The following is a 222385-nucleotide window of genomic DNA, read 5'->3' as shown; positions in this document are numbered from 1 at the left end:
GGGGACAAAACGTGTCTACATTTCAACACGGATATGTGCAAGTGCCTTTAAAAAAAAAAATTACCCCCCAATAAAAATGACCGTGCTACGCCACTGCCCAGAGTTAAATACGTAACAAGAATGGGCGAATGCCGTGGTGTCACCAAATCCGCTGTACCAGGATTAAATTTGTTGCAGTAGCTTCAGTGTTGGCCCTGGACTAAAAACAATACTTTAAATAAATGTTTGTTGGCTGTGCTTGAAGGAATATGGTTTGCCTGCTTACATTTTCAAAAGTTTCATGGCATATATACATGAAGTATTTTAGACCAATTATTGAAAACAAAACACCACTATGACACGCAATAAACATACAGAGGCATTGTTTACACTTTTATACTTTACTTCAACTTCTTATATTATTTACAGCATGCATGATCAATTCAACTACAACATGCATGATAAATGTAAGTAATAATACTTGTTCAATAGTACAGGCATTATGTGAAAAATTAAGGGGTAACCTCAAACAAATTGCAACAGAAACCATTTAAAAAGGTTATTACTCAGAAAAATCTCCTCTATAACATATTAAAAGTCTTAAGAAATCCGAGTGGTGGAAAGTAGTTTTCTAATGTGTTTCTTAACCACACCCAGTACCACTTTTTTTGCTACTTTATAATGGAATATTTAGTGATGCTGCAACAATATATTTAATACTAAACACAGAGAGTTGATCTTAATTTATTATTGAGATGCCCATTGACTTCAGAAAAGATCTGTAGATGATTTATATTCATTTTTTTATGCTGTAATATATATATATACTATCTGCAATATGATACATATATGAATCTATATATAACATATAGGTTCAGTCTATTCTGCTACCATTGGTTTCACGCACACGCACACTGCGTGGCGATCATCAGGCGAATTTACTCATTATTCTAGACCTTGGTAAGTTTCAATATCCCTATGTTTCCCAAATTTGCGATATGCCGATAATAATTTGCATAAATGCCATTTATTAATTTGCATAGATTAAAGTTAAAATTATGGCTGTCATGTGTGGACATGTCACAATAAAATTTTCCCTGATAATCCAAGTCCAGTCATGTACATAAATTAATTTCACACCATGGTGCATTGCTATAAGGTTCCTTAAAAAAGGAAAGAAATCCAAGTGGTGGAAATATGCCTAATTTGCATAAATTCAAAATGGCCACTAATTACATGATTTTTGATTGGGCCATAACTCTTGTCCTGCATTGCTTTTTGGAGTACTTTGAACAACAATTTGTCCTTTGACATTGATTTCATCATCATTCCAGTCCGAGGTACCTTATGAGATCCTATGTTTCCTATGGGGTATAATTTTTTTGTTAACGTTTCTAGCTCTTGTCAAAGTTGGTATTAATGTTGGAAAATGTGATATCCCTGTGTCGCAGAGCGAATCCTTGTGCCGCTCCACTCGGACCAAAAATCAAGGAATAACTCAAGAGAACAGAGGATTCAACACAGGAGTTACAAATCACAAAAATCATATTATATATACGAGAAAGAAATAAACCAAAAAACCGCAAACCTCAATCCGAAAATACGTGGGCGGAATTGGTATGCAACAAAGGGAAAAGGAATTACGATTTGCATAATTCACCTAGCACCCACCTCCGAAGTTACATAACACTTTACGGCCGTAAAAAAAATAGTGATTGATGAATTAACTCAGAAATAGGAGGAATAATTTTAACAAATTTCAGAGACAAAACAATGCCTCCTTTAAATCCACTAGTACACTGCATAGGGATATCAAATTTTGCAACGCGTATGCCAATTTTGAGATGAGCCAAAAACCGAACAAAAAATATCTTTCCCAATTTTTTGATATTTTGCAGCGAACATCTTGGGGTTTAATTTTCATCCGCGTTTGTCTCAATGTCGGGTGATCCACTAGGTCAAATTCAAGGTCAAATTCAAGGTCAAAATGTCATTTTACTTAAAATAACCCCGACATGAAAAAAACAATGGTACATTTGGATTTCTCATGATGTAACCTTTCAAAAGAAATTAAGATTAACACATTTGGCTCACAGATTATAGAAATATGGTCATTTAAAAATGGCAACAATGTCCATTTTGACCAAAATTGCCTGGGCGGTAGCGCGAAAACTGTTTGTCCGATGGTGCTAAAACTTAAAATTTCGGCTTTTCAGCCGAAATTACCCCAGAAACTAAATATGATCCAATTTGAAGAGGTTGGGGTTTCAAATTTAAAATTTTGGGGGGTGATTTGACACTGAATGACCCCAATGTCAAATGACAAAATGTTGTTTAAAGTACCCCGAAAAGCAACTTAGGACGAGAGTTATTACTAGATAGCATATTATGTCATATTTTTGGCCACTGCATTTTTCTTTGCTAAAGAAGGAATTTTTCTCATAATTATTTGGATAGACTTTACCTTCCTAAGCTGGAAATCCGTTGGTAACATTTTTTTTTCTATCTACCATGTGGCGGTCATCTTGGAATTCAAAATGGCCGCCATTTTGGGCCTAATTTGTATATAACTTCGGACCTGATTGTCATATGAAGTTCAGTTTGGTGGCAAACCCCACGTTTTTGATACCAATGAACCCACGAAAATCATTGTTGATGGGGTATACTCCCAGTGGAGTACCCCATCAACAATGATTAACTTGGATTCCTTGGTATCAAGAACATATGCAGTTTGCCACCAAAATGGACTTCATACGACATTCAGGTGCCACCTTATTATTTAAATGAAATCAAAGATGGCCGCTATTTTTGAATATCCAATATGGCTGCCATCCATTTGGGATGCCTAAATGTGCTAATTGGATTCCTTGGTATCAAATTTATGGGCTTTGCCGACACCAATAGTGACTTCATACGACATTGAAGTCCAAATTTATTATGCAAATAGTTCAGAATGGCGGCAATTATGAAATATCAAAGATGGCTGCCATCAACTGTAAGTACCCCGTCCACAGTGATTTACTTGAATTCATTCAAATACATGGACTTCATTGGACATTCAGGTGCAATGTTATTATAAATAAGATCCAAGATGGCGGCTATTTTGAAAAAAAATCCAAGATGGCTGCCATCCATCTGGGATAGATCATCAGCAATGGGTCATTAAGATTACTTGGTATCAAATGTATGGGGTTTGCCACCGAAATTGACTTCGTACGCCATTCGAGTCCAAATTTATTATGCAAATAAGCCGAAAATGGCGGCCATATATTTGAAATATCCAAGATGGCTGCCATCCATTTGGAGTACACCATAAACAATAATGTACTCAGGTTCCTTGGTATCAAAAACATGGGGTTTGCCATCAAAATAAACTTCATGTGACAATCAAGTCCGAAGTTATGATACAAATTAGGCTCGAAATGGCGGCCATTTTGAAATCCAAGATGGCCGCCACACGGTAGCTGGGAAAAAATGTCTTCAATGCATTTCCGGCTTAGGGAGGTAAACTCTTTCCAAATATGGTAAAAATTACTTCTTAAACAAAAAAAAAGCAAAAGTACATAACGGCCTATATACTATTATGGCCGCGCCAAATCATATGAAAATCATGTAATTAGCGGCCTTTTGAATTTATGCAAATTAGGCATATTTCCACCATTTGGATTTTTAACAACTTTTTTAGGGACCTTATAGCAATGAACTGTGGTGTCAAATTTGACTTGGATTATCAGGGAACACTCAATTGGTACATTTCCACACATGGCATCCATTATTTTAACTTTAATTAGGCAAATTGATATACGGCATTTATGCAAATTATACGGCATTTGAAAAATTTCAGAAACATAGGGATCTTGGAATTTACCTAGGACTTAAATAATGAGTAAATCAATGTAAAAGGACTAAAACTGTTGTTTAAAGTACCTCTAAAATCCACCTAGTATGAGAAATATGACCAAATCAATGCGAAAGTCCTAACATATGCGGCCATTTTGGATTTATGCAAATTAGGCATATTTCCACCACCTCGATTTTTTAAGACTTTTAGTATGTCATTTTAGGGACCTTATAGAAATGCACTGTGGTGAAAAAAATTCTGTTGCAATTTGTTTGAGGTCAAACCTTATATTGCCTGTACTACAAGGACTACAGATTTTAAAAACTTTAGATTTGATTCATAATAATTTAGTCCCCTGCTAAGTTCTATTGCATGGAGTAGAAGCAGAAGCTTAAACTAGCATCACATAATATTCTAATTTGGCACCACACAATCTAAAATCAATGACCTGTTAAGATTATTACAAAGTATACATGTTTGCTTCCATTTTAAAAAGATAAGTGCTGGCCATTTGAGAGTTTGAAAAAATTGGTGAGCTTTTCAGTAAATCACTTATGAAAAAAAATCCTTGAAATTGGAAAAGTAAAAGGAAAAAAGTAATTACTTAATAGACCGGTACTTGAAGCTTGCACTCCTTGATAAAAGGTTTATAATTTAGTAATGGCAAAACTTTTCCATGAAATAAAAGGATATTCTCCATGAAAAAAAGCAGGACACCTTTAAAAAGGTAAAATAAAAAGAGAGTTAGTTTAATCAGAAGTGAATTTAAAGGGAATATACAACATTTGCAAACATAAGAAACCTGTAACTCAATTCCCAAAAGGTATCGTTTATTTACTTGATAAAAAAACTACAAAATTATTATGAAATACCTTACTTGACTGTTAGTGAATGACAGTCTTAAGCATCCTTTAAAATCATGGCACCTGGTGTGCCGACATTGCCAAGGAAAGTGGTATTTTTGTATCAATGTCCAAGGAAAAAAAAACTTGATTTTTTCAAATACTTCCCCCAATTTACCATATTTAGTTAGTCCACATTTTGTTTGCGATCACACCTTCGAATGGGTACAAGCCAGCTAGACTGGTTCCCTGACCTTACAATTCCCTGACGTCTATAAATTGCTCCATTTCTTCTTCAGTGGGGTCAGGGAACCAGTCTACAGGAACGTGAGTGTATTTTTGTTTTGTTTCAGCATCTACGAACACATAACTTCAAACAAGTCAGGTAATAATATTCGCTCTAAAATTCTAACCCCCCAAATCCAACCATTTCTGAAAATTACAGCAAAAGCAATTGTTGTGTATTGCCTTTAAGACATGGCTCGAGTTGCATGCATGACCAGATCAGATTTGCATTTCAGACTGAATTCCTGAGATGCAAGTGAATACTTTGCTCCAATCAATTGCACTTTTCTGAATAGTCTTATAGAAACAATGAAATATTCAAGAGACTTTTGTCACTTGACATATCCTCGGCCAGCTGGACACTAATTCACATGCCGTTAGGCAAATCAACATTCTTAATTTATTCATTTACAAAAATAAGCCTATAGATAACTGTATGTTAAAATCTTAATTTTTGGAAAATGCAAAAGGTACATACATGCATATAAATATCCATGAAAATATTTGAATTTGTGTTTACATGCATTTTTAAATGTTTCTCTGGCCAAATTTGAAATGAAAACTATTAGAATGCTGGTTTATTACACATCACATATATATTTAAATGTATTATACATATATATACATTTTTTGAGGAATTAACCCTCATTTTAATAACTTAGTGAGCTACTAAAATAGATGTGTACATTTAACTGTTATGAACATTCACATTTACATTGAACATGTAAAAATGTCCACTAATAATTGGCTGATATGACATGTAATACTATGTAGCAATATACATATATGGTATTTATTAGATAATACTTAAATTATTGCACTATTACTGTATTACAGGTAGTAAAATAATGATATCTCCTGGTTTAATTATCCGCTGTAGAATCGCATCAACGCAGCTTGTGAAATATTGTCCAATTACTGAGACAAACAAAACTTAACGTACACAATTCCATAGGGTTGTCTAAGGGCGTGGCTAACTTGCAAATGCGAATAGGTCAATTGTCCTGTATCTCTGTGCCTTAACACACCTTTATAATATCAATATTTTACTGATTATGATGTGTCAAAGCACTTTGCAATGGCAAAGATCAATACCCTCAACCTCCTCCGACATTTTTTTGATTCCCTGTACAGTATACTTCCCCCTAGCCAATGATTATTGTCACAATATCTTGTATCTCACTCATGTTATCTGCATAATGTAGGTAACCTGTAAGGCAACTGGTCGATATCTTTTACATACAGGGTGGTGCAAAAAGAAGGAAACCCACTTTTCACAGCAATTTTCACCTACTTGTTGGGCATATTTCAGAAATTCAATTTAATAGTATTAAAATATTGATCTTTAAACATAAGTGATGAAAAAATGATTTCAAATGCATATCTTGTCTCTGAGATACATGTATGGTAGTTTTTTTTTTTGGGGGGGGTGTTTAGAATGTTTTGCACATTCTTTTGCACCCTCTGACAAGCCTTCAATTTTACAAAGTGTTTTTGGAGTAATTTAATTGAAATATTCATTCAGTAATTGGTACACTGATCGATTAATCAAGTAAATGAACAATCATGGTGGCCTATGACAAGTGAATCTTTTAGTTAATGCTCACTTTGAAAACAGGATAAATTCCAAGAGTTTTCAGTAAGATTTTCAAAATAATTGAGAAACTGTTTTTGAATAAAATAATGTCAATCAAGACTACTACTAAAACAAGTCTTAGCTTAACTCGTCCGTTTTTGTGTAATGACGTGCCTAATACAAGCTGTGCTTTCAAGGTTTGGCACCTCTAGTGGCCTTTATATCTTGTTCAATACTTATATTATTTTTCATTTCTGTCATGAAGAGGAAATAAATGTGTGTTTGAATAGCTTATATTATTGTTGCTATCACATTCATTGCTAACTTAAAAAGCATGTTAAAAACTCACTAAATGGACATCAACAAATAGTTTAATGTCATTGCTCTTTGTGCCACACTCTGATATTTCTCTCCTTCAAAAATGTTAGGCTTCTTTGCATTAAGATCCTTTTAGTTACATTCCCTGTGCCAAAAAAAATTGCTAATTTTTAATTAATAATTTTTTTTTCTTAACTGATGAGATTTTTTTGTGTAAGGGTCCCAGACAACAGAACTCAGGCTAGTTTCCATTAGTGGACTTACAAGAGACTTATAAGTCATCAGTTGCTTGAAGTGTGAGTTGCGAATTCCTGAGATTTTGCCACAGGAAGATATTAGAGAGTTAATAGCTTTGGATGCAGCATTACTGATGTGTTTATTCCATATTGTTATTTTAAGTTTCCTATTTGCATAATATAACATAATGTCAAACGGTTTAACTTAAAATATAGCAAAAGGCAGCTCAAACTATAAAAGGGCTGCAAGACTATTGCTGTTCATACCTACCATCGATGGTACATGCCCAGCAATTAGAAGGCTTAAATTTCGAGAAGAGCAGATTTTGTAGGAGAATTTGAAGAAAAGAGAGTTGGTTAAGGCCAAAAAAAAAAGGCTCCAGTTTCTGGTCTGCGAGCGCGTCGCCGTAACCGTGCACATCGGCAAAATTAGAAAGTTTTTTTATCAGTATAAGATGATGTCTCAAAACCACCAAACTCACTGGTTTGATTGGAATCCTGCTGCTGCACAATTTTAACGTGATTTTAGATGGGGTTACGACCGAGTATAAGCTTTATGTGGCCTCTCTGGGATCCCATATATTGTGCACTAAATTTAGTCAGGCACCATTTGCAGGCGGTGTTGTAATTTTGTAATTGTGCGTCTGGAAGCCAGACTGAGGGAGCGAACGATTTTTAATTGGCGCAATATGTAAGGGAGCAGACTAATGACCAGCCTGGCAGCTCATGCATGATGTCGATTTCGTTGTATGGTCTAAGTTATAACGTTACTACCGTTTCTCTGATTTTTGTCTTGACTATCCAAATTTCCCGAAGAATGGTCGTGTCGGTTGAGATCGTAAGTGGGTGCAGAATTCTCAAGCCTTATGGCCTTACTGAGGTCACTTCAAGTCCACTCTGAAGGATATTTTTGAGAGTTTTAAGTGGGGATCGAAGTGTCATCTGCAACATCAGCCAACATGTGAAGAAAAAAAAGGAGGGGAAAAAAAACCCCGTGTCGCCGTACCACTTTTGGGGCAAGCTCCATGCCAGAAACTGGAGACTTTTTTTGGCCTAATATCAACAGCTTGATAATGAAGCATGATGAAGGGCTGTATGATACAAAGAGAGTATGTGGGAGATTGCAGTGTTCTTTGAGAGGGGAGCTGGAGGGTCGAGTATAAGCCAGACCAGTCATCAAACATGACATGGCCCAGTCCCGGCCCTGGTGACGAGGAGGCCGTTATACTGACTTCTTCCCTTACGCTGCCAATGATGAGGAGAACAACGACGAGGATGAAGACTACCGGTGGAGAGTCTTCATCAGATCTGGAGACCAATTCTGATGAGCACTTGATGGTCACTTCCTACGTTCTCACCTCCACTACATGATTGATAAGTAGTGTGGTATGAAAGTTCAGCAATCCCAAATGGTTGATTTTACCGTAGTTCCTCAACAATAATGCAATGGAAAGTATACCTACACCTGTTATTAGCCATCTTCATGTATTGAGATATGGATACTTTCTCACAAGTTAGAACAATTTATGACAATAGTAAAAAGTGTATCTAAATAAATAATACCTTATTTTTACCAGTACTTTTGTTAAATCTAACCATTTTTGGGAAGAACTGAAGTGCCTCATTCTAACTAACATCTTCTTTTAAAAAAATGTGACAAATGCTAAGTACTCTAGTTAAGATGTCCTCCATAGTAAATATGTTGAATACTTAAAAAACAATCAGTCGTTCTAACCACTGACAGTTCTTATAAACAGCTTCAGCAACGTGTATTCCTGTACATTCTTATCTGATTTTAAGGAGGTACACAGAATGATCTGCATGATTGTACCCTCCCTTAATAAAAAAAACACAAGAATCTTTCAAAAACCCCTGGATTACCACTAACCCCCTACACCGTCTTTTACTAGGAACTGGACCAAGTCCATCAAAATCCATCAATCACTGTGCTTCCAATGCAAAACTGTACATGACATAATGGAATCCACCACTGACGCACTGGTTGACATTCATGGACTTGCTACACATGGCTTTTATCACAATATCAGTACAGGAAGCTAGGCAAAATCAATCGAATACCCCTAGCACGCTGCTTCAGGCCATTAGGCCCAAGTCCATCATACTCCATCAAAATTTAGTCACGCCAGGCCTCCTGGACCAAGTCCCTCAAAATACACCAAAATGGGGGGGGGGGGGGGGGGGATTGGATTTGGATGGAGTTGGGTTGGTTAAAGTCAGTGATACATGTTATTGCTCAACCTGATGATCACCATTGATAGATGTCTTGGAATCATTGCTTGATTGAATGCCTGTTGTATTAGACTCTTGATTTGGCACCTTAGTCTGTTCATGTGTGTCAGGATTTGTCTTTGTTGCTGTGATTGCTACCTCCTTCCCACCATGTCCTGTAGATCTCTGATTTGCATCACTTGCTGTGCGTCTCCTACCTTGATTGTCTTTGCTTTTGTCAGCTTGTTTAGACTGCTCTGTATTTGCTGTTTGACTCTTAGCTGTAGCTGCGGTCTTGCTTGTATCTTTGTTCTCTGTTGTTGAGGCAGATGGACCTTCTTGTGCGTTATCTCCATCTTCACGTTGGTCCTCCTGCTTTGCAAGCTCTTCCTGCTTCAGGTTTTCTTCCTCTTCAGCTTTCTGCTTGGCAACGATGGCTGACCAGTTCTGTAAATTCCTCCTAGAAAAAGAAGAAAACATTGCCAAGTCATTACTTGTGTTAACACCATAACTGAAATCTGTACCTGTGTCAAACCCCATGACTTCCGCAATACTAATTTGTCATGCATTTTGTGTAGAACAGGTGAAAATGAAAAACTTAATCTATCCAATTATAATAAATTTTTGAAAAGTTGAACAACAAAAATTGACTGGTGTGGGGTTTGAACCTGCAACCTCCGGATTACCGTGCTGGTGCTCAACCAACTGAGCTAACCAGCCCTATGTTGGTGGTTCCCCAATTTGTCAATATCGTTGTTCAAGGGGTGCTAGTCAGAAGACATAAACCCGTATGTGCACTGCAGTGCATACTGGGGAACCGCCAACATAGGGCTGGATAGCTCATTTGGCAGAGCACCGGAACGGCAATCCAGAGGTCGCAGGTTCAAAGCCCGCTCAGTCAATTTCTTTGTTGAATTTTTCAAATTTTTTTATAATTCACCCAGTCAATTCCCTTTGTGTTTTTTTGACAATTATAACTAAAACTCAACTCAAAACTGAAGACTGGAAACACAATATTTCCCAAGTTATCACATGATTTCTACTGTTCAGAAGCTTTTCTGACTGCAGTGACTGGTCAACCTATAATTTGAATGTGTATGTGAAAGAGTTAACGATTACCTATTTAGGAATCATTTTGTGCTTTTCACACAATATTTTTGTCCAACTGTCCCTTATGCAAGTTATCACAAAAATAGATTCTCAAAAATTCACAGGAATACATTTTTAAGGCAAACCTCAATAGGATTCCTCACCACTCGTCACTCAACATTAATAAATCATATCTTGAAACCAGTTCTGACCCTCAAATCACTCCGTATCAAACTTGACTCTGAAAGCCAGAACGCAAATGACTTACGCTGCTCCATCATACATCGGCTTAGCACTGGGAACAAGCTGGCCAAGGAGATCATAGCAGGGCAGGCAGATACCCACAATAAATGACACCTGCCAATCAAAGGTTTACAAAAAGTGCTGTTAGTCAAGTCATTAAGGTAAACTGCTTGCTTCAGGAGTTCTAATGAGATACACAAATAACTACAAATGTAAACTTCCATAAAACTGCACTTATTACATCAAGGCACATCTCACTGTAAGTCACTGATTAAAGCCTGCATGCTGGGAATGTATTTCTTCAAGAATAATAATAATTACAATATTTGGATATAACCTCCAAAACAAATGGACTGAATGTAAGATAACTAATGAATACTGCCTTCATACTCAGTTATTTTTTATAATGATAATGATTCGAACATTTATGAACCAAAGCTCAACCTTGTAAACTTTTCAGTCATAAGGCCTTTTCACACTATGAACGTTCGACCTGTGTCGAAATCTACACGGTTCCAACCCATGTCGACTTCTCCAAATTTCAACACGGTTCAATTTCGCTACGTTTTCACACTACTCATCGCAAACCCAGCGTTTTTGCTACACGTGTAATGTTTTGACCCGTGTATCGTGTGATCGTTTCACACTACACACAAGGCCATCCGCCCTACATGTGTTTTGAAGCTCCATGGACGGTCAGCCCAACAACGGACCCGCATTTCATGTCAGTCTTTTTTTTTTGATTTCGGGCCCATTTTACATTGGAGAATAAAATATTCTGTGACTTGAACTTCTAGCACCATCGAAAGTATATGCGAAGAAGTTACGCACGAAAAACCAAGCATGGTCGGCCGCTTCTACTTTCTAGTGCTTACGAAAAAGCAAGCGTGGTCGGCAGGTGTAGCGTGAATTTAGGTGTTATGAAATACGGACTTATTAAGGTATTGCGCATGATCATGCATAGATAATTTGGAGAGGGACTGGTCAAGTGAAAGGGTTTAACCAATAAAACAGAAAAGGAGTCAGATTTGCATACGAGTCCGATTTCATATCACACCGGTGGTGGCGCGACAGGGCAGCAGGTCAAAGGTTATTTGTATGCTCGTTGCATGCTAAAAAGTAACAACTACAGTGTGATGCTGCATGCATGCACTCTCGTACTCTGGCCAGTCCGCGTCCGATGAGTCGATATGCGGTTGTACACGGGTCGAACGTAACTCAGAAGTGTTCACACTACGGCTTTCAACACGTGTTGGACTTCTCGACACTGATCGAGAATTCTCAACCCACCTCCCGAGTAGGGTAAGTTACGACATGGGTCGAGCGCTCTACACGGGTCAGTGCTGTGTTCAAATGTTGTAGTGTGAAAAGGTTAGTCCATTTTAAACGTGTCGGACCCGTGTACAACACGGAGATTTTTTGTAGTGTGAAAAGACCTATAAGTAGAATTAAACCAAGAATGTAACTTTTCAAAGAAAGAGTAGTTCCATTTCTGGTTTAAATGCTGGTCACTTCGGATCATATTATAGTATAATCCATCATTTTGATTTTGTCCGCTTCCAGTTAATCTGGATGCCAGTTGTGTGTTACCAATGCTCATCATGAAGGAGGCAGTCACATCTTACCTGATTGGTTGGCAGTTCATGTGACTTGGAACGGTCCATCATGGGAATCGGATTCCTGCCCTGTGCTTTTTCTTCATCACCCTTATGACAGAAACAAATGTGAACAAAATCTCAGCACAAATCTGTTCTTGATACAAGACTATTTCAGGATAAACAAATCATAAGAATCTAGAGCATTGTAAATGTTGCTTTTTAGTCCAAACAAGAAATATTAAGACTTGTTCACAAATTAAATAAATGAGTTGTTTTATTGCCAAAATGTCCTTTTAGCACCTTGTCTTAAGTTAATTTATCATCAAATTTTTTCTGACTAAACTAGAGTCCTTGAAAAAAAGGGTTCCAACTAAATGATGCAATTCCATATGTATCTACATTTCCATCCAGTACTTGCACCAATTTCATGATGGAATACTTCCTTGTGCAAATGATCTTGGCTTATGTAAAAATTAACTTGATATTGTTGAAGGAATCTTTATCATATCGATAAAGCCACTGCTGAATTTTCATAATAATCTGTAATCCAGCGATAGGTAAAATATAATTTACATCAATGTTTCATGGTAATTAAAATATCATTATTCCAACAATAAAAAAGAATGCCTATCTTTGATATAATGCCCATCTTTGATATAAACTACAAACATGTCCGATGGTAGTCATTAGCTTTTGCACTACAAAAAAGCAAATCTTAATCTTCCTTGTTTATTGCAAAATTGCAACAAACTAAGGTTGAACTTTGAAATTATGTTAAAGAAGTGTTATTACTGCATGCAAAGATTCAAATTATGGATTTTCAATGCTGTTGATGTGTCAATATTACAGTTATGAAAAGAAAGTTTTTCTGAAAAGTTATTATTAGTTATCCCATAAACGTGAGTGGAACACAGAATAATGTAAAGCGTCTGTGTCCCATATGCCACAATACCGGATGCTGTGTAGCATGGGACACGGGACGCACTATCCAAAGTGAAGGACAAAATGTGAAGTGAACTTGTTTTTACCAACTGACTGTATGCAAGAACTACTCATAAGGGCTAGGCAGTTATCTAACCATGAAAAAGCCTTGATGGTATACAGTCAGTAACATGTCAGTCCAAAAGTGAAGTCACACAGGAATCGGCAAACATAGTCACAAGAAATTGTGTACAAAATGTAACATACATGAAACATTGTTCTCCAATGTTATTGTAAAAGGATTGCATCTGCCCAGTGGAAATTGCCCTATGATTCAACTATCAGCAAAATGCATACTGCAAGCATTTTGAAGCACAAGGCCCATATTCAGTTCCATGCTTTATATGCTTGCTGCAAAATCAGTCACTTTCCATATTCCTTTTGGTAAACTGAACAGTCTGCAAATTGTTTTGAGTCTGATTGTTTTAATTTTCTGAATGTATGAGAAGGTTTGCAGAACATGCAGTCACAGGCCATTGATGATGGCATTGTCATATAATTGAATTGTGGTAGCACTGAGGACAGTATCTAGTTATGACAGGGAATGTATGACTGGTACTAGTTACAACAGAAGAATTCAGGAGATGTACATGTACCTAGGTTATTCTATACATTTAGGGTCCACATTTTGTCCTGTCCCTGTTACATCTCACATGTATGGATGCACTCCTTCATGGTTTCTAAGTTAGACAGTGATTATATGAAGCGTACCTATCCAACAAATACTTGAAGTCATTTTTTTAATGATACTTGAATGGCAAATTACAAAGTTCAGAGGTGACAGGGACGGGAAAATGTCACACTCTGGGCCCTTCATTTATAGAATGACCCACATATGTGTCTCAATTGCATTGATTTCAGTCTTAGTCTTGTCAAGGGTAAATTAGGTGTATAGTTTTAATGCTGATGTTGATTACTATATTTACAAGTAAAAACAGTGACATCACATAAAGACTACAGTGTAACAGCTTTATTTGAGTAAGAAAGTTGGCAGTTGCCACTTTTCAGTGAGTATTGAATATATTGTTTTGTGCACTGTCTCCCATCTTTGATCCCACCTATGCCGTGTGCACCCACAAAGCAGCTACGTGTAGGTAGCTAGCTAGTACCTCATATTTTGTTACTATACCTCATACATATTCATGATCGAAAGCCAAATTCTCACTGGCCCATTAACCATCACGTGCCAGATGCTATTATTGCTGTTTACCAAGGGCGCTCGAGTATTCACGCACAAGGTAAATATGCATGCGTAGTAGACTGTTGCACGGGTTACCCGTGCGATAGTCTACTAGGCATGCGCTTTATGAGGCAAGCGTGGAACTGTTGCACGGGTGTAGTACGCATGCGCGAACATCGCCCTAGGTACACATGAAAAGATGGTTGCACACGTTAAAGTTAATTAGCGTTTTCTCGAGCTCAATGATGCCGAACTGGAGAATGTTGTGGACAATAAAGATGCCTCCTGTACTAAAAAGAAGTCCACAAACAACTGTATTTACAACTTTAGTTACTGTATTGCAAACGAACTGAACGTTTTTGAGGTTGAGCAATAATATTCTCCTGGTGAGCTGGACAAGTTTCTCCAAAGATTTTATGCCCGCAAAGTGCATACTGCAACGGGACAATTCGGCAAACGAATATGTATGAGGTATAGTAAAACAAACATAACATGGTTTTTCGGGTGGACGTACAGTCGATATTAGCTCCACCCGGTATTGGAAGTTGACAAACTAGTTCCCTCAGCGAGTTTGTCGACTTCCAATACCTCGGGGAGCGAATATCGACTGTCCACCCTCAAACCATGCTATATTTGTATAATGGCACATTGTGAGTTGCATTTAGCCACTACCTAGGCACTATATTTGTAAATGCATACACGCATCCTGGGCTGCTACTGAATTTGATATAATGAAGATGTAGTTATTTTGATGTCATGAAAATTCTTTATGTGGTTCGAAGGCTGCATATCATTTTGAGGAATTAAAACTGTAATGAATATGCATAAGGAATAGTATAATTTCAAAGTGAACAACAATTTTGATATTTAGAGTGATCTGTTAGTTGGACCTATAAAACTTTCAATGTTAATTGACTCCATGCATGACCATCCTTCATGAAAATACCAAACATTAGATGAATAGGAACGATTCACAATACCATGCCATCAACAGTTTGCCTTAGGCCACTTTTCAACCGCACATCCTACATGTTAGTACATACAGTAGGATGTACAGTGTACAGTTCCTGCAGTAACATATATGTAGTAACAAATGGCTTATTGGTGGGGTACTGTATTGTAAATCCGTCCAATTGAATGACTTGAGTGTCACACGGGTAAAGATGCTGAGGGTTTCAAACTCTGCATGTGATGTTTCCCTTGAGTTGTTGACACAACAACATCTACAGTCTCTGCATGGAGTCAGTGTGACTACAATCGTTATCTATTACTACAAGGGTATTACAATTGATATACATGTCTATAAAGCAGAATATGTTTGGTCAATCTGAAATGTGAGTTAGTTACTCAGTCACAGTCCAATATTACTTGGCAAAGACATTGAGAATGGCACTGCATCATCTCTACCTGGCTATAAAATTCCTCGAAGCACTCATTGGCCACCTGCCGCTGAATTTCAAATGGTTTACATACTGCACACAGGTCACAGGCCGTCATAGCAATTGCCTTCAACAGCTTTCTGGAGTTGTTAAACAAATTATGTGCTTGTTTTGGAGGTAAAGAATTGTACAAGAGACAACACGATTGGAGCTACAAGTTCAAGACGTTGAAACTAATTAGTCAATGGAAATTTTCCGATTCAGGTAATTTACAATGAAGTGCACCACTAAGAGTTTGCCATGGGGAGCTCATTTTTCAATTTACGGTCGGCAAGCCTTGGCCCATTTTAACGAGTGTCAGTAGACAAACTGATCTAATTTGTTATAGATTGGGGCATAGCGTTCTGCATATTGATAAAAAACAAAAGAAAAGGGCAAACATATACTTGAATCATACGCTTATGAAATTACTGACCGGAAAAACTAACACATTCAAATGTTCCGCACTGCAAATTTGTCGACCATCTCCCACAATGCACTGGGGAAAATTAACTCCATGTTGCAAACTATTGGTGGCACACTGCATTGTGAATTGCCCAAATTGTGATAACAATTTTTTTACAGAAAATCTGATATATGATGTCAACATATTCAACTTGCACTCCAGGTAGCTTTTGTACAAAGTCATGACTATCGACCTGATGAGTACAACACCGATGCATATGTAATAGTCAAAGAATCTGGATGCAAGGATATTGACAACTAACACATTATTGATAGTGCTTTGTTTTCATTCACTTGATGTGCATAATGAACAAGACCAGTGTTAATAGGTGCAGAAAAAGAGATTGCCACTCAATCTGTGGGTAACTCCATGTGAACACTAATCATTCACTTGCAAGCAGCAACAAAAAAAGGAAAAAATCAATAACAAAAGGTTCAGAGTATTTTCTTGCAAACCCTCATAGGAGGAGGTAATGTAACCATACTACCAATGTCATTGCTATATCATGGTGAAATGTCATTGGTTGTGTACTATTCATGTGACATATTTCAGAAGTTCATGTATTACAACATAATGGACTCCACGGGTACATCCCCTCATGTATCTGAAGTACATGATCATGTACTTCAGGAACATGCTTGCTTGTTTTCAAAGACCTTTTAATTTCTTTCATCCCTACTGCTTTGACACCACAGCTATTACATATAACACGTGCGTATCAACACAGGCCATGTCACCACAGCTGACATATCAACAAAGGAAGCATTTCGCTTCACAAATTGTCCACACAAAACCCAATTCTGTCTTTGCTGAAAAAAAAAGAGTTTTTTTTTTAATTATCTTTTTTTAAAGTGAATTATCAAAGACTCAAAAACACCAACCAAAATATGATACCATGGTAAAGCTAAACCATTGGTGTCCGTAGTGATATAGCCCAAGGGTTTTGTACAACCTTGGGGCAAATGGCACCCTTCAGGTGTACAAACTACCATGGACTAAATCACATTGTTATATCGTGTCTTGGATGCTGTAACTTCATTGGTCTAGAGCAGTCACGTGTCCACGTTCACTTTGGAATTATACACGGCGTTGTATGCATATAACGTATTTCATATACACTGCATTGCATATAAAGTATCTTATATACACTGCGTTGCATATAAAGCTTTAATATACGCCACGTTGCATACATGTATATTGCGCACACATGATCATGAAAGGGTGTGTGTGTGTGAGTATGTAAAAACCGGCAATCGTGGACGTTGGACAAAAGAATTAGGGCGCAAACAATACGTCCAGGATTGACCAAACGTCCACGAGTTCAAACAAAGGAAAGAGGATTAGGGACAATGGGGCGTCCACGATTGCCGGCATTTACACGTGTGTGTGTGTGTAGAGCCGTGCGCCTTGCAACTGGATCTCATGCATGTCTGGAAGGAAAGCTCACAGTAATCAAAGGTTACACTTCAGCGATTTCATTTATGTCTTGAACAGTGAGTTTAAATTTTCATCTTTGACTTATTGGCACGATATAACAAATCAATTGTTGACTGTTGTGATGTGGAATACATCATTTTCAACTCCCTCGGGGCCCATAGCACCCTCTGCTTTTGGCTCGGTTGCTACATTTTGTAAGTGCACCTCAGGTGTTAAAAATGCCATATTCCCCATCACAGCAGCCAACAATTGTATCATGTTTCAGCTGACTATTCAGCAAGTGTGCAAGTAATAGGTATTGTCACAACACCAAAATAAAACAGAGAATTTCATGTGTACAATCAGTAGGACTTTTATATATATTTGTTTTTACAGTTGGGTATCCAAATGGAAGTGGGATAGATTTGTCTTAAAATTGTCTTTCTGCGGGTGCATGTGAGAACTGGTTTCCACCAAAAAAGTTCATTTTTCAATGATTGATTATTAAAAAAATCTTGTTTAAGCCTTCATCATCATAAAGAAAACAGGCACTGACTGAAAAGTGCATGAAAAGCACAAAGCCAATCGACAGATTCGTACATTGATTCTTTATAGAACAAATCAATGTAGTAAAAGAGGAATCACGCATATAGTCACATTCAAGCCACACAACTAGCTGAAGCAATTAACTGGCTGAGATTCAGATTGTCAGAGGCAGAAGAGCAACATATTGTCTTGAAATGCTTCACGCTGGTTTCAAACATCAAGAGTGCTACATCAGAAAGTGACACCATTGTCTCATTTCACAAAACAAGGAGTTATCAAAATGAGCTGGGGTCAAATAAGTCATTTTGATTGGGAAAACTGGAAACTTGATTTACTGAGGGATCATGCTGATCATTATCAACCATCAACCCATTCTTACTAAGTTTAAAATATACATATATAAGCTATTGATGATAAACATCCAATAGTTTATGCTATGTATATCGCCTATTAGTCATATTTATCACCTATTAAAGGTATAGTCCATCATTTGTCATTTGTGCATTTTGTTCGTTTGAAGCAACAAAAGTTTTCACAATCTAAAGAAGGATGCTGAACAACTAACCTGATGAAGTTTCAGCTCAGCTTCAGCTGTACATTTTGAGAACAAGGGCGGATCCAGAACATAATTTTTGGGGGCCAAAAAAATTTTTGGTCCCCCCAAAAAGTGGGTCAAAAAAATTACTGGATTCTAGATGCTCTGTGGTGCGATCTGAGGCAATTTCTGACCACTTTAACCAATGTTTTTTTGAGGAAAAGATGGTGGTGTACTCATTGCCTGCCTTTATTGCGATGTCACAAAAAAAAAAAAAAAATTGGTTTCGTTTTTTTTTGGGGGGGGGGGCATGGCCCCCTCTGGCCCCCCCCCCTGGATCCGCCCTTGTTTGAGAAAAACAACATTCTAGGTTCTCGATTTCAAATCAAAAGTTGTTGAATCATGTTTAGAATTGGGGCTGAATTCAGCGTCCGAGACACGTTCCCACTGAGCCGATTGCAGCTACGCGATGTCGCGCACTGATCCGACAAATTATAGCAACCGCGCGCGCGTGTGTTGGAAAGGCCTTTTTTCGTTGATTTCTTCAAAATGACAGCATGCCAGAAAGAATAATTTCACAGGGAGTTAAGTTCCCTTACTATCTTCCAACCAAGTGTGTTTTTCCACAATAATTACATCAGTAACTTTTTGGTTTGCTGCAAATGATGGACTATAGCTTTAAGTACACTACTCAATAGACCTAAGACATAATGACGTCATGCTTACACGTGCGCTTTCATATGGGAGCTTGCAATCTCGTCCTGGCCACCTGGCTCCCATCATGCCCAGAGGAAGGCGCACATGTGAACAAAGCATGGCCTCATTATGTCAGGTCTCTTAAAGAATTAGTTCCCTTGAAAACAAAAGCACAAGGCTCTCTAGAAGAACCAGTGCGTCAATTTAGCCCTTCCTACAGTTACTTGACAGAGCCATTAACATCTGAAATAGTTTTCTTTTAAGTACAGTGGTTTGAATTAGCATCATTCTGAATCTTGATCAGTATGTTGACTGATTTGAGCACTTGAGGAATTTCTCATTGTTTAATACCTAGTATCCTTATCAAAATTGTATGTATTTTGAGATGAAAGTGCATATTATTCATAGAAATCAAAGGTAGGAATGGCATATGATACAGCATTGTGAGAGGCTATGGCCTGGGCTGCCTCAACCTAAACAAAGATCTAAACAGAGACAAAATCCCCCATCAGTCTGATATAAGTTGTTCTTATCAAGAAATCATCAAACCTATCCATGTAACCCTAACAGAACTCAACCCATCAAACCCCAACAGCATGTTTTGTTGGAATCTGTCAGGATGGGTACAGTACCCCTAAACTGACAGTCTTTTACATTAGGTTGGCACACCTCCAGAATCAAAGTCAGAAATGTGTGTGTGCAGTTTCCCATATGGTGTTGGAATTTGCCAGGATGGGTATGGTTCCTTGTAAATTATGCTAGGGAGTTAGGATTAAGGACAACATCTTGGCTGACTTTAGCTGCATATTCCTGCAACTTCTTCATCTACTTTTCAAGATGCACTAAGGAATTCCAGAATTTCTGCAGTATGGACTCGGCACACGGACAGTAGATGGCGCTTCATGAAAGCTCCATGGGAGGGACATATTGCTTCCATGCACTGGCTCAGTGCAGGATTCATTTGACTCTGAATGTACACCAACCCATATCATGTTTGTTCGAGACCGAGGCATATGGAGGCAATGCAATCAGGTCTCTCCTAACTCTCTCAGTAACTGAATGTGTGGGTGCTTGCGCACGGAGTCTACATCACACTTTATTAGATATAGCATTCAGCAATGACATCCATATTATGCAGTCATTACGCTTGACAAATGCCACATTGACAGTGAGGTGATTTTTATAGAGTGGGAATTCAACAAAGTTGGACTATAGTTGTCTATATGTCATGTCTGTATCAATTTAAATGTGTATCGCACAGTAAAAGTATGTTTTTTTGTCATATCATGGGCTATTATTATTATTATAAATTTCTGACAATGTCAAGGGTTTGTGGAAAAGACTAAACGGTCCATCTTGAAACCCTTTCCCGAATAAAAAAAGATAACAGCTTAAAATAACTAACATAAACTGCAAATGAGAAAAAAACCCACCAATGTTTGAAATTAAAAATATAAAAGAGTAATTGATTTAAAAAAAAAAAAAAGGGGGAAATTCAAAAATAAACTGATTGGACTCCTTTCTCTACATGACTACAAAAGTAGACAACTCATGCCAAGACCATTTATATGTGTTGTATAGGAGTTGGCAATACTGCACAGATGTCTACTCTGGTGGGATGAATGCTGGAACTGACAGATTGTTTGGATGTATACATGTGTGCAGATTGACAAAGATTTGCAAGAATGTGAATTCAAATCACCTTCAAATGTGTGTAAAACCATGCATGAATAAAGCTAATTAAAAAAAGTAATGGTAAGTTTCTGCCTCAAGTTGAGACTCTTAAGATAACTTTTAAGAAATAGGAACGGTGCAGTGTGCATTACAGAATAGAATGGTGCAGCATTTCCCAAAAGAAACTATTAAATGGCTGAAATCTAAATAGACATCATGCATACCTGTTGATAAAACTCGTCAAAGATAACCTTAACGGTTTGTTGTTGTATCAACCAGGGCTTTGTGTTGGCCGCCAAATCACATGCAGTCATTGTCAGTGCTCTCACATATGATCTATAATGTTGTCACGAGAACAGGTTGCCACGGACACAAGATGCCACAAACATCAACACATTGAGATCAATCAAACAGACCAACGGTGAGAAATTACACAGGGAAAAGGAGAAAGAGTAGCAAACAAATGTCAGGGAGCAAAGCAAATTAAAATTGCAGTTAGTTGGTTAGTTCGGTTAATCAAAGCGCTTGAATACAAACAGGATAGGAATTAGTAAGAAAACAAATGCAGCATAAAAGTGATAATATACCGGTATATTCATCCTAATGCTACTATTCAAATCCACAACATTGTGCTGCACTGTAATCTATGTGTGCTACCATTGCTTCATACCGTCTGGGCAAAATATCATGTGACCTATAACCATTTCAATGAAATGTGTCATTTGAGGCTTTTTGGTGCTTTGTGAGCCACTAGGGGGAGGGGTACTTCAAAGTTCAAAGAGAAAGATAAATCTTTCCAGAAGGAATCATTCTGAGTGTAATGCTATTCAAATACCATTTAATGGTATACATCGTCTAATTGAAGTTTGTAGACTGAGGAAAAAGCAGATGACACTGATTCAGTATCGTTGCTGTGTGCCTTACATATGGGAAGAGGTCACTTGTTTTTGGTTAATAGAGTTTGTGGGTTTCCATTCCATGTGCATTATTTACATTCACTCCTCTCCCACCACTAGGATTATTTCACTCATTATAAAACATCAACTTTAACAACCACTATTCTTCCCTTATTCACTTGAGTCAAAGTTGTCACACATACACATACACGACATAATTCTAGGGGTGTGCATCAGACCCGGGTACCCGACCACTGCTATCAGGAACCAGTTCCAGATCATAGGATACGGTGCCCGTAACTTAACATTACTTAGCAACTTCTCAGACAATAAAAAAGAAAGGTTTTGAATGCCATTGGTGGGGAATTTTCATAATGAAAACCAGGCTGCATTGAAAACCAAAACAGATTTTAAGTTCATGTGCATTTTAACGTGCGAAAGATGACACTGGCAAAAGTTGCAGTTTACGCCCTAAAGCTATCAAACCCTTCAGACAACTCGGGGTTTGAATTTGGAGGTTGGGTTTCTTTAATGGGTACCTGGGTACCAGTGTTTGGGTTTCTTTAACGGGTACCTGGGTACCAGTGTTTGGGTTTCTTTAACGGGTACCTGGGTACCAGTGTTTGTCTTTAACCAGGTACTCAGTTCCCATACTACCCGAAAATGCACACCACTTCATAACTCTATGGCTTTCTGTCACAACAATGTGTCTCAATTAGAATGATGAACAACTGCAAAAACTTACAAGCTGACTTCACGCCTGAAAATGTAGACTTATTGGTTGGACATACACTCTCACAATCTTGCAAATTCATACATTCCTGTCAAAATATTCACATGCATCTCATGAACCCAAACAGCTTCCATTTGAGCCTAGTCACACACTACCATTATCATGTGCTGCGTCTATTCTTCATGGTTTTGCCATGTATAAATTTGTCTTTGACACATGCACCTCGTCTGCAGACTGCAACCTATCCCACCTGTGTTCCGGATTGGTCCATGAGAACTGTCCAGCCTCCACTATGACCTTCAGTTTAGCCTTGTTGCCAAAGAACAAGGCCAAGTCAGTGGCTAGGATGGCGTGTCGTATGTCACTCAGTACCTGTTTGTACTCATCTGATGTTAGGTGCTTGAAGATGTTGTGTCCTTCATTCTATTCAATCAAGAAGATGCAAGTTACAATTCAATGCTTACCAGATTCATTGATTAAAGGGAATATACAACATTTGCAAACATCAAAAAAGAAAGTACCTAATTATTATGAAATACCATACTGGACTGTTAATAAATGACAGTCTAAAGCATCCTGTAAAATCATAGCACTTGGTGTGCTGACATTGTCAAGAAAAGAGACGTTTTTGTATCAATTTCCAACGCTCGCTGTCCTAGTGTTGGGGAAATATGTCTTTTTTTTTCAAATACTGCCCCCATTTACCATATTTAGTGAGTCCTAATTTTGTTTGCAATCAATTACACACCTATGAACGGGTACAAGCCAGCTGGACTGGTTCCCTGACCTTACAATTCCCTGACATCTATAAATTGCTCTGTTTCATCTTAAGTGGGGTCAAAAAACCAGACTTTAAGAACATGATTGTTTTTCTTGGTTTTTCCAGCATCTACAAACACAAAACTTCTAACAATAATAATAATAATAATAACTGTATTTATATAGCGCTTTTTGCCAGAGGATACAAAGCGCTGGGGGAGAATGCAACCAAAGCCAGGTATATGAAGTATATGAACATATGAGACCCATTATGAAGCACCTTTTTGCTAGGTGCTGCGGCGCATAATTGCTGCCACTGCCAGAAACACCGGGGCAAACCCCTCCTCTTAGCGACAAGTGTTACTGGGTTCTTTAACGTGCATTACACAACACACAGGACCTACGGCTTTACGTCCCATCCGAAGGACGAAGCAATAATGGTAAAGTGCCTTGCTCAAGAGCACAAGCACCATGTTCCCACTGTCAGGATTCGAACCCGTGTACCACGGCACACGAGTCAAACACTGTAACCATTGGACCACAGCGCCCCACAACTCTAACAAGTCAGAGTAACAATATTTGCTATAAAATACTACCCCCCCCAAAAAAAAGTCCATTCCAATTCTGAAAATTACAGCAAAAGCAAATGTTGTATATTCCCTTTAAGTTTTACACTGTTTAAGTTTTCAGATTACAGGTTTTTCAGGTTTTTCAATCCTATGTATCTGTGTCAACAATTGTATGACACTGGAAATTACTTTCATGGCCCGAGCTGAAGGTTTCAGCAGATCACCAATCAATCGACAGTATCTGATGGAAAGCAACTGCACCTACCTGGAGTATAGTGATAGTCATATTGAAGTGATGATGCTCCATAGTAGATGTGGAATATACAGCTGCTAATGGTGTAGCATTGTTGACCATGAAGGAATTGTTCTTGCCTCTATGATCAAGGTCATGGCAGAGACAGGCAACAAACAGGGCCAGACACTGAAGGGAAAACAAACAAATTGGCATGTCAAACTATTAATTAATGTCACAAATAAGCTAACCCTCCCTCTCTTGTGGGCAAATTCAGTTTTTTAATCAAATGACTGTTTTTAACAGTTAAGAGTTCCCTTGTTAATGTGATATAGCCATGCTTTGACTGGAAGTGATTGTTAATTATGCCAGCTACCGTATACTAGCAGTTACCTCTTTTGTCTGTTGATGGAATTTGACAAGTCACAGTGTTTACAAAAATGTGATCTGACTGTTTGTTTTCTCTTTTACAAGTCTTTATACAAATGCATGGCAAGGGAATTGGAAGAACTTTTTGACTATTCGTGACTGATCAAACCATAGGAGGGTTAGCTAAACAAGAAAAAGCCTTATTTCTTCAAGCATAAACATCAATACTTGGAAGCTCTTTATTCCAGGCACACATATTGATATTATGATCACAAGAATCCCATAATATCTCTCTAGGAAATATTCATGTTGTTTCTGATAACATGAAGGCTGGTGTAGCGTGAATATCTGACTCCATGAAATATAGACTCGTTGGTACTATTGCGCATGTGTAAGTATGATAATTAGGACAGTGACTGGTCACATGCGAGGGATTAACCAATAATAGGGAAAAGGAGTCTGATTTTCACAGGAGTCAGATTTCCATATGACACCAGTTCATGCTTCATGCGAATGCGATGCGAATTCGACATCACGAACCATTTGCTGCGAAATTCGCCGGAGTTGAATTGTGTTCAACTTTTGTGAATTTGCAGTGCAAAAACTTGCCCTGACGTCACAAATTCGCATTCGCGTTCGCTTTCGCGCCCTGTAAGTGTTTAATATCGCATATCCAAAACATCAAACAGATGATCACAACAGTAATTGTTTTCTTTTCCATGTCATCGTGGGCGGACCCATTATGCGTACTCATAGTGAAGACTAGTCAAGTACATGTATACTTCCCATGGTGTTCAAGTGGTTGATGCTATAGTTACCTCAACAGGAGTAAATGTATCCTCTTGGCAGGTCTTGATGATAGTGTATACGCTATGAGCCACAGAGAATGCATGCGTCCAATTATGATAAGGAACCTTCCTGTAATTCTTCCTTACAGTCAGGATAAACCGACACAGATCTTCATAGTCAAACCTGTCATACAAACAGCACACATTCATTATTTAAAACACAACTAGTCCTGTAGAGGTGATCTGGTACACGGTACCCTGTGGAGACATGTGCATAATAGGGAACAAAAGATTGAATACGTCTCCGCAGAGCAATTTCTATAGGTGAATACGTCTCCACAAGGTTATCACGAAATAGATATATGGATTTTACTCAAAAACTAGGAATTTGCAAGGTGTGTTGATTGGTCGCAAGTTGAAGTATTTCATGTAAGGGATATTAAGTCCAAATTTCAGCCCAGGAAATTAATTCTGGTTAAAATAAGAGCATTTTAAAACTACACTTTCAAACTCTAAGATTAAATTTAGTACACGAGAACAAAGAAATGACTCCACTAGGATTCAAATTCTAGTATTAGTGAGTGCATCATCTCTATCCATTATGGCTTCAGCGGTCATTGTTACTAACAGAGATTTACACAATGCATCTTGCTCTAACATGCAGGATAAATGAAACAACCCAGGTTACTTAAATGAAAGTGTGTGCATACTAACTGAATATCTCAGGAGTGTGACATTGGTATTACATGTAACTAAATTAGTTGGGTACGTGAACATTTCCAAAAATAATAATAAAATAATAAAGTTTTGAACTGTATTTTGTTACTAAAAAACGTGAGCGGGTAGGCCTACACCACGTTATGGGGACGTTTTTTTTTATTGTTAGGCAAATTAGGACCGAGTTATGGGGACTTTCTGCTGTCCCCACAGCGTTTTCAGTCCCCACAAATACCTCGTATAGATGAGTGTGTCCCCACAACTATGGAACAAGAAACAGAGTTCTGTTGATCACTTGCCATGTGCTTGCCTGGACTCCTGGTAATACTGTGCCCTTAAATTAATATCAAATCTTGAACAGAATACCAATTCTTATTGTACATGTAACAGACAAGCTAGCCTAGACTCCACAATTTCAGCAGCACTAAAATCAATATATACAACGTGTACTCCATAGATGGACATCTACTGTAGCTTTACATCAGCAGCTCACTAAATTCACTATCTCCACTATCAAGAAGGCAATCCAAGTAAGATCAATCTATGACATGCAACAGAATCAATGTAGGTCTACAATTGTCACTGCAATATTATGAAGGTGATTGGAAAATTCCTCTTGAAGATGTTAAACAAGGCAGTTTAACAACTCAACAACTTTTAATTAACTTTTCTAATTACATATCATTATAAATACACACAAACAAAAACTTTTGGAGTGGCACAGCAGAAGGTAGGAAGGTTTGGATTAATGGAATAACAGGGCTAACCTCTCTGAGTTGTCATTATGATCATCACTGTGGAGACAAATGAGAAGAATGATTGACAAAATACACACAACTACATGTACATGTATGTATGACAATGAGTGAATGAAATGGAAACCCAATGGATCCAAGCCCACAAATTACATCGACACCATGAATGGAACATCAGTACAGAGACGTAAAATATCTGCACAGTGGCTTGACTTGGCATACAGAATATGCACTGTATGTTATTATCATCACTTATTTAAAGTTTTCTTTCACTATCAAAGTTAGAGATGGTTTTACCCGTTAAGAGTGAACATATCCTGGAACATGCACAGCACATACAGAGGTTTGGCCTCCTCATCCAGTCCCCATGGTGAGAAGTCGTACCTGATAAAGCAATCAAACTCAGTATCAGCAAGACAGAGATACGTGTATGGATCAATAGGCATATGATCATACCGACAATTTGTTAATGCATTCACATCTTTTATGAGAATATCCAGCCAAATCTTTTCAGAACCATATGAAGTCACTAGGGCTGTCCCAAATAAACCGCATATTCTAATATTCGATCATGAACCAAATATTCGAATAGCTTTTTGCCGGTTTGAATATTCGAAAAGGAAAACTATGCACGTGCACATTATTGTGATGTTACTTTGCTCGTAAAGTTGCTTTTTGGATTGGCAGATGCCACTTTTTTGTTGACGGTAACTTTTTTGTCGACGCCTATTTTTTGGTCCATTCTTATCCGATTTGTTAGTAAAAACGTCATACATGCGCGTGCACCACTGATTACTAGCACCCATTGGATAAACACTCAAGTTGCGTTAGCTTCCGGTTCCAATGGTTCCAATGCTACTTAATGGTTTAAACTGAACTGACGTCACACTAACGAACCGGATGGCTGGGTAAAGTCCCTTGACAGTTATACAGTACATGTACTTACTGCAAAACACTCCAGTGGCCCATAATATCCATTGGCCAAAGTTTAACTGTTTTAATTTAAGAACTTTAAAGTTTTAATTATTGAAAATTGAACTGGCACACTTTGTATGCAACTTTTGACCAGTGAGGAAGGCAGCTGCAGCTGGCGTGTGTAAAACTTACTCGGCGAGTTACGAATATTCAAATATACGGTCAAGTGCAGTTTTGAATTTTCAAATACTAAATTATACGAAAATGGCCCTAAAAGTCTCAGAAGAGATTTGACTACATGGTGTTGCCACAAACCAAACATCTAATATCTTTACCATTGAATCATTTGACAAGAGTACCTTATAATAATAAAAAAGGAAACACTACATGTAATAGCTACAAACATTGCACAACACTTTAAAACATTGGATGTTTATCCTTTGGAATCCTGATATCCATAGCATTTGTTTGTTTGTTTTAATGTTTTGTTTGGGGCAACTTTTAAAAAATCCACTTATTTTCATGTGAGTCCTGTGTAAATTCTGTTTGCCTTCCAAGAGATTATCTGAAACCATAACAATATGCAGGCCACGTCAGGATTTCGTCAAATTTCAACCTACTGCCAACATTGGCCAAATGTAGCAATGCTATCTGGGGAGTTTTCTATTATTATGTCACTAATGTCAGCAAATTTCTCCTGATATTAGCATGCCTTTTGCTGTGCCTTAATTACTGCTAAAGGTCTCTGCAATTAGTGAGGTCACAAAATTGGATGATATATACGATAAGTAACACTTTTTTAATGGTCAATTGACATAGAAGCGTAAAGCCCAATGATAAAGATTAACTGTTGGAGAATGTTCTGGAACTGGTCTACAATTAATGCATTGGTAAACATGTCTCTGTGGTAGCAATAAATGGGATTAATAGCAAACTAACGCCAAGCATCATGTGCAAACAGCTCAATCCATTGATTTCAATCCATTGACTCAAAAAACTATCCACACAAACTACTAACTCTAACAAAACATGATTTGATTGGTTGGCTAGACTGAAGACACACCTTGCAAGCTGAGGCATAGGGTCTGGTAAAGCCACTTTCTTGAGGTTCTCCAGGTCTTCTTCATGACACTGACTGTGATAGCTCAGGACCTCCAGAGCTACTTTATGCTTCTGCTCCGATCGATGGATCTTATCATAAAGCTGCATACAGACAACACAACCAACAGTGTTTAATTGTTGATAATAATAACAATTCATACAGAGCCATCCTTGCAATATATCACAAACTGCTGAACATTTAATAATATCAACAAAAAAATGCAGATATTTCTGTACCTGATCGACAACATGACTCAACATGACTAATTTATTCAAGATATCAGGAATTATAACAGGAACTTTCCTGAATCCAAAATTTCAACAGGCATAAAGTCCTATGGCAAGTAACAGTGGCTGGTATGCCTTCCTTGATCCTACAGAATCCCATAGATTCTGAAGGATTTGGCAATGGTAGATTTGAATATCAATTCCAACAATACATGAATCTATGGTTTCAACTGCAAAAGCATGCACATGATTAACTCTTCACTTGAGGTGGTTGGGGATTAAACACAATACAATTCAGTGACGTCAGTTTGTTATTGGAACACACATGTACACATAACACACTTCCATAACCAAAATCATTAGTAAGAATACAAAACAGATCTTGTCTAATCCTACGTTTTGTTTTACCTACACTGCCTAATTCTTACCTTGGCATGATGTAGAGCCAAACCACAGAACACAGCGAACGTCTCAAAGGCTTGTTCATCTGTTTTAGTGAAGTGTCCTTGCTTCTTATTCACCATCTGCACCACACCAATCACACTGTCAAGCAAAGATACAGCTAGCTAATTAGCAGTGCCATGGCCAAACCTTTTTGAGCATGTTTACATCCGCACAGGAAAACAATTAGAATGTGCTGGTTTCAACGGGCCACTTTACACTTTATAATAATAATACCAGAGTCTTATATAATAGCGCACGTATCTACCAACAATTAGGTACTCAAGGCACTGGAAATGATGTCTATTTTTAAAGACAGGTAAATGAAGTTTATGAGAAATGTGAGACCCATTATGTAGCACCTTATAAGGGTTTACAAGGTGCTGCGGCGCATATTGCAGCCACTGCCAGAAACACCGGGGCAAACCCCTTCTCTTAGCGATAAGTGTTACTGGGTTCTTTAAAGTGCATTACACAACACATGGGACCTACGGCTTTACGTCCCATCCGGAGGACGAAGCAATTGTGGTAAAAAGCCTTGCTCAAGAGCACAAGCACCATGTTCCCACGGTCAGGATTCGAACCCATGTACCACGGCACACAAGTCGTAACTATTGGACCCACTAATGCTAATCAAACAATCAAGCTGAGAAACTTGAAAACTTTACCAAAATACTGGGCAATGAATCTGCATTCTGACCACTCAGCATATTTGTGGTCATGACTTAAAGGGAATACACAACATTTGCTTCTGCTGTAATTTTCAGTAATGGATGGATTGGTTTTTTTTTTTGGGGGGGGGGGGTAGTATTGTATAGCAAATATATTCATACTGACTCGTCTGAAGTTTTGTGCTTGTAGATGCTGCACAAACCAAGAAAAAAACAATCATGTTCCTGTAGTCTGGTTCCCTGACGCCACTTAAGATGAAACGGAGCAATTTATAGACGTCAGGGAATTGTAAGGTCAGGGAACCAGTCTAGCTGGCTTGTACACGTTCATAGGTGTGTAACTGATTGCAAACAGAATGCGAACTAAATATGGTAAACCGGGGACAGTATTTGAAAAAATCCAGTTTTTTTTCAATGCTGGCCGGCCGACCAGTGTTGGAAATTGATACAAAATACAACTTTTCTTGAAAATGACAGCACACCAGGTGCCATGATTTTACAGAATGCTTTAGACTGTCATTCACTAACAGTCCAGTAAGGTATGTCATAATAATTTGGTAGTTTTGTTTTTTGATGCTTGCAAATGTTGTATATTGCCTTTAATGGAGCATCTTCTGATAATTTGCCTAGATTTATGTAACACCGCTTGGTTTTATATGCTGCTTTTCGTTCATGATTTTCTTTTAATACTACACTTCTGAGCAAACAGGCCCTGAAAGTTAACTTTAAAAACCATAAACAAGTCTTGTATGGTGTCCCTAAAAAAGATCATGCAGATCATATTAAATATTGGTAACCATTCATTTGGGCATCAGAATCTGTAAAAGACTTTAACACAATATGAAAAAAAGAAAATAAAAGATACCAGTCTCCTATGTCCTTACTTTCCTCTGTTGTATATGGGCATGCAGAGAATAGTCTTGGTGACATAGCCTGTCTGTTGATCCACATCCCTGTGCAAAGAAATTACATACTCAATGTAAGAACTTTATTGAACTTTTTTTTCCCTCTTTTTTTTACAGTCAAAACTTCATTTTATATTTATTGCTTGTTGTTTTCACGTATGCCATTCAGCTTGGAGAACCCCTCGACAGAAACAATGTTTCCTTTGGGTTATCCTTCGGGAGCTGAATGGTATTATTGTTTTTGTTTGTTTGTTTTTGTATCTACAGCTTTAATTTTATCTATTCCTTGTATCTTTGGTGATATGTGTACATGTATTTGTTGATGTTTCCCGAGAAACAAAACAAAATAAAATAAAATAAAATAAAATAAAATAAAATAAAATAAAATAAAATAAAATAAAATAAAATAAAATAAAATAAAATAAAATAAAATAAAATAAAATAAAATAAAATAAAATAAAATAAAATTAAATAGTCTAGTCTAGTCTAGTCTAGTCTAGTCTAGTCTAGTCTAGTCTAGTCTAGTCTAGTCTAGTCTAGTCTAGTCTAGTCTAGTCTAGTCTAGTCTAGTCTAGTCTAGTCTAGTCTAGTATAAGAACACAGACTACACAATCATTGACAAGTGCATCAAGCACGGACATTGTACTGTAACAAACAAAACAAAACAAAACAAAATTACCAAAAAACCCAAACACCCCCCCCCCCCCGAAAAAAAAACCCCAAACAAAAAAAATACAAATAACCCGTCCCCCACCCTGCACACCCCCCCTCCCCAAAACAACAACAACAACAGCAACAAACAGAAAAACCCCAAATAAAAGAATGCCTATAAAGTATTTGCCATAAACCACAGGTTTTTTTTAGAAGCAATGGTACCATGCATAATGTTCTGGCAAATAAACTACCGCAGGGCACTTCAGATTTCATGACTACAATCACTGCTTGTAAAAGTGATGTCTCAGATTGCGATTGGTAATCATATACATGTATATACAGTTGACTCTTGATAATTATACAGTTGGTTCTTGTTAATACAACAATGTACAAACACTGTTAATACAAATACTGGTTGTATAACATAAAGCCTTGGTCCCCACTGCACATATTACGTGCACAATGAATGGGACTGGCACTCCACTTAATAGGAAATTCTGATGTACGTGTAACAAACATTTTTGTTAGGTCCGGCTGAGTTTGCATTAACAAGAGTCGACTGTACACACAATGTCTTTGGTATTAAACACTGATCTCTGAGAAGGCAGAGATGTAAGTGTCACATTCCTCGGTTTGCCCCTCCCCAAGAAATACAAGAAGTTGCGGGGTGCATAACCAAAAAGTCTACGCTATGCGAATGTTCAGGTCAAATAGGAGAAACTTTGAAACTGTCTTATGGTCATGATGTCCCCATGATTAGTGTCGCGTGTACGATCAGTAATCGAATGCCAGTAAGCGACGGGTATGTAGGCAACGAAACGGTTAAGGTTCTGCATGATAGCGGATGTAGTACGGTCGTTGTCAAACAGAGTTTAGTTAAGGATGAACAAATGTTGAAGACAAAATAAAAGTGTGTTCCATAATAGTGTGTTCCTCTATGAAAGACAGAAACAGGCTGGTGAACAGGCGAGGCAGGACGGCCGAGGTTGACAGTCAATACTACCCCAAGGCCTTCAAGTTGGACCTATCCTCTCCTGGCCAGAACAGTGACCAAGAGGCGCCAGGATCGTTGAGGGAGGCCGCACTTCCGGCTGACCGCCTGCAACAGTCGCCACAGCTGACGCATTGTAATAGAAGTTTAGTAAGGCAAACAAAACTGGGAAAAGGTGCAGGTTCATGATCCGTAAATTGTAATTGTAAACCAAAGAAGAAGTGTTAAGTTTATTGTGGATTTATCAGTGTGTACTTGGTAATCAAAAGAGTCGGTTAGACAAAACCCCGGGTAAACCATATCAGTCAGCAAACTAAGTTTATTTTGTTTCTTGTACATATCGACTGGTGTGACTGTAAATAAAAGTGTATATATCTGTTAAAACTACAAGAACTCGAGTGATTTGACAATTTATTTTGTGTGAGGGTGAACAAGACTACGGAGGGTCATATTTCTTGGGGAGGGGCAAACCGGGGAATGTGACAGTAAGCAGGGATGCCAGTTGGTGTTTTGAGTCAGGGCCTGAACAATTTGACATGTGACAGACGGCCAAATGTGCAAAATGATTGCAATACACCATAAGCACATTGCAGTACCACACATGTCTACTTTGAACTTACAATTCACACATTCGGCTATCAAGCTAGCATGACAATTGCCATGGAGCAATGCAGACACAATACTTTTCTCTGTGCAGGCTACACAAGGATTTATTTTCTGGCTTGTGAAGGCATGGAATGCCTAATTTTTTTTTTTTCAAAACATGAAAAAGCCTGCTTCAGGCTATAGCCCGACACCTGGCATCCCTGTGTAAGGGATGTATGTGTATTTACAGCTTGTTCGTTTCAAGGGCGGATCCAGAACACAATTTTGGGGGGGCCAAAAAAATTTTGGTCCCCCAAAAAAGTGGGTCAAACAATTTTTGGATTCTAGATGCTCTGTGGTGCGATCTACGTGTAAGGCAATTTCTGACCACTTTAACCAATGTTTTTTTGAGGAAAAGATGGTGGTGTACTCATTGCCTGCCTTTATGCGATGTCACATAAAAAAAAAAAATGGTTTCGTTTTTTGGGGGGGGGGGGGGGGCCCATGGCCCCCTTTGGCCCCCCCTGGATCCGCCCTTGGTTCGTTTGTCCAACACATGTCAATAGCTGACCTGTTAAACCGTTGATCTAGATATGCATCAGGGATGTTAAGAACCTGCCCAGTGGAAGCAACATGGCCAGCAACACCTTTGTCCATGGAAAACCTGAAACAATATGGAGGATAACATCCCAGCTGGTTATATTATTTCAATGTTGTTACCAAATTAACATTTCACTGTTTATTTAGACTGTATAATATTTAAACCAAAACTTATTATCCAACTATTCTTCACAGAAAAGCTAAATTCATTATTTGGGAAAAAATTGTTCTGTATGTTCAAACATCTGGATAACCATTCTGACGCTCTACCATCTGAGCTATCCAGCCCTATGCAGGCGGTTCCCCAATTGTCACTATATCCCTCGCTACTCCAGTTTCGTCAATGTATCCTCGTTAACTTTCAGTTTAGTCCCTGGTGGACCATTGATCTACAAGGTACTAAGAAGCCATAAACCCTTATATATACCATGTAGCCAGGGATCACGCCCAAGGCCACGATGCTATAGCAACATTAGCAATGCTGCAAACCCAGGAAATAGCAACTGGGGATCACTCAAAGAGGGAACAGCTTTTTATAACAAATTTTCAAATAAACCACAAAGGGAAACTGACCAGCACCCGATTTTACAAAGCACTGCAACTCAATGCAATGTGTTGTATGATCCATTTCACAAAAGTTAGTTAAACGCGTCGTAAGTTCCTTGACAACGGCTTAAAACACGTCGCAAGTTATGATGTGTCTATTGGTCATCGCAAAGTAAAAAGACTCCTTTTCTTAGCCAGTTTTTTGCCATAACAATTAAATAAACGAGACTATAATATTGAGACAATGTGTGTGCAGTTGTAAATGGAAAATGCATCGAAGTAAATATGAATTAGCCTGGAATATTGCACTTGAAATTTCAAAGTAGCAAACAGTTCACCGCGAGCTTGTTTTCCGTTAAAACTGCATCATACGTCCTCCATTTCGTTTTATGTTTTAAAAACTTTTCGAGAGGAGATGCCACGACTCTTTGCTGAATATCAGATGACTATTTACTGTACGTTGAATAAATACATAGAACAGTCACCGTGTTGTGCTATAAATACACCTACGGCGCATCGCACTTACGACGTGTTTTGTGAAATGATTCGCAGGACGAGTCGCAGCTGCGACAGCATCGTAGGGATACGCCCCGTCGCAGCGCTGCGATACATCATTAGTTGAGATGACTTTCATGGAATCGACTGCAGGTGCACCTGCTCAGTTATCCTGGGTGGTTCATTTAAAAATCAATTTTCTTTTGCAAGAAGGTTTCTGAGTATTGATTAGACAGAAACATCCAGGTGTTGCAACACATTACCTGATTTCTTTTTGTTCCTTTTCAACAACCTGCATGCCTATGCCATTGCCTACATCAAATATTCTGGCATACAGCTCTCTGGTTTTATTGTCGACAAGGAACAGTGAAGCCCGGTCTGCTGAAACCAACTTCTGCGCAAAGTTCTGAAATTGAACGTAAAGAGAACAGAAAAATTAAATTGATTCAATGATATAGCAACAAATAAACAAGTCGGTCAAATCCAGGTTTTAGGATAATGCACACACAAACCTCCTGTATGCACGCAATAAGCCAGTTCAATATCTCGATGAAGTAGTCCAGCTCAAAGGTCATTCAGGATAAAATTGCTGATGTGATGCTATGCGTTCGCCCATTCTGGTTGTAATTAGCGCACAAGCTTCATGCACCCGTCTCCGAGCGCGTTCATACGCCTTGGATTTTCCCGAATGACCCGTGACCCATATCGTTGTGAGCATGTGTAATTAAAATACCAAACTGGCTTATTGGTTCCAATGATGAAGATCACACTCGTAGCTAACTTCAATAACCAAGGAATAAATCTACTTGCGAGTATTTACCATGATCTTCATGATAACCGTATCCATGCTGATTATATCTTGAAAAACAGACCTGAAAAATAACAGGAACATGTGTGGATAGAATACTGTGAAACATAAACCCAAACCAGAAATAAATTGACTTTGATAAAATATACGTGCTATTCAAGCACGATTTAGTCTAGATCTTTCAATATTTTAGTTAACAAACTGCAGCGAAAGCATTATTTTTTTTATTGAGTTCATTGAATATTGATATTATTCCATGAAAGTTGTCTCATCGATGGGGTAAAACTGCTTAGGGTTTCAGCATCACTGACAGTTCTACAAATCTTCAATGGACTTCTTAAATGCTTGAGATCTAGCTCATTCTGTCTTGTGCCATGCAAAAACCGTCATCTCGTCGTGTCCGTGCAACAAGGTCGTATCTCCTAAAATGGGCCATGAGTGAAACGCGAGATTCAGAACGTCAAAAGGTCGTACCTCACTTAAAATAACCCAAATGTACACACAAAGTCAATGGACGTCGAGATTTGACCTTGTTGCATGGAGCATATTCGCGCGAGATACAACTCTGTTGCAGAACGGAGTTAGGACCTTGTTGCACTGATGCGATCTATGAAGTAAACATTTGAGTTTTCATGTTTTGATAGAATAATTATATACTGTATCAAGTTGATGTTATTCTTAAAGGTAGAATCTTGTATATGTTGATATGTTGTGATGGCAGACTTACTTTGTGACCGTCAAGAGGAAATCATTCAGCTTTCTCTGCTTACTCATGCTGACATACATCTACAATAACATCAATATATGTCTGGGTTACTGCATGTTCATTCAACTGTACCTACTAGACCATACATTGTTAGTTATCCCACTTGTGCTTGTTGTGGAACATGGAATAATCTAGTGCATCTGTGTCCATTGAATGAGAGTCATATGGAGCACAAATGCATTACATTTCTCAAGGTCAAGTAGGAAAAGGAATTTATCCTCAAGCAAACTTGACACAAAGTAAAGATGTAACACTTAAGCTGTAGTCGCTTTTTTTTGGGGGGGGGGGTCATTGTGGTTGGACACATTTGCTGCTGCACATGCATATTCTGTACTAGTTCAAGTATGTGCATGCCTGCAGCAACCGTGCAATAAGGATAATACAACATCATTGTTGCCATGGATTTACAAAACAGGATCAAGGATTCACATTTGCTTGATATTAATAACTCCCCAGCCTAATTTACTAGGAACCATACCCATTCAGGCAAATTCCAACACCCACATGGGAAATTGTACACACACACTGTTGGACTTAGTTTCTGGAGGTATGCCAACCCCAGTGTAAAAGACCATCAGTTTAGGGGTACTGTACCTATCCTAACAGATTTAAACAAAACCTGCTGTTGAACTTTGATGGGTTGTGTTCGGTTAGGGTTAATATACAATTGACTCTCGTTAATACAAACACTGTTAAAACAAATTCTGGTTATAACAAACAAAAAGCCTTGGTCCCGACTGATTTCTGTGCACAATAAATGCGACCATCGGTCCTCTTAATACAAAATTCTGATATAACAAACATTTTGGCTAGGTCCAGCTGAGTTTGTATTAACGGGAGTTGACTGTAGTCTTTAGCAATTCATTGTGAAGATGTGCTCCCGTTGTACTGGATAGTGCTCTAATTTTATAAATACTGACCAACACATGTCACTTTCAGAAAAGTCAATGACAAACGTGCCAAATCATATCTGTCCACTCAAACTTAGTTTTTATTATTAAACATGTAAATATTTACAAATGCTTAAGTTTCTTGAGCACTTGCAAAATATGATTCACACAAAACTTTAGGTATTTACACGATATGCACAGGTACAAAACATCTGAATTGAGTATAGTTGAACAATTACAGTAGCAAATGATAGTTGGCAATCTCAATCTCATTTCATAGGAGCAGGTCATTAATGTAGCCATGTCAACATTGGCTTAAATTGTATATATGGAAATGACATTACCTGAGCATAATGAACGGCGATACACCCCCATACCAGGAACGCACTGGCTGTCTGCATGGATACAAACACACACAATTATAAGAAAGCTGATATGAAAAACACCTAGAATCTGGTACCAAATATATACTAAGAATTTAGTTAGAGAACACGACTAAAACCCATCCTAAAACAATCATGCCTACAGTGATCCTACATGTCATGATGATGAGAATACCAGTGACAAGACTTGACCATTGCAGGTTTGCGATTTCTTTTCATTGCAACGAAAAGTTTATCTTTTACAGCATGCAAAGAAAAATTACTCTTTTAACTCTTAAGACAATGACAAATTTTATAATGTGCACAGAGAGTAAAGAGTAGTGGACTGAAAAGTGAAACCTTGTGTTTCTAAATGGGGTATCTGCTGCTTTATAGAAATGACAATGTTCTAAAACAAAAGTGTTCCTAACTATTTGCACATCTGAACAAGACATCTTGACTGCAGAGTATCCACTTACTTCTTGCGCATCCTCAGTGAATGAGCCATGCCCATGATTAGTGTCACGGTAGAACTCAATCACGCCTTCACACAATAACAAAATAAGAGCACAACTTGTTGAATGATGAAGCGTTTTACGTTAATGTGACCTGAATGTTGTAATAAGGGGACTATACATAGTGTAGAGGTAGTTTTATGTTTTAGTCTTTAGTGATCAGTAATGAAGACCAATACAGTGTGTCATATTATTAGGTAGGGCCTAGTACTTGGCAAAGAAGTCACTGCTACGCTTTGGGACCTTTTATAATCCAACTTTGAAAATGATGCATGCATTTCATCTATCCCTTGCAATTGGATCTATTGCTGTATTGATGCAGCTTTCCAGAGGTACCACATTTGCAAAGAAACGTTCATATTAAAATAGCTTTAAGACATCAATACCCAGCTTGTTTAATATATTCCACCAGGGACCCTAGCTGTTCCCTTTCTTTGTTCCTACTGTTTGGACCTCATGTTTCTTGCCACGTTTCATAACTTTGTATGTGAAAACTACCAAGGATTGAGTTCCAGCAGATCAGAAACTGCATCGCTGAATATGCATGCACCTGATTATGTTAAAGAGACACGCACAAATTGCTTGAATTGCCACTGCGTAGGAACGTTTATGACATAAAAGTTTTGCACATGACCAAGAGTGTTGCTTTGAACACTTTACATGCTTAAGTTAAGTTGAGCACTTAGTTAAGTGTGGTGCTTAGATCTTTCGTGAATACCAAATTAAGCACCCCACTTAAGTTAGCAGGGTGCTTAGATTTAAGTCTGACTTAAGTATTCTCTTAAGTTTGAGATTTGTGAATACGGCCCCAGGTCCTCAGTGTGTTCCTATGTCATTTGTTCTAAGTCCTCAGTCGTAAAGGATAACCAGTACACAACTAATTTCCTCATTTAGAGGCTGGATGGTATTGTGAAATCACATTACCCTGTGAAGTTAAAACACCCAAAAGAACTAAATGCAAGTTTCTTTTCTTATAATAATGGCATCGAGGCCACTTTATACTTAGCGTGATCCTGAATGGGAATGCTAGACATCATGTCAAGATTCACAAGAGCCAAACACATTTTGACTACAGCAAATTTCACTGCAAATGTTTTCAAACTTGCCTAACTTTCACATTCATGAGTAGTATGTACCGGCTTTAAGGCTTTTCCTTACCAACTAAATCCTCATTGGCTTGTAAAACTGGAAGAGCAAGAACAGCACTGGCTGTTACACCATCTGCTACCACTCCCTCAGGATAATCAGCCTAAACAAACAAATGAATTATCATTATTCACTACTATTTGTAAAAACAATATTGGAAGTAACACAAGGGGGATTTTTTTCTGACAAAACTGAGATTGACGATTCAAATCAAAGGAATTTTAAAGGCATTTAATAGGATCATTTGCATTTATCACAAAAGTAACTTAGCAAATTATTATCGAAAAGCTTATTTGGATTTAAGATCGTTGTGCATGGTTTCTCACAGTTTTCTCACTGTTTTCTCAAAAAGTGTAATATCCACTGAGCTGAAACTTCAACAGGTTGGGTTTTGAACTTTTGTCTTTGGATTTTGAGTAGTGTTATTATTGGAAACAAACAAAATGCATGAAAACAAGCACGAGTACACAATATGCTCTGGCCCAGTTTGGGAATGTCTCACTTCGTGTGCAAAATAGACGCGCATGCGCATCGATCAAAACAAAGCCGGTCTTCTTTCGGCAAGAGTGCATTTATATGACCATGGCATGGCATTTGGTCAATTTTTGTCCAATATTTTTGGTCAATTTTCAGGCACAGACAGACAGAGAGACCAACCGACCGACCACAAAGTGACATGTAGAAGCTCCTGCCAGAGCTTAAACAAATGATCCTTAAAGTTATGGCTTCAACATGAGCATCTAACATGGTCAGGTATCACATTAGACAGACATGTGATCACACCTTTTGTAAGATATTGTTGAGCCTCACAAAAATGTCTGGACATTTTGAGAAGTGGTAGGGGTAGCTGGACATCATTTGACACTAGTTCACTAAAGCTCTTCCCCCCCTTTTTTTTTGGGGGGGGGGGGGAATAGTCTTGGAGATACCAAGACTTAAAGGGGCATTACGTCCTGGAATGCACCCAATTGGGCTACAAAATAACATTATGTTAATTGGAGAGAGCATTTAAAGTAGGATATAAACGTCCACACAACCATCCTTTAAAAGCTGGGCGTTTTTTGTGTTATTCTTGCGAGAAGGAATATAAGAGGTCAAAATTCTGACTCTCAAAAATCGAGCTGTTGGGTGCTAGTCGTGAATCCTGCCGCACATGTTCCACCAGTGAATTGCATTCTGTGGACGTGCAAGAAACAACGTATGCGTATTCCTCAAAATGTCCATCGAGACAGAAGTAAACAACCAGGACTTTTTGTCTTTTCTCAGGAACAGTGCGACATTTGGTAAGTTTCCTCTCAACCAGAACTTTGAAGTAGGATGAGTATTAAAACAATCTAAAACAGATAAATCTCTGCGATTTCAGGACGTCATGCCCCTTTAAGTAAATGTTCTGTCAAGCTAAGCCTTACCGTACGTATCTCTGAGGTATTGACAGTGTGCAGGGAATGGGCTACATATCCCGCAATGGATTTGCCTTTTCCTATTGGCCAGGTAACACTCGGCTCCTCTCTGCACCAAAAAAAACAAACAGATCTTTGTAATAATATGTATATGTCACCCTTAGGAGACTATATCTAACAGGTTCTATATGTTCTTCAATCTGTAATTATAACTGTGAAGCTATTTTTGTACTTGGACACCTTGATTACTATTACATACAATGTGGCATCCACTATGAACCGATACATCAGCACAATGTTGTGAATTGTTTTTATTCTGTTAATTACAGCAATGAATTTGTCGTGATTCTGTGATTGATTGTTATGTATCCATTCTATTCTGTAATTTTATGTGATGTAAAAGCTGTGCATGAACATACAAACTGAAATTTGGTTGAGTGCTACATGTACATGTATTGGGTGAATGGTGTGAGGCAAAGGACGCAGGCATTATGACGCACACTGCTGTAATTACTGGAGCTCATTTGAAGCTAGGGGCACTATATTCCCTTTTTCTTATCTCTTTATTCATAATTATTTCATAAATGAAGGGAAGGGAATTAAAATGTAGTTATAAACTATTTGTGTTCATTCCCTTTTGGTTTATTTACTTTACAAAACAAACTTCTTGTGCTAGGGGCAACTTGGCAAGTTGTTGGCAAACACTTAGTACCAATCTTTCCAGAACACAGCGATAATTGGACTTTTTGGGAATTGGTTCTAATATCACCATAATGTGCCTGACATGACTTACCCCTTGTGTTCTGCACTGTACTCATAGAGTTCCTATCAAAACAAAGTGTAAGACATTAAATGACGTTCATAAAATAACTTTATCTACAGTTGAGACAAGACGTGTAGCTAAAACTAATAATGTGGAGTGTTATATTTTTAATGGCCGAGAAATAAAAAAAAAAAATTGTGTTTTGGGGTACATGATACCGGAAATGTTTACTTGACCATGGACATATTATCAATGGCTGCTGTTAAATTCAACAACTTTCAGATTTCAATCAGGCATGGTTCACACTCTCCTGTTTCCATTTTTCATTATCATCCCTCCCCCCCCCCCATTTCCCCTCTTTTGCTTGAACCCTGTTGACCTCCCCTTGAAACTGCACAGAGGGTTTGCCCTGATCATACAAAATAGGATTCCTAGTATACCGATTGTCAGTCACTTGCTTTTACTACCCTACATTTTGTAAATTTATCAGTGTTCTGTATTGCATTAAATGCAAGGCACCAGTATGCATTAAGTAAAAAGAGAAAGTAATGATCATGTGATATTGATGGGTACATTATAGGTAAGCATGCAAAAATATGCACATTGCTCATGGACAAACGATTTTGCCGACAGGACAATGATGTTACAGAGAAAACTGATTAATGGGGGTGTCACCCCCCCCCCCCACACCCCTCTAGCAAAGCCCGTGACTGAAGATTTTATATTTTTTTTCCATTTTTTTTTAGCCATGTTCACTTTCTGATGGAATTGCCCAGGTAATAAGTACACATATCCACCGAACAGGTGCTCACAGTGCAGTACATAATCATCAATATTTCTTCTTATTCAAACTTAGCATTTCACTAGTGTTGTTCATAATGTACAAGGCATCTTGAATGTCTGGTTATTTCATCTGCAATTCCCACTTTTGGTTTATACAGTATGTTCCAAAAAAAAGAGAGTCCATCTGACTGTTTTTAAAATAACTACAAAACCATCAAGTCAATTCTGAAAATTGTTGGTTGTGCAGATACTCCTAAGCCTCGGCCTCAACCCCTATGAGTTTCATTTAATTTCAGTCACGTATCACTGCACAATTGTCAATTGATCACAACAACATTTTTGGACACTGTGACCAAGCCTTAATCAATTAATCAATTTCAGTGTTGTATATGTAAGCTGTGTAAAATCCTGCATGTTGAGAAAAGAAGGCTGATGTGGTTTGGGATTGGAATCATTTGCCCTTGAGCATTAAACTGATGTCTGGCCATGATGACCGATAGCCAGGAAAATGATTCCAATCCCAACTGCAACCCTCTTCACAACATGCAGGATTTTACACAGCTTACATCACACAGTACTGAAATTGAACAAGGCAAGGAACTTGGTCGCAGTGTCCAAAAATGTTGTGATGAACTGACAATTGTGTAGTGATGCGTGACTGAAATTAAGTGAAACTCATAGGGGTTGAGGCCAAGGCTTAGGAGTATCTGCACAACCAAACATTTTCAAAATTGACTTCATGGTTTTGTAGTTATTTCAGAAATAGTCAGACGGAAACTTTTTTGGCACATACTGTATGCTAACCTAGGCCTCTCTGCTGAAATGTTTACTGCATCATACTACACAGTGAGAGCCATAGACTTGAAAACCTTTTGTTGGAACGAAAAACGTGAAAGTGAACAATAGGCACCTTCTTTCACTTACTAAAAATAAGTCAATCTTTCACAAATGTCAAAGTATCTGATATTTCTTTGGCCAGCCGGTTGCTAGGTTTTATCTTCCAAGTACCAAAAAACATGAACAACTAGCAGCGCACGCACCCATTGTTAGCGGATTAGCAGACGTGCTCAATGGTCTTGTGTTGGAATTGCTGGTCTTATATGATTTCATTGCCATATTGCTGGTCCATGCATGTTGAAGGATTTGAGACCATTATCGAACCGTTGTAAGTAGCTGACCTAATTGCCTAGCAAGGCTTAGCTGATACTTTGACATACGTGAGAGATTGATTCACCATGTTTTTTAATACCTGAAAGAAGTGCCTACTGTTCACTTTTCACATTTTTTGTTTTAACAAAAGGTTTTGACATCTTCAGGCCTCATGGTGCTATCTGATTTCAAGCAATAAATCAAACAAAATGAATAATAAGTCAGATTATTATTGATATCAGGTTTCCAGTGGTAAAAAAAAGAGTAAAAAGTACCCGGATGACTGCAATATTATGTCAGTAAAAGTACCCAGATGATTTTTGAAAAACATGTTTGATGTTGTCCTCATCTGGGCATTTTAACAAATTTCGCTAATTCCCGCTCAATGAAGAGTATAGAAAGTCCCAATTGTTAACACGCGCATTTGGTATTGTTTTGTCAACAAAATGGCAGCTTCGAGCAGCGCCAGATTCACTTCGGTCAGTGAGGAATTCAACAAAATTTAAGAACTGGAAACGCTGAAAATGCCTGGAAGGCGACCAAGATGACACAAGTAAATATTCTGTGAGTATATCTGTCCGAAAAGAGGCTACTGACGGATTTTGAGATGCTGGAAAGCTTCCACTAGCGGGCATTTTGTTCAAGTTAAATTAAGTACTACCGAGAAAGCAGTCAGCGATTTTTACAATACAGCAACGTGAATTTTGTTTCTTTCGGATCAAGTCAGCCTGATATAAATAATAATAACATTGGATGGCTTTTTTCAGGGGATCCAAAAAAATATTGTACGCGCCATAACAATAGTGGCAATATTGTTATAGCTTGTGCAATATTCTTGTATCTCCCTCAATGCCATCCAACATAAGTAATTTCATCCAAATTTGAAATGATCAAAATAAATTTAAATCCCTGAGGCAATGTGATATGATAAGAGAATGTAATATCTTCTTACTGTTCCTGTCTCAGTCAACAGATAGAGTGTGTATCCATCTGCCTGGATCTGTGTAGCCACACACTTGGCCATTTCCTGCAAGATGCGTACTCGACTAGCATAGTGCTGGACATCTTGGGTTAATTCATGCACCAACTTCTTCCTGTCGTGCAGTGTCACACCTTTCTGTAAAAAAAAAAAAAAAAAAAAAAAAAAACAACCTTGAATAATGTTCTTTAAATCTCTTCCAAATATGCCTATTCCAAGTAAAATGTTAATTTTCATCAGAGATCACTGCTGAGCACTGCAGTTGTTCTACAGTAACATGTACTAGCACTGACGACACATCATCTTGCATTCTGCAAGTATTTGCAACTATGCACGTATATTTTAACTCAGTAGATAGTAGCATCACGAAACCCAGATGTAAATTATAAAACATTTAATAAATACTTTCAAAGTTAAAGATCATGTGAAACGCCAATGTGTCCTCTTTCCAACGATACCTCAATTGTGTGTCTGTGGCCACGGATGACTAAGCATTCATTGTTATTCTGTCAAGTGTCAAAATCTGTACTGAGCCACGTTTTACCTGGCTCAGATTGCTGGCTGGTTTGTTATAAATGCAAAGGTTGAAATGGACTAGACTTCGTGCAGAGCTTTATGTAGAAAGAGGTGGTGGCAGCATTGAAGGCATTGGGCCATGAGGGGTTAACTTCAACAATGAGAGTGGTTAAATCACTGTGTCAAAATTGAATAAATTGTTTTGAAGAAAAGGATGTCTTCTTTCTTTAAATTAAGCCATTCCACAACGCCAGAATACCAGTTACTCTTTTGCACAAACTTGCACAGTGCAGGTTTTGACCCTTGACAGAAAAACAACGAATGCTCAGTCATCCCTGACAATAAACACACAACCGAGGTATCATTGAGAACAGAAAACACATTTGGCGTTTCACATGATCTTTAACTTATTTGAAAATATTTATTCGATTTTTTTATAATTTACAAGTTTACATCTGGCTTTCCTTTTGTTTTGGATACACCATGTACTACATTTTGCAAGAGTAAACAAACTGCAAGTCACATCTTTTCCGTTTTCTTATTCATGATAACAACTTTTATTCATACACTGCTTCCAAGGCATCAGCGACTCTCAACAGTCTTGTCACATGGATATCTTGACAACATTTCCAATATACTTTAGGCCTGGGCGACTAGTCGCGACTAGTTGGGATAAATAGCAGCGACTAGTCGCGACTAGTAACACATTATTTATCCAGTAATACGGCGCGTGTGCAATAAGCATTTGGTGCAGAAAACTCAAAACAACAGGCAGGTGCCGTGATTATTTAGCGGTTATTTGACAGAATTGATTATTATATTGTGTCAAGTAAAGGCAGATTGTAATGAATAAACATGATTTGTTCAATGAATATATTATGGAGTTACCATTTATAAGCAAACGTCATCTTTCTTTTCGCTTTCATGCATACTTTCCTATGAAATTCAGAAGCATTCTCCATCATGTCCATACTTTCCATGTGCAATTGGAACAGGGCCCTGCACATGAATAATGTATGGGTACTACAAAGCATTAAGGCTTTGGTGTGCTTCAAGGGAATGACGAATCGTATGTGTCTAAATATTGTTGTGAAATTACACAGACTTTATTACTCATTGATTATTGAATAATTGCTTATTGATTATTGGTAAATAATCCTCTGAATTACTTACGCAGCGATGACTTGTGCGTGCGCGCTTTGAGCACAGAGCACCTGCACAGACAATGCATTCCTGCTGCGCGTAAATCAAAGACGCATGTAGGCAGCGCGAACTTGTTTTGGTCGCACTAGCGCCCTCTTTTGACGGAGCACACACTACACGCTACCTTAAGTTATAGAATTACATGAACATGTATATCGTAAATATTATTATTACAATGTTTGACTCTTGATTCCATTGTAAACACTGTGTTAAATAAATACAGCTTACAAGACAGGAATTAGGGAGTTGTTGTTCGGATTCTGAAGCAGTCCGACCTGTGTCCGAGCGACAGTAATTATATAGTTGAAACATATAAATCCGAGTGATCGTTTCTCTTTGTATTCTCTGCGTTTCTCACGGACGAACTCACCACAATATCGTTCATTGTATAACCCCATTGTATTAGAAAACACACTTTTGCCATTTTTAATTACTTGGACTACAAATTTTCAGGCATGGATGACTAATGAATTTCAATACAAGTCAGGACTAATGTCAACAGTCACGACTAATGTCAGTAGTCGCGACTAGTCATGGCATAACGACTAGTCCACTATTTTGAAATTGATAGTTGCGACTACCAATGTTTTTTAGTATTGGTGACAAGTCGACTAGTCGCAAAGGCCTAAGATGCTTCTTTGTATATTAAGAGCGAGCAAGACAACTACAAAGTGTCAGAAAGTTGGAATTCCCTAATTTTACACCTTTTTGAAATTGTGTACTTCATGTAATTTGACGTGTAATTTCCAGGGATGTGAATATGCTGCGATTTTTATTTGCTGGTAATTTGAAGCCTATACAAAAATTGGAAAGGGTCAATGTATTATTTGTAATTTAAACAAATCTAATTAATTAATTTAAATCTTGTAATTGCAGGATGACTTAATACAAACCATGAAATTCTGGCAAATTTTTAGATGTGCCTAAAAACAGTCCTGATAATGTAAATGTCATTATTAATTATGCCAAGAGAAATTTAATCATGCCACGAGAAATTCAAAGAGCTACAAAAAGATGACAGGAAGAGGACAGAAAATGATGTATACAAGTCTCAAGACAAATGAACCCATATAAACTGTTGTCATGGCAACACTATCTAAGTAATTCATCCTTTAAGATGTGCGTCAAGAGCTACTATGGAAACTGAAATAGAAAACCAGTTCACTAGCCATGTAGACAGATGAATGAATCAGTCACGACATTGACATTGATGGTCAACTCAACAAATTAATTGCTATACCCTTCTATTGTTACTCACACATGCACGAACACGATGGCACGAACCGAACTGGGCAGGATTTGTGTCGATAAAACAGGACTGTAGGCTGTTGATAATAGGTCAGCGTACATGTAATTCCACAAAAGTGGAACTTATACACGTCAATTGTCCCAAAATGTATCATAAATATATTTTTCTAAACATAGTAAAGCTACAATCCATCATTTGCAGCTATTCAAAAAGTAACATAATTATTGTTGAAAAACATACTTGGTTGAACGATAGTAAGGGGACTAAACTCCCTGTGAAATTATTCTTTCTGGCAAGCTGTCATTTTGAAGAAATCAACGAAAGAAGGCCTTTCCAACTGTCTTAAGACGCACTGTTGGAAATTTCCGTTAGTAGTTCGTTTTTTAATTCCGCGAAGCGCGCGCAAGTGTTGACACGATGCACATGCGCGTGCAGTTGCTATAATTTGTCGGATCAGCGCGTGACATCGCGTAGCTGCAATCGGCTCAGTGAGAACGTGTCTCGAACGCTGAATTCGATCAGGCCCAATTCAAAACATGGTTCAGCAACTTTTGATTTGAAATCGAGATCCTAGAATGCTGTTTTTCTCGAAATATACAGCTGAAGCTGAGCTGAAACTTCATCAGGTTAGTTGTTCAGTACCCTTCTTTAGATTTTGAGCATGTTTGTTGCTTCAAACGAACAAAATGCACAAATTACAAATGATGGACTATACCTTTACAGACAAGGGGATTTTTTTTTTAATTGGGGGGGGGGGGGACCCAAACTGTCTTCCTACTCTTGTGGATTGAATTCAAGATCTTACACCGTGATTGACATGCCTCCATGAAATTAATAAAAGTATTTGTGATCACAAATTTTAAATAAAGACGTGCCTTTATAATACTGCACCTATTAACTCAAACTGCAAAAGAGCCACAATCGTTCATGAAATTATTCCTCTTTTAAATGTAATGTGTCCAACCACATTGTCTAATTCTTGCAATCACAGACATGTTTTTATATTGATTATGATTAAGGTTCAAACTTGTAATGTATGCTTAACATTTTGGGTTTCTATTTTGTTTCTGCAAATAATCCCAGCAGACTGTGCATTAACAAACATGACAAATAAGAAGAAAAAAAAATCACATTTTTTCTATGCCAGTTTGCTTGAATAATACAGGGTGTTTCAATAAAAAGGAAACCCAACTTTGAAGAACCAGTATAGACAGACTAAATGTTTAGGCCTACTGGCTATAAAACTGTTATCAACTGAAAGTGTAACTCTATGCTTTTCAATCATACCTTGTTTACATTTCCAGGGTCATGCATCACTGAGCGCCATTGTCATGAGATTTTGATGCAAAATTGCAGTTGGTTCACTTTCATGTCAAACACAATAGGCATGGTGTGCATGAGAATAAGTATTCAAGAAGAAGACACGAGTGCATAAAAACAAACCAAAAAACAAGTCGGGTTGGTTTCAAAACTGGATCTTATTGTTTGTCATGAATTTCTCGTTTTGACCAAGCCACGTTCAAAACAATGTGCCATTTTCCCGAGGATTAACATTCAAGCTATTTCACACATTTTCGTAACAATAGGCACACTGTGCCCAGTGGTTTTTTTTTATGAAAGTGAACCAACTGCATTTTTGCATTCAGTTTTCAAGACAATGATGCTCAGTGATGCATGACTCAGAAAACCTAAACACTGTATCATTGAAAAGCTTAGAGATTACACTTTCAGATGATACCAGTTTTATAGCCAGTAAATATATCGTCTGTCCATACTCGTTCTTTGAAGTTGGGTTTCCTTTTTTAGGAAACACCCTGTATATAGTAGTATGCTGAATGATTTAACTGTTACATGGTTTGTAATACATGATCTTAACTGGTTTAATTTACAAGACACAGTTCAATTGAAATGTAAGGGGCATTTTAACTACATGTAGTCATGTGTCTTCTACTTAAAAAACATAACTGTAGCCAACTTCACATCCAAGCAGAGACAAGACATGTACATAGATCTACATTGTGCATAGTCAACAAAACCTATCTTTAATTGTTTACTGATTACATGTATACATGCTCATAACTTTACATGCATAAGATATTCATTTCAGATTTACAAAAACATTTTCTCACCATACAGGTTGTATTCTTATTATAAATTTTTCAATGATCAATGCATGTGAACTGTTTTTCAATATTTCAGTGTACATGTATTCAACATAACCCATGGATGCTTCATCTACACTGACATCATTATACATTACAGCGTTCATTGATTTTCATTTTTATTTTCTGGATATAACCACTGGTCTGTGTCATGCCTGCGCTCAAATTCATTTCCTTAAAGCTCTAAGGTAAACACATCTGCACAGGTACGTGTACAATCCCAGTGAGTCTGTCATAGTAACAGTCACCATGGCAACAGGAATCAACACAGCAATGATAGGATTGTGGACTGATCATTTGGTAGTTGGTTGTAAAGGCTGCATAGGGTCTGTTATGATGAGGGAAATGGTGGCTGTCTGTAATTGTATAGACAGACTAATTAATATGTCTTCATTAACTGGCTAAAAATTGTTGAAATTGAAGAAACTTTGAGGGGGCTAGGATATTTTTTTAAATTAAATTATTTGTTGTCTTTTTTATTTATTTATTGATCAATTTATTTATTAATTTATAAATTAATTAATTATTTTATTTATTTGTTTATTTTTATAATTATTATATTACTAAATGTACCATTAGGGAGACACGTTATCGTAATTTCTTCGATTGGCACAGCCCCCCTTTAGAGGCAAAATTTTAGTGTCGCAATTAGGTTATATTTGTTGCTCGTGATCTAATTAGTAAAAATACCGAAATTCGTGGAAAAAGGACAAGGGAATATTGGGTTAGGGCATGTTTAAGTTGCAAAAAATTTTGTGCACAAGTCTATGGGAAAGTCTCCGTAATGGCCCATTCCCGGTAATAGTTATAATTATCATTATATAAAAAAAATCTTGTTAATGCACATCTCCTCCCTATGCATCCCAGAGTGCCCTCACTTTCATGTGTGAGGATTAAATATGTGTCCTTAAATGTACATTACAACAGAACATACATTTTGGTATATTATGGTGACACAAAATATTCAAGACAAATTAGAAATTTAAGGGAAGTTTTGACGTTTCAAATATTCAAATTTGAACACCAAATGGACTGCTTATATGAAGAGTTGTTGACTGGCATAAAGTTCTGTGCATTGGCAATGAGCAGGCATGCAACTGGGAATTTAGAGAACAAACGAGGAAATTCCAAACCACACAAGATTTTGTACAGTATTTTTCAGTAATGGGATTCATGAGAAGTAAAAAACAAGGAAATCAGTGGATTCCAGGAAAAGTTGCATGCCTGAATGAGGACCATGTTACATGCCTAGCTAGTGGCGTGGCACAATGAAAATGAACAACTAAAATATATATTTATTTAATTCCCAGACTCTTTTTTACAATGATTTATTAAAACTCATACTTGTGGCATGCAAATTCTAGCAGGAAATCAATTACAAGGTCACAAAGGCTGTGCTTTCACTCATATTTGACAAGTATAAACAGAAGACAGTAGACATGTGTTAATTGAATTTATGCTAGCTTTACAGCAGCGGCAATATTTGAATGCAATTCTACACTCTGGACCACTGTATAACATCACCCCTAAGCCCTTGCATATTGTATTTTAGAAAGATCTCAAATGCTTTGATTGAGTTTTGTGACAAGCAGCTGCGTAGCGGCAGAGTCTAATGGCTCGTCTTTGTCCTTTGTTTTCAATGAATTTTTAATGCTGACAATATTTCGCTGAGAAAAATGACAAGGGAGTAGAAAGTGGTCCATACAAAATTAACAAAAAATACGGAATAATTAAAATGGAACTGCCAAGGTTAAAACGTGCCATTGTATGAAAGCCAGCCAGGCATGGATCTGAATACATGGGACACATTCACACAAGGAAGCTTTTAACACTTAACACTGATGGACATTTTCATAAAACACTTTCCTTCAATTTGATTATACTGAAAATCAAATGAATTATATACAAGGAAAAAGCATAAGATGTCCTTGGTCATTGTGTGCCGAGCTTTTGTGATTTAAGGATGAAGGTATATTTCATAATTTTGATATTTTTTTTTCAAACAGGAACAATTCCCTACATGACAGTTGTAGTGAAAAATATATTTAAAAAAATACATTAAAAAATTTATTTGATTTTAAGATTTTGCAAAATAAAAAAAGTTGAGCCTTTTTTCCACGTAAAATCAATAATATACACATGTACAGTATGAGAAGAGCCAGAGGGACAACAAATCAACTCAATTGACACTATTTTAAACCTCTCAAGAGTGATGTTGCCCAAGACCACACCTACATGAACATGTACATGTAGTTTACCTGTCAATATCTCCAAGGCATTCAATCTTACTGAGAGCTACAGGCCTGTGTGTTTCATTGTAAAAAGAACACGGGGCTTTTCTGTGTTCATAAATAGGTGACAAAATGGTCTTGCAAAGGGTGTTATAAATAATCAAAAATACAGAAAAGAATGCCACAGCAGGACACTATTATATTTACTGGAGCACATCCCCACTTTTTGCTTGACCGGTAGATTGATGTCATTTGCATGTCTTTTCAAATTTTGAATTTGATTATTCTAACAGTAGTCTAAATACGGATCCTCTACACAAGGATAAACGTCTCCCCCAAATCTCAGGGTTGTAGTACTCGTACTCGGTACTCGGTACTCGTACTCGAGTACTTCTCGAGTACTTTTTTTGGAGTACTCGTACTCGTACTCGAATGTCAAAGTACTCGTACTCGATATGACGGTACTCCTACACGAGCAGCACAGTACTCGTACTCGCACATGTCGAAATTGTACTCGATCATCAAACTCCTGGTACTCGAATAACAGTACTCGATAAAACAAAGTACTCGTACTCGAATAGAGGTACTCGATAAAAACAAAATGGTATATCACTTACGTTACCACGGCCTTATTTTATCGATTTTTCAGTTTCAAATGGTCGACTGCGGAGAAGTCGAGATTTTCTCTACTCTAAGCATGTCCGGACAAACACAATGAACAGCTAGCCGTGACTGGGTCTGTATGTAGGTCTGACTGGGCCTGGTCCAATTACGCACAATGAACCATTTGCCATATGTGGGCACAATGGCCAATCATTGTACACACTGTACTCCAAGGTGCTCCTCAAATGGTTGAACGATTAACTTGGGTGATTGGAGCATAAAGCCGTTTTCTGAACCCCGGATTCGGTCCTATAATACGGGTCCAGCCCCATTGCCAATCTGCATGAATGGAGAAAGAGACACAGCCGAAGCCGAGGTTTGAAGAACGGCCCCTAGTCTGGTTACAGCAACAGGTCCACAGCGGCCTAGCCTTGAATGGAGGCCTAGGAATGGGAAGCAGACTAAATGCGTAGACACCAAGCAAACGCGAATCTGCTGGTGTTTTTTTTCATGCAAGTTGTTCGCTTACGCTTGCCTGTGTGGTACTTTTCAGTATTTTGCACCCAATTTGTACGTTGTCTGTGCAAAGAACCCCAAAATACATGTATCATGTCGTCTGTGTCCACTGTTGTGAAGTTTGGGTTCAAGGATCACAGGGAATTTGTCCAAAATGGTGTGAAACGCCACATTGCAGCGTGCATGTTGCGTGCTGTTAGCATATCAGAAACATATGGGACAACTTCGAACTTCATCAAGCGTCAATTTTATTAAATGACAGTTGACCTAAACATTCATGTGATGTCTGTATCTCAGCTGTGTAGCATTTCCTTGGAACATACAGTTACATTGATTTGAAACTGCTGTTGCCGATTTGAAAAATATTTTCATTTCTAATAATTGAAAAAGCTTACAAAGACGAACCCTAGTTCGTATCACAAGTGATTTTAGGCTTCATGCACAATGTACCCGGTGCCGTATTTGGAAATACAAGTACATGTACTCGTACTCGGAATACAAGTACTCGTACTCGTACTCGAAAATACAAGTACTCGTACTTGGACGTTCAAGTACTCGTACTCGTACTCGGACGTTCAAGTACTCGTACTCGGAGACATTTTCTTGTACTCGGAAGCACAATTACTTGTACTCGTACTCCGCAACCTAGGTACTCGGCAGTACTCGGCAAAAAGTGCTCGACTACAACACTGCCAAATTTCTGGTTAGATGCATGATACGGCACTTGCGCGTCGTGCGTTCGCGTGCGAGACTCGGCACGAGACTGCAGTCTTTCAGTGGTCAAATTTCAGACAGGACACCAGCTTTTGGCGATCATGGCGCACGCATTGTTCTACCTGTTCTATGCGTTGTTATATGCGCGGATGCGGCATATCACGCATGTAGATAATCCGTTCCCTACATTTTGTACACAAGCTCAGATGAGTCGTTTTTCCTTCTAAAATTATCTAAATTTGTATCAATAGTGGGTAAAATCGTACAAAAATCACATGATGACACCTTCATTACATTAATTCTTGATTAAAGGCTATCTTAGCTTCGTTCTTGAGTCAAAGAAGTGAAAATATTGCCATAAAGAAAAATAGGTAAAAATTGTAATTTGAGAAAACCCTTACAAACTCACAAAAAAAAGTGATGAGGTCGTCTTGGCATGCATCAGTCTGTATTTAGCATGTACAGAACACTTTGTTTGTTCTCACTAGCGCTTATCACCACTTGAAGTCTTGTATGATGACATGCTACCGTCATACTTCATGTTGGTACCAGAGTGCAGGGGCGTAGCACGCTCATTTTTATTGGGGGGGAATTTTTGAAAAGGGCACTTGTACATCCGTTGTGAAATGTAGACAGGTTTTTTTTTCTCCGGACACTTGGCCTCCGTAAAATAAAAAAAAGGGGGGGGGGGTCTGGAACCATCTGTCGATGGGGGTGCTGTTCAAAACCGACAATTATGCACACAAAGGGCCAATATATGGTGCTTTTCAGGGGGGTAATTCATGTCCGAAATTCTGAAAAAAGGGACCCAAAACGGCAGATGCCACAAAAAAAGGGCACCAGTTCTTTTTGGAAAAAGGCACTAGTTCAGAAAAAAAAAGGGGCACTTCGTAAAAAAAAAAGCACTCTTTACAAATTATTGGGGGGGGGGGGGGTAAGCCCGTTGAAAAAAGGGCAGTTGAATGGAAAAAGGCAGTCTTTACAAAATATTGGGGGTAAATACCCCCCCCCCCCCACACGTAGGCTACGCCTATGGAGTGCCAGCCGAGTGTCATCTCTCTACCTACCCGGTCAGTGCTATCGTATAGGATTACCCAAATCGTGTAAACCAGATGCATGGAAAGACTTCCAGCGATTTGCCATTCTGAATCCATTGATTAGAATTGACGTATCGCTGTTTGCAAGCGAGCCATGCCCCTTAGACAGCCCTATGGCATTTTGTACGTTAACTTTTGTTTGTCTCAGATTTTGCGCATTCCCCGTCCATTTGTATATCATGTAATTTGACAATATTTCACAAGCTGCATTGACGCGATTCTAACGCGATAAGTTGTGTGGGCTCTGACTTGGACTGTTGTGGAACCACCTTTACACTGTGTGCACATCTGTATTATATATCCAAGCTACATACTACATGTACATGAAGTAAGCATTTTTGCTTGCTAGATACTAAATATTAATGGATGACATCATCACTATGTCACTTCACATTAACACTTTCTTAATTGTTTTCCACATGCTAGGATTTTTACAGGACACATCATACAGGGGGCTGGCAAGTAGTCATGTTACATTATACATTGCTGCCACGGATTCTGCAATTTAATAGATTAAGAACTGCTCAAGTGATTTGTGATCACTGAAAAGACCCTAGGGAGTATGATGAAAATGCATGACAAAACGAATGTGCTCAATCAAATGCTACAGAGTGCATGTAACACCTCAACAGTGAATGCGTTGACTCGTTGTCTGAGCAGTCTTTTTTTCTTCAGACACTTGGGATCAGGTTGGCAAAGTGGTACTTTCAACACCTTCTACCGCTGGGACATCAAATTCCACCTGGGCGAGCATGTGGATTGGGTCTTCAGTCCCTACCTGCAAAGTCACTCCAGGGTTTTCCTCCCACCTCTTAATCTGTAATTTCCTTCCCTATCTTTCTAGGCTTCCCACTGGAAGTACAACATGTAAGTCGAAAGACTTTAATATGGCCATCCTGGCTAATTGACTATAATAATAATTCATAAATACCAAAGACAGTTTACACATTCCTATATTTACCCATTCCTATATTTACCCATTCCTATATTGGTTTTAAACACTTTTTTTCCTGTTTCACATGAGATTTGGACTTTGAAATATGGTCCATTTTACTCTTTTATTGGGTGAACCCTCACAATTATCTTCACTTAGGCATGTGCAATACTACCAGTGAGTGAGTCCGTATTTCACAGTCCTAAATTCACACTAGACCGGCACTGCTGCGTTCTGCGGCACATCGTGCAGTATGCGTCATGGGCGTGCCGATCTCCACACAAGGACATTTTTAGTACTACTCGCGCGAGGCACATACCATAAACATAGCTAGAGGGGTGTTTCACAAAACATGGAGTCAAATTGTTTAACATAATTTTTGGAAATTTATAATTTTTGAGTTTTTTTTTTTACTTTTTGGCCAAAAGTTATTGAATGGGAATATATCTGTGCTTGGCCGGTATTAAACAAGTGTCGTTTAACACTGGCTCAGGGCCTGGACGTGGAGAGTGGCCCGAGCTGAAGGCCAAGCACACATTTATTCCCATAGTAAACATTGGTCACAGTGTTTGACATTTAATGTCTCAAATGATGATCCATTGTCTGAAATGTGAACCCTCACTATTCCTGTTTCAGATATTTTGTCAAAAAAAAAAAAAATCTGACATTCTTGATTCATGTTACGGGCGTTAAGTTGGATCTCTATGTTCTTTTGAGTACTCACCTACATGTAGAATCATTCAAACTATGAATGATGTATTTATATAATCTTAACCAAAAACCGACTTGATCCAAACCACGGTCAGGTTCGTGTTTGCACAACATTAATATGCATCAAAATTTTAAATCTGAAACTTCTGGGCAGAGGCTTGGAATGTGACTGGGTCCTGCAAAGGGCCTATGATAACTGGTTTATTATGCTTACCGACAGCTAACAACAGTAGCAGTAAATCCTCATAATGTTTGGATTCTCTGACAAACCACCAAACCACTGTTTGCACAAAAATCTCCGAAGCAAACCCAAATCAAACCAAAACAAAACCAACTTGAAGGTTTATTTTCAGCACTATGATATTAAGGAGCAGGTTATTGCAGGCCTTACTTTAATTAAATACTTCTATTCCCTGGTGTAAACAATGATACCTTGATGATTTAAACAAAACAATACCCTTCCAAACTTTAATCAATGTCAAAGTACATGTATGAGAAAAAAAATATTCTCATTCATTTCAAACACTTATTGCGTATTCATTTAAAACCTGGCAAAAAAAAGATAAATCGGCTCAAAGTTCTACTCCTCCTTACCTTCCAATGATGAGGCTTGGGCGAAGGCGGACCTGAATATATACACACAAGAGGCAAGAGGGACATTAAATCGCTAGGTGAAACCTTGGAAGGAAAAAACCAACAGGAAATCCTCAGTCTATAGCTGGCAGGCAAGCATGAAATGTGGAAATTGCTAGGCAGGTGGTATTTGCGTGGTCAAGTGCTGCCAGGAAATGAATCCATAATACCAACACTAGACCAGTCAATACCACAATAGTATCATAACAGTGGAAATAATAGAATATGGCCAAGTGTCAGTCCAATTACATTAAATGCCATGAATATAGTAATCTAGATAGACCTAAACCTTAGGCTTGTTATTGTTTGTATATTTTTTCAGTGATTTGATTATGTATGTAGAGGCATCGGTACATGCATGTGACATGTACCGGTACATGCTCCTCTGGCTTACATTGTGTCGTACTTGTGAAGGAATGGTGTATCACATGTACATATCTTTCATTAAAAGTGTAAGAATCTAAAACAATTTCAAAGATTTTTACAAACTGAATCCAATCTATTCATGTGCAATTAAACTTAATACCTAAGTACATACTTCTAACATGTAACATAATAGCAGTAATGCAGTATTTGTCAACAAGTATTGTTATACCTCTGTCTTGAATATTGTATTTTCATTGGCCTAGAACGATCACGTTAGGTTTATAGAAAGTCATGGCACACTCCCTGTGGGATATCACGTACGTGATATTACTTTGTACGTACGGTACGTATGGTGTGGAACGCTTGTATCGTTGGTACCCACGCTATTTTCACCATGTTTTCACACATGAGTGGGAGCAGCGAACTAGCAGACGATCAGCTGTTTCAAGCACGCGACATGAGTTGACGTTCGATTGTCATGATTTTTGTGTTTCCTGCTGTTTGTTTTCGTGATTTTTACATCAAAATCCAAGGAATCCAAGACAGAGGTATAACAAAACAATTCTTGACTGCTGTGATGTGGAATATGACGTTTTGAATACCCTCGGGCCGCATAGCTTGCGCCCCTCTGGTGTTCAATACGTCATATCCCATATCACAGCAGTCAACAATTGTTAACTGTCTCATCTGTGGCTAGATGGAGACTATTAAAAGCTGAAAGAAACCAAGCCCCTCCTGTTCAACTGGTTTCACGGTTAAAGGCGATGGTATATGAGCACTGAAAATGTGTCTATCCAGCTTACCGGTGCCTTGACTGGAGCCACTCTTGCCAGAATTCTCCCGTGACATGCTTCTGGATCTGCTATAGGTGACCTTGTGCTTCTGAGCACGAACTTGTCCCGTCCATCGCTCCAGTATGTCATAGTCAACATGGCTCAAGACATAATCCTCCAAAAAGGCAGGGTTTTCATTCAGGTAACTACGCACCTGCTCTTGGAGAATATGATCTGGTTGCAAACATGAATAATGTAACACAAATTATTAGAACCTTCCAAATTAATAAGGAATATATGATTTGTAAATGTATGTAGGTGCTTGTCATGTATTCCGTTTTCTATCCTGTTGGAAAAGCTTTTTTGAGTATTATATTTAAATGCAAAGCCTTTACAATGATACAATGTCTACTATACAGTACCTACTTGTACGGTCATGACGGTGGGAAACTTTTTTTTAAATGTACAATACAATGTGACTGAAAATATTATCATCACTTCATGATTGACAAAGTCACAGTAATAATGCATTGAGTGCTTTGCAGTTGTAACCTCCGAACAATCCTGTTTTGCTGTGATTTTTACCTGGTAAAACTTCAATGGATTCACTGAATGAAGGATGTGTGAGGACAGCGCGATGTCGACCAATACCGTTACTTAGGGTGGATGACTGCCCTAGTGTCAACAAGAAGAAAAAGAAGAATGTTAGCTTGAAGATGTTAACCTGTGTGCAGTGTGCAGTACTGATGTTAAGACAGGCACGCAAAAGAGCTAGACAAAAGCTCCACATAGACTTTTTACGGATAAATAACAAAAAAGTAATAGCTTATTTACCCTAACCCCTCGGCTATTTTTACTAGAAAGTATCCTGAATCTGCCAAAATCCATCAAGTTTGTCTTGCAAAAAAATGTTGGTGTCCTGAGTCCATCAGAATCCACCAGTGTAGTACACAATGTACATCTCGTACACACCAAACATATAGCCAAGGACTTAAACTGTTGAGATCCTGAATCCATCAAAGTCCCCCAATGCAACTGCTCATAATGGAAGTATCCTGAATACGTCAAAATACTATAAAACAGGGGTATGGATTTTGATGGATTCAGGTACATTAGGGCAAGGCCAAAAATAAAAAGTCTCTGGTTTCTGGTTTGGAGCTTGCCAGTTTTTGTATCAATTTCCAACCCACGTTGGAAATTGATATGAAAATACCACTTTCTTGAAAATGACAGCGCACCGGATGCCATGATTTTACAGGATGCTTTAGACTGTCATTCACTAACAGTCCAGTAAGGTATTTCATAATAATTTGGTAGTTTTCTGTTTTGATGTTTGCAAATCTGTACATGTATATTCCCTTTAAACCTTGTCAAGTAATACTTACCAGTGACTATCATGCGATCATGGTTAGATCGTGCGATCCCATAACCATAATGTCCTTGGATGTGTGCATACTTTCCTCCAGTAGTGTGACTAGGTGGGCTAGGACCCAGGTAGACAGAGTGGCCTTTGCTTGAAGCATGAGGACTGGTGGTGGCTGGACTGCGTTTGTGGGCTGGTAGAGGGGGTAGTCTCCTGCTCGCTGCCTGCTTGCTGGGACCAGACATCCTCTGCCTATTCATTGGTGCCAATTGGTGATAATCATCACAGTGACTTCAAAATAAAACTGTCAGGAAAAATACACCACCACAATGTTACTTTCGAAAATGGTTATGCATCAAGCAGATACTACCGCGTTACAATACAGGTTGAGTAAAAAAAACAGGAAACCCAAATGTCGGGACCATTGTTTTAGTAAAGTTCTGTATGTACCGGTAGCGCTTTCAGAATCTAAAATAGGAAAGCCCAAATCATAAGCTTTCTTTTAGTACAAATATAATTCAAATCACTCATGTAATTTTCAAATTACAGAATTTTAAACATAAACACCGTTTTAAAGCTCTGTTCACGGATCACATAAAGGTAAGTGTTCTTTCAGCAAAATGCTAACAAATCTCATAGCGATCTGTGTGAATTGTTTTTGTTTTGCTGAAAGAACATCCGTGGACAGAATTTTACAACGGTGGTTGTGTTTAAAATTCCACAACTTAAAAAGTACATGAATGATTTGAATGACTGTACTAAAAGAAAGCTTATGAATTGAGCATTCATATCCTAGATTTTGAACACAGTACATGCAGAACATCACGAAAACAATACTCCCGACATTTAGGTTTCTTTTTTTTCTTTTTTACTCACCCTGTATACAGTGTAGCACCTTATCATAAAGAAGTCCCAAGCTGGTGTACGTACATGTGCATCATGCAGAAAACAATATCAAAAGTAAAGAATAAAATGAAATCCCCTTTAAAGTGACTACGCATATTGTTCATGAACGTACCGGTACTTGCATAAGACATGCCTCTACAACAAGAGCATGTAGAGGCATCCAGCATCTTAGCCTGTATGACATCAACCAGCACAGTGCCTTTGTATGTATGGCACGCTACCTATTATGACCGTCAATATACAATGTATACCATTGAAGATTCACTCAATCGCTCTTAATTCATGGCAAAATCACTGACAACTGGCTCTTTGCCATTGTCAACATAACGTTCGGTTGTTTGAAGTATACCGGTACATGCCCATTCATGTACAATCAAAGGAAGCTCTTGAACGCAAGATAAGAGATAAGAGCCATTATATGTACATCACTGACTCCATGAAGCCAAGTCAGTTAAAACATGGACAATTTATTAGAGAACTTGGCATCATTTGAACAATTTATCAAATTCAACGATACATGAACGTATATTTTGTCAGTGCATTTTAACATGTTTCATGACCACTTTGGATGAAACTTGGTTATTTGGTTGTCATCATAGAATTTTAAAAAGTCACCAAATTTGGTTTTAGTCAAACGTTTGCTTCATTGCATGTCAGATATTTATCTGGAGCATTAACTTTTTAAGTTCATTCAGCTAGTTTGTCTTTAAAATGCATCACATGCAACAATATAAATTGCCTACATGCACAGTATATCACAGAAACGTCTACATTTTTATACAGGCATGACAGGTAAGAACTTATCTTGGGTACATTTGTATAATGTGTTTGCAGTCATTACAATATCATTACTTTAATTATGGTAAACAGGTACATGTATTAAATGGTTCAAATCTTAAGCCAGTATGACCTCAAACTACACCAAAGCGGACAACTGACCAACGGTAGATTTGATTGCGTAACAGATCACATCTGCACCATTTCCCACGCTCACGCGCTGGTGTCTTCTGCTCACGCCTAAACGTCTTCTGCTCATGCTCAGATGTGTTCCGCTTACCAGAAATCACTATGCCTTTGTTTACATACATTCCGGCCACAAAGCGCGATCTAAAATTCCTGCACGGTGTCCAAGTAAACTACCAGTAATCTGTTCAAACCTAAATGCCACTATAACCGACACAGACCTAATTTGAAAAAAAAGTAAACCAGGTCCAAAAATTCATTACAATATTATTACTTTCAATACTCGTTTAAAACCTTCTGTTTGTCTTTTATTGGAATATGAATATGAAATAAGCTGAAACTGAAACATTCCTGAAACTGCACCACGATGCCCATGATCGCACCACAATAAACCAATTAGCAAACTCTGTTAATGTCCGTTTTCATTGAGATTACCCTACTTATTTTCCGCTGAAATTTTTTCCCCAATAATTTTTGGTCCATACTGTAGGTACCGTCGCTTGGGCTCACCGGACATTTGCTTCTGTGCGACTGCATTAATTTCTTCGTCATCGTTTCCATGGTTTCGATTTCAGTAACCATTTTCAAAACCATATGAAATAAAATTATTCTAATTATGGGAGAATATTGTTACGCCAATAAAAAATTCTCTCCATGCCACAATTTTTGCTCAGTGAGAGACTACCCAGTACTTGCATGCAGAATTTTTAACTTCATCATTTACACCATCATAGAACACTCACTTGCACATTGATGAATTGTATTCATCCAAAATATATTTCCGTATTCGTAGATGGATTCAACATTTCATTGTTGGGCACATACATCAGCTCCTCTTGTGTCTGGCAACACCTTGAAATAAGCTTTCAGAATGCGATTTGTTACGAAAAAGTGACTCTTTCCCCTATGTTCATATTTCATTGCATTCACGGGTACCTCCTAATATTCAAAATAAAAATTCAATATATGAATATTCGATAATTGATAGAATATTGGGCACATCCGTACAACAGATCTAAATGTGACTTATGCGCCCATCAATTGTTCCAATAGAAGCCTGAAAGTTCCCCCTAGTGGCGAGTTTCCGGAACCCTTGAATAGGAACATTAACATGCACAAATTATACATGCATTCATGCACAAACCTAAAGGGCTCAAAATATCAACTGACTGTTGGGCTTAAATGTACAAAATGTAGTTTAAAAATCCTTAGGGAAAACATGTTCATAACATGACTATAATTTGACAATTTTTGCACTTTCAGGGGTTGTTTTTGCGTCAGAATACAGAAACATTTTTTTTCCGTTTGGGTTAAGTGTTTTGGCTTAACCCAAACATAATTATATAGTGCAATGCAGAGTGGCAGAGACACGCACGTCCCCAGGGCCAGTCAATGGTAACGAGATTATTTTGAGCACATGCACTCGTGCAGTAAACTTACAGGTGTATAGTACATGTGCACCATGTGCCAACAATGTGTTGTGAAAAAGTTCCTGCTGATATTGTTGCCCTTATATGTGGGGCGCGGCCCCTAATGTAGCGCAGTCCCTAAAGGTGGCACACTTTGATTTTGTTCACCTCTATATAGTGCCTTGCTGTAATCAAATTTAACAGGTAATGGACATTTCATCTAGCTCTAAACATTCCTTTTCATAAATCTTGAGTTTACATCATAGCTGAACATTATAAATTTAAAAGAGACATTTGTTTTGGCGTGATTTTCTCATATTTTTTTATTTTCATTCTTTTTTTCTTTTTTTTAAGTGCACAAAGTACCCTTTGAAAATGCCCCCCAAAATAAGAAATAATTTGCTGACAAACTTGTAGACTATGGGTATGGGAGTGGAGATAATGATGACAACTTATCAGAATTTGTCAACTTTATACAGATATTCTTTACGTACGGTAACTTGGGATTTTCTGAGATTAAGTGTGCCACGTTAGGGAACACTCGGCTGATTTTGGGCCAAATTTCCGGACGCCACCATTTTTATAATTTTGGCATTTGCGGCTCCCACTGTCACACACCCAGCTTTGGCGTGATGATGTGATGTGCCATCTCTGGACATACATTACCATCATCACATTAAATTAAGGAAACCTGCATGCAGCAGAAATGCAATTTTACTTGATTGACAATGATTGAATCACTGGCAAAACTAATAGGCCTACAATGTACACGTATACATGTACACGTATCAAACACAATAAGTCAACAATTGCACAACCACCTCAAGAAGATGTACCTAACAATGAGGAAACCTAGAAAAAATGCTGATACATCAAAAGGAGACAGTTGTTCACATTCATCTACTCAAATGTACTACAAATGATGGATGAGCAGTAAGCATCTGGCAAATGTGTTATGCTGCAGAGTTTTGCACTTTTTTATGCATATGTACGTACATAGGCCTACATGTACGCACTCGTACAATGATTAATGTATAATTCAATAAAACCTGAGTTGGATTTTACAGCGTTTACCTTCTTTTCCTTCCACAGCCTTCATGGATAATAACACCATCATCAATTCACTCGTTTCTCCTTAAAATCCCAGCCAAGCTATCACCATGGATACACATGCAGTTCTGTTCTGGAGAGACTATGGTGGATACCAGTACATGCATACATGTACACCGGTACACTGTAAGTGATTATGTGCACTGATTGGTTGCCAGGTTACGCACTGCTTTTTGCAAGCATTAACCATAGAGCAATTAACCAAGTAAACAGTCTCATCATATCGGCACATTACCTTTTGCAAACAAACCAAATACACGTACTAATTAGTTTGTGTACATTGTAGGCCTACATCATGGAGATGACGCATGTTCTGCAGATAATTAAGTCATTTGTACGTGATGGAATGCACAGTACATGTACATTGTACTGTACCTTGTGTTTTTGCATTTTAAGTTCATTTTATGTTCATGCATGAAGGCTATACATAGATTCCAATGGATACAACGTGCCAGACTGCAGTCATTTACTCAGACTACATATATCGGTATGTACATGTACGTGTACATGTAATTTAATCATGGCATTCAATGTACATGTACACGTATGTACTCCATCTTTCTGTAGACATTAAAATATCCTCTTGATTAATCACAACTCCAAAGCTACTGTCTGTACCCGAAGAATGTATTTTCAAGGGGAAAAATAACATTACTTGTGAGTAAGGATGTTAAGTACAAACCAGAAGATCAGTAATGATCACTGATTTAAAGGGGTCATTTGCTTTAGCTGTAGTTTTCAGAAATGGATGGATTTGGGGGGGGGGATTGGTAATGTACCCGGTAAAGCAAATATTGTTACACTGCTTTTTTTACGTTTTTGGTTCGTATATGCTATAAAAACCAAAAAAAAACCCAATCATTTCCTGTAGTCTGGTTCCCTGACTCCATTTAAGATGAAACGGAGCAATTTATAGAAGTTCAGGAATTGTAAGGAATTGTAATTGATTGCAAACAAATGCGAACTAACTAAATATGGTCAACTGGGCCAGTATTTGAAAAAAAGCCAGTTTTTTCCAACGCTGGTCGGCCGACCAGCGTTTATACTATGTTTATACTACGCTGCATCGGGAGTCCTGTTTATTACGATTTACTATGTTTTGTTTGCTGCCCCCAACGACGACTTTTACACAAATTGCACGTTCGGGTCGAAACAGGACCTGAAAAACAGCTCTCAAAAGTACCTTTTGTACTCATTTCATGACAGACACAATAGTCGTTTTTATTTCATCACACCTTAGGCTACATAGGCCTATACCCGAAAAATGACGGAAATGTCTTCGAGCATTCCACAACCACTTTAATTTGAGTTCTGCTGTACAACATACTCGGTTTATATTTATAAGCTACAAATGTAATTATCTGTACATGTACCAGTATGTTAACTTGATGTCAATAGGGACAAACACGTCTAAGTTACAACTGAATATCCCTCTCCCCCCCCCCCCCCCCAAATTAGCATAAACACATAGGGGGCCTAAATAAAATAATACAATAAAATCAGTGAAGTTTACAATGATGATTATACTTTAATTTAACACGATGACACTATAATCTTGAGCCCCACATACCTGTGTTTATTGACAGTACTGAATTTCTGAGGCAGAGGCAGTATAAAAACCACATTACATACATGTAGGCCTACAATCACAACATTTCCTTGACTGTCAATGGATCTTTGTTCCAAATGACCAACAAAATTCCATTTCCACAGCTACATGTAAAACAGGAATCAAGCCCATACCAGTACGTGTATGAAATTGGCACTGCTGTCATCTGTTTATACTCAAAGACAGGCAGAGAAGCGTACACTTACATACATTACCCACAGTAAACAGTAGGATGGTGGACCAATCAGGTGGCCTACTAAATGGCAAATTAATTAAGACACTGCACCCTAACAACGCACAACACTGGTATCTGAGTGAAAAGCAGGACTAGGGTACATGTATGTAGGCCTACATGAATACATTATTATAGCCAGGGTTCGACTTCAGCGGTAGCCCGCTAGCCAAATGCTAGTCACAACAGTGGCGGGCTAGTCAAACTATTCCTTAAGTAGCTCAGCTGGCGAGTCAAAAATTATTGGGCTACAGCAAAGATGAAACAAATCATTAAATTCAGAAAGCAAACCTGTATCAATATTCGTGTCTAATTTTATTACATGTAACTGTTTAGGGTTAAAATGTATAAGATCTGTTTATAAAAAACACTGACAAGATTGCTTCAGGATACACGTTTTACATGTACCGGTATGCACATTGTTGTTTACGAGACACTAATAAAAGAACAAACTTGTGTGAGTGCACAATAAGCTCTGCAGTATGGCCGTCTTGCATGAAAGTCTTGCATGAAATGATTGTGTGTACAAGCCCGGGCCGCCATCCCGCATGAAAATCACGCTGCGCTATCGCGTTAGTCAGGCCCCGAAAATTGACCAAAATATGCCCCCTAAGTTTCCCATAAAATTTAGCCCGCTATAGCTCGGTATATAGCGTGCTGCATAGTACGTGACTACATAATATTACTGCACATATATTGCTTCCATTTACACAATTTTCATAAACAACTTTACGAATTGTTACAAACAATTTTTGTTCAGTATTTAATTTAGTTTGTTTGCTTTTTGTTTTGAAATTAAAATTTGGTAGGTACCGGTATATTTTATGGGAAACTTAGGGGGCTCATTTTTGGTCAATTTTCCAGGGACAGACCGACCATGAAGTGACATGCAGTTGCTCCTGCCAGAGCTTAAAATCAAGTGGGCTAGAGAAAATGCCTGCGGGCTTCTTAAGAGTCTGTTTCAGTAGCCTGGCTGGCTGGTTTTATAGCTGCATTTATAACGTTGGCAATAGAATAACCATTGAAGACAAGGAGAAACTGCTTTTTGAAATAGGCTATGTAATTAAAACCTATTATCTACATACCACACTAACTATACACACTGTATACATGTCCTACATACACACATGTACACCATTTTAGAATTAGGTCATCAATTCACTCTTGGGAAATCTACATTGATGTAAAGATTCATTGGATACATGTGTAAATCATTTATCAAAGAAAATGCCCAGACTAACATGTACAACAATGCACCATGGCTGATAAGACAATGTCATATGTACACGATACACATGTAAGTATGATGTACCGGTACATATATCAGCTCACAAATGGCAAAATTATTCACCTTTTTAAAAATGTTTAATATGTGCTCTGTACGGTTTGTGACAATTGGCAACATTAGGAAAATGTAAACATTGAGAATGACATTGATGATGATGAAAACACACAATTTGATTTGATACATTTGTTAGTCCATGCTATTTTTGTTCATTCATTCTTTCTGTGTCTTTCTATTCCACATAAACCTGAGACACAGATCTGTGAATTTTTGAAATGATGGTGTAATTTGTTCAGTGGTGTAATTCCTGCACTGTGATTGGTTGTAATAATCTGCTTTTCATTTAGACAAGTGTTGCATTTTCTTCCAGTATACTGGATACACTGGAAGAAAATGCAATAATTACTGTAAGTCTAAATGAAAAGTACGGTTGATAATTTGTGTATATTGAAGAGTCTAGTGTACTCTTTATATAATTACAAGTTTAATCATTTTCCATTACTTACTTTAGTTCAAAAGTGACCTTTTTGTTTCAATCATAACTTATGAACAAAACAAAGATCATGTTCACACTTTGTGATCTGATAAACCAAGCATTGATGAACATTGCTGTTTTGTGCATGTGAAGTCTATTGACCTTTACCGAGTTAACGGAAGGTCAAAGTTAGACAAAACCGAAAGAAGCGACGATAATGGACGATCGACGATTATTGACGATTCTTTTTTTTAAATGAAACTCCAATTGGGGATCACTGTTGCCAAAATAATGATGTCAGCTAATACGACGGGCACCCAGATGCTGTGACGTCATCAAACTGAAATTTAGGTGTCATTAATGTGTATACATACAAACATTTGTGATATTTAAATCGTATTGGCTATCGCTACAGCCAGCAGTAACGCGATTTTCACCATCACCATTGCAAATATATCAGATTTATAACTGGGTCATTCCACCGGGTTGGGGAACAATGTGTGACATATGACCATATTAAGAAAAGCATGAATGCCTTGCTAGCAGTTGCTCTACATAACATTTGTTGTTGGGTGTTTCACTACTGCAGAAAGTTTTACATCGTTTCAATGTATTTTGCAAAAAATATGAGCAATACCCAAATTCACTTAATACGTACTTCTTACTATACATATGCAACGCAATATTAATTAACCCTAACCCACCTCACTCCTCCAAAATCCTCCTGGCGGTTTTGGAGGATTCTAGAGGATTGAGGATGAATGGTGATTGAATCAAATGAGGATTCTGGAGGATTGAGGATGAATGGTGATTGAAGCACATGAGGATTTTGGAGGATTGAGGATGAATGGTGAATGAAGCACAAGAGGATTTTGGAGGATTGAGGATGAATGCATTTTGAGGCAGAACTGTCTGATGATTTTGAAGGATTTGGCGTTGGTTATCCTTCATTTAAACACGAGTGCAAAGTTTTGGGATGAGGAGGATTTTGGAGGATTGAGGATGAATGCATTTTGAGGCAGGACTGTCTGACAATTTTGAAAAATTTAGGCGGAGTTGAAAAATTTTGGAGGATTTTGGAGGATTGAGGATGGTTGTAAGCAACAAGGGCCTAGGGGGTTAGGGTTAAGAAAAGCTTTTGTTATGGTAGTCAGGTATCAAATGGAGCAGAAATGATAGCTTGGTTGTAGACGTAACATTCACACAGTGTCAACCCCCACACTTCCATCCAGTGATTTTGACACCGTTACGTCCACATTAAGGATATTGTTTAACTGCTATATTTGAACCCTGACTATACCAAAACAAAAACTTTTCTTGGTGCATTAGGTGTGCAGTTAATAAATATGCAATGTCAGTTTAGGTAATTTTTTACATACCATACGTGTAAAAATTGGCAAAAAAAGAGAATATTTGGATGTAACATTGACACGGTGTCAATGTTGTTTACGTCCGAATTAATACATTTTTGCTCATATTTTCGTTAAAGTACATTCAAATGATTTCAAACTTTCTCAATTATTAAAACACCCTAAGTCTAAGACAAATATTATGTTGAGCAATTGTTAAGAATGCATTGAAAATTTTAATAATATAACCAAATATTTTGATGTAACATTAAAATACCTTGGAGAGTTGATGGTTTCTGATTGGTCGAGACTCGATCACGTGGCCGGGCATTAACGGTGATAATGGACCGGCTTCAAAGATCAAGCGGTAGATACTTCGGTAGCTCGATTGGTTACACTTACCGGTACAGTTACACGTTCAACTACTGAGTGACTGTGCCAGTGATGCGGGTTTGAAATCGCTGCCACGTTGCAGGTTCGAAATCGCTGCTGCATTCGCTGGTTTTCTAAGCCGCTTAATACTGCCATGACTGCTGGGTCCAAGCACAGTTTAAGAATAAGATAATCGATAACTCTCCCCAGGTTTTATTTCATATTTTTGTGAAGTTACAAGTCACATGGTAGCTGGAGTTACCCAGCCCTGAGTTTTATCATTGGGTTGTCATCTAGGGCTGGAGCGAGTTTTTCTCGTAACTTGTAGTATAGGCAAACATTTTTGGAAAATGTTCAATTTTGTCCCCGTTACACACTAATTGCAACTGCAACTCACCCCAAACTTGCCTGGAATAACCATTACACAGGTCCTTGAAGTAAAAAATGATCCACGATGAAGATTCAGCCTACAATTGCATTGAAAACAGGAGGAATAACCGCTAACCTGACAACCTTGCTAGCATGGCCAGGACCGCAATTGGTTTGTGCACAAAAAAAATTGTGTACAATGAATGGCGGTCGATTAACAGGCACAGAGAGCGATCGCTGTCAACTACTCGTTTTTGCCGGCTGCGCTGACGTCACGCGGAAGCGTAACACCCGATGACTGTTTTATGCACTAATATAACTTTTATAAGGTTTACCACTCGCATCACAGCTTTGGTACTGGAACCACAACCAAGGACCTGTGTAATGGTTATTCCAGGCAAGTTTGGGGTGAGTTGCAGTTGCAATTAGTGTGTAACGGGGACAAAATTGAACATTTTCCAAAATTTTTTGCCTATACTACAAGTTACGAGAAAAACTCGCTCCAGCCCTAGATGACAACCCAATGATAAAACTCAGGGCTGGGTAACTCCAGGGTATCAGGTCAACTCGGACCCAAACCAAGTCGGACCCATGCCAACTCGGACCCATGCCAACTCGGACCCACGCCAACTCGGACCCACTACCAACTCGGACCCACTACCAACTCGGACCCATTACCAACTCGGACCCACTACCAACTCGGACCCAAGCATGACCAACTCGGACCCAACAATGACTCAATCATTAGTTTCAGAGATTATATTTGTAGGTCATTTTAATTAATCCTGTTAAAGGGAATATACATCATTTGCTTTTGCTGTAATTTTCAGAAATGGATGGAATTGGGGGGTTGGAAATATATATAGCAAATATAGCTACACTGACTTTTTTGAGGTTTTGGGTTCGAAAATGCTATAAAAACCAAGAAAAACGATCATTTTCTTGTAGTCTGGTTCCCTGACTCCATATTAGAAGAAACAGAGCAGTTTACATACATTGGGGAATTGTAAAGTCAGGGAACCAGTCTAGCTGGCTCGTACCCGTTCATAGGTTTGTAATCGATTGCAAACAAGTGCGATGGTCAATTGGGGCCAGTATTTGAAAAAAAAGCCAGTTGTTTCCAACGCTGATCGGCCGATCAGCGTTGGAAATTGATACAAAAATACCACTTTTCTTGAAAATGACAGTATACCAGGTGCCATAATTTTACAAGATGCTTTAGACTGTCATTTACCAACATCCTATTAAGGTATTTCGCAAAAACTTGGTAGTTTTATTTTTCGATGTTTGCAAATGTTGTATATTCCCTTTAATGTTACATTGTTATAGAGTGAAGATATTCTGCAATTATATTGGGCAGAATGGGGCTTTTAGTTTTGTTGTTTTCTTTTATATATTGCCGCTGTGTGGAGCGATATTTTATGATGCGTACACAGGAGTCTGTTGCTAAACGCTTATCGTTTTGAACGTCATGAAACTAAACGTGCTTAGCTTTTCCAAGAGATATTAGTAGCGTATAGTATAGGTTAGGCATTTCGCATGTCATTTGTTGATATATACGTGCTTTTTCAAAATCTTGATTTTCTTTTCCAAACGAAATTCAAAGGATTATAATTTAGGAGCGTCCTGCTAAGGTTGAAACTGATTAATAGATTACTTGTCATGGGCTGTTTTTTGTGTGTGCGATGACTCATTAGAAAGCTCATAACTAATGTAACGCTAATTATCAATTTCAATTTTTTCTTCTCGCATGACATCAAAGTCGATGCCTAATTGCTTCTTTTTATAGAAGGAAAATGACGCAGTCCTGCCAGGGGCATATTTACTGATATTTTAACTCCCCCCCCCCCCCGGAACACGGTGGAACATACAGGCAGCTACATGTACCTGTAAGGCCTTGAAGGATAATATTCCCAGAGCTCCAATACTCCTTTTTGATGATTGACATTGCATCTTTTTGTAGGGGATTGAACTTGATGTTTTTTAATTCACATGGTGGCTTTGAATTTTGTGGGTTTTTTTTACGAATCAGTTTAACTTTTTATACTTTTTTGATTTAACTTTTTTGTTTAATATGGAACCTTCGTTTTTCTTGCAGTGTATGCAATGGTGTATATGTGGGTTTTTTAAAATAGAGATTAGAACAGACTTCGTTTTTATATCTTATTTATTTTATTTTTTGACTTATAATGTTTACTTATATTTATTGAGTTAATAATGTTATGTTTGAAAGAGTTTATGGAATCAATGCCATACTTTTTTTTTCTATGAATATCTGTTCTGAATTTGTATATTTTGTTACGTTGAAGTTTGGATTAAAAATGAAATAAATTGCTGTTAAATTGAGCAAGATGGCGTGAGCGATGTCAATTATTATGTTTTAATGAAAATAAATAATTGGTTAAACTTTCAAAGCGCAATATGTTTTAATGGAAACAAATAATAATAATAATAAATAATTAATTACACTTTAAAGCGCATTTCAAAATAGCATTTCAATGTGCTTTACATCGACAAAAATGTTATGTAACTGCTGCAATACAGATAATTTTCCTTACAATTACAATGAAAATTTATACTTAACAGCATCACTGTAAACAGATGAGAAGTGGACAAACTTTATGAAATGCCGCATGATTGAAAACGATGTCGAATGATTGAAAACGATGGGTCCGAGTTGGTCATGCATGGGTCTGAGTTGGTCGTGGGTCCGAGTTGGTCGTGGGTCCGAGTTGGTAGTGGGTCCGAGTTGGCATGGGTCCGAGTTGGTAGTGGGTCCGAGATGGCATGGGTCCGAGTTGGCTTGGGTCCGAGTTGGTTTGGGTCCGAGTTGGATCGAAACCGAATAACTTTACATCTCCATCTCATCTCCATCTCCATTGTTTAAGTCAGCAAAATATCCTGCCGGATACATCAACGCTATCTTGCGCACTGCGTGTGGAAATAGACTACTGGTGGATATTACTGATATGTCCCTTGAATTCAGCTAGTGTTGCGCTGTTCACAGCAGCCGAGGAGAGTGAGTTCCAGTGTTTAACAGTTGACACGAAGAATGAATCTTTGAAGGCCCTAGCTTTGTGACTGACTTGAATGAATTTTTGGTTGTTTCCCCTTGTATCTCTGGTATTAGGCTGAACATAGTTGTGAAGTGGAATGTCGACCAACCCATTTTTCACATATGGCAACCATTTTTTACATATGGCAAGAAATATATTTCTTGCCATATGTAAGTTATTCTACCTGTCAAACACAAGTCACAATGCACTTGATAAAATTTTGAATAGTTTTTACTTTACCTCCAAAACTCTGTCCATGGAAGAGTACGTCGTCAGGTAGAATGTCGATGCGCAATGGTCCTTGTTCAGTTGTTGTTGATGTTGTTGCTGGTGGTTCATCAACAAAATGTGGTTCGATTAATTGCAATCATAGCAGATCAGCTTACCGCAAGTTGAATTTTCCCACGAGCATGACGAGGACGCATTTAGTGGAATTCAAACGGCATGTTTGCCAGCACACACAAACTGTTTCAAGCGTTTCCTAGAGAAGGCTTTTAACATTTCATATCTTCAAATCTCGTGAATTTTCTGCCCAGTGCAGTGAGTTTCTTCCATCGCGCGAATAGATGACAGAGCATAGCGCCCTCTATAATTGGATAAGGTGCATTCGAAGACACTCAGCAGCCTCTCTGATGAAGTAATGCATGTAGTACACGATTCAACTCACTGCAGTATCATCGCACCCCGGCCCACCGCCTGTCAGTGGCGGTTCTGGGGGGGGGGGGGGGGGGGGGGGGGGGGGGGGGGGGGGGGGGGGGGGGAGATCAGCTTACCCCCCCCAATTTTGTCTAGCCCCCCCCCAAAAAAAAACATTTGTGTACAATTTAAAGGGAAAATAGGACTACAACATTTGCAAACATCAAAAAACGAATTGATCAAATTATCACAAAATAAAAAAAAATGGATTGTTAGGGAATGACTGTATAAAGCATCCTGTAAAATCGTGGTTCCTGGCGTGCTGAAATTTTCAAGAAAACTTATATTTTTTTCAACGCTGGTTGGCAGACCAGCGTTGGAGAAAACTGGCTTTTCTTCAAAAACTGCTCCAAATAGTTATTTTTTTGCAAAGTTGATTACACACTTGTGAATGGGTACTATGAGCCTGCTACACAGATTCTTTGACCTTACAATTCCCCAAAGTCTACAAGTTGCTCCATTTCATCTTAAGTGGGGTCAGGGAACCAGACTACAAGAACATGGTTAGTTTTCTTGGATTTTCCAGCATCTCCAAACCCAAAACGTGAAGCAAGTCAGTTTAACAATATTTTCTGTAACACACTTATCCTCCAGATCCATTTATTTCTGAAAATTGCAAATGTTGTACATTCCCTTACAGTTATTATAGTGTGCCTGATTGTAGGATTTTATCAGCGCTCCCCATTGAAAATATGGCACGAGCCCCCCCCCCCCCTATTGATTTTCTGAGGCCTAAGCTATTGTCCGGAGAAAAGTCTACATTTCAGCACGCCCCTCCCCCCCCCAAAAAAAATGTTGGCTCTAGAACCGCGCCTGCCGCCTGTCATTTCATTAAGCGAACTTTTTTTTTCTTTGAACAAGGGTGTCCCTTCCTATTTCTATGGTTTTCATATATTGTTTGCCTAGTAAAGTAGGGTCAGTCGGTCGGAAAAATATAAACAATCTGAGGGAAAAGCTTGCAGTTTTTATATGCAAAATAAAAAATGTGGTATTCATTGTCAATAGCTTTTCAAATAACACAGGGCCTTATTGCCTGAATTTAATATTCATTCTTTCTCCTTATTTATTTTTTGAATGGGGTTGCAGACGGGGTCGGAAGTAATAAAAAAAAGTACCCTTTTTCCGTCCTTGGGTCGTGAGCCCAAAATAGGGTCGGTCGGAAATGAGGGCATACTGCATCTTGGCGAACTTGTGGCGATCTCACGGTCCACGTACGAAGTACCCAAGCTACCGTAGCTAAAAGCATATAATATAGCCTTGAACTTGGCTAGCTGCACAGTCCGGTCCACGATGACCAAAAAACGACGGTGCCCAGTGCCAGCAACTCTCTGGTGTCAGTTCAGGGGACCACTCTTGTGAAAGTCAAACGATATCTCTTTGAACTGGAACCAAATGCGCATTTCTTTACAACGGATAAAAACGATGAATTTAATTCTTTGATTCCGAATTAATGAATCTCAATGACGGAACAAAATGCGCACTAAAGAACTTACATTAAAAAATACCAAGAAATATAAAATTCAAGAAATATTTTTTCAATGTTTTTCAATGTTGTCCCCCTGTTGTATCGTGGGGCTGGACCTCTTTTGATGCTTGGAGGTAGTCTACGAATCGCCTTGAAAAAAAAAAAAGCATTTGGACACCCAATGTTTAAAAAGTTGATTCGTAGAGTCCTAATGGAGGGCACTCTTTTTTCTAATCAATCATTCACATTTCATAAAGCCTTAAGACGTCAAAAATAGTCGCCTATATTTCTCTTCTGTTTAACTACTCAAAAAGATACTTAAAAAAAAGGACACTTCCTTGGCAAGCGGCAATTTTGTGTGTGTGGGCGTGTGTGGGCCTGTGGGGGAAGGGGGTAATAAGACCCCCCCCCCCCCCCCCCTCGCCATCAGACCGTGGAGGTAGAGCTAGGAATTAGACGGTCAGACCGCCAGCGCGGGGAACCCATGTTCTACCCGGCCCCCGGTTTGTATTTGTCCATACAAATTGGCCGATTGTTATTTTTGCGCATACCGGTACATTTGTATTTTTTTGTATAATTTTTGAATTGCATGTATGTCACTTTGTATTAAAAACAAACAAACATGCACCTTCATTTCTGTCAATCCAAAACATGGTTTTCTCGCATTGTTAATCAAGTAATGATTTCATTGTTGGGTGAACTCAAAAATAGCACAGATTGTTATCTTTAAGTTTGTCTCGTTCGTTTATGACTTGTTTATGTTCAGTTACTACAGTATTGTTTTCTGCCGTGTGACATGTTTAACTTTTAAATTTGGTGTGTGCACACCATACAGCTATACATGTACTTGTAAAATATTAATTTAAACCCAAACTGTCCTAAATCCTCAAATTTAAATATGATTGTCACACACACACCCTAGAGGGTTAATTTATAGCTCTACCATCAACACAATAGCAGGTGGAAAGGTTTTACTGTTGTATTGTTCTTATGGAATTCGGACATTACTAGTCAACATGAAGTTAAATCTGACAAAAGCTGACACTGCACTCAAGGGACAGGAACACCGATTACTTTATTCGGACCACACATAAATCAATTGCAATGATTTCAATGTTTTACAGTAAAAAAAATTATACACATCATGAGATGCAGACTATGGCTAAAGAAAAGAAAAAAATACATGTACAGTTAAAAACACACATCATTTGAATATCAGAATTATCCCCTTGTCATAAAGAACAGACCACATCTGTTAGCTTCAAAGATGCACTTCGTTCCTGCTAATGCATCCATGAGATGTTTTGTGCAATCCACAAGGCCAAAGCAAACAGTCATGATATAATGGTCATAGCAAACACTTCCAGGCTTACCATGCTTGTTGCTTTACAGGCGCGATCCAATTTTGTATCATACACACACACACACACATACTGGAATTTGTATCCATGTGGAGTCATTTCTTTAATTTGTTCTTGTGTACTAAAGTTTTCGAGTTTGAAAGAGTACTTTCAAAATATTCCTTTCTTAACCAGAATTAATTTCCTGAAAATTCGGACTTAATATCCCTTTACATAAAATACTTCAATTCGCGACAAATCAACACACCTTGGAAACTCCTAGTTTTTGAGTAAAATCCAGATATCTATTTCATAGTTATAAACTTGTGCAGACGTATTCACCTATATATAGAAATTGCTCTGTGGAGACATATACAATCTTTTGTTCCCTATGGTGCACGTCTCCACAGGGTACCGTGTACCAGATCACTGCAATTAGCAGAATGTGTTGCATTTGCAGTCGTCGAAAGTATTCTGTCAGAAATGTTAGCTTTATTGCAGCAAATTCTCTATGAATTTTGACAAATGTCTTGTTTGTTCAATTTCCCAGCTAGGTAGGGCTCTAGACTTGGAATTTGTTCAAAATTATTATCATGGGGGCCTCATGACATGACTTCCTCCAAATTGGCAAATTTAAAAACAAACTGTAGAAAACATCTGACATAGTTTTTGTAATTTTGAGGGGATTTGTTTTTACTTTATAACAAAAAAAAATTCTCAAACGTTGTTTGCTATAACAAGAATTATACACTTTGATCTTGATTGAGGTGTTTAAGCCCTCCCTGAATCCGACTTAATTCTAAATGCTCAAACAAATAGACACGAGTAACATTCAAACATCAATTTGGAAATCAGTACGTGTATTCACATTGAAACTTACAAGGTGATGAATGCTACTTTTGTCATTTTAACAAATTACAAATTTCATAGATTAGGCTAAAAAAAGTTCTCCAAACAAAATATGGATTTTACACAGCATTAAGAATACGATTACAAAATTAAAACAATCACCTGCTATGTCATGACACAGACACCATAAAATAAAAACTCAAAGTAATCCCTGCAATACTAATATTCAGGTACTTCATCCCCTTTCGATCAGCCACCGATTCTTATAAATTTCTAACAATATTGCAAACAAACCAAAACATTGCAAAGGCAGTTGACATTTCAATCACTTATTACATGTATATACAATACATTGGCACAAAAATCATTTGCAGCATTAATTTAGTCGGAGAGAAACAATACAGATCTCTCAAATTATCAGGCATTATAAATGAGTTATATAATACAATACAATACAATGATGACAAGCATGTAAGGTGCCAATACACATATACCTGTCCTGGAGTTGTAGGGACTACACATGAGCTGCTCCACGGATTTGTGGGGAACAAAATTAAGGACACTTGAAAATCCCCACAACTCTGTTCAACTTTTGTGAACAACAGTAACTCCTCATTTAACGGAACTTTGTGTATATGTGTACATGTAGAATAGGAGTAACTTTTGGCAAATATTTAAGTGCTTTGGATCGAGTGTGATAGAGCTACAACACTTGAATGAACAAGTTGGGTACATACACAGGCAACATTGCTAGTTCAAACATCTGCAAAAGCATTGATTATAAAGAAGAAAGCAATGTTGATCTGATTAATATTTAATAACAAGTAAAAAAAAGAGTAAAGTCTGTCTTGAGCCAATGTGGTCCATCAGGCCGGCGTTTATCTCCAATTTCAGTAGCATGCAACAACAGAGAATATTTCTACTCCCCCGGGATGGGATGCTAGTCCATCCCAGGTTACTCCCCAGCTAATGCCGGTACCCATTTATACTCCTGGGTGGAGAGAGGCAAGTGGGGTGAAGTGGCCTGCCCAACATATTACCAGCCGCTGGATTCGAACCCCTGACCCTCTGATCATGAGTCACGAACCCTAACCACTAGGCCACACTCCCCACCAATAGTTAACAAAGCCCACCATAAACAATGGGTCACCACTTTTGTACACAAGTTTCATACCACCACGGTCATTACATATGTGGCAAAACATGAGTGAACATTACACTTTTCTTTACCTTATTTCTAATTATTAAAATTACATAATAAATATACGGTAGCAAACAAAGTGAACATTGACAATGGCAACACAGCGATTCATACTTCAGCATGCAGTGTCTGAGGCTGTTCATGATCTGTGTTCAAACAGCTGTTCAGAACCGCTCCTTTGTTCATTATCATCATGTTCCTACTTGCCTGTAATGAGCCATTTGCAATACAATCTGGAATGCTGACTTAATCCCATGCTTTGCATGTTTAACTTTGCATTCTCTCGTCCAAAGATTCGGGGCCAGCCTTATGCTAGCAACCACCAGCTCCGGCATGGTCTGGTGTCTTTGTGCCATTCTCACCCATTGTGAACAATGTATTGATGCTGATCGTCTCTTACGAACTATGCAAGAGCTTGCCGCGTATCATGTGATTTAATAGCAACAATGTCTTTGGTCTGGAGAATTCAAAGTTAAAATGTGCCAAGCATTCTGAGCAAGTCAGTGTACCAGAGGTTTTTCAAATGTAAATCCCAAAGGGTATAGGTCACTCACTAATGGCTTATTGTCAAAGATCTACACAGTACCTCCAGACAAGTGAGTTGGAGCAGCCGAAGACTGTCATGACTGCTGGGACTAAACTCAGTCTAGCATTGCCATCCCTCAAGCTTTGTTGCTGCAAAACAGCAATGACATCAATGTCAAATACATACATATCTTAAATAACAATGAATTTCAGAGCAATTTATCAGGTTACATGCCCATTCCATGCTTTACCAATAGACGTACACACACAATGTGATTACATATTAAACTTGACCGAGGTTTGTCATGAGAAGCACCATGTCTTTATGGTTATAGCAAGTTTAATCTTATCAATACCTGGTACCATGAAGTTCTACACTAAATTGGGAATACAATATAAAAAAAATGGAGAAAGCATAATACACTACCATTGACACTTGATAATTCATCAATCCTCCTCTAATTATTATAACTACCACAAACCGTCAAAAATCTAACCCCTACCTCTCTCAATAGCCTTGGTACAGGCTGGTCATCAACAACCAGAAATCCCTATACGGATTAAACCGTCAAAGTCTGTTGAAGTCTGTTGAAGTGATTTGATAGATAGGTTGCCCATTAATACTTGTACAGATTGTGTAGCAGCCTTTTTAACCTGTCAATTGTACCAACATGAGGCCAGTTTACAGACCTGTTAACTGTAACCTGTTAGAGTTACTCACTACTCTACAGCTTGTCACTGAGAGAGGGAGGTTTAAAGGGAATATACATCATTTGCTTTTGCTATTATTTTCAGAAATGGATGGATTTGGGGGGTTGGTAATATATAGCAAATTTTGTTACACTGACCTTTTTGACGTTTTGGGTTCGTAGATGCTATAAAAACCAAGAAAAACAATCATTTTCCTATAGTCTGGTTCCCTGACTCCATTTAAAACTAAACAGAGCAATTTATAGATTATTATTTATAATTTATGTAGTTGTGTTTTACTTACATTAAGTTAAGTATTTAAATAAAAAAATGATCATAAATAATCATAACTCATTACTGCATATATGACTCATTACTCTCAAAATGAATTCAAAGAAGGCTTGTAGTTCATTTTGTGAAAGGGGTTTGCATGAAACTGGGTTGATAAAAATGTTTGTCTTAACCGCTGTTTTTGTGCTGTCTGCATGTGTTCTTGTTTGGTGATTTTTCTCCCCATATAGGCATGTGCACAATTCAGACTGGTCTGAAGGTTTTTGTTGTTACCAATTCAGTACTACCGGGAGTCAACTATAAATAACATGTGCATTTGTACATGGCCATATAAATGCACAATGGACTCAAACTCAACAAACTTAGCATGAGCTTTGTCTCATGGGTGTGAATACAATGTACATACAGCACAGTGTTGGTTTCTTACTAGAGTACTATTTGGCCTATCAAGCTTGTCAATGATCCACCCATGACTGATTAGCTCTCATTGGGCCACTGCTAGCAAACTGCCATTATTTGGTGCCATTGGAGACTCTTGCAGCCTTGGGAGAACGTTTCTCAAGTGAGAAGACGTAGATATTAAAATGGTCTGCCAGCTGAACCACCTAGAAGAAAACAAAATATTGGTTAATGGTCTATTGTGAGTTTGATCTCCTCCTGACCGGCAACAACCAATATCCTTTGTAATTTATGGATGGTTAATTGTAGTGAGAATCAAGTTTTTGGATATGGCGCCCTCTGTTGAATGTTTATTGGAGATGGGCCACAAACAAACACACTGTACGTCACACGGCCATCATCTTCAGCAGCCATGTCAACTTTCGACACATTTTGATACCAAAATGTATTGACTGGGACCTTAATACAGACAAACTTTAAGGATGCAAGGAGGTAAATGTCGGGGTTCACCAAGCTTTAAGACAAATGTGGGCTTGTATGTGTTGAAATGATAAATGATTTTGACTTTAATAATTCTGAACGGATCGCTCTGTAAAAAAATTAATAATCTCCCCTGCCATGTCTTCAACACAGGCTAGTCACCAACAGTCGGGTCATATTTCAAGCTAGCACTGTGACTTGTCAAATTCAGTCAACAGACAAAAGCAGGCAAGTGGCAGGCACAACTAATCAGTGTTGTAGTCGAGACCGGATAGTCCGAGACCAAGACCAAGACCGAGACCTGAGGCTGCGAGACCGAGACCGAGACCAACCCCTTCAAGGCGGACCGAGACCGAAATGGTCCGAGACCGAGACCGAGACCGAGACCGCTGATAATAAATAACAATAATCTAAATAAACAACAAGACACTAATTACAGCTGAACAGTCTGTCCTTGAGATGATGATGTTGATGGGGATGTGAAGGAAGTGATTGAAAGCTAGGAATCACTTGTACCTGCTTAATTGTGTCGTGCGAGTGCTCTTAATGTTTGCTTCCAACCATAAATTACAACATGGCAACAGAATTTGTTATTGTCACAATTAATTACAAAAATTGGAAACAACCTAATTTAAACATGGGCAAAACCTAATTTGATGAACTCCATATATTGTTGCCACTTTTTTAAAAATATCCCTTTGTAAAATATTGTTTAACTACTATAAAGTGTAAATCTGATGAAGAAACTCTAACTTAGGAGTACGACAATTTTTGCTAGTTTTTTGCAATGTTGAAAGTTGACAAAAGTAAAAAGTTAAAGGTAGATGTTTCATCTGTTATAGGAACTCGGACCCTATACTCCAGAGCCAGCCCCTTGGTTTCAGCTATGACTACTAACGGATTGGACCTCCTTGTAAACCTGATTTCAAAAAAACAATTTGGAGCAAGAAAACATTGATTTATTTTTAAAAATTTCAGTCATGGAATATAGACTTGTACATGTAGACCCTGAAGTTGAGAGGTGGTAGCCAGATATGGATTTTTTTCTGACTGGTATTTTGCTTTTTGAGGAATAATGGGGTACTTCAAATGAGCAGCCAGCCAATCGAGTCTTATCATTCACTCTCATGGCAACAGCAAGTGGTAACTGGTAAGAGTGTGTGAATTCATTGCTGGAAAATCAGGTAGAAAAATGTACCCTTTCTCCAAAATACTATCCCAAATTAAAGAGAAGATTGGGGTCGAAAATGTCACTAATTTGGAGCACCTCATTTATTTTAAAAATAAAAAAATACTTAAGTTAACGTCCACAGGGGTGGGCTAATAAACTATTCAATCCCCGAAAATGGTTGGCCCTTATTGCATAAATCGGTACTTGCTTTGCTTTTTGTGCGCGACTCAAATTTGAACATTTTGGCTGGTCTCGACTCGAGACCAGCCAAAATATCGAGACCAAAGGGGACCGAGACCGAGACCAAGACCGAGACCACAGCTCCTGAGATCGAGACCGAGACCAGCAAAAAGTGGTCTCGAGACCGAGACCGGTCTCGAGATCTACAACACTGCAACTAATTATCACATCTACAGTCAAAGCATAGCTTTATCAAGTTACATAAACAAGCACAGCCAGTCAATCCTGCCTTATGTAGGCTGGGAGCTCTTAATCATTAAAAACAGTCACTGGGTTGATTTTGACTGAAAGGACAACTTTGCACAGAATGAAGGTTTGCATTGGAGGGTTAAAATTTGCTCATACCCCCTGCCCTGCAAACAGGACACTGGGAAGGGCTGATGGATTCACGCTCTAATTGGACAGATTTTGCGTGACCTGCAAGTCATCACGGCCACGACTGTGCAAGGTTCTAAACGGCCGTTAGGACCGAGTAATCACTCTTTTATTCCCATTCAGGAATTTTATTTTTGACAAGCGTAATAATGTAGGAAAATCTGTAAAACTTAACTGTTTTATAAATTTTCAATTCACGTCACTTGCTCAGGCTTCGTTTCGAATTCACGATGGGTCAAATTGCATATTATGTGACGCTCCAAAAATTTGTCCACATGGTCCGCAATGAAAACAAAATCACATCTGGTATGGAATGTGTGCATTTGTATGGGAAAGTTTTCGGATAGCATTTGCACGCATTAGCTAACCGCGGTCTTAAACAGCTGCAGCCAGATGTCTTCATAATAGGTCATGATAAGATACCCAGAATGCCATCCCCACTTCCTTCATAAGATACTTTGAAGCTCATCAGCCCATCCCAGTGCCCTGTTTGCCGGGCGGGGGCACGAGCGAAAGGTTAAAAGTGTACTTACCACACTACATGCATAGTGAAAATGTAAGATCAGTGCAACAGCTGCCAGGCAGTACAGGAGATACAGCTCCAATGATCCCAGGTTAGTGCTTACAGATAGAGTGGCTACGATCATCAATGGCACTAGTAACCAATTGAAACACTTGGCTCTGGTCTCTGTCATCTGGCTAATAATTAGATGACACTACAAGACAAGTGACAAAACACAAACAAGGGGGATTCATTAGCATTTTGCTTAACCAATTAGCACCTGTATTACATATTGTATTAATTACAATGTATTGATTTCCTAATTAATCTGTGAAACCATTGCGGTGGGGCAGTCAAACAACGTAAAAGGTAGGGTGGTTTGGCAGGTTACAGTAATGGACCTTATTCACAAGGTGGCAATTCTTGCGTTCCCTGAATGCATTTCATCAATTGTTAGCTGTTGAATGGGATGGCACCAGACTATTTATGTAGCCTTAACTATTTTACTTTCATTTTTTTTTAAATCTGGCTTAAAACATTAGGGAATGTTTAATTACAAATTTTTAATTATTCATTAAAGCAGACTGGAATTATTTTGTAATGTACTTGCTTTCATTTCTCTGGCGCAAGTTTCAAAAATGAAGATTTTACCTCACTTTCAATTCAACATGGCCGACTCCTGAATACGGGGCACTGGTTAAACACTTGTTCTTAACTTTTTGCTGGGAGAACTGCTCTCCTTAGCAGCATGCCTAGAGATAAATGTCTTGTCAACATAGCGCGTGTACATATCTTCAAAGTCTTTTTGAAACTAAGTAATAAGTATACCAAACCAAGTAACATTACCATCTGAAGCCAACTAAGTTGTGATTTTTACACAAACTATATAAGTTCTGCCTCGAATCGCAAAATTATTAAGTCACTAAATAATCCCGCAAGGCCATTTCACACTAGACAAATCTCAGGGTTGACGCGGGTTGAAAACATGCAGCATTTCACACTTGAAAATGTTCAACCCTGCGCCAACCCTGAGATTGATCTAGCCACCCCGGGTAGAACTCAACCCTGCTCTAGACCAGGTTGACATTTTCAACTCGGGTTGAAACTCTTGGTAGTATCCAAGTAAAATACCCTCAGTGTATGTGTGAAATGATGCGGGGTTGAACACGGGTTTGAAAAATAAAAAAAATTCAACCCGGGCCGACACTGGGTTTGCCCAGGGTTGAGTTCAGCCCTGGTTGAGAGGCTCTGCTGTGAAAAGGACTCTTAATATACCGGTACATAATCTGCTCAGATCCATTCTTTGGCTGACACTTACACATATGTTAGACATGATGATGCCGACAGTAAGGCAGAAGATTCTGGGTTCCAACTGTAGAATATCAGTGGGAGACAGAAAGGCCCACAAGGAAGCTACAACGAACAGCAACACAGCTGGAATAGCAGGCTCCACAGCATGAAAGAATGAACGGTTCTTGCCTGTGCCATCTCTGTAGGATCTGTGGGCAATCATATCCAATACAATATATTATGTATGCCATTGATAACACTCGTGCTTAGTGGTCAATCAAGCTTTCACACTTATCAAATCACTGAGGTTTCTTTCTTGTTTTATGAATGTGCAAACACTCTTTAGAGGCCTCTTAGCCAAGCAGTTAGAGCATGGGGCTATGGAGTGGAAGGTTGGCGGTTCGAATCCCATTTGGGTCAAAACCTGGAAAACTCTCTCTGACGACCCAGCAGTAAAATGGGTACCTGCTTCGTTCAGGGAAGGTAAGACGGCGAGAGGAGAGGACTGGGCACTGCCACTCATATGCCGCGCCCAAGACACAGTGAACCTCCAACATCCCACTGCCCCTACGGCCAGTAACGGCTATGGGACCTTTACCTTTTTTAACCACTTTTACCAAAGGGTACAAATTGTATTACCTATGACAAAATAATAAAAGCAAGTATTCAATGTAAGAATCACATCATAGTCATTTGTTCACACTAAAAGCAAACCTAAAGCCTCTATCCCGAAGTAATGAAAGCACTCTGAACTCAGCATTGAAATCATCCCATGCTTTTCACAACTTACACATAAATGTTCCAGATGGTATTTGGCAAGGAAAGAACTACAGAACCACCTGTATGTGGAACACAAGATAAAAAGAATGAATTACTTGTGTCAATTTCGGGTGATTCACAATCCAGTGCGCCACCAAGAGTTTGCCACGGAGGGTTAATTTTTGCCAGTGCATTGCGGGAGATTGTTGACAAATTCGTAATGCGGGACATTTGAAACTGTTCGTTTTTCCGGTCCTTAGTTTTGTAAGCGTATGATTCAAGTTTCTGTTTGCCATTTTCTATATATGGTGATTTTTGTAAGGCGGCAGAACGCCATGCCCAATCTATAACAAATTATCTATTATCTATATATAAACAATCTATAACAAAGTTGTCTACTGACACTCATTCAAATGGGCCATGTTTTGTCGACCGTAAATGGACTCTCCATGGCAAACTCTTGGTGGCGCACTGCATTGTGAATGGCCTGATTTATAAATGTAAAGTATAACATCCCCATTAGTGACTGATTCTACATTGGTTTTGAAGGTTTGTTTTGATTGCTGAAACATTGTTGTTGTAATTTTTTTAATGAAATACCCAAAGCTCTTTCTGTTCTCTTGTATGAAACTCATTTTGAAGGACCCAGTTCAAGCTATTTTTCAGAAAGCATGAATCATTAACTTTGTAATTAAGATGTTAACTCACCCATAGTGGTTAAAACGAACAAGTATCTAAACTCAAAGCCAAAGGCATAGGTACCCTTCCAAATCTCATAGCCAAAGATGCTAGTTATTATGTAGATAACTACCAAAGCCTGCAACAGAAATATAAAGAAACAACTACCATCAATATGAACCTGTGTCAAGCTGTACATGTATGTATACATGTACATGTCCTGGGTATGCAATGAAAATAATTACTGAATACTAAGACAGAACAGGTTATACAGGGTGGTCAAAAAAACACACACACAAAAAAACCAAAAAAAACCAACGACATACTTCCGCTACCTTGAGACTCAAACCACATGTACCAATTGACGGAGAATCCTTATAGAAGAATTATGATACCAGAATATTCAGATTCGGTCCGGTAGTTTTTGCTGCAGATGTTATTTTGTGAAGCACACTTCTTTCATGTGGGTATTATAACATAACAATCCCGCTATCAATTACAATGTAAGTCAAATTCCCGGGCGCGGTTTAGTAATTCATCGGGCCAAAAATGACCCCACCTTGCTTCACAAAATAGGCTCTAGAACAAAAACTACTAGACCGAATCAGACCATCTTGGTTTCATTTTTCTTCTAACAAGATTCTCTATGCATTGGTATATGGTTTGAGTCTCAGGGTAGTGGAAGTATGCCATTCCATTTGACATGCTGCTTTAGGACCAAAGCCGTTGAAATCCATCACTGGTACTAGTGCATATTGATGGACTTGGGCACATGGCTTATCTGCCAAAATCTCCCAAGATGGGGGGGGGGGGTGGATTTTGATGGAGTTGGTAAGGTAACATGGTTAAATAAAAAAATAATCAAATTTAATGTTCACCACTTATCCAATTCATTATTTCGAACCTTATCACAAGACAGATGTTATTCTACAATGTATTTTAAGTCAATTGCTCCCTTAAATTCCTCAACTTATAGAGAAGCTGATCTGGAAACTAATTTGAAAAAGAGGGCCACGTATTTACATTTTCCCTGTGTCAGCTTACAAGTACACTTTTTTCCAATCATTCCGATGAAACATTTGAAAACCAACAATAACAGGAGACAAGTTGGACCCCCTTCCCACAAGATCCACCAAGTGGGGGATCTGATCCACCTTTTGCCAAATTGCCGGATCAGATCCCCCAATTGGTGGATCAGATCCGGCAATTGTGTGTAGTGGGAACGCTAACCGTTATAATGTGGATCAGGATCAGATCCACCTTTCTTGATCCACCTCTGGACTAGGATACAGATCCCCCAATTGGTGGATCAGATCCGGCAACTGTGTGTAGTGGGAACGCTAACCGATAAGGTGGATCAGGATCAGATCCACCTTTCTTGATCCACCTCTGGACTAGGATACAGATTCCCTAATTGGTGGATCAGATCCGGCAAGTGACGGATCACGATCAAATGGGAATGCAACAGGTGGATCTGATGCGGCAATTTGACCTGTAAACATCCGCCCGGTGCTTGAGTGGCGCGAAAATTGTGCGGTCTTATGAACGAAGAAACACATTTTAGGCATGTAGCTCATGTGAAAAATTCCAACGTGCACAACATGCACAATAAACAACCGCTGAACTTTCGTTGCGTATTCGTCCCTTTCTAAACCTTTTTAATTCGTGAAATTTTACCATCCATAAATAACTCTGTGTTAGTGTAGAGCGAACACACACCAAACACGTCACTTTGGCACAGAATCATAGAAAAGCTTACGAGTATGTGATGAGAATAGTGCCGATAATGCGGTACGTACAGAGGTGACAAATCTGTAGTATTGATTATAGAAAGTAGGAAAATGATGTCATAGTACATCATGTGACCATTTTTAACCAATGAGAAGCTTCATAATTGGGGAATCCCTTATCGATGCATTGGTTTCTGCCGCGCAAATGTGACGTCACACAATGAGCAGCGCTGTTCAATTTCACCAGTTAGCCTATTTGCGTCATTTATGTCGGTGTATTGACCCGTCCTAGCATGCAACACTCGCACTCCCACCAGAGCGTGTGCTCAGCAAGCTAGCACATGCGTAATACCGAACTCAGTGACCTTTCAGACCCAACGTTTTTGTTTTTAAAGGTTGACCAAGCATAAGCGGGAACGCGACTTGTGATTTCGTTGTGGTAAGATAACGATCACACCAAAATGCCGGATCTTGATCCACCTTTTTCCAATTCAAGTGGGAACGCGGTGTTGGTCTGAAATCTGTAAGACGTTTCTGGATACATTGATGACTACTTACCAGTTGACTGAAATCATAGGCCCATGGCAGAAACATGACACCAGTTAGATATTTCTCCCAGTGTGAGATGTAAAATGTTGCAGAGATTACACACACGATGAGGTATAACAGCAATATGTTGGCACCATAATCTTTCTCATCTCGGCCAAATATAGAATAGACCCCAATAGGGAGTAGGCATGAGATAACACTATCACTGCCATGATCAAACAACTCTCCTAATGGTGAACTGGAATTAGTGCGTCTTGCTTGCTTGCCATCAATTCCATCTGAACGAATGTATAGAACATGCAAATACGTTAACATAAAAACAACGCGAGGGAAAAATAAAAAAGGAACACATGTACCAATTTGAGTGATTTCCTCTGTACCACTGTCACAAAGTGCTAGGCAATCTCAACTTTTGTTAAGTTTTAGAAGCACACGGCAGATTTTTTAAGTTTCAATTTCTGACACTTTTATTTAGCTTTGTGTTTGAAGTTAAATAACTGCTATTTTACTTGTGACAGAGTTTTAGAGTTGCCGCACGACTCGGAAGAAAGTCGGTCAAAAATATTTTCAACATGGTGGGCAGAGGTGATACAACGACTGTTACGTGAACAAACAGCCATCGTAAATGCTGTTATTATCCTCGTCCAAGATGTTTAGATTTTAATTAAAACATTGTGCAGCTGAGCCAAGTTTCATGAAATTGTTCGTAAGATTATTGCGCAGCTGCGCAATAAATTTGTTGCATAAGTCCTGTGCATGGCGTAAATTACGCACTGTTTTGTGAAATTGGCTGCAGTTGACGACTGAAATTCATCCAAAGCCTAAAACCTACCGAGTGTGTGAGCTACAAACAGCCCAACTCCAATTATCAAAAACACCAGGTTGGAGACAGGTGGGTGTTGTGGGTAAGTACGACTAGAGGCGTAATATGACCAGTCAGCAAGTGACAGGAGGATGAAGCTGAGGACAAGTATCAGGAAGCCCAAGAAGGTCATCAGGTTGGGTGCAAACCAATCTGGAAAAATCTGCAAAGAGAAATCAAGAACAGCAGTCAGTCAACATACCTACCCGACCAAGCCTGCCTAGTCAGGCAACATACCTACCCGACCAAGCCTGCCTAGTCAGGCAACATACCTACCCGACCAAGCCTGCCTAGTCAGGCAACATACCTACCCGACCAAGCCTGCCTAGTCAGGCAACATACCTACCAGACCAAGCCTGCCTAGTCAGGCAACATACCTACCAGACCAAGCCTGCCTAGTCAGGCAACATACCTACCCGACCAAGCCTGCCTAGTCAGGCAACATACCTACCCCAACCAAGCCTGCCTAGTCAGGCAACATACCTACCAGACCAAGCCTGCCTAGTCAGGCAACATACCTACCAGACCAAGCCTGCCTAGTCAGGCAACATACCTACCCGACCAAGCCTGCCTAGTCAGGCAACATACCTACCAGACCAAGCCTGCCTAGTCAGGCAACATACCTACCAGACCAAGCCTGCCTAGTCAGGCAACATACCTACCCGACCAAGCCTGCCTAGTCAGGCAACATACCTACCAGACCAAGCCTGCCTAGTCAGGCAACATACCTACCAGACCAAGCCTGCCTAGTCAGGCAACATACCTACCCGACCAAGCCTGCCTAGTCAGGCAACATACCTACCCGACCAAGCCTGCCTAGTCAGGCAACATACCTACCAGACCAAGCCTGCCTAGTCAGGCAACATACCTACCCGACCAAGCCTGCCTAGTCAGGCAACATACCTACCAGACCAAGCCTGCCTAGTCAGGCAACATACCTACCCGACCAAGCCTGCCTAGTCAGGCAACATACCTACCAGACCAAGCCTGCCTAGTCAGGCAACATACCTACCAGACCAAGCCTGCCTAGTCAGGCAACATACCTACCCGACCAAGCCTGCCTAGTCAGGCAACATACCTACCCGACCAAGCCTGCCTAGTCAGGCAACATACCTACCAGACCAAGCCTGCCTAGTCAGGCAACATACCTACCCGACCAAGCCTGCCTAGTCAGGCAACATACCTACCCGACCAAGCCTGCCTAGTCAGGCAACATACCTACCAGACCAAGCCTGCCTAGTCAGGCAACATACCTACCAGACCAAGCCTGCCTAGTCAGGCAACATACCTACCCGACCAAGCCTGCCTAGTCAGGCAACATACCTACCCGACCAAGCCTGCCTAGTCAGGCAACATACCTACCAGACCAAGCCTGCCTAGTCAGGCAACATACCTACCAGACCAAGCCTGCCTAGTCAGGCAACATACCTACCAGACCAAGCCTGCCTAGTCAGGCAACATACCTACCCAACCAAGCCTGCCTAGTCGGGCAACATACCTACCAGACCAAGCCTGCCTAGTCAGGCAACATACCTACCAGACCAAGCCTGCCTAGTCAGGCAACATCCCTACCCGACCAAGCCTGCCTAGTCAGGCAACATACCTACCCGACCAAGCCTGCCTAGTCAGGCAACATACCTACCCGACCAAGCCTGCCTAGTCAGGCAACATACCTACCCGACCAAGCCTGCCTAGTCAGGCAACATACCTACCAGACCAAGCCTGCCTAGTCAGGCAACATACCTACCCGACCAAGCCTGCCTAGTCAGGCAACATACCTACCCGACCAAGCCTGCCTAGTCAGGCAACATACCTACCAGACCAAGCCTGCCTAGTCAGGCAACATACCTACCAGACCAAGCCTGCCTAGTCAGGCAACATACCTACCCGACCAAGCCTGCCTAGTCAGGCAACATACCTACCCGACCAAGCCTGCCTAGTCAGGCAACATACCTACCAGACCAAGCCTGCCTAGTCAGGCAACATACCTACCCGACCAAGCCTGCCAAGTCAGGCAACATACCTACCCGACCAAGCCTGCCTAGTCAGGCAACATACCTACCAGACCAAGCCTGCCTAGTCAGGCAACATACCTACCAGACCAAGCCTGCCTAGTCAGGCAACATACCTACCAGACCAAGCCTGCCTAGTCAGGCAACATACCTACCAGACCAAGCATGCCTAGTCAGGCAACATACCTACCAGACCAAGCCTGCCTAGTCAGGCAACATACCTACCAGACCAAGCCTGCCAAGTCAGGCAACATACCTACCCGACCAAGCCTGCCTAGTCAGGCAACATACCTACCAGACCAAGCCTGCCTAGTCAGGCAACATACCTACCAGACCAAGCCTGCCTAGTCAGGCAACATACCTACCAGACCAAGCCTGCCTAGTCGGGCAACATACCTACCAGACCAAGCCTGCCTAGTCGGGCAACATACCTACCAGACCAAGCCTGCCTAGTCAGGCAACATACCTACCCGACCAAGCCTGCCTAGTCAGGCAACATACCTACCAGACCAAGCCTGCCTAGTCAGGCAACATACCTACCAGACCAAGCCTGCCTAGTCAGGCAACATACCTACCCGACCAAGCCTGCCTAGTCAGGCAACATACCTACCAGACCAAGCCTGCCTAGTCAGGCAACATACCTACCAGACCAAGCCTGCCTAGTCAGGAAACATACCTACCAGACCAAGCCTGCCTAGTCAGGTAACATACCTACCCGACCAAGCCTGCCTAGTCAGGCAACATACCTACCCGACCAAGCCTGCCTAGTCAGGCAACATACCTACCAGACCAAGCCTGCCTAGTCAGGCAACATACCTACCCGACCAAGCCTGCCAAGTCAGGCAACATACCTACCCGACCAAGCCTGCCTAGTCAGGCAACATACCTACCAGACCAAGCCTGCCTAGTCAGGCAACATACCTACCAGACCAAGCCTGCCTAGTCAGGCAACATACCTACCAGACCAAGCCTGCCTAGTCAGGCAACATACCTACCAGACCAAGCATGCCTAGTCAGGCAACATACCTACCAGACCAAGCCTGCCTAGTCAGGCAACATACCTACCATAGTGAGGTACATTAGTAACAAAAATGCTAAGGATCGTTACACAGTGGACAAAAGCACCATTTTTTCACCAAAGCATCTCCATGGTATACCTTTTCGAAAAAAAGACAGACGCAAAAAATTGGATGATGGAAAGGGCATGTATGACGTCATTATGACGTCATCAGCTAATTATTACATGAAAAAATATAAATTAATAATAATCTTCAGAACTGCAAGCATCTCAACAACAAATTTGGTATCAAATTAAAGGGGACAACAAGATCTTTCATTTGAGTGGTATGTCATTGGGATGGAATATAGTTGAGGGTGATTTTGTGGGTCAAAAAAACCCCTTTTTGGTCAAAAGACCTGTTTTTTCGGCTAAAATCATGGATTTTGGGTAGTCACTTTGACACCTAGTTTTAACATGCAAACAGTATGTGGTATTGTGAGATGTTGTTTTTAAGTCAGAGAGAAAGGCTCAAATTCTATGCCAAAAGATTTTTTGTAATTGATTATTAGTATCTTAAATGTTTAAACTTGTTCCAAAGATAAGCGCAAAAGTGAGGTACCTTTAATAGTGATAAAATCGTGACACGGGTGGACAAAAGCACCATTTTCACACCAAAGCATCTCCATTATTTACCTTTTCGAAAAAAAGGTAGGATACAAAAATTGGATGATGGGAAGGGCCATTTATTACATCATTATGACGTCATCGGCTAATTATTACACACTTATACATTAAAATTGAGATATTAGTTAGGAATAAGCCATGGATCGTTTTTTTTTACATTTAATATACGTTTCTGAGATCAAGGAAAGCAGTGCAGTTACCAATTTTGTTCTTAGTTCTTTAAAAGATTTAAATACAAATAGTTTGATAAAATGAGGGATGTTTTCTAATTTAATGTATTAAATTAAACATGTATGTACATGTACATTTGACTCTCGCTCCTATCCCCTGTTGTGATCAATGATTCGTTAAAATGCAATGTCTTACGTCATGATTATCTCATAAATGTTACCTCAGGAATGATGCCACGAGGCATTATTTTCCACAAAAGTTTCTACTGTCCCTTCGGCTCCGTATTCTACATCAACTGGCAATGCATTTATTGCCCTAAACCCTTCAACATTAGCCAGGAATTGAGCATATACTTCTCCGGCGTTACAATTTAAACCTTTTTGTGGACAACGTAGTTTTTCTGGTGTAGTTTGCATGCAGATAATGCAAGCAGTCCAATCCATGATGACTGTCCTGAAATACGATAGTAACAGTTCACATAAGCAATAAAAAGGTAGAATGTTCAAACCAATTATACGTTCGAATGTTGCAAAATAATACGTTTTGTGGAAGTTTGTCAACTTGCAAAGGTATATTTTACGCAAGATGAATTATATCTACAATTTCTACAAAGACTTCTGTTCATTTTTACCAAAATCTCTAATAATTAATAAACAAGACTACAGATGAAGCTTATTTAAAGATTATTTATTTGCACGATCTCAGTCGCAATCCAGCTTTGTGGAAACAAGAAAGGATAAACTACTCACACAGTGGACCTTCAGAGATGCTCTGCCCGTGTCACACAGAAGATGATGTCTGATGGATACTTCAATAGGATAGACGGTCCATCAACGACAAGGATGGTGTATTTAATCGAGAAACACACTTGTGCATCATGGATAATTGTTTGTCTTTTTCACGTCCCAAACTAAAAACCTTTACAAACTGCAGGACATGACTTGCTGCACTGGTATTGTGTTTGTAATGGTTACAGCCCGATAGTACGAAGGTTCTCTAGTCCGAAGGGTCATTAGTCCAAAGGTTCGTTAGTCCGAAGGTTCAATAGTCCAAAGGTTCGTTAGTCCGAAGGTTCAATAGTCCGAAGGTTCGATAATCCGAAGGTTCGATAATCCGAAGGTTCGATAGTCCGAAGGTCCCATTAGTCCGAACATAGAATACGGTTAATTAATTCGAAGGTTCGATAGTCCGAATAGACGATAGGGTTTGATAGTCCGAATTGAGAAAAAGGTTCGATAGTCCGAATTGAGAATAAGGTTCGATTGTCCGAATGGGCAATACGGTTCGTCAGTATGACTCTTCGGACTATCGGACCTTACTGTTGATTCGGACTATCGGACCTTACTGTCGATTCGGACCATCGGACCATCATAGAGTCTTTTCGGACTATCGAACCTTATTGTCAATTCAGACTATCGAACCTTCGGACTATTGAATCTTATTTTCAAGCCCGCTGGAACAAAGTTTTGCCAGGGGGTGCTGGAATTTCTAAAGGACGGACAAAATTAATGCGAACGCGGAGCACAAAGCCCTTACGGCTGGCTTAAAGGGCCCCTAAAAGCTTTGGAATATGGATGCTCTGTGGTGCAATATGAGGCGATTCCTGGCCACTTTCATATGACTTTTTTAGCAAAGGTTTTTTTGAGATTATAAAGAAAATTTATTTTACTTTTTTGTTTAGAATATACTGTTGCTCTTATGACGTTTCTAATGTACTGAAAAGTCGAAAACCCTGTATTTTTTATCTCCATTCTTTGTTCCATTTAATTCTGGACAAAGAATTGTATCATTATGCATGACATCGCACGTAAATATTATTGTTGCTAGGCTGCTTTCTTACATTTAGTAAATTCTGTCGTGTATGTTTTTTTTTTTTCCGAGCCCTTACGGTGTGAGGCCACAGGGCCAGGGGCCTGCTTTAAGGCCCCTGAAAATGTTGGATTCTGGATGCACTGTGATGAAATATACTGAAGTATATACTTAAACTTATAAAACCCGAAAGGGTGTTTTTTGGTTCAAGTTAAAACAAAATGGTTCCACTGGAAGCGGGTGAATTTCTGTTCATAAAAATATTCACATAGGCCTAAACGATGTAGCTCTTGATACATTTGCAGTGTTATTTGTTTGTTACAGGGAATGGCAAATATAAAAGACTAACAGACCAAATGCATCTTTATGTTTATGATCGGTATGTGGAAAGTTTGGGGCTAGGCAAGGATTTATCGGTCTACTGAGTTTTTATGAGGAAAAACTTGCAAAGGGTAACACATGAATAGCTTTTTTATTAAAACGAAACTACACTGGAACTAGTTTCAATGGAAGCCCATCCCACTCCTGTTAGGTTGGGATGTGTGTGAACCTTGATATTTGTTAATGTTGAGTACAGAATGCTAGCAACGTCAATCAAACTTTTAAATGAAAAGAAAAACCTTCAGGGGAAAGGTATGAACTTTGCCCCTATTGAAAGAAAAAAATCGTGGCAAGCATAATCAACTTTGCCACCATTGTCATGGAAAAGGTTATTTTTTCTGGTCAAAGCTTCCATAATGGCGGAAATATCATAGACATGTCATGATTTTAGATACATTGAGAGAAATATCAATTCTGCACTGCCTGAAAATTTAGAAAATACCTCCTCCTGATATTTTACAGTGTTACTTTGTGCTAGACGTTCGAAGCGCTAGCTAGCTAGCAACGTCAATGAAATTTTTAAATGAAAAGAAAAACCTTCAGGGGAAAGGTATGAACTTTGCCCCTATTGAAAGATTGAATGAAAAAAATCGTGACAAGCATAATCAACTTTGCCACCATTGTCATGGAAAAGGTTATTTTTTTCGGGTCAAAGCTTCCATAATGGCGGGAATATCATAGACATGTCATGATTTTAGATACATTGAGAGACATATCGATTCTGCACTGCCTGAAAATTTAGAAAATACCTCCTCCTGATATTTTACAGTGTTACTTTGTGCTAGACGTTCGAAGCGCCGCGCTAAGCCGCGGCAAAACTAGAAATGAACAAAACGAGGGAGATATTTTTAGAGCAAGCATAATGTATAGCGCAGCGGCGCAATTTCAACGTCATAGAACACTGCTGGCTGGAACACATTTTTGCCCGGGAGTAGAGGGTGCTGAAGCATATTTCAGCACCCCAATCCAAAAAGTTGGGGGTGCTGCAGCACCCACAGCACCCCCCGTTCCCGCGGGCTTGTTATTTTCGTTTCGGACTATTGAACCTTTGGACTGATTACCCTTATTCTAAATTCGGACTATCGAACCTTTGGATAAATAAACCTTCAGACTGATGAACCTTCGGATTAATGAACCTTCGGACTATTGCATCAAATGTTCGGATTAACGAACCTTATTTCAATTTACGGACTAACAACCCCCCTTATGGAAATTTTGTGCATTTGAACTATCGAACCTTCGGACTATTGGACCTTCGGACTATCGAGCCCCCGTTTGTAATACATTGTTAAAAGACGTATCATCACCATTTCCGGCCACTCTGTTAATCTATTTTAGGTTACCACGTTCCTTTCTGTCTGGCTCCTAACCCATACCTCATTACCCGTAATATACAACACATATAAGAATGTTACGTCTTCCAGCTATAGTAAATGGTCAAAACAAATTCAAGGAGCCGTTACTTTTAAGTAACAATACTTTTAAGTAACAATAAGCTGATTTGCTGATGCAGTGACGTCACTATTTTCAAATGTCACTTCTTATATCACTCTTCAATTCCCTGACCCTCAAAATGTCAAATTAATTACTTGGAATCTCATCACAACGCTTCACGACCTTATTTTCTACAATTAATTACTGTACAAACTTGGTAGTATATTGTGACGTCATTATTACGTCATAAAGTACCCTTCCTGTCATCTGATTTTTTACATCCTACCCTATTTTTGATCGTAACACATTGCCAAAGCTTTGGTGAAAAAAATGGTGCTTTTAAATACCATGTAACGATCCTTAGCATTTTTGTTACTAATGTAGTTCGCTATAAGATGCCTCACTTTTCCGCTTATCTTTGGAACAAGTTTAAACATATTTATGATACTAATAATTAATTAATTACAAAAACTCTGGCATAGAATTTGAACTTTTCTCTCAAACTTAAAAACAACATCTCACAATACCACATACTGTTTGCATGTTTAAACAAAGTGTCAATGTGACTACCCAAAATCCATGATTTTAGCCTAAAAACATGTCTTTTGACCAAAAAAGGTTTTTTTTGACCCACAAAATCACCCTTAACTATATTCCACCCCATGACATACCACTCAAATGAAAGAGCTTGCTGTCCCCTTTAATTTGATACCACATTTGTTGTTGTAATGCTTGTAGTTCTGAAGATTATTATTAATTTATATTTTTTTTTTGGTAATAATTAGCTGATGACGTCATAATGACGTCATACATGCTCTTCCCATCATCCAATTTTTTGCGTCCGTCTTTTTTTCGAAAAGGTATACCATGGAGATGCTTTGGTGAAAAAATGGTGCTTTTGTCCACTGTGTCACGATTTTTTCACTAAGGTACCTCACTACCAGACCAAGCCCAATATATGTATACAAATATTGGGTGAAGTGCAGTTTCGAATAATCGAATACTAAATTATTGAAAAATGGACAGATAGCAGAAAATCCCAAATCTACGGCTCACCCATGCACACACGTGTACAATGTAAGTGTAAACAGCATTCCTTACCTACATGTACATGTACATGTGTTCAATGGGACTAGGTTAGCTACATGTACTTGATACAGTGACCCATGTTGAGACAAAGTGTGAAAAGGCGTTCACACAACAGTTAGAGAAATGACTTCATACAGGACAAGTCAAAGACATTTTCCAACTAATACAAATGCATTACTGAATACAATAATTAATCCTTTGTCTCACATGAAGTTAAGATGATTGGTATGAAACTGAACTAAAGGTAAAACCTGGTACAATTAATGATATGTGCAGGCTGAGACAAATGTATATTACTGAACATACCTTGACAACACTGTTCCAGAAAGGGTGCATAACGTAGATGGACAGGGGTGAGGTATCCTTGGCATTGTACTGTGCATTACACAAATGGGGAAACAAACAGCAGATGCATGTAGATCAAATTCAGTAAATGAACCATCATGTAACAACGTGTGGATTCTTTGCAACAAGCTGCTTCATTGAGTTTCATACATAATATTTGATGAAAAAAGTGGCATCAGGATGCAACAGTCTTTCTTCTTCAACAAGGTTAAACAAGAGTAATATTAATAAATAATTTTCTTTTTTGAGTAGTGGGCCTTCTTATAAAGGGAATAAACATCATTTGCAAACATCGTAAAACAAAACTACCAAATTCTAATGAAATACCTTACCGGACTGTTATTGAATGACAATCTAAAGCATCTTGTTAAATCATGGCACCCGGTGTGCTGACATTTACAAGAAAAATTGAATTTTTTTAAAAATCATTTTCCAATGCTGGTCGCCTGACCAGCGTTGGAAGAAAGACTGGCTGTGTTTCAAATACTAGCCCAATTTACTATATTTAGTTAGTCTGAAATTCTGAATTTTGTTTGCAATCAATATTTACACATCCATGACATCTATGAACGGGTGCCTTCTAGACTGGTTCCCTGACCTTACAATTCCTCGACCTCTATAAATCTTGCTTTCTTGCTTGTTTTTGCTTGTGATTAAGGGTCGAATTGAGGCCTAGGACTAATAATGACCCATCAAATCTTGGTCAAATAAGTCTAATCTTAACTTAAAGAGGGCATGTGGTTGCAGAATTGAGTCAACAAAAGAGAAAAGAAGTTGATGAAGTACACATAAAAATTAATATATTGGGGTAAATTTACAGCTGTGGAATTTCCAAACATTATTGAGGCTGTTTTCAAAAGAAATGAGAGATGGAGCTTGGACCACTTTCTCTGGCAGACTGTTCCATAATGTCAACGACTGGATGTGATCCAGGGATATCGTTGTTTATATAATTTCTTACTCCATGTTTAAAGCTACAGTCCATCATTTGTAATTTGTGCATTTTGTTCGTTTGAAGCAACAAAAGAGTTCAAAATCTAATAAAAGATACTGAGCAACTAACCTGATGAAATTTCAGCTAAGCTTCAGCTGTACATTCCGAGAAAAACAGCATTCTAAGATCTCAATTTCAAATCCAAAGTTACTGAATCATGTTTTGAATTGTTTTGAATTGCAGCTATACGCGACGTCGCGCACTGATCCGACGAATTATAACAACCGCGTGCGCGTGTGCGTCGTTCCAATACTTGTGCGCGCTGCGCTGAATAACAAAACGAACTACTAATTTAAATTTTCCTACGGTGCTTCTTAAGAATCACCGTTGGAAATGCCTTCTTTCGTTGATTACTTCAAAATGACAGCTTCCCAGAAAGAATAATTTCACAGGGAGTTTAGTCCCCTTACTATTTTTCAACCAAGTTTGTTTTTCAACAATAATTACGCCAGTTACTTTTCGGATGACTGCAAATGATGGACTATACCTTTAAACAGGAAGATTCTCATGCCTGATAAATTGCTCCATTTCAACTTTAAGTGGGGACAGGTGTCTGGGAACCAGACTATGAACAGGAAACTTCAATCAATTCAATTTAACAAATAATATTCACTATAAAAATAGGCTAAATTATTACTAATCCCCTACATGATGTAAATCCATCCAGTTCTGAAAATTACCGCAAAAGCAATTGTAGATTTCTTTTTCAATACACAGAGTCAGAGGTTTTAAAACCTGAACCAGTGAACGTCATGGCCAGTAGGCTACGATGGTCTAATGATCATGAAGTACATCATCATCCTGATCATGCATGTATGGAATTCCATTACTGCCATTTCCGCGTCGCAAGTGGGGCAATGGTGCTTGGGGCTTTAGCCGTTTACGCCGTCAACGGCGCATAGTCGCGTCGTGCCGTCGCATTGTCGCGTCGTGCCATCGCATCATGCCGTCGCGTCGTGCCGTCGCATTTTAACTGAAATATCCAGTGTTTCGAGCATAGTATGAGGCGCCATGTGTAAATAAATTATTTAACAAAATCATTTATATATAAGTCTTTATTTATTATATAATTCAGTTTTTCGGCTTATTTAGGCTGATTTTTTTAATGTATAATGCATTATTTACATATCATTAATTTCTTCTCGGACAATTATATATAAATAATTGTTTGGCAGTTTGCATTATATGCATTATAATTATGTAGGCCTAAATAAATTAATTTGCCACTGCATTATTTATATATAATTTGTTTTTGCAACATAATTATTTACAATTTTTTTTTCAAACTACTTTTCGCAACTTCCATAATGGCGGAAATATCATAGACATGTCATGATTTTAGATACATTGAGAGAAATATCGATTCTGCACTGCCTGAAGATTTACAAAATACCTCCTCCTGATATTTTACAGTGTTACTTAGTGCTAGACGTTCAAAGCGCCGCGCTTAGCCGGGGCAAAACTAGAAACGAACAAAACGAAGGAGATATTAGTAAAGCAAGCATAATGTATAGCGCAGCGGCGCAATTTCAACGTCGTAGAACACTGCTGGCTGGAACACATTTTTGCCCGGGAGTAGGGGGTGCTGAAGCATATTTCAGCACCCCAATCCAAAAAGTTGGGGGTGCTGCAGCACCCACAGCACCCCCCGTTCTCGCAGGCTTGAGGTGCAGTCTTCCTAGACCTTAAGAAGGCTTTTGACACGGTCAATCACACCATACTTCTTAAAAAGCTTCTTAGTATTGGTGTCTGTGGTCTGGAGCTGGACTGCAGGTTCCGGTCGTACTTATCAGGGAGAAAACAAGTCACCAAAAAAAGTGAAATTGTATCAGATGCCTCTCACTGCATTGAATTTGGTGTACCTCAAGGCACAATACTTGGACCATTGCTATTTTCCATTTTTATCAACGATTTGCCACCATTCTAAAATAGTCATGTATGCAGACGATACTGCAATTTTTTATTCTGATAAAGATGTTAATCAAATAAACAAAATTCTCAACTCATACATGGAACGAATAAATCAAACAGACTCTCTCTCAATACCACCAAAACAACTTAATGCTTCTGGTAATTTGTTTTTGGGAGGGTTCATATGTGCATACATAACCATAAGTGGATTTTTTAAGATGTCAATCTTTTTATACGTCATATGTCGTCAGTTTTATCTTTCGTTACATTGAGATGCATATTTATGGTTTTTTTTATATGTAAATTACAATTAATGCTTCTGGTTATTGCTTTGGGAGGGTCTTTATTTCTTATGCTTGATGACTTTTAAAATTTATGTGATTTTTTTGTGAATGTGTATTTTTAATGTCGATTGATTGTTTGTTTTGTTTATTGTCTTTTATGTATGCTGGGACCCATGGGAAACCAGTTGATTCCACTGAAAGGGCCACCCAGTTGAAATAAGAAATATATATATAAATAAATAAATAAATTATTTATATATAATTTATTTGCAACCTTATTATTTATATATAATTTTTTGCAAACTTTAATTATTTATATATTTTTTGGCAACATATTTATTTACAAATAATTGTTTGCAAACTATAATTATTTATTATATAATTCATTATTTATCATATAACTCATTATTTATTATATAATTCATTATTTATTATATAATTAATAATGAATTATATAATAATAATTATAATCATTACTCTTTTCGCCCCAATAGGGTGACTTTCCCATAGACTTACACCTAAACTGTCACCTTACCCAAGTTTACCTTATGTTTTTTCCACGGAATTTAGTATTTATACTAATTGGACCATGAGGAATCGATCTAGATGGTTAGCGACAGCAAAATTCCTTGTCCTAAGGGTCGTTTTCATAAAAAAGCGACAGTTATTTTGTCGCCTCAATAAGGTGTATCGCCCTATTGTGGACGGAGTTCGCAAAACCTGTCGCCCTATTACAGTAATAGTAGTAATAGTTTGCAAACAATTATTTGTAAATAAATGTTACCCAAAAAATATATAAATAATTATGGATTGCAAAAAAAAAATTGTAAAAATTTATGTTGCAAAAAAAATTATATGTAAATAATGCAGTGGCAAATAATTTATTTACATATAATGCAAACTGCCAAACATTTTTTTATATATAGTTGTCCGAGAATAAATTTAAGATATGTAAATAATGCATAAATATATAAATAAATAAGCCTAAATAAGCCGAAAAACTGAATTATATAATAACTAATGAATTATATATAAATAATTTTGTTAAATAGTTTATTTACACATGGTGCCTCATACTATGCTCGAAACACTGGATATTTCAGTTACAATGCGACGAGGCGACGGTACGACGCGACTATGCGACGGCACGACGCGACAATGCGACGGCACGACGCGACAATGCGACGGCACGACGCGACTATGCGATGGCCCTATACAAACAGTACGAAACTATGCGACGGTACGACGCAACGGTACGACGCGACTATGCGACGCTACTATGCGACAGCACGACGCGACAATGCAACGGCACGACGCGACAATGCGCCGTTGACGGCGTAAACGGCTACGGCCCCAAGGGCCCACTTGCAACGCGGAAATGGCAGTACTAATGGAATTCCATATGCATGATCATGCTGCTGGCGTGCTGCTGTCAATGACAGCAGCACGTTTTGGTTTCTGTTTTGGTTGATCTTGGCATGCAGTGTCATTGTTACGCCCCAACGTATTGGTCCCAACTGTAGCACCACAGTTGGGCTGGCCCAACTATAGTTGGGAGTCATCAAGGGGGCCCATCTATAGTTGGGCCACTCCAATCTTTTTATTTTGCGGTGTCCCAACTGTAGTTTACATTGATGTACATTTATACAACTATAAAACATTCCCTACAGCTCTGATCTGCTGATACTCAGTGATAGACGTCTGACTTTACTTGGAACTAGTACTGAAATTTGCTATTGGTGGGACCCATCTACAGTTGGGCCATGGCAATCTTTTTATTTTGCAGTCCCAATTATAGTTTACGCTGCTGTACGACTATAAAACATTCCCTATAACTCTGATACACATCGGACTTTACGTTTACTTGGGACCAATGCATGCATGCCAAGATCAACCAAAACGGGAACACAGTTAGACTCCCCAGGCCTTGTAATCAATTTTACCTTGTATTTGTCAAATCCCCGAAGGTGTTTTTCACTTAGATATTCGGTCGCCATTATAAATAAAATAGTACAATCTCACAGCGGCAGTCACTTCCAAGTATTTTTTGAAAATTCAATCAACGCACACTGGCACGACTAGCAGTAGCATGACTCGTCTACACATGGACAAGGGCCGGGCCGGCATGCAGGGTGACCGTAAGGTCATGGCCAAATTCTGCTAAATGTACTTCAAAAATCTGTCAGATCGATCAAAAATCTGCCAAATTCCCAAGAATTACTCGAAATACACTATAAACACTTAAAATCACATGAAAATGTTTTAGTATTGCCATAATTAACGTTCAAATTAATCATAAACAATCTATAGTCACATAAAAATGTTAAGAAATTGCGTAAATTTCAGACAAAACACTGTTGCATCACGACGAAGTCCGGTTCCCAGTGAACCTCGGCACCTAAACCAGCCAAGCTGTCCTAAGGGTTTGTTTGAGAAGATTTAAACTTTTTTAAACAAATGTACAATTTTTAAAAAATTTGCCATGTTTTTCTGTCAAATAATTATTTTTGCAGAATTCTGCCAGAAATCTGCCCCAAAAAATCCATTCTGTCAAATTTTCTGTCAAACTCGTTTTTTAACAAAAAATCTGTCAAAGTTAGCCGAAAATCGGCTAAAACGGTCTTCATGCCGGCATGACATGCCCGACTACCGACGGAATGCTGATTGCTGAATGCTGACCCAACTACTGTAGGTGTTCCTATTTACAGTTGGGCCTGTCTATAGTTGGGTCAGCCAATATACGCTCGTCCCGTTCTCGATGTACAAAACCGGGGCATTATTTTAGGCTGCACAAACACCTCCGCCCCGGCCCCAAAGAAGATAAAAATAGCTAAATGTTCACAAAACAGCAATTACTTCCCAGTTCAATGCATTGTCAATACTTTTCTTTCTGGTTGAAGCAATTGCCTTCATTATTTGCCATCCGACATTGCTACTAATATACACGTAATTTGTATAATATATGAAATAAATGAATTTCGTTCTTTTTCGATAGACAAAACTGCATGCAGAATATTTATATTCATATCATAATTGACAATTGGAAGTAAAATAAACTGATATACATAAAGTTTCATATCTTAGTTTTTGTGTAAAATTTAAGAAGTAAAATCAGACGCATGGAAAGATGAGAAAAATGTCTTTGTTGAAAATCATGATACTGATGCGTGTGCTGATTACATAACATTTGATGACAAATACGGATGCTCCAAAAATACCAATGCCCTAATGCAATAGACCTTTCAGTACACTATTATGGGACTATTTTGTTACGCCGGACTGAGACTTTGCATTAATTAGAATTAAATGGCTATATAGGCTTGGGCGCGGCCGTTCAAATTCAGTGACCGTCAACCTGATCTGGGACGCATCTCACCATGCCTTCATTTTGCTGTGAGTTTGTTTAATATGAAATTATTTTGCAGAGCAGTTAGTTTCCGACTTACTTTATTTCTGTTGTCATCGAATCCCGGGGGCAAAAGAGGCCCACATAACAAAACTGTAAACTAGATATGTTATCATATGTACAATGAACAAATCTATTTGAAATGACCCTTCAGCAAATAACAAAATCATCCTTCAGCCTGGTGCAGACCTGAAAATCGACTCCCATAGGTGATAATTGCGCATACTTCCTAAAATTGTTAAAATTCTCACAACTCTCCAAGGTATTTGAGATTCCCATCAAATTAAAGCTTATTTCAGCCGGCCGCGTTGTAATGTATGCATTATGCGGGCGCATAATACATACATTACAATACGGCCGCCATTTTTAAATCGCATGGAGGAACATTTTCGGGACGATATTCGTAGGAGATGATGATTGAAAGTCGTTTTTTGGTCAGATGGATGAAGATTTTTAGATAAAAGAACGTTTTTTTCGAAAAGATATGAGTTACTCTACAATTAGGAACCTCAACTTTGGAAATTTCTAATCTCGATCAAAATCGGTAGCAAAATCGCTACATCAGAGTTTTAAGCGTTTAGGGGAGCATTGGCTGTCTGGCCGTATACTACAGAGCTTGCGATAGTACTGTACGGCCAGATGCAGTCGGGCTAATAATACACTAACAAAATGGCGAAGCATGCCATGTTTGTCCACAAACTTGGTCTAGTTTACTCCCTGTTTGTCTTTTCCCCTTCAAATTACTTCCCAGAAAGGCTTTTAACCCTAAAAGCCTGAAGCCTCTAGGGGCGGAATCGGCCCCCTTCAACTTTTTACGCGACACCCTTGCAATTTTTTTTTGCGACCGAGCTTTCCTGACTTCTTAGCCTCGAGTCTTGCGCATCTTGATAAACATAACATTCCCCAATCATGGGTTGCCGGGCAGCGAATTTTTTTCCGGCGCTACCGTGATGCACGCAGGTACTAGGTTGAATTTGCGAGTATAAATATTATTAGATAACGGCAGAACTTAACAAAAACTTTATCGCGATCTATGATTTATATCACCCCGACGCAAAATTCCATCTTATAATCGCGATCTATGGTTCACTGAACATTTAATTGTAGGTTTTCCCGGTTATTGTAACACCTGTATCACACTTGTATCCACGGAAACGAAATGTAATGACAACAACATTAAAACGAATGACAAAAAAAACAACGAATTTGCTTTTTCATTCAACGCCGATAGACCTTTATCATGCTGCCACCATTTTAGTCATGTTCCTTGTATCCAATAACAGTACTGATTGTTTTTGTGTGTGCAAAAAGGAACCTTATTTCCTTCCAGCCTCGCTTTGGTTACATTGATTTGAATAGGAAAAAATCAAATGGCTGCAACATGATAATGGTCTGTTGCTATACGAAACGAATTTTACAAATTGAGGACGAATCGGTATGCTAAACATTTGAATTATACTGAGCCTTAAAATATAGTGTGGCTTTTTGAAATTCAAATTGAGAATTGAGCTTGGCGATGTTCGGGGACAAAATTAAAGTATCAAAATAGGAAATTCGTGTGATACAAGTGTGAAAATAACCGGGAAAGCCTATATTTTGAGTAAACAGTTCCCCAAACTTTGGGACTTAATAAAGGTGATGCAATCAAGCTAAATGAGTCGTTTGTCGGGAATTTTTATTTGGAGATACAGACCAAAATAGGGCCACTTCATCACATGACTTCATTGCATCTTTTGGTGCAATGAAGTCATTCCGACTTCCATAATTTTTTTAAACTAAAGATGGTATCAGCATGCGGTTTTCACAGCAGTAATGCTGAGTGCTCTTTTCAAATCTGTAATAAATTTTTTTTGACCAGGGTCGACAAACGACTCATGTAGCTCACGGATACTACACACAAGGATCAACGACTCGGCCAAACTCCTGCTTAGACGCGTGATAATAACGGCCCGTGGGGGTGTGACCATGAATACTTGTCACAAAGACCCTTGGGCGCGGTGGCTTTAGATTTGCATGGCTCTGCGCCCGATCTGGTGTCGAAGTCTGTCAAGCCAGCTAATTATATTTTTGAATATTCATGAGTCTACGTTTTTGGTCTTTGTTGTTGAATTCTGATAAGTGATAACTGCATAACCATAGCTTTAATATGGATAATGAAATGTCGCTTTTGTTTCATTGGTTCGGGATCACATCTGTCTAAAACTTCTTGCCTAATCAAAAACGAACGGTGTTCTCCTCGAAATATGACGTTTATTTTCCTGGTAAATACTTCAGCTGACGACAAAAAGTGCACCGTCTGTTATATCCTCAAGTATTTATTTTTCAGCAATTTTGGAAGAATTATGTCCTACATAAGGAGTAGTTTTGCATACAGTTTTATGAATATTTTCGTTTAAGATGTCATGCAAAAAAACGACACAACACCTGGACAATTCGCGATTGCAAGCTAACGGGTATTATAAATGCCCGTTAATCACGTCTAACCATGGAGCTACGGTCTAACCAATTAAGGCAAGTCCGCTCTGTGCATTTTGTACTGGAGCTCAGAACAGTCATTTATCCTTCTAGTGGAGGATTGGCCGTGTGTAGCTTGACCTTATTCTTGTCATGTTGCAGCAACCCCTGACCTCCTAGTCAAGATCCCTAGAGGATGTTTCAGGAGGAAACCAACCAAGTACCAAGTTAGGAATGTGATCCCAACTCAAGTTTACATCACCCAATTAAACTGCAGCAAAGACCCAACTGCAACTTCAACGAGACTGGTTCCCGATCCCTTGATTATCGTCTGATGACCTCCAATCTAGTCCATGCGGCGGGAACCAGTACTACGAAGAATGAAATAGAGTTTTGTCGGATAGATGGCGCAAGGATAATGTGATAAAAGTGGTACGCATAATGCCAACCTCGTCCCCAGGGTGTCGAGCAGTACGCGCCCACCACTACCTGCTCTCTCACCTTTGCTATTGGAAACGCGGTTGGAAATAAAGTAAGCACTGGGGACGAGGTTGGCATAATGCCTGCCACGTACTACACGTTCCTTATGCACGACCAACACGAAGGCCCTAAACCGCGCCAAATTTTATTATGATCATCACGTTCTTGGCTATCTTGCTGTCCTGTTTCTAACTTTTGATCAAAACGTACGTATGCTAATTTATTTTACTTGTAAATTTGTAGACTGTAGGAAAAGGATTGGGACATGTGTCATCATAGCCATGTTTGTTTCGTACTAATTTATTAATGGGAGCTAGCTTGAGACTTTTTGTTGAGTAGGCCTACTATTAACTCTAGCCCCATATACATGTGGCCTATTTACGTTTACTGGACACTGGACTACCTCCGTAAACATAGGCCACATATCCACATGTACAAAAACGTGTCGCACTTTGCCAAATTTTGATTTTCACATTATTTTAGGCTTAGTTTGTAGGTTTTTTTGCATTAGAAGCATACTCACCCTCTGTATAGGCTAATCAGAAAGTGCTGCCTTTTTCAGATGTCTAATTTTTGTGACATTTCATGTTGAAATTTTGATACGCAAACGTGTACTCCTACTCCTAGTCCTATAGTCCTAGAACTATGAGGCTCCACGTAGTGGAGCCTCATGATAGATTAAGAACCCCGCAAAATTGTTTGCAGCACAAAACACTAATTAAGTACAAAAACGTCCATCAAAATGCAGAAATTTCCCACAGACAAATGACAGAACCACTGCACAGTTTGCCCCCAAACTCCATACTACACCTCATGACATACTTACAAAATATGCGCAGAACAAACATCGCTGGATTTTGTCGGTTTTTTGGCTAAAATGATGAAAAATATGCCCTTTCAGCACTGAGCCAACCTGACACTTGAAACGTGCGCGCATATGATCGAGCGATGATTTTCGGTTCGCTCGGAGCGCGCCGCGGGGGGTACGGTACAAGCGAAATGATAGTATGTGCATGCGTACAAGTGTTTGTACCGTACCCCCCCGCGGCGCGCTCCGAGCAAACCGGAAATCATCGCTCGATCATATGCGTGCACGTTTCAAGTGTCAGGTTGGCTCAGTCAATCAGTGCGGAAAGGGCATATTTTTCATCATTTTAGCCAAAAAAATGACAAAATCCAGCGATGTTTGTTCTGCGCATATTTTGTGAGTATGTCATGAGGTGTAGTACGGAGTTTGAGGGCAAACTGTGCAGCGGTTCTGTGGGAAATGTCTGCATTTTGATGGACGTTTTTGTACTTAATTAGTGTTTTGTGCTGCAAACAATTTTGCGGGGTTCTTATAGTTCTAGGAGTAGCAAACGTGTGCAAATAAATCTGGAAATTTCACGAAAAATAGACATCTGAAAAAGGCAGCACTTTCTGATTAGCCTATAAAGAGGGTGAGTATGCTTCTAAAGCAAAAAAACGTACAAACTAAGCCTAAATGTGAAAATCAAAATTTGGCAAAGTGCGACACGTTTTTGTACATGTGGATGTGTGGCCTAAGTAATGTTTACGGAGGTAGTCCAGTAAATAGGCCACATTTATGGGGCTAGAGTAACTCCAGCCGACATGCTCCATATTCATTCACATGTTACGCTGGAGGCATAACCTGTTCGTTAGAATCTCTCTCTCTCTCTCTTCCGGTAAAGTACAGTCCACCATCTGGTGTATTACGTACTGCGGTGGTTGTGTGCATGCAAGGTGAGGATATATACAGTGCAGTTGATCAGCTTAAACATAAGGTGCGGCTAAAAACATCTCGGGCTGACTTAGCGGAGCTGGACTGACTGCACACCCTGCTTGAAGCTTGCAAGCGATGTGCAGTTGACGAGATCTTGTGGAAGGGTGTTCCAAATTCTGATGCTATCCGGAAAGAATGACTGCCGATATACCCCAGTCCTGGTGAATGGTACTAGGTATCTGAGGGAGTGACCTCTCAGGGCAACTGTTGGTGTCAGGTAGGTATGTGGGACATCAACCAGGTTGTTGACAATTCGGAACATCATCACTGCCTTGGCCTGTGCACGCCGTTCTTGAAGGGTGGGCCACTGGAGCTGATTGATCATGGCAGTGACACTGCTGGTGGTCCTGTAGTCCCCAAACACAAAGCGTGCATAACGCCGTTGCACCATCTCCAGCTTTTGGATGTTGCTTGCTGTCAGGGGGTCCCATATGATGCAAGAGTATTCAACTATAGGGTGTACTAAGGTCTTGTAGCACAGCTCCTTTGTTTTTCTAGGACACTGATGGATATTACTCTGCAAGAAAGCCCTAGTAGAATTGGCTTTGTTGGTAATGCTATTGATGTGATGGTTCCAGTTCAGGTTTTTGTGGATGTTGACGCCGAGGTATTTTGCAGAGTCAACCTCTTCTAGTACGTGGTTATGAATGATGTACGGCTGTTTGATGAGTTTCCTTTTGTTGGTTATATGGATGACCTGACACTTCTGTGGATGGAACTCCATCTGCCAATCCTTCTCCCATTGCTGAAGGTGGTCCAAGTCCTGCTGCAATAAACTTCCATCTTCCTCTGTCTTGATGGTGGTAGAATGTGGTAGCAAGAGACCCTAAAAAAATGGCCTCTCAAAAATTGTTCATTTTCACCTCTAATATCCCACCCCAGAGTTCATTTACATACCTCATACATTCAGCAGTCATTTACGAAGCCTAATGATCGACTTGAGACAGACCACACCAAAAAAAATGTGAAAAATCTTGACGATTTCGGTGGCTTGTCCGTAAAAAAAATGCCAGTTCCAACGGTTGTCGTCCATTTTGATTTGCTAACTATGTAAATGCATGCATCACGTGATGACATCGAAAAAAATCTGCACGCGCGATGTATGTGGGTGCCACACCGCTTTCAGGCGCCGCAAGTGAGTTCAATATTCGTCTGGTGCGTTGTCGAGAGCATTCTCGTTGTCTTGCTTTCCGCGACAACGCACCAGACGAAAATTGAACTTTCAGTAACAACCACACCAACAAGTTCGTCCAAACTTTCTATATAGCAATCTATAAGGCCAAAAAAAAATAATATAGTTCTGGGTCATTCCATGCCAACTCAACAAATGGTGCACACCATCACCTCTTGGATTTTTTTCTTTTTTGGTGTACTGAAAGATACTTAGGAGAAATGCAAATTCTGAAAATTTGGGGTCTCTACGACTTTTCGTTCTTGCGCAACAGCATTTTGAAATTTGAGGTGGGCGGGGCCAAAAGTGCGTCGCGTCATGAAATTCAATGTTTAAAGGGCCATATATTTAAAACTATACCACCCAGACATTTGAAACTTGGTAATCTGGGCTATTTTTTGCTGTAGATTTCAAATATTTAAACAGAAAGAAAGTAGCTTGTTTCATTTTTAAGTTAGAGGGGCCCCAAAATGGCCCAAAACTCATCTGGACCAATGTTCGGGGGGGTGTAAGTCAAAAATTGAAAATATTTTTTTCACCAAATTTTTTGCCTGTAATAGCCCCCAATTGAAACTACTTTCATGTAAAATCTTACACTTATATTAACTTCATTGAATGAGATATAGCCCTTGCAAAAAGCAAATTGTTTATTTTTACGATAACTTGACCCCCCCAAAAACCAACGTCAGACATTCCGCACCAAATTTTGCTTCACATATGTTTGAGGTTGGTCCTTAGTGAAGTCCTCTGAAAAGTTTCATGTTGGTGTCTAAATGTCTTCAGTGGATAGTTGGGCTTTATAAAGAGTCTATATCTTATGATGCTGCAGGTTCCGTAACATACAAGTACACGTACCGGTACCTAGAATAACAGCAGTCGGTACATAAAGAACAAGTTGGGTATGAAACTTGGCTTACATTTGTACATGTAGACTTTTGATCAGTTGATATAATTGTTTACAGTTTCACAGGTGAAATTATGCATTCCTTGTGATGTAGTTTTGATGAAGTTGAGTGAGTTGCATAATGGCTGGCTCACTAAGGTTGTATTGCCTTCCACCGCTATGTAGAAGTTCTGGTGTTGGTACGCAACACAACACATCAACAAATGGAATGTTACATTTATCCTCTCTTTGTGGCCAATAGAGAGTATTTGTTGATTCCGTCCTGTACATGAAGCGGACATACACATCCTCATGAAGTTGTGATACATCTTCTACAATAGCAATGTACCAAACATCATGCATAGACCACACAAACATATTTTCCTGGGTTGAGGTCAGCTGCTACAATTGGTGCATGATGAGTTTGAGCATGCCATACATGCAACTCCTTGGATGAACTAGGTTTCCCCTTATCCATAATGAAAACTAAGATCAATCAGGTTAAAACCATAGACCCTCTACTCAAACTGAATCATTTCTCTTTGGTTCAGGCTAGTGCTATACTATGCTGTGCAAGTGAGAACTGGTTAATTACTACATACATGACATGCATGCTGTGTGATGAGCACATGGAAAGAATAAGACTCTCAAGTCATTTAACCTAATTTGCATATAATGCACATGTAGGTCTACAAGCAACTGTTTATTGAGCAGGAAATGGGTAGTCTTGACCCAAGTCTTTCAACAGTCGGGGGATTTTGTTGTGCTGGTTCCCTAAAATACAAGTACATGTGCATGTACATGTACATGTACATGTATGTATGTTAAGGAACCTGCAGCATCATAAGATATAGACTCTTTATAAAGCCCAACTATCCACTGAAGACATTTAGACACCAACATGAAACTTTTCAGAGGACTTCACTAAGGACCAACCTCAAACATATGTGAAGCAAAATTTGGTGTGGAATGTCTGACGTTGGTTTTTGGGGGGGTCAAGTTATCGTAAAAATAAACAATTTGCTTTTTGCAAGGGCTATATCTCATTCAATGAAGTTAATATAAGTGTAAGATTTTACATGAAAGTAGTTTCAATTGGGGGCTATTACAGGCAAAAAATTTGGTGGAAAAAATATTTTAAGTTTTTGACTTACACCCCCACCGAACATTGGTCCAGATGAGTTTTGGGCCATTTTGGGGCCCCTCTAACGTAAATGTGAAACAAGCTACTTTCTTTCTGTTAAAATATTTGAAATCTACAACAACAAATAGCCCAGATTACCAAGTTTCAAATGTCTGGGTGGTATAGTTTTAAATATATGGCCCTTTAAACGTTGAATTTCATGACGCGACGCACTTTTGGCCCCGCCCACCTCAAATTTCAAAATGCTGTTGCGCAAGAACGAAAAGTCGTAGAGACCCCAAATTTTCAGAATTTGCATTTCTCCTAAGTATCTTTCAGTACACCAAAAAAGAAAAAATCCAAGAGGTGATGGTGTGCACCATTTGTTGAGTTGGCATGGAATGACCCTACTGCTTCCGGTTACCCTACCTACCATATTTTGACAGCCCTACCCTAATTTTTCAGGGGAAAATGAGGGGAAAAAACCGAAACCATCAATTACCTTTTGCCCTTGACTACACGCAGACACCTCCATATGATCGTTAAATTGCCAAAAAACAAACAAAACCCTACCTACCTACCCTATTTTCAAATGCCATTTAATCGGAAGCAGAACTATTTTTATTTTCGCCTAATCTTTGGATTACCTATTTTGATTCACCCTGTAAATAGCATGGACTTTGCTTGAGACAACATTTGTATGTCGTTTTATTCATATATTAGATGCTTGGTGTCAAAAGTCCTTCAAGACAACGTAACGCAACGTCTCCCATTGAAACCAGAACATCTCGCAAGAGGAGACTAACTGCTTCTGGGGACTCAGGTGGAGCATCACTTGATGCATCACTAGATGCATCACAAAGGTAATATCATTTTTCTCAGAGATTATTTTTTTCAAAGACTTGCCGTGTAAGATTAGCATATGGGAGAATATAATATTAGCATAGACCCTTGCGAAGGGTCTATTACATAGACTAACCAGTAATAGCTGTCCACCATGAAACATTAAACACCCTTTTTATATGATGTTGATTGTTGATTTAGAAGACGGAGAAGGTATTTTTTTTTTACTTGTAGAACTATAGTATGAAAGTTGCATTAACTTGTCATTACTATATTGTCATAGGAAACGACAAAGATCAAGTGAAAATGACTTCGAGGAAGATTCACCTACCTTCTCTGCAAAGTGTTTTTACAGCCCCAAAGGACGTGGCGGGTATCAGACACCACTTGAACGACAGAAGAGACGAGAAGAGCTTGGAGAAATACTTCCCTCCAAACCACCTGTAGAAACAGACAAGAAGATCAAGAAGACCAGGAAGGTTCCAACCTACACAACCCATACAAGAAGAGGTGCTCATCGGCCTAAAAGAAGCAGTAAAACAGTGCCGAAAGATAAGACACAATCTGCTGAGGCAAGCAAGGCTGTTGACAGAAGGGACAGGTCGCAAGCAAGCCTTGATGAGTCTACAGCATCAGAGAAATCATCAAACAAATCACCAGACAAATCACCGAACAAGAAACAAAACAACAGAACCTCTAGAAAGAGACCACCGAGCAAAAGGACACCAAGAAAGAGTCCAAGAAAAGGAGTCAAGAAGGCGGTTAAACTCTACATCCAAGGAATGAAGAAAAATCCCAAGGCTGCTAAGAAACAGACCACTAAGAGTACGCAGAAAAATATCAAAGTGAAGAGGGATCAGCAAGAAGTAGAACATGAGGAAGAGCATCCTGTAATGCCAAAGGGAGTCTCAAAGAAACTAGAGGTCGACTTTGTAGATGATGCCAATCAGACAGGTTCGGAAGGAATGACGGCTAACGATAAAGATTCAAATGTCATTGAATCATCACCTAAATCAACAATGAAGAAACGTAGCATGAAATTGAAGGATGAGAGTGAATGTGTTGTGCCAGTGAAAGCTGCACGTCAGTCACCGTGCAAGTCTCCAAGAACCTCCCCCATAGATCAAACCAAAGAGCTCGGTGACAAGCCTGAAGATAAGTACAACTTTCTTGAAGGATTTGAACCAGAAACACCAGAGTCAGTGGCATCTCAGATCGCTAAGAAAGGTGAGTTCTTTTTGCGCCTTGAAAAATCTTTTCTTGGGAATGCTACTGTGCTTGTCTCTGTAGCTTTCTAAAAGTTCTTATACGCATATGCCCTGTTGCTCTTCAATATGATTTTCGAAAATGTGAGATTTTGGAACATTTCAAGTTTGTTGTTGAAGGGACGGGAACCTAAGGCAGTGCACTGAACAAAGAAAAAGCAGCAGCAACAGTTGGAATATCGAAAGCATGGAGAAATGATGAGATCTGAACCAAATTTCATGGCTGTGCTGACCAAGAAATTCTTCCCTTACAATAACCAGTATGTACTTACAACGCCAACGCATTAAAGTAAAAAGTAAAATTTGTCACGAGCCTATGTGGCCCATCAGGCTGGCGTTTATCTCTGGTTTCAGTAGTATGAAACGGCTGAGAACATATCTATTCCCCCTGGATAGGATGCTAGTCCATCACAGGTTACTCCCCAGCTAATGCCGGTACCCATTTATACTCCTGGGTGGAGAGAGGCAAGTGTGGATAAAGTGGCTTGCCCCAGAACACAACACATGGCCAGCAGCTGGATTCGAACTCCTGACCCTCGGATCACGAGTCACGAACCCTAACCACATGGCCACTGTCCCGCACTGCCAACACACTGACACACTAGTTTTGTGTAAACCATGTAAGTGATAACATGTTTTGTGTCATTTGACGCAATGTACAGTATCCCCCAAGAAGACAGCCATGTCTGTACCAGCCTTCATAACTCCTCCCATAAGCCCATCAACCAACAAGACATCAAGCTCTACTACACACAGCCCAGCAACATCAACACCTATACAGCAAAGGAAACTGAATGTTATGAAGAAGATGACAGACAAGGATGGTATGGAGCAGATGACCATGGTAAGAGCGTTGTACACAATTTATTAACTTGAACTAAGAAGTGTTACATGTAGGTGGAATAAATTACCAAAATGACTTGTTTTAAGCAGAAGTATTTGACCACATTAGATGATGAAGCCTCATTAACCCTCCTATGCAAAAGTGCATTCTGTGCCAAGTAGTCGGTTTGAGTCGAAATTAATCAAGTGACTTGTGTTCAACAGTTAGAAGATCCCCTTCTACATAAAGCAGGATCGACTGGGTGTGACTGTTTAACCCTCCTATGCAAAAGTGCATTCTGTGCCAAGTAGTCGGTTTGAGTCGAAATTAATCAAGTGACTTGTGTTCAACAGTTAGAAGATCCCCTTCTACATAAAGCAGGATCGACTGGGTGTGACTGTTTATCTAAGGTGATATCGCATTGCTTTGACTCCCAGTGAATGATAAAATAGCTGTGACCACAACTTGCCTGCTTTGTCTGTTGACCCAGTTTGACTAGTCACAGTGCTTGCTTGACATATGATCTGACTGCTGGGGACTAGCCTTTGTGTAACCCTAAACCCTTGGGTATATTTACTAGAAAGTATCCTGAATCCGCCAAAATTCATCAATTTTGCCATGCACAAACTTTTTTGGCAGCCAGTGAGTCCATCAGAATCCACCAGTTAACCGGGAGTAAATCTGTTGAGATCCTGAATCCATCAAAGTCCCTCAACTGCTCAATATGGAGGTATCCTGAATCCATCAAAATCCTGCAGTACCGCTAGGCTTCATGTCATGACTCCATCAAAATCCCCCAACTTTTTCCATATGGAGGTATCCTGAATCCGCCGAAATCACCTGTAACAGGGGTGTGGATTTTGGTGGATTTTGATGGATTCAGGTACGTTAGGGTTAAAGTACAGCAGGGGAAATTGGATGGACATTTTTACTGTCTGTGACTGTTTAAATAGCAGGAGGGTTACTCATTTTGTTGTATCAGTCACAGACAGTCAAAAATTCAATCCTGTTCCCCCGCCACGTTCTCACACAGGCTAGTCACCAACAGTCGGATCATATTTCTTGTAGGCACTGAGACAGTCAAATTCCATCAACAGACAAAACAGGTAACTGGTAGGCACAGCTGGCTTATCAATCTCCTACAGTCGAAGGTCCCCCCCCCCCCCCCCCCCCCCCCCCCCCCCCGGAATGGCATACTTCACTACCCTAAGACTCAAACCACATATACCAATGCATGGAGAATCTTTTTAGAAGAAAAATTAAACCAAGATGGTCCGATTCGGTCTAGTAGTTTTTGTTCTAGAGCCTATTTTGTGAAGCAAGGTGGGGTCATTTTTGTCCCGATGAATTACTAAACCGTGCCCGGGAATTTGACTTATATTGTAATTGATAACGGGATTGTTATGTGATAATACCCACATGAAAGAAGTGTGCTTCACAAAATAGCTTTGCAGCAAAGACTACTGGACCGAGTCAGGAGATAGTGTTTTCATAATTCTTCTAAAATTCTTCGAAAAAATTCTTCTAAAATGATGGATTTTCCATCATTTGGTACCGCATTGGTACAGGCGGTTAGAGTCTCAAGGAAGTGGAAGTATGCCATTCCCCTTTTTTTGGACCACCCTGTATTGGGATTCATAACAATCACAGCCAGTCAATCCTGCTTAATCTATGCAGGGAGCGCTCAACTGTTAAAAACAGTCACCTGATTTATTCTGACTGCTGGGCTGGCCTTGTTGAAATTGCCAGCTAGAGAGGGAGGGTTAACCAATCTTTATTGAACAAACCAAAACAGAAACTGCTCTCTGTTAGATAAGATTATTCAATTCGGCAAGGGTACAGATTATTTATCAGAGAAAGTATTGGCGGAATATGAGCCTAAAAAGAAACTATTACCATTATGTATATATGAATTGCTTTAACTGAAGGATTTAGGGCAGAAGCGGTTTGGAGCAACCTCATGTGAGATGTGTGGCATGGTATATACAGCAGCACACCCTGAAGATGAAGCCAGCCATGACAAGTTCCATCGCAAATACCTCACCTCTATCAAGTTTCCTGTAAGTAGGTAACCACACACCTTTGGCTGCTAACAAATATCAGCGATCAAAGTTTGTGCTTTTTGACATAAAATTAATCTTTAACCCTAACTCCCTAGGCCTTTGTGCTAGGATTTTAGCCTCAATCCTGCAAAATCCTCCAATTGGCCTCATGAAAAAATAGCATATAACCTCAATCCTGCAAATTCCTCCATTATTTCTTGAATATGGTCCGTGGAGGGCTGACCACTGCCTGAATCCTGCAAAATCCTGCGGCAGTGACTGTCAATATGTTGAGGCTTGGCCAGTGACATCCTGGAGCAGTACGGAGGATTTCAAGCATAATCCAGGCCTATATCTGTGCGAAAAAACAACACAAGGTCCGGCCCAAGACCTTGACAAAGTGCATCTTACGCAATCAGTAATGCACTTTGCCATGTAACCTCAATACTCCAAATTCCTCCACTTTGGCAAAGAGGATTATGAAGGATTCATGGCGGTTAGGGTTTTTAAGGTTCTAAATAATAGAGGCCGAGCCATGATCTTAAACTTCATATTTAGCAGCTTACCGGGCTGGTATACATTTTGCAGGCAAGCAAAAAGATAAAAAGTAAATTAATTTTGTTTAGAAAATTCAGATGTAGTACTTTTATTGAAATTTGTTACTGCTCATTAGATTATATGTTTTTAAACAGGTGAGTTGAATAACAACCAGGTACATGTACATGTAGTTGCCTATTTGTTTACGAGCCCATTGTGCAAGTAAAGAAGTGGTTATTACCTGCAGTTGTTTTTATTAGACAATGTATGTGGTGTTATACCACAGTAATAAATTGTGAATTTTTATTGGTCGAGAGTGGATCACGTGACATGCCACAAAAACGCATGAGTGATGTACGCCGTACATTACCTTGATCTTTCCCCCTGTTAAGTGTCGTTTCAACCGCGTTGTATTTTATTAGTGTGACCTCCGGTACGAGGGAGGTTGTAGCTACGCTGGTACTATGTAAATTGATGCATGTTCCTGTAAGATGTGCCATAGGGGACAGTGAAACACTATTTCTGCTACGACTGACATTGGGGCGCATAGCGCCCTCGGCAAAGCTATGCGTCCCTCGGGTGTTCAAAACGTCATATCCCACATCACAGCGTCAACAATTTGTTTAAGTGTTTATGTTATGCCATTATTTTTTCTGTAATTGTTTTAGGGATGGAAGAAGGAGCGGTTGCTGCAAGAGTTTGATGATGGTCGTATCATCATGGTCCTACATGATGACCATAAGTTTCAAGTCAAGAAGGTGAGTAGTACAATTCACTGTGAAGTGTGTTTTCCTTTAAACTTCATGGATTTCCAAGTGGTTGACTTTCAATGCATCACATTGTTTTGACACTCTTATTTCTTCCAGTATACCCTAGTCCATACATGCTATTTTAAGCATGTATTTTTGACCAATTTTGATCGTAAGTCGGTATCGTAATATATAATTTTTTTTTCTAAATAACCAATAAAATTGTGTGGGTTCGCAATTTATCGCTTTCAAAAATAGGGTCGGTCGAGTGACCCGAACCAAAGGTATTTTTTTGTTTGGGTTAACGATTACCAGTGTTGCGGCGTGTACATGTATGCTTCACAAATTTGAGACTGAAATTAATTCCCCAGATAATTTTAAGAAATCTGAAATAGTCTTCACTTCGGTTTATATGTGAGATCTGAATTGGCCTTAGTACATGACTTGACATTCCTACTGTTTGATCAGTCACAGACAGTTGGAAGTACAATCCATTTCCACTCCCATAACTTATACACAGGCTAGTCACGAACAGTCCGATCATATTTCAAGCAAGCACTGTGACTAGTCAATTCCCGTATACAGACAAAAGCAAGTAACTGATAGGTACAGCTGGCTTATCAATCAACTGCAGTCAAAGCATAGCTTTATCAAGTTACATAAGCAGTCACATCCAGTCAATCCTACTTTACGTAGGCCGGGAGCACTTAACTTTTTAAAACAGTCGTTTGATTGACTTTTTACTGCTGGCTGGCTTTATTAAATTTTGCCAGCTAGAGAGTTGGGTGAATTAATAAATGTAGACTTATGATTTCTGTAAATCTAGGTAGAGGAGATCAGACAGCTGGTTGATCAAGAGCTTGGTTTCCTACAAGGAGGTGAAGTTGCTTGCAAGACATCTTCCAAGGTAGGACTCTTGTCAGTGTTGTGAAGAGTCACTAAATCTAGTCAAGTCATTCTCGGACAAGTCAGTCCAGTCATTCTAAGGCAGTGATTTGTTTCAAGACAAGTCATTTAAAGATAGACACTTACTGAGTCAAGGCAGTGACTGGATAGTTGTGTTTTGTCATTTTAAAAGCAGTGACTCGTCTTGTCAAGGCATTCTAAGGCATTAACGTGAGTTGAATTTAGGGGTGTGCCTTTATGGGTAGTATGGGAACCGGGTACCGGGAAGTCCAACCCAAAATTCAAATCCCGAAAGTTGCGGTTCAGATTTTTCGTAAAGATCCGCACAATAATGCCGCCAAATCAGTGCATCAATGGAGCAAGATATGAGTGTGTACAGTGACCTTTATAGCTTTATGGTGAAAACTGCAACTTTCACGAGCGTCATAAATGTGAATTATGTTTTTTTTTTCCCATGTAGCCTGGCCTTCATTTTGAAAATTCCCGACAAATGACATTCATAACCTTCCTTTTTCATTGTCTGAGAAGTTACTAAGTAATTTGTAAAGTTGGTTACGGGTACCTGATCCCATAATCTAGAACCGGTTCCTTACATCAACGGTCAGGTACCTGGTTCCAATGCACAGCCCTAGTTGAATTAGGTCATCAAGATTGAGTCTATCTGAGTCACCAAGTATGGTTGAATCATATATCACATTCTTGCTCAAGTCAATGTGATTCACTGGTATTTGAATGCCATCACATAAACTGGAGTCAGGATAAGTTTTAGCAATTCTGTCTTATTTTTTTGTAAAATGGCAATTCCTTTTATTATCTGTAAGTCTCCCAATCTAGCCCTGGCTGTGCCTGTTCCCCCTGCTCTAATTGGTTCAAATAACAGAGAGACTGTAGCTACATGTAGGCTTGAGTAGGTCTAAGTCTGAGAGCAACTCGTCCCTGAGTTGAGCTTTATGGGGTCTTAGGAGGAGTCCTTGACCACACACACTTCTGAGGGACCCCAAAGTAAATGTATTGGTGCGTATGTGATGTAGCCTGGTTCTGGGATAATAATTTCTGTAAAAAATATGTTGATGGAAAAGTCCATGATTCAGTGTATAAGTCAGGCATGAAACTTTTCCTCAGATCCGCTGATTTCATCATTTGTACTTCTCATGAATGCAATTACAAATTGAAAAACACTGTACAACTTCTAGTTTGGTTTGGAGTTTCCTCGTTTTTCCCCCCAAATTGCCAGTTGCATGCCTGATAAGTGCAAGCCCTACAGCTTGACAGTAGTCTCCACAAGTTTACTTACTCATAATGAATCAACTGTTAATAGGCCTAAACTTGAGTCAGTTCATTAGTTGAGTCATTTGCCTGCAATGACACAAGTTGAGTCAAGTTAGTCAAGTCTCTCAAATTGTTGCAAGACTCTCAGTTTTTTGGTCCAGTCAAAAGATTAGACAGTTAATAAAATGGTGGGTGACTGGCTGAGTATTTGTGGCTATTGTTTTCCGTTGTTAAGCAAAGCAGCCTTTCCTTACAAACAGTGATAGAGACAAAAATCTGATTGCTTTGATCTTTGAACTCTGAAGCAGAGAGATATAAATCACACTGACACAATTGTTTTTTCCTTTCATGTACAGGTACTCTTGTATATAACAACAGAGAAGAAAGTGGCTGGCTGTCTGATTGCCGAGGAGATTAGCCAGGTAATAATAAAAACAAAACAATTGTATCATTGTTACATGTACTTTATTATTATAAAGAAATAAAGAATTACCCTACAGCTTTTTAAGCATGGTTCACAAACCTCTCAAGTCTGATGAAATATCTATGAGTTAAACAATCCCAGACAACCCAAGGAATCAGGTAGGAAGTCGAAGCTCAATCCACTTGTCAGCCTAGACTGATTCAAAACTAGAGCATAAAGGTGGTTTCCTATGAAACTACAAAGTCCACCGGACCACCCCAAACTTTGTGTCAAATCAGAATTCGTATTTAGCAGAGCGCCAGTTTACCATTAATTGTACACAAATGGTAACCCAAGTTTTTGATTATTTTTATGATTACATTGCTAGTACGTAGTGCAACATAACATCGACATCGTTACACTTCATCCCAACTCATAATTAAACCGTAATTACAAAAGCAAGACTTGTCTTCGAAGCTTGTAGAGGTTCATTGTAAAAGGTTCACAAGGTTTCAAATGAACTATGAGCAATGCATGATCCGTGCTGATTTAGTTGTTGCTTGGAGTACACAATTTTGAAATGGATGTTTACACAATTTGAAATGGACTATCTTGCGTATTACAGAAATGTTCTGTACATTTGGAGCATTATTGATAAAGTCTTTCTGATTTCTTCATTGCAAGGGTTACCGTGTCATAGCAGATTCAAGCACAGGTCAGAGGTCAAGTGAAGAGCAGGAGTTGTTTGAGCAGCAGCGTGCATGGTGTTGTGAGACCAAACCAGAGCGTGCAGTATGTGGTGTCAGTCGCATCTGGGTTGCTAGTCAGGAACGACGCAAACAGATCGCTACAAAGCTTCTGGATTGCCTTAGGTAGGTAATAAATCTAAATCTGCTGGGGGGGGGGGGGCCGATAATGTAACAAAAATTTATTGATAGTGTAGTCAAATTTACTACACATGTTGTTACATTATCGGTCGTAACTGATATGTTAACAAAAATTGACTGATAGTGTAGTAACATTTGCTACACTATCAGTAAATGTTTGTTACAGTATCGGTTAGTGATACAATATCAGTTGATTTGGTGACATTATCGGTTGGTGATACATTAACCGTTGGTTACTACTTTATCAATTGTAACACAGGCTACTCAGCTGTACTCCAGCTCTTATAAAACAAATAACTCAACTATTGATTTGGGAATAGAGTGAATTAAATGAACCTAATTTACACAGAATATGAAGCTCCCCCACAGTGACTAGATAATGATTGTCATGATTTGGTTGATCAGGGACTCGGCCATGCTATGGTAGCCCACCACACATGCTGGTATAAAGACTCCCTCCCTATACAGCAGCCACTGTGGAAAAGAGAGCGACGCTTAGCATGCCTGCCGTGACTTATATAGGGCGCGCACTGTAAGCTGGTGCCCCTGCACCCTGTGTGAAAGCATGAGCACCCTGCTGGCTACCAGCAAGGGACTGAAATGCACCCTCACTGCTTTGCTATTCTCACTAGACTGCATTGTGCTAATGAGGACGTTTCATGCATAGTATCTTTTTTATAGACGGAATTCCATTGGATTGAGTCGAATATATGGCCATGCTAGCTGTGCATTTGAACATAAAAAAAATCCCCAGGTGTCATTGCAGAACTAGCCTTTAGTCAAGTCCCACGCGCTTACCCGGACACGTGACGCACCCCGGATGCTGACACGTAAAAAGACTAGGACGAGCGGCGTAGCTGGGAGGGCCTTTACCATCTCGTGGAGAACGCTTATGTTTTTCTTTACATTTGTCTACCGATTTGGTAGACATGCATAATGCATTACCAGTTGTGAATTGACCAATGAAAATGCAGAATTACTAACGTAAATCATGCAGCCGTCGTCTGGTGCCAGCCATTGCGCACGTGCTGTTGCTGGTAACCGCAAACCACCGTTAGATGATTGGCTTATATTGCTTGATTTATATGACGTGAATAAATGAATAAGTGATTAGTTCCACGAGATAGTAAATGCCCTCGCGGCTTTGCCGCTCGTGCTAGTCTTTTTACGTGCCAGCATCCAGGGTGCGTTACGTGTCCGGATAGTCCGGGTATAGGTGCGTGGGACTTGACTAAAGGCTATTGCAGAACCAGATTTAATCTGACTTTTGTGCAAGTCAAATAAGTATTGTGTGTGAGCTTTAGTTTGCTCATTTCTTACTAGTGTGATTTTGCCTTTGTAAAAGTTCATTCTAGATATGGCCATCATTGGTTCGCGCGGTGGTTTCGTTATGACTGTTGTGAATCTGTGCCATAATTGGCCTGATTCTCCTCATTAAAGTGAAAATAGGCCCAACTGTGGTTGCAACTGGTGTGGTGACAATCTGCTGAAAGGCAGTGAACCAATTGCAGTTATTAATTTGTGAAAATGTTCTATAAAGTAGGATGTAAAATTGCTGTCTGAGATCATGAGTGTTAAACATTTTTGAAATGTGTCATTAAGGAATGCACATGAACCGTTGTGGAAGAAGTGACCTTGACCTGGGGAGGAGATGACGTACTAATTTAGCATATATCTGCTAAAATTTGATAACAGTATTGGTTACAAATGTTTGATGTGGTTTCAGACCTTTCCAGAACTTTCTTGGCAACAATGTGCACTCATCAAAAACATCACAAAATGGGTTCAGTTTAGAAATGTTGGCTAATCCACTTTACGTAGCTGGCAAGTGGGCGATAAGCTCTGCTCATAGTTGTTGTATCATCACTACACTGTGTGTACATGTACATATTCAACACCACTGATTGGTTGTAAATGGAATTCAAGTGCAGTCCAGTTGGCATTTTGTCAGGCACAAGTAGTCACTTAAAATTAACCTGTACTGTATTTCTTGTTTCTCCTAAATGTAATCTTGAACTAAACTATTTCTTGAATCTATTTTATGACCTGTATAAACTAGAGTGAAATGAATTCCACATTCTATTTCTTTTTGGTACAAGTGTGAGTGAACGTTTGTTACCTATCTGATCAAAATTGGTGTATGCAGGAATACATTCTGGACGATAATAGAGTCTTTTCTCACTTTCCATGCCCTAGGAATTACTTCATGTTCGGCACCGTTCTACCCAAAGAGTTGATTGCATTTTCGGATCCTACTCCAGATGGCAAAATGCTGGCCACTGCCTACATGAAGACTCCACGATTCCTGGTGTACAAGTACCACTGATAAGTCATTCATTGGATCCAGCAGTAGTACCAGCCAGTTAACTGTACACATACTTGTAACTGTTGTACAATTATTTTGTAAACATATTAGTACATTAAGACTGTTTGCGATAGCTTTTTTAAGAAGCGCTTTTAATCCCTTGAAAGTGTGATGTAATTGATAAGGTTTGATATTGTGATCTACGTAGACATTGAAGATTATTACAGGATTTCACATGAATCATGCAAGCATCATGGCTGTTTTAACTACACTGAGAAAGGACAGTGTGTGCGCGATTATGCGGCACACCATTTTAGGGCGACCTTTTTGTTTTCTAACGCTTAAGTTGATTTCCTGCACTGTTTTGATTATCTTACATGGTGCTTGAAGACCTGTCTGTTTTTACTTGAGATTTAAATTTCAGCATTCTTTGTTAAGCTTTCTTTCTTTGTACTGTAGTACTGTTCTGAAAAAAACTATCTATGTAGATGTGATCAAACAAACTTGATTAAACCAAGATTAAACTTTAAAAGTTTGATAAACGACAAAAACATTGAATTATGGCTTCCATAATCTGGTTTTTTTTATGAGAGAGATGCAAATATTATGCAATTATTTTTGCTGAAAATTTTGATTTTTGCAAAAGGCCATATCTTTCAGTCAAATACTGATTTGCAAGAGTCATTTCAACAGTATTTGTACGATATTTCTGGTCAAAACCTCATGTTTTAATACTCTGAGGTGTGCACTGGAGCATAAATTGTCAAACAATAGGCCGTGCACAATGGCCAATTCAAGATCAACAACCGGGTTCGCACACACAGACTTTATGTGTTTGTACAAAAGACATAAGTGATTAGCATGTTTAGACGTCACCCGGAGGCGAGTTGAGGCAATCTTGGCGTTTTGACCAGTCAGCTGTGCCTGTATATAAACACAGCCAGTGCGTGTTATCACGTCCTCCGATGCAACCTGGCATGCTTTGTATGCAACTTTGACCAGTAAGGAAGGCAACTGGCTTGTATTGAATACAGTAATAAGTTTGAGATGGAAGGATAAGGGCTAAAACAAAGCGACCAGTTGCAAACTAGGCAATTGCCCTACTGTAACAAGCAGAAACTGTGCCATTGTTTTGTATGTTTCCATTGAATGATAGACTAATTGTGAAGAACTGGTGTTTGCCTTAATTTAAACTTACTTTGGACACTTACATTTATGTATAATAAAGTGTCTTTTGATTATTGTTTTTGCCACAACGACATTGACACAGTGTCACTTTTGTACAAGACTTAACGCTCCATTTTTATGAGGGCAAAGACTGACTTTTGAATTGCATGTTAATTGTTTGAAAATAATTAAGGTTGTTTTTCATAATGTTAGTAGCTCTTTGTCACTGGGCCATATACGTGGTAGAAAGGCTATCCCATCGTACAAAAACAACCATGTAAATCTGACCCACAATACATGTATTTGTGTTTTCTGCCAATGGCTTCAATATAGTTTGATTAGCAAAGATTTGACAATGCAAATGTTGCCCTTCCAGTCTTGGATCTTGCCATGTGTTGACCTTTACCTATCACAGCAGAATCGTGTCAACGCGGCTTGTGAAACGTTGTCCAATTACATAATTATCGTCAATCCCTCATGAGCAGCTATATGCAAAAGACATAGACCATTTTACTCAAAATTAGGTTCAATGGCTGCATTGAGGTACTAGATCAGTGATCGTACTTCATTTCACATGTTTAAAACCAAAGCCAGTTTTGTCCTGTATTGTTTATTAGATTGATGTTAGCATTGTCAAAACATGTATTTGATTTTTTTAGGTTATATTTAACTGATTGGTACCATACATGTGTGAATACTTTTCCTTTATCTCAAACCCTCCGTCAAAAATGTCAAGAGTCCACATACTTCCCTGTCAAAAGAAATTAAAAGAAGTTAGAAGTATAAATTGAAAGCACATGTGTACATGTATATCAGGTGTAAGGTGAACGCATCGAAGGTCCAAGATACAAGACAAGTTTTATCAATTATCATTTCTCGACTAAAAGTTACAAAAAATAGTTCACTTCATTATATAGGTAAATAAAGACTAAGATGTATAAAACTAGCAGTTATTTCTAACATGAAATAAAAAGTTACTCTTGAGAAAAATGTTTGGTGCCAATTGTTTTCATGTCGTTGATTGCGTTAGCAAAGAAATGACGCAAAAAAGTAGTTCTATATCAGTTGTTTTGGCTTCAGTATTGGGTCATGTCATAACAGCATCAGTCCTATAATGTCATATACAGAATGTCTACAAAAAAAACCCCGCGAACTCTCAAAGCGTCCTCTTTTAAACAAGAACATTGCAAATATCTGTACATATTTAGAGTATAGTCCCTTATCTTTTTCAGCAACGAACTAATCTATTAAATTGGGTAAATTCACTGAAGTAAGTACCACTTTTTGTCCATGGCGACTGATATTTTGACTGCCGCAATAAGAACACGGACCGAAACTTGCATTTGTGAAAAAAGGCTGCCAAGTAGAGGGCAGAGGCAGAGAGCAGCACAGTAAACATCGAAGAAGTCCTTGTCATAACTCATGACTACCAGTCCTTTTCATAACTACCATCACTTATAAAAGGATAAATTACCATTGTTGGAAAAGTAAAAAATAATCTGAACCAAATAAGGAAAGAAAGAAAGATTAAAGCATGAAAAAAGCAAACCTACCCTCACCCCAAATCCATTACATTCCTAACAACTGACAATTGAGACCGTGGACAGATTGAAAAACGGGCACTTATTTTGAATTGGCCAGAACTCAATAAATATTTACCCGATTGGAAAGATTTGTCGTTGAAAAGCTAATGGACTATAGGCCTACTCTCTAAAGATGTATAGATATTTGCAATGATTTTTTTTTTAAAAGCTGTGAAAATGAGGGCACTTTGAGGGTTCAGAGTTTTTTTTTTAGACGCCCTGCAGGGTGTCACAAATCTTCAATTTTCCGAATTTTGAGTAAAGGAACTGACGACTGTTGTTTTCATTTTCATTTTGTATTAGTTTTTATACTAAAGGTGCCAATAAAAAAAGGCTGTTAAATAAAGGGTTTTTTGTGTACCTACAATTGGGAAAAATCCAAAAAATATCGTTAAGCAATTAACAGCATGTCTCCCGTGATTTTCCACCTGGCGATGTTTTTATCTGCAGCACACGTGACATCTTCAGTGGTCAAGATTATTCAGCTAGTTCGATGTTTATGCATAAGAAAATAACAATGGTGTCACACCATTGCTTCATTCTTCATTCAGTCATGCATGTACATACTAAGCATTTAAAAGAACGTTCGTCGAACTGCCACAGTGGCCTAGTGGATAGTGGAATGAACTATGGATCGCAAGATCTGTGTTTCGAAACTTCGAAGCCATGTTCATTTTCATCAAATATGTTTGTTGGTTGGGACAAGTTTAATTGAAGGGAAAACACTACGAGAACTTAAGTGTCCTCGAACCACACAGCGTGATAAATATTCATGTTGGGGTGCGTGATGTGATTGGTTAAAATGCGATGTATGCTGCAAAAAAGGGGGGCGGGACACGTTTTCCCTGGCGGGGGAGGGAAGAGAAAAGAAAAGAAAAGTGCATTGTTTAAGTCAATCTCGTCTTGTTAATTTCTCTTATTTAAATAAACCATCGGAAATGGTCCATGAACGAAGCTCTGTAGGCCTGTAACTATAAAAAGCGATTTCAATATTTGTAAATTATTTGGTATAACGGTGTGTGTTCTTTCAGCAAAACGCAAACAATTCACACACATGTGATTTGTTTTCGTTTTGCTGAAAGAACCTTGAAATTTTTTTGTGCTCCGTGGACAGAACCTTAAAACGGCGGTTGTGTTTAAAACTCCGTATAACCTGAAAAGTACATAAGTGATCTGCATCATTCTTGTACTAAAAAGAAAGCTTATGAATTGGACTTTCATATCCTAGATTTTGAAAGTGCTACATGCAGAACTTCACTAAAACAATGGGCCCGACATTTGGGTTGTTTTTTTTACTCACCCTGTATATACATGTACACAAACAAACGCAACGAAGAGACCGACATAATAAACATTCATTATCATGGTTACAGATCTCTATCCGGTAGAAACAGCAAGTAAGTATAGCTAGCTACAAACACAATCTCACATTGCTGATGTTCGTTTCGTATACCTGATATTGCAACATTACTCATGACTTCAATGTGCATATAGTAAAATGTGCAGAATGCAGTGTCTATTACGAGACAAAACCCACACAAACAAACGCAGCAAGGAGACTCGCGGTGAAAGGTCTTCCATCCGGTAGAAACAGGAAGTAAATAGTAGCTACACAAACAATCTCACACATAATTTCCTCTTCAAATTCTATAAAGTGGTGAGGCACTACGTGCAGTTTGTAGAAGCTCGCATTTTAGTCCCTTTAGTTTTAATGTGTTAGTGAACGAAAGCAAATGACACTGAACGGCTGCTTTTGAACTCGACGTAACGTTGTTTGAAGGATAGTAATACCACGGTCGTGATTGCATCGCAAGGAACACCAGTTATGTTTCAGTTCTGCGCATATCTGGTGTTTTTGTCGCTCTTAATTTGGAAGACATCAGCCGATTACAGAAGTAAGTATCGCAAAGTGACACGATGTCATGAATGCCATGCAGCACATGAATATATTATGATAGACGATGCGGCTATAATATGACTGAATTTTTTTGTGATCTGTGGACAAAACATGAAAACGGTGGTTGTGTTTAAAATTCCTTAACTTGAAAAGTACATTGAGTGATTTGAATTATTCTTGTACTATAAGAAAGCTTATGAATTGGGTTTTCATACCCTAGATTTTGAAAGTGTTACATGCAGAACTTCACTCAAACAATGGTCCCAACATTTGGGTTTCGGTCTTTTTTCACTCACCCTGTATTTGGTTTCATCCTCAAGGTTTTTTTTTTTTTTTGGGGGGGGGGGAGGGGGGATCAGCTCGAGGCACTTGGAGTTCGTATTTCACAAGTACAATGTGTGTATAACAGTGAATATAAATACATTGGAAACCCAACAATTTCGACTAGTTTGTGAATGAATTTGTAAGCAGTGCATAGGCACGGTTTATATATAATGGTGTTAAGTTTTTCTCCCCAAAACTGTACCAGCCTTGACCCAGGGAAGGCTCACACCGCTTTTTGTGCATGAAATTCTAATTATACAAAGCGACACGATCGGTCGGGTCCATTCGGTATAAGTTAATTAAAGTGAAAGTGTTGGTTTTTTTCTCCTGAAATATTTCACAGGTTTCCTCATGGATACGTAGTGATGACATTTTGGTTAGGCTGTTGGAAAGATAGGACTATACAGCCGTGTGGTTGCGAAGGCAATAAAGCGTCGGCCGTCAGTGGCGCACCCAAGGGGGCCTCGGGGGGCTTGCCCCCCCCCCCCCCCCCACAAGAGGCTGTCAATTTTTTTTTTTTGGAAGGGGTAATTTTTTTTAGTGCCACGATTTGACCTTGGTGATATATGTATATGACCTATTTTCGAGTAGTATAATAGGGGTGTAAGTGGCGCCACCAACGTCAAAATAGTCCCCCCCCCAAAAAAAAAACCACCCCATTTTTTTTCTGCGGCCAAAAATTTGGGCAAAGTTTTTGAAACAATTTAACTTCTTTGAAACATTTAAATTTTTGTTTGAGGCCCCCCCCCCGGCCAAATCTTTGGTGCGCCACTGTCGGCCGTTGAAAAGCAAAGTTAATCTGATTAGGGCCTACGTACTTAGGCGCTTTAACAGAGCAGTGAAATTCATATATATAGTACAAGTATTTGGACACTTATATCTGATATGTAAGTATATTCCGAATATCAGCTTAATATGTTGTTGCAACGCTAGTGTTACACCTGGAACTATCTAAAAGGAAATTTCGACAAGGATTTTTGGCATACCAAACCCACCTGTATGGTTTTCAGCATTTTTCAAGATCCTACGGTTGACCGCGATTTTGGCCCCGCAACATAATGACTATTAGCATATTCATTAGCGTCACTCTTCACATGGCGTGGGTCTAGTCTCGGTATCGACCAAAGGAAGCCGGCAAAAGGTTGATGTTTATTTATTAATAACTCGTGAAGGCGGCTTTCCTCCAAAGTTTACTGCACACCATAGGCCTAATGGATAGGAACCTTATTAATTTTCGTGAGGCTTGAAAAGATTGACAGATATTGCAAACGCCATGTGTTACTACTTTCAAAATGCACGTAGCCTCAGGCCTATTTTCCCAATTTCAACGAAAAGTAATGAACATATCTCAACGATTTTTAGCACATACTTAAAGGGATATGTCTGTATGGATGTAGTTTCATTCAAAATAAAGTGCAACGTAACCTTTAGAAATTACGAAAGCCCGTTAGTGCCAACATTTTTTTTTTGGAAAGTTCTTTTTTGTGTTGAAATTTTTTTGGTTTTTTTGCGCGGCCTTTATGAAACCATGGACCAAGAAACGGCACTTCGGCTATGGTCTGAAATCGTTCTTGGACATGAAGTATGGCAATGCCCGCGTACCAAACCTTCGTTCCGTACAGTTTCAAAAAAAAATTCCCCCAAAACACCCAAAATTCCAAAAAAAACCCAACATTTTCCCCCCAAAAAAACTTTCCAAAAAAAATTAAAAAAAATTCTTGGTCCATGGTTTCATAAAGGCCGCGCACTCTATTTTACGGAAGCGTAGAAGGGCCAAAAGAAATTATTTAAGAAAAAATTAGCTCCTATCTCGCCGCGGCGAGTTACCATCTCGCCGCCGCGAGTTACTATGTCGCCGCGGCAAATTACTATTTTGTATCGGTGAGCGTCGGGCACAACAATGGCGATCCCTCCGGGTCCTATGGAACGCCAAAGAGGCATCGGCGTAGCCAGGGTTTTCATCCTAGGGGACTTGGAGTGAGGGGGGGGGGGGCTTGAGGTTACAATGGAGGGGCGCCCCAAACTCCGAGCTGAAAGGCCGTGAGACAGGGTTCCTTCACCGGATATCCGCCCGATACCCGCCCTAGTCTAGTGTCCCACATACCACTCGGCCGGGCCACTATAGATGCACTACATTAATCCGTGTTCTACTCGCGCTCGCGGGATAACTAACTACCACTATTCAATTTCCAAGGAACCGTAATAAACAGCCACTCGCGAAAAAAAATCGCAGAAAATCGCCGGAAAAAATTGACTTAGGCCTATATTCTTCCAGGTAGTCATGGTAACTCATATTGAGGTGTTTTTCTACAGATGCCAAATTTTCAGTGGGGGGGGGGGGCGACTGGGCGAGCGAACTTTTTATGGGGCGGGGCGTGATAGACTTTTGAAATCATTGTTGAAATATCGCAATCGGTCATGGATTTTCGCGATTGGTGATGAACTTTGCAATCGTTGATGAACTTTCACGATGCAGAAACGTCAATACTGGTCATCGATTAAGCTGACCTAAAAGGTGCACGTGGGGAAAATCGTTCTAAAGGTAATTCCCCAATCTTTTTTTTTAGGAATCCCTCACAAGTTGTTATTTTACGAGTAGTTAAACACTTATAATATTCCGAATTTAAGCTTAATATGTTGCAGACGCTTGTGTTACATCTCCTATCACCGAGGTCAAGCTCGGATTTTGCCGAGCAAAAAAAAGCATGGCCAGTGGCCGCTTTTGCCGCAACGTTGACGTATGACATGCGCGTTATTAGCATATTAATTAGCGTGACTCTGCGTGACTTCGCGTGGGCCTCTGTATAGACCAATGTAAACCAACCCAAAAAGTTAATATTGTATTGGTAGAGAACTCGTGAAGGAGGGAGTCGTAAAAAATGACTTTGTAACTGCATTCCATATGGATGGAACCTTATTAATATTCGTGACGCTTAAAAATATTGAAAAATGACGAACTCAAAGCCTATTTTTCTATTGTAATGAAAAATACTGAATAGTAGGATCATGATAGGGAAAGAAACTCCAAAAGTGTCTCTGAGATACGGCCTTCAAAACGGGAGAAATTGATGTTAAAAGATTTTAGCCCGCGAATATCAAAATGTCTGTGTAACGGTAATTTGAGCTTGTTTCATTCAAAATCGGTCGTAACAATCGCAAGGCGGAACATTACAGTAATTACTTTTCTGCCCTCTGAGAGATGCAAATATAATGTTGAATAGTTGGCTGGGTCATCCTCATCCCGTACGCTAATGGACCTGGCATTGCAAGTGGATAAATCACCTGTTGCCGCCCACTGAACTTCGTTTTCTTTCTTAAATTATTCTTAACAAACAAGAAAGGACAACTTTATTATTACATAAATTGTTTCATTTATCGGACGTACTACAGGAGTTATTATAGAATCCAGCCCTGTATGGGTGATTAGGGTGTTAGTTTTGCCAATGTTGATCAAAGATCGCAAAAATCCATCACCACTCGCAAAAATCCATCACCGATTGTGACAGTCAATCATTGATTGCAAAACCCCACTGTGCATCGCCGATTCGTTGATCACATTAAATGCCTCTTTGGCGTTCCATAGGACCCAAGGAGTACCGCTATTCGTCGTGCCTGACGCTCGCCGATGCAAAATAGTAACTCGCCGCGGCAAGATAGTATTTCGCCGCGGCGAGATAGTAACCCGCCGCGGCGAGATAGTAATTCGCCGCAGCTAAATATTAACTCGTCGCGGCGAGATAATAATTTGCAGCGGCGAGATAGTAATTCGCCGCGGCGAGATAGGAACTAACTTTTCTTAATTCCTTTTGGCCCTTCTACGCTTCCGTAAGAAATTATAACCTCTGCATATATGAAACCAGGTTATGTTTTTCTTGCCCACTTAGGTTTAATCTCGTGCAGTTTTGAGTCTGCTTGTGTGTTGAGACAGGACCGGGAAGATGATTTTGACTGGGCCGAAGGTCGGGGGAGAATACAAGGTCAGGGCATGTTTGCACCGTCTGCCGATCATACCTACGGTGATTCTTTCGGTAAGTGTTATTAGTCCACACAAGGGCGGATCCGGGGGGGGGGGGGGGGGGCCAAAGGGGGCCATGCCCCCCCCCCCCCCAAAAAATAAAACGAAACCATTTTTTTTTTAATGTTACATTGCAATAAAGGCAGGCAATGAGTACACCACTATCTTTCCTCAAAAAAACATTGGTTAAAGTGGTCAGAAATTGCCTCAGATCGCACCACAGAGCATCTAGAATCCAAAAATTTTTCGGGGCCCTTAAGTGGGCCCCGAACCCCACGCCGTATTCTTTTGACCCACTTTTTTGGGGGACCAAATTTTTTTTTTGGCCCCCCCCCCCAAAAAAAATTGTGTTCTGGATCCGCCCTTGAGTCCACATGACTGACGTCTACAGGGTGAGTAAAAAAACCCGAAACCCTAATGTCGGGACTATTGTTTTAGTGAAGTTCTGCATGTAGCTTTTTCAAAATCTAGGATATGAAAGCCCAATTCATAAGCTTTCTTTGAGTACAAAAATCATTCAATTCATTCATTTAATTTTCAAGTTACGGAATTTTGAAAACAACCACCGCTTTAAAGTTCTGTTCACGGATCACAAAATAGTGAGTGTGGCTTTCAGCAAAACGAAAACAAATCACATAGGGATGTGTTTGATTTGTTTTCGTTTTGCTCAAAGAAGACGCACCTTTTTTGTGATCCGTTGACAGAACTTTAAAACGGTGTTTAAAATTCCTTAACTTGAAAAGTACAAGTCATTAGGCCTAGTGATTTGAATAATTCTTGTACTGACAGAAAGCTTATGAAATGGGCTTTCGTATCCTAGATTTTGAAAGTGCTACATGCAGAACTTCACTAAACAATAGTTCCGACATTTGGGTTTCCTTTTTTTTTTACTCACTCTGTATAGATTAAACTAGATATGTAAAAGGCTATTTATGTATTGTGAGGCGGCAAACGGCGAGACTTCGCCCGTCGCCGGTCAACTTGTGTAGGCCCTATAACACACATTTTCCGCTTTTTGGTATAATGGTGTTGAGCTGGGCGATTTCGTCTACAGTGCGTCCCAAAATACCCGCAACTTTTTTGCGAGGCTCTAGCGTCGGCGCGAAAACATTCATGTTCAAATAAAGGCATCTCGAAAACTAACTGAACCGATTTCAAGGCAAATCAATAATGCGGTACATCAGATGCAAACTCGAGCCAACCAGCTATTGAAATAAAACGAAATCAGTTGATTTATATTAAAAACATATTGAAATTGAAACGAAGAACAGTATGGTGAATTTATTAAAGGCGTAGTCTATGTGGATCGAAAAGAAAAGGAAGCACAAAGTAAAAGGCAACGAGATCGTCACATCATGAACATGATGAAGCATTTCCACATTAGAAAAAATGCGCATGATTGATTTGCCTTGCGTTTGAGTTTGTTTTGACACGCCTTTATTTCGACACAAATCATTTCAAAACCCTTTTGAAAATGAAACCAATACTTACTAGGAATAAAGTTAGGATTCCAAGTTTTAAAATGATATAAAGATAATGGCGGTACGTGCGCGCTGTGACGCTAGAGCCTCGCAAAAACAAACGTTGCGGTTATTTTTGGGACGCGCTGTACGATCGAGCTGTGAAATACCAAATTGTGTAATTATGAAGGTTCCACAAATTGTGTTTGTCGGTTTTTTTTGTGGCAGGGGTGTATCTATATACACCGTCCGATGCCACACGGGAGGGACAGTCGGCTAAACTGGTATCTGATGAACTGGCAGTGACCACCAACACAACTGTCTTAATTGACTTCGTGTATCATATGTATGACGAGCAAGGGCAAGATAGGTTGGGCTCCCTCATGGTTTACATCAACGATGATTTGGTATGGTCCAGGGCTGGTAACCAAGGATCAACATGGATGAGGGCGCTTGTCAACGCGACATGCAACAGTAGATCACTACAGGTAGCCTGCTCCAGCTCTCTAGGGGGAAATGTATAAGCCTTTTCAGCTATTTTGAAAACGTTTTTGATTCCGAAATTCGTCCAAGAATAATTGCAGATGTTTTTTTTCAACATCGGTTGGTCAAGAATATCATACAGAGTAAAATGGTCTCAACTGTAGGCGAATGCAGATATTAAATTTGTCTGATATCAATCATTCAATCTAAAATTTGTGCTCCGTGAATTAGTCTGGTGTTGTCCTTGTGTCCGCAAGCTAGTGCAATTCGGCATACTCGTTTGCATCAGTACATAGGTTTTCCTGGCTATTTTAAAACGTTTATCATCATCGAATTCACCGTTTCTAATTTTAAAATTCGTACATCACCATCGACCTAGTGCACTTGCAATGTTTAATTTCGTCTTTTATCAGACAATTTCACATTCAGTTCAAGCAAATTCAAATTCTGAGCACACATTTTCGTCCCGGAGTATTCGATTTCGTCTGCCTATGCCAAACCTTGTTATTAAGAAATCGAATTCCACTAATATATCAGACGAATAGACCCTGAGACGTAATGACGTAATGGCTTTGTTTACGTGTTTTCTATGGGAACGAAGTCGGTACGCCAGATAAAGTGGGGACCGTCTACTACATAGGAAAGCGCATATATAAACAACGCGTGACGTCATTACGTCCCAGGCCTATTCGACATCTGAATGTTGCCATTCGGCAAAAGCTTAGACGAATTTGAATTATAATGACGAATATTCTCGACCCGCTGACTAATTATAAAGAGGGTGACCAAACTTTGAAATTGAATGGTTTTCCTAAATGACTAAATTGGTTTTGTTAAAAGCGTGTGAAATTTTCCTCGGGCGAAATTAAATGTTCGAGTTGGTGAATATGAATGAAAAATGTTTTCAAATAACCGGGAAAACCTAAACTTGCATTTTTCTGAGTTCATCATTGCAAGCTTTGTAGCATTTTGTGCTTGTAAAGTGACATAAATATTTTATGACGTCAGACTTCAATTTGCTCTGTTACCAACAACAGGTTACATTTGAAGGTATTTTGGGTGGTATGCACAGCGATATAGGACTGGATGACATATCAATTGGCATCTATGAGACAACACTACCAGGTACAATTCTATGCAAACTCTAAGTGTTGCCTAATAATGTATGCAGCTAGAGCTAAACTTAAATGAATGAAAATGAATAAATAATATTTAAATATTAAATGATTATTCGATTGGAAAGATTTGTTGGTGTTGAAAAGCTAACGATATATGCTCTCTAAATGTGTTTCGGTATTTGCGATGTATTTTTTAAAAAGCTGTGAAAATGAGGGGGCTTTGAGGATTTGGTTTTTGGGAGACACCCTGGAGAGAATTTGGCCAAATACAGCTTAATTACCGACTCCAAATAGTGCATCAACGACGTCTTGACCCAAGACTATATCTGATCGTCTCCGGTCTCAAGTTGCATTATTTTATCTGAAAGGAAAATAATTGAAATATGTTTCCTCGAGAGAAGACTACGAATACATGGCTAGTAACGTCTCCTGCTGATTGATGATATGTCAATTTGTTCTGACATTGTAACTATGTTTATGCATTTGATATCAGATCCTACAGTAGAGGTCACGCCGGACGTCACGCCAAGGCTCAGGCCTGCAGGTACAGTAGGCCTACTATACAATCTCGTGTTTCACTATACTCTCGAGGACAATGCTTTGTGTTTCCCTTTGTCCCTGTAATATAACACACTCCCATAGACTAAGCACACAAACCTACCACAGAGGACCGTTTTGAACAAAAGACCAAACTGCCGAGGACTGAAAGGATCTGTTGTTCTCCCTTTGTGTGTCGGTCCTCGGGGGTTATGTAGATCAAGTACACAGTCAGATAGCGAAATCCGCAAGCGCAAAAACGGGCGGTGGATCGCTTTTCAAACTGGGAAAAGGGCCAATTGCCCAGAAAAAGGGGCACTGCGCCTTGGTGTGAAAGTAACCTATATGACGAGGAAAAAAATAACGTCCTCCATCTTGCTCTTTGTGTTTCTTTTACATTGTTATGTAGAGATACCACTTTTTTTTATCGCGAGGGGGCACTGTTGCTTTTGATGACTAAGGATCATTTTCTTCGCGTGAAGAGCACTATTAGTTTTAGGGGCCAGTTTTCCATCTTGAGAGGGGGCACAATTTTAATGTTGCGAGCGGGGCACAAATTGTGCTTTCGAGGGGCAGTTTTCCATCTCGAGAAGTTATCGACAGAGGAGTACTTTTATTTTTGATGGCAGATTTTCCATATCATAAGGGGCACATTTCCCCCCCCCGAGTTTTTTGTATGAAAGATAGAAAGTTGAATACAATTGGACGGTTACAAAAACTGATAAGACGAAGGAAAGTCGTATGAGGTTCTGCTACATCACTTCATATGACCTGGAAATATGAACAATTTATAAATATAGTAATGATCAAAGATTGCTCGTTTTTTACATTCACAGATACATGGAGAACTATTGCCTGTGTGTCGTTAGCGCTCGTTGGATTAATGGCAATATGTGTTGCTGTTGCTGTTGTATACATATTCAAATTAAGGTTTGTCAGTTTGGAATTTTTTGGTCGCATTTTTCTGCAACGATTCTCCTATTACCAATCAATTATTAGTTTCGTTACAATATCCATTTAAAACCACGTATGATAATTTGAAGGTACAGTGAAACGCCGCTATAACGAATACCACTACAACGAACATTTGGTTATAACGAACGTCTACCCGAAATAAGTACCATCTATTTTAATGATGGAAGCCGTCCTCAAAGTGAAAACAGGACTCATATCCTGAACAATATATAGTATTCCGCCTTGAATGGTATCGTTTGTAAGACAACTAACATTAATGATGGTTTCAAAATAGGCTGCCCACCGGCACAAATTTCTCTGCTTGCTCAAAAAGTATAGTCACCTGATGAGCGAAAACTTCAACAATTAATTGGTAGGCCTATGCACCCTATTTAGATCTTGTTTGTTGCTTCTAACGAAGACAAATGCACGAAAAGCAAATGATCTTATGCACAATTTTGTGCCAAAGTCTTAGAGGTTTTGCATTCTTTGTCTTCCCATCGGTAATTCAACTTTAAATAAAAAAGTCTCGTAGTTTTTATTCTTGAGGGACATCCCACGTTTTTTGCCAGTATAAATTTAAATTATTGTTGAGTGGTTTTCTTTTTCATAGAAAGCGACTTGGTGACGCACAGTTTAAAGGTGGAAGTGGAAGAGCGCCCTCATCTCCACAATGTAATGTAGATCTGGAGCCCTCTGGCTATTTACCACTGAATGCAACTATCGACAAGACAGCAGATAAAGCAATCGGCTCCAATGCACAGCAAGATAGATACGGAGATCTGTATCTCCAACCAACAGTATCGCAACAACCAGGCAGGCATACGGTACATACAGAGAGACCAGAGCACATTTTCCTCAGATCACGTAAACTGTCTTGGAATAATGAAGATAAGGAAGGTATGGGTGATTGCGATTACGAGTATATGTGTACTGATTAGGGAAAGGTCATACTGAGAATAGAAACATTTTCAATTTGAATCTCTGGCTCCTGGGCGACGTTGGGATGAGCAAACGCGATGCTATTTTTGTATTCCTCCCGACCATGAAGCCCCCATCCCCTATTATCCTAGCTATTAGTATAACCTGCGTGAAGATGCCGACTACATTTGGTGTGTTCTTGCCAACGCCTAACTTGTGGAGCTGGTAACCGTGATGTACTTCATAGTAGGTCCTGTATTCCAACAAGTAGTACAAGAGTGAATTCATAGTTGTTGGTTCCGACGATTGATTAACAATTCACTGGTAGCACAGTCTAACAGTGAAACCGTTTCAACAAACCAACTAATTAACAAGAACGAGTGCCATAAATCTTAAGTACATCATGTAACAGTGTGATGACAATAGAACTTGCGCCCTCTAGTGGTGGCTGCAGCGCAATCAAATCATTGACGCCATAGTTTTGTCCCGTACATATTTTCACGAAATTTTGGGAAATCCGAAACGCACGGGAACATAAACATATCCCCACTCCTGCGTCCCGGGATGTCCCGGGGTGTCCCAAAATGCCCGGCAGTCCTGAATCTTGACAGGGTTAAGGACTTTTTAATGTACAAATTAGGTTAATATTGATTAGTTTTGAGACGGACGTTAATATCATAATATCGTTATACATGTAATTGTTTATTGATCACATACAGAATCTACTTAAGGATTTTGCAAAAATGTGAACTGACATTTCTCTCTTACACTGTACTTAACTAGTAACTTTTCACTTGTGTTTCGAGTAATACATATTAATCATCCGTAACATTTGTCTATAACAATTAAATAAAAAACTTTGCATTATGTATTAATTTGTTTGCCAATACAATGATATTTATCATGATGAGAAGAAACCAAAACTAGCGTCATCAAACTTACTTTACCAAATTGTATAGCGACGAAAGAAATGACACATACTGGTCAAGGGCGGATCAAGAACACATTTTTTTTTGGGGGGGGCCTAAAAAAATGTTGGTCCCCAAAAAGCCGGTCCCAAAAATTACGGTGTGGGGTTTGGGGCCCGCTTAAGGGCCCCGAAAATTGTTTGGATTCTAGATGCTCTGTGGTGCGATCTGAGGCAATTTCTGATCACTTTAACCTTTAATGCGACGTCACTTAAAAACAAAAAACAAATTGGGTTCGGTTTTTTTTTGGGGGGGGGGGCATGGCCCCCGTTGGCCCCCCTGGATCCGCCCTTTACACTGGTTGTCAGATTGAGCACTTAATTATTAATAACGAACCAAACTTTTAAGATTGAACAACAATGACTTACATGGAATCATTCAAAATGTAACCCAGAAGAGGCCTGACACACATTGTAAGTCTGACACGTTTTGCACAAAATATCGTCTCGATGTGCACACAGTACGGTTCTTTCCGAGTTCACAATTATATTTGCAGTCAGACGTGTATTTAATTATTTGAAACGTCGTTTCAGAAAACTATTTCTAATAAATAACATATCAGTTTAAGAAGAGAAACCAATAGCAGAAATTGGAGGTGAACCAGGTGGTCATAATCTGGCTCATCCACAACTTAATAACAATCATTGATACCCGAAGCCTAGAACACCTCAAATTTCAATCAGCAATCTACTACGATGTTTTATGTTATCCTTCGTTGTTAATTATATTCATAACTGTTGCTTACAGTGTTAGCAATAAAGTAGAGAAAGCCAAATTATGTATAACAAAAGTAAGTAATTACAAATCAAGAGAAGGAAAATGCGTTGATGATTAATAATATATATCACATTTCTTTACTACAAACTTGCATGGAATCATCTCGATCCTTAATGTAACTGTGTCAAATGCGATTTGTGTTACATTTGTGTTACATTTGATTTAGCTGTAAGTTGAGTTTTTAAGATACACCTTTAATTCTTTTGTGTTGACGCAGCATACCTTTTGTGTAGCGCCCTCAGCGGTTCTGCCCTGTTAAAATATTTTCGCGTGCTTCGTTTGATTACCCTTGTCGTGCGAAGACCTTATACAATATGTATACGTTGCAGATAGTGACTATTAAATTTATTTCCATTACTTACTTAACTGTACTTTAACAACTTTAGTTTGGGTATACATGTACAATTATGATCTAAGAATAAGTTCATCATGTCGATATTGATTTAGAGAAATAGTTATTGTGCTCGGTAGACTAAGATCACCGATGAGTCCATTCGAAAGTCTCAAGTCCGACATCTATACAGTTTATAGTGTCAGATTATACTTTATTCCCACTTTCCTTTTAGCGTCTAATTTAATTAACTTTAAGTTTGATGTTCCTTAGTTCGTTAGAATTACATTATCATTACTTTGTTTGATTTACTCGGGGCAAATACAAGATGGCGGTCCCAGGAACAGTTTTGGCGGGAACCTTAAGTTCTGATTAACATTCATATTAATTCAACCTGCTTGTAGTTAGTGTCTCAATTACGTTACTAAATTATTTATTTAAAAGTCTAAACATTGTTTCATTTTATTTCTGATTTAATTACCCTTGTCGTGCGAACACCTGGTTATGTCTTCGGCTTGCAGTAGAATTGAATAATTTGCCGTTTCCTCAATATTGCCTGTTTAAACTGACTCGATCGTCACATAACCGTGTAGGCTACAATAATAAGACGGCTGAGGAATTGTCCACTTCAGATTTTTTCTTCAATAAATATGCTATGATAGTGTTCTTAACAGCTTCTATATTTTTGCTATATGAACACCCTTTGTATTGTAACTTTTTTTACAGCGAGAATGTTGACAGAGTGAACTTGTTTAGTGACAGTCTTCACATTTAAATAAAACAGAACAAGACCTAAAATACAGGCTCTAACTGAAATGGATTACTTTTGTGATAATCTCTGCAACTGCTGTATCTAAGGTGGAAGTGTCCAAAAACAAAATGACATGGTAAAGTAGCGGTTTTGTCATTTTTTTGTACCAACTCCACTGCTTATGAGGAGAAAATCGTGGTAAAAAAATACAATGTTTAAATATTTTGGCCAATTACAGAAATAACAAGTCTTTGACTACTCTACTAAGGAACAAAAGTTAAGTAGGCCTATCAATAAAAAGTCAAGAAATTCATTACAATTATAACGGTCAACACTAACAACACGAAGCATGCTGACGTTTAAACACGAAAAATACACAAAGAGTTACCAGAAAAGTTCGATCAGCAAATATACTAAAAGTCCTTTCAGCAAAGGTTCAACATACATGCCAAGTTGTACACTTTACATACATTACACGTAATATAAGCGGTAGAAAGTTGAATTTTTTTTTATTATTGGCGATTTAAAAAAGTGATACCACCAGTTATTGGCATCTGAAAAGTAGAACGTTGATGTATACAAATCAACCAATCATTTGAGAAGGATTTATTCAGGTGTTTTATAAAACAAAAAGTGAAAGTTTCACATTCGTGCAACGGTATAATTTCATTCTATGACAGATGGAATGTTCCATTCCACTTGGCCACCTCGTGAATATGTCACCGCATGAAATCATTCTTACTTCTGCACTCACCAACATTCATTATTTGTATATTTAACCTCAGAAACTGTCAAGTTACGAAACTATGGAACGCTCTTAAGGCAACCGACCTGCTCTGGTAATAATCAAAACGAGTAAATGCTCGGTGATTGTTTTTACTTCAAAGCTCTCTCGAGAGGATCAAGTCGGTTAACATACAGAAACATTATCTGGCTTGCACGCCAGTTTACAAGTAATGCATGAGCAACTTTTCACTTTTTGATATAATGATCATTTCGAACTTAAAACTATTAGTTTACACCGAATTTTAACAATTTGAATTTCAGTGTCTGTCAACAACTTATGTCAATGCACATAGCGGACTCCACCACTTCAAACTCGTTCATCCTGTGGTGTAATATGCTGTATAGTCGACGCTTAAAACTCCTTGATTCCTATTATGTCCTGGACAAGACTGAGTAGGGATTTGCAGAGTCTCATGGCATCCTCTACACTGAAGCCTTGATATGCCTGTCCACTAGTTTGTGAGCTCCAACTCACTGGGTAGCGCGGCTTGTCGTAAAGACACTCATGACGTTCTAAATCACTCGCGATGTTTATCAACTCAGTTGAGGTCACATAACGGTGGCCGCAGACTATGCTTGCCAAACCGGTCAGACTGTTACTGTGAGTATCGGGGCGTCCGGTGAGGTTGTACTGAGCTGCCTTTAGAGCCACTTCGGCTGCTTGGTGGACCTGGAAGGCAGTCCACTGTACTTGGGATGGTCCGAGTCGACTCGTCTTCTCAGCAGCGTTAAAGTGTTCCCTGGCCTGCCGGAACCACAGTCGTGCACTGCGTGGGTCTGGAGTCTCTTTCGAAAAGGAGGGTGGGACATTGCTGCACCTTGCCTTGTTCCGTCTCCACCTTCGACTTTGGTTATGCATCTGTTGATATCTGCTGGCTTCCTCCCTGTCTCTACTAACCTCCGACTCCCAACAAGAGTAGTTCTGTCTGTACTGGTCTGTCGCATCACAGCGGTTTATCTCCTGTATTAGGAACTGAAAAGCCTTGTTTGTACGCTCCTCCTGGCCTGGGTTCATATCGGGATGCCACTTCCGATATAGACGGTGGATAACCATCTTCTGCTCTTCTTTTGTTAATGCCATGGCTTCTCTTACCTCCCTCTGAATCTGTTCTATGTCATTTTGAGGGTCTGCCGGAAGGGTACTATCTGACAACCCTTCGTCATCCTCGTCCTTTTGACTCAGAAATTTGAAAAGCGTTGTCACACTCACGATGACATGCTCTTTTAGACCAACATCGATTTTATACTGCCTCGACAAGATACTATCCTCATCATCCGTGCCGACCTGACCAACAATTACGGCATATATAACCTCAGTTGCTTCGTCTGTTGATAAAGCATGCGATGATGCCCGCCTTCCTTTACTCCGCGTAGCAACTGCATCTTTTGGAGGCAACTCACCTATGGTTCTTCTGTAACCAACGATCTCACCCTCTTCGAAACGGTTGAATGGGTCATCGTTAAGTAGAGTACGTACATCACGGGGTATGATTGTTCCTGGTCTATGTCTCTGAGTCTGGAATCCCATTAATTCTTCAGTATAGTAAGGAATATTGTTTGATGACAAAACATCGTTCATCTCAAAGGGATTTTGGCTGTCCAATGCACTCTGCAGGATAGCTACGTGTGCATTGTTCAACAAACCACCAAGCAGGCCATTGCAACATTCTGCGACTTCCCGAAATATTTGACTTGTGTGCTTGTCCAAAGGCCACACGTGTCCCAGATAAAATGTATTCGTGTTTTTGTCCAAGAATGCTTTTCGTGGAAACGGTTTGTTTGTTACTTTTCTGCCGTTGTTGTCGTAGAACCCAAGCACTAGTCTTACCTGGCAGGAAAGTTCGTTGAAATGTTGCAAGGTTTCAATGCGTTTTACATCCTCCTCGGGTATTTCCGTTTCCTTCAGTTGGTGTTGATAAAGTCTCAGCAACACTTCCGTCATCTCTTCAGAGGTCAACATCCGCTTGATGTGTGTCAAGTATCGACACTCTTGTCCCTCCCTGCAGTCTTCGTTGGTGTCACACGGCTTCTCCTGCAATTCATCCTTTAGGAATTTAGGACGGAGTCTGCTTGGGAGGAAGCTGAATAGAGCTATTTCATTTTTGCATCTGAATCCACACTCTCGTAGAGGAAGGATGAACGCCCTACCGCCAGAGGAAGCCGTGTCTAATTGCTGCATTTGGTCTGGATCTGCATAATACAGTTGAGGTGCCTCCCTCAGGCTATATTCTAGCGTAGGTAGATAAAGCTTGGAGACTGAAATTTGACATCTCTCTTTCTTGTCGTAGAGTAATTCTAAAATGCCCTTCACAGCACATTTGGCAGTTTTTTGTTGATTCGGATTCAACTTGTTTGTCTCTTTCTCACAATCGTTCTCTAGGGCTGCCAAAACTCCAGCAAGTTGGTCAAAGGAACACTTCTCTTGGGCTCCAAGCAGTTTGAAGATGTCTTCAAAACACATCAATTCCCGTGGTGTTTTGTACAAATAGGGTTTAAGAGCACCGTCCTTCATGTCACAAAAGTTGAATACCAGCTGATCTGCCTTCACAAAAACAGTACTGTTCTCTACAGGGCATATGGGAGTGTTTAGCAAACAGCGCTTAATGTTTTCCCTGTGTTTGGTAATACTGTCTTTCAGGTACTGAAGGATCTTATTCATTACACCTTTCACAGTCTCCCTCGCTTTCTTAGAAAGTTTGTCTTTCTTGTAGATCGCATTCATTTTCTCCATGCTTCTGCAGACCAGCTTGGTGTGTGTCAATATCTTTTCCATGACTGCACTTTCATCCGTCACGATTCCAAGGCATTCGTGAACCGTCAGTCTCTTTTGCCGGTTCCCAATAATTTGGTTTCCAGCAACTGGTAGAGCCCAATAGGGTAACACACTTGAAGCTGACCAGACCAATTCTGTATACTTCGATGGCACTGATCCACAGTATGCAATGAATGGTACACTGTCCGGGGTCTGAATGCCAGATGAAGAGTATGCACGACAGACATTCAAAAGTTCCGGTTTAATGGGAGTGGACGGAATGAACTTGATTGTGGCAACAATCAACAGTGTACTCTGATCATGTAGGCTGTCATTAGAATCAAGTTCATTCTTCAGAAGTTTTGAGTTGTCGCAAAGAACTTTCAGCTGTTTTTTATCTGTAGGGAGATTGGCTCTCCTTTCTACCTGTCGCGCAAATTGGATGAAGTCTTGCGAGGTCACATCTGTGTGTAGACCTATCCTAGCGAGAAACTTTCTCATTTGAGGTCTCATAAGTTCTGGCTGTTCAGGCAGCAACATCCCTGGGTCAACCATTGCATTAAAGACCGGATTTTCTGGGTCATAGAAATAAGAGGCAGGTCGCAGGGTGTTCAACTGGTCATAAATGAATTCGACATGGGTAAGACGATTAAGTAGGACTTCTCCGTCTTCCCTTGTGGCCCGAAGAACAACTTCGTCCTGGATGTTCTCAATGTGCTTGATTCTAGCCTTTTGTGTAAGTAGATGGAAACTTGGCAGAATGTACTTCATGTAGACCTCAGCATGTGTGATAGGTGATATCCCGAGTTCCTTGTGGATTAAAGACAAGGTAGGGTTTGCTTCAAGGAAAACACACTTCATGTTATCCATCCAGACGTTCGCTTCCTCTCTAAGCACGTGGTATCCCTCTGCAGTGTGATAGTGCAGAGGGCGTTGAATATCTGTGGTCTTGGGCTCGCCAAGAAGCTTGAAAATGGGAAGGCTTCTGATTATCTGGATGTTCTGTAGTGTCAGCGTCTTATCGACGCATCCCTCCTGGAAGTAATGTAGCAAGGTGTCACAATCTTTTGGGTCAAGTTTACCAAACGGGGCAGAGGTGGCTGTCATATATTGGATTACGCCGATAACGTCTCCATATGACTTTGGTAAGGCTAAGTATGCATGCAGTATCGGTGTTAGATCAGTTGGTGGGTCTGCTGTGTTACATGTAGATACGCACATTTTCTTCCATGCAATTTCCGGTAGCCTTAGTTTACGGAGTACTTCAGCCACCTTTAGCCCGAATCCAATGCCACCTAAGGAGTGTAGGGCCAAGACCGTTTTGGATTTAGTGGGCGGCACCAAATTCCCAGCCGTTGTCGGAAAAATCGGCCAGTTCTCGATAGCTTGCAAGGAAAATTGTGAGTTTTCTTCAGAAGTTTCACTGCAGATGAATTTCCACAAGTCTCTCAGCCATGACTCTGATGGATGACCTTCCTTTTTGGGCTGCCACTCTACGTGCTGATCACGTCCTCGCCAATCCTCTGGAAGCTGCTCTCCCAAGTACCTGCCAAGCTCAGCGATGGTAAACTTCTTAAATACGCCTCTGTTGAATGCATCTTCTGTAATTTCGTTCTTCTCAAACCAAGAAGTGCACAATTTCACAAGATCCTTGTGCAAAAACATAATACCCAAGGACGGCAGTACCCTCCAATGCAATGTAACATACAACCCATCTTCTTTAGTAAACTGACCAAGAGTCTCATCATTGGCAAGTTGAAGTGGCAGACCATGCAGTTCCATGGGCTTTGTTAGACCGTCAAGACAATACTCAAACACCGCTTTGAAAGTTTTCATATCTCTGAATGCGGTTTTTGTCAGTGGAGCCGGCAATTCTGGGGTAATTACAGACTCGGATGAAAGGTGATGCACAACAGCTCGTGCAGATACGAATTCTGCTTTGACATCACAAGCTTGAAATGCCCGACACAGTTTAGGAGAGCTAGCCAAGAGGTGGAAACCAACTTTGAGCAGAAATGGGCGCAACAGAGCAGCGCTGCTTTGTGGTTTGGATGTTGTAACATCGACACCGGAATCGTCTTTCTCATCAAAGTCATCGAAAAATGCCAGACTCGAATCACTGTTCGGGTGGTGCCAGCTGATGTTGCTGGATGTGGGTTTTACCACCGGCAGAACCTCCAAATTATTGTGGCCGATATAGCGGAGGGTTGCCTCAGCTAACAGGCGCCACTCCCCATGCAATGTCTCCAGATGTTTAGGGAAGATGTTGTCATATAGTTTGAGCTGATCTTTGTGAGACTTTTTGGCTTTTGATTTCCCTAGCATTCTTCTGCCTGCATGCATTATTAATTCAGCATATGCTGGGGCAATGACGTTCTCCACCAGTAGCTTGTTCCACTGGTGGATTAGGCCGTCTTCAGATCTTTCACAGACTCGAGTATATGTGCAACCCTTCTTGAGATTCTTTCGTGCAGCATCTAACTCAAACGTTCCGTTCACATGTACGGGCAACTCTGTGTAAATAGGTAATGGCAGGAAGCAGTAGGCTGTATATTTCCGGTCACATGTGTCTTTTTGTCTACTGTCCTTCATCAGCGCTGCAACACCTCCTCTTGGGAGGGGCTTCTTTAAATCTGCAGCATTCGACAACACCTGGCTATCAACGTCAAGACCTTTAAAACCAAGCATCTGTGAAATCAACCAAGACTTCAAATTGTCATTGGAGTCCTCTGTCTCGAGGCTGTACACACATGACATGGGCGCGATTTCTTGGCACGGGCGCTCGTTGAACAGCTTCAGGTGTTCTACAAGTTTCATGCGGCTCTGATGGCCTCCATCTGCCAATTTGGCATTGATGCGGTACAGCTGCAGCAGTTTATTCGTCTGCTCTTCGATTCGAGAAATTGTGATTTTGTTGATGTTATTCAGAAAGAGAAGGGCGTCCTGGGACACCTTCTGGAAATCATCCAGCAAATTAGGCATATCGGAGGAGCTGTAAACTTTTTCTGAAATGACGGACGCCTGAGCTCGAAGTGGCAAACGAAACATTGTGCCTTTCTGTCCACAGCATTCGTCTATGTCCTCTAGATATCCACTCAGCATGTCCGGGTACAACTCTCTGAATTTCTCTGTAGTCGAATACCTTTTACCAGGGGACGTTTTTCGAGTCCCTTGGACATACTTCAATAGGGGATCAAACACACACAGGGTGTCGCTGTTGCTCATGAAACTTGGGCAATCGGTCAGATGGTAAACGGCATTGAAACCGATGCCGAACTTTCCAGTTGTTGCAATGTCATCTCTCTTTCCGCCAACTCCAACCTTCTGAATTCCCCTGATGTCTGCTTCAGTAAAAGGCTTGTCATTATAGATGCACAAAGATGGGAGTTTTTGTACATCAGCCCAGGAGTCTGATATGATTTTTTGAAATGGATGGCTGCGGGGATCGTGTACAAAATGTATCTCAGTTGCACCAGCATCATCAGCATTTTGAAGGAGCTCTTTGAATACGTCAGAGACATCAGGATAGGACCTTAGAATACCACTCAGACGGTCCGTCAGCTCTTCGTGTTGCCCAAAATCCATTTCGAAGCCACTGGAAGAAGAACATGTCTCAAGCTGCTTCTCTCTCTGTGTGATGATGCCAAAAACCTTTGCATCATTGTAGGACATATCTGGATGCGTGTAGACATTGTTTCCCCAATTTCCTTCCCAGTCGACGTCATTGAACGCTAATTCCGAGGGTGTACGCAAGACGCTGCAGTTGTCAGGAACATATATGTTGGCATCTTTCAAGCTATGTCTTGTTCGTTCAGGGTTGGCTGCCGACTTGGAAACAATTTCGGATATCATCGCCTTAGCAGTTTTAAGATCGGCATTGGGAAGTGGAGTGTCTTCATATTTTGTCTTCAATTTCTGTAGCGTTTGAAGAAAGTCGTTCACCTCAAACTTGTCCCTTATCCCACAAAGCTTCAGCAGGTTCTTAATTGGGATTAGTTCAGGAGGGACTCGGAACAGATACGGTCCACTTGGGCCGCTGTACTCAAAGGCTAGCTGTTTGCACTCTCGGAATGCTCCTTCACACAAAACAAATCCCAATTCACGTAGTTTGTCAAACGCAGAACGGTGTTTCTCTTTTACCGATACATGGAAGAAATGGCTTTCGCAAACTTCCCTCTGGAGAAAGGTATATATACTAGATAACAAAGAAGATGTTTGATGCATGACTCCAGATGCTTCCTTGATGACTTCAGCAAGTTGCTGTACGACATCATTGACTGCGACTTCTTTCTTGTGAATATCAAGGAAGTTCTTGATCTGAGGACCAATCGTTTCGAATGCAAGTCTGTCCTCGTCTAACAATGGCTGAACAGAACCCAACAAATCCTTATGACAACTCGCGTACAATCGAGCGGCAGACATAAACTCATCTTCACAAGTGTACCATATGGCTGGGTAACCATCGGGTATTTTCAGGACAGGAAGGAAATTTGCCTGTTGGATTCGCCGTTTCTGCTCTGAGGTGGGCTGGTCCCCCTTTCTAAGCTTCTTGTTGATTAGCTTTAGAAGTTTTGCACTCCTCTCTTCATGCCGACCATCCTTCAGCATTGATTCGGCTCTTTCACAAATGTCTTCCCAAGACAAGTCATCCGTGGCCATTCCAAGATGTGACAGGGATAGCAAGCGTTCCTCTTTGCGGAATTCACTACCGTTTGGAAACCGACAGTTGTCCTCGCTGTACAACGATCCGATGGATGTACGAGGGTTGACCAGCTGGTCAGGACGCTTTAGTTCGTTGCCAGTCGGGGAAGCGGGTATACATTTTGTTGTCCGCAACTCTTTATCATAAGCTGTTACTTTCCTTCCACCAAGACGAAGATCCAGCACATGTAGAATTATTTCCTTGTGATGGTTTGGCTCAATGTGTTGAGAATCTTCGAATGCCGGAAAGAAAATCTCTCTCAGGAATCGATTGACATTATAGGTGTTGTCATCAAAGCATCTGTTCGCACCTGCTGCTTCTATGCTTTTGATCACATCGGGTTCTAGTTCCACCCAACTCTTCGGGTCCTGATTCGTCGCTAGTAGGGCTTTAATACTACATCTCAAGCTTCCGGGGTCACAATCCTCCCAGTCAGTGAAGAAACAACCATGCACTGTCAGCCAATGACCATCAGCAAAAATCACTGCTGGGGCATTGGTTTCCATCCCAATTCTTTGGTAGAAAGCATCCACCAAGGGGTGGAAGTTACTGTCGCATACCATCCTTTTTGGCCAAAGACTCTGAAAATTGCGGGCATCCACAATACCCTTTTCTTGCAGCCCCTGAAGATCTTGAAGCAGGTTCAGTAGTGCTTTGCACAATACTGACTCTATGAAGCAGCAATTCCAACGAACTTCGAATTCCTCCGTTCCTGACGAGGATTTGCCCCACAGTTGTCGACGATTTGGCTGCAGTAAGAAACTACCGTTGACATGAAAGGGTAAGTCCGTCAAGACATTTAGAGGTAGATAGCTGAATGCATTTCCCTTTACAGGTTTGAGCTTGAAGCAGCCTCCATCAGTAGTAACTAGTTGGGCAGCAATTCCACCACAGGGCAGAACTGCACCTTTTAGACCTTCGGGGGTATTGGCTAATTCTGATATCTTTCCTCTTGACATGCAGGAACTGGTGATGTAGTACAAGTCTTTGTTCATCTCTGCAGTTTCGATGCTTTCAAGTGCTCCATGTATCTTCTGGGTGATCTTTAGGATCATGGTTGTTTCGGGAACTGGCAAAGTAGGGTTTCCAATACATTCCGTTGTAGCCTTCAGGAGACTGCGTTCAGTCCTGATGTCATCTACTTTGTCTGCAGCATGTGATATGGATCGGGGCATTTGCTGAAGTCTGGATACTGTGACAGACATGACATCCTCCATTACACTATCATTTCCAGAAAGTTCATGAAGACTGACATGGACAATGTTCTGAGTGAATAGGAGAAGAGTTTCTGCCGACTTTAGTAGGGATTTTATTAAGTCTTGAAGCCTGTCCCTAGAGTCACAGAGGAAGTCTGATAGTTGATTGGGTCGCTGACTGTCGGCTCCAAACACTGTACGTAGTGGTAGTCGGAACAGTGTGTGTTTATAATGTGTGGTCGATGCCAGAAGGTTACAACCAAAGATGCCATTGTAGGGTTGAAACTGGTTAGGGTAACTCTTCAGAGTCCTACGATGACGTTCATTTGTCAAATCCAGCTTGATGCCTGGCTGTCCTGCCTTGACACGTGATCCAAGATAGATTGTTCTAGGATCACAGATAAGGACATAGGGTCCACTGACAACACTGGGGATGTCTGTAAGGTGATAAACTGATGTGAACCCCAAACCAAACCTTCCCACTTTGTCCAGCTGGTGCTTCTTACTCTGAGCAGCTATGCTACAGATGTTTTTGATATCGTCTTTGGAGAAGCAGGCATCGTTGTAAGCCCACAGAGCCGGCCCATGACACTCTTTCATGCTGTCACTCAGTAGGTTATAAGCAGTTTGCTCATTCCTGCGCCAGTCAAGGAGGAATTTGACCTCCGTTGCTCCTGCGTCGTCAGCATTCTGTATCAACTCTTTGAATATGTCTACATTGTTTTTATACATGTCCAGATTTCGCTTGATAGCATTGACTGTTGTCTCGTGGGGTCCAGCCATTTCAAATTCTATTTCATCTACTGGTGCAAGGAAGTGGCTAAGAGGAAGCAATCCCAAGCGTCGAGCTAAATCGTTTGATATTGACTCATGGATAATCGGCTTATCAAATTCTTCCTTGGTGTCCTCATCATACAGCTGATGTGCCAGTCTCTCTTCGTCTACATACAGGCATTCAACAGCTGGTACCATTTTCAGACGTCTCTCACCGTCTGTTCTTAGTGTTCTGCATGGTACCAGGATCTTGGTGGACTGAGTTTTAAAGTTCTGGTCAACGATGTACCTCAAGATGTTGCTGACGAGATTTACGTCTGTCTGATAGTCCTCTTCTGAAGGTACCGTCTCAGATTGATGCTTTTGCTGCACACTGAGGAGAACTGTACTTAGTTCCTTTTCTTGAAATGTTTGATTGACACCCATGTTAGACAAGAAAACGCTGTATTTCTGCATGTCCTTCGGTACGATGTGAAGGTAGGGTACCAAACTGACGCCAAGATTACCAACACTCAGTGCTATTTTATCTGGTGTTGTAAATCCCGAGCCGTGCCAAACCCAAGGTTGTGACCGATTCATGTGTGTTTTGAAAATGGAAGCAACGTCTGAGTTTGAACCTTTGCTCAGGAATTGATAAATCACAGAAGCTGATTTGGAAACTATGTATGACTCTTGAGCAGACTGGGATGTATTGGCAATGTTCTTCAAGTGATGCACAACAAATTCAACATGTTGCAGATTGTTAGGATCTGGATTCTCTCTCCAACCGAATGCGCGTTGCACTTCTTCTCTGATGCTAGATAAGTTGACAAGAGGGAGAACAGAGCCATAAAACAGGGCTGACTCTTTCAAACCAACGGCCTTCGGTGAGTAAAGACGTTTGGATTTTCCCATCCAACCAGCAGCCACGGGGTAGTCTAGATCTGCAGGCGGCGAAGCTTCGCATGGAACCCAATATTTGTTTCCAAGAACTTTGAGCAATGGCTCCTTGGTCCTCCCACTTGTGACGCTGTCGTGTAAGACTTGCGGGTGTTCATTGATGTGGTCTAACAGAACCTGTCCTCTCTCTACATCTGCCTGCCCCGTAGCTTGAGTTTCAGACAACTGGTCTGCAACGTCTAACAAATCCGTTGCTGTAATATCAGTCTGGTTTTTCAAACCGACCCGCTTCAAGAACTTCAGTAGTTTACCTTCGGCATAGTCACCTGTGGGAAACACGTCCTGATTGTTGAACAGCACCTGAAGTATATTGGTGGGTTCGAACAAATTACTGGGACACGACAGTTGTTGGGTGGAAGTGGCTCTGGGTATAAACTGTACCTCTCTGATAAGATCATCAAATTCTGCCCTCTCGAGTACCCACGTAATGATCTTCAGTGCCTCATTGTGATTATAAAATTGAGCAGCCACAGCGGGTAGGATGTTTTCGGATAGCAGTTCAAAAACAGAAAGCACAGGAACCTGTAATGACAATGCAAAATTGTCGCTGATATCTCTTTTGAGTATGTACTTCGCACCATCTTTCAAGACATCAACCGGTATACCAAACATGTCGACTGGAACAACAGCTATACCACTATCGGCTGAAATGTAGTGGCCAGAACTAGCCACAAACAGTGGTAACTGTCTCAGTATATCTTGTTGGTGTGGCAATACCTTCCAATGAGGCTGGGCTAACAAACCTCGAAGCTCATCCTTGGATTTGAGGACATGTTTTTCACACCAGTGCATATGTGTTGGGTACCGTGACTGCGATTGATTGTCTCCAGGACAGCCATCAAACCTTCGGGGGTTGGAGCTCTTATGAAGCCGTTTAGATGTGGATGACGTGTGACATAATCAGGGAGTGTATGCCGAATGACAACTATACCAACAGTCTCAAGGAATGAACAGACATCTTCTGATAAACCGCCTGGCTCTTTAGCCGTTCGCTGAAATATCAAACCATTTTCTTTTAGTCTTGCCATTCGATTGGTTGGCATGGGAATCAGTGGCATATTCTTGAATGCACTGAGATGCATCTGCATGTGGTTTTTGGTCAACCACTGCCACATGATTGACAGCCACTCAACAGACGGCTGTTGGTTGATGCCTGGACTCCATGGCAGAATTCCACTTGCTGATAAGTTACTCCATGTGTTCGGAAGCATCTCTAGCAACAACGGTGCAACGTCTGTGATGCAAAGTATCTTCAGTTGAGTGCATGCCTCAGCCTTGGAATCTTTCAATACATCAGGTATGTCTTTCGCCGCAAACCTCCCTTCTCCATATGGAATAAGCGTGATTGGGTTGTCCGTGTTGTCAATGAATACTGTAGGCATTTTCTTACTAAATGACGTTAACTTCCCATTGGCTAAGGGGAGTAAGTGTAGGTCATTCAGATCAAAAATGCCGTCACTTATGACGTACTCGAGAAGCTCAAGCTTTTCTTCACACCTGAGGAACCACAGTGGATCTCCACGGATGCAGCTTCTTACTATTTGTGGTGTTACACTCTTGTAAGGCACGCCTGCCCAATCTAGTGATTCAAGGACGTGATTTGGCAGCTTTGCCACTGCGCACTCCTTCTTGACCAGCACCTTTGAAATCAAATCATCATTTCTGGTGTTGATGTAGACATCATCTGACTTAGCCCAGGTGCGTTGATCCGTGTAGAAAATGGCCTCATCCTTTATCAATCGTAAGAACGTTTTGATGCCATCTGACCATTGACTGTTGACATTTTCAATGCAAGGCCACCCTTTGTATACATCTCTTGGCAGCAATGTTTGGGGCTGGTTTCGACTTGCATCTATCGCAGCTAAAATCAGCCGGGCATAGACCTCAGGGAGTACTTCTGTCACAAGAAGGTGGTTCCAGTGTGCTTTCTTGTCATGCTGGGACTCCTGATCTGGCCACTTGATGCTCCGGCGGTTATCACCGAGACCAAAATAGCCATGGACGTGTACAGGTAAGCCAGTCGTCTCACTGTCTGGCAAGGGGAGAAAGCAAAACACACGACCTTTTTGCTCATTCGTGCTTTGCTCTAAGGTAGAGCTGATTCGGAAAGACATCCCCATCCACGGCAGAAAATTCAACTCTTCATCATTGACAAGGGCGTTCAGGTCAGTTGATGTGTTGTTATTCTTTAAGGCGTTTATGAGCATGAATCTGCTGATACTCAGTTCTGCCTGTGGTCCAAGTTGGCTCTCTATTTGCAGAGAACTAATAGTATGAAAATCTTGTCGCTCTGGAACCCTACTCAAGAAGTCTTTCATGTTTGTACGCACTTCTGGGCGGTATTCCTGGCTGATCTGTACCTTGGAGATGAGTATCGGTTGTTCCTCACTATGACGCGTTTCATATGCAGCAATGGACTCAATATTCTTCAGAAAGTGCAGAGAGAGCTCTGCATCATTCTGGAAAGACTCAAAGAGCTCCATGACGCGATGTTCATCGTGGAACAATGATCCACTCAATTCGATTGCCTTTTCCGCAGTGGGAATCGAAAGATGGTACCCTTGAACGAACCTTTCTGAAAGTTATCTTCACTGCACGAAAACAGCTCAGTCAGGAAAGGAGAAAACTGATCAGGAAACTCACTTAACAGAGCAGGGGACAATTTCCAGCTCTTACCGCGTTCTCCCACATACCTTGTGTTGGTATGGGGGTCCAAGGTGAAGTTCTCTTCCAGCGGATCCAGGTATCCGATTTGATCCCCGCTCAGGATGCAAGGCATATCTGAAAGATAAGTCCACAGGCACTCTGGTAATTAACACTTAAAAAAAACATATGAAACAAGCTTTAGGTACAAAATCTCTGGAGTAAGATGACAAGGGGGTCAAAGGAATGCAATTGGAGACTTGCATGTTGAAGTGTAAACGTCAGAGAGTTTTTTAGATACATGCTGTGATACATGATCTCTTTCTGTGAAGAAAAAGAACACCAGTCATTCTTTTCAGAATCGTACATCTCTTTTAAAGATAACAATTTCACATTGTGTTTCCAGAATGTATTTTTTGGGTTCAGTGAGTGCAATCTCCTGATATTTCTTGGGCATGACCCCAGATATTATGCAAAACCACACCTTCGTGCACTCTCTCTCCACCCAAATTAAATCATATATATGTGTAGTACGGCAGGAAAGACTTCATGGCCATCTGCCTCAGCCAGTAATTGTTTGAATGGAGTGGCACTTTATCTCAAGACTAATCCGTATACGACTAAATGTGCCATCGAGGAGAAACGGTATCGTAATTTCTTCGAACGGTGGGAGACATCGGTCATTAGGGAGACATTTTCATGTCTCCCTAATGTCACAGCCCCTTTAGAGGCACAATTTTTTTGTCGCACTTAGGTTATATTTGTTGCTCGTGGTCTAATTAGTAAACATACCGAAATTCGTGCAAAAAGACAAGGGAATATTGGGTTAGGGCACATTTAAGTTGGAAAAATTGTGTGCACAAGTCTATGGGGATGTCTCCTAAATGTCCAATCCAGGGTAATTACTGTTATTATTACTGTTGTTATTAATATATTCACCTGTGAGATGGAAAACAGAGATGAAGCCAAGTCCAAACCGTCCAACCTTCGTTGGGTCTTTCCGCTTTCCGCTCTGTTCAGGGTGTTGGATGTTCTTCCAGTCTTCCTTGGTGAAGGACGCATCATTGTAGGCAAACAGAGCTGGGCCTTGGAATTCAGCCAACGTGTCTGACCAAAGTCTCTGGCGTGGATGCTCCGTCTTGTCATAGAGGAACACCACCTTACTCGCCTGCGCATCGTCTGCATTCTGAACAAGCTCCTGAAATCAATCATTTTGACAATATTAGTGGTGATGCCATCAACGACAACGAAGCAGAGACATCTATGTCATTATTGTGCATTTATCTTACTGCAGAGTAAGGGACGAGACGTTTCAAGTCAAACGTAATCAATTGAATCGATCAATTTTTTTCCACTCTAATTTTTTCCAACTCTTTCGGTCTAATATTTGATTATTTTCTCTCACTAAATCGATCGTCTGGACCGGCTCTCAATACTTGATAGAGTAATTCAATTGTCGGGGAATAAGAGGGCTTATTATTAAGGACGCTGTACATGTAGGATAGACTCAGTAATTTCCAAACCCTTGTAGATTAAATTAATGTAACAAATCATGTTAAATGATTTATCTATATATATAAGAGAGAGTTTAACTCGGCCTCCCAGACGATGTTTGCTCATGAAAGGATCCGAGACCGCGGGCTCCCGCGGCGCCAAAATCGCTCCACGTCCGTGGAAAAATGCGGAGGGTGTCTTCCGCCGGGTCGGACACTTCGGGTCGTCCTGATTTTCCCGTACCGACCGGCGATCCGTTTTCTTCGATTTTTCGTGACTGCGTTTTGCGCAGGAATTTGCCGTCGTGTGCGCTTTCACGTTGACTGCCTATCCGCCCCCTGTGCTGGCTTTTTCTGCGTGTCTAGACTGTGCGAGGTCAGCGGCTTCGACGTAGGGGTTGTGTTTACGTGTTCTACTTGGCTGTTTTGCAAAAGAGTTCACCAAACGGTAGCATGGGGTGACCTTGGCAAAATATTTTTTCTCCATGGTGCGTGGCCATCAAGTGTCCCTACTCTTTCATATGCTTCGCTTGCCGCCCCTGCGCCGAGTGCAACGAATACTCAGAAGGACCACACATTAGTATGCCTTGCGCGGTCTGACCAATCGAAAGTTTACACTGCGTAGTACTTCCGAGCTATGCGTAAAACCGTCGATGGCAACGCGTACTGCAGCCTGCTCCACACCCTGGAAACGAGGTTGGGTCTACGGTGCTCGCTATTTGAAGCGCAAGCATGTGACGTCGCGTGATAGAGTGCTGCTGCTTCCATAATGTGTTTACAGCTTCATGCTTCCACCACCAAGGCTGAGCGTTGTGAGTTCGCTGGCCGCCACGTATAATTCAGTGTCGTGTTATAATTTCGGGGGCCGTTTGGGGTCAACGAAGGATCGATGCATTCATAAAAAATCGACGAAAAAGTGTCCGACCCGGCGGAAGACACCCACATTTTTCCACGGACGTGGAGCCATTTTGGTGTCGCGGGAGACCGTGGTCTCGGATCCTTTCAGGAGCAAACATTTCTCGGAGGCCGAGTAAAACTTGTTCTTATATAGATGGTTGAACCAACTTCAATAAAGGTAAAATCGACTTTTTCCTCGCAGACGGTCTCGCAAATTGTAAGAAGTTCAAGTTTACGTTTGTTGAAGAGTCCAATACTGAAACTTAATTATGACCTTCCTCCATGATTCAGACCGTTTGTAATTTTATGGTAACACTCAACATTTCCATTTCAAATGACACCTTCACGTTTCATTGCATTATGATTTAGGCCTATTGTCAAAACTGTACAATCAGCCTTCGCCTGTGTACTACGGTAACCTTTTTCACTGCGTTTTCCAAATGCGACTGCCTCACAAAATGCCAATTTAACAGACCAACGGGAACATTTACAGACAGTTGCAATGGTACATAATTATCATGTGCGTAAATCGACGGGGGACAGGGGAACCCCCCCCCCCATTTTAAAGCGGGGGACATTGTTTGGTCCCCCCCCCCCACTTTTTCTTCCCCGAATAAAAATTGTAGCCTACAATAATGATTCTACTGCTCAGAATACCGTGTAGCTGATTCAATTACCCCAAGCTAGAAAATGATGTTTAAAAGATGATCTTTTGCTCAGATTGGTTTTAGTGGTCAGAAATTGCCTCAGATCACACCACAGAAAATGCTTTTCTATAACTGCATGTCTCCCCAACTATATCCCCCATTTACATTTAACTCCCCACATTTTCATCCCCAACACTACGCCCTGCCCGATCTATGATCGGGTAAATCAGTTTGTGTTCTTAATAAAACCGGTTATATTGACAACAGAAACTGGAACCGTATAATAATACACATGCAATGTGAAAGAAATACTGTAATTAGTATTGTATAAATTCAAGTTCAGATTTTGTACGGGAACATATCAAAAACCATGAAGAGCCACGGAAGTTACCTTCAGTATTTGTCCACCTTCAGGATACTTGTCAAGAACCCTCTTCAAATAGATGTACAGAGGCGGCAACCTCTGCCCAAACGATTCATCTGTAATGTACATAATAGACGTTATTATTCGACGTGTAAAAGAGAGCTTTGTATTAAGAGATGTGCAGTACACAGTGTGCCACTGGGGAGATGCATATTCGTGACACATTGTTTTTGATAAAAGTCCTAACCTTGTCTTTTATGTAAACAGACCCTTTGTACTCGCATAAATATAGGTCTGCTCGGCAAATATATTTCCAATATACTTTCGAATTCACGCAGTTTTTCGAATTCAGATCAATAAGGTTCCAATGTTGGTCAATCCTAGTACATCGGCGCAATTATGGGATTTTCATGTCGCATGACTTTCAGTGCGTGTACGCAAACATCTAGGGGACTATTGGCTTCAGAAACATTATTTTCAAATTCAACTATAAATAACAATTGTGACTTGTCTGTAAATTTGCACACTGCTAGCTCATTCTATTGTTATGTCAATGCTATCAATTGAAGTAAGGCTATACAATTCCCTTGTCGCAAAGAAATCCACAAAGATTATAATTGGGAAACTATTTTGTCAACATATTTCAATCATCACTTTTTTTCTGCACACTAGAAACTCAAGTTTTCAAGACATAGTGTCGCAAAAACAGGAGTTACTTACGTTATACCTCAAAACTAACCCGAGTCCCGAATATTTATATCCGAACAAAATCAAGCTACCTTTTATCCCTTTAAGGTGATTCAAAAAGTGAAAGCAAAGTGTGCTCAGCATAGACGCTGCCACTGACTTACCAGTAGGGGAATGTATGGTATAAAACGTACGTTACCAGACTATCTTTCTAGATTTGACGATCATACATGTCATAATGTTTGACGTATAGTGTGATCCTCATTTTAAATCTGAATAGGATGTCCAGAAAATACATTTGTAAGTTGGCTCACCAGTTGCAAAAAGAATCATTTTGAAACTACGTACATGTAACATGACACAAAGATGTACTGGGATGTTTTACCGTTCAATTTCGCAACTTGTTCATTGAATCGGACAGAATTTAAAGAGATTTTAGAGAGTCGGGTACGAATACGGTTTCTTTTCACAGTAACAGCATTCGATATCGTTGAAATGTTTCAAATATGCGTGTTCTCGATTTCGCACCCGGCAGGCGAATTTGATAAAAGCAATGGAATGGAATTAGGAGTCAACTTAATATGGCAGCAACATTTCGCTAAACGTCAATCGTATTGCCGATAAAATATCAATTCTATTTCAAGATATTTATGTGTTTTTTATAACCTTTTTATTTTATTGGCAGGTGTCTAAACATTTTTTCTTTCTATCACTTTGCACTTTATTTTGGGGTGATGTTCTATTATGCCATTCACAAAATTTGATTTTTTTTTTAAAAGCTGTACATTCCTGACTAAATTGTCTCAAAAGTCAAGTGAAATCCACAAAGCTCATGAAATAGAATGCACAAAATTACATAATTCGCTGACTTCTTTTTATGCATGAATAAAGATACCTTGCTAAACTGGAACAGGTCTGTAAACGCTTGCCCACATTTATGCGAGGTCGAATGAAAGTTTTCCACGACCGAATGAGCAAGTTGTGCAACCGGACGGGAAACCTAAATTTATTTCCGTGTTCGTTCACACATGATTTCCCTCTGATCATTCAAGTCCGTTGAAGTGTTTCTATTCCATTTTTAGGCTTGAAATATTGTGTTTTTGTCATATCTACAGTTTGCGTTTGCCAAGTTACTCATTTACTTTTGTATATCTCGATTAGAATTCTGCATTTTGTATTGTTCAACTTAGACTGCAATAATCAGCGTTTTTCTTTAATATTATCTGAAGGCCTGTGGACATTTTGTGGCCAGTACATGTGAATACCAACAGAGACTTATTTATGCAAGGAACAATGCGGTTCGGAACACATTTTCAATCAAATGTCATAGGCCTATCTGTGAAAATACGAAAATGGCAGCGAATACCACAGAAACGAATTTGAATTCAGACGAGAAAAAAAAAGTTTGTTAAAATCAAATTCTACATTATCCACTTGCTACATGCTATCTTGCTACAATACTAATTACAGTTGAATGATGCCTTCCCTCAGCAAGTGTTTGCATCTGGAGGCCTTTATACAGTTTTATAAAGTGGTTTTACACAGCGCGCTCCAGTTCAGAATTAGTTTTGAGCTTCGCAGAATTAAAAACGAACTACTAACGGAAATTTCCCAGAATGCGTCTTACGCATCGTTCGCTGGAATGGCTTTCTTTCATTGTTTTCTTCAAAATGACAGCTTTCCAAAAAAGAATAATTTCACAGGGCGTTTAGTCCCACTATCTTTAACCCAAGTATGCTTAACAATAGGGCCTAACTACTCAGTTACTTTTTGGATAGCTGCAAAATGATGGACTGTAACTTTAAATCACAGTTTTGCGACAGATTTTCGGGATGTTTTTTATAGGACAAATTATTATTACAACGTATTTTCATAAACAAAACACAAGGACTCTGAAATGACTCGGCGAAGCCGGTGTCGTGCCAAAAACCGTCCGGTGCCAAATAGTGTCCGCTAATTAGCATAATGCGATCTGATTGGTCATGCGTCTATGACGTCACATTGTTTACGGACGCTTGCCAAATAGTGTCCGCGCTTAGCGTGCATCCTATTGCGTGCCTTGTCGAGCTGTCAATACATCGTATGGAAAAGATCTCTTTTCACCTGAATTTGCTTTTTACAATCTGTTTTAACGTTTTCCTTGTTATCTGTGATAACTATTTGACTCGGTTTCCCTAACAGTTTAAACATTGTATTTGTGCAAAATGTTTGTGTTTTTTTCGCGTCAGTTCTTCTGTTTGGCGTTCAGTATGTACGTAAGCCCAATGCCGTGTGAAGTGTGTGTAGTAGTACTGTGCTGTGTGTAGCATTATAACCAACGTTATATTTTACGGTTTCTCCCACCTAATACTGTCCGATTTTTCCTGCCAAAAATTGTTCGATTTTTCCTGCCAAACTGTCCGATTCCTCCTGCCAAATATTGTCCGATTCCCCCCTGCCAAATACTGTCCAATTTTTCCTGCCAAATACTGTCCGATTTTTCCTGCTAAACAGTGTCCGATTCCCCCTGCCAAATAGTGTCCGATTTCCCTGCGAAAAAAATGTCCGATTTTTCCTGCCAACAAATACTGTCCGATTCCCCCTGCCAAATATTGTCTGATTCCCCCGCCACTGAATACTGTCCGATTTTTCCTGCAAAATACTGTCCGATTTTTCCAGCTTAATATGCCGTCTGGCAGGACGTGCTCCCTTGTTCTCGCTCGATCGACGGCGCCCGGACACTATTTGGCACCGGACACTATTTGGCATGTATTACATGCCAAATAGTGTCTGGCGCCTACTGCGCATGCCCAGCGGACACTATTTGGCACCGGTGTCACGGTCTCACTTCTCCGGCGTGCTAGCTTCTCCAAAAGGGAAATTTCGCTTCAACACGCATGCACACAATTGCGCAGTAGTGTACATTTTCGTCACTGTATTTAGTGTGCTGAGTTTTTCGGGGCTGTACGTAAGATGTGTACGTAAGATATTTGTATGCATTGAATTTCGTGGCGCGCACTTGAATTTGAAATGCACATTTATTTTAAGCCGTGGTTGCAAAAATAAGGACAAAATGGACCACGAACGAGCAAGGAACACGGACCAAGGAGTTCGTTCTTAATTATTCCTCCATGCATACACACACATGCATGCATGACGCTGGGAACACAAATCAGAATGCTTGCAAGACCATGGAATGACTTGACCCACAGGAAGTGTTACATAACACATTCTTGGGTGTCCCTCACTGTGTTATTAATGGGCTTAATAGACTTCAGAAAACAGCCCTAGGAAAAGTAAGCACAGCGGACACATGAGCATGAATCGTGCTCATGTAACGTGCACTGTAACGTGCTCAATTATCCGCCGAATCAACCCGGAGAAGCTAGCACGCCGGAGAAGTGAGACCGTGACACCGGACGGTTTTTGGCACGACACCTGAACTACTCTACAGACGCTTGGTATTGCGTGCTATTTTTTTTTCTTTACAAAGCACGCAATAATTACTAACGATAACGTATATTGAATTATGATCAATAGGCGTGGAGTATAGCTGCATTGTGGATGCACATACATAATACACTGTCCATGACACGCAGGTATTGCGTGCTAGGGATTCTTACAAAGCACGTAATGATCAAAGGGCGTGGGATGGCGTGTTCATAGCTACGGGTACACGCAGTTACACAAAACGCAGACCATTGTGAACCCGAGTACGCCTATTGCGTGCAACAAGGCACGTTATGATTATTTACAGTGTAGCGAATCCTGTTCAATGGGCATGAAATAGTGTTCCTAGCTCCATGGATACACAACAAACCATTGTGTTACCCGGTAGGCTATATAATTAAAGGCCTTAAATGAACAGATTCCAGCATTTCTAGAGTTTGTGGGACTTTGTCTTCGCCGAATAGACGAGATTAGTTTTGAGTAATTGCCACTCACAACTCATATTCACAGGGAAAAGGATATAGTAACCGGTTGTTATGCTACTTTAAATATAGGTTTTCCCGGCTATTTTAAAACATTTCTTTCACTCAAATGAACAACTCCAACATTCAATTTCGTCCGAGACCAAATTTCACATTGTTATAGTAACCGGTTGTTATTTCAGCAATATTTCAGTCATTTCAGCAATATTTGCTATAACATACTAATCCTCCAAATCCTTTTATTTCCAAAAATTGCTGCAAAAGCAAATGTTGTACATTCCCTTTAAGCATGCCATTTTTAATTTTTTTTTTCTTTATTGTCATTTTCTTTAATGCTATAGAGCCCCATACACAAAATGCAGTTAATACTCACCTTTCAGTTCACTATTAAATTGATCGTCTTGTCATTCAGTTTATTTCTTTACGCATGTACTATTGCTTCAAGCATGCCATTTTTTTCTCCATTGCCATTTTCTTTAACGCCATTTTGAATTTTTTTGGTCTATTATGGCCCTAGCTTATTCCATATTAAATTAAATTAAATTAAATTAATCTTTTTTAATGCTTCTTTCCAATAATTCACATTCATTGTCCGTGACATTTACATTCTCGTATTGTCTATGTGTACAGCGTGTGTCAATAAAAACGCAGGATTCAAAGCGATTTTTTTTCTGAGAAAATTATGCTACTGGTCTGCCTAATTTGATAAGGATTTGATTGTCCATAATTTCATCTTTGACAAGATTTTTGTTTGGTGGAATTTGGACTTTTGGTTCAAAAGTTATGACAAGTTTTGTGAAGCCCTTCTGAAGCGGGTTGGTCTGATTCAATGACCTTAACACAACGACCAGTTATGTACAATGCAGGTATGCATTGAAGACAATTAAACCAGAACATAACTTTCTTTGAAACAACTGATGATAAGTATCACTTAAATTTAATAACTGGACTATCATTGTTTCAAAGCATCATCAGTTATTGACTAATAACATTGATTGTGGACTAAAGGATTATGTAAGCCTAATCCTGCCACACATGTCCTTCTTTGTGATCCACAAATACTTTCACCTGTACTGAATTTAAACCTTTCATTAGGTATGTGTGATTTCACAAATCAGACCAGCTTGAAATTTATAACCCTTCTTCAATGTACTCTATCTCTGGACCGGATTGTCCAAATGAGATGGGATAAAAAGCATAGTGAAGAGAAGGAAAGGTACTTTGAAAAGAAGGTTAACATTATGATGAATAGGGGTGGTTTATATTCTTAATATTTTTGTTTCTAATCCTGCGTTTTTATTGACACACGCTGTATATGTATTGTCTATGTTTGTTGTTATTGTGTACCTTGTTAAATTGTTTTATTGTTTTTGTTGCTCAGGGGACTCGCACTCAACAAGCTTGCTTTTTGTGGGTCCCCTGCACCTCTTGGTATTAATTACTAGTACATTATTTCTTATCTTATTTGTTTTGACATACCTAATTTATTTTGAAGAATCCTTTTTATATTTTTGCATTGTACCATGAGGTGGAATAAAGTAAAGTATATACATGTAGAATATTTAGATCAAATTCGTCTAAGGTGTTGCTGTATATTGAAGCATTAAGAGATCAAAGTCGTCTTTTTATCAATCAATTTAAAACTTGCATGAAGTAAATTAGTCTCAATCATTTTCTTAGTGCCCCAAGCACAATTCGGCACATTCGCTCGCATGACTCTGAAATGACTCAGCGAAGCCGGAACTACTTTACAGCCGCTTGGTATTGCGTGCTAGGGGTTTTTACAAAGCACGCAACTGTAACGTATATTGAATCATGATCAATAGGCGTGGAGTATAGCTGCAGTGGATACACATACACAATTCACTATTGCGTGCTAGGGATTTTTACAAAGCACGAAGGGCGTGGTAATGGCTGTTACTATATAGCTACGGGCGCACGTACGTACATGTACACAAAACGCAGACCATTGTGAACCCTGGTAGGCTTATTGCGTGCAACAAGGCACGTTATGATTATTGACAGTGTAGCGAATCCTGTTCCTGTTGCATGAAATTATGTTCCTAGCTCCATGGATACACAACAAACCATTGTGATACCCAGTATAGGCTATATAAAGGCCTAAAATGAACAGATTCCAGCATTTCTAGAGTTTGTGGGACTTTGTCTTCGCCGGATAGACGAGATTAGTTTTGAGTAATTGCCACTAATCACAACTCATATTCACAGGGAAAGGGATATAGTGATCGGTTGTTATGCTACTTTAAATATAGGTTTTCCCGGCTATTTTAAAACATTTTTTTACTCAAATTAACAACTCCAACATTCAATTTCGTCCGAGACCAAATTTCACATTCTTATATACATGTATAATATTTATCATAGCAGATCAAATTCGTCTAAGGTGTTGCTGTATATGGAAGCATTAAGAGATCAAAGTCGTCTTTTCAATCAATCAATTTAAAACTTGCATGAGGTAAATTAGTCTCAATCATTTTTTTTATGCCCCAAGCCACATTTCGGCACATTCGCTCGCATGACTTTTCGGACCGAAGCAGAGTATTGAACTCAAAGAAGAGATACCAAAAAAAAATAACGATTACTAAGATTATTAATACAACGTTATCAAAAATAAACAAAATGAAAGAAGAAGTCTTACAATGAAAAAAGGAAATGCTAAAAAACACGTATCGATAACCCATAAATCCCCGTGTAATATGCCGAAAATATTGAGTCTGAGGGCCCTGTCACACTTCTGCGTATCCTAATTCCTTATGAGTTGCGCATTGACATTTTTTTCATACGCAGTCGTACGCACAATACGCACCTCATATGCATCTCTATCGTTTTTTAGTAGGTTTTATGTACGCAGATATACGCATGGTACGGCCCACTACGCAGGATAGTTTTGGGCATGCACAAAACTACGCTGCGTACGCTGTTACGCAGGTCATAAGTTATAAATACGCAGCGCATCGGTCCCGCATCGGTCGAGTGCGTTACGAGCAGGGGCGGATCCAGGATTTTCAAAAAGGGGGGGGGGGGGGCACAAAAACTTTGTGCGCGTTGCACACATAACGAGACTGAAGCGCGAAATCCCTTGCGGGCGGGGTTGAGGGCACTTGAAGCTCTACGATTTTAGATGTTCTCTCCTACATCATGACTATTTTAAGCCATTAAGAGCAAAATTCACAATGTTTATTTTTTAATTTTAATAACACTAATTTTTTCTACCAAATATAGAATTTAAAATCACTGTTAATGTAAGTTGAAAATTAACCCCAAAATTAGAAGGTGCTGATGACAGCACCCGGGTGAAAAAAAATGAACATGTGTTATTTTGCGAGCGAGCGGAGCGAGCGAGCCAAAAAAAAAGTCATGTTTACTATTAAAACATACATTTCTACCCAGAAATTTGCCTTGCAAACAAAGAAAATAAAATAAATTGAACTTCATTAGGGGACAGCCTGCCCCAAGCAGCCCCCCCCCCCACGGCTGAGCAACTCAACTGGCCCAGAAAATGTCTCTGTCCCAATTCCTTTGAAAAATGTTGTATAACTTATAAGCCTGCTGAGTATTACATTACGAATAGTCTTTACAAACAAAAAGAAGAAATAAAACTTACCGATTTCAAAACCATCTCGATTGTCATAACAAATTTGATATTAGCAAAATTTTCCCGTAGCGTTTAAACGTTTAGTGACTTCAAAAAGACTGCCGCCTGTGTCCCAGTATAATGTGTGGTAACTGCGGTCACATATATACTTACTTTGTATATACACTTGTATACACTTTAACCACCATTTTTTCCATGTTCTTTTGAAGTCTGCAGGCTAAATAATTTAAGACGAAATGAATCGTCTGCATTCTGCAAGTGTTGTCGAATCACTTCAAGAAATGTCAAGGCCTGGGAAAATCGTTTATTTGTATTTTTTTTTTGGGGGGGGCTCCGATTTTCTTAAAAAGAAAACAAAAAAAGCAACCTTTTATTTAACGGAAATGCAAACTGCATCCAAATTCCAATTTCAAAAATATGAAAAACTTTGCCTGCAGCATTCCTGAGCTGCCGCTTTCACATACAAGGTTTCACAATAGTCACATACAAGATTTCTGGCTACGCAACCGGCAGTCCCAGGCATCACAGGGGAGCCTCCTAGCAACAGTATTTCTAAGCAACCAGGTTGGAATGTGATGGGCATGCAGACATGCACCTGTGGCTCAGATAGCTAATCACTCCAGTTGCGCGTGGAAGGAAGTCATATTCATGAAAGCAGACGTTCCGTGATGAAAGCAACCAATGGCGTATTTATTTGCCGGGAACCGGCTCATTTCATTGGCTGAGATACTATCATCACTGTTTATCATCTAAGAATCTTCCAATTACTGACGGCAAGTTCTCAAAGGCCTTAAAGATCGGTGGCCTACAGCTGAACCCAAATGTATATGCTTTGTAACGAACAAGAGTGGCATTGTATCAATTTAAACAATGCGGCTATCAATCATTCTCTGGAAAGGCTTTTCGGAGCTGAGATTTTATTTGGGCATTTTTTTTTCTCAGAGACAGGGGAAAACTTTATGCGAAAAATGTGGGAAACTGAATTAAACGTGAAATTTCACCTCCGTGTTGTGTACATGCACATAGATAAACGATTGGGGGATGATATTCCAAGTCCAAATAATTCATTAAATGTAGGGCTCCCGATGTCTTTTTTTCGTAGTACGATTTTATTCTTCGCTTTTAAAAAAAATAAAACTGCATGGCCTACATTATTTTTGGTAAATGTTACTCTTAACTAGAATATAATTATTTCGGAATACAATCATTTTGAAATTAAGTTTGAAGTCAAAGGGCTGTTGATAATCTTATTCGTATTCCTTTTAAAATTAGGAAAAACTAAGCATATTAAAATTTCGTATTAAAATTTCCCCTGGAATCTACAAAAGAATAAACTGAGAGTTCAGAATTTAATGGGCTAGGGCGTTTGAAATCGTTTTACTTTAAAAATAAATCGAGAGAACAAGACATACTAAATCGTATTAAAATAACCCCTATTTTTTGATGTCTCTCTCTATCTGAGGCCGGGACAATATAAAAGGGATGACGATTAATTCTTCGTGTATTTAAAAAATAAAACGCATGGCCTACATTATTTTGTGAAAATGTTTGACTCTAGAATATATTTTGGAATATATTTTGACGCTATTATTTGAGGGATGTTGTTAATCCTGATCATATTTATTTAAAAATAAGAGAAACCGAGCATCATTCGTATTAAATTTCCCCTGGAATCTACAAAAGAATTAACTTAGAGTGCAAAGTTTAACGGGCTAGGTTTTTTTATTATCATTTTGTTTTTAAAAAAATATTTAGAGAACCAGACGTAAATCTCTCTCTGAGGCCGGGAAAATAAAAAAAGGGGATGACGATTTTATTCTTCATTTATTAAAAAAACCCACATGGCCTACATTATTTCGTGTACCGGTACATGTTCTACTCTAGAATATATTTTGGAATATATTTTGACATGAAGCATTAAATGCAAGTGCTGTATTAAATGTGCCCCCTATTCCAGCCGGGAAATAGAAAGGTGTCTTATAAAAATATATTCTTGATTTGAAAGAAATTTTGAGACAATGATTGAAAGGCGACCTTCAAAACATTGTATATTTTTGTTGATAATTATGTTTGATAGTTATGTTCAAAGCGATTGATTTGAGGACCGCATGTCCGCCCGCCCTAAGACGACTCGTAAAAAAAAAAAAAAAAAAAAAAAACAGTTGCGAAAAAGGGGGGGGGGGGGGGGGGGGGGGGGCACGGGCCGGGTGTGCCCCATCTGGATCCGCGCGTGGTTACGAGTACGCTATGTGTTCGTGACGCACCCCGTCAGCATATGAGCCGCCTGTATTGGACGTATACATAGCGTACTTGCAGCGCAGATGCAACGCACGCTGGACGGCGAGCGGTGGAAATGCGGCGGGAATACGCTCAGAAGTGCGTGAAGCATGCGGTCGGCATAAGTCGGGTGCGTCCGGAATACGCTCGGCATGCGCACTGCATTCTGACCTATTCGCAGCCCGAAAAATAATGTTGTGCACTGCATACGGAACTCATACGCATCTCATACGCAATGGATGCGCTGAATTCGTTACTTGTACGCTAGATGTGCGTCGCACATAAGTCAAAGTGATCAAAACATTTGGACGTTAATTGAGCGTACGGCTGCGTATTGCAATTTTTTTATAAGGAACTCATAAGAAATTAGCATACGCAAAGGTGTGACAGGGGCTTGACATATTTTAAGAACAAGATAGAATCAAAAGAAATGACCCATTTTGAAGAAATAAGGACGGAAAAAAAATTAAGACATACTTATTAGAGGATCTTTATGCCTTTGAAGATACCGCTATGAAGTATGACGAAATTGAACAAACTTATGTTTAAAGGGAAAATACAACATTTGCAAACATCAAAAAATAAAACTATCAAATCATTTTGAAATACCTTGCTGGACTGTTAGTGAATGACAGTGTAAAGAATCCTGTAAAATCATGGCACCTGGTATACTGTCATTTTCAAGAAAAGTGTTTTTTTGTATCAATTTCCAACACTGATCGGCCGATCAGCGTTGGAAAAAAACTGGCTTTTTTCAAATACTGGCCCCAGTTGACCATCGCACTTGTTTGCAATCGATTACACACCTATGAACGGGTACAAGCCAGCTAGACTGGTTCCCTGACCTTACAATTCCCCAATATATGTAAACTGCTCTGTTTCTTCTTAAATGGAGTCAGGGAACCAGGCTACAGGAAAATGATTGTTTTTCTTGGTTTTTATAGCATTTTCGAACCCAAAATCTCAAAAAAGTCAGTGTAACTATATTTGCTATATATTTTCAACCCCCCAATTCCATCCATTTCTGAAAATTACAGCAAAAGCAAATGTATATTCCCTTTAAAGTGTGTGCCTGTTAGGCCGTCAGCTGGACTGGAAAATTCGTTCGTTTCGCTCCAGCAATCGCGGGTCTAAAAAATTTTAACAGTTGTACCGAAATACACATCCAAAGAATGATACTACAAAAGTTCTCCACATTTCGTCCAGCAGTTTTCTGATAATTTGACTCGAAAAAGCGAACTATTTGTCCATTGTGGACGTTCAAAAACGTACCGCGCCTACGTTAAAAAAATCCGCTGCGTATGACGCATCGTACCACGTGACGTGAACTGTCCAATTAGACACCAGATATGAGGTCGCAGGTCATGACATTTAACAAACATGGCGGCGTCCATTGGCAAAAGTGCGTCAACGTAAACATCGACCTGTGCAAAAAAGAAGTGTTTGCACTCATAATCTGTCACGTTTGAGGGGGGAAATGCGAAGGATCTGATGTCCGGTGATAGTAAGTTCATTTCCTGTGCCAAAGAGTGGCTGAATTTCACAATGGCATCGCCGAATAAACCCACGATGTGTGGGCAGTGGATCTGCTATGTCTGTATCGTACTGTACAGTACTACATCATGCACTACCATGACTACCGGCGCATGTAAACAAGGCAGTCCGGCCGGCCGATCTCACCCGTGGCGGCTTTTATAGATAGTAAACGTCTCGGTGCTGCAAGAAAACGCAAACCAGACACTTCAGCTGAGACCCAGATTTCTTCACCGAAAAAGCTCCGGGCAAAGTTCAAGTTTCTTTGAATTGCCTATCTACATAACTGTGTCATGCTGCACACAAACTCAACCAGGATTTTGATTTCGATGAAAACCTCAATTCAAGGACAGTACAACAAGCAGAACTTCCGTTGGAGGTAGGCCTACATGTCATTATAATAAAGGCGATTGTGTATTTATGTGCCCCAACAAAGAACCAACAAATCCATGTTTGGGTTTAATTGTCTTGAATTAAGGGTAAGGTTAGGTTTTAATTTCTTTGAGGGAAACTGGGGTGACACAACGATAAAAACGCAATGCGAAAACAAAGCTGGTGGTCACCACGATGCACCGTGAATGCACAGAACCGCATCGATTTGGATGGCATCAACTGAAAATGCATAGGAAAATTTTATTTTCTTGCAAAAGATACCATTCAAAATGATAACAGATTCCTGGTTATAAAAAAAACACCTTTTCTTTCTCTACGGCATTGGACTGTACGTCACTTGTTTACCGAATGGTTTTTGGACTTTACTTTCCTTTTAGAAAAATTCTCTAAAGTCAATGAAGAAAAATGTCTTCAATGAAAAATATATCTTATTTGAAAAACCCAGTAAAAAGGTTTTTTTTTTTTTAGTTCCATCATCTATGATTCAACCGAGTACCTCTGGCTCTGAAAATAAATGTCTTACGTTAAGATGCCAAAGTACAACGGGTACTGCACAAATTCCCATAATAAAATGTTGCGCAGTCTCTTTCTCCATTGTTGAAGGATACTTTTATGGAGGTGTGAGGGTAGTCTTTCCCTTTGTGTAAAATAGCGAAATAGCTTTTTATAGAATTTACTATTTGATTCTATATATATAGGCCTAAAGGATGAACGTCAGGAAAAGGGAGATGTTCTGCGACTGATTGTTCAGCCCCGATCAACAAGAATGTCCCAGCTTGCTGAACTGTTGGAATCATGAAATGATTTAGAAGCCGAAGGAACTGGCCGTGGATCTTTATATCGGTAAGATGTTTTGATTTTTATTCAGAGTGCAAACAGAAATACACTTTAATAGAATATTCAAAATGAAAACTTCTTGATATTGCTTTGGAAGCTGAAAAGGTTGGTTCTCAATAGCTACCAATGTTTACATATTTACAGTGGAAGGCAAAACGATCGGGCACGTGATCTTTCTAGTAATTTAACTCTAGATTGAACAAGTTGTTTTCTTTCTTCTAAAGCACATCCACAGTAATCATTGTTTTTGATCATCAGATACTAAACCTGTCTATATTTTACTATTTTTTTTTTTTACAGAACTGATAAGTTGACATATTGGCTTAGAAGAGAATATCCACAGATCTCTTATCTTGATATATGCGACATCATCTACACCGCTACTTTATCTGCTGGATGTGTGGTTGTATCTCTGGGACTTCAGAGGAGGATTCTAAACTGAAACTTTGGCTTAGAAAGCAAGACATACGCTCCATCCTGTTGTTATGCCATTACTGCACAAGATTTGATGAGAACTTTGATGTAGTGATAACATTTACTTGAAGTTGTATCAGCACGACTAGTTAGCATTTGACATTATAATGAAAATAATGAGTAACTCTAGATTTCAAAACTACATAATTGTATCCTTCTGTTCATTAGTGTTGGTTTTATTCATTTCAATTCTTTTCAATTATTAAAAATTAGTTCCAGTAAAAAATGGCAAATTCTGTGAATTTTAACAGTGAGACTAGCCACATATGACAAGCCAAATCACTCTCTTTAATGTGTAAGCATACAAAATAGCATGAGTTATGGTTTTGTTTTCTTTTTATTGATATACATGCAAACATTTATACGTGCTAATCAATGTTTCAATAAATAAAAAGCTGAAATTTTCTTTGACAAAAGACTGATTTTAAGGCTTTTCTCCGAACCAAGATGGCTGTTTTGATTAGATAGCAAATAAATGTACAATGGTTGATTTTGAAATTATTAAACCAGACTCTGACTTCTATCTGATGGTCCTTTGGTTCATAATTGTATTTAAAGCCTGTTTCATTCCAAAAAAGGTGGTCTTTCTTACTAGTAGAAGGTTCTTTAAGTGACGTACCTGGTTCACCACAGCAGATCCAGAGGGTTTGGGGGCATAGCACCCATTATTATTTTTTTTTATATGCGTTAGTTTGCTTTGTTTAAAGGGACATGTCTTGTCTGCTTTCCTGTTTCTTCTGCTGGTTACATGTACAGGTATTTATTTACTCTAAAGACGCCTCCATTTTGGGCACCTCCTCACTTTCATTAATGATGAGCTGGTTCCACCACTGCATTATAAACCTTCAAAATAATTGCATTGTTGTATGCTGCCAAATAAGTTGGATTACAGTGAAATATTTTTTGGAAGAGGGACTGTGGTGGGTCTACCAGATGAGAAAACAAAAGGTCATGTTCTGTGTGACCCAATTGCCAATGTGCATAAAAGATATTTTTTAACTCTAAAATCTCCTGGTTCAGATTGACCCAGAATCTGAATCCAAATTTGCTCAGTCCTTTTCTGGGTAAAAAAAAAATACACATTTCAGTCAAAATATCCAAAAAACATGTCTTTTTTTTACTCCAAAGGGGTCATTTATGACTCCAAAAGGGGTCAATTTTTGACCCGGAAAAGGACTGAGCAACCTGGGTCTGACCCAGGAGTTTCTAGAGTGTAGGATATGACAAGCTATAGTGCTGTACGTGCGTAGTTTTGAAATTGGAAGTGCCAACGCAAGGCCTCAAACCGGAAAATGTGGGTTTTTAACATACATACATGTACATAACATTGGCAAACTTTGATGAAGTGTAAAAAAAAAACTGCAGCATATTTGCTGGAGAACTTTTGACATAGTGTTTGTGATGTACTGAACCACACATATGTGCATTAAAAAAATAGACCCAGTGTTGCTGGAACGAAACTCATTTTACAGCCGGTTTTTGAGTTTCAGCTGATGGCCTATGTGTGGCATTATACGAATTTGATTTCTGAATAACACGAATTACACGATTTGGTGTAGACGAGACAAAATCGAATACTCCGGGTCGAAAACGTGTGCTCATTGTTTGAATTCATTTGGACTAAATTTGAAATTGTCTGACAAAAGACGAAATGTAACATTGGAAGTGCACTAAATTGATGTTGCTGGACAAATTTGAATATAAGAAGCGGTAAATTTGAACAGCGAAAAATGTTTTTTAAATAGCCGGGAAAACCTTTAATACTGGGTGTGTTGGTAGCCGATGAGGGTCAAATATTAATTTCTTTGCTTTTTATCGTGAACATTTTTCTGAGAGATGGCCAATGATTAAAGATAACAAAAATCCAGGTCTTAAATAACTTAATGCGGGTACTTGCGCCGATAACGCGTGGCCGTGCCGGTTTTCATGGCTGTCCATCATGCGCGATTGTGCGTGGCTACAACACCGTAGTTTCTTTTCGAAACTTATATAATTATCTATAGTTATAGTTTTGAAATCTTTAATGTCGCAAATGAAAATACGGCCGAAAACGATATGGGCCGAAAACGTGATATTAATACGTGTACGCCTATCACCATACAAAAACTATTCATATATACTTTAAATGTAATTATTTTTAGAACTAGTTAAGAGTCTGGTTCAGTCCGGCTAGCTAGAGAAAAAAAAACCGTTAAGGGCGAAATTAACCCTGACTCGTGTTCAGACTTGCACTCGGAGTCAACCAATTAAATGACTCGGGACTCAGACAAGAACTCACCACTGTGACTCCAGACTCGCACGGACTTCACCGAGGGACTCTACTACAACTCTGGTGAAATCGTTTTGACGATTGATAATTAATATTGACTGTGATCAAAGGCCATTATTAAGTATGCAATAAAAGTGAGTGACACTGCAAGGCCCGATCACATTTTTTCATTGACTCCACAAAGCCGGAACTACTTTGATGTGATCTGGTATTGCGTGCTAGGTTATTTTCAAAGAACGCAATCTAAAGCACGACGTCGACCCCCCCAACCCCAACCCCCCCCCAACAACAACAAAACAAAGACCAACAAAGAATAATTATAATTAATATTTCCCTAAAGACATGATGACTGCACGCGGACATTGGGTATGGGATAGCATGTCCAAGCACTTCAAAAACTGAGGCATTTTTTGCACCTATTCGAAATGAGTTCGTTGAGGTTTTTAGTTAGTTATTTGTTTTGATGACTTAGATATTAACAGTCAGGACTGAGAACTCTCAAACATTAAGTTCCAGTCACAATTTGGATGTCCTCCCTGCTTCTTTTTGTACAAAGCACGTAATATACAAGGATGCACAGACAATTGTTAATCCTTGAATTTCAAGCGGTGTTCATTGTGGTCCTTGTCTTAGCCGGAATTAATTTAAGCAGACGAGATTAGTTTGAGCATAGAGAAAGAAACAGATAGTTTGAGTAATTTGTCATTTCCATATTCAGAGGGGAAATGATGGTAGGCCTAATCGGTTCAAAAACAGATAACAACTTGAAAACCAAATTGCACAGCTGCTGCCATCATCCATTATTGTGGAAAACTTGTATTTTGCAATACTGTATATGTGTGTTGTCTATTGATGAACATGAAACCATTTAATTTCAATGCTCTTTATGTTGTACATTCTTGTTTGTGATAAACCTCAAGGATTGTTCCCCGTGCTATTTTCGAGTTTAACCTCGAAAAGTAGATTTGTTTTGCTCAATTGCTCGAAAAATTCCTTGGAAAAATCCTAGCAATATAAAAGTTGTTCACTTTTGAATGAGACACCGCATGAAAAAAATCCACTTACGTTTATTTACTAAATTTGATTTGTTTGCTAGTTGCCAGACAATAATTCGGCTCTCGTAGGATGGGTTCATTTACGCACAAAATGAATTCCCCTTTTCATAGGGATGTGGATTTCAAAGGAAAAAAAGTAGTTTTTCCGTTAAAACAAAATATACATATTGAAAATTGGTTGAGAGAAAAAAACAACATTTTTTTTTACAGCATGGGGCCTTAATATGATAATAGCCTTCATTATGCCCTTACAGAAATTTCCCATGAGCATTCCATGGGATTCCCATGGGGTCCCATGGGACCCCATGGGAAACCCATGGGGTCATCAAGAACACCATGTAAGTTAAAATGATCACCATGGGAGATTTTATGCTCTTCATGGAAACCCATGGGAACACCATGGATATTGCATGGACAACATGGGAACACCATGGGGATTTTATGAGCTCCATGGGAACACCATGGGGATTTTATAGACACCATGGGAACACCATGGGGATTTTATGGACACCATGGGAACACCAGGGGGATTTTATGGACATCATGGGAACACCATCTGGAATTTATGAACACCATGGGAACACCATGGGGAGCTTACGGACACCATGGGAACACCATGGCGATTTTATGGACACCAAAGGAACACCATGGGGATTTTATGGACACTATGGGAACACCATGGGGATTTTATGTCACCATGGGAACACCATGTACGCCGGGTTATACTGGAGCTGCCATCTTGAAAAATGAGAAAGAACAGTCGACCTCAACATTTTTTAAGTTCTAGAATTAGAAGGCACGAATTCTACAAGTACCCGAATACTGGCGATGTAGGACTAAAACTAGACCTGTGAACGTGCCTATAAAATAACATAGCCTAGCCCCGCTCAAGATTAGATTGGGAAGAAACACTCGGCGCAGGGCTCCTACCATTTCGCGTGCATGACTCGGAGTAAGTACCAGCGTAGCCGTGCGTGACCTCAGAAAATACAAAGTTCTGCTCGTACGTTTGTTGCTGTGTTGACGTCGTTTTCCCCCTCAATTTACTTGGCAATGCAAGATCTTAGGCTTGCGTGAATTTACTGAAAGCTTCATCGTGTGAGTACTTATAGTACTGGCGAAATGAGGTGCTGCGTGACAATTCCGAGTGTTTTTACGTGAGACTGTCGGGAGCTTGGCGCTGTTTACAACGCCACGATCAACGGTTCTAGACTAAAACGATTGAACTTACCGTTTCCGTCTGTGTGACTTGCATCAGCCATTGCAACAAAAGGTCCTTCAATTTCCTGTAGAACGTCAAGCCAGGATCGGCGTACTACTCACTCACATGTATCCAAGCCATCTAGAGTTATGAGGAGTCTCGAAAAACTCTCGATCCAGAATTGACAATGTCTCCCAAATACGATAAAATATAATACGGTTAAAACCAACCGGCCTTCTCGTCACTCTAACGCCGTACCGCCATCGACAACTTGCCGAACGTACTGTGAATTGCACACCGCCAAAGTGGCTCATTTATACTGGCGCTCGATTTGGGGGAATCCCCGGACTGTTCACTTCTAAATCCTGCCACGTGTTCCATAGGATCTACATCACCACTTCTGCAATTCTGCTAAATACACTTCAAAAATCCGTCAGATTTATCAAAATTCATTCCCCAGAATTACTCGAAATACACTATAATTAGTAAAAGTTTTATGAAGATGTTGTAGAAGTGCCTTAATAGAGGTCCAAATTACATTATAAACAATCTATAGTTACAGATGTTAAAAAAAATGCGAAAATTTCAGGCAAAACGTGGTTGCGTCACGACCGTTTCCCGGTGAATTTCAGCACCTATAGACCAGCCAACCTGTCCCATAAATGCAAGGGTTTCTTTAGCCTTGGTCATTCAAGGCGTTAGTTGTTATTCATCCGGCCGTAGCGCCGTAAACGATATCCTCGCTAGCGCTATGCGTGCCCTAGCTTACTCCATATTAAAATAAATTAAATTAAATTAAATTAATCTTTTTTAATGGTTCTTTCCAATAATTCACATTCATTGTCCCTGACATTTACATTCTCGTATTGTCTATGTGTATATGTACTGTCTATGTTTGTTGTTATTGTGTACCTTGTTAAATTGTGTTATTGTTTTTGTTGTTCAGGGGACTCGCACTCGACAAGCTTGCTTTTTGTGGGTCCCCTGCACCTCTTGGTATTAATTACTAGTACATTATTTCTTATCTTATTTGTTTTGACATACCTAATTTATTTTGAAGAATCCTTTTTATATTTTTGCATTGTACCACGAGGTGGAATAAAGTAAAGTATATACATGTAGAATATTTAGATCAAATTCGTCTAAGGTGTTGCTGTATATGGAAGCATTAAGAGATCAAAGTCGTCTTTTATCAATCAATTTAAAACTTGCATAAAGTAAATTAGTCTCAATCATTTTCTTTATGCCCCAAGCACAATTCGGCACATTCGCTCGCATGACTCTGAAATGACTCAGCGAAGCCGGAACTACTTTACAGCCGCTTGGTATTGCGTGCTAGGGGTTTTTACAAAGCACGCAATAATTACTAACGATAACGTATATTGAATTGTGATCAATAGGCGTGGAGTATAGCTGCATTGTGGATGCACATACACAATACACTGTCCATGACACACATGCGTGCTAGGGATTTTTACAAAGCACGATTAAAGCACGTATGTTTCAGCCGCTCATTTTGTTTGCGCGCATGCGCACTCAAAATATGAAATACTGATAATCGGCAAACATGGATGCCTGCGGTCGCAGTTTGACCCACTGAAGTATCGGTCAACATCCCGCTCGAAATACTTTGATAAATTTTTCTTTCCACGTGGACAGGAATTTAAGGCAATCAAAGTCACTTTTGCAAACCTTAGCGCAAAAAAACAGAGAGTATTTGATGCATTTTTTTGTTTTTCCGTGTCGTGTAGTACGAAAGTATTGGGTCACAAATTCAAAACAGGCGACAGTTTAGGGGATAATTTTTCAGTTTTGCCGAGTAATTGTAAACTTGTCTTCACTGAAAAATGGTAAAGGATGCCACGGAAAGTGCGATGTATAAATAACATTTAAGTCGGAAACCGTTTCAATGAGAAAAGTAAGGTCTCACGTTATACGTTTTTTTCGTTGAATGTAACGTTAGTGTGCACGTACCTGTACACAGACCCTGGAATCTGGCCCGTAAACATGGCTAGCCACGCGCCACGCGTCGCGGCGCTCCGTTTTAGGCCATCAGCTGAAACTCAAAAACCGGCTGTAAAATGAGTTTCGTTCCAGCAACACTGGGTCTATTTTTTTAATGCACATATGTGTGGTTCAGTACATCACAAACACTATGTCAAAAGTTCTCCAGCAAATATGCTGCAGTTTTTTTTTTACACTTCATCAAAGTTTGCCAATGTTATGTACATGTATGTATGTTAAAAACCCACATTTTCCGGTTTGAGGCCTTGCGTTGGCACTTCCAATTTCAAAACTACGCACGTACAGCACTATAGCTTGTCATATCCTACACTCTAGAAACTCCTGGGTCAGACCCAGGTTGCTCAGTCCTTTTCCGGGTCAAAAATTGACCCCTTTTGGAGTCATAAATGACCCCTTTGGAGTAAAAAAAAGACATGTTTTTTGGATATTTTGACTGAAATGTGTATTTTTTTTTTACCCAGAAAAGGACTGAGCAAATTTGGATTCAGATTCTGGGTCAATCTGAACCAGGAGATTTTAGAGTTAAAAAATATCTTTTATGCACATTGGCAATTGGGTCACACAGAACATGACCTTTTGTTTTCTCATCTGGTAGACCCACCACAGTCCCTCTTCCAAAAAATATTTCACTGTAATCCAACTTATTTGGCAGCATACAACAATGCAATTATTTTGAAGGTTTATAATGCAGTGGTGGAACCAGCTCATCATTAATGAAAGTGAGGAGGTGCCCAAAATGGAGGCGTCTTTAGAGTAAATAAATACCTGTACATGTAACCAGCAGAAGAAACAGGAAAGCAGACAAGACATGTCCCTTTAAACAAAGCAAACTAACGCATATAAAAAAAAATAATAATGGGTGCTATGCCCCCAAACCCTCTGGATCTGCTGTGGTGAACCAGGTACGTCACTTAAAGAACCTTCTACTAGTAAGAAAGACCACCTTTTTTGGAATGAAACAGGCTTTAAATACAATTATGAACCAAAGGACCATCAGATAGAAGTCAGAGTCTGGTTTAATAATTTCAAAATCAACCATTGTACATTTATTTGCTATCTAATCAAAACAGCCATCTTGGTTCGGAGAAAAGCCTTAAAATCAGTCTTTTGTCAAAGAAAATTTCAGCTTTTTATTTATTGAAACATTGATTAGCACGTATAAATGTTTGCATGTATATCAATAAAAAGAAAACAAAACCATAACTCATGCTATTTTGTATGCTTACACATTAAAGAGAGTGATTTGGCTTGTCATATGTGGCTAGTCTCACTGTTAAAATTCACAGAATTTGCCATTTTTTACTGGAACTAATTTTTAATAATTGAAAAGAATTGAAATGAATAAAACCAACACTAATGAACAGAAGGATACAATTATGTAGTTTTGAAATCTAGAGTTACTCATTATTTTCATTATAATGTCAAATGCTAACTAGTCGTGCTGATACAACTTCAAGTAAATGTTATCACTACATCAAAGTTCTCATCAAATCTTGTGCAGTAATGGCATAACAACAGGATGGAGCGTATGTCTTGCTTTCTAAGCCAAAGTTTCAGTTTAGAATCCTCCTCTGAAGTCCCCAGAGATACAACCACACATCCAGCAGATAAAGTAGCGGTGTAGATGATGTCGCATATATCAAGATAAGAGATCTGTGGATATTCTCTTCTAAGCCAATATGTCAACTTATCAGTTCTGTAAAAAAAAAAAAATAGTAAAATATAGACAGGTTTAGTATCTGATGATCAAAAACAATGATTACTGTGGATGTGCTTTAGAAGAAAGAAAACAACTTGTTCAATCTAGAGTTAAATTACTAGAAAGATCACGTGCCCGATCGTTTTGCCTTCCACTGTAAATATGTAAACATTGGTAGCTATTGAGAACCAACCTTTTCAGCTTCCAAAGCAATATCAAGAAGTTTTCATTTTGAATATTCTATTAAAGTTTATTTCTGTTTGCACTCTGAATAAAAATCAAAACATCTTACCGATATAAAGATCCACGGCCAGTTCCTTCGGCTTCTAAATCATTTCATGATTCCAACAGTTCAGCAAGCTGGGACATTCTTGTTGATCGGGGCTGAACAATCAGTCGCAGAACATCTCCCTTTTCCTGACGTTCATCCTTTAGGCCTATATATATAGAATCAAATAGTAAATTAGTAGTAGGGGAGGTGGGGGAACCGGAGCAAAATGGAAAAAATCTGCGGCAAGCCTGAGCACGCCGCTCTCGGTTTTGGAAAAATAGGGGAATCCCCCAATCTCAAAAAAAAAAAAAAAAAAAAAAAAAATCCTGACGCCGGGAGAGAGAGATAGAAAAAAAAAAAAAAAAATCCTGACGCCGGGAGAGAGAGAGAGAGAGAGAAAAAAAAAAAAAAAAATCCTGACGCCGGGAGAGAGAGAGAGAGAGAAAAAAAAAAAAAAAATCCTGACGCCGAGAGAGAGAGAGAAAAAAAAAAAAAAACAAATCTGACGCAGGGAGAGAGAGAGAGAAAAAAAAAAAAAAAATCCTGACGCCGGGAGAGAGAAATAAAAAATAAAAATCTGTCGTCGCTAAAATGAGGTGATGTCACCACCACGTGACCTTGAAAATATGTGAGTCACCACAACGTGACCTTGAAACGTGTTGAGGCACGATAGAAATTTGGCGTAAACAACGTGACCTTGAAACGTGTGTGAGTCACCACAACGTGACCTTGAAACTCGAGACAAAAAAAATTAGCTCCTTACCCTGTAAAAGGTGAGGAGCTGTTTTTTAATATAAAAATGGAGAGTAATATGTTTAGACCGACGAGTATTTGAAAAATGAATAAAAAATAATATCGGTTTTTATTAAATAGATGGAATACTTTGGGACGTCACAACTTGGGGATCAGTGCGATCACCATATAATCATCGAGAATGGTTTTTTAGTTTGTGAAACGTGCTGTGAAATAGTCTCACGTTACTTTGATTTTTCGGCAGAAAATGCGCAAGAAGATCGTATCAATTGGTCAACTTTAAAGAGAAACAAAAGAAAAACTGTGGAGAAACTTATTTTGTCTGTGTGTCCAGAGCAAGGCTCAGAAGATGTTCAAGAAACAATCAATAACTATAACGAGCTCGTTAATTACAAAACATTGAGGGGAAATGGTTGCGTCAAACGGTCATTAATAGCGGCGTGTTATCATCACGTCGTTGGATTAGACAAAGAACGAGTTAGAGATTTATTTAAAGTGACTCAAAATCAATTTAATAAAGCACTAAAAATATACGATGACCACTACAATAAAGGCGGGGCCGAGGGCGTAGCCCTAAGAGGTGAAATAGAGGTATAACTCGGTGGTTCGCTTTCATAATGTTTATTTACCGAGAATTTGAACTTGTAAGTTTTTCGATAAGAGATTTTTTTTCTTTTGCCAGCCGTTCGTCTACCCGTTTTTTAACTTCTTTTTCAAAGTCTGTATCGTTTTTAATCTTTTGAAGCTTTGTGCTGGTTTTTGTTCTAATTTTCTGCTTAAGCTCGTTAAATTTGGCGAGCTCTCTCGTAATCAATAAGAACTCTTCGTGCGATATATCTCCGTCGTTGATGGCTTGAGACACGTATTCTTCAATCGTGTTAAGTTTGGAGTCTGCTAATATTTTAATCTGGTCGTGCTTTTTTAGCTTGGCGGATAATCGCCTAGACGCGATTCTAAGCAGAATATCTACACCAAAAGCGCCTATAAACGTTCCTTCTAGCACCAATCCAACGGGGGCTGATATAACACCCAAGAGAGCGGGTATACTGACAGCCCCCGCTACAGTCCCCAATCCTTCTAATCCTATCTCTACGTAATTAATAGTGTCGATCATTCTCTTTATTTTTTTATAAGTGCGCTCTCGGTGGTCTCTCTCTTTCAAGATTAAAGATCGAATCTCTTCAATCTTTTTAAGTCTGTACACTTTTGTTTCTTCGTTACTATTTAATCGGAGTACATCTCCAGAAATATCGGGGTATAACGCCTTACCATCTACACTCATGTTTTTAATATAAAAAGATTTTAAAATTAAAAGATCTCCAACTCGATAATGATACCCTCACCCTTATTGTTGAATACCTGTCCTTTTTCACCGCTGATAGAAAATGTCAGTTTGTCGATTATACCGTTTTTAAGATTTTTGAATCCCTCGGCTCTATCAATATCGGGTTTGCGCGTAGCCACGGGTACGATTTTTAAGATGTCAGAAGGACGACCATTAAAAAAGTTTTCACTCGTACTTAATTGCGGGCAGTGAATAAACAAAAATTTAAACGGATTAACGTCGTAAGACCCCGTATACACCACTTTGGGTACCAGTCTTCCTTTGGGTAAATTGAGTAATCGAGATACTTCTCTGTTCAAGCGCAATTTGAGATTTACGTCGGTTATCACCAATGTCACCTTTTTAGATTCTCTAAATATTCGAAAACTTACCCCGGGTATAGAATTTAAAATGAAATCGAACCAATCGACGTCGTACCACCCCGGTGCTATGATGACCGAACCGGTGACTCCGAGTGGCAACGGCTCTAAATGACTCGGAGGAATAAAATCTAAATCCTCACCCGTCACGATAAGACTTCCCCTGATAATTACCCCTGCTTCCCTACTATCTCTCAACTCGCTCAATTCGCTCGCACCCATTTCTCCTTCAATAAACTTTAAAGCCAATTCCTCACCTTCAAAGATTTTTCTTTCTCTAACAAATAATATTCTTACTAAAGATTGAAGCGTATTAAGTTCTAATTCAGTTTTTGGTATTTCTGAATTCATGGCGGCTAAAATCAACCCTCGCCGTTCAGCTATAATAGCTCTTTTTCTTTTGTTTGATTCTAAAACGGATTCTAGTCTATCGTCTTCGTACGCTTTTATAAGATCGTTTATAGTTTTTTGTAAAACATTTTCATCGTTAATTAAAAAGTGGTATGGTATATCGGGTAACAATCGCTCTATAAAATCTCTATCCGGCGTTCTTATGTGTACATCTGAAAGAAACTCCGCGGGTATGAGGGGAGGTTTATCCGTGGTAAACGCGGGTCTCCCATCTATTTGCGTAAACCAATCAATCTCCGTGGCGCTGGAAATATTAAAATATCCGGCGTTAAACAAAACCCTTTTTAAACGACATGGCCGTAGCAATACCGGGAGAAGACTCGTTTGACGCTCTCAGCAACACCTATGATCGTGGAGCATTTACCAACATCTGTCGGACGTTTGCCATCGATCAAAATAAGTCTTTTAAACAGACGAGAGATCAAAAGACTTATGGCTTAGGTCGGCTTTTTCTTTGGAACGAAAAAACAAAATCGTTTTTACTCTTGCCGTTAGACTATGATAAAAACACGACCACACTCGACGATTTTATCAACCCCACGGGTGATAAAAATTGGGGTTTAGACGATCCAAAAAAACACGATGCTTTTTTTAAGCATTGGAAGGGTTATCTCGAACAAGACGACATCGTCAAAATGGCTTGGTTAGATTTTATACCCACCAAGAGTTCGTTTACCCCCGCGGGAATCATAAAGATCAACGAATCGATCAGATCTTATGTATATGCTTTACTCGGTGCGCAGGCTCAAACAAAAACGAGCGTATTATCACCGGGCACCGGATTAGACGCTCAGAGACAATTTAACGTCATCGTTGAAGATATCATCAATGCAGTAGACGACATGGAAACGAGTATCGATCAATTTCAAGACTCTTTGCAGTATGCCAGAACGCCTTTAAATTTTGTCGTGAAACCGGGGTTATATTTAATTCCATCGGATATGAACTTGAGGGTTGGAACGCACGACGGCTATAACAACAATCTTCAAATCGCTACCCAGAGTATGAACACTGGTTTGGTACCAGATTTAAACTCACAACCTCAACCGGACGACTCTTTTGATGACACCGATGACGTCGCGCCACCAACACCCCTAGAGCCTATGACCGATGTTGTATCACCAACACTAACACCAGCACCAACACCAACACTAACACCAACACCAACACCAACACTCACACCAGCACCAACACCTGCACCAACACTAACACCAACACCAACAGTTTTAACCCAACCCACGAAACTACAAACTCACCAAGACGAAAAATTATCGTTGACGGTAGGAATATTAGCTATCGTTGGCATGGGTATTTTAGCTTACGAGGCAACGCGATAAGTCACACTCTAATCTCACAACACAAAAAAAAAGCCTTACCAGCACAAAGTTGGTAAGGCTTATTTTTTTGTTTAAACTTGATTACAACTACCATCGTTTTTGCAGGTACGCAAACACCAAGGCCCCCACACCCAAAAACAAAGCCCACACGTGTTCGGCCAACCACGATACGGACTTACTCAGCGCGTTAAATATCCAACTCAGTACGCTGCCTATGATACCCGGCAGAGCACCCAACGCGCTCACTCCGAGTTTTTGAAGAGCAGATGCAAAATTAGCGAGTTGTTTTGAAATCCACTCTTTGATACCGCCTTTTGGTGGTGTTGGTGTTGGTGTTGGCGTTGGCGATGGTGCGGGTGGGGCACCAGCACCTCTCACGCTAGCGACGATGCTACTCACTATCGTGCTGATGGCTAAACTCAAAGCGGCTAAAATGCTCACTACGGTCACACCTTGTTCTCTAAACAGAGTTCTAATCTTTTCTGCCAGAGTCGTGTCGTCGCCTAAAATTTTATTAATCGTTTCTTTGATTCTAGCGATCTGACTTTTGAGCCCTCGTTCGTTGGTTTTTGCGGTTTCTAATCTGGCGGATCTTTCGACGTCTAAGTCGCTCAATTTATCGTTTAACTCTCGTCGTTCTTCTTCGCTGATCCTATGATCACCTAATTCATGTTCGGCATCAAATATCTCTTGGTCTAGTTCTGTGAGACGCGCTAAATTAAGTTCTAGGTTACCTCTCAACGTCTGAAGACTTTTGTCTAAACCCTGGAGTTCTCTGTAATTTAATCCTTCTGTTTGAGCGCCGGTGTCGCGTTGTAAATCGTCTATAATCTCGGTTACCTCATCGGTGGCTCTGGGTAGTTCTGTCATGGGGATACTCTCGGGTTGTACCTTTTCGAGTTTATCTTTTAGTTTGACAAGTAGTGTTGGTTTATAGTCAGCGATTTTGAGGGTGTCGCGAATAAATGCGGTACCATATTTATTTTGTAAGGTACTTAATTTGTAATATATTCTTTGACCACCTCGTCTATAAGATAATGGTTCTCGACCTTTATATGTTTTAACGTATAGATTTCTGTCTTTACCAATTTCAAAATCGTTGGGGTCGATAAACGCGGGGTCTATATTATTTTGTTTGTAAAATGAATCAACATCTTCTTTTATTACTTTTATAGATAATCTGCTTATTGTTCCCGTGCCGAGGACGCTTTCTGTGTCTAGCGGTGGTGTAGTAGTATCAAAGTCGTCATCTACATTGGTCTCTGCTACATCATCATCGTCATCGTAATCGTAATCATCAACAGGGTCAAAGTCAAATCCTCCCTCATCCATTTATTTAATAAACCTATTTAAATTATGCCGTTTTCATTATACTGCCCGGTAGTATACCCTGGGCCACCAACCAATTTTGCGTGGCCAGAGCTCCACTTATAATACCCGTCAATTTACCCGCATCTTCTACGCTTAGTTTGCTTAAATCCGGCGCTTTCATTTTGAGTAGTTTATTTCCTACCATGGCGTATCCCATCGAAAGACCCGATATGACGGCTCCGTGATAAATCGTATTAGCTATTCCGTTGGTGTCAAAGTTACTCATCGTTTTTAATATAACAGTTTTTAAATTGCTGGTTTAGCTACAGACCTAAAAGGTCTGATCTATTCCATGTCTAGCGTTTTGGGGGCGCTGGGTGTAGTGGGTTGCGTGACTGCCGGCACTGGCTGTACGGCCGGCGCAGTTGCCTTACTTTTTAGTAACAGCAACCCCACTCCTATTATAGACGCTATAGCCCCCCACATCACCCAAGAGTTGTAGTCTGGTGAGCTCGTAGCTTCGTCCGATGTTACGTTCATTTTTGCTAATTTTAATTTCATCTGTCTATTGTGCTCGGCTAAAGCTTTACCCTGCTGTATTCGTTTAGGATTTTTAGTCTTGGTCACTCTCGTTACCGTCGGTGACGACGTTGTTTTTATCGGTTGGGGCGTCTCTGTCTCTGCTGGTTGAGCTGTGATCGGTGCTGTCGCTGCTTGTTGATCTTCCATTTATTATATTAGGTTTATTAAATTTCAAATGTTTTGTTGTGATAATCGTAGCAACTAGGGGTGATATTAAAGTTCCGTACTTGTAACAAACGTCGCTCAACATACCAGCCATACTCGCGCTTATAATAGGATCGGAACTCAAGTCGTTGGTGAGTTCTTCTTCAGAATCTATAGTGACGTTATAGCCTAAAACTTGTACGGGTGTAACAACGGCTAACACTCTCGAAAATAAACTCAAAGTGTATTTACCAACGGTTTTAACAATTTCATTTCCAAATTTAGTTTCGTACAGATGATATAATTTGTCGAGTTCTTTGCTGTCAAGAGCTTCGATATATTTAACGGTGTATTCCTTTCCCAAGTACTTTCTAGAGTTTCCGGCTGCTACGACACCGCACAAACGATCTTTATGTTCTGCGTTGTGATCTTGTTCGTTCGTTAAAGTCAGTTTTAGGTCCTCCATTTAATTAGAAAGGAATTTAATTTTGTTGTAGCTGTTGCAACTTTGTTACACAAGCGAAGGTACTCGTAGGTGTAAAACGATAAATTAATCGATATGACGATAATAGCCAAAAACTGCAAATACTCGAATATTGCTATCATTTACTAACAGCAAAATGTATTTTGTTGACGTTTGTTGATTAACAAATTGTAATACCTGTGTAGCTTGTTGAATAGGTTATTACTCAGCTAGGTTATTTTAGTTAAGCAGCTAGGTTATTTTAGTTAAGCAGCTAGGTCATATTTGTTGATGAGCTAGGTCCTATTTGTTGATGAGCTATGTTATTGACCTACTCAAGTAGCTCGTAACTAACTGGAGGTTCGGTGTATACGACCAATTTACTATATTTCACATCTCTTAAACGTCGTTTTATATAATCTCGTTCTTCAATGGGTACGACGTCATTTTCGTCTAACGCTTGATCAAATGATGTTTTATCTTTGCAGTAAAATAAAGCCAACCAGGCCGTGTTTTCTCTATAATCTTTTAAAACGCTGTTGTACTTTTGGGTCAGTAACCAACAGCTGTGATTTACGTGTCTTCCGCTAAACGCCATCTTGCTTAAAGCGCACGTCTTTTTACGATATTTAATCTCTTGATCCGAAGAGCAATCGTCCACGATAAACAGCGTGGCAACACCTTCGAATATTTTACTGTAAAAATCGATCGCTTCGTTGAGCGTCATCTTGTACAATTCCGGATCGCAGAGGTATACCTCGAGATCTGCTTGAATCCACTTTCTTTCGATGTACGTTTTGTTTTTAAATATGGTAGGGCAAATGATGACTATCGCTTCAAATGTATTTTTATAGTCTGACTCTAACAGATCCAAAATCCATTTGGTTTTACCCGAATTTGTTTTGCCGACGATTAAAGCGCAATGCGGTTGTGTCATTTTAACTTAACAGAGATTTAAAATTTCCGTCTTCCAAGTTCAATTGAGCATCCATAACCAAAAATACGTACATCGTGAGGTCACCTTGACTTTCGGCTTCTCTGTTAAATTGAATGTTGATGCCTCCTCCGTCTCCGAGTTTCCTACCGGATCCGTGAGCGGAATTGTCGTCGTTACTTCTAAAATCGAGCCACAGACCGTACTTGTCTTTTAGGTAGTCTCCGAGGTCAAAACCCGTCAAATTTAAGTCTTTAGCTACTCCGCGCCCGCTTTCGGTATCGCTGTCTCCAAAGAACTTGCTGATTTCATTCCAGTGTTGATACTGAAACATGCCTTGACTGTAGAGTTGATTGGGTTTACCTTCTACGGTCACTGATGTTTTGGTTATTTTTGGATTGTAAAATCGCTGCGGATTTTTGACCGCGGGATCTTTAAACAAAAACAAAATACCCTTGAGACTCCTGATGGGTTGATTGACGCTGACGTTCCAAAGCGTGTCCGATTTGTTGACGGATCTAACTTCTAGCGAGTGGATTTTATCAAACAGATATTGCATTAACCCCTTGTGTTTATTCCTGATGGTGATAGCTAGGTCTCTGTTGGTCACCACTTCGTATTCGAGAGACAAGTCTGAGATAGAATACATCGCCGCCGTATCTGAACTGTTGACTACTTTTTCGTGATCGTTAAACTTTATCTCGTACGTCAGAGGTTGTTTTAAACCGCTGGGGTAAAAAGGGTGATGCGAAGTCAGTATGTCAATGTCTAGGGGAATACAATATCTGTTACCATAGGCATCCGCGATAGCCTGATCTTTACCGCTGTTGGCGCCCGCGTTAGCATCTCCAGCCCCAATTCTTAGTTTAGACACGTTTTCTTTTTCTATGCCCGAGTACGCCATGTTTCGAGTTGCCGAGCTGTTGATCCAATTGTCTTTAAAGTTGTGATACACGTCGGCGTTACGATAACTTATAATTTCGTGACCTTGAAGCCTGACGCTGATTTCACTGACTAAATTTCTGGCCAAATTGCTAAAAATGGTTCTATTGTCGTCGCTTCCACCGTCGAGTTCTAAACTAAAAGCTAGTTTACAAGTGCCGGGTACGATCACGTCGTCTACGCCCAATTGAGGAAACTTAACTCTCAGCGTTTGCCCCGCCGATATACTACTGGGATTGTGGGTAATGACCACCTCTTTTCTCTCACCCTTGATAGATCTGGGTATTTTTAATAGCCTGCTGGGATTGAGCTTTTTTCCATACGCATTCATTTTATTTATACGAGTTTTAAATTTAAAGATATCTGTAAGCCAAGAAGCCCACCAATAGCGTTCCCCCCGCGATAAACACCAGTTCTTTTTCTATTTGTTGGTCGCTAGGCTCGTAAAAATCTTCGAGTTTGGGTTCGCGGGGTAACTCGACGTTTTCTCCGGTCATTTCGTTGTAGTAACGCAACGCTTGGTCTACGTTGGAAAATGTTTCTTTAGAGGCATTTTGTTTTCTGATACGTTCGTTGAGAAAATCGAGTCGTTTTGTTCGTTCTCGTTGCCACTGATATTTGGCGGCCGAGAGTTGTTCTGTCGCTAAATCGTGTCTCTTACGCTCTTTGCTGCCATCATCCCTTAGACTTGAAAATAAAAAGTTTGAACCCGTAAAAGCTAAGGCGTTTATGATCGCACCTCCAACCATCATAGCAACAGCTGACGCCATCTATTTAATGTATAAAGCCTTTTAAAATTATTATTATAGTAAATGATGGATAAACTTCAAAAACTGTATTATAGCCCGAGCGGTTATTGGAGAGGTGAAAGCGCCGTCGACCATTTACACGATAAAACCAAATTCGATAAAAAGGTAATCAGAGATTGGCTTAAAAAACAAGCGATCTGGCAAATTTATCTACCGGGTCCCGCGTATGTACCCAGGCCTACGAGTACTTCGCGAGAGTTTGAAACACCAAACGACTTTCACCAAATGGATGTGCTATACCTACCCTGGGATAAAGTAAAACGCAAGACTTATAAATACGCTTTGACGGTTGTCGACGTTGCGAGTCGATACCACGAAGCAGAACCTTTGGTTTCTAAAACGGCGGATTCTACCCAGGATGCTATCGTCAAGATTTACGCGAGATCGCCTTTGAGTTACCCTAAAACGTTGAGAGTAGATGCCGGTACCGAATTTAAAGGTGCATTTAAAAAATGGATGACCTCAAAAAACGTCGAGATTATCGTAGGTGAACCCGGAAACCACCGATCGCAGGGTATCGTAGAAAGATTTAATCGAACGCTAGCCGAGAGACTGTTTGGTCATCAGTACGCTCAAGAAATGTTAAATCCCGAGAGTAGAAACACGCAATGGGTCGAGCGATTACCCAGCGTGATCAAAGCTATAAACGATGAAACGACGAGATTAATAGCTAAAGCACCGTCAGAGGCGGTTAAACTAGAACAGGTCCGGCAATCGCCGGCTAACCCCGTTAAAACAAAAGAGCAACAATTACCGCAAGACGCCATGGTTAGATATTTATATTACCCGGGCGAGCAAGAGGGTGGAACCTCGAGAAGAGCCACGGACCCCATTTGGAGCGTAGACATTTATAACGTGGAAAAAAGAACGAGTCAATTTAAAATGATTAACGGTAAAAAAGTCACGACGGGTCCTACTCTTTATTACCTTCAAAACGGTCCAAAAAGGAGTTTTGTGAGACAAGAGCTTCAAGTCGTACCCGAGGACACGCAATTACCGCCTAATTAATATCTAGATTACGGTGACCATAAGCGAGCGTGTGTATTCCATCCGATAAAATGTACCTCTTGGTATCCAACGGACTCAACGATAGTTTATTTTGAGATATGGTGTAAAGGATGTGATTTTCCGACCGAATGTGAGTCATCGTTTCTGTTTTAGATTTATTTTTAAAGATGCAGTCGTAGTAGTGCCGGTGTTTTAATTTTTTGTCAGTGACCGATTTTGTGACCCCCTTGGCTTTTTTAAGAGTGATGTTGTTGTCATCCGCTAAAATCGAGTACATCTTAGGTCTTATGCAAACGGCTTCTTGAATGACCTTACCTCCAAACTCGTCTTTAAATTTACCAATCACTTTCTTATTGGTTGGATCGTATAACTCGTGATCCAGATTGTAATTCGAAAAGTCGTAGTGTCGCCCGTGAGATCGCATGTCTTTGTATATGTCATCCGTGTAAACGACAATCAACAGACTGTCCGTATCCGTATACATCAACCTGATTTGATCTCCGTACTTGTCTTTCAATCGGTTGTAATAAAAATCGTACATAAGCGTCTTTGAGAGATCTAAGATACTCACACCGCAGTAAATGGGTTTGTTTAACACGGTTGTCGTTTTATATGTTTCGACAAATGACAGGTCACATTCTGGAAACGGCGTTGTTGTTTTATAGCTCGGTTTTTGAATTATTTTTTTGTATTTTGCTTGATCGCTCTCGTTATTGTCTCTCAGTAGGTAACCGTCTATTCGATTTCTAACGTTTTCCATCGTCTTACCAAACACGCTGTTATTCATAAGTTTAAAAAAGTCTTTCTCAAAATCAGAGGACGCTTTGGTTCGGAGTTGCGTGTTTTTATCGATGTAAGATTTCATCCAAGGCGCTTGTTTAAATTTTAACACGCGATGTACCTTTTTTAGTTTCAAACCTAGATTGAGGTATGACTGCAACGTAACGTAGTGCAACACGTATTTTTCTTTTGGATTAAGCGTACACGTTAATTTTTGTACGTCGCTACTAGGTTCGGTATCCAATAAGTCATTTTGATAATCAGACATCCAAGATTGGGGTATGACGATGTTTTCTGGTGCTAGGGGATAATCGTTGTGCTTGGCGTGTAGATCGTACGGGTAATCGAGGTCTACTTCAAAAAAGTAACCGGTGTTGGACGTTTTCTTCAGCGTTAATATTCTTTCTTCGGTAAACGGTTTCGAGGGTGTCCATTTAAAATCGCTGTACGGTAGATATTGACTCATAGCCCAACCGTACAGATTGTTGGCATCCAGATAAGCGATATAACTCGAGGGTTTGTTTGAATCGTAGTCATCGAGATATTGATTATTGGCTTTGTGATGTCTCATTGCACCCACGCTCGATATGCCTCCTCGTTTTGCTTTTTCAAAAAATAAATGTTTGTCTACGTCTTGCAATAGTTCGAGTTTAACTTCCGAGTGTTTTAATAGAGCATCCCACGACAATCCGGGTGCGGTAAAATAATTGGCTGGATCTAACCCGTAGTTTGTAATGCACGTTCTTCTAAAGTTTTCAAATACGCCTGCAAGTAATAACGTATCGGTGGTCACGTACAAGTCGTGATATTCTCCTAGATTTTGTATATTAAACTCGTTCCACACGCGTTGAGCTCTGTCGTAGTCTTGTTGCGATATATGTTCGTCTTTTAGTCTGCTGTAAAACTTGCCGATGGGTGGTAGGCTGGTCTCTTGAAACTTATCAAACGAGTTCATATATTCGTAGGGATAAATTCCTTTTTGTAATAGCAAGTCAGGATGTTTAAAATGCTTTTTGAGTAGCTGAAACGACTCTTTTGGGCAAGCTTTCACTAATTTATCCAACGACGATGCCATAAAACTAAACGAGTCTAAAAATCGTAGATTTCCTATCGAGAACGAAATATACTTTTCTGAATTTTTAGCGATCACTTGTATTTCTGTTTGACTATCGTATTCTGTCATTCCCTGCATGATTAAATGCGCGTCGTAATTTTGTAAATTGTGAAAAAAGACTGGTATCGGTGTACAACCGGGTTTAATTTGTAGTTTGAGGTTACAATAGGCGTGTGCGGCACCTCTATATTTACCAGTGACGTGGCAGTGATCTCTCACCTTTCTAAATTTATTAATGCTCTTTTGGCAGTCGAGACATTTAGACTCGATAAATCCCTTACTATTTTTGTACTGATATTCTTTCTTTTGTTTTATCGTCTTGGGTTCTCTGGGTTTCTGGCACTGACAGTTGCTCGAGTAATTGGGATAAATTGGTTTTTCACAAATCCAACACGCGTTTGTTTTATCATGATGGTCTTTAGCTCGCTCGTTAAATTTCATGGTTTGGGGTTTTTCAAATATGCAATTAATATCGCTTTGTAATTGTAACAACGTCGTTATAAATCTAGTTGAAGCGTCTTTGCCTCTATAAGTCTCTTGATACACATTTTTACCGTCGCATCGGACGACAACTAGCGAATAACCGCTAGCTTTGTGAACGTTAATCTTTTTTGTGTTTGTCTCTTTGTCTGAGTGAGTAGGTTTAGATGTTAGTGTCTGTGTGGGTGTTGTTGTTGTTTGTAATATGGATTCAAAGTCAGCATAAATGACAAATGGTGCTTTTTGTTTGTGTCTATAGTTTTTAAATTCTAATATCGGTACGTCTCTTTCGCCCGGTTGTCCGTCTATGTATTTTGGTTTACCCATAGGAAATACAATCTTTGATGGATGCGCATCTATACCCTTACAATCGGCGATATGTCTGTCCAATTTGTTTTGATTGGTAAAATGGCATAGACATCTTCTACAAAAATATTTCTTACATTTATGTTTTGTAACGTCGTACATCAACCTCGTAAAATATTTTATCCAACAATAGTGATGCTTGTCACCTTTAGAAATCAAAAGCAGATCAATCTCTCGTGACCCATAGTTTTTAGACACGTATAATGGATATATCTCACCCTCATAACCGTATACGTTTATCGATAAATTATTTTGTCTTTCTATCTTGGGTATCTGATCGACCGGTGTCGGAAAGTCAACGCCTTTAAAACTGAGTCCGTCGTCTTTGGTGTAAATCGACGGTCTGCTTTCGTTGATTTTATATTTAGGATTATTTCTTATTTGATTTTTTACTTTATCCGTGTACAACCCAAGAGCAGCTCTCAAACACCATCTCAAACACTCGTCGTCTTTGTTTTGTACGTTGATCATCGCCTGTTTAATTTTAAGATGTTCGGGTAGGTTTATGTAAGAACTACCTCTCGCTGGATTATATCTGTTGATGTTGATGTATAACGCGAGTATTGTATCGACTGCCCAACCCGATCCTTGATTCGTATACCTTTCATCCTTTTTGAATAGCTCTTCGATCTCCTCTTTTAAAACCTGTTTTATTTGACTTTGATTTAAAACGGCTTTCGGTTTGCTATAATGAATAGCTTCGATCGTTTCGATTGTACCATCCGGTTTGATTTTTCGATACCTTATTTTTAATACAAGCTCTACTTTTAAACCTCTGAGCTCTCTCAATTCAGACTTGATTTTATTGACTATTTGTTCCTTGTGCGAATCAAAAAACTTGATTAAATCGTGGTTATAAAGTCTGGGATTTAATTCCCAGTTTCTGTAGTAATTTCTAAACCTTCTCGTTTCTCTAAAAGCTGACTCTGTAAAGTATTCGGGTTGTCTGTATGTTTTAATCGCCGAGAGTAAATCTTTTTTCAAAACTCGTCCTTTATAACCCGTCGGTACGTATTCTAGATTTTGTTCGTCTACAATCTGTTTGAGCTCATAAAGTTTCTTTTTCCTCAAGTTTTTAAATTGACTTTCATAATTTTTTATCCCCTCGATGTAGACTTTACGAGTAAGAGAAACATTTTCATTGTGCGGTATATTATACCGCTGCACGTAATCACGCAGCGTAGCTTTGTTCCATTTAGAATATCCTTTGACGGTCGGTCTGAACATATTACTCTCCATTTTATTATAAGAAATATAATATTTTTTTTCTCATTTTTTTTTGGAGGGCGATCAATTATTTCATAAACCATGAGAGCTTGACTGTAGTAAAAATTCCCAAGGTCACGTGGTGGTGACTCACACATTTTTCAAGGTCGCGTGGTGGTGACATCATCTCATTTTAGCGACGTCAGATTTTTTTTTTTTTTTTTTTTTTCTCTCTCCCGGAGTCAGATTTTTTTTTTTTTTTCTCTCTCTCTCCCAAACCCTGCGTCAGGATTTTTTTTTTTTTTTTTTTTTTTTTCTCTCTCCCGGCGTCAGATTTTTTTTTTTTTTTTTTTTTTTTTTCTCTCTCCCGGCGTCAGGATTTTTTTTTTTTTTTTTTTTTTTTTTTTTCTCCCGACGTCAGAGATATATTTTTCTCTCTCTCTCTCTCTCTCTCTCGGCGTCAGATTTTTTTTTTTTTTTTTTTTTTTTTTTTTTTTCTCCCCCACACCCGGCGTCAGATTTTTTTTTTGAGATCGGGGGATTCCCCTATATTTTTCCCCAACTATTTTTAGAATCGAGAGCGGCGTGCTCAGGCTTGCCGCAGATTTTTTCCATTTTGCTCCGGTTCCCCCACCTCCCCTACTACTAAATTCTATAAAAAGCTATTTCGCTATTTTACACAAAGGGAAAGACTACCCTCACACCTCCATAAAAGTATCCTTCAACAATGGAGAAAGAGACTGCGCAACATTTTATTATGGGAATTTGTGCAGTACCCGTTGTACTTTGGCATCTTAACGTAAGACATTTATTTTCAGAGCCAGAGGTACTCGGTTGAATCATAGATGATGGAACTAAAAAAAAAAAAACCTTTTTACTGGGTTTTTCAAATAAGATATATTTTTCATTGAAGACATTTTTCTTCATTGACTTTAGAGAATTTTTCTAAAAGGAAAGTAAAGTCCAAAAACCATTCGGTAAACAAGTGACGTACAGTCCAATGCCGTAGAGAAAGAAAAGGTGTTTTTTTTATAACCAGGAATCTGTTATCATTTTGAATGGTATCTTTTGCAAGAAAATAAAATTTTCCTATGCATTTTCAGTTGATGCCATCCAAATCGATGCGGTTCTGTGCATTCACGGTGCATCGTGGTGACCACCAGCTTTGTTTTCGCATTGCGTTTTTATCGTTGTGTCACCCCAGTTTCCCTCAAAGAAATTAAAACCTAACCTTACCCTTAATTCAAGACAATTAAACCCAAACATGGATTTGTTGGTTCTTTGTTGGGGCACATAAATACACAATCGCCTTTATTATAATGACATGTAGGCCTACCTCCAACGGAAGTTCTGCTTGTTGTACTGTCCTTGAATTGAGGTTTTCATCGAAATCAAAATCCTGGTTGAGTTTGTGTGCAGCATGACACAGTTATGTAGATAGGCAATTCAAAGAAACTTGAACTTTGCCCGGAGCTTTTTCGGTGAAGAAATCTGGGTCTCAGCTGAAGTGTCTGGTTTGCGTTTTCTTGCAGCACCGAGACGTTTACTATCTATAAAAGCCGCCACGGGTGAGATCGGCCGGCCGGACTGCCTTGTTTACATGCGCCGGTAGTCATGGTAGTGCATGATGTAGTACTGTACAGTACGATACAGACATAGCAGATCCACTGCCCACACATCGTGGGTTTATTCGGCGATGCCATTGTGAAATTCAGCCACTCTTTGGCACAGGAAATGAACTTACTATCACCGGACATCAGATCCTTCGCATTTCCCCCCTCAAACGTGACAGATTATGAGTGCAAACACTTCTTTTTTGCACAGGTCGATGTTTACGTTGACGCACTTTTGCCAATGGACGCCGCCATGTTTGTTAAATGTCATGACCTGCGACCTCATATCTGGTGTCTAATTGGACAGTTCACGTCACGTGGTACGATGCGTCATACGCAGCGGATTTTTTTAACGTAGGCGCGGTACGTTTTTGAACGTCCACAATGGACAAATAGTTCGCTTTTTCGAGTCAAATTATCAGAAAACTGCTGGACGAAATGTGGAGAACTTTTGTAGTATCATTCTTTGGATGTGTATTTCGGTACAACTGTTAAAATTTTTTAGACCCGCGATTGCTGGAGCGAAACGAACGAATTTTCCAGTCCAGCTGACGGCCTATTTGTAATCTTTCGACGCGTTGGAAATGTATACATTTAACTGAAACGATTTACAACTGACTGGTTCCCAGCCCTGAAATGCAGGTAAGTACGATCATAGAGGGCACTGGGACCAGTGTATTTGTGCACGACGCTTTCAAAATGGGTTTACTCGAAAAATGACGATTTTTATAAGCTACAGGTTTCCTTCTTACATCAAATCACCTGTAAAATGAAAATAATCTATCATCCTTTCCGATGGTACTACGGCTGATCTAAGGTAAACCCGGCAAATTGTCCAAATGTGTAAACCAAACTCAAAAGCGAACGATGTTTTTCCTTTTCATTTTGTACGTTTTTTGTCCATAATTATTGTTTTTTTTTTTAAATATATTTGAAAAGGTTTTTAGCGCCGTTACCACACTGTAGAGACAATTTATATCTTTGTTCACTTGGTCTACTGATAATTTTTGGTTTGAATCATCTTTTAGGCACGTTTGAGAAGGATACATTTTAAGACATGAAAACCAGACAGTCGTTCAGTGCGTCGTCTGCTACCGCTGTTTGCAAGCCGACCACGCGGTGGAAACCATTGCGCATGCGTGCGCAGACCATTGTGAACCCGGGTACGCCTATTGCGTGCAACAAGGCACGTTATGATAATTGACAGTGTAGCGGATCCTGTTCCTGTTGCATGAAATAGTGTTCCTAGCTCTGTGGATACACAACGAACCATTGTGATACCCGGTATAGGCTATATAAAGGCCTAAAATGAACAGATTCCAGCATTTCTAGAGTTTGTGGGACTTTATCTTCGCCGGATAGACGAGATTATTTTTGAGTAATTGCCACTCACAACTCATATTCACAGGGAAAAGGATATAGTAATCGGTTGTTATGCTAATTTAAATATAGGTTTTCCCGGCTATTTTAAAACATTTTTTCACTCAAATTAACAACTCCAACATTTAATTTCGTCCGAGACCAAATTTCACATTCTTATATACATGTAGAATATTTATAAAGCAGATCAAATTCGTCTAAGGTGTTGCTGTATATGGAAGCATTAAGAGATCAAAGTCGTATTTTATCAATCAATTTAAACGTGCATGAGGTAAATTAGTCTCAATCATTTTCTTTATGCCCCAAGCCACATTTCGGCACATTCGCTCGCATGACTTTTCGGACCAAAGCAGAGTATTGAACTCAAAGAAGAGATACCAAAAAAATAACGATTACTAAGATTATTAATACAACGTTATTTAAAATAAACAAAATGAAAGAAGAAGTCTTACAATGAAAAAAGGAAATGCTAAAAAACACGTATCGATAACCCATAAATCCCCGTGTAATATGCCGAAAATATTGAGTCTAACATATTTTAAGAATAAGATAGAATCAAAAGGAATGACCCATTTTGAAGAAATAAGGAAAGAAAAAAAATAAGACGTACTTATTAGAGGCCTTTATGCCTTTGAAGATATCGCTATATCAAGTATGACGAAATCGAACAAAATTATGTTTAAAGTGTGTGGCATTATACGAATTTGATTTCTGAATAACACGAATTACACGATTCGGTGTAGACGAAGCGAAATCGAATACTCCGGGTCGAAAATGTGTGCTCATTGTTTGAATTCATTTGGACTAAATTTGAAATTGTCTGACAAAAGACGAAATGTAACATTGGAAAAGCACTAAATTGATGTTGCTGGACAAATTTGAATATAAGACGCGGTAAATTTGAACGGCGAAAAATGTTTTTTAAATAGCCGGGAAAACCTTTAATACTGGGTGTGTTGGTAACCAATGAGGGTCAAATATTAATTTCTTTGCTTTTTATCGTGTACATTTTTCTGAGAGATGGCCAATGATTAAAGATAACAAAAATCCAGGTCTTAATGGGGGTACTTGCGCCGATCTTGCGTGGCCGTGCCGGTTTTCATGGCTGTCCATCATGCGCGATTGTGCGTGGCTACAACACCGTAGTTTCTTTTCGAAACTTATATAATTATTTATAGTTATAGTTTTGAAATCTTTAATGTCGCAAATGAAAATACGACCGAAAACGATATGGGCCGAAAACGTGATATGAATACGTGTACGCCTATCACCATACAAAAACTATTCATATATACTTTAAATGTAATTATTTGTTGGACTAGTTAAGAGTCTGGTTCAGTCCGGCTAGCTAGTGAAAAAAAAAAACGTTAAGGGCGAACTCTGACTCGTGTTCAGACTTGCACTCGGAGTCAACCAATTAAATGACTCGGGACTCAGACAAGAACTCACCACTGTGACTCCAGACTCGCACGGACTCCACCGAGGGACTCTGGTGAAATCGTTTTGACGATTGATAATTAATATTGACTGTGATCAAAGGCCATTATTAAGTATGCAATAAAAGTGACACTGCAAGGCCCGATCACATTTTTTCAGTGACTCCACAAAGCCGGAACTACTATGATGTGAACTGGTATTGCGTGCTAGGTTATTTTCAACGAACGCAATCTAAAGCACGACGTCGAACCCCCCCCCCCAAAAAAAACCCCAACAACAACAAAACAAAGACCAACAAAGAATAATTGTAATTAATTATTTCCATAAAGACATTATGACTGCACGGTGCACGCGGACATTAGGTATGGGATAGCATGTCCAAGAACTTCAAAAACTGAGGCATTTTTTGCACCTTTTCGAAATGAGTTCGTTGAGGTTTTTAGTTTTTGATGACTTGGATATTAACAGTCAGGACTGAGAACTCTCAAACATTAAGTTCCAGTCACAATTTGGATGTCCTCCCTGCTTCTTTTTGTGCAAAGCACGTAATGTACAAGGATGCACAGACAATTGTTAATCCTTGAATTTCAAGCGGTGTTCATTGTGGTCCTTGTCTTAGCCGGAATTAGTTTAAGCAGACGAGATTAGTTTGAGCATAGAGAAAGAAACAGATAGTTTGAGTAATTTGTCATTTCCATATTCAGAGGGGAAATGATGGTAGGCCTAATCGGTTCAAAAACGGAAAACAACTTGAAAACCAAATTGCACAGCTGCTGCCATCATCCGTTATTGTGGAAAACTTGTACTTGTATTTGCAATACTGTAGTGTGTTGTCTATTGATGAACATGAAACCATTAAATGTCACTGCTCTTTATGTTGTACATTCTTGTTTGTGATAAACCTCAAGGATTGTTCCCCGTGCTATTTTCGAGTTTAACCTCGAAAAGTAGATTTGTTTTGTTCACTTGCTCGAAAAACTCCTTGGAAAAATCCTAGCAATATAAAAGTTGTTCACTTTTGAATGAGACATCGCATGAAAAAATCCACTTACGTTTATTTACTACATTTGATTTGTTTGCTAGTTGCCAGACAATAATTCGGCTCTCGTAGGGCGGGTTCATTTACGCACCAAATGAATTCCCCTTTTCAATGGGATGTGGTTTTCAAAGGAAAAAAGTAGTTTTTCCGTTAAAACAAAATATACATATTGGAAATTGGTTTATAGAAAAACTACATTTTTTTTTTTACAGCATGGGGCCTTCATAGGACAATAGCCTTCATTATGCCCTTACAGAAATTTCCCATGAGCATCCCATGGGATTCCCATTGGGTCCCATGGGACCCCATGGGAAACCCATGGGGTCATCAAGAACACCATGTAAGTTAAAATGATCACCATGGGAGATTTTATGCTCTTCATGGAAACCCATGGGAACACCATGGATATTACATGGACAACATGGGAACACCATGGGGATTTTATGAGCTCCATGGGAACACCATGGGGATTTTTATATGGACACCATGGGAAACACCATTGAGAGTTTATGGACACCATGGGAACACCAGGGGGATTTTATGGACATCATGGGAACACCATCTGGAATTTATGAACACCATGGGAACACCATGGGGAGCTTACGGACACCAAAGGAACACCATGGGGATTTTATGGACACCAAAGGAACACCATGGGGATTTTATGGACACTATGGGAACACCATGGGGATTTTATGTCACCATGGGAACACCATGGGGATTTTAGACACATGGGTACACCATGTACGCCGGGTTGTACTGGAGCTGTCATCTTGAAAAATGAGAAAGATCCGTCGACCTCGACATTTTTTAAGTTCTAGAATTAGAAGGCACGAAATCTACAAGTACCCGAATACTGGCGATGTAGGACTAAAACTAGACCTGTGAACGTGCCTATAAATAACATAGCCTATCCACGCTCAAGATTAGATTGGGAAGAAACACTCGGCGCAGGGCTCCTACCATTTCGCGTGCACGACTCGGAGTAAGTACCAGCGTAGCCGTGCGTGACCTCAGAAAATACAAAGTTCTGCGCGTACGTTTGTTGCTGTGTTGACGTCGTTTTTCCCCTCAATTTACTTGGCAATGCAAAATCTTAGGCTTGCGTGAATTTACTGAAAGCTTCATCGTGTGAGTACTTATAGTTCTGGCGAAATGAGGTGCTGTGTGACAATTTTGAGTGTTTTTACGTGAGACTGCAGGAGCTTGGCGCTGTTTACAACGCCACGATTAACGGTTCTAGACTAAAACGATTGAACTTACCGTTTCCGTCTGTGTGACTTGCATCAGCCATTGCAACAAAAGGCCCTTCAATTCCTGTAGAACGTCAAGCCAGGCTACCAGTGTTGTAGTCGAGACCGGATAGTCCGAGACCGAGACCAAGACCGAGACCTGAAGATTCGAGACCGAGACCGAGACCGAGACCAGCCCCTTCAAGGCGGACCGAGACCGAGACCAATATGGTCCGAGACCGAGACCGAGACCGAGACCGCTGATAATAAATAACAATAGTCACCCCTTGCTTTAAGCTATGACTTCTAACGGATATTTAAAGATAGAATTTTAATTTTTCTTTGTGCCTCTTTTTTCCTAAAATAAATATTGGACTTAACTTCTAACAAGACTTGTGTACTTGATTTTAAAAAATGGGAGCTAGAAAATGTTGAATTAATTTTTAAATTTCTGTCATAGAATGTGGACTTGTACATGTAGACCCACAAGTTGCGAGGTGGTAGCCAGAATGTGCCAGATATGGATTTTTATTTTTTTTTCTGAACGGGATTTTAATTTTTGAGGAATAATGGGGTACTTCAAAATGAGCAGCCAGAAAATGGGGTCTCATCATACACTCTCATGGCAACAGTGAGTGGTAACTGGTAAGAGTGTGTGAGCTCAATGCTGGAAAATCAGGTAGAAAAATTTACTTTTTCTTCAAAATACTGTCCCAAATTAAAGAGATCATTGTATGGGGTCGAAAATATAACTAATTTGAAGCACCTCATTTATTATCAGAATACAAAATGCAAGTGATTACGCCCACAGGGGTGGGCTAAACTACACAATCCCCGAAAATGGTTGACCCTTATTGCATAAATTGTTACAAGTTTATAGGCCCCTACTTTGCTTTATGTGCCCGACTCAACAGATAAATGCCGAACTTGTTCCAAATCGTTCAGTGACTGGTACTGCTGCAGCTTTACATGTACTTTGGGGACTTTCCAACGTGCAGTCGAGTCCAAACCGACCACGAAATAAACAAGCTTATCTACGGGCTAGCAAATGTTTTAACTATCAATTGTACTGAACGAAGTGAACACAAAGTAATCGATCGAGCTGTAAAAGCTACATATTGCTGGTCTCGACCCGAGACCAGCCAAAATATCGAGACCAAAGGGGACCGAGACCGAGACCAAGACCGAGACCACAGCTTCCGAGACCGAGACCGAGACCGAGACCAGCAAAAAGTGGTCTCGAGACCGGTCTCGAGACCGAGACCGGTCTCGAGACCTACAACACTGCAGGCTACTAGGCGTACTACTCACTCACATGTTTCCAAGCCATCTAGAGTTATGAGGAGTCTCGAAAAACTCTCGATCCAGAATTGACAATGTCTCCCAAATACGATAAAATATAATACGGTTAAAACCAACCGGCCTTCTCGTCACTCTAACGCCGTACCGCCATCGACAACTTGCCGAACGTATTGTGAATTGCACACCGCCAACGTGGTTCGTTTATACTGGCGCTCGATTTGGGGAAATCCCCGGACTGTTCACTTCGAAATTAATGATTATGCAAGGTACTTACCTGAAGTATAATCGTGATTATACAAGTCCTCTGGAGGTGAGAATCAATAGGCGTTCTACTCTGACTACCGGCGGAGCACCAGGCTTGAAAACTTATGACCTCCACTTCCTGTCCTGACCTCTGAACTCTGACCTCTTCTCATATAAGGCCTTGTTCTTGGGGAGGGTCACTCAACACTCACTAGTGACAACTACAGGGTGGGTAAAATTCTTCAAACTCAAAGAGTAAGTTAAATATATACATGTAGAGGTAAAACCTCAACTATTAATATTTTTACAAAACTTGTAACTCAAAAGTAAACAATTAATAACCAACAGGTATAGCAAGAATAAAACATGCCTAAAAAGGAAGAACATGTTAACAAACTCTCAAACATAATTATATACACTGAATATCTTACTGGTATCCACAAACAACTCAAATGAGAATCATTTGAGGGTGAGAATCAAGGGCTTGGGATACTGACAAGTACACTCACTTGAGTTACTGGGTGGGAATCGATTCTCACCTCCAGAGGACTTGTATAATCACGATTATACTTCAGGTAAGTACCCTTGCATAATCATTAATTATACTGCGTCCTCTTACGGCTCGAATCAATAGGCGACTTTGAAGTCACCCCACGTAGCACAGTCTTTGCAACCACTGAGGTTGCTGTAGGTCTATGGTAAAATTGACTGAATGTTGAATTAGAAGCCCAACCAGCCGTTTCTAAAATATCCCTTAAGGCTACACCCAAATTGTGAGAACACGATGCTGCTGCACCTCTTGTTGAATGTGCCTTAAATCGATCTGTATCTATGCCCGTTACGCTAAGCATTTCAACCATCCACCGACTAATCGTTGAAGAAACCACTTTCTTATGGGGTTTCATGTGGCTGATAAACAATTGAGTCTCAGTACCTCGTAATGCCCTAGTTCGTGCCAAATATTTCGAGATGGCATACACTGGGCAAATCTGTTTTTCTTCATATGATTTTATGATCACACTCTTAATATTATTACCTGGCCTGTTTTGCTTATGTAACTTTGTTGGAATGAACCTCAATCCACTTTGAGAAACACACAAATCCCTGATGTCAATGTGTACCAAAGATGACACTCTTCCCAGTGTTACTAGTCCCAAAAGCAACACAGATTTGAGAGAAATCAACTTCAACGACAGACTGTCATTTGGTGGTAGATTCTTGATGTATTGCAACACTTGGTCCACCGCCCAAGTCAAAGCATACTTTGGCCTCGGTGGATTTCGATTATAAAAACCTTTCATCAATTTGCAAACATCAGCTGACTGCCCTACCGGTCTACCCTCTATAGGTTGGTGATACAGGGAAATAGCCGATATGTAGACCCCAAGAGATCTGTAACTTAAACCTTTGTCCTTCTCACATGTTACTAAGAACTCCACAATTTCAGTTATAGGTGCTGAAACTGGATCACAAAGTCCCCTTCTATCACACCAGCTACACCAAGCTGTCCATGCTGATTGATACTGTTTGTGAGTTGATGCTCTACATGTACAACTGTCGAGCATGACTTGCGAAGTTCTTGCGAAAAACCTTTCGCTGTGAACTGTTTCCGCAAAGCAGCCACGCCGCTAGATGAAGGGAACTGCTCAATGGGTGGGGCTGGCCTGAATGGGGTTGAGTTAGACTGTCCTCCCACTGAGGAAGCAGGATTGGTTGTGTTATGGCTAATTCTAGTAACATGGGGTACCATATCTGTGTTGTCCATGTTGGCGCTACTACCAGAATTGTTGTTTTGTCCATCTCTACCTTTCTCAACACCTGTGCCAAGAGACAAAAGGGCGGAAATGCATATGCTTGTTCGTTCGTCCAACTCATTGAGAAAGCGTCTACCGCTACTGCCCCTGGATCTGGCTTCCACGCCACATAACGAGGAATCTGATGGTTTAGTCTGGAGGCAAAAAGGTCTATTGTTGGATGGTACTGTAGATGTCGGCACAGCTGTGCGAAAATCTGGGGATGTAACATCCACTCCAGCCTGTCACAAACACTCGTGACTGGTAATCTGCTATGCAATTGTCTATCCCTGGGACATGGTATGCAGTAAGTATGATCTCCCGTTTCATGCACCATTTCCATATTTTGATCGCTAGGTGAGAGAGGCTGGAGGTATGGGTCCCTCCTTTGTGCTTGATGTATGCTATTGCTGTAGAATTGTCTAGACGCATCATTATATGGCAATTCTTCCTGTCCACTGCAAAGGTTTGAAGGGCGAGGAAAGCTGCCAGTAATTCCAGATAATTTATGTGGTGCTCTTTTTCGGTTAGAGACCACCGTCCCCCTGTCTCGATCAACCCACAGTGGGCACCCCACCCCTGGGTTGATGCATCTGATGTTATTGTTATTTCTGGATTTGGTAACCTCACTGGTTTCCCGTTCCACTGATGGAGGCATTGAGCCCACCACTGAAGTTCCTGAATACTCGTTTCTGACAAGGTAACCAGACTCTGGTAGGTAGGGTCCTTTTGGACAATGGGAATTAAATCTGTCTGTAACGCCCTGAAAAATATCGGTGCTGGAACTACATTTTCTGCTGTTGCATTCATCTTCCCCAGTATGCTGGCCAACGCCTCTGCAGTTATTTGGGGCTTCTTTAACGTTTGTTTGCACAGAAGTTCTAACCGTTTTACCTTTTCCTCCGGGAGACTCAGTGTCATACTGCATGAGTCTATCATGTGTCCTAGAAAACACATCTTGTGGCATGGTATCAATTGAGATTTCTCCCAATTCACTAACAGACCCAGTTTCTCGAACAACTGTAGAATGTATTGTTTCTGGGACTGACAATCTTCTTTGGACTGAGACATCAAGAGAAGGTCGTCTAGATAAATAATCACTTTCATTGATCTCTGTCGTAAATGAGAAATGATTGGTTTCATCATTTTCGTGAATAGTCGAGGAGCCGATTTCAACCCGAATGGGAGTACTTGAAACTCCATTATTTTGTCCTCCCATTCAAACCTCAGAAATTTCTTGTCTTCGGACCCTATTGGGATCATGAAATAGGCATCCTTTAGATCGATGGAGTCCATCCAATCGTCTTTCTGAATCAACTGTTTTACCATGCTCATTGATTCCATTTTGAAGTGTTCGGACTTGACGAACCGATTGAGCCGTTTCAAATTGAAAACGGGTCGAAATCCCCCTGATTTCTTGGGTATGACAAAGATTGTGGAGATGAATTGATCGGGTCGATCCTCCACTTGTCTTATTGCTCCTTTTTCCAACATATTTGCTATTTCTTTTTGAGTTAACAGTCGTTGTTTCTTGTTCATGTGAAACTGTTTTGGCACTTTTATTTGCCACGGTTGGTATACCCACTCGATTCGGTAACCTACTACAGATTGAAGAATAAAGGCATCGTTGGTCATCTTTGCCCATTCGGAAAGATATTTTTTATCCTGCCTGCATAGTGACGCCCATAGTAGTTTACCGAATCGGGCTCTTGTTGTCTGTTGGTGTCTGGAGGCTTGACATCTAGTTTTTTTGAAACTTTTTTGTCTGGTTGTAGTCCTTTCCTTTTGATTCAGAACGAAAAGAATCATAACTCTGGCCAAATCGCCCATGTCCACTAGTACTGAAGGACCTATGGTATTGCCCACGGTTGTTCCTGTTCCGACTACTGTATGAGGCGGACTTGTCTTTATTGTAGTTGAAAGATTTCCTGAAAGTATTGCCTTTATCTTTCGGAGCCATTTTCTGTTTCGTTGTACTCTGCTGACCTTTGACTACCTTTTGTGTCACTTTGTTGAGCTTGTCCTCCTCTTCGACTTTCTGGGCCCATTCATCGCCCAGGATACAGCCCATTGAAGGAGTCACATCTCTGAGGTACCCTTCCTTAATGAAGGGGTCGGCAAATCGTTGTCTGAAAATCGACACCCTTTGTATTGCTGACCCTAAAAGACTGCCCGAAGACGTCAAAAGGGTTTTCACTTCTTGGAACCCCTCAGGTGCATCTTTCATCTTTTCAACTGCTTTAATGAGCGGAATAGAGGCACGGAGCATGTCCTCCTGGATCGACCAGACTGAATTATCACTCTTCCAAGCTTCAAACTTGGTCTTCTTCATGGTCCCCCTGATGGGTTTTGGCATATCTGGGGCCTTAAAATATTCGTCAATAGACGGGTCTGGCTTTATCCCTTCCACTAAAGCATCCTTCTTGCTTTGCTCAAGGACATGTGTCCTCTGTTGTTTCCACCAGTCAAGTACTTCTGACTCGAACAAGCTTTTAACCTCTTCATGAGGGTTAGCTAGCTTCGAAGTAGGTTTTGGGTTGTCTCGCCCTGGGATTTTTGTCACATCATCTGCAATCCCTTCTCCTCCTTCATCATTCATGTTTTGTGCCCTTATCGATAAGACATCTTCTTGATCCGGACCCCTCTTACTCTTTGGGGAATCGGGGGCAGAAGAAAGATCTGAAGGTTGTCTTGCCCCGTAATGACTATCACTGGGAGAGTCACTTGATGATGATGAGGAGTATCTCCTTTTGCGCCCTTGTCGTCTGTGGGGTCTGGATCTTGAACTAGATCTGGAACGTGACCCCATGTCTCGCAAGGTGTCCTGTAACACACCTTTGAAAAAACACATCTGTTTTTGTTGCATCCTTTCCAGACATGACAACTGTTGTTCTGAAAAAACAGAGTCATTCGGCCTTTGAAAGGAGCTAGCCGACTTGGCTCGATGACGACGTCCAGAGCGATCTTGATCAGAAGAAAGCATATCTTTCTCTCCTGAATATTGACCACGACCCTTAGAATGGAGGCGTGGAACACTCTCATGATCACTATCACAACTCATAAAATGAAGGCGTGAAGTGTGGCCTTTTCCTTCATCACGACCCAAAGATTGGAGGCGTGAATCAGACTTGCGACCGTGGGGTAGTATTGTTCTATCCTCCCCACCATTATCGGTAAAATTATCACATTTCTTACCATCGCAAATAATCTCAACGGATTTATCTACATTACAAAAAGATCCTGACTTATTACTGAACCTTTCATCTTCTGCTGAAGACATGATGTTTCTTGTTTCCGTCAAATAACTGGAAAAATCTTCTCTGCAAAACGCATACACGTTTTTGGCGCCCGCCGCAGTTATGAGAAGAGGTCGGAGTTCAGAGGTCAGGACAGGAAGTGGAGGTCATAAGTTTTCAAGCCTGGTGCTCCGCCGGTAGTCAGAGTAGAACGCCTATTGATTCGAGCCGTAAGAGGACGCAGTATAATCCTGCCACGTGTTCAATAGGATCTACATCACCACTTCACATTTTTGTAATCACACAGAGGAAAAAAATCTACCTAAATGGTGTGTATAAGGGCGATTTATGTACTGATATCATCACGTTAATTAGCGTTTGTTTTAATAAGCTATGCATAAATGAATCAACGGGGCTTTTGGCCGGTGTATTACTCTATAATTGCTCCCGGGTTGACGGTAAGGTCATGGCCAAATTCTGCTAAATACACTTCAAAAATCTGTCAGATTGATCAAAAATCCATCCCCAGAATTACTCGAAATACACTATAATTAGTTAAAGTTTTATGCAGATGTTGTAGAAGTGCCTTAATTAAGGTCCAAATTACATTATAAACAATCTATAGTTACAGATGTTAAAAAATTGCGAAAATTTCAGGCAAAACGTGGTTGCGTCACGACCGTTTCCCGGTGAATTTCAGCACCTATAGACCAGCCAATCTGTCCCATAAATGCAAGGGTTTGTTTAGACTTGGTCATTCAAGGCGTTTAACCATTTAATGGTGCCCCTTGCTAAACTCCCGATCTTAGTCGTTTACCAACTGAAGTGTCATTAATTATTTCAATTTTGCTTCAAGTAAGAACAAGAACTCGCTTGACGTGAAGCCAGAGGGCGCCTTATGAATGTTCATGCCTTCATGCATGCCTTTTGCATGTCATGTACCTTGTTTATTTTGGTTATCATCGTTTACTTGTTTGTTCATTGCTTTTACTCTTGACACTCTTAACGCACTAGGCCTGAATATCTTGATATTTGAGTTCGAGTACACCATAGCCCTATAAACAGGGCTGTTAATGGCGCTCTTTTATTACTTTCAAAATTACAATGTACGCAGTAATAAGGCCATTGTTCGCATATATTCCTGTCCTGCAAACAGGGCGCTGGGACACGCTGATGAGCTTCACAGAATCTTGTGAAGGAAGTGGGGATGGCATTCTGGGTAACTTATCATGACCGATGTATAAAGCACCCGGCTGCAGCTGTTTAAGACCGCAGTTTGCCAGTGCGCGCAAATGCTATCCGGACATTCTATACCGGATGTGATTTCTGTTTCATTGCGGACCATGTGGACAAATTTTGAGCGTCGCATTAAAGACAAATTAAGTAAAACTTAATGCATTTTATGGCTGACTGGTCTTGCTGTCAGCACAGCGTAGCCCGTTAAGAAGGGCGAGCTGCGCAACGTGGCAGACAGTGCAAGATTATATAATAGCGAAGTAAATGGAAATTAAAATCACAAAAGCCTAAATTCTCAAGAAATGCAGGGTGTGGTGAAATACGGCAGTAACAATTTCGGCAGCACAGAGAGAACAGCCATTTGAAAGAACAACAACTGCGTCACCTCCTCCACCCCTCCTTCCACACACGGCATCAAGCCTCTGGGGTTAGGAGTCCTTACAAAGAAACAACTGTAACAAGAAAAAAAAATATATATAGATAAAGTGAAAATAACATGGTAAAACATTAAGTTATCAGTTTTTGATATGAACCCCCCCGACAACAACAGCGAAGAAACAGTAAATAATTTAATACTTCAATTGAGTTATTTGGTACATTGACCAAAATATAATGTTAATCAAGTTCAGGGCTAGTTGTGGCGAGATGGCCTCCAAAACAGCCAAGATTAGGTTAAAACACAGAAGTAAAATCATGTGAGAATAGTTGACAAAAGATAAAGAAATACCAGTAAATAAATTAATAATTATATTAGCTTGGTTAGTACATGAAACCAGTGGCTTAGCCAGGAATTTTTCAGTGGGTGGGGGGGGGGGGGGGGGCTGGAACATTTCATGGGGTGGGGGGCGTCATGTAGATCAATGATATTTGTTTTAGAAACTCAAAATCTCAGGGGGGGGGGGCGCGACTGGCGGGGCGACAAGGTTGTATGGGGGCTGTCGCCCCCCCCCCCGTGGCTACGCCACTGCATGGAACAAAACATAATGTTAACAAAGTTCAGAACTAAAATTGAAAAGAAAAAAGTGTTAGTATCCAAAGGTTGTAACAATGCAACAAAAAGAGGAAATATTTTCAGAGACAACAAATACAAAAGAGATCCGATGCCAAAGATGGTAAACCTAATAGATATGTACTATTTTAATTATCTCGTTAAGTAAGTAATATTTAATTTAATTGATTATTGTGTAAGAAAAAGAAAAAGAAAAGAAAGGACTCCTCAACCCCAAAAGGTCGAGCTCGAGCTAATGATGCTTAATTGTGTGAGAGACAAGTAAAGCAATACATGCAATTTGACCCATCGTGAATTAAAAACGAAGCCTGAGCAAGTGACGAAAATTTAAAATGATTTTCAAAACAGTTTTACAAATTGTCCTACATTATAACGCTTTTCAACGAAAAAAAAACAATTATGAATGGGAATAAGAGAGTGATGACTCGGTCTTAACGGCCCTTTCAAACCTTGCAGGGTCGTGGCCGTGATGACTTGCAGGTCACAGGTCACGCAAAATCTATCCAATCAGAGCGTCAATTCATCAGCGTGTCCCAGCGTCCTGTTTGCAGGGCGTGGTGTACAAGCGTACGGCCCTTGATGAAAGAAAGCAAGTCACAGTCTTTGTTTGTAGGGCTAGAGGACAACATTATAATAAGCAAAACATATAGATCTTGACAGATAATCATAATTATCATGCGAAATTTAAGATGAAGCTTGTTTTCCCGGCAAAAGGCGCTGGACGAGGAAAACATTGAACAGAAGCCCGCCGTATACGTATTAGGGGCCTCGCCCCGTTATCGGACATAAGCAGAACTTCAAACTTTTGAATGAGACATTTTAAAGTCCAATATCTGGAGAACTTAGTTGTGGAAATATGTCCATGCATATAATTTAACTGACTACATACGGACAAAACTAATCATAAACTCATAAAAAAAACATTGTGGGGAAAAGCCCTGTATTCTGTTCATCGAACAGACATAATCATAGTTATATTCCCAATCTTATGTACATGTTATTCAGCCCCCTTTTTTCAAACATAAAACAAAGTCATATTTTCCTCCATAAAACTTCACTTATGTAAAGACCCACTGAACTTGTGTCCTAGAGACTGACGTCATGATGAAGTCATCATGGGTCGGGTGACGTCATCTGAAAGATACATATTTTAAGACCTAGAGAACTGTAAGTCCGATTGGGTTGAAACTTATGTGACACTTGGAAAGTAAGGTCGAATAAAAGTTGGAGGAGAACAACTTCTGCAATTTTTTTCTGTGATTTTTTCTGTAACGAAAGAGATGAGATAAGTTAACTTGTCTCTGATGAAGTAGATTGTGAATTTACATAGCATTTAAATTATTCAACATCAATACAAGAGTACATACAGGGACAATGACCTCAATGATCACGTCAATAAATATAAAATGGCGGACAACATCTTCGACATTTGTCTCCAAGAAATAAATCAAATATATAAAGGAAATGCTTTAAATCCTCTCTCAATCACCTTATCAAAGCTAGCATATGTTCTAAAGGAAATAAAATAATTACCCATTCGGATTCTATTTTTCACGTGTAAACACTAAATTGCTCATAAAATCTCCTTTTCTTTCTTGTTCGATGTACTGATTTGTAAACACATCATCAAACATTTATGGACGAAGTTTAAGTATAATAAAAAGGCCTATAGTATATTACAAGTTATTGTTCTCAACAACCAGTGGTTTGTTGTATTGAACGCTGACTCATTCGGATTGTTGTTCACGGTTAATTAGAATATAAGAACGATCCGTACTTGCAATTTGTTTCAAAAGAGGGCGCACTGTACCGCGCGCCAACTTATGTCCATTTGCTATGTAAACACAGACATTGTAACGACGAAAACTCAAGATAAACACACGGCATTGAAATGAAATTTCGTCCAACATTTTGCTATGATATTTAACACAAGAATCTTAAAGATTGACAAGAACCGTGAAAGAATTAATTTAATATAACTGAAGGAATTTGCAGTGTAAGTTTCTACGTAGTTTATTGTCATCATTTCTTCCAAAAGAGGGCACACTATTTAAACACTGCTCACCGCGCCGACTTCTGTCCATATTCGCGATGTAAACAAAGTTACTGTACCGACGAAAACTCAAGATAAACACATTACATCGGAAATGACGTACATTACACAAAAATCCTGAAAATTGACAGGAACCTTGAAAGAATTATATCAATATAATTCACGGACATTGCAGTGTAAGGACATTCCGTATATTATTGTCATCAATTCCTTCCAAAAGAGGGCGCGCTATATAAACCCTGCTCACCGCGTGTCGAAAGTAATTAGCAGCCTACCTTCACAGAAACATTTGGCGACTCGCTTATTTGCGGCGCGGGCTGGACGCTGTGAAAAACTCACCCTGGAGTAGGGGCAACAAATTGCAAGATGAATGACGAGATGAGAAGTCAGCCCTCCAAGGAATTCTTGCAATGAATCTTCTCCTGACACTTCAGCAGGTGGGTAAACTGCAAACAGCTCCTTGTAGTAAAACGCCCGATTGTTTCTAACCCGCATAACATATTGAATGGACCTCACGCGTAGCAGCCATCTTAGATGGCATCTTTTGTTCTTTCATCTAGTAGCAATGAATGCACGAAAGGTGTACGCATGCATAACCCATCAACAAATGCATTGCCTTCTTAGATAGCTAATATGTATGGCACAAGTTTGAGTGATATTTCTACGTCAAGTGTACATTTATTTAGGATTTTCCAAAAACGTGTTGCTAAGTGTGACCCAATAACCTTATAATTTATGCAAATCAAGGTGCGGTCTTGTATTGTTAACGCCCGTGTGTGGTATGGGCAGGGACATTTCTATAAGGCTGTGTAATTAGCATTAGAATACTGGCTCACTGAGTGTTCACATTGCATTAGGTGCTGTAGATTTTCAGACTGGAGGTGCGATAGCACGTACAGAGCAATTTTGCTTAATCTTATTTTGGATTTCGAGAATCCTGTTTCTGGCGATAGATAATTGCTGAGAGAATAGTCCAGCAGTTTAGCCCGATTTACACCTGCTTCCCAAGAGCTGCATTAGCCAGCGAATTTACACCCCTTGACGGTGTTCCAGGCCTTAGGAGCCAGTATATACTGTGAGTTTTGTTGAGATACTTGTTTCATTAATTTAATGTAATCATTTAATTTCAAACACCAGTGAGTGTATCAATTTGGTTACACTCAAGTATTGTAGCTCGTGCATATTTGAATGTGTTAGCGTGGCAAATCTGCTTTTCGGGACACGCCCCTTTGGGCGGACAGATGTCATTTGTATGGTCCAGTTGATTTACTTAAAGTTTAGCCTGAAAATGCCAGGATAGGTGTTTATTGTTGTATTTCATATTTTCAGGGCTCCTTATTGTGGAGTTAAATCCACGCCCGGCAATTAACCATTTTTGATTCACTTCTCACCGTGAGGCTTTCCCGCCGTAGACGAAGGTGCTCGTCACGCAAATAAAATGGTCACTGAACTGGCCATCAAGAGCAACATTTACATCGCCCCTCTCGTGATAAAAAATGGTTCCTTTGCATGGTCCTAACTAGTCACATTCAAGGGTGGACCCAGAGAGGTTACTGCCGGGGGTGTGCCGGAGGACGAAGGGCTCTCTCAAGTGAAAAATTACCGTATTTGAGAACAATACGGCTATATTGAGACTATTTCAGGAATAGGCCTACACTGTAATTTGTTTGAGTAAGGGAATTAAGATTGTTTAAAGTTAAACGCAACCGTTTTAAAATGTGTATATCAATGTGTTAGTAAATTTTTTCAGGGTAACATGTATTCCTTGCAATGTGAAGGAAAATAGTTTTACAATGTTTCCCTCTTTCACACCGACGGAAGGTGCCTTATTTTCTGAGCAAGTGCCCTTTTTTGGTGATGCCACCCCGCCAGTTTGAAAAGCGTTCCGCTGCCGCTGTCCGTTGCAATGCCTGTCGTCGGCCAACCCAATGTTATTAAAACAAATTGGTGCGATATAGAGGTTGTTGAGTATGTTAAGAAAACTATTCCCATGAAATTCCAAGTAATAAGACTCTCTCCAAAAGTCCCCAGAAAAAAATCATGAAAAAAATCATGAAAATAAAGCCAAACTTTAATGAAATTCGAATGGAAACCCCCAATTTGCGGGGTCAACAACGACACGTTTCTATCGATACACAATATTTTACCGTACTGTGTTTGTTTGAACAATGATTTTGATTAGGTAAGTGAACGTTATTTAGCAAAACGACAACAACAGACTTTTATCATGCTGCCACCATTTCAGTCATGTTCCCTGTATCCAATATAAGTACTGAATGATATTGTGGTTTTTTGTGCAAAAAGGAACCAGACTATTCTCCTTCCAGCCTCGCTTTGGCCACGTTGATTTGAATGGAAAAAAATCAAGATGGCCGCAACATGATAACGGTCTATTCACATACAGGTGAGAATTGTTTTCGTTTTGCTGAAATAACACTTAATTTGGTGTAATCAGTGGTTAAACCTTTAAAACGGTGCTTGTGTTTAAAATTTCCTTAACTTGAAAAGTACAAGAGCGATTTGAATGATTCTTGTATTAAAAAAAATATTAATAAGGGAATAACAGTGTGAGGAGCCGGTCTTCACTGCGTATAGCTTCATGGTGATAATGACCGGGTTTGGGGGTCACCCCCAAACCCGGTCATTATCACGCAGTGAAGACCGGATCCTCACACTGTTAATCCAATTAATAAATACCTTTTTAACGAAATAAACAGTTAAAATGGTCCAATTTTGTGACTTTTTTCCCGGCGATATTTCCAGACTTTTTTGTGTTCATGTTCATGGGCCATATTTTAGCTTATACGTGGTACCCTGTCTCTTCAATAAGCGTTGTTATATACACCACAGCCGGGCCCAGGCTGCGCTGGACAATTGCAACGTCTTCATTGCGTACGCGTACGACGACTTCTGCTGCCGTAGCCAAACAAATACAACAATGTTTTCATATGTTTACCTTATGGAGGAAGCTGAAATTTCGTTTACACATTCCTTGTGTCCAGAATTACAAAGATGAAATGGAACGGCCGCTATTACTATCAGTATAACGTACAATCTAAGTACCAGACATATGCACAAGAACTTTACTGTTAAAGTTTACACTCAACAGGTATTCAAAGTTTGAAGAAAATTGTTAATAGTTTGTAGGGGTTACCCTGTCTCCTAATTTGATTTCATAAAATACTCAAAACAGTTTCATATTCCCTTTTCGTATTATCGTATCATTATGACCTATACCGCTTAAAAGTGACAAATGCACGGTATACGGAATGAAACATGACTTCAAGTTGAAGAGGTAAATACAGTGCTATATTTAATCAAATATTCATCACTATCTCAAAAGATAAACTTTTAATTACAAAATCTCATTGATCTTTGAAACATAATCTATGCCAGAACCGAGTGACCAATTCTCGGTCATTAGTTCCTGATATGATTCAATGTTTAATTGTTTTGTTGCTTTTAATTTAATTAATTCTAAATCTGGACCGCCCGCGGTTAACAGTACATGCGTACACTAAATATACCCACTTAACAACACTTATATACATGTATACACAGAAAGAACGTTGCATCCTGGCCAATTTGACATCTCAATAATAATGTTGGGGGAAAAAATAGAATCTGGGACTGAGAAATATTTACAATTTGTTAGTAAATACTTTGAAAATGCATTTGACTCTCCATATTGTACAAACACACGCAAAGAAGTGGCGCCTGACACTGTACATTCTTTATAAATACAAAAAGTACAGCTGATTCATAAAATTAACTCCTATTCAAATCGTTGAACGAATCTGTTACAATTACAGCAAAATAACGTTGTTTCTTTTGATCTAAACAAGAAATTCTACACGGTTGCTGCGAGTTTACTACACGACACCGATGTTGTAACCGGCTTATGAAGTCCATGTGAAACGTATGCTGCGTGCTCGGTTGAATAGCCTACACAGAAAAGGGATCGCGTTAAATTTTCCTCCCTCTTGCTATTTTAAGCAAGAGGGATTTTAATTAGAGTCTCATCCCGAAAAAAAGATCTTGTTTTTAAATCTATATTTTCCCACCAATACAATATTTATTCGCTTTTGATTGAGACACATCCACTCACTTTTATGGAATAATAACTACTCTACAAATTTCGAACTGTTATTATTTGACGCAGTATTTGTACACTGTACGTTCAGAGGGTTGTAATTTCTGCTATTTCGTTTCGCAATTCAATGAGCTTGATAATAAAATGAATCAAGGCGTTCAAAATGACCGCAAAATCTTTTTAACCGTCTTTAAGATAAAACTGATGATTTAATTCACAGCTTCCGGATGTTTGACTCATGTTGGGACTTATCCTATATAATCGAACCCTGTTTGTCAGTCACACCTTGCATCGAATGAAGAGGGGCCGTCCCTGTGCCGTCTAATATAGGCCATTGATGTCCAACAATTTCAAACCTGAGAAACGCAACAAGAAAGAACAAACAAATCGTTATTAATCGGAAAAAAATCAAGTTAAATAAATGAGAATTATTGATGAGAGTTGATGAAATGACCTTGCGTATAAGATTGGTTCAAAGACTCTTAAAGATCATTATTGGTGGGATCAACCAATCGACTGCAGCAACTAGGTAGGACAACCGTCAAGTTAACTTCTTGAATCAAGACTATACAGCTTGGTAAAATACAAGGCTATTTGATGCATTCTGAGATACATTAGTAACAAACTTAGAAACAGACATTAGGCCTAATAGGATCATATACATGTAGTGAGGAATATAATGAGAAACAATGATAATTAACGATGAGAGATGAGGCAATGACCTTGCGTAAGATTGGTCCAAGGAATCGTAAACATCATTGTTGATGGGATCAACCAATCGACTGCAGCAACTAGGTACGACAACCGTCAAGTTAACTTGAATCAAGTCTATACAGGGTTAGTCAAAAAAAGCGAAACCCAAATGTCGGGACCATTGTTTCAGTGAAATTCTTCATGTAGCACTTCAAAATCTAGGATACGAAAGCCCAATTTATATGCTTCCTTTTAGTGCAAGAATCATTCAAATCACTTATGTACTTTTCAAGTTACGGAATTTAACACCCAACCGCCGTTTTAAAGTTCTATCCACGGATCACAAGAATGTTAGTGTTCTTTCAGCAAAACGAAAACAAATCGCATAGGCATTTGGGTTTCACTTTTTTTACTCACCCTGTACAAGCCCTTTTGGAAAATTTTATGTCACCGTAAAGTACAAGGCTATTTGAAGCATTCTGAGACACTTTAGTAAAAAGAATTTCTTTGCCTCAAATAAACAAAAAACTGTCTTTATTATTACTGACCTGCCAGAGCTGACTGGAAACCAGCGTTGTAATCGGTCGCTACCTCGTTCTGAATGTAGTCCCGCCGGTTATTGACGAAACCATCATTAACGTCTGGCCCACCGACAAGGGCGCCCTCTAACACTTGGGGGTTAGGGTTAGGGTCTTCCAGGTTGCTCGAACCACAGGGCGCGGGCATGTCTGGACAAGAGCTGGAATAAAAATGAAAGTTAAACAAACAAATATGAAAATCAGGCTCAGTTAACCCCACGACAAAAATAATGAAAATAATATAAAGAATAGGGTGAGTTAAAAAAAATAAAAAAAATGCAAGACCATTTTCTTAACAAAGTTCTGCATGTACCATCAAAATCTACGGATTTTCTTACACCCGCACCGTTTAAAAGTTCTGTCCACGGATCACAAAAAAGTGTGTGTTCTTTCAGCAAAACCAGAACAAATCACACCCATTTTCCATGTTATTTGTTTTTGTTTGCTCCAAGAATACTTCACTTTTTTGTGATCCTTGGATAGAACTTTAAAACGGTGGTTGTGATTAAAACTCCATATCTTGAAAAGTACATGAGTGACTTGAAAGATTCTTGTACTAAAAGAAAGCTTAATTATTGGGTTTTTATATTCTAGATTTTGATAGTGATACATGCAGAACTTCCTTAAAACAGTGGTCCCGATATTTGGGTGTCCTCTTTTTTTGATTTACACTATACAGTTAAAAAAGGCACAATATCAAGACAAAAAGATCAGATTTAAGGACAAGTGCCTCGCATTACTCTGACAGATATGAAAATGGTTAAATTTCATATCGTTCCGTAATAGTAACCCACAATGCAAAGGGGAGGACAGTGTTACTCTATTTAGAACTGTGTGAATCGTGAAATGTTCTTTGTACTCCCAATTCAATAGACCTGAGACTCAATGACGTAGGCCTAATGACTTTGTTTACATGCGCTTTCTTATTGGAGCGAAGTCGGGATGCCAGACAAATACAGGGACCGTCTACCACATAGGAAACCACACTTGTAAACAAAGCGTAACGTCATTAAGTCTCAGACACATTGAACAGACAAGAAAACAGCTGACACTGCACAATTTTCAGAAATAATTGGATTGATTGTAAGCCATAAGTTACCTTGCTCGATGGTGCGGGGAATGCGGCGGATTATTGCCAAAGCCTACTACGAAACTTCTGCCACCATCACCCAACATGTAGTTAATCTGCTGCTTGGCAAAGTCTTGGTATTTCCTTACTTCGATTCCTTCGTGTGCAGCAACCAGAGCAAGGAAGGCAGTGTTGGCTGTCAACAAATATAAGAAGCAAATAACTCATTTTGGTTATAATTCTATATTTTATGTATGTTCTTGAAATACGAGGGTGAGTCAAAAAAGCAAAACCCAAATGTCGGGACCATTGTTGTAGCGAAGTTCTGCATGTAGCCCTTTCAAAATCTAGGATACGAAAGCCCAATTCATAACGATTAGTTTAGCACAAGATTCATTCAAATCAATTATATACTTTTCAAGTTACAGAATTTTAAACACAACCACCGTTTTAAAGATATATACTCGGATCACGAACAAAGGTATGCACTGTCAGCAAAACGAAAACAAATCACATAGAGTTTTGCTAAAAGTGCATACCTTTTTTGTGATCCGTGGATAGAACTTTAAGACGGTGGTCATGTTTAAAATTCCGTTACTTGAAAAGTACATGAGTGATTTGCATTCTTGTACTAAAAGAAACCTTATGAATTGGGCTTTTACACCTTAGATTTTCAAAGTGCTACATGCAGAACTTCATTAAAACAATAGTCCCGACATTTGGGTTTCGCTTTTTTTTTTACTCACCCTGTACATTAGTAACCTGTGAAATAAACGATTATTTTGACAACAGTTAAAGTACCTGCATAACGGTTAGTTCCCCACTGGTCCCTCCATGCTAGTCCCTTCGGTGTGTACTGGATGTTCCCTGGTTGCCAGCTATTCAAGTAATTGGTGATGGCAGTCTGATAACGAGTAGCACCAGTCAGTTGGTACATCAGCATCTGCAATATTAGAAATATTACAACAGTTTTAGAAAACAAAAGTCATCATCCGTAGGATGCAGAGCACGTGAACACAACATCCCCCAATGCTTCAATCTTGACTCATCTTTACGTTTCTGGCTCAGATCGAAAGATCGAAAAGACCACACAGTGCTTCTGATGTTGAGATCATTTCTCGTTTGGGGATTTTAAAAAGTGAGAATCCTCTTGATTAATTGTCTTTTTGTTATGAACCAATATTGTTTGTTTGCAAAACGTAGAACCACGTACCATAACTCCAGCTTTCTTATCATCCCAGGAAAATGCCCAGGGTGTGCCATCTCCGATATGGAAGGCATCATAGTGGTTAGTTGCCGCCGTCAGATAGCTGTTGTCGCCGGTAGCACGGGCCAACCATGCTGCACTCCATGCTAACTCATCACCGTAACCACTATGAGAACTATTGATGAACAGAAAAGAACCAGATGAACTACTCGACTAATTTCACGGGGGCCAATCTAAAAATATACGCAATTTAAACTAATGCCATACAAAGTAACATTTAGTTTTAATTGCAAATTGCACTTAACAAACTTGAGGTAAAATGGTAGACAAAAAAAGCAGCAGGAAATGCATCCATAAAAAAACTAGAATCAATAACATAATTAATAGAGTAGCTTTGGAAAGATGAAGACTTACTTATAGAAACTAGCAGCGTTAGAAATAGCATTGGTGTAAGTTCCTTTGTATTGGTCAGCGAAAGCGTACAGTTCTATCGCATTCTGAAGAAGTTCTTCGGCGTAAGTTGGATCTGCAAAGTTATTTGTAGAGAAATGTTTATAAAGTTGCTGTGAATCACATTTTATATAAAAATCAATGGTGCAAATGTTAACGCCAGTCTGGCAGGCTAAAATATGATCCCTTCCTTGGTAGAGTGGAATGGCCCACAAACCAAACACATCAGTTCTCGTGGCGTCATTTTACTGCATGATATTCGCCAACCCATACCCTCACTGGTGACTGTTACCTCAATATTTTTTAAAATATTTTTTTTATGTAATCTTTGAAGTGACAATGTGCAACAGAACATGCAATAAGCTTTATCTTACCTGTTTGCCTAAAGGCAATGCTGGAAGCAGCCAACGCTGCAGCTGTTTCAGCAACAACCTCAGTCCCAGGGTTAGCAGCTGTGATCTTAAAGGCAGGTCGGCTTATCGTCATGTCTTCTGGTCGACCCCAGTACGCATGATCAAGGTTGCCGTCACCAACCTGAATAATACATTAAAGTAACAACAGTTTTGGAATACTAGGGAAGATAGCCGAATGGAATTAAAAAATCGAAATAGGTTTTTATTGACTGATTTTGAGATTTGATCATCTGTGTTATATCGTGAATCTTACCTGTCCGTAGAATTCATATTGTCCAGTGTGGCATTTTAGGAAGTAGTCAGTTGCCCACTTGATGCAATCCAGCATGTTGTCTAATTCCCCTGATGCAAGGTAGGCGTCACGGTACTCGACTAAGCCCCAGGCAAGAATAGTTACAGTCGATGCCATGGGAAAACCAAATTTCACGTGGTCTCCAGCTGTAGACGGACATATTACAGTTGTTATAAACATACACACTCATCTTCGGCATTTCGAAAGAATCAAGCATTCCCTTCTCCCACTATCGGCTTAAATACCCTGCATCCCTTTCCTTGTCGTTGCAATGGTTGTGACTATCGTAAAGAATCGACGACAACGAATATTAGTTGTATTCTCACCATCAAACCATCCGCCAGTCAAGTCTTCTCCATTAAGTCCCATGTCATTCAAAGTGCTGTCAGATCTCCAGAGTATGCGGTTATCGGGTGGTAAAGGTCCTGATCGCTGTGCCTCATAGAACAAGATGGACTTATGAATCACTTCAGCATAGTCGTAGGGAGCTAAAAAACAAAATACAAACATCAGAAATGTAAGGGGAACTCATTCATTGTAAGGAGC

The 222385-nt window shown here is 39.5% G+C and overlaps 5 protein-coding genes, 2 long non-coding RNA genes and 1 pseudogene across 16 annotated transcripts in view; 3 read left to right on the top strand and 5 right to left on the bottom strand.

Moving 5' to 3' along the window:
• Window positions 1-8061: 8061 nt before the first annotated feature.
• On the bottom strand, window positions 8062-73419 carry LOC119728670 (probable 3',5'-cyclic phosphodiesterase pde-5). Of its 8 annotated transcripts, XM_038200986.1 has the most exons (28): window positions 73106-73419; window positions 59753-60034; window positions 58953-59042; window positions 58398-58601; window positions 57190-57221; window positions 44633-44797; window positions 41779-41810; window positions 40995-41094; window positions 39598-39688; window positions 38404-38468; window positions 37907-37957; window positions 36634-36692; window positions 35919-35970; window positions 35362-35504; window positions 34029-34121; window positions 31207-31275; window positions 29639-29753; window positions 28945-29084; window positions 27264-27350; window positions 26979-27005; window positions 25525-25678; window positions 24371-24526; window positions 23028-23200; window positions 21373-21484; window positions 12264-12344; window positions 10664-10752; window positions 9525-9766; window positions 8062-8440 (listed from the first exon to the last, which is right to left on the bottom strand). In XM_038200986.1, the coding sequence occupies exons 2-28, from the start codon at window positions 59988-59990 to the stop codon at window positions 8424-8426; spliced, it is 2877 nt and encodes a 958-aa protein (XP_038056914.1). In that variant the 5' UTR covers window positions 59991-60034; window positions 73106-73419; the 3' UTR covers window positions 8062-8423. The 8 variants fall into 8 exon arrangements, 6 of the variants coding, with proteins under 6 accessions (XP_038056914.1, XP_038056910.1, XP_038056911.1 ...); XM_038200982.1 differs by lacking the exon at window positions 8062-8440 and having other exon boundaries at window positions 9251-9766; XM_038200983.1 differs by lacking the exons at window positions 8062-8440; window positions 73106-73419 and adding an exon at window positions 64083-64261 and having other exon boundaries at window positions 9251-9766.
• A 5046-nt stretch (window positions 73420-78465) lies between these two features.
• On the bottom strand, window positions 78466-103170 carry LOC119728669 (ethanolaminephosphotransferase 1-like). Its single transcript, XM_038200981.1, has 9 exons — window positions 103015-103170; window positions 97844-97912; window positions 88928-89120; window positions 88105-88373; window positions 85847-85955; window positions 85170-85218; window positions 84408-84588; window positions 83121-83303; window positions 78466-80527 (listed from the first exon to the last, which is right to left on the bottom strand). Exons 1-9 carry the CDS (start codon window positions 103066-103068, stop codon window positions 80435-80437), a joined length of 1200 nt encoding a protein of 399 aa, XP_038056909.1. The 5' UTR covers window positions 103069-103170; the 3' UTR covers window positions 78466-80434.
• Window positions 103171-104401: 1231 nt separating this feature from the next.
• LOC119728664 (N-acetyltransferase ESCO1-like) lies at window positions 104402-126557 on the top strand. 3 transcript variants are annotated; one of them, XM_038200971.1, is made up of 10 exons: window positions 104402-104464; window positions 113095-113234; window positions 113498-114441; window positions 115142-115323; window positions 117231-117362; window positions 118550-118639; window positions 119457-119537; window positions 121162-121227; window positions 121893-122080; window positions 124292-126557. In XM_038200971.1, the coding sequence occupies exons 2-10, from the start codon at window positions 113095-113097 to the stop codon at window positions 124419-124421; spliced, it is 1953 nt and encodes a 650-aa protein (XP_038056899.1). In that variant the 5' UTR covers window positions 104402-104464; the 3' UTR covers window positions 124422-126557. The 3 variants fall into 3 exon arrangements, with proteins under 3 accessions (XP_038056899.1, XP_038056898.1, XP_038056897.1); XM_038200970.1 differs by lacking the exon at window positions 104402-104464 and adding an exon at window positions 107486-107617; XM_038200969.1 differs by lacking the exon at window positions 104402-104464 and adding an exon at window positions 107662-107694.
• A 2243-nt stretch (window positions 126558-128800) lies between these two features.
• LOC119729390 lies at window positions 128801-139905 on the top strand. The gene is made up of 7 exons (XM_038202013.1): window positions 128801-129045; window positions 133256-133399; window positions 135075-135334; window positions 136367-136454; window positions 136941-136991; window positions 137821-137914; window positions 138552-139905. The coding sequence occupies exons 1-7, from the start codon at window positions 128976-128978 to the stop codon at window positions 138877-138879; spliced, it is 1035 nt and encodes a 344-aa protein (XP_038057941.1). The 5' UTR covers window positions 128801-128975; the 3' UTR covers window positions 138880-139905.
• A 2411-nt stretch (window positions 139906-142316) lies between these two features.
• On the bottom strand, window positions 142317-177422 carry LOC119728662 (annotated as a pseudogene).
• On the top strand, window positions 170453-172544 carry LOC119728663. Its single transcript, XR_005271113.1, has 3 exons — window positions 170453-171282; window positions 171995-172139; window positions 172434-172544. It is a non-coding gene; the product is annotated as an uncharacterized LOC119728663 (long non-coding RNA).
• A 2718-nt stretch (window positions 177423-180140) lies between the features above and the next one.
• On the bottom strand, window positions 180141-197637 carry LOC119729323. The gene is made up of 3 exons (XR_005271224.1): window positions 196808-197637; window positions 181149-181293; window positions 180141-180853 (listed from the first exon to the last, which is right to left on the bottom strand). It is a non-coding gene; the product is annotated as an uncharacterized LOC119729323 (long non-coding RNA).
• Window positions 197638-216331: 18694 nt separating this feature from the next.
• LOC119728653 overlaps window positions 216332-222385 on the bottom strand; it is a 10101-nt gene continuing 4047 nt past the window's right edge. The window contains exons 6-14 of the mRNA XM_038200962.1: window positions 222166-222327; window positions 221801-221985; window positions 221509-221668; window positions 221099-221210; window positions 220691-220859; window positions 220279-220420; window positions 219508-219673; window positions 218379-218569; window positions 216332-217493 (exon numbers count right to left, since the gene is read on the bottom strand). Of these exons, the coding sequence (XP_038056890.1) occupies window positions 217459-217493; window positions 218379-218569; window positions 219508-219673; window positions 220279-220420; window positions 220691-220859; window positions 221099-221210; window positions 221509-221668; window positions 221801-221985; window positions 222166-222327 (1322 nt within the window). The 3' untranslated portion in view covers window positions 216332-217458. The remainder of the gene's footprint in view (window positions 217494-218378; window positions 218570-219507; window positions 219674-220278; window positions 220421-220690; window positions 220860-221098; window positions 221211-221508; window positions 221669-221800; window positions 221986-222165; window positions 222328-222385) is intronic.

The sequence above is a fragment of the Patiria miniata genome, unplaced genomic scaffold, assembly GCF_015706575.1.
Source record: "Patiria miniata isolate m_02_andy unplaced genomic scaffold, ASM1570657v1 HiC_scaffold_20, whole genome shotgun sequence".
NCBI lineage: Eukaryota > Metazoa > Echinodermata > Asteroidea > Valvatida > Asterinidae > Patiria > Patiria miniata.
This window is presented reverse-complemented; position numbering and strand designations above follow the sequence as displayed.

Excerpts from the sequence above, each read along its gene's own strand:
- LOC119728664 (XM_038200969.1), top strand. Across the intron at positions 118,640-119,456 it reads ATAAGTTTCAAGTCAAGAAG|GTAGAGGAGATCAGACAGCT; the intron begins GTGAGTAGTACA and ends CTGTAAATCTAG. Across the intron at positions 121,228-121,892 it reads TTGCCGAGGAGATTAGCCAG|GGTTACCGTGTCATAGCAGA; the intron begins GTAATAATAAAA and ends CTTCATTGCAAG.
- LOC119729390 (XM_038202013.1), top strand. The coding sequence starts at position 128,976 with ATGTTTCAGTTCTGCGCATATCTGGTGTTTTTGTCGCTCTTAATTTGG. Across the intron at positions 135,335-136,366 it reads GCAACAGTAGATCACTACAG|GTTACATTTGAAGGTATTTT; the intron begins GTAGCCTGCTCC and ends TACCAACAACAG. Across the intron at positions 136,455-136,940 it reads CTATGAGACAACACTACCAG|ATCCTACAGTAGAGGTCACG; the intron begins GTACAATTCTAT and ends ATTTGATATCAG.
- LOC119728670 (XM_038200982.1), bottom strand. The coding sequence starts at position 59,990 with ATGAATAGGCAGAGGATGTCTGGTCCCAGCAAGCAGGCAGCGAGCAGG. Across the intron at positions 31,276-34,028 it reads CTAGATCAACGGTTTAACAG|GGATGTGGATCAACAGACAG; the intron begins GTCAGCTATTGA and ends TTCTTTGCACAG. Across the intron at positions 29,085-29,638 it reads TGGCTCTACATCATGCCAAG|CTTTATGATAAGATCCATCG; the intron begins GTAAGAATTAGG and ends GTCTGTATGCAG.
- LOC119728669 (XM_038200981.1), bottom strand. The coding sequence starts at position 103,068 with ATGGCGACCGAATATCTAAGTGAAAAACACCTTCGGGGATTTGACAAA. Across the intron at positions 97,913-103,014 it reads GGGGATTTGACAAATACAAG|TACAATGCCAAGGATACCTC; the intron begins GTAAAATTGATT and ends TGTAATGCACAG. Across the intron at positions 84,589-85,169 it reads ACCATCTGGAACATTTATGT|ATCCTACAGAGATGGCACAG; the intron begins GTAAGTTGTGAA and ends GATTGCCCACAG.